At 39.8% G+C, this 280,718-nt stretch overlaps 4 protein-coding genes across 10 annotated transcripts in view; 2 read left to right on the forward strand and 2 right to left on the reverse strand.

Annotated features, from left to right (window-relative positions):
• Positions 1-36,997: 36,997 nt before the first annotated feature.
• Positions 36,998-97,859, reverse strand: TAF2 (TATA-box binding protein associated factor 2). Of its 2 annotated transcripts, XM_030965194.1 has the most exons (26): positions 97,052-97,859; positions 95,570-95,624; positions 94,650-94,810; positions 85,528-85,646; positions 84,063-84,204; positions 83,441-83,672; positions 82,924-83,108; positions 82,233-82,346; positions 80,850-80,949; positions 79,143-79,228; positions 75,487-75,622; positions 74,351-74,505; positions 71,834-71,948; positions 71,624-71,733; positions 70,910-70,975; positions 68,767-69,019; positions 65,214-65,354; positions 63,776-63,886; positions 62,277-62,470; positions 61,586-61,725; positions 55,909-55,978; positions 54,341-54,450; positions 51,806-52,035; positions 49,085-49,237; positions 48,567-48,672; positions 36,998-38,606 (listed from the first exon to the last, which is right to left on the reverse strand). In XM_030965194.1, exons 1-26 carry the CDS (start codon positions 97,102-97,104, stop codon positions 38,341-38,343), a joined length of 3,603 nt encoding a protein of 1,200 aa, XP_030821054.1. In that variant the 5' UTR covers positions 97,105-97,859; the 3' UTR covers positions 36,998-38,340. The 2 variants fall into 2 exon arrangements, with proteins under 2 accessions (XP_030821054.1, XP_030821062.1); XM_030965202.1 differs by lacking the exon at positions 49,085-49,237 and having other exon boundaries at positions 37,040-38,606.
• A 247-nt stretch (positions 97,860-98,106) lies between these two features.
• Positions 98,107-112,968, reverse strand: DSCC1 (DNA replication and sister chromatid cohesion 1). The gene is made up of 9 exons (XM_030971526.1): positions 112,733-112,968; positions 110,910-111,078; positions 107,853-107,987; positions 105,072-105,162; positions 103,985-104,123; positions 102,534-102,586; positions 101,262-101,416; positions 100,560-100,708; positions 98,107-99,782 (listed from the first exon to the last, which is right to left on the reverse strand). The coding sequence occupies exons 1-9, from the start codon at positions 112,966-112,968 to the stop codon at positions 99,674-99,676; spliced, it is 1,236 nt and encodes a 411-aa protein (XP_030827386.1). The 3' UTR covers positions 98,107-99,673.
• A 14,313-nt stretch (positions 112,969-127,281) lies between these two features.
• On the forward strand, positions 127,282-205,218 carry DEPTOR (DEP domain containing MTOR interacting protein). Its single transcript, XM_030943477.1, has 10 exons — positions 127,282-127,574; positions 127,730-127,825; positions 152,652-152,830; positions 154,816-154,939; positions 160,503-160,681; positions 176,511-176,696; positions 177,326-177,460; positions 180,577-180,647; positions 181,278-181,382; positions 201,977-205,218. Exons 2-10 carry the CDS (start codon positions 127,740-127,742, stop codon positions 202,103-202,105), a joined length of 1,194 nt encoding a protein of 397 aa, XP_030799337.1. The 5' UTR covers positions 127,282-127,574; positions 127,730-127,739; the 3' UTR covers positions 202,106-205,218.
• Positions 205,219-224,053: 18,835 nt separating this feature from the next.
• Positions 224,054-280,718, forward strand: part of COL14A1 (collagen type XIV alpha 1 chain) — a 114,985-nt gene continuing 58,320 nt past the window's right edge. For 3 of the 6 annotated variants that reach the window (XR_004060529.1, XM_030943852.1, XM_030943853.1), the window contains exons 1-18: positions 224,055-224,282; positions 227,485-227,606; positions 233,178-233,294; positions 234,386-234,529; positions 237,566-237,652; positions 258,613-258,768; positions 259,457-259,576; positions 260,918-261,082; positions 261,479-261,640; positions 262,979-263,127; positions 264,056-264,185; positions 268,466-268,611; positions 269,933-270,062; positions 273,282-273,421; positions 275,045-275,171; positions 276,127-276,266; positions 279,229-279,361; positions 280,489-280,560. Coding sequence is in view for 5 of the 6 variants with exons in the window: in XM_030943852.1 (XP_030799712.1) it covers positions 227,519-227,606; positions 233,178-233,294; positions 234,386-234,529; positions 237,566-237,652; positions 258,613-258,768; positions 259,457-259,576; positions 260,918-261,082; positions 261,479-261,640; positions 262,979-263,127; positions 264,056-264,185; positions 268,466-268,611; positions 269,933-270,062; positions 273,282-273,421; positions 275,045-275,171; positions 276,127-276,266; positions 279,229-279,361; positions 280,489-280,560 (2,206 nt within the window). In the remaining variant the exon portion in view is untranslated. Of the gene's footprint in view, positions 224,283-224,361; positions 225,147-227,484; positions 227,607-233,177; positions 233,295-234,385; positions 234,530-237,565; positions 237,653-258,612; positions 258,769-259,456; positions 259,577-260,917; positions 261,083-261,478; positions 261,641-262,978; positions 263,128-264,055; positions 264,186-268,465; positions 268,612-269,932; positions 270,063-273,281; positions 273,422-275,044; positions 275,172-276,126; positions 276,267-279,228; positions 279,362-280,488; positions 280,561-280,718 lie in introns of those variants that run through there. The other 3 variants (XM_030943849.1, XM_030943850.1, XM_030943854.1) reach the window with 3 other exon arrangements.

Genomic DNA, 280,718 nt, shown 5'->3' on the forward strand with positions numbered 1-280,718 from the left:
TTTTAACAAGATCAACAGAATATGAAATGCCTCTTCCTCAGTTTTTGTGCATAGAAATTGTCCTTTGGCTTTTCAGGCTTGTATGATTACAGCGATTGTTTAACACGGGTTGCAAAGCTTACAAGGAGGCACCAGATGGCGCCTCACATGAGAGGTTCGTGCTGTGCCATTTCCAGTTACATTCATAGTCGCAGAAACATTTAGGTTGGAAAAAAGCATTAAGATCACAGAGTCCAAACCCATGTCCACCACTAAACCACGTCCTTAAGTGCCACACCTAAACGTCTTTTAAATATCTCCAGGGATAGTGACTCCACCAGCTTCCCTGGGCAGTTTGACAACACTTTCTGTGAAGAAAATTTTCCTAATATCCAGTCTAAACCTCCCTTGCTACAACCTGAGGCCATTTTGTGTCATCCTGTTACGTGATACTTGGAAGAAGAGAACAAACTCCACCTGGCTGCAGCCTCCTCTCAAGCAGTTGTAAATAGTGATAAGGTTTTCCCTGAGCCTCCTTTTCTTCAGGCTAAACAGCTCCAACTCCCTCAGTTTCTCCTCATCATGTGCTCCAGACCCTCCTCCAGCTCTGTTTCCCTCCTCTGGATGTGCTCCAGCTCCTCAATGTCTTTTTTGAAGTGAGGGGCTCCAAAGTGAACCCAGGATTCAAGGTGCAGCCTCCCCAGTGCCAGGTCACTGCCCTGCTGGCTGCACTTTTTCTGATCCAGGCCAGGGTGCTGCTGGCTGCCTTGGCCACCTGGGCACACACTGGCTCCTTTTCTGCTGGACAACAAACTGACTGAGGGTGCCCTCAACTCCCTTGTCCAGGTCATCATTAAAGATATTAAATATAACTGACCCCACTACTGAGCCTTGGAGACTGGACACCAACTGCATTTAACTCTATCACCACTCTCTGGGCCCAGCCATCCAGGCAGTTTTTTAATCCAGTGAAGAGGGCATCCATCCAGCTCGTGAATAACCAATTTCTCCAGAAGAATGCTATGGGAGGTGGTATCAAAGGCTATTCCATAGAGTTAATATAAGCAAAGCAGTACTTACAGTCTTACATAAACTCATTTTTCTTGAGCAGTTTTTCTAATGAGAAAAGGAATGCAGAGAAATCAAGTATCCTGGCTGAGTCAGAGGTTGGGGATGCCTCTCTGGGCAGCTTGTTCCAGCTTGCTCCAGTCACTCTCACAGTAAATAAGTTCTTCCTCACATTCAGATGGAACTTCAGAAGGCACAGGACAGACTGCCGAGGAGCTATGCCCTCTGCTACCCCATGAGCCTGGGGAGACCCACAAACCAGGCTGTGCTCACATGAAAGTACACCCTCCTTGCCGCAGTTTCTCAAAACACCACCAGTCTTCAATTATCTGTCTGCTCATCACTGCCCCGAGGGGAATGGTATGCAAATCATAGTGCCTGGTGCCCTGGAGGGCTATGCTGAGGATGACTTTCTTGGCCAAAAAGACCCATAAAGCAGTGCCAGACTCTCTGGACAAATTAAAGTCTTCAAAATTGCAGTTTGCTGCAGCCCAGCCCCTGAAGCACCAAGTGCCTTAGGCACATATAGGCCCATCAGCATTTCTGAGCATTCTATATAATGCCTGCAGGGTTCATAGTGCTGGGGGGAGAGCACCCAGATACAGCCCAAACTCACTGAGTACCACCAGCACAGCACGTTGCACCCCTCCTCACCTCACCTCACCTCACCCTCATGTACGTGTCCTGCTCAAAACACAGGGACAGTGGGTTCGTGCCCGGCTGAATCTGGGTTCTGCCTACCCAGAGACAGAAGAGGAACCACTGGCCAGGGGAGGACCGAGTCCCTGTCTCTTCTTTACTTATGTAAAACGTTTGTATACTCACTGGGATGACTGAAACGCTGGTGAGCAACCTGGTGAGAAAAAGGAGGACATAATGCAGTAGAGAAATAAATTTTCTCACACCCCACATCAGATACAACAGCTTCAGCAGTTCAGTGAGGGCTGTGGATTTGGTGACAGCACTGCAGCTCCAGAAGCTGCCTAGGATGCCTATGGAGGGGTCTTAGCCCAAGTGCACCCTCCACACACAATCACCATTTGTGGTGGCGCAAGCAGAACAAGGTTTATAAGCAAGGTTATGTCTTTTAGCAGGAGAGCCAAGTCAGATGGAAAGAGGAGAGGAGTTTTAAGTGACCTGGAGAAAGCTTTGGGTGCTTGAATGCTTGTGTCTCTCCCAGCAGTACCACAGCTAATACACCACCCACTCCAAGGCAGGGTGCTTCACCTCTCACTGCGAGCCACACACGACAGCAGCAGCGTTAACAGCAGCTCCATATCTATGGCTTCCTCATCTTCAAAGAAACTAACATATACCCAATTCAGTTTCTGGACAATATTACTATTATGAAGCAGCTCAAGCACTTCACTAAAATGCACTGAGATTTGTATTTCTTAAGATAGTCATATATAAAAATTCTAGTAACTGCAGAATAAAAAGTGTTCTGTGATGAAAAATCTTCAGGGAGAATATGAAGGAGTGAAACATGGAGCCACAGGGCCCATGTGTGTTTTTAGCATAGCCCATAAAAGCTGTGTATTCAAGTCCTCACTCTTGTTTTCCAGTGCTTGATATGGATGCCACAGGTGCCCATTAACAGCTTTACATCGTTCTTTTTCAAAGAGCTGCAGATTTCAGTGGTGTGAAATCCACCCGCCTACCCCCCAGACAGCAGTCTGGAGCTTTCAAGGGCCCTGCATGGTACCTTGCATATGCCACACACAATCACTGTTAATTTATTTGAATTTTACAAGTGATACAACATATTACATCCCACAAAAACCATAGACTCTCTAAAATAATGAATTAAAGCTAAATGGGAAAAAAATCCAATCAAAACAAAAACTAACAAACAGCAGTGAAAAAAGCTAAACAAAGACCAAAAAAAAAAAAACCCACAAGGATGGAAAAGCTACTTAAAGATGTAAAAAGCAGATTTTCTAGACTTCAAATAATCTTTCCAGTTTCTTTTTCTAATTTCTATGTACATCCTTTACCATTTTCAAACCTTTCTCAGTAGAATATTAGCTTTGAATCTCCTGGGTATATAAAACTTCTTGAGAGCATTTCTACAATAACTCTGAAACATATCTCTCTGACTTGATTACATTTACCCTCAGCTCAAACTCCATTTTGGCACATTTTCAAGGTCAAGGTTTGGATATGATTAAAAATTGCCAAGTGCTAGTCTCCCCCCTACAAGTAAAATGTGGATATAATTAATATTGTTTACTTTGTTTTCTTTGCAAACAAGAGTTTCGGTTTGTTTGAAATACTTTTTTTCATGTTTTCAGCACTTGGATCAAAAAAGAAATATTTTAATTAATATCTTTCTGCCAGTTAATCTAAAAAAAAAACTGATATTTTCAAAACAGCAGAATCCTATTTGATTTCAGTTTAAAGAGATGTGTCACTAGGAATATTGTTCTTAACTTGCTTGCAGCTGAGGCTTTTTTTGCAGCATCAGTACTTTAGAAAGATCAAGGTGGGGTCAGGCTGGAAATAGAGGATTCCCACACAAATGGAGACAAGCCTTCAGATGGGCACATTTTCCTCCTGGTTCTATGCAGAAGAGGCATCTAAGGCTGAAGAATTGGCTGCTGTTATGGTGATGTGTGTTTCCACCTAAAGCTTTTTTTTGGCATGATAAATACATGCATGAACGTAGAACAGACCTTGGCAGTGTTGCAGTTAAGACAATAATAATTAAAAAAAACAAAAACCAAAAAACCAAAAAACTGTGGGCCTTCTGGGGCTTGAACCTACTCCACATGAGCACCAGCCTGACTCAAGCAGATCTATTTTATTTGCATAAGGACTGCAGGTCTACACCACTAAATGCAATCAGTCCAACACAAAGAGAAGGAAATCCTGAAGAAATTAGGACAGCTGATGAAGAAGAGATGTCCTTTTAAAGAGAAAAACAATTATTAAATGCTGCCTAAATTGCCTGATCTGATTCACTGGCCACATGTGGCAGAAGATACAACAGGAATTGTCCAGGCTTTTGTTCATGGAAAATTGCATAAAATTGGGATACAGTTAACATGTTAATAAACTTAATCCCATCTGCAGCCCTTTTTTGGATGTATTGATTTATCTCATAGTTGAAAGACACATCTTTTAAAGCTATCCCTAGCTGTTGAGAGGGGTGAGATACTTCCACACCTTGGAAATAACTGGCTTTTCTGGCCTTTTCCTTCAGAACAGAAATAAACACAGCAAATAGAATCCAGATACCTAATGTCTACCACCAGTCCTAGCAGACTGGCAAATCCTTGCTATCTCTTCTATCCTTTCGGCCCAACCATTTCTAGAGATACACTGCAAATCAACACAGGTTAAAAACTTCCCTTCCTTTGACAGGTTTTACAGTTGGATGAGTTTCCTGCCCTGGTCCTCAGCCCTGGCAGCAGTGAGACACAGTGAGCTGCAAACTGCCGCTGCTGCTGCTGCCGGTAACTGAGGAGCATCCGTGGGCAGGGGAGTGGGGAGGGGGCAGGGACAAGCTCTGCTGTCCCCCCACTTCCTCTTCTCCCAGGGGAGCGCTGTCACCTCAGCATTCACTAAACACCCTGCATTTCTTAATAGGCATCTGCTGCTGCCCGTTGTAATGGCAAAGCACAAAAGGGTAAAACAATCGCATCTTGCTTTTGGGTCATTTCGGACAGATGGGCCACTTTCCAAGCATCACAAATTTTCCTAAGTTGAAACATGTCACCACAAGTTCAGTTGAAGGTCACATGTTTTTTTTCTGATTTCAGCTGAGTGCAAAGATGACAAATGTAAGTACAAAGGGAAAAACATCCTGTTGGAACAGTACTCCCTGTTTTCTACGGGTGAGAAAAGTATAGGCAACATTTCAACAACTAAACAATGTGATCCATTGCTGAATGATTGTTTTAAAAACCCATATCATAATGTGTAACTGAAAAAATTTCAAAGTCTGCAGGAATGCAATATAAAAATAATGAAGAAAAATGCTAGTAATCAAAAATATGCAACTCTGCGTTGGTTTGCATAAGGATTATCAGGAGGTTTTAGGCAAATACTTTTTTCACTTTCTCAGCATAAAACTTTGGAAAGGAATAAAGTATTTTTTCTCATGGATTAAACAAATAAACTGCAGGGAAACTCAGGTCACTTAAATATTAATAGATTTCTTCATTATTTTAAAGCAAATAATCTTACTGAGTTAAGCTTTGTTTAACTCATATTTTGGTTTTTTATTTAGCAAAACAAAACTTTCAGAAAGGCACAATTCCTTGGTTTAGTGATTGCTGACTGCTGGAGACCAACAGCAGCTCTGCTCTGCTCAGCCTTCAGAGAAGGCTCCCCACCCTGGTAAATGTCCTTTTCACAGCAGACAAGACTGAAACCAGCTTAAAATTATAGTTGTTGAAGATTTCTGCGGTAGAGACAGATGTTCCTGGGCATCCACAGAGAGCCTGCAAAACTATTTAATTTATTATCTTTTCACTGTCCATGGCTAACCCTTCTCCAAGACACTGAAATCAAACAACTTTGATGGCAACACATAATCTAACCCATGTAAAAAAGACTTGAGTAAACTACTGCTGTGGTGAAGAGAGCAGGGACATCTCCTTTGCCAGCTGCAGGGAGGGCCTCCAGTGCCTGCTGTCCCTGCTCAGATGTGCAAGATCAACATTTCAGTCTTTTGGGAGAGGAGGAATACTGTGATTAAATCACCTTAAAAAAAAAAAAAAAAGCCAAAAACCCAACACACTTTGGGCAAAGAAGCCAGGATGGATGATGGAAAGAGGCAAGGAGCAGCAATATGTTCAGGTGACAGCTGAAGTCATCAGAGGAGGAGCACCCCTATCCCTGTGTGAACTGAGCTCCCTTTGCACCGAGACAGAGAAGGAGCATAAACTGCCTTTGTGGTAGCTTAAGCTGTGAAAGCTGGTTTGAAAATGGGTGTGGGACTATAACCCCATGTTCATACCCTTTCTTGCTGGGAGCCTAAGCCTGCTGAAGCATCTGCTTGATTCTGCAGATAATTCCAGCATGGTTTTGGAAGGTACTGAATTAAAAAAAAAATCAACACTAGGAAAATTCTATTGCTTCCTACTCTGATGAATTGTGAATAAAACAAATAAGGTAAACTCCAAATCTCATTGTATAAGTGCAGGTGGAAGTACAGTCAGACTGCAGGACAGAAGGCACAGGAAACTTTCGGAGAAGTGGCAGATTCAACCCACAAACCTACTGCCAACAGCAACTGCCAGGACAGCCCAGTAAATGAAGGGTACCCAATACCCCACGACTGTCACAGCCATCTCCTGCCATCTGTGGGGAATGCTGGGCTGGCTTGGCAGAGCAATGGGAGGGCAGAAAAAGACATCTTAGTGTTGAGGGTAAAAGGAGATTAAATATATTAGGAGAACACAGTTTTGGAGACTCCAAAAGGGAAACTCCTTCTTGTTCCTGCTCTTGTGAGGACTGGAAGGAGGAAAACATCCTTGTGATCTCTGCCCTGTTGCTAATGCTCTTTCAGTTGTACTCTACTGCACAAGTCCATTATATGTTAGAGAATGTCAAAGCAGTGGAGTGTCTTTAGGTGCACTGAATTTATGTAGTCAAGCACAAATGACCTGGGTCAGTGCTTTTGGACTTGCAGCCAGCTGAGACTGGGACCCTTCAGGTTGTTTCCTGTAAGCAGAGACTTAGATTCTCTGGTACAATCCTGTCATTTACAAGGAATATACAAAGAAATGCTGTTCCCCTGAGCAGGGAAAGGAATCCTGTTATTCTGGAGATCCCAAAGGCACTTAAGGGCTTCTTACATTTCTTCCAGATGAAGAGTCATCAGCTCCAAGGGAATTTCACCCCATCTTACAGCATGCCCTCTCTCCAAGCTGGAGGGGTGACCTTTTCTGGGGTTTGCCTACTGTCTTCACTGCCATTTTAGCTGCTCAGCCTCAGCATGGAAAGAAATAAAAACAGAAATTTATGGGTGATAGCAACTTAATTATTTACAAAATATTGTTTCATCAGTACATTTTCTCTTACCCCATAATTACCATATTTTCATCCCCTGGATATCAAGTTTATAGACATGTTTATGTTCATGTTCATGCTTATGGATGTTTATGATTGTCCCAGCCAAAATTCATTGTGGGTGTGCAAAGAGCCTTTGAAGAATGCCTGAAAAGACTGAGGAAGCCGTACCTCAATTCTAGTGTCACCTGGTGCAGGTACCAGATTGCAGCCACAAACTCATACTCTTCTTTCTCCAAAGATGGCTGAACCAAGCCATATTTTCTCTTTATACAGCCTGTGAAGTCTTTGAGTATTGCACTGACTGTCCTTCAGTGGTCCTGATACAGATGAGTGCCAGTTCCCACCATCCCGCTCACGCCTGAGCCCGATGCTGACGCACCAAACCATGGGCTGGTGCAGCTGGAGGGGCACTCATCTGTTACAGTCCTTGCAGTTGCAATCAGTTTCCCTGTCCCCTTTGGTAGCTCCAACATTGAATTTGGTGCAGGGCTGGTCCCCCTTTGCTGCTGCCACAACACAGGTTCCTCACCACCATCCTGTTGCAGCTCCAAAAACCCTTGTTCCATTCCCCCTTTCTCCTGTCACTGGCCAGAAAAGGTTTTCAAGCTGTCACATTCATCAACAGCACCAGGGACATAAAGCTAATGCTACTTAAAATATTTTTCAGCAGGGTAAGATACACAGCAATAAGTTCAAATCCACAAATGTCCTGTGGATAGTAACTCCTATCTTGGAATTCACTTTAGTGTCTTTGCCCTTTTTACTGCTATTTGTCATGAGTGCTGGTGCATCCTGCTACACCAAAATCTCCTGCCTCAAGGACTAAATTAGGCAGTCTGGGGCAATTCTGCAGAGCCCAGTTGCTGTAGTCAACTAACTGAAAATTCAGGGTGTGGGATGAGGTGTCCCTGGGCTGTATTCCTACCCTCTGCTTTGTTATGCTGTTTGCAAAACAGGTGTGGGAAGTGTTCCAATCCTGTCCCAGGTTTGCACAGGGCTCTCTGTAAAACCTGGAGTGATCCCTAGATGGATGTGTCTGGGAAACAGTGGGCTGGTGCTGGCTGAGTGCATGTGTAGCCTGGCAGCCTCAGCAGCTCATCCTGCCATATCCCAGCAGTCACCTCCACTGCCACATGTGCCAATATAGAGCTTGAAACTTGGCATAGATCAAGAAGCCTGCATGAACAAAGCATTATTACCCAGGACAATCCATATATCCCGAGGTCTTTAAGCACCACAGGTATGAGATGCAGGACCTCAGCTGAACATGCCATTTACAGCAAGCAGCAGGGAACAGAAATCTGTGAAGGGAATAAAATGTGACATTTCAGTGAGGGGGATGGGAGGCGGGTGCTGTGGGAGCGAGGACTTCAGGAACAACCCTGGCCATTCCTAACAGTGGTGCTCCTGCAGATTTCTACATCAGATGACATGGGAAGAAAAAATTAGGTTATGGACAAGGATGGGTTTCCAAGAACTCTTCAAAATTAAAAAAAAGAAGATAAAACTGGTGAAGAGCCAAGTGACAGCAAAGCCAGAGAGGTCTTCAAAACTAGAAGGCTTTCAGATTAAAATCTTTAACTAACCAAAAAAAAATACATGGAAACAGAAGAGCCGAGGGTGAGAATGCAGAAACATGTGCAGTAGTGCATTATGTGGAGGGGCTGGGGCTGCCATGGAGCAGACACAGCCTGTCCCACCGCAGGCCGGGCTCAGGCCCTCACCAGCCCCTCACGAGACCAAGATGGTGGCGCCTTGGTTAGAACAAAAGAGAAGGGGTTAAAAAGCGCTGTGCAGGTAGTGCTGAGTGAGGGGGAAAGTAAGAGAAACAGCTCTGCAGGCACTATTCTTCCTAATCGCCATACTCATTCTAATCATCGCCAACAACCTATTTATCCTATTCATCGGCTGAGAAGGAGTCGGAATCATATCCTTCCTACTAATCAGCTGATGACACGGCCGAGCAGAAGCTAACACTGCCGCCCTCCAAGCCGTACTCTACAACCGAATCGGAGACATCGGACTTATCCTCTGCATAGCATGACTTGCCTCCACCATAAACACCTGAGAAATCCAACAACTCCCCACCCCCTCCCAAACCCCCACACTACCCTTACTAGGCCTCATCCTAGCCGCAACCGGAAAATCTGCCCAATTTGGTCTTCACCCATGACTCCCAGCCGCAATAGAAGGACCAACCCCTGTATCCGCCCTACTCCACTCCAGCACAATAGTAGTAGCCGGAATCTTCCTACTTATTCGAACCCACCCCCTATTTAACAACAACCAAACCGCCCTATCCCTATGCCTATGCCTAGGAGCTCTAACCACACTATTCGCAGCCACATGCGCCCTCACCCAAAACGACATTAAAAAAATCATTGCCTTCTCCACTTCAAGCCAACTAGGACTAATAATAGTCACAATTGGACTAAACCTCCCCGAACTAGCTTTCCTCCACATCTCCACCCACGCATTCTTCAAAGCCATACTCTTCCTATGCTCCGGCTCCATCATCCACAGCCTAAACGGAGAACAAGACATTCGAAAAATAGGAGGACTACAAAAAATACTACCAACAACAACTGCATGCCTCACTATCGGCAACCTTGCCCTAATGGGAACACCATTCCTGGCCGGATTCTACTCAAAAGACCAAATCATCGAAAGCCTAAACACCTCCTACCTAAATACCTGAGCACTACTCCTAACCCTCCTAGCCACATCATTCACCGCAGTATACACAATTCGCATAACCGTACTAGTACAAGCCGGCTTCGTCCGAATCCCGCCCCTAACCCCAATAAACGAAAACAACCCCGCAGTGACATCCCCCATTACTCGACTCGCACTAGGAAGCATCCTAGCAGGATTCCTCATCACCTCATTCATTACCCCCACAAAAACACCCCCCATAACCATACCTCTCTCCATCAAAATAACTGCCCTGATCGTAACCGCCCTAGGAATCGCCCTAGCACTAGAAATCTCAAAAATAGCCCAAACACTTATCCTCACAAAACAAACCCGCTTCTCAAACTTCTCTACATCCCTAGGATACTTTAACCCCCTAACCCACCGTCTAAGCACAACCAACTTCCTCAACGGAGGACAAAATATTGCCTCCCACCTAATCGACCTCTCCTGATACAAAATAATAGGACCAGAAGGACTAGCACACCTACAGCTAACAGCAACCAAAACTGCCACCCTCCTTCACTCCGGACAAATTAAAGCCTACTTAAGCTCATTCGCCCTATCCATTCTCATCATCCTCATATCCACATATAGAAACAACCAATGGCCCTCAATCTTCGTAAAAACCACCAAATCCTAAAAATCATCAACAACGCCCTAATTGACCTTCCCACACCCTCAAACATCTCAACATGATGAAACTTCGGATCCCTGTTAGGAGTTTGCTTAATCACCCTCTTTAAGCCGGCCCTGGGGCACGTACACACCGCCCGTCACCCTCCTCGCAGGCCCCCCCATACATTAATAAGCTATTCAGCCAAAGATGAGGTAAGTCGTAACAAGGTAAGTGTACCGGAAGGTGCACTTAGACTACCAAGACGTAGCTTAAACTAAAGCATTCAGCTTACACCTGAAAAATGTCTGCCAACCCCAGATCGTCTTGATGCCAAACTCTAGCCCAAACGACATGACCTGGAATAACAAAGCTACTCCCCACAACCCAACTAAAGCATTTATTAGTCCCAGTATAGGCGATAGAAAAGACACCATTGGCTGAGTGCATGTGTAGCCTGGCAGCCTCAGCAGCTCATCCTGCCATATCCCAGCAGTCACCTCCACGGCCACATGGCAAATATAGAGCTTGAAACTTGGCATAGATCAAGAAGCCTGTATGAACAAAAGCATTATTACCCAGGACAATCCATATATCCCAAGGTCTTAAGCACCACAGGTATGAGAGGCAGGACTCAGCTGAACATGCATTTACAGCAACAGCAGGAAAAGAATTTGAAGGGAATAAAATTTGACATTTCAGTGAGGGGGGGAGCCGGGTGCTGTGGGAGCTAGGACTTCAGGAACAACCCTGGCCATTCCTAACAGTGGTGCCCGAGCAGAACCAGATGACATGGGAAGCAAAAAAAGGTTATGGACAAGGATGGGTTTCCAAGAACTCTTCAAAATTAAAAAAAGAAGATAAAACTGGTGAAGAGCCAAGTGACAGCAAAGCCAGAGAGGTCTTCAAATCTAGAAGGCTTTCAGATTAAAATCTTTAACTAACCAAAAAAAAATACATGGAAACAGAAGAGCCGAGGGTGAGAATGCAGAAACATGTGCAGTAGTGCATTATGAGTGGAGGGGGGGCTGCCATGGAGCAACACAGCCTGTCCTCCTCCAGGCCGGGCTCAGACCCTCCACCAGCCCCTCAACAACCAAGATGGTGGCGCCTTGGTTGAACAAAAGAGAAGGGGTTAAAAAGCGCTGTGCAGGTAGTGCTGAGTGAGGGGGAAAGTAAGAGAAACAGCTCTGCAGGCACCAAGGTCACCAAGGAAGGAGGGGAGGAGGTGCTCCAGGCACCAGAGTGGGCATTCCCCTGCAGCCACCAGAAAATACCTTAGAGAAGCAGGTTTGTCCTGAATGACCCTCGCCCATGGAAAGGCCCCAGAGTGGGGCAGGGAGATGTATGAGCAGGAGGGAGCAGCAGAGAGGGGCTCTTATTTAATTCATTCTTACCAAGTTGAGTCTGTTTTGCCCATGACATTAATTGGTAAGTGACCTCCCTATCTCTATCTCAATCCATGAGCTTTTCCATCCTATTTTCTCCCCTGCCCTGTTGAGGAGGGGGAATGAGAGAGGGCATCTGGCAGCCAGACAAGGCCAACCCAATACAGCTTCCTAGTAAAAAACTCTACAAGAAACAACAAAGTTAGATAAACAAAGGGGAAAGCTTTTGGACAATACTTCTGAGTTACTGCACAAGAAAAACAGTATTTAAGGAGGGCATGAAGCCCCACAAAGAAATGACAAGAAAATGGCTGGCTAAGAACTGGATTAGAAGAGCAGGTATGTGAGAACACAATCTCCCAGCCATGGATGTAATCCAGCTGCAATAGGAGAAAAGTTCTGTCTGGCCTGGGGCAAGAGGACAGGAGCTGAGCATACCTGCTATTATCTTGTATTTTCAATCTCTTTTTATCCAATTTTTTACATACAGCACTATCAACTAGAACTTCTAAACAATTCATTACTTCAGTGTTTTGAAACATGAACCCTTCTAAGACAAAAGACCATTTACCATGAATCTCATGGAATTTAAACAACTGTACACAATAGGAAAATATTTCCCCAAAAGTGATAGAGCCAATATGTATTTATTTCTATATTTATGGGTTTTTTTGTGTACCAAGGCAACAGTTCTCTTTTATTCTAACTATTTGGAGCACACAGAGTTTCCTGGGTTTTGAGACAAAGAAAGCCTGTGAGATCATTTGGTCTGGCTCCCTACAAACACAGTTGTCATCTCTCCCGGTGGTGAGCACAGGGGAGGGTGCATCCCAGCTGGGCTGCTGTGGGTGGCATAGGGAGACCTGTGCTGGGAGGCTCAAAACCCCTCATCCAGCAAGGTGTAGCATAGGTCAAGGATGCTGTCAGATTTGTAAGCACCTGAAAAACTGTTTGTGTGTCAGCAATATGAGGTTTGATGTGTTTCCATAAGTGGTCCATTAATCTGGGGAAGTGCCATAAATGAGCACAAATAACACACGGGCATTTGGACAAGCTGCTGCTAGCCCCAGCACTGCCAGGAGCAGTCTCATGCACCACTTCATTAATCTCTCACAAATATTCATTACCTCCACTTCCAGTTCAGCTAATGTCAAAGGATTCATTTGGCATCCTTTGGTAAAGGCACTGCTATGAACAGCTCCAGCTTTCAAGAATGAAGCTAACATATCTTCAGCTGTCTGGCATTCAAACTCAGCTGGCATCTTTGATGAATAATTGGAAACCTCCTTGCTGCAGTGGCATTAAACTTATAGTTTAACCTTCATATTACAACCTCTGAAATAAGCTAAGATTTTGTAGAATAAATATTACTACACAAATGGAGCACTATTTTGTTTTCTTAACATCTTATACAGGCCAGTCTCCTAGGAGGAAACATTTCCCCTCCTTGCACTTCATGAGAAGCTCTTAATCTACAAATGTTTCTATCTGTCCCTGAACAGGTACAACAGGTCTTCTGTGGGCAGCCAATCTTAGGGGCACAGTCACCTTTGCTTTCTTTTAGGTACAGGCAACACCCCAGTACCTCTCCCTCTCTACCAGGCACAGCCACTGCTCTCTGCCAGCCCCCACCCACCTCCTCACAGGTCCAGTGGGGAGCTGGAGCACTCATGTAAACTTCAGGCAGAACAGACACCCTTGAAATGCCCTAATTCCCTGTTTTGTTTTTCATGGACAAGTCAGTGTCCCAATTCCACTTGCAGAGCTCAGAGTTTCCATCACAGATGTGGTGGCAATAAGGAACAGCGTGCACAGCACTGACATATGCTGACAGGAAGCTTGCATAGATCAACGGAAAATAGAAACAAATCACAATCAAAATGTAAGCAAATCAGAAGCAAAAGTAACTTGAAAGAAGGACCCAAGACTAATACTTCAAAATCAGAATAATCAAAACCATCATGAGTCCATTATGAGTAGAGGAACCACGAGGCATGCAGTGTTTCATTGCTCCTTTCCAATTTGTCTCTCTAATCAGCACTTTACAGTTGTGGCATAGGGAGTTATGGGAAAAAAATACAGATACCTGAAGTGTTACTACCCTGATTAAAGAAATCCATATAGTTCCCCTGGAGAAAAAGGCTTAGGGAGAGATACCTGTAACAGGAACTTTATTGAGACAGATTGCCTTCAAGCCTAGAACTTTACCAGTGAAGCTCCAGACACTGGAAATTTTAATATAAATCAAAAGCCAAGTGATGTAGGAGTTGTAAACTCATATTTATGTACTTGCATAATATTAATTCTGTGGGAGGTAAATATAAACAAAACACAAGATACTTAGCTCCTGTCTGCGTTGGGCGCCAATTTTGATATTGCTATAAGGTAAGAATATATATGAAAAGCAGTTTATATTAAATAGGTTAAGAGAGATCTCTTCAGGAGGCAAAACAAGCTATACAAGAACTACTATGATTTCCAAAATACATTTTCTTCTCTGCGCATTAAATAATATTTTCTCTTTCATTATGAACCAGGGGACTTTCAACATCACCCCTGAATGCATTTTGGAAGGACTTCCTACTTGCCAAATCCCAATCCGACTTGCATTCTGCAAAACCACATTCATGCTACTTCATTAGCTGACTTTTCTTGTAATGATATTTATTTAAGGCTACTTTGGCAAGCCAGAAAAACACGCAGGGCAGAAGGGGAGTGCAGATGCTCCTACCGTACCAGCGGGTCTTTTCTCTCCATGCCTGAAGCTCGGCGTGGAAGCTGCGCTCGGCGCGGGCTCCGGAGCGGCTCCGGCAGATGCGCAGGGCCGGCAATGTCCCGGGGAGGTCGCGGGCTGCCCCGGGCCGGGCCGGCTCCGGGGGCTGCCCCGCGCCCCGGCCCCGCTGCGGCGCGGCTGAAGTCAGGGTGCCAGCTGCCCCGGCAGGACAATGGCTCCATTGGGAGATAGCTGGGGGACAAAGGCGCTGCTTTCAGGAATGATTTTATATGCGAACATGTGACCTTTGCCTGAAATGGTTCTTTGGAAAGTGTCCCTGTTCTGAAGCTCTGCTTTCAAATGCAGAACTCTCGGGCTCTTGCTTAATCTGTCCTTCTTTTTTCCTATTTTATTATGTGTCACAGATGCCTCAGAAGAGGTCATGTGCAGATAACAAGGTGGTGCTGAGCTTTTTCTCATCATTTAATAGAGCTATTCAGTAATGGATAAGATTACTTTCTTCACTTTGCAAAGTCCTTCACCAGGATCTGCTATCTGGCGCACCTTTTCTGCTTTTAGAAATTTAACTACAGAGTACTGCAAAAGCAGAGCACCCCAGTTTCCAATCCCATGCCTTGAGCCAGCCTCCACTGACTAGCACTCCTAAACACATCCAAGCTCAGGCCACCTTTGCTAGAGTACATATAATTTGAAATTTGTGCATCCAGATAACAACAGCAGGGCCTTTGGGTTTTTAATGTATTGAAGTGGCTTTTGTTAAATTAAATTTATTAAATTTTATGAAATAAATTTATTATGAATAAATGTATTTAAAATTTGTTTAATTTAACTGCGATTTTTAAGTATTTTGAAGGCTTCTTACTTGAATGTCTGTCAATACACAGCATGCATAAAGTCCAAATATCGTGCTAGCTGGGCTGGAGGTGTAGGGGTGAAGACAGAATTTATCACCTTTACCTCGGGACATGGCAGTGAATGCTGCAGGTGGAGTGATAGGCCCACAGAGTGATTATTTATTAGGTTGCAGGGAAAGTTAATAGCAGTGTGACTCTCAGGTTAGCCAAATTTTCCTTTATAAGATCTTGATTTTTGCTGTTTATTGCTCTGACAAACTTATATTTGCACTGATATTTTGTGCTGAAAAGAGTTGGGAGATTTTAATCTATTTTTAGTTTGCAGCAAAATACACTGTTTTGAGATTAAAACAAAGAATGTGTTATTTTCTATACAAATGTTAACCAAAATTATCTGTCCTGTCCATAAACAGATCTTAGGCTTACATACCCTGGAGCAACAGACCAGATTTTGGGGACCAGGGATGAATGACCTTTGTTAAATGAATACATTCATTCATTGCTACCAAATTCCATACAAATTTTGTCAAGTTATAGATCTTTAAGAGATCTATGTGTATGCTGAGCACTGTGTGCAACTTGCTCACACTTAATGGCTGAGCTCTCTGGAGAGCATCTTCTCTGGGTAACTTTGAGGCCCTCACTGACCATGAGTCACAATAGAAATTTGTGAAATTAAAACAGCAGGTTTATTTCAAATGAAAGGAGTTTTAAATGGTGCTCACAGTCTCAGCCAGGTCCAGCAGTGTGGTCATGGCTGTCTGTCATACACCACTCCCTCAGCACAGCTCACACACAGCCTGCATCTCTCCTATAAAAAGTGTGGTGTTGAGCATGCTGGGAAAGCAAATTTCTTGTGCTGAAATAAATCTCAGCCCACCCCCCAAAAAACCTCAAACCCCACTGTGAAATCTCCCCAACCATCCTCCCTGTTCCCTACAGCCCCTTCCTTCAACATCAGTCTTTCAAGAGAGGGAACATTGAGAAGGAGGATAAAATCAAAGCTTTGAGGAGCTATTGCATAGGTCCTGTCATAAATGAAACAGGGTGTCTGTTGGACAGCATAGAGCACCTGATAATGCACAGAGAACACAGAAGCAGACAGATTTCAAGTGTTTGAGGAATATTAAAATTTCAAAGAATTTTAGATACAAATCCAGTTAGAGTACTGCAAGTAATGAATGCAAGGAAATTAAAATATACATATATTCTGCAATATCTAAACACAAAATATCTGAGCAAAGGGAGCAAAAAAGTACCAGAGAAGAAGAAACAAGCTAGCAAACCTATAGATCTCCACCTCATAGCAGGCTGTTCCCAACATCATGCTCTCTAATACTTGCTTGAATTCCATGTGCAAAAAGATGCATCTCACTTGCCTTAAGAGCTAATGTGCAGCCTGCCATGCAATTGACAGCCTTTTAACCCCATCTCACTTAAATATAATTTTCCTTTTTTTTTCTTTGATTTTAGCTTATCACTTTTAATTATTTGTTACACCATGAAAAAGAATCTATTCTACAGCAGAGGGGCTTAATCTTACTGTTACAAGTGCTCTGCTGAATAAAGATATGTCTACATTATAAATTAAATAATTTCTCCACATTTACAGAGTTAATATATACTTGTATTTGGAGACAAGCACAACCTTCCCTACTTAGTCTCACTTCAGCATGGTTTGCAGGAACTGGCAAGATTTAGCATTTCCCAATATATTCATTGCACTCAAAAATATTTTGGTCAATCTTCACCTCAGTTTAACACCACAACATTCTCGGTCATGCAGCTACTCACTTTTGAGTCATACTCAATTAAAATAAATCTTAGGCAACTCTCACTCTGTACAAACACATTCAGGCTATTTAGCAAAACAGATGCTGCTGTCCCTCGGTGTCATGGGAAGCAGTGGGTATCGCTTCCTCAGAATTAACTACCTCAGTTCAAGCAGGAGCAGTGACCTGGGGCAGAGAGACACAGTGATGGAAGTGGAAGCCAGTGCCTGTCCCGAAGAGCTATGGGAATGGATTTCTACCCAAACCCACATCATAATTTTGGAATGTGTATGTATAAGGAGTTATTTAGCATCCCTAAAAGGTGATCTGTGCAGGGCCACCACCACTCTTTTACAGGCTGTGGCCATCACTGCATTTTCACAGAATCATAGAATGATTTAGGTCAGAAGGGACTTTAAAACTCATCTAATGAGAAATTCTTTCCTAATATTCAATCTGCACCTGCCCTCTTTCAGTTTGAAGCCATTTCTCCTTGCCCTATCACTACATGCCCTTGTGAAAATATCAAAGAGCCTCTCCCTGCAGCATAACCTCAGTGAGCTGTGATCACAGACGTTGGATCTGCTTTCTGGACTTGGCTTTAGGCAGCAGCAAGGCACAAGTTGCTCAGATCAGGGCAGGGCTGCACTTGCACAGGTATACCTGCAAGTAAGACATTTCAGACACCAAGGTCCTATTTTGATCATGCAAAACATCCAAAGGAATGAAAACAAAAGTGGCAACTTCCCTGGTACACTGGGTTCCAATACCAGTATTCAGGAATTGGATTTTACAACAAAAGCATTGAGGACTGTAAGGGGCATAGGCTCATACTTTCATATGTAGCTAAGCTTTAATGAAAAGGATAAAAAATATTATTTGTCTTTCAATATTCAGAACACATAGGAGAAAAGATTGTACCAGCTCAGCTTTAAAGCAGCTGGTCTCCTCATCAGAATCAGAAATCTGAACATTTCTTGATCTCGTGCAATCAGAGGGAGTAGCTATATAATTAAATCAAGCCACACATTGAGCAACTATATATGGATTTCTGGAGCTAACATTAAGATCCTATTCTTAAAAGCTGTGTTTACAGATAAGCCAGACAGTTAGAAATAAAGACCTTTTAAACATAACTTCTTTTAATCCCTGCACTTACTGCACTCATCTTAAACAGTATTGATGCAAATAAATTCATCAGAAAATTATATTGGCAGCTTGATTTGCCATGAGTAGTACAGCACTAAAATCAACCATAAAAACCAGTGCTTATTCTGCAAAAAAATTGCGCTGCAGATAGTCATGAATAAAAGAAGATTGTGACTTACAAGAAATATACAACCCCTCCTCCTGTTAATCTGTTCCATATTTGATCACTGAGCTTGCATTGCAGTTGAAAACTATCCCGGGGGACTACTTAGTGTGCTGCCTAATCCAGCCATCCACCCCCTGCAAAGCACAACCTCATGCGATTTTATTTCATTATGAGTTTCTCGCAGCTCCAATGACCCGGCTCAGTTTCACCTCCAGCAAGCAGGTCTGAGCATGAAGAAATAGCTTCTGTGGCCAGAACTGTGCAGAAATATGTAATCCTGTACCAGCATAATAGTGTGAGCTGAGCTAATGGAAAAAACATACTTTGTCCAGTTACCTTCTAGGCATGGTTGGAGTTACTCCATCTGCAATCTGAATGGATTATGTGCTCTTGTATCTCTGACTTTGCTTTGGCATATTTTCTTGTTCTTAACCCTTCATTGGCAGTATTACAGCTACATAAAAGCTTTGCTCAACCTCCAAAGGTTTACCAGTTCTGTTAAACAATGTTTTTCCTGCCATTAAATGTTTTTTATTTTCACTAGACTTTGCCCAGCAGTGGGGATATTACAGTATCCTTTTTCCTCAGTTAAAACAAAAACATGTCTTCCCTCTGAAAAGTCATCAGACCCAGAGCTTCTAAAAATCATCTGTCAAAATCTTAATCCTCTTGTCCTGGACTCTGTTAACCACAGTATACCAGGCCACAAGCAGTTATAAAATATCATAGCTTTACAAACCTACACCAGCAGAATCCACCTCTGTGAGGGTGTCTGCCATGGGGGCTTTAGGATGGAAAAGAAATGGCCATAAACTGTAGCCAGGGGTAAATGTGTTTGAGAAGAAAAAGTTTGGATGTGTGAAGAATCATAAAGATTGTAAACTAAGGCTTAGCTCTCCCTGACCAGCATGAGAAGACTCTGCATGGGCTGCAGTTTTCCTCTGAGAGAGCAAGCTAGAACTAGCTGAGATAGCTCGCAGATTTATCACTTTGAGCATCATGCAGGACACTCCAAGCCCTGGATAAGGCCAGCAAAGAGCCACAGGGAAGAACAGAGCATTAGCAGGATCAGCCAAGATCCCATTCCCTAGCTTGAGGGCTGACATCATGGCTCCTTATCTACCTGCCTTATCACTAAGACATTGCTCTCCACACATTCAATCCTTCTCTTCTACTGGTTTTCTTGTCCCAAAGACAATCCCTTATGCCCTATCCCAAACAACATCTCTTTAATCTAACACAATTACCGCTCCACCTAATTTTGAAGTTCCTAGTCTTGCACAATATATACAAGTGAAGTCAAAGTCTACATCCTGAACAAGATGTACAAATTTCTTAAATCAAACAGTAACTCACAAATTGTAACTAGGGACCAAGTTAGTAAAATCCCTAAAGAAGGGAACACAATAAATTTCAAGGCTGCTCTTACCTGCTACAGAAAATCCAGTGTCGAAACCTGACTAAAAAGGCCTGACAAGAGATGCTGCATTAGGAATGAGGATTGTGAAGGTTAAATAAAAAATAATACGATGATTACACACTCCCAAATGCTAACACCAATCCATAGGTAACAGTAGCCAACAAACATAAACAACAAATAAAGTCAACATACCCTAGAGAACAGAGAAGAAAAGAAGTTCCGGACAAGGCTTACAGAGGAAGGACTGATGATTCCAAGGGTCCCACTGCAGGGCAGGGGGTGAAAATACACATGGATTTGCAGGTGATACACCAAGACCAGCCTCTGAAGTACAGTCAGGAATTTTGACCACCCACCATCTACTGTGCCAGCAAGAAGCTGTTGGTCCAAGCTGTGACATGACCTGGGTTGTAGATGCAGCATTTGTAATTCAAGATCAGTGGGTTGGCCACTATTACTACAGTGCTTGGATTTTCATCTTCCTGAAAAGAAAGTTAAATCTCCAGAGAAAATAAACATCTGTCTTTTTAGGGCAGGGGAAATTGGATAAATTTTTAAGAAGTTAAAAAAAAAAAAAAAACTATAATAAAATTTTCTTATTTCTTATCCTCTCCAGTTGGGGTGTAAAAGCTGTTTCACATGATTGAACGACTTGTCCTTGTTGTGTGAAAATCCATTGTGAGAGGAAGCTACAAGCCCAACTGCAACATGGATTAGGGCCTTACAAGTGCTAGACTGAGCAGGTATCCATCACAGTGCCAGCTGCTCCTGCACTGAAATGTACTCAATTCTGGGAAAAAAACCCCAGGAGTGAACTGGCTTATTTACCTTTGGATGCTGCAGAGAGGAATGACTGCAGTGAAGGTTTTTGGGCTGCACAAATCAATTTTACATACAACTACTTGAGAATTCTAAAAGAACTTGTTTGTTCACAAAGCCTTAGTTTATATTTCTGCTTATAATTTATACTTCTGTTTTTGATTTCTCACAACGTTTGTGTCCTTTTTCCAGACCCCCCTGCAAGTCTTTATTCACTAAAGCGTTCAGAGTTTTGTTTTTGTTCTAATGTTTTTGCCTTCTAAGTTGTTTTTATTATGATGTACCACACTGAGTGCTATAACAGCCTGTGAGGGATAGTTTCTAAGAAGAATAAATTATGGGCATTAATACAACAAAGCACAGAGCTTTTGAACATTTGGTTTCAACGTGGAAAGATTCTCTTTCATATGAGAATCATGTTGAGGATTTATTTCTCGGGAGACTTTTTTCTGTTTTTAAGATCTAACGAAGGAGTATTCTACTGAAGGCTTGATTTTTTCCTTGCACATTCAGTCATGGTTATTGCAGAGTTCTTCTGCTGTTTCTCATTTCACTGCAAGGTACCTATGTGCATATGAAAGGTACACTGTGCAGGGCTTGCTTTCAAGTTTTCCATTAAGTGTGGGGAAGGAGGGTGTGGGGGTTTTGTTTGAGCTTCTTTTGTGAAGAGAGATTAAGGGAAGTATATGGAAACCAGGGGCAAAGTAGTTCTTTAAATAAATCCAGATCTCCCCTCTGTAAACACATGCCAACCAAATATACAAATTACAGCAAATTGGTTGTCTGTGTTCACAACTGGGCTCATGCTAAAACTAAGAACACTGTAAGCGTGAGTTAGAGCATTTATTTGGACCTCCTTGAAAAGTCTTCCTTTCAGTAGGTTCAATCCTGCAACATAAGTAATTTAGCTCTCATGAGTAGTCCCATTGACTAAAAGCTGGGCCTGGATTTACAGGGTCACCTAAACCAACAGAGGAGTTTTGAATGCAACATTTTCCCATAAGTCACTTCCCATTATACACTTTTGCCACCTGGACTCCATCTCCTTAAATCTGCTTTATTGGTCCCATATGCCTTTATTCCATGAAGTGCTCGAGCTTTGATGGAATGGAAGGGACACAAGGAAGCACGAAGCAGCTTTCCTGAGCCGGTGCTGCAGCCGCACTCCCAATTAATGCCTCCATTCATAGAGCTGTGTCCCCACTCTGCACACAGGGAACAGCCTCCCACTTCTAGTGGCCAAACATGCTGCCTTCCAAATCTGCTCACAAAATCCACTGCGTCATGGCTGCCTCCAGCTTGCAGCTCTGTGCTCGTGGCCTTTACATGATGGAATTGCCTTTTGCTGAGTACTGCTGAGTGCTGGACACCAAGTGCTTCAATTCCCATAGGGTTTGTTCCCTCCTGGTGCCCAAGAGTAGGATCTCACCCACAGCCCTGCAGGACTGGAAGCTGGCAGCCCCCAGCTGGCACTACTGCCCCCTTCTTGTACCATCTATGGCTCCCACTTGGCTCCCAGGGGATTTAATTTAGTTCATCAAAAGGCACAAAATACTTTTTTGCCCCCTGATTTTGGTTGGATCTGGTTTCTGGCTGTTTAGCAAACTGACTCACCAGATCCAGCTGAGCCTCTGGGCTGATTCTCAGGAATCCCCAGAAGTAGAGTGGGAGGAGGACAGGACCACCACATTCAGAAGTCCTGTATTAACTAATTGTAGAATCATACACAAATTAGGGAAGAGAAAGATACAGCTCCATCCATCCTTATGGTTGCATATCTCCTTACACCGTCTCCTTTTTGTCAGCATTTTACAATACAAAAAGTGTAAGAAAATATTTTAGTGCAGATTTCCTGAAAACAATGGCAGTTTTTGGACCTGGACAGATTTTTAGCAGCACCTAAATGCATTTCAAAGCTGGCATGTTAGCTATACACCTACTTTTAAGATAAGGATGTAAACAGTTTGATTATATCATACTCCAGGTCAAAAAGTGGGGGGTGGGAACCACAAACTTTGCAATGTTTGACTTCAACTAAAGTGAAAACATCTGAAGGCTTTCGTGGGTGTTTGAGCTTTTCAGTGACAGGAGTCAAGGTAAAAGCAACTTGATTGTTTCTTTTTATCACTTTCCAGCCTTGGTAAAAAGCCAGGAATTCGTTAATTACTTCGGACACCAGTGGGGCTGGATTGGCAGCAGAAAGGAGCTCCGAGCTTTTTCCTTGTAACTGCTCTGCTGAAAAACTCCTGTGTGTTTCCTTCCTCACAACATGTCTCACAAGGAGATTTATGGCTATGTTTTAACCATGTGTCAGCGAGCCAATGCATCAAGATTTACAGCAGAAAACTTGGAGACCCATCTTCTGCTGAATTTTCCCAGTGACAGCTATTATAATTTATAATAAGTATTTGCATATTTAATGAGCTGTATGATGAGATTAAATACTACAGAAAAGTGGCCTAGATGAAGGAAGCTAGTCAATGGCACTGTGTCCCTTCCCATCCCTGCAAAGGGTAAGCAGGACCTGAGTAATGAGATCAGATTTTTTAGCTGCACCATGCTGCTCACAAGCAGCAGCAAGTTAGTGTCTAGGAATACCAAGAAATGGATATTTATTTGTATGTGCTTAGGTTTTTCTTTAGTTCTTGCAGGATCTCTTACCATCAATGCTACTTCTGTCAATTTGTTTTCAACCGGACTCCCAAACATCCCAGCAGAGACAAGGACCCATACAGTAAATTTAAGGTGGTGATCACTTGCATAGCCACCTTTCACTAAACAAAGAATTTAAAAGCCATTTCTCCAGGGTTGATTGGTTTTGTTTTGATTCCTTTTTTGATTTTGGCAGTCCACATGCACAGGGCAGGGGTCTGTGAGACTGGAACAGAGAGAAGCAATGCACTTGTGAGGGGATGCCAAGGAAAAGGCCTGAGGCAGGTAAGAGCTGAACATCTCTATTTTCTTTACATTTCCTAGCACTGTACTTCTTGACAGCTCTCAGCTGCTTTCATGACATGGATGCCAGGGAATGAACAGCACAGCAATGAGTTCCTGTAGGTGGCCTAAGCAACACAATTTGCTGTTACAGAGATGTACTTTTTTCTCAGACCTTTTTTTCAGCCAACAAAAGCTCAAATCTAGCTAAGGTGATGTCAGCTACTCCCTCTCATTTTCTGGCTCATGCCCAGGGCATAATCTTGCTCCACATTTCAAATATGAAACCTTTCATTAGGGCTTTGAGCATTTCCAGTTTAAATTGTTGCAATCTCTTCCATGCAGCCAGAAGAGCATATAAAACTCAGACACCCCAGCAACCTGCCAAGTTGTGTTCAGCTGAGGTTCTCGCTTCCATTTGGAGTTAGCTGTTATGGATCACAGTATTGAAATAAACATATGTCAGACTGCATTAATGAAGAGCTGTTGAGCTTAGAAAACTCCAAAAAGCTCTTCATCACAGCCTAATTTCAGGTTTCAGATTTTTTTTGCTTTATCTCAAAGTTCCAGATCCATTATTCTCAGTACCACTGCTGATGCTTACTATCACTTTTGGCTCAAAAGGTGAAAACACCTCCAGATTCAGCCTGCTATTCCTCTTGCTATCATCCCACCCCTACATCCATTACCTCAGAGAAAAACATTTAATAGAACAAGCCTAGAGAAGACTGGCAAAAATTAACAGGTGACATCACCCGTCCTTCTTCCACTTTCTCTTCTTGCCTCACTGACAGTAATTTCCACATAATTTTTAGTGTATAAACATCTTTCTGCAAAAAACATATTTTACTTTTAACAAGACAGCACCTTCAGAAAATACATAATTACTACTGAAGTAGAATTTTGCTGTTTGAACTGTCAGTCTTCACACATCTTCCAGGGGACCAATAAGAATTTCAAAAATAAAATTAAGCCGAAATATACTTTAAGAGATGACTTTTTGAGGCGTCTTCCTCCATTTAAAAGGATAAGCAGAGCACAATCCGATCATGTTTCCTTCCCAAGTTACCTGTAAGACATGCAGGAATACTTGATGCACAACAAAAAGCCAATTTAGGTATAAATGCAATACATGCATAGTAGAAATAAAACAAGTAATAATTTTTAAAATTTAGTTATTGGAGCGTGTACTTTCCAGAAGAGTTTCACCCATCTATTAATTCAGCTCATACTTTACCAGTAGGTAAAACCAGCAGGATTAATGCGGAACTATGCAAATAAATAACAGCAATAATACAACATCAAGAGGGTTCCAAGAGTGCTGCCTCTCTCTTGCAAAGCACCAGTCTACTCTCTCTGATTCCTTACGCTTTTGCCATTCATCTCAGGTTGGACGTACGATGAAATTGTTAAATCAGAGGCTGGGGAGGATGCCAGACTTCCAAACCCAGGCTGTGAAAGGCCCCCTCTGTCCATTGCAGTTTCACAGGGACTGCAGACAGCAGATCTGAGACAGCCTTTCAGGCCTGTCTTTATCAGTCAAATCTCCTCTTGTGCTCTGGAGGAACCCCTGGAGAGACTTCAGCCCCCTGGCTGTGCTGGCACGAGGGGGCTTGGCTGTGTGCACCCCCAGCCAGCCAGACCCCAGGCTGCCAAACCTACTCTTTACACAGGCCAGCTCTCAAGCAGCACCAGCCTAGCTCTGCTTGCAGGACTTGTGATTCTTGAAAAAGTTTTTTATATAGAGAAAAACAAGATACTTCTCAGGAGGAGAAATTAAGCCTCTTCCAGTTTTGATACATTCTTTCTCTTTTATAGGTAGGCTTTTTCTTTTTTGTTTGCTTTGCAAAAAACATTATAATATAATAATCAGCCAGTAGAAGGAGTTTGCTTCTGATTTGCTCTGGATTTGAACTGCCTTAGATAGACTGTGTCTGAAGTAGAAAAGATTAGTCCTGTATTTACTAACATGCCACAGGCTCAGGGAGAAAAGGGAGGAGTAATTCCTCAAAAAAGGCTGTTTGTTATAAAACCCACCACAAGTAATCAATATACCCCAAAAGAGCAAAGGCAGGGATGGAGCAAACCCTTAATGTGAACCAGACTGAGTAACACACAACAATCAGCTTGATGGGTGAAGTAGTGATTTGGCAAATGTTCTGACATTTCTTGCCATGGGATTTCCGGACAGTCATGGTGAAAGTAAGTAAACATGCCTCATCAGAAAAAACATTAGCAACAGGCCCAACAGTAACACACAGCTGGGCTGTTCACTGAGAGCAGGGATTCCTTCCTTTACCTGATACTAAATCTTACCCTCCACATGGAGCTGCAGAGCAGCTTGATTATGAATTTTATATCAAAAATTCACTTCCATCAAAATACATCTGAGCTGGATGTGCAACAGCATGATTGCCAAGTTCACCCGTCATGACAAAACCAAGAAGTTCCCTGAATTAATCCATATCCACTACAAGTGTTTGAGAAAACAATCCAGAAGCTGGCACTTTCTGTCTCCCCAGCTCATGCACTTTCCATTACACAAAGAAATTGTATATTTCAGTAACAGGATTACCCAGGCCTTTCTGAGGAAAGCTAAAACAATTTGCTCTCGTAGAAAACAAGAATGAGAGGGTTAAAACATATTAAAGGTTTAAAACATTGAAAATACTAATTGCTATTCCCATGTAGCAACTGAATCTTGACTTTTTGGTTTGTATTTCATTGAAGGAACTCCTCCCATCTCCGGGGAGCATGAACTGTGCAGAATGGAGAGAAGCAGAAAAGGGATGTCTCATTTTGTCAAGAGATGCATTCAGTCACTCGAAAAGGAATAGAATATATAAAATCACTTAATAAATCTTCTGCTCAAGAGCCACTAATCAAGGGTTCTTCCAGTGTCTACAAACTCAGATGATCTCCTAAGACCCAGCCCTTCTTTCTGAATACCTGCAAAGAGATCTGAGCTTTTTTGGTGACACCAAACTTGGGAGGGAGTTTGAGACAGTCCCCTAGACTGGAAATCAACAGCAGCAATTGTATACAAAGTTTGGGACTCTTGGATAAAACATCAGGGCCCATGGGGAACATTCCTGCATTAAAGTCAGTGTTTGATTCCAAAACTTGATATCTCCAAGATGGTAAGAGAGATTTAAAGAAAACAAGACCATCACTCAAAGTGTGACAGAGGCTATTACAACATCATCTCCAACAGCCATTAACACTGAGTTTTAAACACTGAGTGCTGGGATTTGATGCAGCTCCAGGAAAGTGCTATGCTAAGCTTTGGAGAAGATGTGCTAAATTTGGAATGTTGTCCAAAGAGAAAACCAGTTATATTCACCAAAAGTCCATCTAAAGTTTTACAATGACCCTAAACCAGGCAGAGTTAACAAGGGATGGCAAGTAGGCACTGACTTGTCTCGAAGGTCACCTGTCAAATACAAACAGTGATCAAGTACTGAGAAACCACACAGTGTTCCACAAGCAGCACAAGGCTGAAGGGAGCTTGAAGTGCGGCTGAGGGAAAACCTCCTGCCTAATGCAGAAGGAGCTCCCAGCTGGTTTTGTGCTTCTCTGCTACCGAGGACCTGATCAAGATGGCAACCAATTCTGTGTTGCAGAAGACATCCAATGTAGGCCCACAATTCTCCTGCACTTTTTAGCATATTCATATCTCTGCAACAGCCAGCTTTAACATGCTCTTAGGGTATCAGCATTATCACCTAAATTTCAAATACATCTCCCAAAGTGTACTCTAGTTCACTCAGACTAGGACAGATTTCCACTGCCACTCAGTCTGTCCTGTGGTCAGACACAGATTCATGACTGTTGCTCTGGCTCATATATGTCCTGTTCAGGTGCTTTCTGTACAGGTCTTGGTGCTGTAGATCCTTGCTTAAGGCAACATCAGTCACAGCAACAAACAGATGTTCTTACACCCTTGCTTCATCTGCTTTCCACATGAACACCACTCAGCAAACACAGGCAGAGAGCTGTTCCAGATCAGAAATGTTGAATCAGCTTGCTCTCAGTGCTAAATGCTGCTGAGAAGAAAGGGGCACAGAACACACCCTTGCTGATGTGCTACAGAGCTGCACATCAGGGCTGTAGGACCAGCTGGATCTGCCAGGTGCTGCCAGTGATACTGACAGCAGCGTAGCAGCTCAGCCCAGTCACTGCATACAAATTCCTGACTTCTTTATTGTGGAGCACCGTTCAAAGCTTCTCTATGGACAAGATGATCAAAAAATGTCCTTGCAGTGGTGTCCAAGCAGCTACTAAAATATCTTGACAGCACTCCTTTCAGATAAAGGCAGCACCACTTGCAAATAAGAGACAGGGACATTAACAAACCATTTCTATTACATTTAAGAGCCTATCTTAAGACTTCAAGAATGCCAATTTCAAGAATGCACAGCTTTATAAAGCATTACTACTACAGTCTGTAATAGGCAGTACTGGAGACTGGCTGTACTGGATGTGTGCAGCACAGACTTGTTACCTTCACATGAACCATCAAGACTCAGCAGTTCTCCTAATCAGAGCTGGGCTCTGCTGAGTGCTGAACAGAGAAGTTAAAAACCAACATTTTCTAAAAGTTATAGCTGACAAGACCTGGCAGCATCTCATAATAATTCTGTCTATGGAGACACAGAAACAGGATCCAGCTCTCCAGAAAAAGACTGAGCTGATCTGAGCATGACCAGATTTCTCCTGCAGCCCCATTCCCCACTCAGACACTGTGTTGAGATTGTCTCATTGTACTTGAATGCCAAGGTACTGTGTAAAGTTGACCAGATGGTCTTATGCCCATTCAAATGGACCTTATTCATATTCTCCAAAGAGACTTCTCTGTGGCTTGTTTTTTTAAAAATTATTTTAAAAGACTGAATTCAAAGAAGAGCAATTCCTAGTGTGCTGGTGATGTGCTGCCTCCTTCATGGTTCAAGAGGAACAGGTCTGGCTTGCATGAGGTAAGAGATTGGCAGCCACAGCTGTTGTAGGCTGTTGTCCCTTTGGTAACTCACACCTACAGAGGAATAAAACACATGCTTTAAGCAAATGGATATGAAACCTGTTGGCCAGGAGCAGTGAGACTCCTGAATCTCTGGCTACAACCCAGTGGGTCGTGGCTCTAAATTATTCTGTCTAGTCATCTTTGCCAGTTGTTCCTTGATGCCCTGCTTTTCTTCCTTGTTGCTATTGCCTCTCAGATTTTCCTTTGATTTTATGGTCTGTCACTGACTCCCTTTCACAGTTCTTGATCCATTTGCTTAGCTCCCTCACTTCTGCTGCCTCTGCCCTGGTGGCAGTGATTATGTGAACTGCTTGAGCCTTGTATCAAGGTGCAAACTCACAGAAATTCACAGGGCTTTGGTTTTGCCATGCTGGAGTCTCCTCTGGAAATCAGGCAAGGACTTCTAAATCGGGTGAATGGTTTGGCCAGTTTTGCCTCTCACGTCCACTGAAAAATGTGAGTCTTTCAGTATTTCAGGCAGATGTTAGTGCATGATGCAGGGAGCAGATACACATGGTTGCCAGCCATTGAGTTGAAGAAGCCCCAGAGAGAGTCAAGAGATAATAAAGTTGAGCAAAACTGAGAGTTAATCCAGAGCTTGTAACTTGTTCTCAGCTCCCCTGGGAACACACAACACACACTGAGCAATGGATTCCAAAATATTAAGAAACAAGCTAGCGTGTAAGAAAAATAAGGATCTCCTGTTGAATTAAAGAGTTAGGTCATTAATGCTTGTTCATATTACATTACTCACACTTGAGAGACAAATAACTATCTGTTGCCTCACTAACCCACATATTTATTTGAACAAATATTTCCCAAGAAGTAGGGAGAGAGAACCATTTCAACAGAAAAGTTCTATATTATGGTCTTATCATAACAAGCCACTTCACAGTACGCTGATGTGTATCGTATACAAGCATCCATTGTGAAAAGCTATTAAGTGCATCTCATTTTACAGTGCTGACATGTTGGTTCATTCACAGAGGTCATTAGCTCACAATGGGGCCTCTCATTTCCCTATGCCTTTCTAAGGTTTTGCTATATTTCAGAATCAAACCTTAGTATGAGCATTATTAATCCAGAGGGGCATGATCAGTGCCATATAAAGTCAATTTATATAGAAATCCTGCAATTATTCAGAATAAATGTTATCTATTTACATATATAGAAGGAAATCTACAGTCTCTGAATGGAAAGGACACAGTACATGATCAGGTCAATTTCGTATGCTTAAGATGTTTAACAGAGTAGCCTTCCAAAAAGGAAAAAATACCCAATCCTAAATAAAATTACCTATTTTCCTCTAGGCTGAAAATGCTGCTCAGTCACCTGTTCCCTGGCCAGCCAGTAAACAGTGCTGGACATGAGCAGTATGTGGAGGTGAATTGCTGCCTGTATTTTGATCAAACAGATCTCTGATTGCTGCTGGAGCACCAGCATGACCCCCAGTCCAGAAAGCAGAGACATGCCAGGCACTGGTGCTGCTCCCTGTCCCCAGTCACTCCAGCACCCCAGAGCTGTGCCGAGGGCAGAACACTGCATCCATCTGGGCTGTAGAAAACACTAGAGACAGTGAAAACTTCTGTAAAAGCAAAACAAGAAGTCTGGGGAGTAGACAGTGGCAAATGAGCAGAGTGCCTCCACCTGCACACTGCATGTGCAGATATTACCACCTCTGTAAGGGTCTCAAGGCCATGAGAGACTGTTTGGTGGCATGTACTGATGGCCTATGCATAAACATACTCCCATCTTTTGGTTCAGCTCTCCATCACAATGAGGTTTGAAGTCATGTCTGAGCTGAGGAATTGTGAAACAATAGCAGAGGAAAAGAAAATGGAGAGAAAGAAGAGGGGAGACAAAAGAGCAGGGGGATGGGGCTGGGGAGAAGAGGAGCTTGAGAGTTGATGGGGTGCGAGGTGGCCTTATCCGTGCAGTGTACTCAGCTTGTGAGAGGTACACAGTGGCTCACCTTCCAGCCCATCCCCTCCTTGCCTGGCAAGGTGCTGGTACAGCACCTGCTGCCACATGAAATGTCCAAAACAGCTCATTTGTGTGGTTGATGAACATTTCAGTCACAATGCAGAAGGTGTGCTGGAGAAAAAGTCCTGGAACTTGTGACTGCAGCTCAGGTGCCTGAAAGTGCTTTTTTGCCCCCCTGAAAGGGCAGAGAAGTTATTAGTACGTAAATAGAAGACCTGAGCAGTAATTTGAAGGAAGACGGGATGCTACCTTCACAGAGATGAACTCTGCAGATACAAAAAGAAACTAAAAAATTCTGAATTATACTGGGATCCAAAAAGCTGGGATGGTCATGTCCCTCCAATGAATGTCAAAGGCCCAAGAACATTAAGTATTACACATGCAACAACTCACCACCTTCTTTTAACAGTAATAGCATTGTGGATGCTTTATACTAATTCATCTTTACATTAAATATTAGTTACCAAAAAACACTCTAGGATTTACAGCTTCCCTCTTTTCTGTAGCAGAGAAGTAACTGCCAGGAGTTTCTTCAGGAGCCCAGCACATGGAGCAGGATCACCTCAGCCTGAAAATCTGCCCAGACTGAATCCTCCCATCATCCTTGGGTGAATCCTCCATCATATTTAAGTACAAGAAAGGTGGATGAATGAGAAAAACTGGCACTCAAACTGAGGAAGGTGCAAGGGGCTCTCAATGGCATTACAATATCTGCTTCAAATGGTGGCACCGATTACCCAAAATAATCTCAGACTCTAGGGAAAGGTACAAGTCATTGCCTCAACTCACAGCCACAATCAGAAACACATACTGACAAACATACAGCTCAAAGACTGATTTCCAACTGTGTTTCTGTGCAGCCCAAGTACACATTACATACATTATTACAGAACAGGTAAATCAGGTTCAAAGTATATTTGATTTTTGTAAAACAGCTGTAAATCATGTATTTAGAAGCTTTCTCTATTCCTGATAGCACAAATCACTAAAGGAAAATGAAAAGTGAACCTCCAAGCTGTTAGATTGTGTTGGATGACAGATACAAAGTCATGATGTTCTGCCTGACTCTGTAAAACAAATGGGGCTCTTGCTAGGTTCTCAGTTAAGAAATACAGCACTCAAGGACAATGGTCAAAAATTAAGCAGCTGTTGTACGCTATAGACATTACCACTTTCTTGTTTTCATTTCACAAATTATTTTATCTCAAATTAAAATTTTTAACTTTTTGCAGAAAGAGTACTGTTATCAGCTGCCCTCTCCACACTATTTTACTCTGAGGCTTTCATAGCTCTTCATCATAGCCATAGTCAACAGCCAATTCCTTGAAGCCCTTTATCAGTTCTCCTACAGTGTAATTGTATTTCTCTTCCATGAAGAGATGTACAAAAAGCTTTTGTTCTCTCTCCTCCTTTCTGTCTTAATCCTACTTATTAAGTGCTGAGTGTTTCATAGAGCATCTGGAAGATTTTCAGTGCTATAAAAAATATGTCTCTATAAAAATCTAACTCTCAAAATAAAAGCAACAGAAAGTGTTCAGTATTTTGAAATTAGTCAACTACTCAGTAACAAACATAAGACTTCCAACATTATAAATGACATTTGAGATGGAAAAGCATTTTTTTATACATTCTGCTCCAAACACAAGCAAGATGCTTGCACAGACTCCGGAATTGTAAAATGTCCACAAGGGACAAGGAATGTCTGTGTTTGGTTCTCAGAGAGGAGAAATAAGCTGTAGCAGCCTGCTGGCCACAGAGCTGGGAACAGACCATGAAAAGCCATGACAAGACTCAAACCCTCAAGTGTAGGATAGCTGCTCCTAAGCAGCTTAAACTCTGGAAGCTTGGACATCCCTCTGACATCGATTACATCTATAAACTGGAAGAAGACTTGAAGGCAAAGAAACAGTATAGAGGAAAACAAGTGATGACAGCAGCAGCTCCAGTAGAGGAAAACAAGTGATCACAGCAGCAGTGATACCAAAAAGCAGCAGAAGCTGCCTCAGGAGCTTCTGCTCAGTGACAGAGCTGATGGGAGACCTTTAATCTCACCAAGCCTCTCTTCCCTGAGGTAACAGACCACCCCAGACCCTTCTCTTCCTCCCCATCTCAAGTTTTTCACTGTACAGAAAAACTAGGAATTAAGTGACTAAAACTAGCATTGTGAAAACTTCCTTGAGCTCTGTATCAGCTTGAAAAGTTGTAGTCAAATAGTTTCAAAACTTCTAAGAAACCTTCTTCCCTCATATGCTTTGATTCAGCTCCTGGGTGGGGAATGAGCTACAAAACATGTAAGTTTCAAAAGAGACTTTTTTTCCCCAGAAATATGGTTTTGAAAAGAGGAAGAATCAATCAGGTCTTGCAATATGCTTTCATTTGTACTCCATTTTCAAACTCTGCATTTTTTCAGGGAATTTTTAAATTTAGAGATTTAACCAGCTACTTACACTTCACAGTGTGCTTTATTTACAAAACATAGGAATAATTTGAAAATGAAAATGCATTTTCAGAATGAATTGCTTCGGATTAACTCTGGTGAAATTCAATTCTGTGGATAAAAGAAAAATACATTATTATTATGATTATTTTTATGACTACTACTAATAATAACAACAAAAGTAATTAAAAAACCTCTATTTGACCTGAAATGACTTTTGGAGTAATTTCTGAAGTGAATTTCTTTTCCACTCTATTATTGAGACCAATTTTTTTAAACACAGAAAATAAAAAAAGTAACTGCCAGTCATAAGCTCATCTCACTCCAGCCTTCCAAAATGTCCAAAATGAATCTGAATCAAAACAATCACTCAACCAATTCATGACAAAATTAAGACTCCCAAAGAGGCACAGATGTGAAAACTTGAATTCTCCCCATTGTATGATTTTCTTGGAGCAAAGTCCCAAGAAGCAGTAGAGCCAAATGAACTGGCTGCTGCTGCCAAAGAGGGTTTTGTTCCTGCTCACGCCTCCCTCCCTCCCTCTTCCCACTCCACCCTTGACTTCACAAGCCAGCCATAAGCCTTGCTGCCTACTCAGCCTCTGCCCAAAAGTTTCAGCTCACCAACAGTGCAAGAATAACCCCAATTTTATTCATGGGTTAGAGAGCTGTTATCAGGCCACAGAAGAGCCCAGTTAGCAAAAAAATCCTACATGTGGCTGTGGGGTCAGGAGCTGTGGGGGAAAAAGAACTTCTTGCTACAGGAGGGACAAGCTGTTAAACCAGCCCAAAGCATACCCACATAGATTCACTTTCATTCAGAGATTAAGGAAATCCAGCTAAATATGCTTTCATTTGCTCTGTCACTTTATGGTGGTTACCACAACCTAAGCACCATACTAACTGAAGAATTTTTCAGTAAAATGCAAAGTGGTTCAAATGAAATCCTGACTCTTCTACATCTACAAAGACTGCTAACATTGTAGATTTATCAGGGCAAAAATAATAGTAAAAGAAAGCCTTAGAAATGTGTCTAGAATATGTATATTTATGGTATCAGATGACTATGGAATGATGCAACTTTACATATTAGCTGTTGTGACTTAATTCATATGCAAACACTCATATATTATTGTCATTCAAAATTATAAAATTAGAAAGTAAACATATATTTTAGAATATATATTTTAATGAATATATAAAAATTGAAATATACAAAAGTATTTCAATCTCATCTAAAACATTTTTACTTACCTTGTGTATTTTAAGGGCTGCTGTTGAATACTGATGCTCCATTAAAATCTGGGTTCTTAAGTTCTGAGAATAAACTATCATAAAGAACTGAAAATAATGACATGACTCAATATTTCAGTATTAGAATTTGAAAAATTCTATTTCTATGAATATGATATCAACTAAAACTAAGAAGCTCTTATATTCCCAAAGGCTGAAATAATTTTCCTTGATAGGAGCCCTCATGTCAGCTTGAGTGCTTTATGGACAGCAGAGTTTATTGATACAGAGATGTTTTGAGCTCACCCAAGGACTCCCTGCAGGTTTCAGCATCCTGTTGTCCCTCCCTCCACAACAGGGGGACACTCCTGAAAATCCTGCTTACTCGGACATCTAAGAAGAGGAGCTACATCCTCATCAGATGCTTCAGCATGCCTACAAATTTAAGAGATGCAGTACTAACTTTGTGGACATTTTATTCTATAATTATACTGAGAAATAAAGAAAAAACCCAATGAGAAGTCTGCATTAGGAACACAAACAGGTATTTTAGCATTACACTTATGTGTGTTCTAATGTTCCTATTGAACAAAATAAAGGAATTCATGTTAAAAGCTGAAATATACTGAAATAAATTCTCCAGACTTTGACTGCTTTGCTTATTTTCAACAACACATTAATTTCTACTCATATGTGTAATGTGCATTCTTGCAGTATTTTGTTAACATCCCACTTAGAATATTTTTTCTTTTAAGAAGAGTGCACTATAAAGCAGGAGTTTAACCAAAAATGAGAACCCAGATCAGATCAAAAGCAACTGCATAGGTTACAGGCAACCTATGAAGTTTGAAGGTGGAGAGAACAGAAAGATTAATCCACCATCCAAATATCAAATTTTAACTTGAATCAGTACCAGGTTTTAACTTTGAAATAGTCATCAATTTTTCAGCAGAAGAAAAACAAGCTAAACCACAATTGGTAAGAGCAAAGACCTCAGTTTCCTAAGCCTTCTGCAAGTGCTGGTCACATCCAGGGAGGCACCACAAGAACTTCACTGACAAAAATGGAAGATTAAAGAAACCACGAAAACAACCATAGCAGTGAGGTCCCTGCACTGCAGCAGGGTGAAGCATCCCATAAACATCCCCTCCAAACTTTTGCCAATCTGCTGCTTTAAAGCCTACAAGAAATGAGTTTTCACATTATCATTGGGTGCCTGTCGGAATGCTTTTTATCTTAATATTCAACAAAAATATTTTTTCTTGTGAATAAAGGTAATACCTCCCTTCCCAAGGGAAATATAACAACTGATAAATACTTTTTGTTGTAGCAATATTTTAGGTATGTGAAGGGCGAGTTCCTCCCTCAGACTTAATTTGTTCTCGATCAGGAATACTCAGTTCTGTTTATGTATTTCCTTATATGCAATGTTACCTCTTGTTTTCATCTGCCCCCTTATTTCTTGAAATATTTTGCCCCAAATCACTGGCACTCAATAGAACAATTACTTTCATACCTTATATTGAAAAATTCCTGTTAATCCTTAAGTGACTTTTACTTTTGCAATAGTATCAAACTGCTCACCTCTGTGCAAGCAGATGCTTTTTTTCACTGCAGCACACTAGATGGGCAGAATGGCTTGCTTTCATGCACTTCCTTTTCCCTGGAGTTCAGTATTTCACATTAATTCCTTCTGAATTCCAGTTTGCTTTTTTTGAATCACCTGTGCAATCTGCCAAATTATTCTGATTTCTGAGCACACTTACCAGTTTGTGAACATAGCCTGTCCACGTTGCACCACCTGCAGACCTCAAACTTGGTATTCCATCAAATACACTAATGGATATTCTGAACCAGGCACACGATGTAACCTCAGAAACTGCATTAGAAAAAGTTTTTTTAGATTCTCCCCCTCCCTCTTCTACCTTCCAATTTTCTGTTGGCAGTATCTTCACCATATTGTCTCAGCATGTATTTAATAGTTCAATTAGTCATACAGCAAAACCTCTGATGGCAGAATTCCTGTGCTACAGCTCTGCCTCAGTTCTGTGTATCACTGAACAATACTTTTTCTCTCAGCCTAAGAGTGTAAATCCACATCTCTGAAAGTAGAAACTACACCACTATAAATTATCTATGACCTCATTTTTAAAACATAAATGCATCTGCCTTCAATCTCCCAAACAATGCCAGCTTTCATTGCTTATTAGCCCAGGTCTCCCACAAACACCCCTGGCACTGTTACATCACTGCTTAGCCAAGGGAAAAACACCTCAGAATATTTCCATTGAGCTATGACTTGCTGTCTCACAAGGAGTGAGCTGAGCTGCACACATGGTGAGTACCCAAAACATGCTCAGCACCTCATCCAACCCATGCTTAGGGGCTCCTCTTGCACATTCAGCTCACCTAAGCTCCAGGAGCTCCCAGTTACTGCTAAAAGGAAACCCAGGAGGGCTTCCCTTGACTTGGCAAAGCAGCAGATCAGGAGAGGCTGCAGGGCTGCCCAGGCCTGTTGTGTCAGAATCCAGCCCAAATGGGTTCCAAGGGCAACAATTAGCACAACTATCTGTGCACTATTAAAAGGATGTGGTGTTTGAATAACAAAGTAAGAATGTGCATATTACAAAGTACCTGAGCCTATCATCTTTCTAGCCTACAGATAACTTTTTATTCCAAGAACTACAGGATTCACCAGCAGGTATAGAATATAAAAGTATTTATTAACTTTCATGAAACAGAATATGGCTTAAAAAAAGTCTTATTGGGTCCCTCTTGAACTTTCTCTCTTTGCTCTAAGAAGAATCAGTCTCTCATGAAAATTTGTGAAAATTGATAAAAAAATATTTAACCCAAATACAACCATGTTATAGAACACTATGTGAACTCTGGGCAACAGAAGCTAACCAGTATATGGAAATAAAACACTGCCTCTACACATATAAAGAGAAGAGATAAAAAGTAGCAGAGATTATTTATCTCTATTATTAAAACTTTTTTAAAATTAAGTTTTTAAATAAAACACTTCCTAGGTGTAAACAGTACACTGCATAAAACACAGCTAAAGAAATTTAAATGCATCCATCATTTCAATTCCCAGACCTAGTTTAATCTGATATATTTCTCCTGTGGATTCATGAGCTGATCTTGTTTTCAAACAAACCACCCGTCAGGAGGAAGAAATATGTATTTCTCAATATTTTAATTTTTAAACTTTTCAGAATTTTTAAAATTTTAGCAAGCATCTTTCAAAAACATATTCCAATGTAAGCTTAAAGAAAAAAATCCTGCCTCTGTCAAAATAATTCGCAAACTTTATTGAATTTTTAAAAGCCTGATTACAGGACAAAACATGCATTATGCATTTTGCTAAAATTCCAAAAACAATTGCAGAGTTTAATCATATTAAAAGGCTCATATCCATAATAAATACCACCAGCTTAAAAGCAGCCTGGAATTTTTCAAGAGTTTTAGTATCTGAAAAATGCAAATGTTCTACATACTGTTGTTCTTTTAGAAGTCTGACATTACGCTGCAATGGTTAAAGCAAGAAACAGGTCAGCTGAAGACTAAAGAAAATCCCTATCTTTTGAGATCTACACTTAGTTATACAATACTGCTCTGGAAACAGTCTGTCACCAAAGGCTTGGCAATTGGCTTCTGCTTAAAACTCTGCCTCTAACATTCTTCAAAGGATTAAACCATAATTGATTCTGGCAATACACATGGTAAGCGTGATGTGCAGGGGGTTGCCAGTGGACATGGGGCCCTTACATAAAGGGCTGTTTTCTTTGTTTAAAATGGAAAAAAGAGTGGGAGGTGTGGAGAACAGTGAAATACAAAATGAGTCAGAATCATAAACCATATTTTTTGAATCAGATTTCAACAACCACACATGCAAAAAGAAGGCTTCAAAGGTGGCAGAGCTTCTGAATTGCCAAGACAATTCATATATTCTTAGTTCCATAAAAAAAGATAGAAGCTATAGTTATGTACATCCTTCTAACCACTCCAAGAGTATTTCAAGTTGAACTCCAGAAGCCATCAGTATCAGTCTGAAAGTGATGGGGAACGGATTGATCGTGCACTGGCTGGACTGTTTGAGAAAACAAAAGGATCCTTTTCCTTTTCTTTAGTATCATGTTTATGTTTATGTTTATGCTTATGCTTGTGTTTCTTCTTCTTTTTCTTGTGCTCATGGTGGTGATGGTGATGGTGGTCGCTATGTTTTGAGGAGTTGGATTCTTTACTGAACACAGAGAGTGGAGCTGCTGAGACAGGGTGCATGTTTATCTCCCCCGAAGATTGTTCCTTACCTGAAAGAATGGATACAGTGGGATTAGCAAATGTTAAACTTGCATTGTTTCCAAACATAAAGAATTCTGAAATATTACATAAAACCTACATTATCATTTAAACATAAAACCATGGAATCTGTTACAATGCTTGCACCATTTAGCTTCAGAGAAGGTTCTGAACATGCCATTCAAGTTCTCACACTACTAACAATTTTTAGAGATGGTCCTTCCTTCCTCAATAGCATAAAAGTATCCCAGACAATCAGGAACTGTAAAGAGCTCTAAGAAACTTTAAGTCATACTAGCTTCCTGAAATTCATTTTTAAATAGAGTAGGAACGCCATTGAATAATGCAAATATAACTGCTTGTGGAAATTCTCATATAAAGTGCCAAGACAGGCATAATAAAATGCATTTTTGGGATGTGAACTTTTTAGTTGGGAGGTAAAGCTCCCTGCAAGAACATACAAACCTTTTGATAGTGGAAAACTAAACTGATTTTTCTAAAAATTGCCTCTTGCAACCAATTTAGCCTATTTCAAAGATTATACAAGGGTTTTTTTCTTAAACACAACCAAATCCCAATAAAGATAATTATACCATCTTTATCACTATATATTTCACAAGTACACTAGAACTAGTTATATACTGAGCAGGCCTGGTATCTGAACCTGAGAAGGAGATATGATCCATGACATCTCAATTCAGGAATGACTTTTTCATTCTCTCTTTGACTAATTTAATATTTCATTATTTCAGACAGACTGCAATAGCTCCAGTAGTAGAGATTAAAGGGCATTACTCTAAGGATACCTTTGTTGAAGAGTGGAAACACTTGGAAGGTAGGAACACTCAGATTCCTTTAGTCAGAAATTTAATCAAATCACTCACATTGCAAGGGTGATTTAAAAACTAGATAAATGTAGAAAAGCACCAGCAGATTTTTGAAGGCAACTAATCCTCTACGTATTACTTACAAGAGATTTTCTTCATTGCTACTTTAAATATGGGGCTTTTTCCCATCCAGTTATTGGTGAAAATATCCCAATTAAATAAGAAGAAATGATGTTATTTGATGTTCCTGTGCAATTATCTTTTTCTGTATATTTGAAAACACATTTATTTCCCAGTACATCTTTTTGTTGGTTGGTTGTGTAACTCTAAAGGCAAGAATGATTTGTCTGTGGTAATGATTCCTGGAAGTCTAAAGAGACAGCTCCCTGTACTATGAAAAGCAAGTATTGAGAACAATTTCCATGCAATCTTTCTAGCCTCACCTGAAAGACTGAGGACTGATTCAATCCTGCATATATATAGGAAAAATTCTAGATTTTCCTATATATATGCATACATATATGTACAGCTGTTCTGGGTTTTGTTTGTTTAAAAATATGTTTGGAAAAACAAAATCTACATCTATATAAAGCGTTTAGAAGTCAGAATAGAAACAATTTTTCTTTTTTGTAGTGAGGATAGTCAATAACTTACTATGGGACATAGTGGAATTTCCACTGCTTGAAGTCATAAGGAGCAAAATGATGTCTTTCTAGAAATATGTTTGGTCTTAACCACAAGAGAGGAATATGGTGCAATATAAAATTCTGTTGAGGTTATGAAGGAGGCTAGTTTGAAGTACAATAGTTTCCTGTAAACTTGAAATTTACATCTCTAATATAAAAGTATGTTAAAAGGCTTTAAATTTTATTTAATCAGAACTAAGCAGCAGTAAGCTCACGTTACCAATGCAAAAATTTATTGTTAGAACTCACAACTTTACTTTTTTATGTATCTTATGGCAGGTAGAGGAGATGCACACCAATTTCAATTTCCACTTGCTGACTTTAATGCATACCTACTACAATTTTTTACATTGTCTGGTGTTATTCTCAACAATGAAGACAAGTGTGCAAGTGTACTGCATTTGATGCAAAAAGGTACAAGACTGCCTTACTATGTAACTATTTCCAACTGTATTTTTAAAAGGAATTCCTCCAATACCTAAACCTATCCCCATAACCTGAGCTCCTTCCTCCAAAGCATTCACTGTTTAGACAACTTTATTTAGCAGCTGCAAGAATACAAAACCAGCTATTAAACAGATGACACAATGGTGAAAAAAGGAGTATATCTGGCTCAGGGCATTAGAAAAGGAAAGGGTGGAGGCTGTATCTCAGAAAACCAAAGCAGGCAGTATTTGATGCTGTTAAAATAAGCTGCAGTAGTTACAGGTGAACTGCGGCAGTGACACAAACAGAGCTGCCAGAAACACAGAAATAAAGGTCTTGGCAAAAAGCCTGAAGACCACTGGCTGGCTGTATGGAAAATGTACAAAAGATGACCTAAAGTACTGAAGACATTCTCATATGTTCTCAAGCTACATGCACATGATACATTAATATACACATGGCAAAATCAAACTAACTTCAAATAGAAGAAAAAACCCACACAACATGACACAAACTCTTGAAACTTCTCAGCTCCATTGATTCCAAATTGTGGACTTATTTTTGTATGGAAACTAAACCTGTAAGTCTAGACACTACATTTGTAACAACCTCAAACTGAAGCTAAGCCTCTGAGCTTAAAAAATTTTAACCAGAACTGGTATAAAAACACTGGTTAAAGTCTGCAGAGATGATGTAGCAGTAGTGTCAAGTGAAGATGGAGGATGCAACCAAACAGACTCTCCTGACTCTGTTACATGACCTGCCACTTGTGCTAATTTCCTGCACTTTACTGAACTACCAGCTCTGCTAAGGCAACACTCTGTATTTTCACCTCATTACTTATTTCAGGTGTGTTATTCAAGAAATCTGTTTGTTAAAGCATTTAAACACCAGTGTCTGGGGTAAGTTAGGGAGCAAATACAAAAGTAGTTGAAACTAACAAGACCAAAGGGGTGGTGGTGACCACCTAGAGAGGCAAGAAGATCTTCAGGAAAGAGAGAAATGGGATCCAACTGCAATTCAAGGGCTACTGACACTTAAGAAGGCAGTAAACATTGGTGATATGGAAAAGACATCAGTAAGAAATGAAATAATGACATTACAAAAATCTGCTTCTACCGAGCCAGCAATAGGAGTACACACACCATTTCTTCATAGAGTCACAATAGTGACTCAAGTCTCTTGGGTTTTTAAATGCAAAAATAAAAGCTATCCAGAAAATTTCCTCCTACTGTTAAAGAGTGCTTTGAAATCAAGAATCAAATATATTGATCCTGGATGATGGCTCCAAAAGATTGATCACAATCTACTAAACTCAATTGTGTGCCAAAATGGACAAACCTATAAAAGCTCCATCAAAAATGTTACAGATCTCCATGCATAAAATTCAGTGTTGAACCTACAGAACCTTTTTTTCTTCCTACTTAAAGCCTATGCCAGGAACACGACAAGTGTAGTTAAGGAGAATAAGGCTAAATAGAAATTGTCTCACGGGGCAGTATAATCATCCTTTTATAAACAGGGGAAGAAGGACTGATGCAAAGAGGCACAGCGCACTCCCTCTTCCTGCAGGGAACCCACTTCTTCCTGGCACAGAGAGCAGGACTGAAACCTGGGTTTCACAAAATACACAAACACAAAATAAGCGGAGGGTCAGCCTAGGAGCTCCTTCTGAAGTGGTTAGTAGCATTCTTTGGAAGAAAATGCACATACATGTGTCTGTCCACATGGATCTCCTCCTGTTTAGGATGTGGAGATTCCAATGTAATTGTTGGGTTTGTGGTGTTCCAATTAGCTGTGTAGGTGCTTAAAATTAAGACAGGGTTATGATCCCATGGCAGAAAGATCAGAATATTTGTGTACCATTTGCCCCAGGGACAAATACAAATGCTGTAGATGTCATGAGAATAAAATATGAAAACACAGATCTTGTAAATTAAAGGGCTGTGGATCCTGATAAGCTTCAAAGTAACATCCGGTGTCATAATACAAATTGCTGTCAGATAATTTTAACACCCTGTTCACTTAAGTTTTAGTGCTCCTTGGTGCATTAACATTGAACTATATTGTTGGGTAGAGCGTTTCACCTATTTTTCTCATATTTTGTTTTTGAACTTTCACAGTATGAAAACCTGTAACTTGAGACTTTAACATGCCAACAGGCTTTTGTGAGACCTTTCATATGGTCCCTCCTATGCTTCTGATTTTGTGTGAAGAGAGTGGGATGCCACAAACTTACAGCCTATGTTTCTTTGCATGGCCAACAAATGTAAAACAGCTGCTGGCTGATACAGGATTTTTACAAATTGACACTTGTTTGAAATCGCCCCATTTGCACCCTAATTTACTGAAACATCAGAGAAAGAGAAGACAAGTTCACAAATCATAGCAAAGTCTGAGGCCCATGGTCCTGAGGACAGGCTGGTGCTGCAGCACCTGACAGGGACAGGCTCTGGGAAGAGGGGGACATTGATACAAGTGCAGAAGCACTTCACGTGTCTCCCCCAGAAGCCAAAGAAAGCTCACCAATGAGAAAGGTAATGCACTCTCTTTGCAGAGCAGCTGACCTGCAGCTCTGGTTAGCATTTTCTCTAAAGAGAAAACATTCAGAAAATGGAAAACACCATAAAAACAGTTTCAAAATTACCCTGGTTTTCCTTATTTCTTCTTTTCTTTTTAGTGTTACTCTGGAAACGTCCAAGACACTATTTTTTAATTTAATGCTGTGTTTATGCATCTGTTGAACCACCAACAAAGTACACAGAAAAAGTTACCAAGCATAAATGATTTCAGGTTTCCAGAATGCCACGTCCTGTAATTAGTCTAAAGAACCAGAATTTTCAAATTATACATCTCTGAAAAAGGTTATCAATTTTCTCTCTAGAAGAGTGCTCTTTTAAGGTCCATGGGACAAAAACTGAAGTTTGAGGGTGAAAAACAAAGGTCTAGTTAAAAAAACATAAAACCAGCCAAAGGTTTTCTGAAGATATGGTAAACAAATCAGTTAATTTGGAACCAACATAAACATTTTAACTAGTTCAAATTTACAGATTCATTTGACTTCAATTTTTAGTGGGATTTAAAACCAGACAGACAATTTCTTATACCTATACCAAAGGTAAAACTAAAGTATTGTATAGACAAGTTGGTGTTTTAACTAAAATGCAGTTTTTACTGGTAAAAAGTTTGCTTTTCTCATCTGACTTTCATTTAACAACTATATTGCCTTAGACTAAAATAATATCTTAACTGTGGTGTTATTTTTGCTACATTTATTTTAGTATTCTGGAACATTCTAGTGAAATCCCTGTTTTTGAAAGAAAGAAGATCTAAATCAGGAAGCCAATTCAGAATACTTTGTGTGCCTCCATCAGTTTCAGGTAGTTCACTTGAAAACTTGCCAGCCTTACTCATCCTCTCTCTAGATTTGAGAGTGATTAGTTGTTTTCTCAGAGACAGTCCCAGCTACAGTATTATGTTTTTTTTATTAAATCATGGAGTTGACACACTGCAGCCACATACTGAAGCAATTCTCATTTCTGTTGTCACTATCTGCAGGGTTTGTGTTTCTATTAAAGCTGCTTTCTTTACTTTAAAGTAAAGCACTGGAAAACACCATTCCTTGTGAAGAGTACTATTAACCACATACTATTTTAATGAGGCAAATTTATCTACAAACCTCAAAGCCTATGAGCTACCACTTTGGAAACAGTTATATCTTGAGTAATAAAGTGTAACAGATACTGTATTAATACTGTATGTTATTAAAAGGTATTCTATCAGAACAGTTGTAACAACTTTTACCTCCTTAGAATGTAAAGCAAAAAGCCATCATTGTCAGCGCTGCCCCTGAATCCAAGAAATGTTCATTTATATATTTGTCTGTGCGCTGACGTTTTCATAGCACTTTTTGGCAGAGAGCCACTAAAAGGCAGACTTTGATCTACTGGTGCATTCTCAGCTAACTGCAGAGGACTGGGCTTCTCACACAGTTTGGACTGAATTCCTATTTACTCCTGCATCCAATCTCCAGGTGCAGTGATTTGCACCCCAGGCTTGGATCTGCTGCTGTAAATGTACTGTTTAAACATAATAACTGCAGTAGTTTACACTTTACTGCAGCACATGCAGTATGTCGAGTTTCAAAATGTTTCAGAAAAAAGTCAATCGAGATAAACCATAATTTCCTGAAAGTGTAGTAACTCTGATAAACGACCACAATCTGATCAACATTATGACTGTGGTCTAGACCTCCAAAGTTTCATCTACACAGTAAACAGAGCAACCACAAAGTCAGCAGCACCAATTTCCAATTTGACTATCCCAGAAAACTGCAAAACAATTAACAGAATGGCCAAGGAATCTGTTTGATCTGAGTCTGAATCCCCAGGATGTCCTCAAAGCTCACTGCCCCTGAATGTCATCAGAAAAAGAATGCCAGTGCACTAAGACAACATCACTGTATTTTATTTTTCTTTCCTTTGCAGAAATAAAGAAAGAATTGGATGCTGTTTTTTATCAACTTTCAAACCATCAAAACTAGTTGGAAAAAGTTCAATTAAGTGTTCATCAGTGATGAGCTATAATGACATGTCACTTCACTGGCAGATCATCCAGCCTACAGCCAGGCATTTATTTTGGAAGCAGAAAAGACCAAGCCAATCAATACTCACTGACAGATACAGCAGAACCTTTTAAAGGTTACTTCTGACATACTGTACTTTCAGATGAGTGAAATATTAAAGAAGTGTACCTTTATCTGATTTCACTCAAGTCAGCAAAGCAAGACAAGTCACCTTGCAGCCTGAGAGATCAAATCTGCTGCTTACAGAAAATCTCATCTTGAAAGTCTTTTATCTTAAGATTTAAGTGAAGGGAATGTTCCTAATATTCTTGATGATTAATAGCAAATAAAATCTGTTCTCACATTAGAAATGTAACCTTGCACAGCCTTGGAGGTTCAAAGGAGGCTACCAAGTTTCCAGCCTTAAGGGCAGATGAGTAATCATCACAACAGCATTCTTTAGACAATTCACAACTAATGTTTGTTTTGTTTTAATAAGTTTCTTGATAAAATTATTATACTCCCCTACAACTGCCAGAGTCCACAGTTTTATTATCATAGGATGCTTTAGTAGGATTTGTATGAACAGGGACAGGTGCTGTAATTGTAACACTAAAACCTGTAATCCAGCACATGTTGTATTAGAAAACTTTTTGTTATTGTCTCAGCTTTAACTTTTCACATCCATGGGCAGAACCATGCAAAAACATTCTCATCCTCACTCCCCCACCCCCAACTTTTAAAGGAAAATAATATTTTCCTGGTGTTAGGGGTTACATCAACTTGACCAAATCCAAATGATCATTTGGGGTGGTCTGGGAAATGGAAAAAAACCAACAACCTAACAATCCAACAAAAAACCACAGATACTACAGGACCCAACGTGAACTTCCTCCTGGCAGCTGCTTTTCACATGCTGTGCTCAGCTGATGACCTAACACCTCATGTGACACGTGGGGACAGAGCCCACAGCTGGGGGAGGAACACTGCGGGTGGACTAAGAGCTCACTCCTTCCAAGGAGTCAGAACTGAGGCAGATTTACTAACAAGACACTGAGACCATTTCAGAGCCTCCTGTCAATCTATTTCACAATAATCACTCCCTGAAATGCACCCATCCTCCATCACTGCTGTAAAACCTCCCAGGCCCTGGGATTCCTTTATAAAACGGAACACTCCTATGTGTGAACAATTTCATTTATGTATGCTTTTATTCTTCCCCATCTGTTTCTTCTCAGCAGCATACCATTTCCTAAAGATTGAACTATCTTTATTTAGTCTATAATTCATACATCTCTGCTTCTAAGAAAAATGCCATGAATAAGAAACAGGTGAAATTTTAGAAGCAAAAAATATGTGAAGTGGAACTGTTTCTAACCACATAAACAAAAAAAAAAAGAATAAAATAATCTGAAGTGTTTCAAAATAATGCTTTTCAAAGGCTAACTATTTAAAATAAATTCTGCTGCAAAGCCTGGCATTTGTCTCATTTATTACCTAGGAAAGAAAAATGCATCACAGTGTGCTGAATGTCTAAACAACAGAGGTGAGAAGGTCATTCAGGACAGGAGTGAGACTTGAAGTAGCTTGTGTCTGCTGGGGGTCTATAAAAGCACCAGCTAAATGGCCACTGCTCCACTCTTGGTCAGACTTTACCCTTCCTGACCCCCAGCACAAACTTAATCCACAACAGTCCCAGAGCACAGAGCTGGCGCACAGAGGGTCCCATAAGTCCCATTTATGACGGATTTGGCAGACTTTTGTTTATGACTTTATATTCCATAGAGTGTGTAAATCTAGTGAAAAAATTGTTCCAAAATATCATGTAAGAGTTATAAATACTAATCCTCAGCAGATCAGCTTTGCACTTACATGCCCTGGATGTGTTATTCTGTGCCACAACAGAAAATGTGATGGTTGACCATAACATTGAGAACAAAACTCAAAGCAGCTCTAAGAAGTTTAAACTAAAGCTTTGTAGATATAGGCTCCCAAGTTCATGAGAGTAACCTATATGCAGCCTGCTCCTTTATCCTGCTGAAGTAAGTAAAAAAGCTGTGGGTTTTGCTACTCTAGATACCTAACAGCAAAGCTGTCCTGGTGGAGCTGGCTGTAGGCACATGTCATTAACTGAAGGCCATCTGGAATCCAGAAACTAGACCTCCCTGTGTTTTAATGTCCCCATATGACCTTAATTTCCTAGCTGAGAAGTGACAGCAGTAACCTTTTATTAAAAAAAAATAAAAATCAAAAGAAAGAAATAAACTCCCTTAGTGGCTAGAGCATCTGCCAAGGAAGGAAAAACGTTATGTTCAAGGCTCATAACGGGGTATGAGCCTCCAGCTTCTGCAGCACTGGCACCAAGGCACCAACCTCAGCAGGATCCTCAGGGCAGCAGCTTCCACCAGCCCTTCCCTTAAATGGGGCCATTTAACTGCCTGATCACAGGGAAAGCAGGTAAGGTCACCTGGCAGCATAGCTCAGGACCTAGGGCAACTCAAGATGGAACCAACATTCCAGATCCTGCCGCTAAGGTCTGTTTCTGTTTTACACTAGGCAGTCGCTGGATAAAAACAGAAAAACAGGCAAGAGGGTAATTACTCTGAAATCTAAACCCAAAGACTTCACTTTTACACAATACAGTACTGCAGCCTTAAAATCTTGTTCTGAATCTGTATGGAAGATCCCTCAAAATTCTTGGTACATTGTCACATGACCTCAGCTTTGCTCCATTGGCACATTCTGGAATTGAACTTCAGAAATGTTGTTAAAACATTTTGAGAAAATGAGACAAACCACCAAATTTCTTGGCTAGAGACAGAGAAACAAAGAAGGTGGAAGTTCAACCTGTTTTAAAGTTTCTAAGAAATACTATGCCTTGAGAATAATTTTGTCAAGTATTGTATAAAAAAAGATACTAAGAGAAGTAGTAAAAGAAAGGAAGGGCTTGAAATGAAACAATTTCACTCACAGATGCAATCCTTTCAACTTTGAAAAGCCCTTCTAAATATCTTTGAGGCTTTAACATTTCCTAATGTTAAGTTATAAATCATTAATATTTGTGAGGTTTTTTTATCTGAGGAGTCTTTCTATTTTTTTAATCTTCAAAATTGTAATTTTTAAATGACACCAATTTCAACAATTTCAAAACAAGATTTACCTAATTGCTTATGGGATTCTAATTAAACTTGGTGCTCTTCTACTCATTCCTTAGCTTTTCACTTCCATAATCATGATTTATACTTATCTTACTTAGATATATGTAAAAATACACATGTATACTCTTCTCTGTGCATCTACTGAAACCTAAAGAAATATTCTTATGCACCCTTTCGGCAGTTCCTGGAATTCCAGTAACATTTAACACTTACCAACACTGTAAGTATGGAAATAAGCAGTAGCAAAAACCACCTCACAACTGAAGTAGTTAAAAAAATACAACCACCTTGCCTATAAAGTTACTCATACCTGGTGTGGATGGTCTCTCCAGCATATTCAAATGATGGTAAATGAAGGCTTGGCTGTCATGAACTGTGTCCATATCAATTTCCTCTTCCTCTTGAGAGTTTGAGAACTAAGATATCAGGAAAAAAATAAGCAGATGCTAATAATTCATAAAAACATTACTAAACAGAATTTAATATATTTTATTTTTGAGGTAAACTGGGGGTGAGAGGGAAAGGAAGTGATATCTACCACTGCAAAAGAACAAAAATTCAGTAAAATTAAAAACGGTCAGTGTCTTTCCTTCTTTCTAATTTACTGTGAAGCTGTGTGAACAAGAGCATTATCTGTCAACTTTAGCTCTTGCCAGCCAATAAAGAATCTGATAGGAAATGATTTTGCCAAAGTAAGCAAAACAACTGCTGTACACATATACACAGCGTGCCTTTTGTTTCAACACAGCTTCAAGGGAAGCCAGCAGACGCCACTGCTGTTCTTCTGAACACCCTACACATTGTGCAAGTTGAATTTCCATTTCTTACTCTGATTTTGAGTTTGACTTTACTGTCTTCATTCTTCTCTAGTATTTGCCCTGGCTCCAATGGAGACCCGAGCGGTATATCAGCCTTCCTCTTCACCCCCTGCTGATGACCAGAAATGCTGGATGCTGTTTCCTTAATAAGATGATCATCCTCCTGAAGCAGCATTAAAAGACCAAAATTAGAAGATAGCAAGATCCACGTTTCAGAGAAAGCGACCTGATACCTGAAAAATCTTCTGAGTAAAGTGGGTGATTTGAACAAAGTTTTCTCTGTAGTTCTGGCAAGAAGTATTTTCTAAAACCCTGTATGGATTTGTGCCAACCACTCCTACAAACATAGTTTCTCTTTACTTCTATCCCTGCTCCCTCTGCATATCTAGCATTGGCATCTTTTCTGTTGCTTCTCACAATCATGGTACTGTTGGTGTGCAACAACATTTGCTGCCTCTGAATAGCCTGTCTATAAATCTGTGCCTTGCAGACTTTCCTCAGGACAAATCTCAGTTGAAAAACTGTGATAGCCTCTGATCTACACATGGGATTTAGCTAAATCTTCTTTTAGTTTTTTTTAAAAGCTAAAGCTTACTTTACTCAGTACAAGTCATTATGATTACTTATAATTCGTTTCTTTATTTTACAATATTTATTTAAAAAGAATAAAACTGTTTTGTAAATTACTGCTTAGATTATAAAAAGAGCAAGGTCAAAGAAGTAGAAAAATAGGAGAGTCTCCTAAGTTACACATATAGTAATGAAAATAGGAGATAAGTGTTTCAACAAGTCCAACAGACAAAATTTAGAAGGTAAAATAAAGCATCCACAGAAGTAAACATAATTAAAAGCTCACTAAAAGCTATAAGAGGCATATACCATATACTCTCAAGGGCATATACTGCTCCCCTGAACTGCTCTTCTTCTATCCTACAAAGGGCACTGTAGCCCCAAAACTCTTGCCCTGAACAATTCAAGCTCCATTTTATGAAGTGGGTGACTTCAGTCATCCTCAGCACTTCACTCCATCAGTACTGATTTTAACATGTTTATGCTCTCAGTGTATGTCTACTTTGAAGAATCTAGTTAATCTGATAAATTCTATCACCTGTTTACTCTTTTTTCCCCTCAAATATGCATTTCCCTTTTTCATCCCGATTACTTTGTCCAAGGCACTGCTATTGTGAAACGCTTCTGGATTAACTTTGTCTGACATAAGAGGCAGTCATTGTTTTACACTACTGGAAAATCAGTTCCCTGAATTTTGGGGAAGTTACAGTGAAAATGGTAACCTCAAGGTAAGGGGTAGGAGAATGATGATGAGGAATAGGAGAAGATACAAGGGATGAAGTACAAACTGAGGCTTATACCAGTGCTGTATTTCCACACCAGTGCAAGCCAGTACACTGCTAAATGAAGCAGCCTCATCCACACACGGTTCTGTCCTGGGGTGCCACAAGAATTTTTACAACTATGTGACAAAATGGCTCAGGAAACTGAAATATCTGTTCATAAAAAGGTACTGTTCAACCAGATCCTCCCTGATCCAGCTCACTGTTGCAGCAACCACTACTATGCTAGCACAAGGGACAGGAAAGTTTAGGAAAAGAAGAGTTAAGAGGAAATCTTTTGGTAGTCTGGCTGCAAAAAAAGTTTGGGTGTTCACTGAACTGCAGCCTAAAAATCTGCCAACAAAATACCTCCTGCTATTTAATTCTAATGATTAGGTGCAGCAAATTAGGACTTACTACATGCTCTGTAAATATGCAGGACAGGTCTAATAATATCTGACTCTACCAGCATTTTCTCCCCCTGCTGGAAAGGGCCTGCAGGGTACTGTTATTAGTACTCTCAGCATACTTTTCAATAAAAACTATTTAGACATTAACTATGATAAAGTAAGAGTAAACCATCCTATTCAAAAGGGTGGAAAGAGTTTCAAACATGCTAATCACATGCTGGTTTTGAAACTGTTAAGAAAAAATCACTTATTATTTCCATGTCTGTGGATTTTTTCCCCCTCACAATTAAATTTGTCCAAAAAAAATTTCGTCTTGCAGCAGTGGGAGTTATTCTTGAGGAAAGTATGACCTTAAAAGTTTATAAAAATTTATTTTCTAACTATGCAATGGAATATGTGTTAGGACTGAAGCCTCCAAATCCAGAAAGACACCAAACTGAATGTACGTCATTTTTCAGAAGTTGTTACAAATCCTTCAGAGCACAATACCAAAATGTCAGATTCAAATGTTCAATGCAGATGTGTTAAAATTTCAACTTTCACATCTCTTTAAGTTGTTTAAAATGAGGAGTATCTATGTATTTTAAGATGTAATAGATTTACTGATAAAAGGTTTTGTTTTGGAAAATTGGATAACTTGCCTATTAGAAAGAGTCTCATGAAAAAAGCCTTCATCACAGCATCAAACATTTCTGTGAATCATTTCATATCTCATAAGCAATATATAAAGTTTCATAAAGAACAGAAATTTTGAGACTAGAAAAAAAAAACGAGTAAAAAGCTTGCATATGCAATGAAAAACAGTTAAAAAATGTCCAGAAAGTCATGGTATACGCCAGCTTTTCAAGTGGACAGAATAAAGAGCAATGAGGTCAGAAGGTAGCTTAGGTAAAGCATGAGAGGCTTGAACACAATACAAAATTAAATCAGCAACCCATGCAAGAACTCATAGCCAGCTGAATAGGATGGATGCAGATGGTTTGTGCTTACGGTGTTCTGAAATCCTACTGACTGCCCATGATTGTTAGAACTGATCACAGGCTCCTGATTATTTGCAACTGATTCAGGGATAATTGTTGGATTGAGTACAGCCTTCTTTTCTTTCAGGTTAAGAACAAGTCCAAGCTCTGGTAATGGTAAACAGGAAGGTCTGCTGAGGCCAAAGAGTGTGAAATAGAGGTCCACAGCACCACATCGTAATCTCCAGTCATGTGAAGTTCCTAAAATACAAAAGAGATTGTTAATACAGAGATAAAATCTCCTCCTCTCCCACAAATGTAACGGCTTAAGTAATCCAGGCCCACCAGAGTATGACATTTTCTGTGCTTAAGATACACTTCCTTCATTATTCCTGTCTCTTATTAGCTCTTACTCATTGCTCTCTTTTTAAACTTTCCTGCTTAAAAGGAAGGCTTTAAGTTTCCTGGGTTGTAAGTTAGACATGTTTAGTAGAATTGGACTGGAAAAGTAAATGCTTTAATAACATAATGAAAAATAAAAGAAAAATAACCACACCCATAAGCCTTAATTTTTCAAGTTGTACTCTTAAGTTTTTCTATTGGACAAGTAAACAGAAGACTTTGTTACCAAATAGGCTTCCTGCATCAATGGATTTGTGGATATTCCACAAATTTGTGGATATTATTATATTGTACTGTATTATTTCCAATATTTCTGAATATTCCACAAAATACATTAAGAGCTTTAAGCATGACTAAGATCTTCACTCTCTGGAAACTGCACTGATAAGATCAATGAACAAGCATGCTTTTTAACATCATTACTACATCATGAACTTCACTGAATACTCAATACTTTAATACTTTACATACTCAAAGTATGTATTCTTACTGCATAAAGCAATGCTTTATTTTTTATTATTTTTAACTACAAACTGTGTACTGCTTTAATATCTTCATACAAATGGTCTAAGCACGTTTGGCACCAATCACAACAGAAAGACATGTAACATCTGGTGCAATGACTGCAAATACAGCAGTTCTGGTGTTAACTCAGCCCAGCTCTTGACTGATTGCAAGTTTATTGAACATATTGTTCCCCAGCAGGAACTGAACTATATCTGGTAAACAAGACACAGATGTGCCAACTGCCATATTAATGTGGCTGTGTAAGACTTAGCACAAAATAAAATTATAAGATCTATCTCTGTAAATAGTAGTTTTATGGGGCCAAAATAGCGTTTGGAGTAAGCTTAGCTTGCCCTTACCAGGGTAAATTACCTTACAAATTACCAGCTACACATACTCAGTTACAAATGAAAGCAACATGAATATTAATCTGGACATTTCTAACATTAAAATACTCCCCAGAGAATGACACATTCAAAAATATTAATTTTAGAACTATCATGATATTATCAATTTAATTCAGATTTACACAGAAAAAAACCCATTACATATACCAGTCAGAGTCTGTTCTCCATTACATGTGCTTATGTTAAATGAAAGCAATTCATTATTCTAGAATCATGCACCTTTAAACCTGGCTACTAACTTGTCACACATCAACAATTTTTTTCAAGGCACCCTGGAATGCCACAGTTATCCCTTACAGAAAATTAACTGAAACATTATGTCATCTTGAGGCATAGAAATTTAGGTGCTTAAAGCCCCATGAACCTTAATAAGCACATATACCCTATTTGTTACTTGCAAAAAGAGGTAATGCTTGTAACACTGCACACACTCTTCTCTCATGAAAAAGCAAAAACAAATTCTCTGATGGGAACATCAAAATTGTTTATTTTCTGTGTCTGACACTTGGCAATTCCAATGAAACTGAACTACTAGTAGTCTCCTCACTTCAACCCCTGGAGTGTAGCTGTAAACTTTTAAACACTGACTATAATGACACACAGAGAACAGAAAGCCTGCAATGACCTAAAAAAGCTATATAAATGTTTATATGTAATCTCTGTGGTAATGTGCCAGATGTTAAAGGGCAGTTTGTCAGGACTGGATAAAACTGCTTCAGTAATGAAGAACAGTCAATGGTAAAGATGCAAGCCCTTCTCTCACTAAGATCTTTCATAATCTCACAAGGCAAATTGAGTTTTAGGTCTATAATGCACTTCTAAAAATCTCATTTAAATTATCTATATCGATGCTGTCCTCTCATATTCTCTGAGAGTTTAGAAAAAGAGGACAAAAAGAGACATCTAACATAAAGCAAACTCTAAGTGTAACACAGACACTGTTATTTGAGGAAACACTTGCTTTGTACAATTTTGAACATTCCAAGTATGATTCTGTGCAGAAGGACATCAAAGCACACTATATCAGTAACCAGAAGAATAAAAAACAAGGTTTGGTAGCTTATGTCACTAAGAGTGTTCTGGAGGTACATAGATGATATTCAGCTTCTGAGACTGGATTTTCAATTTCTAACTAATGAAACTAAGAGAGCTCTAGGCATATTCTGAAGCAAGTTTTTAATACTTCTTTCAAAAAACCTCAAAATAAAACTCCAACACAACAAAACCACTAACAAATCAAAAACCCTAACCAGAATTCATCAGTTTCCAAAGCTGATCTACCAAAGCTTCATTACATAAGGGGGACTCCATATTCTTGGTGAAAGGTGGATTCTTAGTCAGCATATCCAAAATCTTATGCCTGAAAGAAACACAAAAATAATCTTTATTAAATCCAAAAGAAAAAAACCTAAGGATACGAAGTCTGTTCAGTTTGCAATATTCTTACAAACTTATTACGCCTACAGAATTACTTCCAAATTTTTAACCAATGTTTTATGCCTTCTTTTTTCTTCCTTCTGTCCACAATATGCATTAGACACACATTTACCATCAGCAGTATAACTTAGAGATAAAAAGGTGCAAAGCAGTTGGAGGCTACATTAAGCTCTTCTGTTCAGTCATGAAGTTTACCAAGAAGATGTAACACTAGCAAATAAACTCCTTACATACTGATACCAAAGAGTTTTTAAATAACAGAAAATGTTTATGACTGATACAAAATGGCAGGCCCAAAACCAGTGACTTGCACACATTTTCCTGGAAACAAACACTGCCACCTCTTAATGTTACTTTGGTTCCAGAAGATCCTGAACTTACCATGCTGCTTACAGTATTTACAGACTGAGCTGAAAGGAGATACATTTTTGTTTCTTTAAACTTGGCCTTGAAACCATTTAATGAATTCTTTGTTTCACTACTTATTATTTTAACAATGTCTCTCTGTATAGCCAGCTTTCACCTTGCTGTCTGACACATTTGGAACAAGAAGGCTCTTGCAGATACTTTTTTTTGCATTTTCTTTTAGAAGAGGCTAACATATTGCACTCAATTCAAAATTTAAACTCCTCTTTAAAAGGATACAAATAAAATTAAATCTTCTTAAACTGAAGCTAAACCTGTATTTATTTCCATTAACAAGAATTACAAAAATTAAACAGAACAACCTTGCAGCTATGGTATTTGTAAGAAAACACCTATACAGAGAGAGTAAAAGTAGTATTATTTAACCTTGAAACTCAGTATTTCAATGGTGGTCAAAACAATAAAGTGTTGGGAAAAAACAATTATTACCTTATTGTTCACAGGTTTGTAGTGAACATGGTAAAATACCCAACCACTCGTGTGAAAATGAAGTTGAAACAAGAAATACTAGAAATTTCACCATGTTTTCACATGATCCTTTCACCCCATCTACAGTCTGACAATTGTTTTACACCCCTTGGTGTCCAAATTGTGTGCACTATGTCTCAGCCTCTGTCTTTTCTAAATATCATGAAGACTTTTTTGCCATATGCAACATCATATTTATACACTTTGTTTATGATCAGGAAATAACCTCTAACTTCAGACTTCTGCCACAAGGTAGAACAAAAAAGACAAAAATATAATGCAGAATAAGAACAGAATATACTAATTTTTGAGATGTGAACTGTTGAAACATCTAAATATGTTTCAATTAATGTAAAGTAACAAGAAGGAAAAACAGTTTTGTGAAGAAACAATGAAGGATCTGATCTATTCTAGTGATTCCAGGTGAAGAATTTACTTAATAGCCTCAGCATTAGTAAAAAACCTGTCTCTTTATTAACTCACTTACCTTATGTAGGGTACAGGATCATTTTGAACCATAGAGAGTAGCCACTGTAATTCTTCATAGCTCCTATCAACTGCAAAGCAAAATAAACAAAATGCCTAGTAATATATATAAACTGGAAGGATTTTGATGAAGACAATCATGAGTTCCTGAATTAGCACATAAAGAGCATGAATCATTGCAACTCAAAAGGAATACCACTAATTATACAGCAAATTCAAAGTAAAAAGTCTCTTATTTTACATGGAAATAGAAACATTTACAAAACTCTTACATGCCTCAGTTGTTCAATAACAACCAATTTGACTATTTGCATGAGGATTGATTGGGAAAATCAGAGTAAAGGCTCATCTTGACATTGTGTGCTTCCTAAAATGAACACATTCTAATATCCTTTCAAGAATCAGAAGCATAACATCTTCTGTAGAGAATATACAATTCTCATACACAGGAATCTGTGAAAGATTACTATCTTTACATAGGACAGAAAGAGGACTACTACAGGGCTTATATAAAACTGCAATCATGCTCCCCTCATTAGCCTTCCTTAGTTTTACAAATCATTATACTTTGCAGCTAAAATGGATTTTGAAACCTATCAGCACATGCTTGTAGAAAATTGGAAACAAAGTCAGCCTGTTAGTTTGAAATGTAACTTACATTACAAAATTTCTTTGATTATCAGAGTAATATTGCAAATTAGGAAACTACATGGGAAATCATCATCACTCATTACACAAAACAGGAAAGAATTTTTATTGTGATTTTTTTGTCAGGTGCATAACTGTAAAGATTTTTACAGCAGCATCCTCTTCTCATTTCTTCAGAACAATGAAGACAGTGTATTAATCACTACTGAAGCCATTTCTATTGCTTTCCATCTTGTGGTCCTAGCAATGTATTTCTTTCTTCCCCAGGCCAATTGTATATTTAGCTCTAAATACCTCAGTTCAACTTTTCTTCCTTATTTTGGTTTGTTTTCAGTCAACAATTTTACAATATTACTTCTTTAGTCCAATTAATTCTAATACCTATTATTTTTTTGTTATTTCACTAGAGTAAGTTGCTTTTAACAGAAGAGGCATTTATTTATAATGTAAGAACCAGCACTTCATTCTATTACAAGTTTTAAAAAGGCTTTGGACAGCTAGAACATAAGACCCCTCTCTGGGCTAGGAGAATCAACTACATTAAAATATTGCTTAGAGGATGGCTGGAGAGTCTTTTGCAGGCCACTTGCAAGTCAGCCCTGCTCTTCCCAGCCAAAACGAAGCTGGTTACACTGGTGAGGATCCACTAAGCCCTGTTTAGAGGCAGAATGTATTAGCTCACACAGTGCACTGCTCAGAGCATGGCTACACAGTTCTGGATGATGCCAGAGCAAATCTGTATCCATACAGATCAGAATTATTATCTCAGATCTGCCTTGAAAACCAGAAACCTTTGAAAAACTATGCAGAGAACATACTTTTAAGGGATTAGTGACTTCCTGTGCTCAGCTCAATGCACAGCTGCTCTTCCTGGCTTGGGACAGAAGGCAGCTAGAACACTGCAAACAAAAGTTGTTTTGCATGAAACAAAAATAGTACTTTATTACCACACAGCAAAGAATTGCAACACTGCAAACATGAAGTCACAATCATTAGCAAAATGTAATTATTTTGACTAACAAAAGGGATTTTAAAATGCTTTTTAATTAGAAAATGAAAAGTCTGGGAGATTAATCCTTTAGGCTGATCGTACTGGATAACAAAACCAGGTAACACCACACTTTTGTGATTAAAAAAAATAAACTGTGTTTTAAACTTATTTCTGCTAGAAATGAAGTAAGTCTTCCCTGGTATTTGCCTGATAGTGTAAAATAAGCCTTCTAGGCTTCCAAAGCTTTGCTACTAATGCATTTAACCTGCTCTTCAAATTTATACAGGAACTATGAAACAATTTGGACAGCAATGATAAATTAAACCTGACCTGAGGCAGAACAAATCTTATTAGCCAGAAGAAGCATATACCAGGCCTGGTTTGGAGACCTCACAAGATCATCTGCTCCAGCCTTCCATGGGAAAGGGAGCCTAGATGAGATTATCTAGAACTCTGTCCAACTGCATCTTGAAAATCTCCAGCAACAGGGACTCCACTACATCCATGGTGAGGCTGTGCCACTGACTGATTGCTCTCACTGCAAAAAATTCTTTTCTTGTATCAAGGTGAAACATCTCTTGGTGCAACTTGTACTTGTTAATCCTTCTCCTTTCCATGCGGAGGAGAGAGACACTCCATCCACTTTGCAGCTGCACTCTAAGTACTGGAATATTGTGATGAAGCCACCCTAAGCCTTCTCTTGCCCAGGGAGAAAAGAGGTAACTCTGTCACTCCTCCCACACAGAGCAGGTTCTGCACCCCTCTGATAATCTCCATGGCTCCTTTTTGGATCCTCTGCAGTCTGCCCACAACTTCCTTGAATTGTGAGGGCTGCAACTATACACACTGCCTGAAGTGCAGACTGAGTACAAGGTAGAGTGGGATGATCACGTCTCGGTCTTGTTACTATTGCCCCTGCAGGGGCAGCCCAGGATCTGATCTGCTGCAGCCACACACTGCTGACTTGTGGGCAGCTTCTCATCTACCCAGACCCCCAGGTCCCTTTCAGTGATGCTGCTCCCCAAGCACAGATCCTGGCCTGTTCTGGGTGCTTTGGTTATGCTGTCCCAAGTGCAGGACCTTGCACTTGTTTAACTTCATTCAGTTCTTGCTCTCCCAGCCTGTCCAGGTCTCTCTGTGAGATATCTCTCCCTTCTGACATGTACACCTTGCCACCAGCATTCTCATCAATAAACCTGGTGAGGCTGCTTTCAATGCTGCTCTCCACATAATTTCTGAAGATGCTCTCTGGGGAACCCATTTGTGACAGACTGACAGCCTGAGTAAAAACTACTGATCACCATCCTCTGAGTGTGGCCCACGACCTGAATTCTTACACACTGCACTGACCACATATCCTGTCTGCAGCTTGCCAGTTTGTCTAGAAGGCTGTGGGAAAAGGAACATGTGTAGATTTTCATACTTCTAGTAGATATAAACATATGTGATTGCTTTTTGAAACAAAAATCCCCTTGCGATTTTTTTTTCAAATTACAAGCAGTGTTGTCTCAGTTCTCAGTTGCAGCAGAGTATCTTTGACACCGAACATTAACATTCATCAAATTTGATAATGGTTATTTATTTAGAATAGTTTGTTATCTCTTCTAAGAATGCAACTGCCTTGTTCTATACAAGTAACTATTAATAGTAATATAGCCTCTCACAAGTTAACTTTAAAAAGTTAATAACCTCTGTCCACTTCAAGCCACTTTAGATAAACTGTCCAAGCCCTTGTATGCTGCCTCAAGCATTTTAAAAAGTTACCATTTGCTATTAATGGCAAAGAAAACAAGTTATTCAGTTCCATGGAGAAATTATTTCTTTTCAAGTAACTCAAAAAAAGGTAGTGTTATTCCTACTCTGAAAGTTCCACCCAGAAAACACAGACTTTCCTTTTTATGGAAATTATAAAATCTGTCAGCTTCCTTTACAAGAACTGTTAAAAGCTAGCTTTGGCACAAGCAACAGGCATTGACAGCTGCTGGTTTGCATCCAGTGTGAACTGGAAACCAGGTAACTGGGAACAATAAGAATCAGATCTCTTGGAAAGACACGATCAATCATTTCTCCTTCAAAAGCCAGGTTTAGGGCTCTGCAAGACAAGCACTGCTAACTTCTCTATGGCTAGAGGAAGAAGTCAGTTAGCACACTGAGTTTCTGGATCATCCCTCCACCAAAAATCCACCAGTCTTACAGAAGGAGCAGGAGCTCCTGTGCTCAGGGCTAGACACATGTATTTGAGAAATGATTGATGGCCAGCTAGATAGCAGGCTGTGTGGCGAACTGTAGTGACTTCATAGACGATAGATATTTGCATCTGCTACCTCTGCATCAGAGAAAAAGCTGTTAGCAAGGGGCAAGGCAGTTAGGTACAGCAGTATTCCAGTCTGTCATTATCAGATCTCACAGTGAGCTCAGTCAAAAGCTGTTCAGCTCAACCACTGATTTCAAGTAATCTACTACTTTTCACCATTCAAGTTTTAGCTTCCTGTAGGTTTCAAGCAACTTACCCTATTATCTTGCTTATACAACACCCTGTTTGATCAGCTGTTTTAAAGATATATTTTATTACTTTGTAGTAAAAACACTTCTTTATTCAAGCCAGTTATTAACTATAAATATCATCCATAAAAGTTCAAGAATTTAATAAGAAAACATTATTTCTATCAGTTTGTCTTTCCACAGGGTGGGATGAATTAGTGAGGAGATTCTTCTAAAGGAAAAGAGCTGATGAATAAGCTTTCTATTCTCCAGCAAATATTTCCACTAACATTCTGTGAAGGGTGGAAAAAAGCAATTAGCCCACCAGACAGATATATGCACAGCACTAGCACAGTTCTGAATTCTAGCAGTGTATCACTCACAGGATCACCAAGTGGCCTGTGTGCAGTGGATTAAGGATACAGAGTGTCTGGTGGATTACAGGAGGGAGCCTGCTGGGTGCACAGCCTCCCTCACAGTTATCAGCTGTTTGGAATGACAGCCTGGTTTCAGTCTGTGACCGGATGCCTGAGTTTCACAGAATGCATTCACTCAAAGATTCCAATTGCCTTAAAACCTCCCACTGCTTATCTAGTTTGAGAAGTCTCTGGATAGAGAGACAGGAGTAATGTCAAAGTAATACAGCCCTTAAAAAGAGGAGAAAACAATTATTTGTGTAACAAGCAAAGGAAACTCTCCTTTACCCTGAAAACAAAAGAAACCCATGAAATCTGAAACAGAATAATTAGAAATCTAGATCCACCAGTCTGCTACAGAGGAAGAAATGAAGGACTTGGCCACTTTGAAAGGTATAAACCTCCAAACAGAAAAGTACTAAAAATCTCCTGAACAAAGAAAGACTAACCCAAATAAATGAACAGGACAATATAATACTAAATTAACTTTATGTAATGCAAATCACTGAAGCTGTAATTTCTAACTACCATTAGAAATCTCTCAGGAGTGAGTATCAACTACAGAGCATTTAAGAAACTGTCCAGGGATTTTTTTTTCATGGACCTGCAATAGTCAACTAGGATTAAGGTAATATTAAAAGAATGTAAACATCTCTCAAACATAAGCTATGCATAAGGAATGGCAAAACAGAATCAGCCAAAATATCTCTAATCTCTAACAATAATCTAAGTTTCTAAAATTTATAACCACAAGATGCATGCAAAAAGCACAACTAAGATATCAAGAAGAAGGTAAAGCAAAATCAGTGACTCTGACTAGCAATTATGGCTGAAATCAAATAAATCAAAGCCACTGCAGTGTTAAAGACAAATTACCAAATCCCCTTACTGCCACTCATCATTTCAAAACATTGGTATCCAATTCAATTTGCAAAGCAATGAGAAACAATACTCAGCACATCTTCATAACAGTTGTACCTGCTAGGACAAAACAGTAATAGAAACCTCAGTTTCTTATTAATACACCTGTCACCATCCAAGCTCTTGTATGGTGGACACTATTTCAACCTAGTATTAATGAGGTAAGCATTACATGTGTATAAGAATTGTTACAAAATGTCAAAGTACTTGGAAAAAAGTACCTTTCGTATAATCAACAACAGCCTCCAGTGCTGCAATCCGGACGTCAACGAAGTGCCCGTACTCTGCGTACGACTTGAAGAGAGCAGGGTCACTTGGGACATGGCCATTCTTCTGAAGCACCCGAATAGCTTTTAAACAGCTGCAAATGGTAGCAGAAGAAAATACACATCAGCTTTTTGGAATACCAGCCAAGAAAAGTAAAATTACTTTCTTCCAAATCAAGTACTGCAAATCTTCTAAATTATGTTATCTACGTTAACATGATAACATGTTACAACTTCTTTCACAGCATTAACATAAAGCTCTTATTATCTCTGAATTAGGCAGAAACACAAACAAAATTTTCCACTCTGTCAAATCCATTGATTGGTTCCAGTACAGCCATGATAACTTAGAGAAAACACAGCTCAGATGATGTTGCATGCCCTACAGTTATTGTTACAAGGCAAAACTTTCACAAATACTCTTCTTAAAGAGGCATGGGATGATCAAATTATGACTGCTACAAAAGGTCTACACTGACAAAAATTAATGCTGAAAAGTAAAGCAATCAAGACAAACTTGAATTATCAGCTTTTGAAACTTGAAAGGAATTTGACATTTAAGATTAAGACATACAAGCTAAAATCTCAAAAGATAACTACAGGAAGGTACATAAAACCCAAGAAAAGCAGAGTCATTAAACCATACCTGACTGTGATAGTATGTCTGTAACTGGGAAGAAGCTTCTCCATATTCAGAAAACGGGTAATTTCCTCAAGAATAAGTCGCACATCAGGATTTAAGTTATCCAATGTTCGAACTTCATTGTTCACACTGACTGCAGGAGTCACAGAGTTAGCCAGGGCATCAATCAGTTCAGCACGGTAGTAGTTGTCTGAAAACTATATAAAACCAATACTTAACACAAGAAAATATAACAATATATATCTTTTCAAACCTAAGAAATGTTTAGCTCTGTTACAGAACAGATCTTAAAATCAAGACCATGGGAGAAACTGCATAAGAAAGGAAAACAGGAAAAAAATGGTTCTCAAAATCATACCATTAATCCAGCCAGCAATTTCATGAGCTTCTGAAGCAAACTAATAAGCTCACTGCTTCTTAGTGAAAAAAAATCTTACTTCTTCATTCACCCTTCTTACCTGGGCTCATAGTTTCATTATGCTGTCTTTTGCATCTGTTGGTTGTGTTAATAAGCAGCAAAACATATAAAAATAAAATTTAAAAAAATCAGAAAGAAGTACTAGCTTTGAGTATTAGTTACTTTAACCTAAACAAACCCAACATCTGTCAGATCCAGCAGAAGATGCTAAACATGTGTAGAAGGGACACATGGAAAGGTGAGGCTGAGATGTCAGCACATGTCACCCTTTTATGTGACTACTGATGCCTGCATTCATGTGTCCAACTCTCTACCTCTCTCCATCCATCATCCTTATTTCAGTAACAAGCAGCACGTGTCTTGTTAGAGTGTGTGTTCTACACACACACAAAAATGAAGTTTAAGACACATTAGACTGGTTCCACCTTATTTCGGAGACTTCTTGGGAAGATTACACTAGGCTCCTAGCTATAGAGATGGAATTCTGTATCATCTCAGGATCTTAAAGGTCATTTAATCATCCTTCAGAAGTGGTCTGTTTGGGAAGGAACTTGGGGTGACAACATTTCCAACTCAGATGGTTCAGTTTAGTGATGGAACAACATAAACCTGTGGCTTGCCTGTTACTTAAGCAGATGAAGGCAATGTAGTTCTGTGAGCTAGAAATGATACTCAGAACACAGAATTCTAGAGTCCTGTATAGTGTTAAAAAAGATTATTTCCTTTCCTTGCTCTTTCAAATACTCCTCTCAAGGTAAATAAACATCAAAAAACCAGTGCAGAACTTCTCATGCTACATTTTCTCCAAACACTTGGGTCTTTTGAACAAAAAAGAGTAAAGCAAGAAAAGTATGTGTGCAAATGAAGACAAGCATTAACAACAAGCACACATAGCTTTGAAACATCCAAGAAGTGCTGCCATAGAAATGTCAGCTACAGAACATTCTCTAACATTTACCACATCACCTTTTCATTAACTCTGAGCTAGGTATTTGCAGTAGTGGCATCAAACATCATGCAGTGTACTAACTAAAACTTTTTTCACCAAAAGAAAATCAGAGATTAAAATAAACACTGTCTTTACCTTATTCTTCCTGTTATCGTTATACTTGATCAAATCCAAAATAAACATTAAAACCTCCTTAGGACAAAGGTTGTGAACATCTCTCAGAAGGGCCATAGCAACAGGCATAGTCTGTGTAATAAAATTAATTAATATCACTCTTTACATTATTGAAATGATAGTTACACCCTGAAAAGAGGTACATCCTGAAAATCAGCAATTAACAAATTTACAATAGCATGTGTATGAAAAGCTGTATTTACATAATTTTTGATAGTCAGACCATGTACTTTACCATTTTCAGATGAAATAAACTACGTAGTTATTGCTCAGTAATTAGTCACAATACAGACATTAAAAAAAGAAGTATATCCAAAAAACAGACTCTCAAGTCAAGACATTATCAGAAAGGTATCAAATGAAAAACAATGAGACACAGAAAATGGTGATGGAATTTGAGATAGACACTGAATTTTAGAGTTTTCATGCGAACATGATGTCTAAGCTTCCACTTTCACTGAGACATACAGACCCAACAAGGTCAGTGAAGCCTGAAGAATTATTAGCCAGACAGCTGTTATTCTGAATAGGCAGTTATTTTAGAGTGAGCTAAGCAGATCTCTAGGCTCTACTCAACAAAGATTTAAGAATCTTACTCTAGATCAACAAACTTGGCACACAAGATTAAAAAGGAAGAAAAATATAAGATTTAGTGGTAAAGACTAAACAATGACAAAAAAGCAGAAAAATACAAAAAGAAGGTCCAAGAATGACATGAAGAATGAAACAGTTTTGGACAGAGTGAAAAAAACAAAATTTGAATCTTCTATAAAATCATTGATATGAAATCTATGAAATAAGAACTCAGTCACCCAGTCAAGTGAATCTTGAGAGAAAAACATTGTCATTAATCTTGTTATCCAATGAACAACCATAGGTTACAGCAAAAAAACCTGTGCTAACACCAAAATAAACAGTGGCAATATGTGATGTTGACAATACAAAGAGGGCAAGAAGGATTACGCAATATGTTGAACTAAAAATGTCCATCAATTTAAGAGTTATAAGATTTTACTTGCAGTATGGTATAACTAGTATTACAGAATAAAGGCAGTTGCTGAATTCACCTAAAAGATAAAAGTACAGTCCTTACAGTCCCATTTAAAAATGAGGTCACAAAATTGCAATTAATTATATAATAATTTATAATTCTCCATTCTTCTGAAGAAACTGCTAATTTAACTTCAGCTAATCAGATAAAAATAGCCAATAATTTGTTAATTGATTTTAATAAGATTGAACAAACTGAAGCCATATGAGAAAGAATCAGGTACTTTGATTTTTATTAAAGAGGAAATAAGGTTTATGCTATCCACATTCCTGTAACTGTCAACTGAAAGAACATTTTTGTATTTCTGACAATCCTTTTAAAACATTCATTGAGAAAAATAAATTTTACCTTTTGAAGAAAGTAGCTCTGAAAGTTCATGAAGTTGTTGGTCTTCACAATGTTTGGACAAGTCTTACAACAAAACATTCGGGTAAAGAGTGACTTCATGGCTGGTGGTCCTGTCCACGTACTTACCATGGAATTTGCAATCTGAATAAGTAGGGGGAAGGGAAATCATATTAACATGACCACTGTAAGCGTAGTTTGGCTGTAGAAAAATACACATTTCCCATAATCAAAAAGAGTAATTGCCAAGAACATTCTCTCCTTTAAATAGATACTTACTTTCACGAGTGTATTATCTTATATTAGCTAAGTTTTTACTGTCATTTCCAATATATCTTATCTACATTAAAGGTAAGTTTTATGGAAATTGTTCCATTTGGAAGACATCTGCAACTAACTATCCTTCCATGATAAACTTCTGTTCTTAATTATTTTCTCTTTTATATATTTTAGATTAATATTCTGTGTTTACTAAGCCAAGTTCTCCGACTCTACGGAAGCCAGTAATGGAAGGGGATTTTGCAATACCAACTTCCCAAATTTACCCTGCCAGTAACCTCAGCCTAGACTTTAAACAGGCCTCAGCCACCCCAAGAATAAAAGACCACCCCTAAAGTTAAAGGCAAGGCAGTCCCCTCTAACTTTAATTGTCATTTATTGAAGACTGTGCACTGAAAACAATTTATTGCTGTAGTCTGCTTTGGTGTAAGACAGTTAAGGTTTCACAAAGACAAAACTGCTTTCTGTGCCTTCCCAGCATCCTGGGTTTCATACATTTGCTGTAAGAAGCACTGAAAGCCTGCAGAACACTTGTGCATGCTTATGGTTAATCTGCCTGATGTGTGTGTGCACACAAACAAATGGGACCAATGCACCCTACAAAGATGCAGGAATTCCCATGGTTGCAGACCCACCACAAACTAAGGAAAAATCTGTTCTTACAAAGAAAAACCTGAATTTGATGATTTCTTTCTAGATTAGGTAGCTTGTTTCAAAGGCTATTACATATGCAGTAAGTGAAGAAAAAGCAAGAGGCTATCTGAAAATGCACAGCAATCTACTTCATCATTGCTTTTGGGGAAGTGTGGTGCTTTATAATCAAAAACCATTTTTCCACTAAGTCAGGCTTCAAGGGAAAGTCAGAGAGGGAAAATACTACAATTGATCTTCCCGTTGCAATAGCTGAAGTGTTTGAACTAAAGATGCAGGTACAGCTTTTTCTGAAAGCTACAGTAACTCTTCCTGCAGAGGAAGATTAATCCCAAAGACTGCTTAGAAACCATGATAAAGAACTTAAAACTATATATACAAAATTTATGTACCAGTGTGCAATAAAACTCAATCCCCAAAAGATCAAAGTGTCCTATGTTTACAAGATATTCACCATTCCATTAATATCAGGCTGCATATTTTAAAATATTAACTTCTTATTGTAAGCATTTAATTTCACAAAGTCTGCAGATAAACAACTATTTTCAATTAAAATCAACAGTAGTTAAACCATCATCTTTTCAGAATTTTTTTGGTCTTATCATGTGTTATGACTCATTTGATTTTCTCTTTACTGACACAGTCTGATTTTTCTTCTTAGTCTGCTGAGACATTACACATTCTGAACTAAATGTAACTGCACATTCCCCGTACAGTAGCACAAATGACCTGTGTTGTATTATTTCTACTTAAAAAGGCAGGAGGCACATTCCATTTCTGCACCATTCAATTCAGTACAGCATAAAAATGTAGACTAAGGTTTAACTCATATGCACATCTATGAATCTCCTCAACATTTGGGAGGGAGAAGTTTGTGATGGTAGTGTTCCTATTGCAAAGTTTATAACACATCACCTACACTGCAATGGATCTGAATTGGGAAATCAGCCTGTGTACCCTCAGGAATTAAGACTGTGACATTATCTTCTCCTTTCTCTGTATTTGTTATTTGTTCTGAAGGACTCAGGAATGAGACTCACAGTGTGTGTGCACACATGTTCACACATATCCTTAATTTATCAATGAGGATTTAATATGTCACCTGGATACTTCACTGCTGAGACTGAAGTCCTTTTTTACAATGAGGTATAGCAAGAAAGTATAGCAAATTCACTTTGACAATTGCATTGTCACATATCATTTCTCTGCATCAATATGAGTACACCGAGAATATTTGACAACAGTAACTGCAACCCAGGTAGAAACTGTAAATCTACAAAAAGGAACCTTCCTCCTGAATAATCACAAGAGACTTCACTTTTTTCACTAAAGAATACAAATCCTGAATATTTACAACCTGAGAAAATTAAACTCAACGACAACAGGAAGTTATTAATGTCCTGATGTTGGAATTAGTAATAGAACATATTACACCTTCCTCCCAGGTAACTTACATAAACATATCTACAACTTTGTTCTGCCATGCTCCTTCACCTTGATTTAATGTCACAGCCATACTTTTTGCTTGCCTTATTATCTTCTTTTCTGCAAGTCAACCACCTTATCCACAGACCCAAGGTTTTCCATACAATTACAACTGAACAAAACCAGCAATGATTATCTGCAGCCCAACTACCAAAGAAGTTACAGTAAAGACAGAAAAAACTATAGCATTTGAATGTTGCAACAACTGCTCTTTTAGTATTTACCTATGGAATATATACAAACAAATATTACAAGTGAATTTGTTCTAAAAACTGCATATTTTAAGTCAGATACTGGCAGCACCAATACTAGAACATACACTGGCAGTTTCATATCAGTGTCTTATATTAAAATAGCTTGTCAAAAACACTGGGATTTTCATTTTCAAAATATGGCTGAAGGTTTTATTTCTGTACAGAAACGAAATTATTCCCAACAGGTACACAGCAGAAAGCAAGCTGTATGTCAATAATCTGAACAAATTGTCAATCAATATGTCTTCATGTGCATAAAAGTCACCAATATGCCATTTTAGAAATTCTTGTTCTTTTGTGTTTCCACCCACTTGTTGTAAAATTAGGGGTTTACTAATTTTCATTCTTAATGCTAATTTTATGTGTAAGGAAAAAAAAGATCTTCCCTTTTCAAGACAATTATTTGTCTTTTGAATATTTAATTGTATCCCAACTTGATGTTTCCTTTGCGATCCTATTCAATCTGAAACGATACAGAGCAGCAATCTGAAGTTCAATTAGGAAAAGATGAATTTCAGCACTTCAGAGTTCTCAACAGATTGGCCAAGGAACTTCCCACTAAAATAATAAAAAATACACTTTGGTTCTGAAAAAATGAAACAAAAGTCTTTTATTTCGGCTACTTAATGAAATCTGGAAAAATCCCTTGTGGTTTTCATGTCTGACATCTCAATTTTGGCAATTATGAAAACCTTCTACAGTCTCCATTTACAGACTAAAATAATACAATTTTCGTTTCAAATCAGTCATGTTAAAAATACTTGGCAAATACATTTAAGAAGCTAAATCTCAAGCCAGTTTAGGAACTGTGATGAGTATTGACCCATTTTGAGCCATTTACAAAGTCTAGTGGATTTCCTCCCTTCCTGCCATGCACACAAGCTCACCTTTGCAAGGCAGAAGCAGGCCAGCATTCTCACCCGGTAGAAGCACTGCTCCTGCTCCAGAATGTCAGTCAGGGCAAGCCGGGATGCCGGAGTAGGGAACTTCTCCAGGGCCAGAATGGCTTCTTCTTGTGCCACCACATCTCTCTCATATCTCAGCTGATACTGCCACATGAAATCAGACTGCTCAAATTCCACCTTCCTCAGTACTGACATATCAGGATCTATTCTTATCCAGAGCAAGGGGGAATCCGCACTAAGACAGACATAAAAAACATTAATAGCTTACAAAATTTCAAGACTACAGAAATTCTAAAGATCTTCTAACTTGTTACGAGTTATTTATAAAGCATTTAAATTCAAAGAACCATAACAAAATACAGGTTAGAGAGAACTTTTGAAAGTCTCCTGCTCCAATCTCCAGCTTCTAGGATGGCAATTCAATAGCCTCCCAGGGCAATCGGTCCAAACCTCCAAAGTGAATACATTGTATTCAAAGTGGTTTAGTATTTTTAACCTACAGATCGTTGTTCCTGGTAAACTACTATATGACCCCAGTCTATTTAATTCTATGTGCTTGGATGCTACAATTTTCCTAACAGATAAGCACTTTATCACCTTCTAAAGGTTAAGACTACAAAAAAAAAATCCAAAAAAGAAAATCTGATGGTAAATACACTTTTTTTTAATCAATAGATGTGAAATTCCTTTACAACCACTCACATGCTATGATGTTGAAAGCTGACAAGGATAACCATGAAAATGATAAAAATCAGGATTAAAGTTATCCCACAGATAAAATGATTCAGCTGTATTCCACCCAAACACACATTTTATACTTTATTATTCACACAGCACTGTGACTGCAGAAGTAATTTATGGAAGCAACAAGCACAAATTATGCAATCCATTCTCTTACTCATTTTTCCATATAAAATCACAAAATCAAAATACAACAAGGCATTAGGAGAGAGTTTGGACCGACAAAAAGAGCATCATTATAAATATGATGTGGATTTCTGTATACGTTTGTAGAAAATCCAGAATTGCCACAAAGTTAGTAGATAGAAAAGAAACAACAGTCAAAGAGTTGTACACACAAGATTTAGAAAATAGAATGTGTATTATCACACACGCTTGGAGCAGAGAAGCCCAAACTGGACAGCAGAATGACCACACCACAGATCAGGTTATGAGATCAAATGCAAGTGTCTTGCATAAAATCCTATCCCAGTTCAAAGGTCATTACTGAAGTCTCAGCTCAGGGTAACACAACAGGGACCTGAGCATAAATGATCAAAAGTAGTCACAAATATTTAGGGTAATTATCCTTCAATGCAATTAAACTATTCCTATGTCAAATACCATATGGAAATTATAGCAATGACTTGTTCAATGTAAATACATCTTACAAATTTTTTTCTCATCATGTATTAGATGAGGTTAAATTTATGAGAATCTGCAACACTTTTAAGGTGACAAGCAAAGAGACATCACTGGCTTTCAACAGCAGATTATTTACTTCCCTCAGCCAGAAAACCAGGTGCCAACACTTCCACTGTCTGAGGGTACTGCTGGTTCCAAGCCAAGGAGGGTAAGGCAGGTATTTACACTGAGCAACAATTTGCTTCCAAAGAGCTTAACAGCTCCAACTGAAATGAACATCAGTGTGGATTTCAGTACGAAGCACTTCATCATTATTTTAATCTATAGGAATTCTTTTGTAATTACAGATTTCAGGAACATGTCTGTATTAGTAGCAGTTAAATGGTCTTCATCAAGATCCAATAAAAATTGCTCTCACTTTGTTTCAAACAAATTCTTGTTTACATTTTACCTATGAAGTCAGCTGAAAGGTATAATTGGAAATGTGTTAGAGTCAAGTAATTTATTATCACCATACCATGTCCAGATTTTTTATAAAATCTGTTTATATTGGTTAACCCATACTTTTTACACTTCGCCAGCATTTCCCAGCTACAGCAGAAAAGTTTCAGTAAAGATAGAGAAATGTGAGATGGTCTTGAAAGTTGCCAGTCATATAATAAAGTACAACTTTATTATCCAATCCTTCAAAATAGCATGCTTTAGACAAGGGGAAAATGGCTCAGACTCACACTGAGAAAACGCCAACAAGCCAACTTACTCCATAGCAGAAAGGTCCATGTCCACCTCTTCTCCATTCATCAGTGGAATCTTTTTCTTCTTATTTCTATTAAAAAAAAGGAAAAAAAAGTATTACTTACCAGACTGGCAAATATATGTTTATAAATGAAGTTTAAGAATGCAAAAGTACTCTGTGCATTTCACACAGAGTACTTTTCATTTCACCACACAAAAGCATAATATTCACAAATTTGAGCTATGTATCTATTTCTATAATTTTTACTCCCACTATTTTTGCAATTACACATAAACATAGAAGCTTGAGAAGTAGAATTCCAAGTAACTATCAAAATGCATTAGAAGATGGAGAGACTCTATGAGGGAAGTATGTTAACTTTTCTTGTTCCCTAGGTTTACCCAACAGTCCTGGCACTCTTCACTTGAGGCACTCCTCTGGCCTACATTTGTCTTCCCCCTAATTTGTGATTCCCATTCAAAGACATTTTGAATAATTTGATTAATTAGAGTCTTCATTCAACTTATTCTACATAAATTAGGTCTTCATAAAACTTCTACAAAATTACCTATAATTAAGAACTGTGTATGGTTTCTCGCTGTCCTTAAACAGTATGAAATTCTCCACTTACATCACAGGTAAATCTTATTTAGTAAGAATAAGAAGAAGCATATATTTCCCTGCACGTTTTCATAAATCCATAGTAAAAATACCTGCATTTAGTATTTTAGCTCTTACCTTCTGCTTTTAGAATGGCAAGGTATATCATGTTTAAGACTGTTTTCTTCAATCTGCAATGTATGGTTGAATGAGCCATCAAGTTCTTGCACTGTCACTTTAAGAGGACCCTTCAAGTTCACAAGATTTTGTTATTAACATTAAATTTATGCTTATTAATGTATACACCATACTTGTACATGTAGGTAAAATATGGAAAATGCACCTTACCACATATTTCTGAGTCCCAGGAGACGTGTAATCTTGTTTTATTTCCAATTCCAATACATTCCGTTTTCTATTAAATGCAAAGCTACCATAAAATTTTACCACTCCACTCTGATCCCTAATAAGTAGTATAGGAATTCCAGTGCACAATGCAATAGTTATAAAAATACATAATTCTCAATTCTTAACACTTGCTTTATGCTTCTTTATTCCTAGAATTTCCCATTTCAAGAATATTTGGAAATGAAATCACTCATGTTCATCCACAAAATTCTGGGGTTTTACATTACTTAAATTTTTTTTCCTTTCATGTTTCTTATGGAGAAAAACTGAAATGAAATGAAAACTACCTAGTATGAGGAAATTAATTATGAAAAACTATTCTGGACTCCGCCACATCCAATGTCCTTGGCATGCTCTCAGAAAAAGTAATTGTGTAAGACTTCAGTAATTTCAATATGGTTTTACTATGTATTTTAGTTAAATAAAACTAAGGGGAAAATGTAGACATTAGTTTCTGTTTTCTACCCACACTACATTTAACTCCATTATTTTATTGCAGTTTCCAAACTGGGTTACATGAGCATGTGTGTGTGTTTGTGTGTGTGTGTGTGTGTGTGTATGAGTTCATATATACATGAAAGTACACAATATGAATGATAAAAAGTAACAAAAAAGTTACTCACTCTAAATTTTTGCATCCCCTAAATGCAACTCAGGTGCTTTAATTAAGCTAGGACCTTCCAATTTACTAGACAGATGAGCTTTGATTCCATGACTCTATAGTTAACAGCTATATGCCCTAACCAACATGCCTCTGCCTAAGGCTCCGGTACACATTCACTCTAAATTTTTGCCCAGGCAATCATTTCTTCAAGACAACTTTTCCTGTGAATAATTTCATCACTCCTTTCTGTATCACAGCCATTACTACACTTGACTTACAGTAAACTAAAACACTAAACTGAAGCATTTTAGTCAAATGCACACTCTCACAAGTCTCTGTCAAAAACAAGGGAGGAAAATCTGCTCTTTCATATGAGACAAAAGCAAGGGAGGAAAATCTGTTCTTTCATGTCCCAACATTCAAGGGAAGAGCTTCCATATTCAAAGACACTTCTTCTCATACAGAGGTTATTAACTTTCATCCAAAAATTTGACCATTTGGCTAAATACCTCAGACTGGTTCTTTTCATGGACGCTGCCTTCAAGAAGCTCTGGGACTTTGTCATCAGGTACAGTTTAAGACATTTTTAGTGATTTTTCAGCACAAGGTTTACACTCAGCATCAACACAACCCTTGCCAATGGCGCAAGACAGCACTACTTAATAGCAGTAAGATCTCCTCCCAAACAACATGAAGACCTTCTGTAAGATCACAGGATCTTACAAGGCAGGAAATCCCCTGTCACAGGAATAGCAGTGTTTGAAGCATGGTAGGGAGGCTGCAATCATAGTATTAAATACAAGTTATAGTTACCAGGATCAACCTTGGGGCCAAACTGTGGAAAGGTGAAAATAATCCCCAAATGTGTGAGGTACAATTCTTTCTTCCTTACAGAACAGATGCAGTTAAGATACATCCAGCTCAGATAGTAATGCAGACATTTAGGTGTCACTGCGGTGGGAATACAAAATTCCTATTTTTCTTAAGCGCTTGGCACAGCAAGGTATGTACATTAGAATAATGTTTATTTATATTTTATGAACGCTTCTGATGCAAATAAAATACTAATCTCTCAAATTACTCCATAAACACTAATTACACAGTGCTTTTTAGTTAAGATATTGAGATGCATGAATGTTGTTAAGTCAGCTCAAATTAAATACCTACTTTTGTTGTCTGTTACAACAGTAAGGTATGTTTTTGCTGCAGTCACGTACAACTCTAGCCTGGAGTCACATTAAATAAAACTAACAATGAAACTTGCTAAATGGAGTCACTTCAAATTGCCCCTCATATCAATTCAAAATAAGAAACCCTGTTCCTTGACTAATATAACTTAAATTTGAAGAATCAACACAGAGGTTTATTTTACCTGAAACTGTGCTATTAACACAAGCTACTAAGCTATTAAAATATATTGTAAACTAATAGTCTGTGCTTTAGGTTACTTATTTCATGGTGATTTACTGGAAATCACATATTAAAATGCACCAGACTATAGCATTTTCCATGTCCCAGTTCAGCATATTTCTATGGGCAGTGTCCTCTGGAATCCTTTTAGTATAATTTGGCCTTAAATTCCAGCAGAGTTCCTGTGCTTCTTTCAAATGAAAACTTAAAATAATGAAATGCCTTCTAGTAAAGAACATGCAAAAAAGCCAGTATAGTTCAAAGGACTATGAAAAGATTGTGAACTTGTGGCTCACATTTATATCTAATCCACAGAATAATGTACTTAACTGTTTTATGCAAAGATATTTCATGCCCCTCTTCACATTCTTTTCATAGTGCCCATTAGGAAAACCAAATTCATTTTCCATATTAACAATCCAGACCAAGAATAAAAAGGATACACCCACTGCTTTATTAAAGGTTGGATGTCTTTGCCTGAGACATTTGAGATAGATTTCAAAAACCCAGATGTGGAAACCAACATCTGACTCCACATGTGTGACTGGAACTTCTGAGATGAAGCAGTACTGGCCAGACTCAACAACTTGTTGAAAACCTAAAATGATAAAAAGTTATTACATTCTCTTTACACTTATATATAAAATAAGCTTTTCTGTTTAATTTCTGTTTAATTGTAACTAAAGGCCAATAAACTCACTTTCTGATAACTGGCTTCAAAAAAAGGTTTTCAAAATAAAGACTTTACAGGAAATTATTTGCTTGACCATATCAGAAATTTTCAGTCCAAATGTATCTTCCTCCAAGTTAGACATATGTATGCACATACAAAACCCATTAAAAGATCATCAACTTTCAAAAATTATCTACAGTAAAAGAAATCACTGACTATATCTTCTTTTCCAGAAATGAAACATTCATCAGATTCTCTGCAGTATTTTTAACCTGACCACCACCTAAAATAGCTCTAGCACAGTAACATTTGTTTTCCTTAAAAATAACCTCAAACCAAGGCAAAAACCCCCAACTCCCCAAAAACTGAAGCTGATGTGAAAATATCACTAATTTTTTTACTGTTTATTTGTAGCACTCTATTCTTTCTAAAGTATGTCACAAAAGATAATTAATGAAGAAGAGAAACTAAAGTTCTACTGAAGTTCAGTATTTCAGAATAAAATTACAATCTTCTATTCAAATGCTTCTCTAATATAAGCATCTCAGTTACATCTAGCACTGAAAGCTTTATATGAGAGAGTTGGAGCTGGATTCTCATTATTTATAATTTCATTAGGTTAGCTCACAGCAACACTAGTCAGGGACAGGAAAATGGGCTCCAAGTGTTAACAACAAATCAAAATAACCCAAACCAATGAAACACCTTAAGATTGAAGAGAATATGCAGCATATAAGAAGTACTGTAAGTTATGCATAAGAATCCTAACACAAATGACCAAATATTTATGCAGTCCTGCTAAAATTGAAACCACAGATGGAATCCTACGATGATCAGTTCTCTTCTTCTCTGAACTCTATTTAATGAACAGAAATGCAATTGAAGACAAGTAATCTAAACACCTACCTGTAACATAAACTCCATGCTAATTCTGTTCTCAATCAGTCTCATAACAAGATGTGCTTTACACTGGAACATCGTGTAATACTCCCAGGACAGTGTATGAGGGTGTTTGATAGAAAAATGTACATGTGAAGCAGGGCTGGAAAAAAAAAACAACAAACAAACCTACCTATTTTGCATTTTATTGAATGAAACTTAAAACGTACCCCAGCAACCAAGCTTAGAGCTGCACCAACAATTACTTAGGATTTCTTGTACTGCTTTAGTACAAGAAGCACAAGTTACAAATCATGGCACACTTAAAATGACCACTCACTTGTCCAGAGAGGTAACAGGGGTGTATGTACCTGGCACACAGCAAGTACTGTACACAGATTAACGGCACATGATAGCTGCTGTGTAGGGCTGTAGAGACAGCAGAAGCAGCAGCACATTGAGCAAGGAACCTGTGACTGAGTCTGGAAATTACTCATGTATCGGCAATCTTCCTGCTCCACTTCCATTTAAGAGTGAATGTATATAGTAAATATTTTGTATTTAAATAAATAATTGTTACAATTCAAGAAAAGTAGGAGTTTTACAATTCACAGAACACTTTAATGTGATGGGCCTAAGGAATTCCTTTCCTTTTATTTTAGTTAGCAACTTTATCTTTCAATATTTTGGCAAACTTGCTATCTTCTAAATCAGGTAACATGGCAAAGAAGACTAGGCAGGTAATATTTAATCCTTAAGAAGATTTTGCCTCCTTTTAAAGAGACTCTTATTTGAGAAGAAGAAATTATTAGTCTGACTTAATTTTCTTGATGAACCAAGTCTGTGGCAAGTGTATGTTGCTTTGCTATGTTTCTTTTAGTATTTTCCACAGGACATCCGAGCTTTCCACGAATGAGTAACACACATCTGAAGAAACCAGGTTTGTTGAGGTTCACTAGCAAGTGCTCTAGAAAGATAGCACCAGCTCCTTGTCTGCAGCCCTTAATATTTCAGATGGCAAGAACCAATGAAGCACCAAGGTAGCTGCAATACCTTAATAACTTTTTCATCCTTCTATTTACTGGGAGAATCCCTTGACTTTGCTCATGAATATCTGCTTAAACATCTTAAGAAGATACAAAAAGAGAAGTGTTTCTAAATTTAAGAAAGTATTACCCTTCTTAGGTACAGTAATTTTGTGAAAAAGAAGTATGTAGGTTAACTCCTTGTTTGTAGTTGATAAGCAGTTGCTGAAGCTCCCCTTATCACAATTCTCTTGTTATTCTGGATACTTCTCTATTCTGAGGTAGAAAAGGATTAGCAACCATGAAAGAATTGAAATTCAAGGAGGAAACTGAGGTTGTGGCCCAGACATTATGTAATAATTTGGTCTCAGAATAAAAATTATTTATCCAGCTTCAAATTATACAGTTGATTGACTTTTGTAAAGTTCTTTTCTTGAAAATTACAACCGAGCCAGTACCCACAATCCCAAGATCCCTTTTTAAATTTACTAAGTGTCGATTGATTTTGGTACTAGGTACATTATTTAACTGCAAAACAAACTGAGTCAAGTTTGCATGCGACAGTTACATCTTGTAGTTCACTCAATACTAATACATTTCTTCAGATTATACTTTTCTTCAATCATTATAATTCCACAGATTTTATTGAACTGGCACCAAAACAGTGTTCAAATTACCAATATGGACCTAGAGCCTTTGTTAAAGTAGACAGTGAAGCAGCTTTTCCACATAATTTTAGAATGCTCATGCTCCTGAAAAGAGTCCAGCCATTCAATACAAACCCTGTTAGTAAGCTTCTTCCATATGAAACAAAAAGTTTTTAATTTTTACAGTAGGGTGGTACCAGCAGAATCAAAGGCTGAAGAGAACTATACTTTGAGAGAGGAGGACACGAAATGAAAAGGTTACACATAAAGCTTTGTTCTGAAGCTTTCATTTACACGGCAGTTAATCTGCAGTTTTCTTTCCTTCATTTCCCAGGCTCTGGAATTTTGTCTTTTAGAAAAAGCACTCTGGAGTGCAGTGTTTGTGCTACACCAGACATAAACAGGAAGAATCTGAGACTTTGTTTTGCACACAAATTAATTTGCGTGTCTGAAGGAAGTTGGGTTTTTGTTTTTTATTTCCCTTGATGATTTATGGTATTTTACTTCTAATTTAGCTGAAAAATTAGATTATTACTTAACACAAGTATTCTTCATATTATTATTAATTGGAACTGCTGTGCTGCAAATATGTTTCCCAGGAAACTGTATCATAACAAGCAGAACAAATAAATGAAATGCATAGAATATACTGGAGAAAAATGTTCTGGGCACCACTATGAAAATACTTTCCTTCAATACAAATTATCTCTCAGAGTCAGGAACACATCCATAATTTACATACCAGGGAACTCCACAATCTACGAAGAACAGCAAGTTGTAATTCATACTGAAGTGATGCTGTGGTTATTCATAACAAGTTTTAACACAATAAAGTAGTAAAATAACTGTAGAAACAGTTTCCAACAATATATCATAGCAAGGGAACCGAGTTTTAAGAGCATTAGGACAAGATTTTGTCAATTATTCATGTCCAATTCTAGAATAAATATAGTGAAACTTGTAAAATTAACAGTTAGAAAGAGATTTTGATTTTAGTGAATTTCCTTCTTTAAAAATGTGCCCCTTATCTCTACTGTCATCTGATCTTATTACTGTGAATTTAGTGATTCTCGTAATTCATTCAGTTCTAAATCCAGAGTTTTAACTTTTAATTAAAAAAATATGGATTTGCACACTATCCAGTGCAAAAGAACCACTGTAATAGTCAATTTTGTTTGTATTTTCATAAGACAAGGGCTTCTACTGCAGTAAAGAACAGAAGTTGACACAGTAGTCTACTTGCACAGGCTCAATTTTGCAGTTGTGCACATGCTGCTTATGTATTGTTCCAAAAAGCAGCTCTTATGGAGCTGTGTTATATGGAGATCAATTTATGCAAGAAAAGAAAAACCCAGCAAAAGCTTGTCACTGAAACCCATATTAACTTACTGATCTGACATGCAGCAGTATTTTTCCACCTCCAGTATTTAGTACTTCTCAGTAGTACTGGAGTATTACAAGAGAGGGAAGGGGAATCATTGTAAGCTAGACACACTGAAGCTACAATTATTGGGAAAATAAAAACCCAGCCAGTTCACACTAGTAACTGATAGTACTTCACAGATGACTGATCTAATAATTTTCTACCCCCAATATACTAAGAAATCCCAGTCTAAGACTACAAGGTGGTATCTGAGAGCAGAAAGAAAAAAGAGCGAAGAAATAGAAAGCTGGTGATACCATTAGAAAGCCTGAAAATCACTAACCACTCCAGAAACAGCTCACATCAAAATTCTGGCTCCATGTTCTCTCTTATCCTCTTACTAAAAAGCAGTTTCGTAACAGCATTAAAAACATTCATTATACTTCATTTCCTTTGAGATTCAAATTGAAAGAAAAAAAAACCCCAACAGAATATACTCAAGAGGTACTTTATGAGACTGGCAATACATGCCTTGGGCAGCTCGAGATCTTCAGCCTTTGGCCTTGTGCTACACAACACACCCAAGGCATATATTAATGGCCCCATAAAAACATACCCTGCAATGACTTGCAGCTTAAATAAACATACTTGTCTTTCTCTTTTCCTCCTCCGAATATTGGATGCAGTAAAACTCCTCCAGTCTTCAGTTCGTATGCCACGATTTGATCTAGCTCCTAAGAACAAAATACATAAGTTAGCATAATTTTGAAGAGCAGAAAAATTATTTAAAGAAGACAGGAAAGCTTTTAATATTGTTCAAGTCATACCTCCTAATAAGTTTGTTTACAAAGGGAGAAGTATTTTAAAATCAGGGATGTTCCTCAAATGACAAATAAAACAGTAGAAATTAGTATTTCATACTTGTTCAGGGGCTGAACAGGGGACTAATGCCCAACAGTGCTGAACTACCTTATAACCAGAGTATTATTATTCAATAAATAAGTTGTCTTTGACCAAAAGAAATAAATGTGATCAGCATTTCATGCAATGGAAAGCAACAACAGACACACACACACAAATAAATATAATATATTAAATATAGATATAAATAAATAAATATTTATGTCTGACCCAAGCTCTGCACTGGGTCTGAACTTGTGTGATGCCAGGTTAACAAGCACACCTCAAGGCAGGATGTTTGTAAGGGTTTGTAAGGATGACGTTTGTCACCCAAAAGTCAACATCAATCAGATTGTGTCAGCTTAAGGACAGGAAATGGAAACTGATGCCTGTCTGGAACGCATTGTTACAGATTTTTCAAATGTTTACATGTATTGATATTTATTGATACATATCAACTCGCACACCTTCATATATTGGTAATACACTAGAAAAAGAGCAGAACTGGAGCCTGTGACAGTAGCACGTCTCAATTCTAGGTGGACACCTTTAGTTTAATGTGGACAGATGTGGAACAAAATGAGCAACTCCTGCTGCAGACAGCAGTGAACTCTTCCAAAAGACTTCCACCCAGTTCTGCTGCTCTCTGCAGCACCCACACCTTCAGCACAGACAACACCAGACTGGTGAACTGAATGAGCATTAGGCAGAGAAGGAAGTGGTACTGGGTTCCCAGGCGAGTAAGGGATGTAAATGGAGCAAGGAGGGTTAGGATTTACTTTTGGAATAGGGAAAGTAAGAGAACATGATGAGAGAAAGAAGATACGTATCTTTTTGTGAATACATGTTACTTGCAAAGAATGAGGAGTAATTGCTGCTATCACTAGAAAGTACTTGTCTCAAAGATTACATTTGGAAACGTAAGCTATAGATAGAAATCTGTTTTCCAAGAAAAGAAATCACTTCAAACAGGGAGTTTTGTACTGTTTCATTATTTCATTTAGTACTTTAATGATACTAAAAGACACCTGAACCACCACTGATCCAAGCTAATACTGGAGCCTTTCTGAGCTATATGGATAGCCATCACAGCATAAGAAATTCACCAAATACAAATTCTTATGAATCCTATATTCTATTCTAAGTATTCCAAAAGTAGTATTTTTTTTTACTCTTTTTTTTTGTTCAGGAGTCCAAACAAAAAGAGGAAAACTGATTGCATAGAGAGACAACAATAGTTATTCATTATTCACATGGCAGTCACAAAAATCTATGTTGGTTTGTATGCTTGGTGTTCTTCCTTGCAGCAAGTGGTAAAAATACTTTAGCTCTGAGGTTTGTCACTACTAAAAAGGTCTTTAGATTGCAATGCAAAGCGATATTATGTTCAGGTTTTATACTGTATTTTCTTTGATGCAAAATGTCTGAGAGGTGTAGAAAATGCTACAATGTTACCTGTTTAATCCAGTGGCGATACTCATTAACACCAAAGGTTTTTTTCATCCAAAGGCCATAAATGTAACCAGAGATTCCCTTTAGCACCCATTCATCTGACCTAGTGTAAGAAAGACACCTGAATTATATCACTTCAGAGGATATTTTGTAAGGGATGGTATTTTTGACCAGCTCAAAAATAGCCACAAATTTCAAGAGGTTGTATAACTTCTCTAAGTCAACAGAAGCCTGATGAGCTGTGAACCAATTTATGGAACTTGGCACCTGGACAGAACCAATGAAACTGAAAAGTCAGTGAAAACTGAACTTTTACCACAGAAATCCAGATTAAAATATAAAACCTATTTTAGCTGAAACAATAATAATAAACAGGTGGAAATGGACACTAAAGTTAAAGTAACTGCTAATTGATATGATCTTAATTTCTTGATACACAACTCAATGCAGTGCAGAAGACTTGGACAGCAAGTAGACAAAATACCTATCTCACAATTTGGTGGACACCCTTTTAAACACACTTTCTGTAAGTTAAGCTCTAAGAGAGAAAAAATAGAAAAAAACTAAAACATGATAATGAACTAAAATTTTAAACAGAAAAACGAAATTGTACACAGGACATGATGAAGTAAACAGAACAAGAACATATGAAAATGGAGTCATGAAGGATGCAAAAATAGCCTTCATCAGAAAATTGCCTATTTCTAACAGAAGTAGGTTAGAAATAAAGAAGAGAGCCACAGAAATTGCAACAGTACAAACATCAATTTAAGAACATGTTGATTTCCCTTGTTTTTAAGACAAATATGCTCTGGGACATAGACTTTTGCCATTAAAAAAAGTAATGGGCTACTTGTCCCCAGAAAATTAAGTGTATGCAAAAAGATTTAAGATCAGAACTGCAAGTGACATTTGGGGAGGTTTTCTGAGACATGGAGTTATAGCCACCTTAGCAGGAATTTTCCTATTTGACACTAATTTCTGCATTCTCCTCCCTGAAAAACTTATTAGTTCTGTGCTCTATAAGTACTTTACATGCAGGCTATACTTCATCATCCAAAATATCTAACAGAAATTGACTGATAATGCAAAAGAATTAGCTTTCTCAAATTTTCAGATGCCAAAGCACACTACAACATTCAGGCAAATATATTCAATCTATACAATCTTTGGAACTTTTATCTCTCACATTCTCCTTTCAAAACAACAAAAAATACTAATGGATTTTCATTTATTGAGCTTATTATTCTTACATTTTTCCCATTTTTGCTTTCTGCTATAATTACTGTTTTACTTATTTTTCTGATAAAATGCAATTTGCAAATTAAACTTTGAGATTCCAAGATCCTCCCCATTTTCTGGAGAATACTGTGGTAAACTACTTACCAGGACATTCTGGATATGAAACATCCAAAGAATTGCTGGGCCAGGGCCTGTGCCAAGCATCTCCTTGTCAGTGGAGTTTCATCTATAATCATTGCGCTGTGCAAGAGATTTGTGCTGGACACCCACAAAAAGAAAACAACACAACATGAGCATTGGCTCCAAAGAAACAAAAGAGACCTTGCCTTAAAAATCAAAACAACTAAAATAATTTCTTCAGTTTTTTTTCAGTGAGATAGTAACATCTTTTTGAATTTTTTAATTTTTTAATAATATTGATGCAGGCAGATCTCCTGCTATTATCACCTACACACAACTCTCTGTATGGAGTCTAAGTAGTTTAACTGCTGACACTGTCTTGGATTTCTGATACCTTATTCCAGCTGGAGAAAAATAAAACACGATCAAATTTCTGCACTTAATTTGAGATTAAATACTTCATGCATGGCAGTTCTAATTCAGAAGAAAAATCACCACCAGTTTTTTCTTAAAGTAAATCCAACATCTTTATAACAGATAAAAATGGAAATGGTGTTAAAAGCCGATAATGTCAATAAAAACAAGCCTTTTCAAAATAGGAAGCCCAACACTCAGGCTACAAAAATAACTAGAGTTTCACACGTTTCTCAACAGTCTTGGATCTAGAGTTTCTAGGTCCACGGATTTAAAAGGTGCAATTTTCTCAAATACTAACCTGAAAATACTCATGGATGCATAGGCAGCTACTTCAACATAAGCTTCATCTATGAAAACAGTCTTGAAACAGGAGTAAGGATAGCGGCAGGTAAGAATCTCCTCATAAAATTCAAACACCTCATGAAGGTATGATGTGGTATGTTTGAGCAGTGGGAGAAGTTGTGGCAAGCAAAAGTGAGTCACCTACAAACAAAGGAAAATTAGTTACAAGACCTACAAACATATTTAAATACATAAATATCAAGTATATTATATATCTAAGGGAAGAAATCAAATTTCAACTAAATTTGCCCCATAAATTAAGACACAAATGGAACTGCTGCTTATTTAAAGGCTTTTTTTTTGGAGACAAATTTAAATGCAGGCATTACGAGACAAGCTTTATCATACAACTGTACTGATGAAGGCTGATCTAGAAATACCCATTCTTGGACTAATATATATTGACTGCAACATGAAACACCAGTAATTCTGTAGAAAAGAAAAAAGGAGGCTTCTTTGATGAAGATTATTACCTCATGCATGTATGGATCAACAAGGATTTCAAAAGGTCCAATTGCCAAGGAGATGTTAGAAGCTGCAGTTGGAATAGTCAACATGTAATGAAAAGTCTTCTTTCTCATATCATGGGTGTATACAGTTTCCACCAAATCTCCATTTGAAACAGCCACCATTGCAGCATCTACAGTATACTCAAGTTTCCAGGTACACAACTCAGAATATGAATCCACACAAGGAAACCAAAATCTAGAAAAGTGAAGATTAGGGGGGAAAATGGTTAACAATTATACTTAATAATTATTCTCTTTTTCACAGGTGATTTTTCTTTCAAGTTCCAAACTATATCCCTAAATACTTTAAGAATATATGAATGCTGACATACTGACTTCCACAATACATTAACTTCATAAAGCTTTACAAGCTTATTTTGTCTTTTACCTCCTGCTGAGCTATAAAGACTAGACATTCTAATTACTAGTCATTAGATGCTGCTTCACATCAGTAAGCTCCTTTCAAGCACTAATTAAATTTTAGAATTTTTAAAACTTGAAATAATTAAAAGAAATTATTTGTATTTCCTACACCTTGAGAATAAAAAGGAAATACAAATCTAACATTCAAAGACAGTTTTCTTACCTTGTAGAATTTTGATAACCACATGAAAAGACATGAGCCCCTCTTTCTGCCATGTTGCCCTCCATGTCAGGTACCACAAAATGAAGGCCTCCTTTTGGCTGGTCCAGAGAAAAGTTTATATGCACCTTCAGGACTTTTAACTCTGCAGCACAAAGACCAAAACTGGAGTAAGTATATACAACTTACATGAAAGTCATTGTAGAATAGTAACTCAGTTTTGGACTCTAGGTCTTTGAGGACTATGTGATAACTTCACTCCACTCTCATGGACTTCCTGGTCCACTTACAAAGTACAGCTCAAAGCTTACAAAACTGAGACCTCCCTAAGCACAACTTACAGGAGATGCATTTACAAGAATCTTTATTAATTAATAAAAACTGCAATTGGAGTCACATTTCATCTTCTAATTCCCCAACAGTAAAGCATATTTATATGGACTGTATGCTAACCGTGATCTTGGCAGCTTGCTGAAAAAATTTTTTCCAAAAACTCTATGAAGCAGGCACATTCTTAGAAGACATGTTATTATCACTTGCAGTTGCTTAAAATCTCTTATTATAGTTAATATTTTTCCTGTAACTTAAGTGTCTTCACTTTGGTTTAGGTTCACAGAAATCTCACCTATGAATAGATTGGCAAGCAAAGAAGTTCAAGCATATGCTGAAATTTATCCCACAAGTGTCACCATATTTTGGCATTCAAACATTGGAAAGTGAAATCATACATGTTTGAATATTCTCCTTTCTAGGCTTGCACGTAAGGCAACAGGAACTTACACAAAAATTAAAATAAACAAAAATGTCTTTCCCATTAAGGTGCATCTGACAATATTGCATGAGTCAGTCTCGTGTTATTATTCTCTCAGAGGTCTCATAAATCCATGGGAAAAACCAATAAAACCATGCAAGAAATAATACAAGAAACTAGTAGATCCTAGTAAGAAAATATACAACACCGGAGAGTAACTTATTAAAACGGTTTCTTATTCCAGGATCTAGTATGCCAGTTTATAAAGGAGTCTACTTTCACACCAAATCAATTTTAAAATGATCATTCCTCGAAGTGAGATGGCATAAAATTAGTAGAGCTTTGTAAAAAGATGTATATAACTATATCCTTGTAAACGATTTTTTGGTTGGATCATATATATTGTAGGCAGCTTCAAAATTACAATTTACACCCCAGTATGCTTCATTATTCCCACTTCCCCAAGTACTCTCTTGGGTCATGACCACCCAAGAGTATGTTTGTATATAGTGTCAAGAAGCCTTGCAACACTTCTCCCTATTACCAAAAAGTGAAAGCATTTTTCAAAATTCAAGTGGAGAGGAAAAAGGAAACAGCAATCAAAAATTCATAAAATAATGTAACACTACTTCTATTCCTTCAAAGCTATCTTCCTAAGCAAACCTGTAGCTGACAACTCTGACATCTTAAATTAATTTTTCAGTATGATCTCTTTACCATCAACATGTTTCCACAGCTCTGAGGGAACCTTAATGCAGAGCTCTCCGTTTCCAGCATCCGGGTCCACAGCACTGACAGCGGCAGCATAGGCATTCGAGAAATAGTTGAGATTCCTCCTGTCAGAAATAGCAGTTAATTCTTAAAGTACAGTTGTGGTGAACCACAAAAAACAACTCTGGAAGTTTAGACAATTTCTATACTGAATTTCAAGGTGCATGGACAACCAAGTGTTTTGTTTTGTTTTGTTTTTAAAGGAGTAAAGATTAGATTTCAACAACCAGAACTTAAAACATGGCTCTTGCAGAAGTGATCTGTGATCAAAGACTTAAACAGTAATAACTCCCAATAAACTGAAAAATGCTCAGTTGTTTTCTTGCCAATAAGAGTAATAACTACATTTACTGGAATAGAAATTAAAAATTCTGGTTTTTATTTTGGATGTTTGTATCTTTATTATAAAGCTATGTCTTGAAGATCTGTGTCCTCATATACTGCAGTCTTGGTCTCATTTTGCTTTTCTAAATGTAAGATTTTAGCTTGGCAATGGTATTTTTCTCCTTTAGCTTGATGGATAGAAATAGGGGTTTTTTAATGCACTTGTAAATAACACATAAAATATGTTAAAGAGTTTTGGTCTTAATACACAAACACAGAAATATGTGCTATACTTTTTAGTTTCTAGCTATATTTGAAACATTCTTCTTTTTTAAAGTGTGCCGTTATTTATTTAAGATGCAAACACAGTGTTTGTAATCAGGTTGGAGCAACTACGCATCAGTGTGGATTCCTTTGAACCCCTCAGGGAAATCCCCAGGGCCTTGCCCTGGAAGAACATACCATAGAGCCTCCACCTAGCCTGAAAGAGAAGACTTCCCCATGGAGCCTCCCAGCATCGATCCACCCCAGTTTTCATTCCACATGTGTTCCTAATTCTTGTGGTTTCTCCTTTCCCTGTTTCCTCATTGGTTGTGGTATCCTTGGTGGCCAGCCCCGTCTTCCCTGTAGGGCAATACCCTTTGCCCTGCCCTCTGTACCACCCCAGAGCCCTCAGACCATTGGCCACTGACCCCACTCAACCTTGTGCACACCAAGGGCCTTGGTCTTTTGTTTTGATTTCCCCTTTGTTGTGCTGGAACAAACCTTGGCTGGAATTTAGCATACAAAAGGCCCTTCTGCCTGTCTTTGCTGAACTAGCTGTGGTGAGCAGTGCATGTGGACTTGACTGCTTTGCCTGAATGCTCAACCAAGCTGCTTTTCCACAGGAGATGCTTATTGGGAAATAGGTAGCAGCATCCACCATCTAAACCCCACACTGCTACAAATCAGCTGCTCATTAACTGCTCACTTCACTACAAAGTCAGATCATTATGATTTCAGTTATGACTTAGATTAATTGTTTTCTACTGAAATGAGCAGAAACAAGCATATGTCTTCTGTAAAGTACTTATGAGCAGGATGTTACCTTATTACTTAATGTGATTATATTTAACTACTGGAGGACAACCAGTCAAGTTCAAAATAACTCTGCTTTTACAGCTTTATGTGATAGTTTTTATACTTTTTCAAAATGGATTTCTAAACTGTTTAAAGCACAGGAGCAAAATCTTTCTTAATTCTAATTGTCCAGTACACGCACTTTTTCAAAAGCTTGCACAACTCTATACCTGAAGAGAAAGTGTTTGACTAACTTATCACCTTTTCCACAGAATTTAGCTACTGCTGATGAATCCAAGCACAAGCAGGACACAATCAAGCAAAAAGCAGTCATGGAATCACAGAGCCACAGAACACTCTGGGTTGGAAGGGACCTCCCAAGGTATCTAGTCCAACTTTCTTGCACTAGATGAGGTGGCTCAGAGTCCTGTCCAACAAGACCTTCAATGTTTCCAGGAATGGGGCATCTACCACCTACCTGGGAAACCAGTTCCAAGGTTCCACTGCCCTCACAGTAAGAGAGTTCTTCCTTGCACCTGGTCCAAACCTACCTTCTTTTAGTTTAAAACAATTACCCTTTGTCCCACTGTAACATGCCCTACTAAAAAGTCTGCCCCATCCTTTTTATAAAGCCCCCTCTAAGTATTGAAAGGTTGCAGTAAGATTTCCCTAGAGCTGTTATCTTCTCCAGGCTGAACAACCCAACTCTCTCAGCCTTTCCCCACAGACAGGTGCTCCATCCCTCTTACCAACCTGGTGGCCTCCTCTGGATGTGCTCCAACAGCTTCATGATCTTCTGTGCTGAGGGCCTCAGAGCTGGACACAGCACTGCAGGTGGGGTCTCACCAGAGTGGAAGAGAGGAGCAGAATCCCCTCCCTCACCCTGCTGCCCACACTGCTGGCGATGCAGCCCAGGACATCATTGGCATTTTGGGGTGCAAATGCTCATGCTGAGCCTCTCATCCATCAGCACTCTGAAGTCCTTCTCTGCAGGGCTGCTTGCAATCCCTTCATCCCCCAGCCTGTACTGATACTGGGGGTTGTCCTGACCCAGGTGCAGGATTACTGCACCACAATGGAATAAATTAACTTTTGGCTGGGGACTCCACCTTCCATGGAATCTGAAGTCTACACAAAGCAGACATGATCTCATTTCAGGATTTTGCTCTCATCTAACCATTCTCCATCCACCATCCACAGAGAAAACAACTCAAATTACAGTACCTAACTTGGTAGACCAAAGTGTAATTAACTATGCCACCAGCAGCATTCTCTAAGTCTAGGTATGTCAAACACCCTGCTTAATATTCCAAGTCTTCCACAACTATAAAAAAATTTTGCTAAAACTCTGAAATATATTGAGAACATACTTTCATGTAGTTCTTCATCTTTGGCAATATTAGTGCAGAAATTCCCTGGCACCACTAGCAAGAATGTCAGGAGCAGCAGACTTTTCTACTTTGCTTGAAAGCTTCTGAATAGTAAATGGGATCATTTCAGTAGAGAAACTCACAAACCTCAAGTTTAAATACATTTTTCTTTTCTTTTTTTCACAGTTCACTCTACCTAAAGATAGGATATAATGCCAAAAAGTTTTAAAAGGAAAAGGTTGAGTTTGTACCTTGGAATGTAGTATAACTTCATGGATGCCTCCAGAACAATTCCAGCCCACTTAAACTCCAGCTGATGTGCTGTCTCCAAGACTCACTCATGCACCACTACTACCTCACCCACTAAGGAGATTACTGGTCATCTGATCCTGTAAAGAGGCAGCTGAAAGTGTCAAATGGGAAAGCAAGTCTTTTTTTTCTAATCAGGCAGCTTTCAGCTGGTTTACTTCCTTAGTCTGTCATACTGAGGGATCAAAGAACCTCCCTAAGCAAAGTTGCTTTAAGCTGTCCTTCAAATGGCACCCTAGAAAGGCAAATACCACTGGGAAAACTCAATTTAAAAAGAGTCTGCATGATTAAGAACTATTAGTAATCAAAAAAAGCCAGCAACAGAAAACCACAATAACATTCTGTTACACTGTTAAATTTTACTCCAAACTGTTTTTGAAAATTGACTATTATTGATAGGGATCACTTTCCTATACAGTGAGAATTTGTTCAAACTTTGAGAATTGTGATCAGCTTGTGGCTACACTTTAAACGTCACTGGGTTCACAGACAGGAAAAGGTTATGATTTTACAGCAAAGAAGGGAGACTCCAGAGCTTAACATTTTATGGAAAACAAGTCTATTCTTATATTTCTATTTTTGTGAAGTGTTCTAGTTCAAATGGGTGATTCATTGTAAAAGGAATCCATTAAAGGCATAGTACCATAGATTAATCTTTTCATAGATTGAACTATTCTCAATAAACAGCATATGGCCATTTTAAGAAAAACAGAGCACGTGCCAAAAGTTACAGTCCAAGGTAAATGTACAGTCCAAATGATAAATTTTCCTAATGCTAAGTGTAGATTGACAATGAAAAAACAAATATGTATTCATGGTCTTTTCCCAGTAGAGATACATTCTCTTATCAGCATTCACCCCAAACACTGTTAATTACAGCTCAAGTGCAGGCAGCTTGAGTGACTGTAAAGAAGCAATACTAAAGAGATTTATTTTTTAATATTACTAATTGATTTCAAACTTTCCATAGCATTTCACATTAGTAGCTGCACCAGTGCTACAAATGTATGTGCCAAACATATAGTCTACAAACCACTGTTTTCCTACAGTACTTAACATCAACTTGGCAAAGTAAGTTATTTGCTCTGTCTCTAATTCATTACTCTTCATAACCAGTAATTCAATTACTATTTTACTTTGCTTCCCATATAGAATAAGCACTTAATATTGGAGTACATACATGATATATCATGTAAAAGATATGATATATGCACATATAGGTGATTTATTAATAGGGTAATGATTTGAACCTTTGCTGAAAAACCTAATTTTCATTCCTGGTCATGTTTAAGGGCCTTGTTATCTCTTTTCAAAAGTGCTCTGCACCTTTGTGTCATGGTCTAGGAATTGTCCCGTTTAGTGTTTCCACTACAACTACTTCAAACCAGGTGCCACTCTATATCTCCACCCTGCCCCTGTGGTGGTGGGCTGCAGAGGAGAACTGGAGCCACAAAAGGTAAAGTTTATGGATTGAGATAAGAACAATTTACCAGAGACAGCAGTGAAATAAGACAACAAACAGTAACAGTAACAATACCAACAACAAGGCATATGAGAAAAGAGGTGAATATTTCACATGGTATTGCTCACCCCGGGTAACTCATGAAAATACCTGACCCCTCTGCCACGCTATGGGATCTGGAAGCGAGCCTTCTTCCCGTCCCTGGAAAACGAGGCAAGGTGCTGGAGAATAATCTCTAGATCTTAGCCTTTCCCTGCTCCTGACTACTGCAAAAATGAACTCTGTCCTGGCCACGACACTTTGTTTATTTCTAACAAAGTCTATAATGGATTTTCAATTAGACAAGCATTGTATCAGTGTAAATAAAGGCTATTTATTGCAGCAAGGCAACACATGCTCAGTCCACCAGAAATTTCTCTATTTTGTACAAAGTCTAAAGGCTTGATCATTGACTTCCCTGAAGAAAAAATACTGCAAGAATGACATGCCCTTAAGGCTACCACATTGCTCTCTCTCATAGCTTATTGCTGCTTGTAACTAAAGCAACAGTGAAGTCAGAGGATATCAGAACATTTTCATATTTGTAATGTTTAAATACTACAGCCTTCAAGCTAAAAAAAAAGACAAATGAAGCAGCACTACACAGGAAAGCATTATGTGCACATTAGCTAGCAATACAAAAACATAGCTTTCTTTACACAATAATAACAGTAAAATGCAACAGCTTCTCAGCCTGGCACCCTAATTATCCCACAAAGGGGAAGCATGTAAGCAGGCATAACAGGATCATCACAAACTTCACTTATTACAGATCAAACCACTGCACCCAAACTTTTGCTGCACCTATTTAACAGTTTACAATCTCAACCATAAGATTAAGAAAAAAATGTATCTCCTTTGCCAGTTTTAAATAAATAGGCCTGAGATACAAGCAGTTGTTTCAGTATTCAGAATATGCATTGGGATTTCTACATAGAATGTAGAAGTATAGCCCAGAAAAAGCAAGCTTATTTCTCTTATACTGACGGAATCAAAACACAACAATTTACAATAAAAAGAAAGATGAGGCGGATAGACAAATGTAACACTCAAAAAGAGCAGCCCCAAAACATGACCCAAATAGACACTCTCCAACACTACATGCAGTCTCCAGAAGATTTGAAACTCTTCTCAAAAGCACATGTAAAATGGGATTCTCTGCCATCTTGTGCACACACAGTAAAGCACTGTGGATTATTTCATACCTTACACCCCTGTTCAGGTGTTTGCTCAGTCAGGAAGGAAGTGACTGCATTATCTAAGTTCATCCATCTATTCTGATATAAAAATGGCATCAAATCTAAAAATATATTTTATGTGCTAATTAATGGCTTCTAACCTTTCCTACAAATTTCACAAATTTTAAATTACTTTTTTAAGTAAGAGTTTCTCTGGTATTCAGGGGAACTGAAAAAATACATTATTGAAAAGAATTGTTTCACCTTCTTCAACACTGAAAATGTGAAATGACAGAGACCACGTGTCAATGATTTTTTTCCTCAAAGATGCTAAAACGCAGTAGTACTATTTCAACTGAAAACAAGTTGAATATTTAAATTCATAATATAAAGAGGTAATCTCACAGATCTCACCAAGGAGTAGCAAAGAACATCATAGTGAAGCCAGAATTGTGTTATACATAAAGCTGAATTTCTCAATCCTCTTTTAATTGTTTTCTTTCATGCCAAAATTTGCACAACATAACAGTGAACCGCTTCTCTTAACCTCCTATCAGCACAACCTTTCAAGTCAGAGACACTATAGCAGGTTTTTTAATCTTTACTCCACACAGGGCTTTCCATTTTAAATAGAATTCTGTTCCTAACTAAGGGAGTAAGAAGTCTTCAGATTATTTTACCTTTGATAAAATTGTAGGGAAGTGTCCATTAAATTAACAAATTTTCTAAATCCTTATGCCCCAGATAAGCTACTTGGAAAAAGTTTCTTCACAGACAAGACTGTAAAGGTTGGAACAGACTGCCCAGGGAAGTGGTGGAGTCACCATTCCTGAAAGTGTTCAAAAAACTTATGGACATGGCACCTGAAGACATTATTTACTGGTCATGGTGGTGCTGGGTTGACAGTTGGACACATGACAATCATCTTATGGGTCTTTTCCAATTTCAATGCTTCTATGATTTTAAGTCTTTTAGAAAACAATATCTAAGAAACTAAAAGCATTTTCAAAACAAAAGAAAATGTTTGTATATACAGTCTTGTAACCTGAACTTATACTTTTTACACACTACAAGGAAAACTAAAGATTGAAAACAAAATATTTAAAATAAACAGGTTGCCAAGAACCATCTTAATTTCCCATTTACTAGTTCAACAGACTACTTAAGAAAACTGTGCAAAAGGTAACGATCCCTGTAAGATCAGAAACAAACCATCATGTCTAATCTGTGCCCTGGTCAAAAGAATTGCTGCAGCTAGTTCAGCTGCAAGGGTACAAAGGACATCATCACCAAACTTGCCATAACAAATGAGAACCTGGAACAGATGACCAGATGATTAGATATAAAGACTACTGTTACAGTAGTATGATTAGATATAAAGACTGAAGACTATTGTCACAAACCACTGTTTCTAGAAGCAGTTCTTTGTAAAGAAGGGCAGAGAAAACACACTGATGATTTTTTTTAGGTACTAATTCTAGAGTTTTTAGATTTCTAGTAATTCTGCTTGTAATCCTGCCTAAAGAGACGCAGTATTTAACTGTGACCAGGCATTTCAATGGAAAAATACAGCTAACTTCATCTATGATTTTGTAACTCACATTGTCTTTAACTTCTGAGATACAGAAAGAGGCACACTAGTTTTTAGTTATGAATATTTAGTGACCTCTGTCTTTCATAACTATGAATAACATAAGACTTATAAAATACAGAGATTTTCCATTAAGCTTGAATAGTTTGAACAAAAAAACCTTCACCTTCTCCACAAAATGACAGAATTCTCTCCCCTAATCCCCTTTTTAACATAATGGGAGTGCTCACTCTTATAATTTGAAATGCTGCTCCTTTTTCACATCTCCCAGTAGTTACACGGGATTCCAGTTATTACAGAATCACAAAATGACTGAGGCTGGAAGCAATTTCTGAAGGTCCTCTAGTCCAACCCCTCAGCTCCAACAGGGTCACCTACAACCACTTGCTCAGGAGCATGTCCAGATGACTTGAATATTTCCAAGGATAGAGACTCCACAGTCTCTCTGAATAAATTATTCCAGTGTTCAGTCACCCTCACAGTAAAAACTGTTTCTTGATGTTCAAAGGGAACCTCCTATGTCTCAGTTCGTGCCCACTGTGTCTGCTCCTGTCAGTGGATGTAAGTTAAAATACATGAAATTCTATCAGAACACGAGGAAATGCTTCTTACTGGGAAGGTCACCAACACTGGAGAAAGTCATCAACACTGGAGAGACTGCAGAGATTCCATCCCCAAAGATACTCAAAACCCAAATGGACACAGCCCTGTGCAACCTACTCTACCTGACCCCATATGAAAGGACCTAGACTAGATTATTTCAGCCAATCTTTTGCAGCCTAAAGGACTGATTTTTTTTATCAGCTGCTGTTAAACAACACTTGCACTAGAAGTTTTTCAACAATTCAGCAAATTGTAAATTCAACCAAGCCGGCCAAAAGAAGGTGTGAGAATATGAATGTTCCAGCAAATCAAAAGAGATTATCTAGGGCAAACATTTGCCCATCATGCTCTCACCAAAAATGAAATGTCTACAAGATCTTTTGCTAAAGCCCCTTCCCATATCAGTTCCCTAGAACATACAGAATGATTTTAAACATACTCTTCAATATGAGACGTTGAAGAAATTTGAAACTTTTCCTTTCAAATTTTGAAGTGAGTTCAGGTTCTAGGACTTATACTGTTATCTACAACAATAAATGATGAAAGTTTGATTCCTTAGGAAAGGCCAAAAGCTTTACTTTCTAGCACTTCACAACAGTCTAGAATCCCTGCAATAAAGGATTCTGAATTTTTGACATGAGCAATAGCGTCAACAACAAAAACATCAAGTCACAAAGCAAACAGAATTACAGAATTAATATACTCAAGTGGTTCAGTATCAAGACTCAAAGAAAATTTCATAACTCTGATAATAAATTCAGTGTCCTATATAAATGAACACCGTATTTGCAAACTGAATTATTGAAGCTCTTGCATAACTGATGAAAAAAGGAATACACAGTGTCTGTCTCGAGCACACAGATCAAATCCAAGGCCTTTTTTCCCCATCAAGTACTTTATAAAAAATTTTTCATACTTTTACAAAATAATACAAAGATGTATGAGCATGAGAAATTCTAAAGAAGATTAGTGTAAGAGTCAAAATTATTGCCAAAATACTTCCCCAAAATTAGACCAGACCAAAAGTTATCATTAGGAAATTACCAGGTAACACTTAACTGTAAAAGAGAATAGGTTATGCTTAAGAGCAACAGAAAACACTACATCTGCAGAGTCTTAAACACACCACTTACTGCTTTGACTCATGGTGACAGACCTCCAGTGTTGGATCATTATAGATGAAAGCTGCTTCTAAATCATTGACTCTCACTCTGTAAATCCGGCACTGTTTACTGTTCAGCTTGATTCTGTTCAGGTTTGCCACTGTGGGAAATATCGTGAGTTCCACATAACCCTATGAAAACACAAACCAAAATCTTCTGTAAAATCTTTAACAACTTAAAAACTAGAGAGAGGTAAAAAATTATTACTGATACAAATTTTAAAAATCATTAGTATAAAGATTATATTTTCATATTTAAAAAGGAAAATGAATTGCCCTTTAGATTTTCTACATTTTCCTTCATGCCATTTAACAGGTGAATTTTCGCAGCTGTAAATGAAACAGACAAAACAAAAAATTCAACGTGACTGACAATCATGCCTGTTTTACTGGAAAAAACCTGCCTCTATTGACTAGATTTCAAGTTATTACCATCATTATGTTTTGGTACTTGAACTTGAGACAAGAATTCTTAAAACCTAAGCAGAATCCTTTTAAACAGATATGTAAATTGACAAAGACCCTTGAGGACTTTAGGCCTGAAATGATGAAAGTCTCTTCAAAGCCCAACTGAACTCACATAAAAGGTAGAAAACTCTGTAAGCCTATCCCAAATATCAGCTAACACAATGTGAGCACGAATTCTGAACTGCAAATTGCTCTGTAATATTTACAATGCAGCAGCTTTCATTTTGAAATCTTTTTCTAGAAGTGCTCACAATTAGAAAGAACTTTATCTCAAGCAATGACAGACTTATGAGAAGCATCAGATTAGAATGTATAACATATAAAGTAGCTGAACAGCATAGTTTGTGAGTGCAGTTTTTTCCTCTAAAAGTATGAAGAAAATCCAGACAATTTCTACTTCACACTTTGTTAAGAAATACTTACTACGACAGACTTTCTCTGAAAATTTATGTTGTTGATACAAACTACTTGATGAGTTGTGCTGGAAAAAAAAAAACAAAAAAAAAGTAAGGTTTTGCACAAATGCCAGCATTTAAAATACTACTTTAACCCAGTTTAACAGAGAGCCACAGAGGATATATGTACATAAATACTGCAAGTAGAATATACTTCTATAAAAATCATTAATGATTGACTCAATTTTTTATGTGGTCTAAACCAAATAATGAATAGAAGTTATCCACAATGTCAGGAAAGTCCCCCAAAAAATCAAACACAGTATCATACCAGGATGAACATTACCAGTAATACAGGAAGATAACATAATTTTTGAACAACACCTATTTGTATGTAAAAATAAAGAATTACAAATGGCAGTGTCCAAGTCTAACACTGTAGTGATGAGCAGTATCAGTAATAGCATGAGCTGTAAGACTTGCAATCAGAGACCTGTGGAAAGTTGACACTCATACATAATTTATATAAGCAGGTATTACACATTAAAAGATACAGTATGCGCTTTAACGATTAGCATGCCATAAGAATTTATAATTTAAAATAATGCTAATACATGAATTAAGATAAGTATTTTATCCTAGTCAAATGCATTTGCTTAAATTTTGAGTGACGTATTAGAACTCCTGGCAAATAAAACTGATTTAAAAGGTAGGAGATAATATAATGCCAACTTTTTAAAAATCCTGTACGTTATTTCTATGCAATTTTCTGTAGTGGGTGTCATTTCTACAGCAGTGCATTTAATGACTCAAGACAAAACCTTGAAATAATTCAACTTCTGTGGCACATCATGCTTTATCTGCATATATCCTGTGCATTAAGAACTGACATTGCTTTAGGTGAGATAAAAAAATTCTTACAAGAGAATTACATCTAAAAATGGACTCAGACATTACTTACGTTAAGTGTGTATGAGAAGACTGATTTTACTTAGAAATACATTTGTGTAACAGATTTATAAAGGAAGCAAAGAGGTTTAACAAGAAATCTATTAAAATGCACTGAAATCCACCACCAACTGCTTTGTAGCTTGGTTACAATCCAAATAGTGAATGTGTGAAAACGACAATTTGCTTAACAAAGCGGCTTGCTGCAAAGGCAAAACATTTTTTTTACACATAAAAAGCCCTTAACTCAAAAGGGCTTTTTGACACTGCATTACATATGGAGCATCGTAGTATGGTCTTTAGTACCGACACTGTCCAAAGAAATGTCCAAAGTTTGAAGGGCATAATGTAAATATCCTCGTGAGACTGCATGGCTGACAGACTTGCTGCCCATGACAGTCCATTTACACACTCAAACATACATCTGCAACACACGTTTTCTGAATGCAAGCTACACCACAAGCAACAGCTCCTTCTTAAATAAATCATTATTAATCAGCCTTTGGCCTGATTCAGTGTACATTGGTTTGAAGTATAGCAATTTAAAAAAATGGATACTTATAATTTATAGGGTCTTGGGCTTTCAAATCCTTTGTCTCCTTTCTTCCTATTCATCCTGAACCGCAGCACTAAACACACTCTGCTGACCGTCAGACTGGCATCAACATCATCCTCACTCAGCGGGTCCTTCGATTTTCCCCCGTGTCACGCCGTATTTGATCTCTCATCTCCTCAGCGATGTGTGACCCCCAGCAGTCAGGAATCCTCAGCTCCAGTGAGCGCCATCGCCACAGCACCACCACCAAGCAGTGTTTGTACAAAACCTCCCGTGGGTGCACACGCAGCCCCTCGGTCTGCTGAGCTTACGGAACCAGTTCAGAGGCGCTTCCTCTCCACGGGAACTACGGAAAACAACCGGCTCAGCTGCCAGTGGCGGCGGGAGCGACGGAATCAGGAGGGCCGCGGCCAGGACGGCCGGGCAGGCACCGAGGCCCGCGGTCCCGGCAGCGCCGGCTGGGGCAGCGCCGTCCGCTGAGAGCCGGGAAAGGCCTGGCAGAGGGTGGAGCGGGCCGGGCGGTGGCCGGGCCCGGGGCAGGGTCGGCCCCGCGGGTCTCCCTCAGCAGCGCGCCCGCCGCGGCCTTTCCGCAGCCGCCGCCATCTTGGCGGTCACCTCCGACCCGCGGGTGGGAGGTCACGGCCCGATTGGCTGAGCTCTGTCACTTCAGCGGGAAAGGCTGGTGGAATTTTCCTTTTTACAGAAAGACAGCTGCTTTTTACAGCGGCGGCGGCGGCCGGAGAGAAGAAGAAAAAAAAAAGGCAAGAATAAAATAACGCTCCCGAATAACCCAAAAGCCGAGGGGCCGCGCCGTGTCCCCGTGCGCAGGCGCCGCAGCTCGCGCAGGCGCGGGCGCGCAGAAGGCGGGAAGGGGGGCGGGAGCGGCGCGCGCCCGCAGCGAGCTCCGCGTGGCGCCTCACGGGGGGCGCCAGTGGTGGGAGCAAGAGGACGCGAGACGCGAGACCAAGTTCCTTCATAACCAAGACTGTTATAAGTTACTTCAGATTCATCTATTTTAGGCTAAAATAAATGCTTGCATCGAAGAAACTTCTCATGGCTGTAATAAAGCTTTATTCATTAAATTCTTAATTTATTATTTGTTTTACAAAGAAACACGTATGTAAATACAAACTTGGAGCACAAATATAAAAGTATCGTGTTGTGTATTTCAACTAAGGGGCCTTCTGTGATGCAATGGAAGGAATTTCCAAGGCTTTTCCATTCATATAACCATGGATCTCTGGAGTGAACCTTCTGCTGCTGTTGGGGGGCCGGAGCTGTTGGAACCAGACAGCAAACAAGGCAGTCCTTCCCAGCAGAGAGCCCTTCTGCATCTCCACCCAGCTGGTCAAACACCACAGCCCTGCACCAGCAATGTGCAGCACAGGGCACTGACCTTGCAGCACTGGGCAACAATAAACAGAGCTCAGGAAGAAGCTTTTATTCAGCTTTTTATCTGTACCAAATTCCAAGTACACACACAGTGTGCCTCTTGAGTTGCATTTGCTTTAGGAGAAGTTTCTCTACTCTCCCCACTCACTCTACAGCTGGTAATGCTGGCAGTTCCAAGGTATTTCCTACCTCACATTTGAGTCTGATAGAAAGAATGCTTTTCGTATCAAATAACCAATGACTGTAAAGTTTAAAATATAAATCTGAAAACTATCTAATATTAAACTCTGGTTTACTGACATGCAAACAATCCTTTTTAATGATTACAAAATTACCATCTCAGGCACACCACTTCATGGCAGTATCATAAAAACAATCTGTTTCATTGCTCTACATAGAACAGTATTGTCATTACAAAACTGTAAGGTTTCAAGGCACAATTTCTGTGTGCTGTCATTTGCCCTAACAAAGTTTTAAACAAATAATTGTACTATGAAGTTTTGTAAGTTCTTTTTAAAAAAGCACAAGTAGTCTTCTGTAAAGCATTAGTTTTACCTCAGCTACATTTTAATGACAGTTTATAGGAAATTTGTAACACCACATCCAACTACTCTGTCTTGTATTCACATTTCACTGCAATTAGGTTTTTCTGTAATATATATATGGCCATTCTGCCAAGTATTAAAGTGTCAGGTGCTTGTGCTGATGGTGTTCATAGACTGGACCTTAAAAAGAACCACTTTTCAAAATCAAGACTGATGTAGTCTCAGTAGGGAATGATTTGTTCATGAGCTTGATGAGCTCTGTGCTATTCAAAATGTGAACACTGCATTGAAACTTTAAGAATGCCACAAATGGGCAGAACACTAATACACTAAATTTTTTTTTCCATTTTGCTATTCAATTGAATTGATTGAATTATTATCAAGGAGGTTTTAAATTTTCATTTCAGACTTACAGATAAACAGATTACATGTATTCAAGAAGTAGAAGTTGGGCAAAGGAAGGTTGGCAAAGAATGCTGGCAAAGGAAGGCGAGCTGAATATCATTCCTTAGAGGCCACAAGTGTCCTCACATTCTCCTTAGCTGAGTAGAGAACATAACATATTCAAGTAGCCTAGCTTAAACTCAAGTACACTGTATAATGATGGTTGGCCACTCTTCTCCCCAGAAGGCAGCAGCAAGTAAGTCACTGTTACTACATTCAGTATCCTCAGTTCTTCAAACAATACTTGTTATGAGATGGGTCTTCTAGAATTATAAACTTTAACACCATTCAGCATTGAGGAGCGAGCATATTTTGTCAGAAGAGCACCAACAGTCTGCTTCTCTGCACACAAGTCTCTACAGAGGAAATAAAGCACAGGACATTGGCATTTAGAGATACTCTCACACAAAATGAATCTGTAAAATATTTGTAACTACAGCAATAAACTGGATTTGGATGTTAGGAGAAAAACCACAACTACTGTAACTATCACATAATGCTTTAAATTGCCTGAAGTTTAGAACTTACCTTGACATTTACACACTAGGCAAAACTACACTACTTACTTCAGAAAAAGAATTTTGGGTTTTAGGCGGAGTTTTATTATTACTGTTCTCTAACAGAGTTTTCAATCTAGCTAGCTCTGAACTATTCAGTTACATTACAGTAAATTTAGAGCCACTCATAAAGGGTTGATACAGTTACTTCTGGGTTAGCATCAACTTCTGCTCACATATATCAAAGCTGGACATTCCAGAAAATGCAGATAATTTAAGTCTTAACTACCAAAGGAACAACGGATGCAGTACAGGAAGCACTATTGCTTTATAGTTCTAGTGTTGTAAATATAGAGTAAATGTCAGCAAGTTTAGCCTTTGAATTGTCTATCTTAATCAACTGAGAGTTATAACCCATTTAAACCCAGTAGGATCAGCTTTTTACACACATTTAAATCCAAAAAAAGAGAGTTACAGATCCTAGAGGTGGGTATTCTATTCATATAGAATCCATTTAATTTAAAATGCAAGGTGTAGTAGTATCACTGAGGCAGTGACAGCTCATCAGAAGCCAGCTATACAAAAATGGAAGAATATAATACTAATTATGTTTTAATAAAATAAATATATCCTTACTGTATATAAGGGGTAATATCCACTTCTGTCCACTTTTCCCGTATGCCAAATAAGCTGTTGAATCTTTCCTGATTTTCTTCAGGTAAGTCTTCCACCTTCAGCAGAAAGATGGTCTCTGGTCTTGAACTTTTATCCACAAGAGCCAAGCCCTGCAGAACAGCATCAGAAAGGAAATGTAAAGTACTGACAAAACAATTAAACTTCCTTCTTTCTGACAACATTCCATGCAAGTTGCTCTTTGTAGATCCAAAGCCTTCCAGAACTGCACTACCAGAGGCAAAGTGAAGTATCATAAAGGCACTGTTATACAGGCAGTATTTATAATTTCTTTTATGATAAGAAGGAAGGGAGAATCCATTGGGTTCCAACATCTCTCTGCCTGCTTTGAGCAAAGGGATTCCAGTAGTGTTTGCTACTCTACTGACTGTCACTACCATCTGTTCAACAACAGCTTCAGCTTCTGTTCCAGTCATATTTACAAGTAGTAAATTACAGCTGCAACCTTTCTTCAAACAGTGAAACGTGCCCGAGTTACAGAAACCTGAATTACCATGATTCCAGACTACTGGTACTCATAGAGGACATCATGATGCATACTTGAACTCAAAAGCTGACAGAAACAACACAATACCCAGTAATGGATAAAATCTATATATGACACAGCCTACTGACAAAATAATCCCTCCTTCTTTACGTGTTTACCTGAAGCTGATCAAGCCTTGTTGTCATTCCCTCAGGGACACTCTGTTGCCAGACTTCTTCAAACTCTGATAGATTGAATTTAACTGCATTTTGCAAAAGCATTTGTGCTATAGCTCTGCATATTTTATCTTCATGCATTTCAAAGAAAACCTCCCCTGCCGAGAAGCAAAAACTAGGTTATCTTGGGTTCTTGCCTTTGGATAAAAGAACAGCCTTGTATTTCCATTCTGTTCTACAGTTTTCAACACAGCAAGCATCCTCTCTTTTCTTTTCCTTGGGAAGCAATTTGACTTGGTATTAATTTGGATAAATTATGGTATCTTATTCTCAGGAACAAATTATGCAGAATACAGCAGCACTGTCCCAACTACAGTATTAATTTGTATCAATAAATGTGCTTGCCCTCCATGTTTTCCCCTTTCAGTGTACTGTTTCTCCTACAGCTCTAATTCCTATTTCTGAATGGCTTGTAAACAAAGCTTTCACTTCTTTAATCACCCGTGTGAGATTACAAAGAGATGAGATTTCATTTTCTCTCACACTGACTTGGCTAAAATTTCTGACCCAAATCAGCTATAAACACTTCCTTCTATTGTTTCAGCCACCTGTCTGTAATTCAGACTTGGTCCTTGTGCAAACTGCCTAAATATATTAAGACAAGAGTCTGTTGTCACTCCAATGACTTTCTTATGTCCTTTAAGGTTGAGTGCAACTCCTACTTCAGCCACAGGTGAGATGAAAGCCTCCGTGGGGAAGAATTCAGACTGAATCAGGGCAGTGCAGTATTGTATCTGTGTGTGAGATGGACAATGGAAATCTAATCCCTACAACCAGCAGATCTTGTGGTGCAGTCCAAGAGATCACAGGCAGATACCTACTCCAGGCAAGCTGAATTCATGCCATTGACTACTCATAATAGCACAATTAATTACTTAAATATCTGAGATCTTCTAGGGTATCTAAAGAGACATGTCATCTAAATTTGACTAGTGAGCTCTCTTTAGTCACAAAATTATGGCTTGTACACAACTAATAAATCACTTCCAGTACCTCTGTTCACTATTGTCTTGTACAGTTTAATAGCCTTATTTTCCTATGAAACTTCCTTTAGCAATTGTACTGATTTTTAACCCAGTTTGCTCCCTCCTCCCTCCGTCCTTTGCGCTGTAGCAAAGTCATTTGTTTGGGCCATTCTTCACAACACCTACATTTCCTCACTATTAACTACTTATTTTATGCAAAGTTAAACTATGTAAGCTTTCCCAAACTTACCATCATCAACATATTTCCTGCCGTAGCTTAAAAGAATGTGTTCTATCATCTCTCTGGAAAAAAAAAGAATCAGAAAACATGTTCTAATACTGTTTACTAGGACACTACTGAAACAGTTACCAAGAAGATTAAGAAACAGGTATGGAGAAAAAACTAAACTGAAGAGAATAGATGATGAGACACATTTTTATGGGTGAAATGAAGAAGCTGGTAAAAAAATAAAAGAGAGAAGGATCTCCCCCAAAGGTCTCTTCCACTTTCTAGTTATAACTAGCAAAGACTAAAATGTGTAAGGGAAATAAGGAATAGACTCTTGCAGTATCTTTTTTTTTCCAATGAGAAAGAATTGTATCAGCAACAGTGTGGCCAGCAGGAGCAGGTGCAGCACTGGTGAGGCTGCACCTCAAATCCTGTGTCCATTTCTGGGCTCCTCACTACAATAAGGACAGGGGGCTGGAGTGTGCCCAGAGAAGGGCAACAGAGCTGGGGAAGGGTCTGGAGCACAACTCAGGTGAGGAGCAGCTGAGGGAGCTGGGGGTGTTTAGCCTGGAGAAAAGGAGGCCCAGGGGAGACCTTGTCAGTCTCTCCAACTCCCTGAAAGGAGGCTGTAGCCAGGTGGGGTTGGTCTCTTCCCCCAGGTAACAGTGATAGGATCAGAGGAAATGGCCTGACATATTTAGATTGGATATTAGAAAAATTTCTTCATGGAAAGCATTGTCAAGCACTGGAACAGGCTGCCCAGGGAAGTGGTGGAGTCACCATCGCTGGAGGTGTTTAAAAGGCATGTATCTAGATGTGACACTTGGTTCAGTACTGGACTTGGCAGTGGTGAGGCAATGGTTGGACTCAATGATCCTAATTTTTTTTACCAGTCTGAATGATCCTATGATGTAAGTCAAAAATTTGGCAATTAATTATCCCTTACTGAATAATAGGCTCTTTTCTGAAGCTCTGTCATAAAATGATAGCCTAACTGCAGGTATCTTTTTGAGCCAAAAGGCAATTAAATGGAAAATGCTACATATTGTAAACTTAAGATTTTCTTTGAATGGTAATTTTGAATTACACCAGAAAACATACCCCCCTCTCAGCTAGTTTGCAACAGATAAACCAAACATTTTTGGCTAGCTGTAGGTTCACAACAGCTATTTCAAGATGCTCAGCAATTTACAACTTAAGCACATGCTACTTCCATCATTTACAACTCATCAGTAATGTTTCTACTGTGGATCAATGAAAATACTAACAATAAACACTAAAATCAGTTTACTAACCTGTCTAAAAATTACCTTGAGTATTTTTAGAAACAAAGAAAATGTAGCATTTACATGACAATAACTAGAATCCAGATTTGCAAGACTATAATTCTAATAGACAGTTAACAAGTACTGTAATTACACATAGTTAATAATGAATGTAGGCAATTTTAAGTACTAAAAATAATTGTTTACCTGGGTTCTAGAGATCCAAGCTCTTCAAGGCAGGCACACAGAGGCACCTTACTCAAAGGCCAGGACTCTGAGTCTATTAGCTGAGTCACATGATTCAAGAGTTTCATCTCATAGTCAAAGTCTAGAATTCTCCAATATCCTGCCAAACAGAGCACCACAAAACACTGTTAGAAGGAAAACATTAACACCTTAATTCTATTGCCATTAAGATACATTACTGGAGTCTGGACATCCAGGTCACACCTTTACAATATGCAGCAGCATTGTGGTTTTTTTCAGGATTAAAAGCTGAGAAAAGGAACTAAATAATAAGAGCATATGTAAAGGAGAATGAAACTTAATTATCTCAACTGTTTGAAATTCTTTAGTAATTCTTTAGTAATTCTTTAATTGCCACAGATACAAAGACACTAAAAATATCACTCCAAGATGTGGAAGAACTAATGCTTAGTTCAGGAACAGAACTGCATGAACAGCATGGGCTCCATTGGCTCTGCAAAGCAACAGCTCAGGTCCAAAGAAGTTCACAAAAATCCAGAAACCCAGATGACTCTAGGACTGCCATCACCTTGTGTCCCAGTGAGGATTTGGGCATGGCCAAGTAAAGGATGAACAGAACCTGTCCCAAGGTGAGGCACTTGCTCCAGCCTTTCCTCACATGGCAGGAAGACACTGAGATAAACCAAGTCCAGGAGGAAGAAAGGACTATGAAAAGGATAGGGCTACCTAAGAATCAGCTATTTTTGCCTCTAGAACTACAGAAAGCAGTACCCACTGCTTCATGAAGAGGGTGACCAGCTAAAAAATATTCATGCTGTGGGTGGGATACTCGGATGCCAGTGTTTGTAGCATCAAAGGAGTTATCCCGGAAAGAGAGAGACTGGCAGCGCCTGCTCAGCTTCATCCTTCTGATCAGATTCATAGCAGCAGAGGACATGGATCTATGGGAACAAGTCTTAGAACTTTGAAGTAACTTGCACCTTGAAAGACAAGGATATAGAATAGGCCTTAAAAAAGGAGACAATATTTTGGGGAAAATAGGAGGGTTATTTCCTCATAGGTAAGAATATTCTTTAGATATAAATACCTTCGATTTTGCAGGCATCTATGACCTGCAATTGGTGGAGTATTTCTTCCTCACTTGCTTGAATCAGATTTAACAAATCTTCTGTTGTATACTGCAACAAGGGAAAAAAAAGAAGGAAATAAAAGAGGTTATTACTCCTTCTTTGCTTCAGGGACCATACTAAATTATAAGCTATAATGAAGGAAAGACTTAAGATAGATGTTTTTTCCCCTAGACTGAATTTTCTAAGGTGTGCCACATTCTCTGAAATTTTTCTGTAACTTAAAACATTTTCTCAAAGAGTTATTCAATATAAAAGGCAGTCTAACAACAGGAAAGTTCTTGTACCAGGCCTGAGTAAAATACCTATATTCCCAGAACGTCAAACTAGCACAAGCAGACCTTGTAAGTGAAGTATCCCAGCAAGAACAAAAAGTGAATGTGTTCTGGCTTTTGTGAAATCACATATTTTAATCTGTGAGATTCAAAGAAAAGGCAAAGCAAAAATCACTTATCACTTTTGGATAAAAGTTAGAACCTGCACTTAGTACCTCCACTGAGGGAAAGGCTCCTCCACCATGACCTCAACAGTTACATGTTGTGTTTTGGAGTCTGCTCATCAGTTGGCACACACACAGCACAGACCCAGCCAGAACACAAACACGTCCCTGCAGAACAGTTCTGTGGTGAGATGGGAAGGTGCTGTGGTGATGGGTTTATGAAGGTGTGGGTGGATCATGAGGAGTGAAGTAAGTGAAAGAAATACCAGACTTCAATGCACTGGAAATAGGACACCAATTCCTTTATTCACAGTAGAGCCTTTTAAATCAACTCTAATATTAATGTTCTGTTGATTATAGCTCAAGAATATCTCCTATCAGAAAGAAAAACATTGGATTAAGTATTTGATTGAGATCTATCAGACTATGAGAACACAAATGGAACAAACCAACACTAAGTTTGGAACATCCACATGTTAAAAAACCATTTAATAAATACAGAAAGGCCTCCACTTCCTGCTCTGCTATTTCTATCAGATGATAGGAATATGCTGTTCCTATCATCAGGCCAAGCTCCCACCAGTATGTCAATGAGGGATGACCCTATCATACAATACTTAAAAAACCACACTGCTAGCAATTGAGAGCAAAAATATCCCCAAATCAGTATGTGTGTTTGAAGTTTATTGCTGCCATTCAGATGCCTTGCACAGAAGCCCTTGGGACATGTTTCTGCTTTGAGGACAGCCCAGCAATCCCAACAGCTATTTTGAATACATCACTGCTCTCAGCTCTGATGCTTTTATCATCTGCATTGCCCTTGCAAACATAAAATGGAATGGGTTGACTTGCAAGATGTCCACACCAGCAACTTCCAGATAATGTATTTAATACGTTTCTTACTCTTTTTCTTATCAGATGTCTGTGATCATCTGAGTATGCCCTGTCATTTCACAGTAAAATTCAGTACTAGCCTACATATTTATAAGCTTTCCTCTAGTGTGCTAAATCAAAACACTATGCAACAGGTTCCCTACAGTGCCACAGATCTTTATGGCTCTTTTGCTAGGGTTCTCTGTGTATGATATAGTCCTGAAAATCATGAGACTCAGAAAACAAAAGTCATTTGTTTTCAAACAGATTTAAGGTGGCCAATTAATTCCCAGCACAAGATAAATGTTAAGTGTAAGCAAATAAAACAGTGGAAATCATTACTACACATACATTGTTTGGGATTTAGTGAAAATTAGTCCCATAGGAAAGAGCTTTCCCCTGGAGAGCCTTCAGATTCATTTAGGAGTTGCACCAGAAGCAAGGTTAAGACTTGTCTACATTTATCAGATATATCTAGTTGTTATCTAGTAAGCTCATAGAGGAAATGCATTCTCCTTCAAAATTAAATGGTGATCAATCCTCAAACCAGTCATTAATGTCCCTTATTTTGCTGTATGTCCTTCTATGCCTAGATCAGCACAGGTAGGCAATTCTGGGGGCAAGATTCTGTAACTAATCAGAAATCAGCGTGTAACTAATCAGTTAATCATCCAAGAAGAGAGAGGCATCATGTCTCTCCAGAGAAAAGTAACATCTGTGTTTGCACATCCAAGCACATGCAGATGGTTTGGTGGTGTCAGCTTCAATCAAGCCTCAGCATAAAATACTTGGGAGCAACTACTTTTTGGTCTTAAAGTCAAAAGGAAAACCAACCAAGCTAACAAAACCCCAGAATTTTTATCAGCCTTTCAGCTGAGATAATAATGCTGCACAGTCCAGGTCTCCCTGTTACTACTCTTTAGGTCCCAAATGGAATTTCCTGGAAACACCATAAGACAGAAAGACAGGATTTAATTTGTGTTTTCCCTTCTTTCAGTTTGTCTTATTCCATGCCTTATATAATCCTGTTACTCTCTTCAACTCCCTTCTTCTCCTTGTCATCACCAATTACTGACTGGCAAGCAATCTGTACCTGGGTGTGCTCTGACCTTAGCAGTCATGTAACTCTCAAGGAATTTAGAAAAGATTCTGAAGGTTGTGCTCCAAGCAACTTCCCATAGGAAAAGGGAAATGCCCAGTCTCCTTCCATGTCCTTCATTTTCTTCTTTTAACTAATAAAAAGGTTGCTTACCTGTACTCACTGGAAGTGCTATCAACAATCAACTTGTTTAGAACAGAAGGGTTAAAAAATTAACTCAAAGAAGCACTGTGAATCATGTGAGGAAAGGGATTTTCTACTTCAGGACATTTCTTCACTTTAATTTGCTCATTACCAATTACAAGAAAGCAATTTACACAGCTGATTTACCTTTGAAAATGTTGAAGCCTGATCTTTCCGACTATCAGGCCCTTCATATGGATCTTCCATTAAAAGCTTCCTCAGTTTCTTCAGTTTTGGTCGACATCTCCTTAATTCCCAGTAGTTCTTGGAGAAACCAGCAATCTACAAGAGAAAACAGAAACTCTTTAAACATTCTAATGTAGCATCTGGATTCAAAGCTGGTTACCAAAAATTATCAGCAAGCAGTGTTAACCCAGTCATTGAAAACAAGTAACTATTAATAGGGTAATTACTTTAAAGATAAAACAATCATTGCAATGTTTTCAATAAAAAAAATTACTATAGACAATGAAGAATAAAAATCCACAGTTGATTGATAAAATATATCTTTGTAGTGCATAAGACAAAGGTAACAACTCAACTCTGCCCGCAAATGATAGGAAATCACCACAGGATATATTTCTGCACAATTCCCCTCAAAACTGCTTTTTGCCTTAACAGTAAATTGTGTTACTGCCATAAAAGCCCTCCTGTATTAACCTGTATCTATCTTCCCCACTTCTTCCCAAGCTTGGGATCTACTTCATGGTCTTTTTAATGAATCATCATAGTCGTAAGCTCAAGCAAAGCAGACATTAACAAGGACAGAAAGCTACGCTTGCACACAACTGACAAGACACCTCTGTTCCTCTCCCTGAGTCAACACACAAATTAAGAGTGTGCAACAGGAAGTTTGGCTGTTCTTGATTCAACAACACTGACTTACCAAAATTTTACTTTCAGAGTAATCCTGAGATGTTTCACAGGGCACAGCTTTGACTTACTGCAAGATTCTTGGAAGAGGCCAGACTATTGGAGGCCTTTCAGCATAATTTCTACTATTTACCAAACTGACAGAAACGGGAACAGAATCACAGAGGCAGAACAGGCTCCAGCTTAGTAACTCCTGACCCAATCACTAGTCCCATGTTAAAACAGCTTCCACGAAAAGCCTCTAGACAATGCTTTAAAATACCTGAAGCGCTTTACTGAGTACTTGGGGTAATTTAGAAGTCCTCCATTTAAAGAAAACAAAAACAACAACTAAAACTTAAAAATAATTTTCCATTTAAATCAGCTATAAGCAAAACCACCTATATATAGAAGTAATTGTATACAAATTCTAATACACAGAAATCTGTCAATTTTAATCTATTACATAACTGGCTTGGCAAAAAAATTCAGCTAAATACCAACTTCCTGACAAACTTCCAAGCTTCATGTCAATTAGCATTTACTTAAGTGCTAGGCTTTTTTTCCTGCCAAGTTATTTTCTGATCATTTTGGTAATAAGAAGATATTCTGCATAGAAAAGGAAATAAATAATTCTAATTAATATTCCAAAGCTCACAACCTGAGATAAGCTCTGTGAGGTGAATAAAATGGCAGATGCTTTGGCTGTATCAGCTGTGAAAGTGATACAAAGATCAGCATCAAGACAGCAAGTGAAGGGCAGTGAAGCCCCAAAGTACTGAGTACACATAGTATCTTTTGCTACGTTTCACAATTTGCAGTGTTAATGAACCATCTTACATTTTTGATAGCATTTTGAGAGCTCTTAGAAATAAAACTTTTTAAATAGTTCCTAAGCAAATCACATTTCTATGATGTGTAACTTCACAGGAATAGTGAAATTATTAAATGTAGCAAAAAAAGTATGGAATAATATTACTTTCTCATTAATCTACTTCAGCTTGAATTAACTTTTTACATTAGCTCATTAGACCTCATGGAAGAACTGATGTTGAAGTAGGATTATTCCTCAATGATGCCATTATGTCCATTACAGAAAATAATTAACTAATAATATTTGCCTAAATTTAATAGATTTTTATTAACTATGCTTCAGGAGGGCAGAGAACAATGAATTCTTAAACTGAGAACTCTAAAATCATTCACTTTGACAAATGTTTTGATACACTAATTGAAAGAGCCACCTTTGAATACATTTCTGTATTTAAAAAATAGTATTCAGATACAACATGGTAAAAATCTCCCTTTTGGGAAAAGCACTCCTAAAAATCAACCTGTAAATAGCTTACTTGAAAAATAGTTGCTAATACTGAGAAATTATATTTTCTTTTAATAAGCTTTTAATACCTACCACAAGTAATTACTATGCGATGAAAATAAACCACAGTTTTAACTTCCGCGAAACAATAATAATCATACATTACAGAGAAAGTTCAGTTGCCTAAAGAAAGGCTCTAAAGCCATTTTGGACATCCTAAGGCATAGCATGGCCCTGTATAAAAAGCACATTTATAAAGACAGCTGTTGTAGGACTCCATAAAATCAGAAAGCTTTTAAAAAACTGCAAAAAACAAGCCTCAGATACAGCAGAATTGTGAGTAGTGCTAAAGCAGCAAAAAAAAAAATTATTTAAGCTGTAGAGAAGACATGAGAATAAGAACAATAGAGCTGTTAGCTTTCTAAGTTGCAAAAAGTTTAGCTAGCAGATATTAAGAAAGTTAAGCTTATGAATAGTGCTCTATGCGTTGTCTCTTATAAACAAGTATTGTATTCAAAAATAAGCAAGCATTGTTTTAACCAAAGGTGCGTGTGCTTATAGTGATTAGATAGAGTTACTGTCAATATGCTTTTGCTTTGTGTAATTAGCTAAGAAAGCTATATAGTATGCTGTAACATTAAGTTTTCTAGCCTGCTGCCTAGACAGCGAGCTGTTCGCATCGCTACATTATCATAATCATGTAATGAAACTGATGCTAAAAAATAAATAACTCAATATGCTTTCCCAACAGCCCCATCCTAATCACATCTATAAATAAACTACCAGCATCAACAGCGTCCTGGAACTGGTCAATACACAAAGAAGCTACAAGAGACTCATCCTTTCTCCAGTGGCGGCCTGCAATAGTGGCTAAGCAATACCACAGGGCATCTAAAATGGCATTAAAAGTCTATGTTTAGGCAACTGAATCCCAGCTGGGTTTCACATATACATCTTGGACAAAATACAAGAAATTACAGAGAATAAAAAAGCAGAGAATTAAAGCAAACAAATAAAAGCCCTGAAAGACATACCTGTGAATGAATAATATTACAAGATGCCTGATCTGCTTTCAGTTCCTCTGGAGTTTTGCAACCAGGAACAAACAGCAGCATATTTGAGGTATCTGCTATTTTCATGTCATAAGTTTTATCTTTGCTGCACAACACTGCACGTTCATCCTTTTCACCACGGATTATTAGGCTGGAAAAAAAACCAACGTGGAAATAATGATGTATTTTTACCTCTGTTTCAGGATGAACTCTTATTAAACTTGTTTGATATTTTCTCACATTCATACATTTGTAAAGAAATTACAAACTGCAGTTCTGTTTGGTAGCAGCAGTCACAGTTCACCAAAATATAAAGATGCAAATGTAAATTAATCTAATTGACTGTGTTTTTCCCTCTCCTTTTAGTGTGGGAACTCAAAAGACAAGCATTCCAAGTTTTCATGCAGAACACAGTTTAACGCCTATAGTCACAGACCAATTTGCTCAACCCCCCTAAAACATTGATGAAGTGATGCTTAATGTGTGAACTACTTCACTAATCTTAAAAATTAGATAACAAACTAGAGTTGTCCTTTAATGAGGACTGAAGCTGGCCCACAGTGAAACAAGAAAGCAAACAGAAACTGTTTATTGTGCAGAGCCCTTCAGATAATTAATACCTATTTTCTTGCAAGTAATTCCAAGCAGGAAAGAAAATAATCTTCTACAACAATTCTGGACAAAGAGACAATGTAAAGCACCCTCTTCACCTCACATACTTGATGAAGTAAAGATTCTGCACGAGGACGTGATAATACCAAAGCAGGAGCACGACAGGGCAACATTCAGTTCCTCCCAGGTCACTACACTAACCTAAGTGCTCAGATTCAATTCAATTAAATGCTCCTCTTGTTTCCCAAAGCCTGCATGCATGAACAAAGCTCAGCTGTGCCCCAAGGGATCAACATGAGTCAGACCTCCAACAGATAATACTTTATCAGTATTGCACGAAATAGGAATGGGCTTACTAACATACATCTCAAAGAGCTACCTTCTCTAGAAGGACTTCTCATTTTGTATCACTTCAAAGATTTTCCTTATGTCACTGGCATTGCAGTAAAGGAAGAAATTTAAAACAGTACCAAAACCTTATGTAGAACCTGCTCTTGGTTCAGAGTTTGGTGTCACATAACCATCCTACCCCATGCCCATGCATAGCACGGCACATCCTTCCCTGCCAATTTACACGTCCATACTGCACATCCTTCCCTGCCAATCTGTGTAACTTATGGCACCCTGCCATCCACCAGGCCTCGAGAGTTCTAGCAGGAAAATCTCAAAGTCAGCAGGATTCTTTTAGAGACATGATATCTTTTCTAAACCTGTATTTCTGATCATAGAATATCCCAAGTTGGACGGGACCCATAAGGATCATAGAGTCCAGCTCCTGGGCTGGCACAGGACTGCCCAAAGGATCACACCAGGTGCCCGAGAGCGCTGTGCAATTGCTTCTTGAGCTGTGGCAGCCTTGGTGCTGTGACCACTTTTTGAGGAGCCTATTCCAGCATCTTCCGAGTTTTGTTCAGAAGTCTCCACAGCAGGAAGCTTTCCACAAAAAAACAAACAAACAAAAAAAAACCCAACCAAATCAACAAAAAACTAAAACACCACACACACAGAGGAAAACAACAACAACAACAAAACCAAAAAAACAAAACACGCTTCTTATAAGTAAATAGCTTTTCGTTTCCAGTGTAACTGAGACAGGTTTAAGGGATTTAAGCGGCAGTTACGTGCACCGCATCAGAAGAACACAGAAGTGCGGACACAGCCCCGTGTCCGGGACAGCCCCGCGCCCGCCGTACCTGCGCCCCGCCTCCAACTCGGCGCAGAGCCCCGGCTCCAGCTGCAGCAGGCAGCACTCGGCGCCGCCGGCCTGCGGACCGAAGCTGAGGCAGTGCACGGCCGGCAGCAGCTCCGCCGGGTTCAGCTTGGCCGTCTGCAGCGTGGCGTCCACCTCGGCGCGGCTCCGCATGGCGGCCCCGGCCCGCTCCGAACTCCGCGCCACGGCCTCCATGCCCCGCCCCGCCACGGCCTCCATGCCCCGCCCCGCTCCTCCCGCCCAGGCCGGGCCGGGCCAACGGGGAGCGGGCGGCGGCGGCGCGCGCAGCCTGCGTTGGTTCCGTGGTTGACGGACGGACGGACGGATGGATGGAGGGACGGCGGGGCGGGCGGGAACGGCTCGGGAATGGCCTCCCTCTGCTCCTCCGCAGGGTCTAATCTGGGACAGACGTCCCGATTTCTGTCTGGCTGCACAAGAGCCGGGCTGTGCTGCAGTTATGCCAAAAATGCAATAAAAATATACAAAATGCGCAAAACTAAGTAAAATGACAAAACGTTGCACAAACAGGCCCAATATGGAAGTCACTGCCCAGCTCTGAGGCAACATAAAATCATAGACGTGTTTAGGATGGAAAAGGCTTCCAAGATCATAAAGTCCAACCCTTTATCCAGCGCTGGCAAGTCCAGCGCTAAACCATCTCCCTGACGGCTTTTAAACACCTCCGGGGATGGTAACTCCACCACTTCCCTGGGCAAGCCTGTTCCAGTGCCTGACCACCTTTTCTGTAAAGACATTTTTCCCACTATCCAATCTAAACCTGTGCTGGTGCAACCTGAGCCCACTTCCTCTCATCCTGTTACTTAGCTGGGAGAATTCCTGCCTGGCTAGGCTACAGCATCCTTTCAAGGAATGGTGGTGAGCAATAAGGTATCAACCAAACCTCTTTTTTTCAGGCTAAACACCCTCAGCTACTTCAGCTGCTCCTCATCTGAGTTGTGCTCCAGACCCTTCCCCAGCTCTGTTGCCCTTCTCTGGACACACTCCAGCTTCTCAGTGTTCTTCTTGTGGTGAGGGGCCCAGAACTGGACACAGCTCTCAAGGTGTGGCCTCACCAGTGTTGAGTACAGGGGGACAATCCCTGCCCTGGTCCTGTTGGCCACACTGTTTCTGATCCAGGTCAGGATTCCATTGGCCTTCTTGGCCACCTGGGCACACCCTGGCTCATGTTCAGCCACTGTTGACCAGCATCCCTTTTCCACCTGACAGCTTTCCAGCCCCGTGTCCCAAGCCTGGAGCTGTGCTGCTCTCGAAGTTTTTCCTTGACACCAGAGCATGACAGCAAATGTGGAGAGAGGGAGATTGAGGGTCCAAGCCACCACAGTGGGGCCTGACAGTGGGTGGGAAAGCACTGCTGAGGCAGCTGCCTGCACTGGTTTCACTCACCCCAGGTTCTTCTGTCCCTCTGGGGACAGTCTGACCGAGGGCAGCTGCCTGCAGGCTCTCATCCACATATGACCCCTTAGGAAAGGGCTTGCAAAGCCTCCACACAGAGGTTTGTCACCACATGACTCAGGGCTAAGCTTAGGCTTTTGCTGTGGCCTGATGTGGCTACATCTGCCAGAGGAAGCTGTGAGGAAGTGCTCAAGCTAAAGCCACGACACAAATGAGAGGAAGCCACAGGCATGTGTGATTATTGCCATGGAAATAGCCTGCAGCTCAGAGATTCAAGGGGAAGTCTACTGACGTCCTTAAACCATAAGAAAAGAACAGAAGCAGAGGCTCAGAACACAGCAGCTAAGCAGCAGGGAGAGTCAGACTTCTGCAAGGAACAGCACAGGATGCCTCTTCCCTGCCTTGCCCAGGACAACAGGCTCCTCAGACACTCACTGATTTTTGCTGCAGGGCATATTAGCACTCAGCCTGGTAGTGTGTTAGCCCTAGCTGCCTGCTGTGTTCATCAGCTAACAAATAGTTACTCAGTGCTCCTCAGTTATGTCTATCTACTTGCAGAGTACCTCTGTGCTTGGTAAAAGTCTGTACCAAATGACCCAGATGAGGAGATTGTAACCCCTATTATGCGGGAACCAGAAGCAGGAGCTGGTGGGATGGAGCTGGCTTGGTTCAGTCCCAGCCTGGCAGAGACCAGCTGTTGTTGTATGTGACTGAGTCAGGCATCTTCTCTCTTCAGAGGGTGGTGCCTGAGTGGTGCCAGTGGGGCAACTGGCCTTGGAGAAAACTTTGGCTGAAGTTATTAGGCAGTTTCCTCTGTCACAACACTTGTGCAGTGGCTTGTTCAAAGATTTAGACATCAGTCATGTTTTCATGTTTTATTTCAGTTTTTGGAAGGTGGAAATACTGTAATTTTGCACACAGGAAACCAGAAACACTCCAACTTTGGTTAATTTCTACTAATGGGTAGATGCAAACTGATATGTGTATAGCCTTATTTGAGACTTACATTTTGATTTAATGTAAATTTCTTCATGCACACCTCTCAGGTAAACCAGAAAATCACTTTTTACCAAGCAAATTTTGAAATAGTTTCTAAGCTTATTTGTACCTTAATTTGTGCAATTTTCCAGTGACCTTGCACACCTGCTTCTTCTTCTTTCTACTTTTCATTCTGTGAAATAAAAAAAAAAAGTTGTTATTCAGGAGTTGGCATTGTGGTCAGGAACATTTGTAGTAGTTATTAATTTTTCTAATCAGTTTTGTTTATCCTGGTAGTTCTGGTTGAAGATGCTTTGTATATATTTTTTTTTTTTTTTTTTTTTTAACTGAAATGTGTATGCTTGTACTGCCTGCCATCTTTCTCTGCCTGTCCCTCATTTACCCCTCTGGAAGTTGCTGTTCAAGGTCAAGCAAATTTGGCATGTAAATTTCCTAGAATTTTGATAGAAATCAGTGGCTGGATGATGTATTGAAGCCCCTGCTTGGGGGAATGCTTCTCTGATCCCTTCTAAGAAGCCAACTGACCTATCACCAAACACCTGGACATAAATCTATAGAGATGTCTCATTTCTCAGGAAACACCTGGAATTATCCATCTATTTTCACTGAAATTGCTTTAGAGCTGTGACCTGAGAAAAACAGGTTTGTCTAGGAACTCATGAAGTTGGTTTCTTGAGACATGGATGAATCATTTAATGAATTGCACAGAAAATGAGATGATGAACTATCAATGTTGCTGTCAATTTATAAGGAAATGCATGCTATGGCAAGAGAGCTTGGTAGGATCCTGAAATTATTTTATATTGATGCTGTCAGGTTATTTATTTGCTTTGGAGTTGCTATAGCATAAATGAGTTCTGTTTCCAGTTTGAACTGGTCTGGTGGACTGAAGCTGTCAGGGGTCAGGAGCATGTAACATCATGGTACAAGCAGGGGTAAAACTCACCTGTAGGAGAATGGAAGCAAGAGTTGAGGAAGCAGTAAATTCAGCCATGCTGACTTAACTAATCACCAGCTGCTCTTACTCCACCCAGGAGCTCATTGGAGGCCTTAAGCGGCTGCCGTGAGTGTGAGGTATAAGGTGTATGCCTGTCAGCATAAGGGACACCTAGACTGAACTGCCACATAGCCTCTGCATCCTCAGCTGGGCTGGGGACGGGGCAGCAATGGAGTTAAGCCTCAAGCAAGAGAAGCTTTGACGTAGTTTTTCAACTGACAAATATTAATGGAAATTAGTGTTAATAGAATGTGGTTGATGATCATTAAGTGAAGTTAGCAAACAAAAAAAGGATCGTTGAAGATTGTTATAGTCTTGCCTTTGAAGTCCTTGGCCCTGTTGAATCTTTCCCAGAACCCAAACATCAGGGATGTGAACCATTAAATTAATGAAGGGCATCTGTGACAAATCAAATCAAAGAAAGAACTCCAAAGCTCCACAACTGAAACACAGAATGATGAAGCAGGAGATAACAGTGCAGGGTACCACTGTCAGGCTCTAGTCATTGGGTAGCATGTTGGGGGGATGACTTCCCATTGTGATTGCAATTCAAGTGCTCGGGAGCTCTACAGTAAAATGTAGTGAGAAAATAGGGCTGCATGAAATGGGGTATTCAAATGACAAAGATGTACACACTAGAAATTTACAGATGTTCTTCAAAGTACAACAGAAGTAGCTGAGAAAAAAAAAAAGATAAAGCCAGCACGGGAAAAACTGACACAGTGCCAAAGTTGAATATAGCAACACATTATCAACTCAGTGATAATTACACAATTCACAGTTACAGTTCTTGGAAATTATTCCACAAGAGAGGCTCATTTCGATTAAAGTCTCATAACCCTAGTTCAAGGATTTCTTTTTTCAGCTGGAATGCCATCTGCAATATGTAAATTAGTGTGTGTGTTACATTTTCACTCTTTAAATGACAGTTTCTCATTGTCTAGAAATACCTGCCATAGGATGTGCTCATTGTGTTTCAGTACAGAAGGTGACCACCAAAGCTCTAGGTGTGACTAGGGTTCGAGCTCTGAATGCTCTTTCAGCACATCACAGACTCCTGTGAGACACTGGGAGAGTGACTGTCTGCAATGACTGTGTTACATTTCCTTCATAGGAAAACAAGAAAGAGAAAAGACCAAACAGAAAATATCCTTATGCCATTGTATAAATCCATGGTGCACACCTATCCTGGATAATGATTGGCTAGTCTGTCTTAAATGTAAGAACTAGGGGATTACTGATGAAAAGAACAGAAAGTAATGGATAACAGGAGAGAATAAATTTGCACATTGAGAAACTTGGGAGATGTGTGAAAGTCAAAAATTACTGTGATTCACAAGAGTCAAACAAGTTCATAAAGATGTGCTTGTCTCTATTAATCACAATATTCAGGTTTTAGTCATAACTCAGGATCCTAAATAAATTCAGACCCCTTAAATCACCAGAGCACACATGCTTCTGCTCTCCACAGTTGAGACATACTTTAATTTTTTTTTACTTTTTTTTTTGGTGGTGAAACATAAAATAGCAAAACAGTGGCTTGCATATTCACTGTTGCAGACCTTGCTTCATTTGTATTACTGTATTCCAGTAAAACCATCATACCTGATGATGTCAGCCAGAAAAGCACCACAAGGCAGAAACTAATGAGTCCAAGACTCAAGCAGAGAAAATTTCAGCCAATTAGTAGAATAACCAGATAGCTCATTGCTGCCTCAGCTAAGGCTGTCTTGTCAATCTTAACAGGCCACCACGGAGCTACACATATCAGCAAAACACATATATTCAAATTAGGAGAAAATAAACAGCTGTAACCAAGCCTAAATATTCGTGTAAACCATATAATAGCTTGGAGTATCTTGGTGACATATAATTGGTTCTGGCCTTGAAATACTGGAGAAGAAACACTCAGTGACAAAGCTGGAGAGCATACACCAAATAGTCAGAGCTCAAACATGGTCAAGACAATTTGGAAATGACTTTGAGAATGTCGCTGCACACTGTTGTGACAAGCAAGAACCCAGATGCTCATTGCTTATGAGACAACGAGCAATTGGAGACCTGTTTTGTTGTTATGTTATTTCTTTGCAGGGACTGCGTGTGTAATTGCAAACAAAGGCAGAGGATCAGTCATGCAACGCTGATTTGAAGATAAGGTGCGGTAAACCTGAGCAAGCTGGTACCCAGCCTACATTCAGAGCTTCTCCCAGTCTCAGCCAGTCAGCCAGGACATTCATTGCTGCACAGTATGTCCTCATAGTGCAAACACTGGTGCAATGGGTGGGGGAAGGTGCTGTGATCTCTGTGCACATGGCCATGAAAAAGCAAGCTGTTTTTTTCAATAATGTAATAATTACAGGGACCCTTTTAAATTTAGAATATATGTCAGGCAGCCATGTTAGTTCATGCATGAGTACATCATTAAAATATTTTTCTCCCTGTACATCATTTTCTGGGTAGATCTCCAGAGTGCTTCTACAACAGCAAAGCCTGTAATTCAGACTCAGATGATTTTGCTAGTTGGGAAAATTAGCAGCAATACTTTACTGTAGTCCCTAAAATTTAATCATATAAACACCTGCTGCTAGAGATATTTTAAATGGTATTATTATTAATATTGAGGAGTTACATGAGATAAATGCAAATAAATGTAGTTTTAAAAATACTATATAGAGAATTTTGTGGCTAATTTCAGTCTGAAGACCTTATTAATACTGACAACCTAAATACCAGTATGTGTCATCTGGCAAGTTATCCCATCATCTCACTTCTTGACTAGATGCTATCTGCATAGCAGTAACCTCGGAGAGTGGGTAGTTTTTAGTTTATTACTAATTTTTAAGACATTGCTGGGGATACATACTACAAATATATCCCAGCAAACTACATCCTTACACTTTCTGTATGAATCTAAAATAAATAAATAGATTAATGAAATTAATTCAAAAATTATATCCATTTTATGCAAAATATTTTTAAACACCCAAACAGGAAAATGCATCAAGTATTTTATTTGTAGAGAGAATACAATGAAGGAATAGAGTGGCATAGGAAAATGACAGTGAAAAATGGCAAGATGAAAACTTCAATGAGAAGAAGCCAATATGGGAAAAGCTCATGTAACAAAGGGAGCAGAAGTCTTACATGGGAAAGAATAAAATGCAATACAAATGAACACATAAATCATAATGAATAAATGAAATAATAAAAATTATGTCCAAGAAATCTAATGCTGGAATGAGCTGCAGAAGAAATATCTGATTCTGTTACATTCTAGGGTGTTTCTCATGCTTCTGCTTGTAGGGCCTTCTAGTTTCACTCTCAGTCATGATGAATAATGCAATCTCGGGTTGTAACTGTACAAGAATTACCATTTCACTCGATTTTGTCATTCTCCACTTTCTTCCCAATGCTGAAATGTTAGATGAGCGAGCTATACCCTTCACATCTTGCTCCCCAATATACTTAGAAGCCCTTCTAATCCCATGCCCTTTTTAGCCCCAAACCATCAACCTGACATGAAAATGGAAACACCCTGCAGACATCTCTGCAGGAAACATTTTATTCTGAAGATTTCTATCTGCCCCCCTCATCAGGTACTAGGGCCTATGCTTAAAGCATGCCATGTCTATTATATTTTTGGTATTTTTCTGTGAAGATGCTAACCATCTTAATTTTTTTCTTCTGCTGCTTCATACTGGTTATTAAACTCCAGTTTGTTAAGAGGACAACCATTTTTCCATTGTAATCACTGTGTAAATGAGTATCTCAATTTTTTTTACAACTCTGTGAGTATTGAATAGTAGTGAGTTTATCAAAAGGGCTGTCAATGTCTTGAGATGTTGAACAATTTGACATAATGTGGTAGGCTATAACCAGGATAGCACAAGTAATTTTCCATTCACTGGATGTTTTGGCGTCTCAGATCCACAGTCGCTGTTGACTCAGAAAAGTTCACTGCCTGTACACTTAGGAGAGATTCTTGTCCTCTCACCTTCTCTTGCCTAAGTGTTGGAGACTGGGTCATCAGTTTTGACACAGACCTAACCTAACAGGAAATTGCTTGGTAAGTGGATGATGAGGCTGCTCTCATCATGAACTGCTTCAGAAGAGATCCTGTGTGAGGCACGAGGCAAAGTACTTCCCTTTAAGCCCATCTTCAGAGAGCTAAATGAGTTTTCCTCTACAATTTAATTATTGAAGGAGAGAAACATCAAAGGCAATTTAAAAACTTTGAAAGCTTTAATTCAATTTCTAGGCAGGTTCCATTCCTGGGGGAGCGCACACCAGGGTCTGCCAAATTGTGTTATAGAAAAAATACACATTTAGGTGTAGCTGATCCTATTCCATGATGGGGGTGTGCATTAAATGGGCCTTCTGAGATGCTTCTGGGTGAGTTTTCTATATTGACATCTTTAACAGTGACAATTTGGAGGGCTTCTCTCCAGAGAGAGAAGTCAGTGCAGATAGAGAGGGAAGGTCTTGTCTCTCTGACAGTTGCTGTGAAGCCAGTGTAATACAGGAAAAAATTCTGAGGGACTTCACAAAGAAAATTTATTCCTTCTGTCTCCTCCATCATCATGGCTTTATTGCTGCTGTTCCAGCTTCTTTCCCTCTATTTTCTCCAGCTCAAGTCTTACTTACGTTCTTAATGGGATGCTTTTCTCACCAATCGTCCTTTCTTTGCTGGGGCTTCCTGGACCTTTTTATCCACATTTCACCCTTCTTCCCTGTGGGGGGACACCTTGGTGAAATTTTCTTCTTGGACTCAACACTACAGACTGATTTTTACACGTTTTTTTTCCTGCTGAGCTGTTGAGAGCAGAACAGTGTTCCCACTACAGTTCAGCCCTTGGCAATATTGTTTATCAGTTATCTATTTAAAGACACCTGAATTTGGTCTTATGAGAGAACCTTGATATGGTTCTGTTTCATCCCAGTTCTGTATTTGATGCTTCCTTCCAACAGGTTTTTGGCATCCAGTTACCCTGATGCAGAGCTGCAGAAGAACTCTTTCTACACTGAAGAATTCTGCTTCTCAATAGCACTGAAGATACTTTCTCTTTAGTTCAATAGAGGGACTGGTCATAGCTGATCATTTTGCTATATCTCAGCGCAATGTAGATTCTGATTTATTTTAGAATCATGTTCTACTAAGTTAATCTCATTGCTTCAGCACTGTAGGACATCCAGAAATACTTTGAGAACCCAGGAAGTCCTAGACAAATACTTGCAAAGTGCCTTCCTGAAAAAGAATATTGAATTATCCAGTGTTTTACTGACTTTTTAATTTTTACTAGATTGGACAGTTATTTTTGGTGTTCATCGGGGAGGGAAATTTAATGATGGAGTCAAATATGTTTGTGTTTTTAATTATGTGCAGAGATTGTATTGTGTAAAGATCATTCCTTTAAAAAATTACCTTAATTTAACAGTCTTTTTCTTTTGTGGAGCATCGATTCACTACAATTTTCTAATTGGCATTTTCATACTTAAATTCTTGAAAGGGCCACAGGGTGGCAGAGCGATTAAACACTGGCGACAGTTCTTTATGCGGACATGGACACGAGTCAGGCGAGCCAGCGTAGCTGCTGTGCTGATGATCCCAGTGGAGCTGAGCCGTGCCATCGGCTCACCCAGCGTAGCTGCTGTGCTGATTGTCCCGGCGGAGCTGAGCCGTGCCATCGGCTCACCCAGTGTAGCTGCTGTGCTGATTGTCCCGGCGGAGCTGAGCCGCGCCATCGGTGTGTCGCGCTGCCGGTGTCCCTTAGCAGCCGTGGCACTTTGTCAATGTGCCGTGCTGCTGCCTGTGCCCCAGCCAGCTCTGTGAGCCGGAGGAGCGGCTCGGCAGGCGGTGTTCCTCAGGCAGGGATGTCTCTGTGTGCCCCACAGCCTCACCTAAGGAATTACAGGCTGGGACGTGGTGAAGGACAGAGACAATGCTAAAGTCTGAGCAGCCTGTGAGGAGGCCTGTGATTCTGTGTCTCATTCTGTGCAGCTGTTTGGAGTCTGTCAAACTTTTTGCCTCTGTGGCTGCCACCAGAACCACATGTCCCCTGAGATGTGCACGCTGCATGCTTGCACCCACACCCACCCCAAGCCCTGGCTGTGATGCTCACCCTAGGAAACAAAGAGCCAGGTGCCCTCAGGCAGAGTGTGCTCTGTCATGGGCAGCGTGGAAAGAGAAATATTCAACAGGAACTTGTGCTGAGAAGCAGAAATATAGCAAAGGATACTAAAGTGTCTTAGACTGAATCTCTACTCTTAGGTGGTGTCTCAGAGAACAAGAAAACCAACCCATGCCTGAGTGTTCAGGGCTGATCACAAGTCAGTGTCAAACCGCCAGTTCAAGCCACAGTGCTTTAAGCAAACGTTTTAAATCTTGTGGCCAGACATCAGAGTGCTTTAATGCAGAGGCAGCTGGGGGATGGCTTAAGCTGGCTTTTACCACAGAGCTAGAAGGTATTGTCTTCTCATGTGAGAAGTGGTTTAGAAAGCAGTTCCTTTTCAGCTCTTAGTCACACTTCCCAGCTGACTCACAGCTCCCAGTCCATGCATTAGCTGGATATTACTCAAGTCTAGGACTATGATCTGGACTAAACATATGATATAGGTGAAACTCGAGTTGTACAAGTTCATAATTGCCATTGGTTAAAATGCAGAATAAAATAAAGAGAAAACAAACAAAAAGAACTACTGGAAATACATATGAACTTCTTCAAAGATAAACCTGAGGTTTCCTACAGGTTTATAGCTGCTTTTAGGCTTGTAAATATTTTTGTGATGATCAAAATTTGAAATAATTGGAAAATGAATATATGAAATAAGAGGAATTAGAAAATATTCTGTGTATAATGAAATAGGGGGCAGCATGCATTGGGTAGTGCAAAATGCTGGTTTAACAGAGCATACTATCAACTGGAATTATTTGGGTTACAGGACTGATGCGAATTTCTGATATTTCATCTTATTGAAGCTGCTTGTTTCTATAAAATATTTACCTGCTCACTAGAGCAATCACTGAAGCAGGTACCCATCTCTTGGTCATGCCTTAGCTGTCAGTCTGCACAGAAATCTCGCTACCTCTGTCTGGCCTAGTGAGTGTTTGAATATTTAATGCAAAATGGAAAAGCTGTGTAGGGACAGGTTTAGAAAACCCTTTTCAGATTGTCTCTGTATATCTCAGGATCAAAATGCCTTTTTCTCTGCACTTCATCTCACTATTACAACAACTACCAGGTCAGTAACACATGAAATAGGAGAATATAAATAGATATGACTCTCACTCTAGTGCTGAAAAGTTGGACAGATTATGAAAAATTTCTTCTGTTATCTCCATGGAGGCTTTTGCAGGAACTTGGATGCAATAATAGAAAAAGAGAAGTTTAACACATATCCTTATTTTGGGGGGTTTTTGTTTGTTTGTTTCTTTCTTTCTTTGGGGTTTTTTTTGAAAACTTACTACTTGCTAACTTTCCTGTGGTTTATCACAGGACTAAAATTAGCTTGGCCAGATATATTCTTTGAATCACACAAGCACTGATTCTTACTACCAGTTCCTAGCAGATAACTTAAATGGTTCAAACTTAGAGCAGCAATGAATGTAATCTGTGCACTTCCATGTATGGGAAACACTATTGTACATAGCCTGAAAAGAGGAGGGGAGATTGGACAATACCTGGTAGTTCCTATGGTGCCCCTTCCCAGGCCTCTAGTGCTAAGGAAGTCAACCAGTTGAAACACAAAGACAAGGGAGCTCTCTTTGCAAGTAAGCATGGGAATATAGGAAAAAACCTTCACACTCATTTTCCATGAGTGTTGCAAGAGCTACTTAGATAAAAGGTCAACTTAAAAGCCAAAAACCATTTTGTACTTGTCTTTCTCAGCAAAGAGAGTGACCTTTATAAAATTTCTTTATAAAGGAATTTTTAAATTTCATGTTTACATTATGCTGTCTCTTATACAAAAGATGTTAGGGAAAAAAAACCCCACAACCATCCAACAGCTTACCTGCTAATGCCTGAAATGTTGTCCCTGAAATGCTTCACCATCTTTTGCATCTGTGTCATTTTCCTGTTTAAAAAGCTCTAGTCATCCCAGCAAGGGAAAGCCAAACAACTTTATTTGGAACTCAAGAGCAATGCTATAGGAGAAATGAGAAGTATAGACATGAATACTTGTAATTCTTTCATGAGGATGTCTTGTGTTAAAATAAGCTTGCAGAAAATTGACTAGTGAGACTAAAGAATTAATTTATCAAACTATCAGATTAATTTACCAAGTCAAAATGTAGGCCACAGATACAACAGTCTTCAAAGCAGTGAAAGCAATATTCGTATTTCATTATGTAAACATCTAGTGTTTCACCACTTGGGCATTTACTAAATGAGATAAGAAAGTTTATACAACTTACTAACATGTTTTCTAAACCCAGTACTCTAATACAATGTGCCTATTCATGCATGAGCTTCCACCGAGCGTTGTGACCTTGGTGGTTCAAGTGTACTGCCTTATACCTCCCTGCATGCCAGAGAGCCTCTAATGTCATCAAAAGTCACTGGAAGACACTTGAGCTACCCCTCACACCTGTGATACCAACCCTCTAGTAGACCTATGCAGCTTTTGTTACTCTCTTGATGTCATGGAGGATGAGTTTTGAAGTGTCCCAGGGCTCCAGCTCAAAGATCTGTCATGCTTTTGGCTGAGGAATCCTTACTGGTGGCTAGCTACCTCCATCTCACTTAACTTCAGCCATGCTAAAGTAAAACTCAGGTATTCATATCTAAAATGGGCACCAACTTCTAAAATTGATCCTATATCTGAAAAAAAAATCAATCTACTTACCAGAGGTTGTCTCAGAGGGATGCCTCTCTCTCTCTTGCTGTTAGGATTTCAAATTCTGCACATGCTGTCCCACCTCTTAGAGGAGCATTTTAGTCTTCATGACCTCTCCCTTGGGAGGAAGGGTCAACACAGCCTACTTTTTTGTTAGACCTTATGTTCTATAGCAGTCTGTAGATTAAAAACAAGTTGCAAACATCCCACCAGATTATTTTGTGTAGCTTTTTACTGGCTCTTGCCTGCAATGTGACCCTTCAAGGTTATGTTATTACCCCTTTTTGGGGAATGGCAGGCTTGGAGTGACTGATAGCCAATTCCCTCCTCTGGGGATAACTGTAACTGTAAGAAATTTCAGTGTGAACATGTGGAACAAATTACAAATGGGATATCAGTATGCAAAAGCCAACACAAAATTCTATAATCATTAAATAATCCAGTACAGGAATTTGCACTGGCCTGCATTTTGCAAGTTGCAAAACTTCACAGGGAAGGATATGGATTTCAGGCTGCAGTTCCACAAGCACCCTGTCATGACACTGTCACTGAATGAAGACAGCTTCTTCTCCCTCTTCCTCCTCTTTTGTTCCTGTTTCAAGCTGCCAAGGCCCACTCTTACCTTGCTGTCAGCTCTGGCACTCACTGCACCCTGCAGCCAACTGCACAGCTCTGCTTACTAGCTCAGAAGAAAGTTCCCCACTTTCTGTTACTCTTCTGCCTGTTTAGTGAATTGAATTGCAACAAACAGAGGACCTAAAAGTGGGAAAACTACCATGACACATTGCAGATTGTGTTGCCAGAGTCTGGAGGAACAGTGTATCTCCTTTTAACAGCTGTGAATGGATGAAATCAGCCAAACCCAGGTGACAGAGCCAAGGATTTACCCAGAAATGGTCTGCAATGTACCTTCCCTTGAAATTATCTTTCCTTCAGTCATGTGACAAAGTGCTTGATAAAAATTGCTGTGTACATTCTTTGTCTTAAAGATAAGGTCAGATGAGATGGTTGTTTCAATTCTCTTTTTGTTTCCAGCTCTGTGAATCTGTACTTTGTATGTTTGCAGTATGAGTGGAATTAGAGGCTGTTTGCAAGTATTCAGGTTAAATGCATGTCTTCCAAATTTACAGAAAATAATCTCAGGCTGTAGTGCTTACAGTCCTAAGGTGTCCCTCTCTCTGGCCCAAATGAAACGAAGGCAGATTGTGTTTTTCTCCCTTTGCCATTGATGGACCTCTAGTGCTCTTTGAGACCCACAAAAGTGCTCATTTGAAGGACTCTACTGGATTGAACCAAAGGTCCACCTAGTCCTGTGTTCATCTCAGTGGCTATAAACAGATGCATAGGGAGCAGCAGGGAAAGCACATATGAAATGTCACACAAGTGCCTTGTGCCTTGTGAGACCATTATTTTTAGAACAGAGAATTTCCTGAGCTGGATGTGGCTGCTGTCTGCTTAGTAACCCTATGTAGTTTTCTTTTCCAAGTGTTTTTCTCCTTGGTTCTAAGTCCATTCTTTTACATCCAGAGCCACCTTTAGTAATAAATGCCACAATTCTACTATGGGCAATGCAAACAACACCTTCCCATTGTCTGCACTCTCATTACTACTAGGTTCACTTGATTCCTTCTCAGTTTTTCTTGTAGTTCTATCATTTTGGTTCTGAATCGATGACAGTATTGCAAGTGCTCTAGCAGAAACAATTTCCATGCACAAACGGTATGTTCAGACAGATATAAAGGCAATGAGTAGGCAATCAAGGTCTTGTATGTGTTTGCAAATGAAAACCATGCTTGGACCACTGCAGAAGATGCCTCCTCCTGGACTTTTTTAAAGAAAAGGGCGATTTTTTCTCCCCATCAAAAATGTTGACAGTATTCGTGACCTTGCAATTTATTTCTCGTTTCCAAGACAAAATGTTCTTCTGCCCTCAAGAATTCTGCATCCTCTGTCGCCTGGAGACAAAGAGTTGATGTGAGCAGGGGACCAGGGTTTGAAAATAACCCCTGGGTGGCAGATAAGCGGAAATGTGGACAGCAGGAGGGCAGTGACAGTTTTTGAGGTTGAAACCCCAGATCACCAGCTCCCTTTCTACTACCCGTCCCGCGCTGCATCTCCGAGGATCGCTGCCAAGGCACAGCCCGCACTACCTGAGCGGGCAGCGGTCGCATCTCCTCCCGCGCAGTCGGATCGTCTTCTCCCGAGCTCACTGCTCCGCCGAGCAGCCCCGCGTTGAAGGGAGGACGCGGGACTTTGCACCCTCGGGAAGGAGCCACGGGCGGGGAGCGCTGCGCTCCCCTGTGCGCGGCCGCTTTCCGCCTCCCGGGCCGGGGCTGGCGGGGCGGGCAGCGGCATCAGCCGCTTGGCTCGCAGCCCCCGGCGGGGAGCCGGCCCCTTCCCGCGGGGGCAGCGCCGACCCTGCCGTGCGACAGCCGGGGGGGGCCGCTGCTGCCTCGGCGAGCCCGGCTGCGGCGCGGCGGCTGCAGCCATGTGTTTCTCCGCCTGCCAGTGACACAATAACACGGGAAGCGGCGGGAGGGATCCGAGCCCGCCGAGGGGAAAAGCGACCTGAGGCGCTCAGGTGAGCCGGAGCAGCAGGAGGTGGCTGTCGCTGCCCACCACCCCCGGAGAGCTCCGGAGCCGGGCGGGAGGCGCCCCGGAGCTGCCGGCGGGGACAGAGCGGCCAGGGGGTAGCGAGTGCCGGTCCCCCCTCACCCGGCGGTGCTGTGCCCGCAGGCCGGCGGCGATGGAGGAGGGCATGAGCAGCATGCAGCAGAAAGCGGCAGAGCTGGAGCACATGGCCGAGGTCCTGCTCACCGGCGAGCAGCTCCGGTAAGCGGTGCCTTCCTCCCGCTTTACCGGGGACGCGTACCCGGGGTCAGCAGCAGCCCCGCTGACGGCGGGAGGGGGAGGTTTGGGAGGCGGAGGGCGAGGGTCTCTCCCCGCGGACTTTCTTTGCACCGGAGCACCTGCCCTGCTTCCATCGCGGCCCCGGGCTCCGGCCCCGCTTCCAGCGGCCACGAGGACGAGGGGCCGCAGCGGCGCTGCGAGACCGGGGAGGGGAAGCTCCGCACGGGGGGTTCTGCCGCGGCACCTCCGCTCCCCTGCGTGGAGCAGGAGGCGGCTGGGGAGAGGCTGCTGCGTCACTAAAGGCATCAAACGCTGCAGGAGAGCGGCGTCTTTAACGATTAAAACCCCAAAGAAACCATAAGAGGTAAAGTGTCTCAGCGCCCCATGGAGAGCCAGGGCGAGCGCGGGGCAGCGCTCCCGCACAGCCCGGCCGGCGCTGGCAGCGGCGCCGGGCACTGACCCCGCAAAGCTGCGCCTCACTCCAAGGGACTGTTTTTATTTTGCATCAGCTGGTCCCAGCAGATGGATGGGGATCCCTACTGTCAGTGCCAGCAGCAATTAACAGTGCTGTGTGAGGAGTTGTGAGCAGCACAGGAGCCTTGAACAAAAATGCCTGACTCAGTTAATTTTTAATTCTGTGGTGTATGCTGGCTATGTGTGCCAGTTGTACCTATACAGTGCAGAGGAGAAAAAGTAATTTTAATAATGTCGGTTTGGTGATGGACCATCTTGTGATTCAGGAAGAAAAATCTCACTATAATGTGTTATATAAGTAACTAGAAGGGGATAGTAAAAATATTTTCTCAGTAGTTTTTCTTGAATTTTTAAAAACTTTTTTCTCAGATGCCAGACAAACTCTGGAAAGTGTTAGAAATGTTCCCTGCTTTGGCAGATGCCATCATTGCTGCTAGTACAGACACTGTTACTGTTTGCATCCACAAATTAAGGAGAAGTGCCACTTTGTGATGCACACCAGTGATACTCCTGTTTGGCAAGTAAATGTTATTTTGGTGATTTAGCAGCGGTACACACCAGTGCCCCCTCCAAGTTTGAGATTCTGCTTCAAAGTAGTCTTTAGGGTGACAGAGTATACTGGCATGGGTCCTGCATGGCGGATTTGTTGCAGAGTTGAGCATTCAAGTGTCAGATAAGAATTCTGTTGTTCCTAATTTATGTTACTAGAAGTTGAAGATTTCAGGCTAGCACAAAATTTCTATAAGGATCACATTAATCTTTCTGTATACCTCATAGTTAAATGTAAAAGCAAAAGCTTTGCAATCTTTCCCAATGGAGAAACTGAGGAAATGTTATCAAGTCTGGCTCCTAGAATCAGCTCATCTGTGTTGTTATCAAGAATTACATTTGTCATTATGTTTATTAAGGTATTGAAACACAATCATCTTTTTGAGCAAGATGATTTGCAGATACAAAGTAACTATTGCCCATCCTGTGAAGTTACCTGCAGACATTTCTTCATGAATCTATAAGAAGTGGCTTAGATCTGCTTGGACTGGGAGCTCATGAGCAAGTCAGTGTGCATAATGTCTGGCTGCTGCTGAGCAGGGAGATCCGCTCTTCTTCTGGCCCTTTTCCTTCTACCCAGCAGTAGTCCCACCTCTTTGTGCCTGCTCAGGTACTTCTTGGACTTCTTGAAAACAGATCCACTGTGGTGATTTGGTGTGTAGGTTGGTTCTCTGATCTGCTGACTTCGAGAAGCCACAGAAAATAGGTGTTGGGAATGTGTAGCCAGGAGGAAGTGGTTGTGGTGGAGAAGACACGAAATTTCGATTTGGATAGCAGAGAGCTATTGGGTCAGCTGGAACTGTATTGTGAAACTGCACCCAAAATTGTCTGCTTCCCCCCAGTTTTTCTTAACTTCATTCTGTTTCTCTGTGATATTTCTCTGGGATATTCTGTGCAAAGGACTTGTATTCTTCAGTTTTCCAGGCAGTAAAAGCCACAAATAAATGATAGAAGACTGGCTGGCAGACAAATTTTAGCCAACTCTGCGTTTAAAGTTTCCCTTTTCCTGTCCAAGATAAGTATATAATTGTTAATGCAAAATGAAAATGTGGAGTGTTTTCAGGATCAAAGACAGTTCATATCAGCAGCCTTTGGGGCAGGCAAACAGATGATGGAAAACCAGCACACACGTGCACTCAAGGCAGCATACTGTACTCTATTCTTAGTGATGCTTACAACGGCAAGATTCCCCAGCGGGATTGATGCAGCCAGACAGGTGATTATGTGTGTATTTGGGTGAAAGTGCATGCAAGATGAGCACATAACTGAGGAGTAAAAGTGTAAAATGAAACTGTGAGTGCGGTATTACTTACACAAACCCAACCGAATGGAGGTATTTAAAGCACTCTTATACTAGACCAAACAGCACATGTGTCTAAACTCAAATACTTACCAGAGCTGCTTGATTTAAATTCCTTGCAGAGTTCCTAGTGCCTGTCTTTCTCTGGCCTCACGCGTTGCCTCACAGCTCTCATTCCCATGGGCTGTTGCATGTCTGTCCTTCTCTGGCAGGGATCTGATGCAGTGAGGGTCAAAGTTGTCTGAGCAGCACCTTGGCAAGCCTGGCTTTGCACACTGGCAGAGCCTGTGGTGGGAATGGAAGCCCTGTGCCCTCTTCCACTCCCTAGACACGTGCACAATGGCTGGGGGAGGGAAAGGAGTAGGACAAAGAGTTTTTTCCTTCTCCTTGTTCCTGTCTCTTGGTTGCTTGTGATGTGTGTTTTGCCTTTGCAAGGTCAGGAGCCTCTGCCCTGATGTGTGCAATGTCAGCTGGCGCCCAGGAACTTGCTGCTGGCACAGGCTGTGATGTAAATCCTGGCCCATGGGTGAGGTGATTTATGGAAAGAGAAATAAGAGCTGTATGTTGAGCTGTATGTTAGATGACATGGTAGATTTTTACATCCAGTGTGTCCTTTGCCTCTATACCCAGTAGCTGTCTGAGCAAATACCTAACTCTTGCTTAATAGAAACATATCTTTTAAAGTGAGGACTTAAAAGTTTGGCTCTTGGTGAGCCTTTAAATCATGAAGCTGACAGCTGTGAAGGAAAGCTGAAGATTTCAGCAGTGTGGCACACCAGCACAGACCCGTTGGCAGTTTCTGTTGCCATGCAAGAGATTGGCAAGAGCAAGGGGAAAGCTGGGCTGGGCATGACACGGCTGTAAGCTTTGGCACCAGTGGTCCTGCAGGGACAAACTGCAGACTCTGGCTGTCTGACAGCTCCAGCCACCCAAAATCTCAGCTCTTCCCTTTGTTTGGCTGCAGAGACCCTACAGGTGTTCAGTGGTGAGCTCTCTCTTCTCAGGAGGTTGCAACAGCACTGCCCTTAAAATGCTTGAGAGGATCACAGGCCTTCAGATTCCTCAGGACTGGGAGAGCCCTTGGAGGCCTCCACCCTGCTACATCCCTGCCTGCAGATCTGTCCCTGCTACAGCCCTGGGCCAGTGAATGTCCCTGAGCTTCCCTGGCCTTGCTGGGAGTGCCTGAAGGGAGGTGTCACATTGATAATCATTCTTGGAAGCTTAATAAAGGCACTACTGAAGTTGTTAAGAATTTTATCAGAAGCAGAGCAATTCCAAGCTGATTTCTCTCACAGTTGACGGCAACAGGTTGTTCCCATTTCAGCAGTGTTTGGCAGAAGGATTAAAGTATTATGTCTGGGTTTGAGCACTGACTTGGATAGAGCTGATCTTGCCCTCTGGCAACCAAAAGCAGTTTCAATGGGCATGTTTTGATATAGATGCTTGTTGCCTGTCTTCCAAGGTAAGGGTGTCTGAAATCTCCTCATCTGCTAATTATTTCTTGATGCCAGATTGTCACCAAAATCTTGTGTATCTCCCAAGAGTCCCTCATTTCTTGCAGTAAATGTGCCTAGTAATTCAGGAATCCTCAGGCTTCAATCAACTGAACAGCAATATTTAAACACCTCTTATTGCCATTGTATATGGTGTACAGTTCTCTGTAGTAGGTGTAACTTCAATGACATTTAATGTCTCTGCAGACTTTTGGATCCCTCTTTATCATCAGTTTTCACAAGAAACTACATCTTTCCCTATCCATACTTCTGTTAAATAGTTGGGCAAATACATATGTTTTATTTATACACACTTCTCTAGATGAGGCAGTGATTTTGATAGAATAGTTTTTATAATCAGCATCATCTTTCTACTTGGAGAAATATGGAGCACATTTCTTAGAGATTTTTCTTTTGTTTTGGAAGAGACAAAAGTTTCAACAGAAATTTATTTCCCTTTTTGTCAAAGTTGGTGTATGGATTTTGATTCACAGAGTTAAAGGTTTTACATGATAAACAGCTACACATTTTGAAGCTGTAAGACAAAACCAATTTCACTCATCTTCCAAAAGTTTTACTTCAGGAACCTTATCACTTTCAGAAGCCACATTGGAGTGCATAAATTTCAGAGTCATTAATTTGTGAAGGATGGCAGCACCTACAGGTTCATAGCTTTTTTCTTATTCTGAGCAATAAACAGTCAACATTTTTTTCATGGTGGTAGGATTGAAAAGTTCATTAGCACTGTAAGGTGCAGAAAGCCCATGGCACAAAACAGTGATAGTTTCTAGACCAATGATATCAAAAGACTCTTAGTATTAATGTATTGCTGTGATACAGGATTATATAAACTGTACAGTTACAGAATTTATTAAATGCCATCACTGTGTTTGAAAGTGTGTTAAGACTCTGTTGTAAGCTTCGACTCTAAAAGGATTTGAAATATATAATTATCTAGAGGTCACTTATTCTCAAGTGATAAAGATGTTAAACTAACTAAGTGATAAGATGTTAAACTAACATCTATGCCATTTGAAGACCTGACAGAATCTCTTAAAGTGAGATTTTGTAATCTGCCTAAGACAATCCAATTTTGTACTTCCTCCTCAGGGAATGATTGTTTTTCTATCCCCTGAACATTTTTTTGCCACTTCCTTAATTCTTCACCAGTGGAGAATTTCCAAGAGCTGATTGGGTTCAAAACTAACTCTGAAAAAAGTAGTTTTCAGTTGTCTCACTTGAGAAGACCCTTGTATGCTCATTTCTTCAGCGTGGATAGAACACAGAGATTACATCATCAGATCTCTGTGGAACAGACACCTCCAGAACTCTCTGTACAAATAATTTCCCTTCCATCAATTTGTTTTCCAGAATCAAGCAACCAAAAAATTATAATTTTTCTTTGTAAGGTTTCACCATTGATACATTGAAAGATCAATGTATCACCAGTGATACATTGAAAGAAAAGATGTCAAAGTGAAGGTTGGTAAGGCTGCAAAATGAAGTGTTCTGAAATCAGGTTTCCCACTAACTCTATCACAACAATTTCAATTACATATTTTTATTACATGTGTATACTATAGATTATTATGTGTATACTATAAATTATTTAATATTTTTTTAAAAAGTGTTTCTCAGATTTATATGTTCATTTTTCTAGAGTCTTTGATTCTTGATTCACCCTTTCATGTGAATCTTGCCTGTTGGTACTAATTCTAATGACAAACCCCATCTGTATATATATATATGTATGAGATTTCTGGGCCAGGAATTTCAATTTCTCATGTCCATCAGTAAAATCTGGGCTATTCAATGTTTCTAGAAATGAAGATGTAAGGCTTTGTTTCCTTATTTCTTTCCTTGTAGCTGTGCCTTTTAATAATTCAGTTGTTGCCCTCAGCAGCTTTCCTCAAGTGCAGCTCAGAGATCAAGTAGTTAACAACGCATGTGCAAATAGTGATCGTTCTTTCACTGTGTACATAAGAAGGCAAATGTTGTATGAGTGGTTTGTGCTGTATATTTTATGTATTCCATTCCAGATAGAGTCAATAATTAACTTTTGTCTCAGGTTAGCAGAGATCGGCAGGCGGTTTGATGTGTATGGCATGTGCAAGAATATTTTTTATTTATTTTATGTTAGAGGAGTTGCCTATGAAAAAGTGAAAGAAACTTGTTTCAATGTTGATGATCATGCAGGGAAGGCAGAATGAAAGTGCCAAAATTGATCTAGGTTTGCATTTATTACATGAACCCTGCTTCTGTGGGAGCAGTGGCCATAGGCTGGCACCATGACAGAGAACTCTTCCTTATCACTTGTCATTCTAATTTTCTGTTTGTGTAGCACTAGTGCCTAGGAATTTGAGCTGTTTATCAGGTCCTATCAGGGGTAGCTGCTGTATGCTCTGAGGAAAAATAAAGCCCTTGCAACACAAATCTTGCCTGCGGTTGTTTGTAGTGTCTTGCAGCAGTGGTGGGTTCTGGACAGTGAGGGATGGTCTGTAGGGATTCTGTCAGGACTGGGATTTCTGGTTTGGGAGGTCAGACCTTGAGCCCAAGAGTGGCATCCTGAAAGCGTAGAGAAAAACAACTCCCAAGTGTGGAGATATATTTTAAACAATTTTAATGCATAAACCACTGGAATTAAATAGGTGTTCTTGCCTTCCAGTTCCCTCCTCTGTGTTTCCCAGTCCTTTGGACTGGCTTAAGCACCTCTGGACCATCACCATGTGGTGACCTGCACTGGAGGAATGATCAGCAGAGCTTTTGGAAGGCTGGTATTTCAGTTGGGTCAGTTTTACAAACCAACTTACCACATGACCACAAAAAAGCTTTCTCTGAAGAAGTTCAGGGGGAGAAATGGGTGCTGGCTTCCCCCCTGTCACTGGAATACGCACAGTTTGAGGCTGTGGTTTACTGATAGAGCGGATCCAGCTGCAGGCTGCTGCTGCCCCGCTCTTATCACTTCCCTTGCACTTCGCACTGGTGTTTGTCTGGGATTAGAAGTTCAGGGAGCTGAAGCAGCTGAAGCCAAATAAGAAAAATTTAACTTTCTAAACAAGTTCAGTGTGAAGTCACACCAGTGCCAACACTGGGGTGAAGGAGGCAGTGGAAACACATGGTCAAGTACCGAGAGAGGGAATGGTGGCAGCAGCCACTACTGGGTTTGCTTGACCACCCCTCAGGGTTTAATTTGCTGGATTCCCATTAAAAAATTTCAGACTCCGGTAGAAGACATTGTAAAAATGGTGTTGAGTTTAAAATGCCCAATGTACATGCTGTTATTGGACAGGAAGAGACTAAGTTTGACAGTGTTTTTTTCCTTTCAAGGCTTTTACCTTTACTTCTGCACTCTTGTCATCACAGTATTGTATGTGAATGGACGTTCAAATACTGACATTTCATGTGTTTTGAAATTTGTATGCTGCAATTTGCATGACCAGCTTTTCACCAGTGTGACAGCACTACTTCAGGCCAGGCAACCCTGGCCTTAATTATCAGCCTTTTACAGTTTTCATACTTTAATCTTAGCAGTGCCTCAATCTAGTAAATGTGTTCAGACCTCAATGGTGCAGTTGCAAATAATTAAAAAATGTTTCTGATTGCACTTGCTGATTCAGAGCGAATATAGAAGAACATTTCCACATCACAAGGCTGTAATTCTCCATTTCCTTGCAATTGTGTGGTTGGGTCATGGGCTACCACAGCTGTGTCACAGGGATTTGCAGGCAGATGAGAGTTTTCTGGTTTCTCTGAGGAGCCAGGGGAAGGTCATGCTGTGGGTTTTAAAGATTATTGATTCAGTGTGTCTGGCTACTGCTGCAGAAAGGAGCAGCCCAATTCCCTTGGACTGGGGCTTCTGCTGCATGGCTGGTACACTGCATTGGTGCGTGTCTGAGCCCATGGTGAACAGTCTGGGGGGCTCAGCCAGGGTGTCATCCTGTCATCCAAACTAGTGCCGATGACTGTGCAAGGGGTAAGATCAGCTGGCCTGAGATCAGGGGATGGGGACCCCACAGTGAGATTGTCTTCTCAGGGAATCAGTTCTTGAAGTAAAAAGTACAGCTCTGCCAGGCCACGAGCCCCTTCTCACCCCCGTTCTTGCCCTGCTCAACCCTTGTTTATATGTCAGGTTTTTGGCAGAGATCACAGCAATGCCAGACAAGATTTGGTGACTCCATCCAAATGGGTCTGTGGCTGTTTGGGTGAGCGTGCCTTCTCTATTAAGGCAGCAAACACAGAGATGCTCACTTGAAGGTAAAAAATCAAATAACAAACTGTTACTAAATGGCTGATCAGAGTAAAAGGTAACACACCTAAGAGATGGTGGTAGCAAGGATGGGAGCTTGAAAGTCAAGTATGGTAATACTGTGTTTGGTGTGACAGAAGAGGAGAAGGCAGTGGAAGGAATCTGGGAGACAGACACTGTTATTCTTCTCAAGAACTGTGGCAGCTATATTTCCAAGCTGTAAGATAGATAAGATCCAAAGATCATGTTTGTTGAGGACAGTACATAGAAGACTTGAGGTGGAAAATAATAAAGAAGGAGAGCTTTAAACAGAACTTAAACTTTTTGGGGGAGTAGTATAGCTGTCCTGAAAGGGGCATTGTGCAAGGAATCTGCAGAGACCAAGGTTCTGCTGATGCAGCACTATGATTTTTATCCTGTATGAATCTTATATGTTGTACCTGGTTTGGGAAGATTCTCCCACCCCTGGCAGTACAGTGGCCATCCAGCACAGTAGCCTTTGACTTTGTGTTAGGGAGGTTTGTGTGGGTTTGCTCCCTTGCTTCTCACATTAAGGACTGTGGGGTGTTTTTCCGTAGTGCTTCTGTTAGTGTCCAGCTGAACAGCTGTGCAACCCACTGGCTCTGTGTCTGCACCTCTTACCTGTGTATTGGGCCAAATGGGTTTATTGGCAGTTAAAAAGAAGTGTTTGTGTGTTGTGTCTGTTGCTCTTTGCATTGTGACTTGTGTCTTCAAGGCATTGTGGCTGCTTAAAGCGAGCCTGCCTGTCCCTTTGTGTTTGCACAAGCCAGTCTTGGCCCTGATTTAAGAGGCAAAGTGAATGCAAGAGATAATTACAATATGGTTAGTAAAAACAATGATTTTTGATTTAATTCCAATGAGTATTGCAAAATATTCACAGGAAGCTGAATTTTTGAGGCTTTATCTCAGGAATCAGTCCAACATTTATGCTCATCCTCTCTGGAAGGAGAATCTGACAACACACAGCCAACACATCACTCAAGGTTAGGATTGCAAATAATGGAAATTACTTCTGAAAAGATATTAGCTAGGCATTATTTATAGCACTGATTGTCAGCAGTGGAACAATTTCCTTTCATTTTTTTTCTGAAAAGATCCTTGTCTTGATAATCATACATCCTTTTCTGCAGTAGCATATAATTGTATAGCTTAGATATTAGGGCAATATAATAGAAAGCTGTTAATTTTTTCCTGATGCTCAGGATATAATTAACTTACATTTCCCTCTAGTTGAAATTAATTTGTTTTTACTAAGATGTAGAAAAAGTAACTTAGCTTAAACTGCTATTTTGCTGGTTGTTCAGTGCAAGCAGAGGGAAATTGTTATGGGAAGAAGCTCAAAGTAGCATTATCGTGTATAAATCCCAAAAGAAATTGTACAAATACCATTTTGAGAGTGTCTGGAAGCTTAAGACTTGCATTGGACATTCTTTTCAAAACTCTTAGCATGTTAAACAAACTCACACTTTTCAAGTCTTTTGGCAAATGGTAGAAATAGGTGAGATTAAATGAGGTTAATAAGTGACAAGAAAAATGGGTCCATAATAGGAGCCATTGGTATCATGTTACTACATGTCTAATTAGACAAGGGATGAAAATGGGTTCTTAAAAACACACTGAACAGAAGAAATAAAGCAAGGCTTATTAAAAGCTTTATTTTATTTTATTAAGCTTTATTTATTTATCTTTAATTTATGCAAAATGATGCAACTCTAAAATACACTGCAAAAAGTTGTCTTCTTACAAGACTCGAGCCCCAAGGAGGGCTGGCTCTCAGGCTGTGGTTGGGCCAGGGCATGTGATATACAAGGAGGTGCTGAGGGCTGGATCTGCTCAGCCTAGGGAAGAAAAAGCCTGGGGGATTCTTCTGGTTGAAACTACTGAAATGGGACAATGTAGGGAAAGGGGGAGAGAATTTTCCAAAGTGCACAGGGATGGTACAAGAGGCAATAGTAAAAATTTGCAAGGGACTTTCTAATCAGATATTTAGAAAGAACTATTGTCTGTGAGGGTAAGTAAAAAACTGGAATAGGAGTCCACAGAAGCTCTGAAATATTAAAATCTTGCCTGGACATGACCCTAAGCAACTTGTACTAACTGGTTATGCTTTCAGTATAGGTTGGACCAGATGACCTCCAGAGATCCCTTGAAATGAATATTTTATGAAGGCATAGTGTGTTGTCTTCTTTAAGCTGTGGTGGCTGATATTATCAGCTTTTTGTTATTGGCTGGTAACCAGAGAAAATTATCCACTCAGTGACAGTGATGGGAAGGCTTCTAAGAATGCCTCCTAAGCTACTCCAGCGCAAAATCAGCTGCCTTAGTTTGTACCACTGCTCTCATATTGTCCAGCTTTTCAAGCAAATTTAAGGATGAGAAATGTATCAATTTCCAAATGAATCCCAAGAACTTTTGAAATCTCTCTGTTTCAACTAGGATTTTTAGAAAGATGTGAAGGTGACAGCCTGACTCCCTTGACCTCAATGTCTTAAGTTAGGCTAGGATTCTACTTCAGATCAGGTGAGATTCATCAAATGCCAGTATCACAACTCTTCCCACCACCAAGATTTCCAAGTTGTTTGTGATCTGTAGATTCATGCCTCAAGAACTTGGGGTACAAAAACCGAAGTGCATATTTGGGACATGCTACTTTTATAGCAATCCTTGAAGAGTGAGAATAGGGAAAAGATTGGAGACACTAGAGAGTAATATGTGCTGTAAGGCCAGTAGGTCACAGTGCCAGAAATGCTGCTGGTTGTGCCATGTTGGCATTACAGGAGGAACAGTAATCTCAGGGCCAGCCACCTACTCCTCTTTCCCGCTGCCTGCATGACACTCTCAGATCCCCTCACTGTGCAAAAAGGAGGGACCAGTTTGGGAGTTCATTTGTGTGCACAGGTTCCTGTGCATAGCCCTGCAGCTTCAACTTTGCTTGTAGAAAGAGGATTTTCATTCACATATTGAAGGAAGAAGGTATTTGAACTAATAACATTTTCTTCCCTTGGAGGGGCACATCTCATCTGGTAGTCTGTCCTGCAATCAAAGACATGCTTCTATCAAGCATGTGTCCTACTATTCATTATTCTACCTATTTAAAAATAATAATATTTCTTTCAACACACACAAAATAATGAGATTTTTGCTTTGTCTATATGCCATTGTGCTTCATCACGATGTTGCAAGGCCTAGGTCCTTTAAAATTATTTCCTCATGGGGGAAAATCCAATCTCCTTAGTTTTCTATAAAGTGGTGGTTTTTCCTTGTGCTAAGCTTTGGGCCTACTGTAATGAATCAAACACCAGTGGTTGAAGGATAATTGCTTGCATTCACTTTGTTGGGCTACAAGCGGCTAGAGCTGCTCCAAACTAATGTATTACTAACTTCATATGACTTTTTTGGGTTGAATCTGTAAATCAACACCAGCTGAAACAGTGTTTCCTACATAATTTCATACAAAATATATTTGTACCCTGTGTTCCTTGCTCTTCTGATGAATGTGGAACATCTGAGTTTAGATGGGGCCAGTAACAACAGTACTCTTGGGAAAGATATTATAGGGCCAAAGGAAGAAGACAGAAAGGATTGCATAAACTGTTCAGGAGAAGCACAATAAAAATGGAAAGAAAAATTTATTTAAACATATAGCGGCTAAGGAAAAGTTCCAATGGAGTGGAAATTGTGAAATTTTGCTTGCAGGCTGAAAATTACACAGCACATCTTTTTATGAGAAATATCAGTATTCCCGCTCAGAAAATGAAAAACCTGTAGGAAAAGGCACAGAAAGGCATTGGCCACTTGATCAATGGTTTCATGTCTTCAGTGGCTACAAACCTTTCGCAATTTCAGCAGTTCATATCTGCACAGCCTACTTACATATGGACTGAAATGTTGTATATCTTCATCTACAATCTGGATGAGGAGATCTAGGGCACCCTCAGCAGCTTTGCAGATGATACCAAGTTGTGTGGGAGTGTTGATCTGCTGGAGGGCAGGAGGGCTTTACAGAGATGTTTGGACCAGATGGATCAGTGAGCTGAGGCCAATTTAAGAGATACAACAAGGCCAAGTGTCAGGTCCTGCATTCTGTTCACCACCCCATACAATGCTCCAGTTGGAGCTGAGTGGCTGGAAAGCTGCCCTTGGAAAAGGACCTGGGGGTGCTGGTCAGCAGTGACTGAACATGAGCCAGCAGTGTGCCCAGGTGGCCAAGAAGGCCAATGGCATCCTGGCCTGGATCAGAAACAGTGTGGCCAACAGGACCAGGGCAGGGATTGTCCCCTTGTACTCAGCACTGGTGAGGCTGCACCTCGAGAGCTGTGTCCAGTTCTGGGCCTTTCACTTGAAGAAGGACATTGAGGGGCTGGAGTGTGTCCAGAGAAGGGCAACAGAGCTGGGGAAGGGTCTGGAGCACAAATCTGATGAGGAGCAGCTGAAGGAGCTGGGGGTGTTTAGCCTGGAGAAAAGGAGGCTCAGGGGAGACCTTATCAATCCTTACAACTCCAGGAAAGGAGGCTGTAGCTGGGGTGGGTTGGTCTCTTCTACCAGGTAACAAGCAATAGGACAAAAAGTAATGGCCTCAGGTTAAACCAGAGGAGGTTTAGATTTGAACAATATACAAAATTTCTTCATGGAAAGCATTGTCAAGCACTCTAACAGGCTACCCAGTGAAGTTGTGGAGTCATAATCTCTGGAGGAATTTAAAAGATATGGCACTTGGGGACCTGGTTTAGTGGTGGACTTGCCAGGCTTAAGGGTTGGACTCGATGATCTTAAAAGTATTTTCCAACATAAACATTTCTATGATTCTGTGATTCTCTCATTCAACTGGTTTTGGTTACATTCAAATTAAGACCTAATGAACACTGTACTGTGCTTTGATAGCCAGCACTAATAAGGGACTAAACCTTGGCACGTGCTCTATCCATGCTCCATGTGCCTGGGTAGCTGCAACTAGTGGTCTGTTGGCCCAGCTGTGCTTGTTCAAACCACCTGAGAAGCAACCATAAGCAAGCTCCAACAGATCTTCCTTTCTTCGTGCAGGTGATGTCAGGGCTGGTCTTGAGGGGATGAATCATCTTGAGGATGATTAACACACAGTGTAGGGCCGTTTAGACCGATGGTAGGTGAATATCTGAGTTTGTGTAAAGGCACCGTGCAGGCCTGAACCACTCGGCTCCTCTTGTCCTGTTGCCCATCTAAAGTCTATCTCTAACTGTCTGTGCAACATGTGTTTTGGATTCTAGTTGAGGCCCAAGACGAATTTTGGAGTATGCTGTAAACATAATCATGTTTTTATAATCTAAATCCAGCAGCATCCTACTGGGGCTGATGAGTGTGTAAAGCTGATGCTGTTACTTGGTGAATAAGGGTCAGGATGCATGGTCTGAGTTATTAAACCAGTAAGAAGTCACATTTTGAATTTATTGTCAGATCACATAAATACCTGTTCACTGAGCTTTCTGCATGTGTGGAGAGACAATATTGCTTACAAGGAGAAATGGCAAACACATGGCCCAGCAATGGGAGCAAGCTGTTTAGTAGAGCAGCAGAACTTCTCTGGACTCCTTAGGGATTTATTTATTACTTTAAAGGAAAACTTCAATTTAGTCTTAAGAGGACAGGAAGAATGCTTCTGTAATATTAATCTTTTCAAAACTTATATACTTGTGAGCTTTTGACAAGGCCTAATCAAACAAGACAAGATCCTTGATAGCATCCTGACATAAGGAGCTATTCATGAAGAGTGGTTGTGCCACAGCTGTGTATCTGTTCATATCATAATATATGAGATGTAGAAAAATGCTGAGCTAATCAAACAAAACAATCCCCAGGCTAGATTTTTGCAAAAGGAAAATATTTTAAATAGATTCACTATTTAACTATGATTTTTAATAATAGATTTTCCCTAATGATGAAGTTCTTCATTAGCCTACCAGAATTTAGGCAGTGAGCAACTTCATCCCATTAAATAATCCCCTTAAATTCACATACCATAATTCTTGCTGTCATGGGTTTGCATGACCTAGATAGAGATTTAAAGCAGATAGGATGGTTTTTTGCCATTAAAACATTTGTGTCAGAGTGCAATCCTTTCTGTGTTTTAAAAATAAATGCAGTGGTGTTATGTTGCAAAATTGTTGAGTAAAATCATTGTTACCATTGGAGTGCATTCATTTGGAACTCAGTGTAATCTGGGGCAGTCAGTAGATTTCTGAGACATTTTTATTTTTTTCATCTGCACATGGTGGTTTATTTTTTCTTTTTCTTTTGGCAGTGAGACCTTATTAAATGTTACAGAATTTTCTGTAAGAAGAAAATGTATGAATGAGCAGAATGTTAATTAGGATTATGCTGCTTTGTTGCCTCCAGCTGACTGGAAAGGTCATACTGGCTTATATTTTACTCTCAAAGACAAGACCACTTAAAGGAACTCTAAAAGGCTGTAACACCATTTGATTTAGACTTCTAATCTATTTTGATTTATTCACTTTAATAATTACATACTCTATATTATTTTAATAAATAAAATAAATACGTGCCACTATATAAAATTAGACAAATTCCAGGCTAAGAAGACCAAGCTGACTATGACTATATAGACATGTTCTTCGCAGTAACTTCACAAGATCTCAGGTTAGAAGCTGGAGGGCCCTGCAAACCTGGTGATGTGGATCTCAAGAGGATGAGTGAATGTTGCACATGGAGGCAGGAAAGCCACCTGAGTTCAGACATGTAGAGACTTCAGCCAAGGGTAAAATGCAGAGCTGGTCTGTGCAGCTGGCAGAAGGATCCTCAGCCATTGCAGTTGCTCCTGGCTTCTACACTTTGATTTAGCAAGGAAGCAGAGCAGACCTTTGGTCTCTACGCATGCTGCTGCCCAGCTGATGGGGTTTCCTCACAGCAGATCCCCAGCTCTGTCCTGACACGGCTGTATGCCACAAAGGTTGCACATTTTCCTTCAGATGCTGGAGGAGAACATGCCACTAGTTTGGTCTTGGCTGGCCAGTTTAATCCCCATCCTTCCAATCAGCCAGGTAAGGACTACTGGATGCTTGCAGAGTAAAAATGGAAACCAGGGAACACCCTGTGGCAAAAACAAGGAAGCATGTTCACAAAATGGTTCTCTCATACTAACAGCTCCTGAGCTTTGACAAACACACAAAGAATGTCTGTATATCTGCATATACACTTGCAGTAAAAGCTTTGATATAAACAGCAAGTGTCTGAAGATAGGCAGCGTTTGAACTTTCCTTTTTTGCTGCAGACATGAACCAGGCTTTAAAAAGGCTGAATCCTGGTATAGTGCATTCAAAGTTCAGCCTCCGATATTCTTCCACCTTACAGTATTCCCAAGGTTGTTTGGAGATAGCAGTGTAAATCATGAAATTATAAACCACAGGATTGGAAGGTCATCTGAAGAATATTACAATACATAATCCTTTGATATATTTATTATTATTATTCTTGCCTTAAGTAAGAATTAGAAATCTTTTCTCCAAAAATTTGTCTAATTCTTACATTAGGATCCTTCAATGTTACTTAAATAGCTTTTCTTGCTCTCTGCTTTCAACTCACCTGAAATATTATAGACAGCAATTCTGCTCTTCTTACTTTTTGTCTAGGTAAGGCCAGACTCCCAATCCAGTATCTTTTTCTCTCTGCTCATGAGACTGGCTCATCATTTCTCATATCATAGTAGAGCTACATTATTGCATGTCTTTGAGCTGATAATTCTTGAATGAGATGTCATTAATGAGATGTTCTGTAGTAACAGATACAATGATACGTCTAACTGGATTTCCCATAACTTCTGGAAACATCTCTGTTAGTAGAATGTGAGGTTGCCCTTGGTTTTTGTATGGTCTCAGCCTGTACTCAGTGAAAGTTTCACTGCTGCATATTCAGCTATTTCTTACTCTGTTGCTTTTAGCCTCTGAGTTCCCAGTTTTCAGCAGAGCATTTTGTTGTTAGTGCACAGCCTTACATTTTATAGTTTTACCTGTTCCTCCATGTCTAGTTATGAACTGTGAAGGTCATCCTCTAACAATTTAATTGCCTCTAGGCAATCCAGTCAAATGGATCATTACCTTCAGTGTTTAAAAATCTGCAGCAGTTTTCCAGCTTTTTTTTACAGTTTAGTGGTCAACCACTGAATTTCAACAGACTTCTGGAAGACAGTGGAAAGAACTCCCTTGACTCGTGTCTTTGGTCAGTGTAGCATCCTGCATATTGTGGTGTTGTGAGCTGGAGGAGGTAAAAAAGTATGTATCAGTGTCAAAACATGATAGATTTTTTTTTTTAATTTAAAGAAATTCAATGCAAAGTACCTTTTGTAGTGAGTACTTTTAGACTTACTGCTGTCACAGCTTCCTTCAAAATAAAAATAAATCCTAGAAATGCAGTTATAATAAACATGAAAGTTTAGGAAGCTATTCATCTAGAATGTGAACAGATAAACAAAGTTTGATGGTTTTAATGAAACATATTATATATTGAAATAATATTGCATCTCTATTCATTTCAAGATGGACCTACATATTTGTTGGAAGTGAACAAAAAATTTTGAGTCATAGCCCCAGTACAAAATCAAGTTTGTTAACAATTGTACATAACACAAAGCATTTTATTACTCATTATCTTACCTGTTAGTTACTGGATATTTATGTTTAATGACAGTGATGATTCAGCACAGTATTTGGGTAAGAGTTTTGTGTGGAGATAGAAAACAATTGTGAAAAGTAATTGAGATATTACTGCAGTATAATGCTTTATTAATGATGAAGGCAGGTTTTTTATTCTTGCCTTCAGCAGGGTTGCCAAGGACCACTGAAAGAACTCCAAACAGTTGGTGCTCCTCTGAGAAGTACAGAATATCAGGGAGAAAATCTCCTGCAGGTCTGTGGTTCTCAGGCTGAGAGCAGCCATTCCTGGAAGGACTTTGAGCTCAGAGTTACCCATATAATGTCCCAGCACAACTATTTGTCACTTATTGACAGGGTGGGAGAAATACCAAACTGCGCTCAAGATTAGGCACTTGACTGATTTCAGTTCTCCCGTGGATTTCTTGGGTTCTCTCTGGCACATGACAGCCCCTTTTGCTGTTTGCACTCCGGGCTTGTTCAGTACTGTGCTGCATTCTGGGCATTACAGATTTGCTCTTCCCCAGACATGCTGAGAGATGGGTGTTCTTGTTTCTCAGGTGCTCTGAAACTTGCTGCTCACAGCGCAAGTGCCTACCAAGGTTAAAGTCAGCTTTGCCCTTTGGGTAAAAGAGGTGTCAGCCTTGCTGCACAAGGGACCCCACCCTGTAACTTTTTTGGTTCCCCTACCCCCATGGCATGCCAGGTGCATCCAGGAGAGGAGCTGTCACACAGCAGGGCTTTCTGGTACCCACAGCTGTTTGTGCCCTTGGTGCAGCCCCTATTCTTGACTCCAGTGATGCAGGCCTGTAGCTGAACATCCGATTTCCCAGCTGCTGGTCTGTCTCTCCAGGTTCCTGAATGGCAGTGCTAGAAGAAATATCTGTAGCAGTAGGATTTGGGCTCTCTGACCTGTATTTTCCCTGTTTAGCCCATTTAGCATTTCAAAGGAACATTCTCTTTTTCCAGCCACGTTACTGAGATAACAGGCCTGCATTCCCTGACACAAATTTAATTGATTTTCACAGGCCTCCCTTGAGACCTCACTGCATCTTCCTGAATTTGCTATGTATAAAATAATTCCTTTATTGAGAGGTGTTTTTGCATAAGTCAACAAGAGCTGGTGAGCTTATTACCATGTTAATCCAGTCATAGGATGTCTGTAATCACAGTTCTGCTATGGTTTCTGGTCTGTACTTTGGTGGACTTCAGTTTAGATTTGGGAAAATATCCTTGCAAAAATTAATCCTCACAGTACACATTGATTTAATAAGCCTAAGAATATCCATTCAATGGAGACACAGAAAATTAACGTGGATACAAAACCTAGTTGATTGATATTAGCAAAGATGGCTTGGTTTTGAGTGAAAAGTACATCAGTTCTTTTGGGGATCCACGCAGTACTATCCCATAGAGTTTGGCCGGCATATATTTGTCCTGTGGTGCATCCCAGCTCATCCATAACTGAGTGAGAAGCACAGTTATGTCTGACTTCCATTTAGAGAGGGAGGGCGGTGATTTGCTGAGTTCTGACAGCTCCAGCCCTAAAAGTGAGCAGCCTGACTGAGACAGGCAGTCTTCTGCTTTCCTTGTAAGACTAGGGGCAGGTGAAAAAAAACTTGCCTGTATTCTGTGTTTTCCTATTTATAAACCCCAGTTTTATGCTTTCCAGCAAGACTTTCTCTCACGGTTCAAGTGCACAAGCAGTTAGATATAATATTAATGTTTGAACACATTTTACTTTAAAGTGAAATGCAAGTGAAATGGCACTTGGCAGGGAGGGAGATTAGTCACTTCACAGCTTCTGTAGGTTTTACAAGGGATCTCTAGTTTTATGACAGATCAATACAAATACACAGATTTAATTTCTTCTGCAGTCTGGAGTACTCTGGAGGCTGTGGCTCTGAATTTCTGGCCTGAATTTGTGGGCTGAAAGAGTCTCTCAGAGACATCATGTTGATTTCATCCCAGACCCTGAGCAATGCCTGTGTCTGCTCCCCAGAGTTTTCTTTAATCCCTGACAGTGTTAGTAAGGTATTATGAGCATTGGGGATGTCCTTGTGCACCTTTGGTTGCAGGCTTAGTGGCCTTAGTACTTTCTGAATGTATTAAAAAAGAATTCATAAAAGAGGCAGCCACAATATTTTATTTAAAGCCACGGGGACACTGGTGAACTGTCATTTCTTTAGAAGCTTTAGGATTTCCTCTACAGTACACCAAGAGATGGTTTATGGCTCTGTGTTCTGGCATCTTCTCACTTTGACTGCATACATGGCTGTGGGCAAAAAAGGGGAGGTTATCACAGTGATGTGAACTGCTATCAGGAGCTGCTTTGAAAACACTTTCTAAATGTATTTGAAATGGCAGAATTCCTGCTCTGCTACAGCTACCAAAACCAGAAATATCTTCATCCTATTTCCAGTAAGACCCCATGTTTTAAAGGGTAATTTAGCTCCTGTGAATATCAAGTAACAGAATGAAGTGATTGCAGAGCTGAAGCATAAATAGAAAGAGGAACAGGCAGCAGTGAAACGCTGACACTTCAGCTGAGACTTGGCAAGCCCAGCTGGAAATGCTTGTCCCAGCAACACACACTGCATTCACAGAGTACCTTCAGGATTGCTTCTGTGTACAAAGTTCATATCCTCACTGACCTATTTTATTTTTTTGCTGACAGTGCAAAGGCAAAAGTTTAGTATAAAGGACATTTTAGGTAGTTTTTTCCTGGGTGTGTATATATACACAAATGCCACCTTATACTGATTTATTTTGTAAAGAATCAGGTGTGTACCTGACTTGTAAGTTTTGAAGCAGTGAGACTTCTGCTTCTAAGTCACTGAGATGCTTTGGAAAATGTGATTTTTTGGTAAGATGCCTGTCTACCATCCTGTTGACAGGTCATATGCTTATGTTAGAAACACCAAACTTTGTGACCTCTGGGAGGATACAAAACTGTTCTATTTCAAACAGAAAGGGGCAATTCTACCAACCAGTGGAGAATGTAGGATGTCCCTTGAGAAGAGGTGTGAAAAATCTGTGCTCTTTGGCCACCGTGAATTGTCCTGATCTTTGGCAAGATGCTTCTTTTGTCCATGTATGTTTCTCACAAAGGACATCATGACTAGTTTTCCTTGGAAATAAGTAAATCCTTCTCTTATAGAAGTTTCGTATATACATGAAACTTATGAAGGAATTTTAAGATGGCTGAAACCACGTGCAGGGCTTTGCCTCTCTGCATATAGCTGCTAATTTTCAAGGGATCTAGTACAGTTTTGTTCAGTTTACCCAAATTTGATAAAATTGTAGTAGTTCAATGAATGCTGCGTGGCAGTGCTCAGTCTGGGATAGTCACTGCAGCCAAGGGTGTTATGCAAGGTGTAACACACGAGCAGTAACACACGAGCATGCCAGAACTCCTCAGCAGCAGTTGAGCATGCTGAGGCAGGACGTGCATTGTGCTGTGGCTAATTACATCATCAGTGTGTATTGTTCAATAATTAATAAATTTTGATAGGGATTTCTATTTTAAGTGATCTCCTCACTGGTGTTTTGTTCTTCGATTAAAACACATTTTTTCATCCAAAGCATTGTGGACAGCAGTTTGAGGGAATTGGTTCTGGCCCTCTACTCCCCTCTGGTGGGACCCCACCTGGAGTGCTGTGTCCAGCTGTGGGGTCCTCAGCACAGGAAGGACGTGGACCTGTTGGAGCAGGTCTAGAGAAGAACCCTGAAGATGATTAGAGAGATGGAACACCCATTGCAAAAACAGAAACACAGACTGAGAGTGTTGGGGCTGCGCAGCCTGGGGAAGAGACTTTATTGTGGCCTTCCAATATTTAAAAGGGGCTTAGAAGAATGATGGGGACCAACTTTTTAGTAGGGCCTGTTGCAATAGGACAGGGGTAATGGTTTAAATTAGAAGAGGTAAATTCAGACTAGATATAAGGAAGAAATTTTTCTCAATGAGGGTGGTGAAATCCTGGAACAGGTTGCCCAGAGGGGTGGCAGATGCCCCATCCCTGGAAACATTCATGGTCAGCGTAGAGGGGTTCTGAGCAAGTTGATATAACTGAAGATGTCCCTGCTCGTGTTGGACTAGATGACCTTCAAAGATCCTTTTCAGCCCAAACTGTTTGTGTGTCTGCAATTCTATGGTTCTGTTATATGTGCATTTCATGTGTGTGTGTGGGTGGGTGTCTCAGGAAGGCTAAAAGAGGTGAAAGGGTGGAGCACATTATGGAAGTATTCATACCATGTTGTTTATTTAGAGTGTCTGGGACCTGTTCCTTGCACATTTTTTGAGCCCTGCTAGGATAAGCATAGGGACTATATAGGATGTAGAAACTGGCAGATTAATTATTCAGAAAATTACCAGGGAGAGCAGGAGGTTTTTAGGTTTTTTTCACTTGTAGAACTCAAGATTGGATAATGCTTTGTAAGATCTATGTTAGCCAAGCACAAACTACTAGACTTAATAGAGGGAAGTAGCTGGGTGAGATATTTGGACTGTGGTTCAGTTAATGATATGTATTCATCCAGCATGTTGGCCTTTTCTGGGGTTGGAAAGGAAAGCTAATTGTGCCGGCACTGTCTCATAAATCCTTTCCCACTGGTTCAGAAAAGAGGCAAGGAACTTCAGAATGCATAATGCCCCTGGTGGAAATAAAAATGCCCCCATTGGTGAAAGCCAAAATGCAAGTTTCATGTAGCTGCTAGAGCAATTTCATCCCAAGTTAGTGCATCATTCTTCATTTCTGGGCAAAATTTAGATGTTTCCATTATCATGAAACTGCCTAATGGCATCTGAACAAATAACATTGTTCCAGAAAGCTCTGAACACATTTACTGCAAAGCAGGAGCAGTGTGTTCCAAGTTACCTTGTTCCATGCTATGTAGGAGGAAGACACTTCTGTTTGTAGCAAGAGTCCCTACATATTGTCAATTAGGAGCAACTCCTATTTAGACAAGCCCCCAAGAAAACTATGCTGGCATACATGCTTGCAAATACAGCCTTTATTTGTTGTAAGCATGAGTAAGGGACATGGATATAAATTTGTAAATATTAAAGGCTTGCATATGCCTGTTGAGCTTCACAGGCGATTGCTCAAATGCTCTGGATCTCACTCACAACGTTTTCCTCAGGTAGGGCAGACTGTGGCCTCACATGCCAAATCTGGCAGGTGATCTTGAATAATATATGGAATTATATATGGGTGAGGTAATGATACACACAAAATTGGTTTCTGGTGTTAAGCTATTAAGTTGCAGAAAGTGGGTCAGTATTTCAAAGGCTTGTTGAATCAAGGTGTCTCCCTATTACCCCTTGTTGTTTGCTTGTCTTCTCCCCCTTCTCCTCTCAAACTGGTCAGGGTTTGTCAGTCAGTTAATTCTCTTGAGCAGCTCTTGAGAAAAACTTCTTCTAGTGAGAAAAATGTGTTTGATGCTAAGTTAGGTGTTTTCCAGTCATCATGCAGACTGACATAAAGTGATTAACATTACTTAAAGGGAAAACATCAAGGACTTTGGGTGAGAAGCCTGCTTCTCAGTGCCAAGGGATAAAAAATTTACCACTTCACTTGAGTATTGGTTCCAGTGTATAATTGTATGCACTGGTACATTTTATTCCTTTTAATTCCATTTGACTTGGCTTCCGAAAAATACCTCTGAGCACAGACACATTTTTTAAATTCCTGCCTGAACCTTTGATTAGCACACTGCAATATATACCAATAAGTTTATGGGAGGCTTCTATATTTGTAATTTAAACTATGTACAGTGTCAATTTATTGAGCTACTTCTCCTCTAGATAGAGTTTGATTTTTAGCAGATTTGTAGAGGTGAGGGAGCCTTGACAAAGAGAGCAGCGTACACCACCAGAGAGGAAATCTGAATTCCTTTTGTGTTATTCCAAATAAATAAGTCTGGACATAATTCAGTATGGACATAATTGGCATAGACTGCAGAAGCAATTCACACATTCATGTGGAAATTCAGGTTTGTTAAGGGTCATGTGGTCATGTTTTCTTTGACTTAATGATTTTGTATCCTCTTAGCGAATTTAGATCCACTTTAGCAAGAGAGTGGAAATAATTCAGATAATGAAATGCCTATGAGTTTTATAAATATAGACAAAAAGGTCTAGAGAGGGGCCTTTTTTCTGAGTGAGGCAAAAGATTGTAGTGGGAACCTGTGTCTTTTGACATGACAGAGGAATTGAAATACTTATAAGCCCACCAACTGCAGGAGAGCCTGCAGCTGGAATTTAAGACATAAACGCTCATTTCTGGGGCTCTTGACTGCTGGCTTGTTTGTGAAATGTCAGACCAGTCCTATGCTCCTATGCAACATGTGGACAAAGAATTTTGTAGAAGGGGTTTTTCCTCTTGTGCCAGATGAGCTCCATCCATTCAGACTTACACTGCTGACTGACAGCTGGATTGGGCTGTCTGCCTTTGTGTGATACACTCTTTTTCTAGTTTTGTTCTTGCAGGTTATTGTGTAACATAAGACCAGATGAACATTAACAGAACCTGGAATGTATTTTAATTGTAAAGCTCCATCAGACATACTGATAATTGCATGTTTTATAATTAAAACTGTGAATGCTTTTCTTTCTAAGCATAGTGACAGCTGTTAGAGCACATCTGGAAAATATGCTTTAAGCAAAAGCATTTTAGCTCAGAGAATTTCACAATCTGTGGGATATTTATCAGCATTTCTTTCCAGAATACTAATCTGATTTATCAGTTTTTTTACTATAAAAGTCTTGCTTTTTTTAAAATGATGTTTGCAAATCTGGCTTTGAATTCACACCCCAGATTGGTAATTCCAGTGTACTTCAAGGCTAAATGCTGCAGAACAAAGCATTGCTTTACTACTATTTTTAGGTAGAAGCCTACATAAATCTTGTCTGATGCCCTTATAAATTTCCTTCATTGATTTCAGACAAATATTTTGCCTTTTTATGATTTTAAAGAGAAATTATTGTTTCATACTGGAATTTCATTGAGAGGAAAATTTCTCATACTCCTGCTCTGTGCTTCTTGAGGCTCATGTCAACACCTTTCTGTGCTATTACCCTTGTACCACCTACAGTTATTACAGCATTAGTCAGGACTCTTTGCAGTCAGTGAGAGTGTTTACAAGTAGGACCCTGGCCACTTGGAAATGAACAGCAGTGTTTCTGGTTTTGATAGGAGCCCAGGCATTGTTGTTTCTGCACTTTCCTCAGAACTGTCATATAGGCATTACAAAACCAGATTTTCTGATATGATTCATTAAAACGGAACAAGAAAGCAAAACTTCAACTTTAAAATTTCTATCGGCTAATTTATTGCTAATGTTGCTTGTTTTGTTTATTTGGAAAAAAATGACTAAACATAAAGATGTAGAACCCTAAAACTTCACAGTATTACTTTAATCAGGATCTTGCATTCTGACCCAAGCATCTCAACCAACTTGCTTTCAGGATGATGAGGGAGATTTTGCAGAGAGCATTTGTCAACAGATGCCTAAGTGAGAAATCAGTTTCCTTTATTAGGAGTAGGAGGCAACTTTTTAATGATAGATTACACTGTGTTGGCGCAGCTTCACACCTGAATTTTAAATCACAAGTGCTATCCTTGTTGTGCAGTTGGAGGCAAAATGCAGTTATGCAACCAAGCAAGAAGCTACAGCTGCAAAAACTAATGAGATTAAAAAAAATCTACAGCAGCGATACTATAAAATAATATGGAACACATTAGTGGTAATGTGGGAAAATTAATTCCAAATTATTGACAGTTTAATTGACCTACGGGAAGTATTTTAATGGAGTTAATATGCTGTGCTGTTCTTCAGGTTTTTTAAACTTTTCTACAGAGCAGAAAACAAGTTTTTCCAATTATGGGGTTTAAAGTTGTAACAAGTGGTTGCTGTGGGTCCCCTGGCTGTGAGATGCCAGCACTGGATGTGTGACTTTTCTGCCCAGCACCTGCAAAGCCCATCCTGTGGGCAGGGTGTGGGTGCCACTGCTCGGCTCTCATCCCAGTCTTGCTGCCACAGAGGCTCTTTGCAAATGATCCTTACACGGTGATTTGACCCCCAGGCTCCGACTGCACGAGGAAAAGGTCATCAAGGATCGGCGACACCACCTCAAAACGTACCCGAACTGCTTCGTTGCCAAAGAGCTGATTGACTGGCTGATCGACCACAAAGAGGCCTCTGACAGGGAGACAGCCATTAAACTGGTGCAGAAATTACTGGATCACAGCATTATCCACCATGGTAAGTGCAGTATCACCTGCTGAAAAGTTCTAAGCTAAATTTATTGACTGCTGTGAGACAAAGGGGAATCCCACTCCTACTCTTCAGCCATGTGTAGGACAGGTAGGATCCTTTCCCTACCAGATATGGAGCATCTCTTGAACTGTGCTGCTGTGCAAGGTCACCTGTGTCCTGAAGGAGATGAAAGCCTGAAGAGGTGTGATGTTCCCCATGGCAGGGGGGAAACTTACTGGAGACTGTGATGTGTCTCCAGAGCAGCCCCAGTTGGATCATGTCCCCCCTTTCCTGCAGCTCTCATTTCCCTGCTCCTAAGAGCACAGTTCTCCAGCTGAAAAACCCATCTTAAAAATCAGCCAGCCAAGAAAAAAAATAATTTTTCTCACGTGGATTAGTTCCCTGGCCCTGGCCCTCACAGCAGCTGCACAAACATTAGTGCTGGTACAGCTGCAAGAAAGTTAGTGGTCTGGCTGTGCCCTGATTAATTTTCTCCTAAACTTGTTGTCTATTTGAGATCTATTCCTTTCAGCTTCTTGAATAACAATTCATGCTCATGAAAAGACTTAAAATTCACTGGTAGCATTTAGTTGCCTTTTGGGGGCACAAAGAGGCTGAGAAGCACACGAGCAAAGAAGATCCAAGGCCTCAATTTCAATCCTTTAGTATTACCCATTTCAGAATGGCAAATGTACCATTTGTTTCTTTTTAAAGAGAAAACTGAGTGACTATGAACAGATGAATGTTGACTTTATGCAGAGGTCACTGTATGTGCAGCAATGCTGCTGCTGTCTGCAGTACATTAACAACACCTTAATTAAAGTCAGAAATGCACATATTGAATGAGTGGCACTTCTACAGCTTCTGCTTAGCTATTAAATGAAAATTCTGGGTTGTTATGGAAACTGGGACTCACGGTAGATAGTTAAAGAATAAAGTAATTATAGGGTATTCAAATCTTTCTATTTAATCCTCTATTGAGAAAATGTCAGTGAAGAGTTGCATGGATGCCTGAGTGACTTAATTTAATTGAGCAATAGATATTTTATTGCTGAATGCTTGTTGAAAACTCTAACAACCTTCAAGCATTTTCTACCCTACCATCCAACTGAAAACTGTAGAAGAAATTATATATATATATATGTGTGTCTAGATACTAGAAATGGAACAAGTGTTTCTTGAAAATGTTCATGTATTGCACTCTAACAAAATATTGTGTGAAGTGAGCTTGGGCAGGTAAATTCAGAGAGGCTCTGCAAGATGCTTAGAACATTCTTTCAAGTGCCCTGTCAAGTAAAGGGACCCCAGTTCCTGCTTCTGTGGTGCAGAAGGTCCCCCATGTATGTGGGTTGACAGCTGTGCTAGGAGCAGCTTGCTTGGGATAGCTTTCCCATAGGTTTATGCCCTTGATGGGGCTCTGTTCTGCATTTACAAGAGCCCATGATCAGCTGCTGTTCTACAAACCTAATCTGGCATTTCTCAGTGTGCTCACATTGTACCTACCATTGGCTAGCTGGCATGGCAGAGCAATTGAGACAGTTTTAAGAAGGCAGAAGGCTTTGGTTTTAACTGTTTCTTTAGGAAGTCTCAGGTTTCCTACAGCACTGCTAACTGATAGGAATAACTTCAAGAATTTGGCAAACCTTAAATTATTGGGCATTCTACTCTGGTGGCCTTTTAAACAAACAAGACAACAGACTGTTTTCATCAAAAGGTTTTTTGGGTATGTAGTGGATGGATGCTTTTATGCTGTTTGTATTTGCAGTAATACTCAAAAAACTGATGGACACTTCTTCCCCTCACCAAGAAATTTGGTTACCTCTCAATGTTTTCTTCAGCCTTTCATTAGAATGGAGTAAAGCTGTGTGCTGAAGAATACAGGGGGTTAGATGTTTGCTTCAAACCTCAGCAGTGGTACCTGCTAGATGGATCCTCAGCTACTTAACATGTATGTGAAATTTTTTTTTTTGTTTAATTATTTTATGTTTCAGTCTGTGATGAGCATAAAGAATTCAAGGATGTCAAACTGTTCTACCGCTTCAGAAAAGATGATGGGACGTTCCCACTGGACAATGAGGTGAAGGTGTTCATGAGAGGACAAAGACTGTATGAAAAGTATGTTGCATTCAGTATTCCTAATATGTTGATAATAGTGCCATGTGAGGCAAATGATACCTGTTAATTTATTTTTGAAGCATCAGAGGCTTTCAATGCATGCAGGAATGGGTCTGGGAAATTCCATTACTTCAGTTGGGAGTCCTTCCCTCTCTTATTTTTCTTTTGCTTTTCTACCATATTCACTTGAGGCATTTTGTTTAAAATCTGATGCCCCAGATTATAAATACATCCTATATGAGAATTCAATGTGAATTGAAGCCCTTGAAATCTATTCTGTAAAAATAATTACAGAATTATTTGTCAAAATAATTCAAATAATTACAGAAATATTTTATATGTAAAAGCATAATTATAATTCCTAAAACATTATTGAACAAGCAGCTACATGTCTGTGGAGACTCCATATCTTCACAGAGAGGTATGCTTTTAAATCATAGGTGAGATAAATTTTCAGTGTTCCAGTCTACAAAGTTTCAACATCAGAAAAGTTATGTTAAAAGCAATTTCAAAAAAATCATTAACCCAACCAAGAGCATCTGATTACCTAATTTAAACAGATTATTTTACTGAGATACTAAATATCCCACTGGATTACTTCCATCAAGTAACTAGGTATCATAACCATACTTCCTAATATTAAATTAAAGACATTTTTATTCAGTATGTAGAGATTTTGACATGGTACCTTCAAGGAGAGAGAAGAAAATGGATATTGGCATATGCTACAAATTAATGCAAAAGTTGTGATGTGTTATTTAACAAAAAGCTTGAAATATTGCTCTAGACTGAATACCACCCACTCTTCTGCTTGCTTGGAGCAGAAGCGTGCAGCAGCCAGGAGAGATGGATGCTGTGTTTTCTTGATGAAGGAAATTTGTTTCCTTCTAAAAAAGAACTCAGGAAGCTCACAAGTTTAAAAGCTGATAATAAATATTATTTTCAAGGTTAGCTGGCTCTGAAGATCAGTTTGGTGAAGGAACAGTGAACCCAAAATATAAACAAATACTTGTAAATGCCACTCCTTTTGTTACACCCATCATATAAAATTCCCCAAGACACAATGACTGTGACTATTTAAAGGAAAAATGTAATAAATTGTATAAGACAGAAGAAAATGCATCACTGGAGAAAATCCTCCACTCTATGCACAGGGACGGGTGAGATGAATCAGCTACTTTCAAACTCTTCTGTGTTTTACTAAGCACAGCCTTTGCTCTTTAGACTCAGTAAACATGCAGTGTCTACAGGCTTGTCTGAAAAGCAGATTAGAGTGTATACAGTTCTTTTTTTAGTCTGTATTTCTATTTCAATTATCCATAAGAAAAATAATATTTTGTTGGCAAGGCTGGTGTCAGTCTTGTGCATGAAAGGAGCCATAGTAGAAAGAACTCTAATAGTGTCTGCTTCCATCACCATTTCTCTGAATGGAGAAGTATCCCCAAACCAATGTCTGTGATCCAGTTTGTCTAACTCTGTAGTAGAAGAAAAACATTCATAACTGTAGAGAGTGTTCCTATCTTGGCAAAGGAGCACCTGTATGTGAATATAACTGCATCCTTGTGAGGTGCTTGCTCCTAGGCAACGTATTTGAAGGGTTCAGAAACTTAAAACAGCCCTGAGTGCTAAATATAGTATAAATTAAAAATACCTGTAATTTCAAAACCAGTATGTGATAATCAAAGGTAGTCAAAATTCTCCATGGATCATCGGAAGTATTTTGTATTCATGGGAGATAAGAAGGCATACCTGGGCTATCTGGGCTTCACTTTGTTTATTGTAGCAATTCCCCTGTGCAGAGATTTCAGATTTTGTTAGTTCCTTTGCCTATGCACCTTTATTAGCAACACCACAATTTCACTGGATACACTTTGAACTCAAAATCTAATGCTGAAAGTCAGGAAGAGCTCTGCAGTGAAATGTGTGATTGTGTAATATATCTGTTGTATCAGTTTGCTGATAGTCTTGAGAAAGAAAATATTAATTCAGTGCTATTAAAATAATTACTAAATGGCAGCAACCAGAGAAAAGTATTCATGCACAAACATTAAGTCATTTACCAGCACATTCAACTTGTTTATCAAAATGCCTATGGGCCTGATTGCAAGAGAAATGCAGCTATGCCAAAGGAAATCTGTCCAAATCCAACACATTTTGAAAATCTGTGTCTAATTTTGTAGAGTTTGTTGATCTTCACTAGGCTTTGCTAATTTAAGATAGACATTATAATTATTTTCTGCTCTTTTCCACTCTCTGATTGGGGCTGGAGTACCACTAGGTTCAGAAGCCAAAGCAGTTTGTTCTTGCCAAAATTGTGGACATTACCCAACACCAGTCCATGCAAATTTGTACCCTCAGTGGGTAAAATGAACCAAATGCTTTAGGAGGATCAACAGGTTGTTGCATGGATGTCTTAGGCAGGTTCCTTACCTTCAGACAGCTGTTTTGGGTAAATGCCTTGTTCTCTGCTCTGGGACATGGGAACATCAGGACTGTCCCTCTGCTGAGGAGCTCCCTTTCCCATCTCTCTTCTGCATGACCACAAAGCTCCTTGGAACCTGAACTCTCCTTTCTTGTGCATGACCCCCTTCACCCACTGTGGGCATCCTCGGTGGCTGTACCTGTGGGATTGGAAGATTTAAAATCAGTCTCTGGTTGTAGTCTCCCTTTATTTGCACTGTAAATCATGAACCAGTTCAGATTCCCTGCACATCGTTGCAAACTTTGCTAATCCTGTCTGTGAATAAGCTTTGAGGTTCAGGTTTATAACTAGAGATGAAAACTGCTGGATTTCCTACAGTCTTGTCTGAAATTGTTGAGTAGTTTATAAGATCTAAGGTTGGTGTCAGCTTTCAAGCTCTACAGGACTGCCCAGATAGGTTGAATGAGATAAACATGTTTCCTGTTCAACAAAACTCTCCCTGCAAATCTTTTATAAATCCAGCACGGACCTTTTGTAGCTTTAAAAAAAAAATCAAGTTGTTGCAGGCATCTTATTTTTATGATTGCAATTCTCAGTAGGGTTTGGTCAGACACACAAGATTGTTGTTTCTGGTGCAGTCATGTACAGGAGCTACAAGTCATTTCATGATGCTGACATCAACTGAGATTTTTGAACCAGATTTCACAGTGAAAGAAGTGCAGATTTATGGTTTTAATTTCAGGAAATCTTTCAGATAATTTTTGAGACTGCATTCTTGGAATCACTTTCAGTTTAACTCATCAGTGGTTGAGTTGCTTTTATCCTCTGGTGTAGTTATTTTGATAAGAACAAGGTTAAAGATTTCTTTTGAAAAGGAGTTTGAATATTGGTGTTTGGGTAAATACATTCCTTTAATGCAGGACAACACCAGCTTTAGCAAATAATACGTTTTGGCATTAACAGCCTCAAGATTTTTGGAACAAGGAGAAAATGGAAGAGTAAAAGGAAGTTTCCAGTTCTGCCTAATGAAAGGCCAGGCTTTTGATTGATGTAAATTGGTACAGTTTTGTTGACAGCCATGGAGTTACAGTGATTTACTTCAGTGAGTGACGTAAGTCCATGGATTGCTGTGTCTGGGCTTCTCAAACTGGCAATTTGTCGTGTCTGTTTGTTCACAAGTCCAAATCCTTTGCAGTGCTATTCTGGGCTTATGCAGAAGGGTGTGAAATGTCAAACTGAGTGTTTTTCCACTTGATATTTTTCCAGATTTCTTTTGTGTCTCTGTAAAAATCTAACCATTAGCACTGCCTTATTAAGGACCTTTCTATCTATGATTTCAATGAGGCAGTCAACTAATTATAGACTCATCAAAGCACAATTAACGTAATCCTGAGGATTTTTTATTTGGTGCCTGCAGAGCCTGGGTAACCAGTTCTGGGTAGCCAGTTCTGGGTAGCCATGCAGCAGATGGTACAAAAAGACACAAGCCTTGGCATTGCATTTCTTTTCTGTGGGGGGAAAAGCCTGGTGAACAAGACACATTTAAAGGTAGTCCGTTGGAGCGTAGTAGGTCTGTATTAGATGTGGTGAGTGTGGGACAAAATGCTTGTAAATTAAAATATTAAAACATAATGAAGTCTGCAAGAATTCTGAAGTCAATACGTTGTCTTCAGCTAATGTGGCTTTCTCAGCTCTTACTCAGCTCAGAGGTGCTGGCAATGACACACCATCCAAAGGAGCAGCTCCTTGTGCCACCACTGACACACAGCTGTGGCTGAGCAGCCTTGGCCTGGTTTGATGATCTGCTACCTGGGGGTCAGATCCTGTAGGTTCAGGCCTCAAGTTAGTGCTCATTAAAGTAAAGAGAAGAGTCTTTTAGATGAAATAACAGAGGTTGGACCATGTCAAACCTCTTCACTGTAATTTCAAATGAAACTTCTCTCTGTGTTCCTATGGCACAGATTTTTCTGATGCTTTCCAAAGGAGATGAAGTTATATTCTATAATCTCTGGATATGCTGTCAGTTTAAGATGCAGATGGCTCATGTATGGATTTACTTGAATTTCAATTCCTTCATCAGAAGGGCAAAGATTCAGCACTTCCAGAATATGACTGTTGTAGTTCAGATGTGCCCTTATTTCAGAATAGTTGTTGAAGGGAGGGGACCTGTTACTCTTACATGGAAAAAACAGTTCTTGAACTATTACTCTGAAAGTCTTTTACCACTAGTCCTATTATTAGCCTACAATAAATAATATAGTTATGAAAAATATTAGGTTAATAAGGATGCTGTGGTGCTCAGTCTCTCCCCAAAAAGTGGAATTCTGTATTACAAAGAAATGATTCTCATTTCTTCTTTAAAACTGCCTTTTGCATTAACAAAATATTGAGGCTTTTTTTTTTAAGACTGTGTCATTTGCATGGGTATCTTGAATAGAGGAGAGTTTTATTAGTATCCTTCAGCTGCTCACATGCCAGTTGCTAGGAGATTTTGGGACATCTCATGATGTTCCTCTGACTGGTGTTACACAGGGCCAGCCGAGGCACAGAGAGCTGTGAGCCTCAGATGTTAAAATGTGTTCAGGTTCATGTGCAGCTCGCTGACTGCAGCTGCATCATCAAATGTTGGATGCACAATATTTATCCGCACCCAATCCACAGAACTACCTTTTTTCCTTCTCTTGAATTTTTCTGCAGCTGTTTTAGAGCTTATGGAGAGAATTTTCAAAGTCATTTAGATGACTTTGGGGCATAGTCCTGCTAACTGTAAATATTAATTAAGAAGCTTTGAACACATTAGTTACATTTTGGTGCTTTTAGGCTAATTTTTTTTTCAAGGCTGATTATGCAGTAACTTTTAGAGAATGTTAAACACAAAATAGGGAAATGCAAAACCCAAAAATCTAATTTTCTTTTAGGGGAAGAAACAAGAAAGCATGAACTTCATACAGGGATATAAAGCCTAAATTTTTTTATTAAGTGATTGTCATTCACTTCCTAAGTAGATTGATAGCGTGAGGAAAGATTTAGTAAGTCAGTGAAAGCTTCATATGCATTTGCTTGATATAAATGAGATTTGCCAGAATAGATCTGGAACTGCTTTTCTGAAGAACCAATTTTCCCCCCCCACCACCACACCAGGCTGATGAGTTCTGAAAACAGCCTTCTGCAAGCCAGGGAAGAGGAAGGAGTGAAGTACGAGCGGAGCTTTGTAGCGTCGGAGTTCGTGGAGTGGCTGGTGCAGGAGGGCGAGGCGGCGACGCGCAGCGAGGCGGAGCAGCTCGGCCGCAGGCTGCTGGAGCACGGCATCATCCAGCACGGTGAGAAACCCCCGCCAAGCAGGGAAACCGCGCTCACTGGAGCGCTGCCTTCAGCTCAGATCACGCGGAGGGGTGTGGTTACCAATTGTTGTGGTGTTGTGAGGGTCCCCAGGACGAAGTGAGAGATGAGAATTGACTCCAAGTTCTTAGAAGGCTGATTTTTTATTTTATGATATTATATTATATTAAATGAAAATGATATACTAAAACTATACTAAAGAAGGAGAAAGGAGACGTCAGAAGATGTCTAGCAAAGAATGAATAATAAAAATTCGTGACTGACCAGAATGCTGACACAGCTGGACTGGGATTGCTCATTAAGTTAAAATAATTCACATTAAACCAATCAAAGATGCACCTGTTGGTAAGCAACCTCCAAACCACATTCCAAGCAATCAGATAATTATTGTTTACATTTCGTTTCTGAGGCTTCTCAGCTTCTCAGGTGAAAAATCCTGGCGAAGGGATTTTTCATAAAATATCACAGTGACAGAGGGGCCCTTGTCTTTCTGATCAGGATATGTTTAGGTTCTAAATCATTTCAGATAGGAGTCTAAGTAACTTTATTTAGTAGAAGTATAGCTTTTTCAAAAGAGCATTGTATTCTGAAAATGCTTCCTCAAATGCTGAATATGGCAGGAATTTGAAACCGTGTAATGACAACTTAAGGATGTGGATGAAAATCAGTACTCCTGTCTCAGAATCTCTGCTGGTCAGTGACCCTGAGATATGTAGAAGCCTCTTTTTCCCAGCCCGGCAGTCGAATAAGGAGTCAAGATTTTTCTGTTCTTGTCCTCAAGGTTTTTTATTATTTCTTATCTATAACATTCTTTCTCTGACCCACCACAGATCTGTCTGGCCGGTTGGATTGAGGCACACTGCCCACCCTCGGGGCAGTGTTATCTTTTTATACTAAAAACTACGTGTACATTATTTACCATAACTTCCCAATACCTATCACCTATGTTGGACAGTGAGTTTCTACCTTAAACCAATCCAAAAGTGCCAACATCACCCAGAACATGGAGGCTAGGAAGAAGAAAAAAGAAGGACAAGGCACACCCAAATTCCTCCATCTTGGGACCCTGAGCCCCCATTCTAAAACCCAAAAATCTATTTTTCACCCTGTGACAAACTGGCTATTATTCTACTTAAACTCTCTTGACTTGTAATTCTTGTATAAAGGTGGTAATTTGCTCCATGGGTCAAAATCAAAGTCACAGGTGTCCTGGGCTCTGTGCCAAGGTCTCTGAGTCCCCCAGGCAGGGGCTCAAGCCATCCAGGACAGCCAGAGGCATGTCCTGGGTTCCAACACTCCTACACTTGTAGTAATTAACCTGTAGAACTTGCCATCTGCAATGTATATAATTGAGGTAAATAGATTTGTAAGGATCAAATAGGGATTAGAACCATAAATAAGCTAATTCCTGTATGCAGGATAAAAATTTCAGGGTCTGTGTATCCCCCTACTTGTAGGCAGAACAGAGCATAGTCTGATGCTAGAAAAGCAGCTTTCCCCCTTGGGCATGTAGCAGAGTTGTTCTAGTATGTTTGGGCAGGAAGGAGGATGTCACTTTTGGTTGAAGTGTTATTGTATTTTTCCTGGTGGTATAACTTCTTTGAGGCAGGAAACAAATATTTCTTCATGGTCCAGTATTAATGTGTCTGGCAAATACACCTTCACCACGAAGCTCCTTCTGTTAAGGGTGGAGGAGACAGAATTTTCTGTCTCTACTGCCACAAGGGTGAAGAAATAAACACCCCTGGCCCCATTTTACATGTTGTCATTATCTGTTCTCAATGCACGTTGCCCTTCTGTAACCAGGCATTTCCCACCGTAGAAGTGGCAGTACCTCTGGAGCAATGAAGGGGTGCCAGGAGATGACAACAGAATGGCAGAAGTTGTTACCTACATTATGTAGTGCACAGTGGGAAAATAATCATATCCTGGTGGTCCAAGTGTTGTTGCATTAAACCTAATTCTGACAGAGGGCAAACAGATGATACTAGCAGGCTGTTAGTACAAAGGTGCTGGATTGACTATGTTGCTTGTTACTTCACAAGAAAACCCGGTTTTAATGAATAGAGCAAAATGGGCATGTAAGTGGCCTGCACAGTTCTGTCATGGTTCTAATCATGTTCACGTTAACTTGCAATTATTAGAAGCTACTTCTGAATGTTTACAGTGATCAACTTCCAGTTCTATAATTACTCCTGTGCTTCCTATGATTTATGGGGTACCAACTGCTCAGAGCTTGATGGACAGGAAAGGTATGCTACCCCTCCTCTTTACAGCAGCCATGATTTCATTCCTATTTTTACCTGAACATTTTCTGTGTATTACATATGTGGTAAATTTTCCTTACTACCCTGGGCTCCCAAACCAGGACACTTAGGAAAAAAGTTTAAAAAAAATGTAAGTGAGATTTGTGCTGATAAAGATATTTTTTGCAGAGAAAATAAAGTCAGGACTTAACATTTGCTGCAAAGGTGGTTTTCTTAGATACTGAGATCTTTGCAGAACTAAGAAAGGCAGGATGTGGCTTTTCTTGCAGATCAACCATTGTTTCATTAACTAAGGCAAATGCTCAGCCGGGCACATTTGCAGGGAAATAATTTTGCCCCTTTCAAACCAGGTTTCAGGGGTCATTCCTGAGTGACACTGGCCCTGCTGCTCTAGGGATAGCCCTGGCCATTCTGCAGGTTTATCCCCTGCCCATCATTTTCTTGTAGTCAAGAGCATGTGCAAAGCTCCCCCTTAGAAAGAGATTTGAAACTCATGAAGTAAAGACAGGGTTCTGGGAATTAGTTGATTGCTGAGGAAGTGGTCTTCTCACTTGTCACCAGGTCATTGCTGCAAGGTACTGTCATCTTCCTCACCCAGTTTTTGATAAAACAAACATAACTGAGTGGGGATTTCACAAGGACTTGATGGGGATGTTGGGAGTAAAGTAAAACTGAATGGTGTCCTTGAGATTTGTCTTCTTTGAGTGAACATCCTTTGTGCACACTTTCTCCTTTGTGGAAGGAGATTTCATTCATTTCACTGCAGCCATTTGTCTAGATAGTGTTAGGAATATTTATGAAAGTACTGGCAGAATTAACATGGAGCTGGTTTGAGGTTCATCTTAGCAACTGGATATGATCTATGCACATTGAAGGTTCTTGTAAATGCTGGCTTCCTCTTAGAAGGGAGCTCGAAATGAGAACTTCTGGTACAGAATTAGGGATATAAACTGTAAAACAGCAGGAAAGGTATTCTCTCCCCATACCCTATCTTACAGAGTTCTAAATCCAATCTAAAAAAAAAATATCTATTTTTCTGTGGCTTAGTACCATAAATTCATTTCACCATACTTCCTCTGTTTTGTCTCTCATCAGCAATACCAAAATGTTACTGGACACTAATTGGCATCCTTGTTGGTAGAACCAGCAGAAAGACTCTTGACTGAACAGCAGTGGAGAATAAAACATTTCCTGTTCTAAAGGCAATCTTTTTCTAGCAGTATTGTTTGATATCCACAATATGGAATAAAATAAAACTTGCTGCATTATTCTTGTTGAAGTATTTCTTACCCCACCTAAAATAATAGAAATAGTTGCATCAAGTTGCCAATCTCAGTAGTAATTTTCCAGCCACAACTGAATTACGCAATGTCTTTTTTCTAGTACTGACTTTCATTTTAATTACTCAGAGAAGCTGTATTCTGCAGCTGAGGCACTGTATTCAAAATGGCTTCCTGACACATTTTTCTTCACTTTAATTGGTCAGACACCAACCAGGTTTCACACAGGAAACAAACACCGATGGTAATTTTGAAAGGAAAACAGTGGTTTAAGAGGAATTGTATAAATGCTGCAAAAGCATCAAATTCTTGGCTTTAAAATAATCCTCCTGATCTCTTTGGACATATGTAACTATACATATTTCCCCTGCCATGTATGAAGATGATGAAATGTATTTAAGTGCTGAATTGCTTCCTGCCAAAATCTCACTGGCCCACACCAATCTCTGAGATTTGCTCCATTGGTTGAAGCATGGTGCTAATAATGCAAAGTTGTGGGTTTGATCCCCATATGGGCCATTCACTTAAGAGTTGGACTCAATGATTCTTGTGGGTCCCTTCCAACTCAGAATATTCTGTGAATCTGTGAAAGCATAACCCACAAAACACCATTACCACCATTTTCGCAAACAGGACCCAGATTTCCTTTACTGTGTATTGGTATCCCATGTAATATGGAGTAAAGCCCCCATAAGTAGCAGGGAATTGTGCATTTTGCATTTCTTGAAGGCTAATGTTAGGATTGTAGTTGCCAGTAGTTACTTGGCGCTTGTGAGCACTGATGGCCTTCATCCAGAATATAGAAATAAAGACTGTGGGAAGAGTTATAAGTTTGGTGATGCACATAAAGGCTGGGACAAAAGGTGTGTGGAACACATTTCTCAGCTGTAGAAAAGCCCATCTGGTGAGGTGTGTAGAGCTTGGTAATGTTAATAGATAAAATTTTCCTCCAGGAGACTGGATCCTTCTTAGTTCTTCTCCATATGAGCATGGTGGGACAGATTAGCTACTGTGGTCAAAATTCACATGCATCAGGAGAATTTCTCTGCCAGCTGCCAGCTCCCAGGCAGATCAGGCCAAAGCAAGGATGGTCTAGGGGCAGGCAGAGGACAGTGTGAGCACCCACACATAGTCACAGCCCTTTCTCAGTCTGAAAAACAGAGACACCGAGATGTCCAAGAACAAAAGAGGGTATTCACAGAGCTCTTTATGGAGTAATTTTTGGCTCATACTTGCTTATAGCCCTTTCTGAAGAACTTACCCTGCACCTGCAGCCACAACAGCAGAGCACTGCTGACATGACAGGTAGAGTCTTCCTGTCCTCCTCTAAGGACTCATTGGGTATGAAAGCTTGAGGGATGGAGAAACATCTGCCTGCCTTGCAGAAACTTTTAAAGTCTGGAATCTCCAGTGGTAAATAAGTTGAATTTAAATCTGGTTAATACTGCTAAGAGAAACCAGTGCTGTCTTAGGATAGCACCTACAACTTGCAAGATGAATACTTGCATTTCTTCCATGGCAGCAACCAAACCATAGCTCATTTATTAATACTTTTCAATGTATTGTGGGATGTAAACATACAGGGATTGCCTTGTACCACAGATGGTACCGTGTGTGCTGCCGGTTGAGCCTGTGAGAAATGGGGGCCTAAGCAGCCAAACTCATCCTCTCATGCCACATCACATTCTGTTCTCTTTTGTAGTTGTGGTTTCCCAAGCTGCTGCTGACCTTCAAGTCCATGTGCTTGGTGTGATTTCTTCCCTGACATGTCCCCAGCATCTTCCCTGAGCAGTGACCACAGCACAGTTCAGCACGAAGCATTTTGCAGTGGCTGTCCACTCTGCTCCGGGGGGTTGGGATGTGGATTCCCAGACTCAGACCAGCAGCAGAATAGGTCTGGTGAGGCTCTGCTCTCCTGAATGATTGAGGGGTGTAAGAGTCGCTTTTAGAGATAACAGCCTAGCAGCTCTCTTCTTTGGAACCCATGGTCTACCTGGACTGTAAAGCCTTTGATACTGTTTCCTGTGATGTTCTGCAGAAACTGTATTTCCATGGTGTGGATGGGAACACTCTTCGCAGGGCAAAAAATTGGCTGGATGGCCAGGCCTGGAGGCCTCCCAGGGCTCAGTGCTGGGGCCTGGACTCATTATTGGGGCCAGCCTTCTTAATTATCTTTGTTAAGGAGATCTTTATCAACGGGTCAAGGGCAGCAAAAGTGACTTTATGGATGACACCAAGTTGATTGAGAGTATTGATCTTCTGGAAGGTAGGAGGGCTCTACAGAGGGATCTGGACAGTCTGGAGTGATGGCCCAAGGCCAGTGGTGTGAGGTTCAACAAGACCAAGGGCTGGGTCCTGCACTTGGGTCACAACAACCCCACGCAAAGAGCCCCATGCAACACTCCAGCTTAGAAATGAGTGACTGTAAAGGTGCCCATTGGAAAAGAAGCTGAGCCCAGATGGTCAAGAAGGTCAATGGCATCCTGGCCTGGATCAGAAACAGTGTGGCCTGCAGGACCAGGGCAGGGACTGTCCCCCTGTACTCAGCACTGGTGAGGCCACATCTGGAATCCTGTTCCCAGTTCTGGGCTCCTCACTTGAAGAAGGACATTGAGGGGCTGGAGTGTGTCCAGAGAAGGGCAACAGAGCTGGGGAAGGGTCTGGAGCACAGCTCAGGTGAGGAGCAGCTGAGGGAGCTGGGGGTGTTTGGTCTGGAGAAAAGGAGGCCCAGGGGAGACCTTGTCACTCTCTCCAGCTCCCTGAAAGGAGGCTGCAGCCAGGTGGGGGTCGGTCTCTTCTGCCAGAAAACAAGTGACAGGGCAAGAGGAAAAGACCTCAGGTTGCACCAGGGCAAGTTTAGGTTGGGTTTTAGGAAAAATTTATTCTCTGAAAGGGTTGTCTTTAATTGGAACTGCCCAGGGAAGTGATGGAGTCACCATCCCTACAGGAATCTAAAAGATGTGTAGATGTGACACTTATAAGGACATGGGTTAGTGGTGAACTTGACAGTGTCAGGTGAATAGTTGAGCTTCATGATTGTAGAGGTCTTCTCCAACCTAAGTGATTATATGATTTTGCAGTGCTAGGATTTTCTGATGGTAAGAAATATGTGGTAAGATGTCTTAGACATGATATCAGCATCTTCAGCCTCCACCCTCCTTTAAAATACCTTTCAACTTTAAAAAGTTTTATTGAGATAATTGCGCTAGATCACACCTGATGTGCTCAAGGTAAACGTGTTCTGCTGGCTTAGCACAGAAGCAGGTGCTTATCTCTTTTCAAGAGTTAATCTTTTGTCTGCAAACTCCACTGTGCAAATTACTTTCTGAGATGAAAACCAGCACTTTGTAGTGACTTAGTGAGAGCAGTAAATGTTGCGACGTGCTGTGTCCCTATCTCTGCAGGAAAGTCTTATATTTATATTTAATTGTCCCTATTCTTTGCAAGGGCTCTATACCTTGATACAACAGATTCTCTTTCTGAAGATGATCAGTGCATTTTGTTTTAAACATCAAGACACGTGATGCAATTGAAAGTTTCTTATAATTGTGGAAGTGGATTAAGTATCTAACTAAGTATTATTTCCCTTGCTTTTGTTGAAGAGCTTTCCTTCTCTTCTAAAATTGCTGTGAATAATGAAGTATGTGCTGCTATATTTACCTTAGATGTCCAACTGGTTATGATTAGCTGATTATGATTCACTTGCAGTGTGAAAACTTGCCATGTATGTGAAATGTACTCTTCCTTAATTCAAGATTTCTCTTTGGAACCCCTTTCTTGGAAATATCAACTGCAGATAGAAGATTACAAGTATTATTGAAGCATACATATATCCTTGACTTAATTGATCATAGACTTTCTTCTCCAAAATCAACACATATTTTTTTAAAACATTTTTTAGTTAATCTAAAACCTGAATCACATCACTCTTGGATATATGCAAGCTTTCATTATGATAAAAACTATAAAACATCACATTTTTACAGCTGTTGCCTTGATTTATCTCAGTAAAACACAAGCCTTCAGTTAGTCAATGATGTCCTGCAACACAACTTTGTTTTTTTAAGTCCTGTTGCCGCCATGCTGATGCCAGGCAGAAACACTCACAGTTGTGTGGCAGTTCCCATGTGTAGGGACAGTAACCTCACTCACAGTAATTCAGCTGCTCATGCTAAATCTGGAGACCACTTTGCATATTTTTCATGATTTTGCCCCTCTAAGAAGTAAAAGAATAAGAACTTTGTATGTAATTTATGTAATTGTATAAACCCCTAGATCCTTAGTATGTCAGCTTCTCATTGTTCTCTTGCAGTTGTCTTTATCTACAGCAGGAATGGATTTGGTTTTTGAAAGAGCCACATGCTTTATGTAAATAACATATGAAAAATTCTTTTCATATTAACTATTGAATTTTATTTTTCTGACAGAGAATGGGTTTCAGATTTTGACAGCTGCAACAAAAAAAAAAAAAAAAAGAGATACCCAGATGGGCCTTTTCATCTTCTGCTTCCCTTGCCACAGACTGTACTTTCCATACTTTATTTGGAAGCAAAGAAAAGCAGTTGGCTATGTTCTGTAAACTTACTAAATTAAAGATGATAAATCCTCATATACAAACCAAAAAGACTGCTAAATGTGTGTGATTCAACACTGGCTTTTCATGCTAGAGTAAGTAATGTGTATTTGAAAATACCCTGCAAATAGACGGCATACTGGCTGGAAAGACAAAATGTATATAGGAACACATATCTGCATACCTAATTTAAGGCAGCAGAAATAACATGTTAATGCACTGATCAGAACATGCCCCCTTAATAAAAACAGGATACTCTGAATTTCACTTCCCAAGGAACTTTTCGACAGTTTACTGTAATCCTGATGCTTTAAAGACAGTATAAAAGTTGTCTAGACTTTCTTTGGACTACATAAATATGCTACAGTTCATTGAAATCCCTCCCTAGTTACTGCTCAGAGAGCTGCAGTTATAGCACAGCTTTTTTTTCTGGACCTGCTTACAGTTCCAGGACCTATTTATTTCTGGACATGCTTACTGACTTCACCCTTAGTAGGATGAGCTGGAACAGCTCTCTGGATTTTGTATTGCAGGGCCAGAATCTGCCTTGCAGTTTTATACAAGAGGATCAGTGGAAACAAGAGCAGTTCAAGCTAAGATCCATTGTCAGTTCAAAGTGAATTCCTTGTAATCCAAATAAGAAAAAAATACAATTTACTACAGCTGCACTGCAAAAGTTTAACGTGATGGTTGAATACATGCACAGGTGGGCTTATCTATGGTCTGTGTAGCATATAAACATTCATAAAAGGTGGAAATGCAAGTGTTGTGTTTATACAGTGCAGGGAATCCAAGACCCAGTCCAGGGCCCTGTGCTCACTGAACATCTGTAGTCTCTCTCCCTGGATTTGTGGGAGATCCAAGCAGGTGGAATTCATCAATGTGTAAAAGGAAACTAATCTGAATAGGTGCCATGATTAAAATGCATTTGCAGTGCCAGATTAGCAGAAAAACAGGAAGGCTTTGAGTGGAGTGGGAAAAGCATTGTCCAGTGCTGAATAAAGTGCCAGTTACTCTCCTCCAGGCACACGTGTGTCAGGGCAGTGGGAGAGGGGCAGCCCAGGGGTGGCTGGGTGCTGTGGCAGTGGTGGGCACTGGGGCTGGGGATGGGCAAAACTGTGAGCTGGGGTGGGCACGGTGGCAGAGGTGGGCACTGGGGCTGGCTGAACTGCGAGCTGGGGTGGGCACTGGGGGCTGGGGGCTGGCTGAACTGTGAGCTGGGGTGGGCACTGGGGCTGGCTGAACTGTGGCTGGGGTGGGCACTGGGGGCTGGCTGAACTGTGGCTGGGGTGGGCACTGGGACTGGCTGAACGCTGCTCAGCCACCCTGCAGCTCTCAGCAGCATCACTCTTTGCCAAGCCCACGGACTCACCACTGCTTTGTAAAAGCCAAAGTGGACGCACACTTCCACTGTTTCTCTGGCAAGGGACCAAAACTGTGCTGGCCAAAGGCCTGAGGCACAGAGGAGGCTGGCTCAGCAAGCTGTGTGCTATCCATAGAGAGAGGCATTTTTTTAAGGAACTTGTATTTTATGTGGTGATTTGTTTCCTTCCTTTTAAACACTGGTTCTGCTTTGGAGAGGGGAGGGAGAAAGCAAAATTACATGGAGGGGGAGCCAGACCCTTCCCTGGGCACACTCTGGGTGCAGGTGGAAGCAGCTCCAGCTGTGCTCTCCTTCAGATAACCCCCGAGCCCCTGCTGGCCCCTGCAGCCTGTCAGTGATTGTCTCATCATCCTGCATTTGTTCTTGGCATGATGTTGCTCTTTTGGGGGAATATCCTGCCACTCTAGAGGTCAAAACTGATATGGTCATCTGTGACTGGCTGTATGAAGGCACAGACTATTGCAGCCAGTAATAGTGAAGGTCTAGAATGATCTCCTGCAACTTCAAACTGCATTTCACATAATTTTAATAGAGGAAACTACCTCATTAAAAAGATAAAGTGCACTTTTGAATAGACTGGGGCTGCTGCCTTGTGCAAAGACTTGGAAATGTGTTGTGCACTGCTGGAAAGAGATCAGCGCTGCTTTTGTGTTTAAGTGGAGAAAGATATGACATATCCACACTGAAAAATCCATATACTCTGCTCATGTTTATAACCTCTTCCTCCTAACCCTAGCACAGGCACACTCTCACACAAACAAGCACACACTTCAATGTGTCCTCTGCTCTCTTGAGAAAAGCTGCTCATCTGCCTCCTCATAACTTTGATCTCCTTCCCACTGCTCCCTCAACATGGAGCAGCCATTCCCTGGCTCCAGCCAGGAGCCTGCTTGGTGGCAGTGCTGTTTGTGGGGACGTGCAGAGCAGCTGGAGTCCCTCACTGGATGTGTCCTGCTGGGGCTGCAGCTTTCAGCTGGGAGAAAGCATTAATCACCACGGTGGAGATGTACACAGATTATCAGCGCTAAAAATCATGGGGAATTGAAGTGGTGGGAGGGATGTGGGGGAAAAGCCAGTTATGAAAATGGCCTGATTTTTCAGGCATGAGTCATACCATTTATTAAAATAGGCTTTTGTACTTTCTGAAGCTCCCTTGGTCCTATGTAATCAGTGTAAAGCTAATATTTCTATCTCTGCTGTGCATCAGCCTCCTTGAAAAAGTGGAAAAGAAAAGGTTGTTTGAGCTCCATGCAGATCCTGGGATTTTATGTCAGAATCAGAAGCTGAAAGAAGATTTGCATGGATGTTACTATTTATATTTTATGTATCTGAACAGAAACTGTGAAGCAGCCAGGAACTAGAAGCACCAAAGCTGCAACATCAAATGCTCCCAAACAGAGGAAATCCAAAATAAATATTCTGATTTTTCTCATCTTAACAGTCACATAAATGGTGAATGACCACCTGAAATCCTTGCCAGTGAAATTTGCAAACTCTAGGGATAGATGAGACAGTAAACATTAATTGAATTCTATTAATTAAATGGTCATTACCTCAAAAGAGATGTTGTTGTTTTGGTTTTTTTTGTATAGCTAATGGTATAACTACAAGGCAATGCATCTAGGAGATGAGAATACAGGCTCCACTCCTTGCTGTGCAGCTGTGCTGTGCAGGGCACAAATTATTCCCATTTTATGCTATTTGTGCAGTACAGTGCAGTAATGATGGTGGGCCCGGGATGTACAAAAAGAACAACACCAGTAAGAAAAGGGGAGTGAGGCTGTAATTGTGGGCATGCAGTTCTAATAAGTGGATTTTTAGGAAAGATAAAGAAGTTCCAAAGAGGACTCCAGAAGGGCTAAAAATGGTCAGAATTTAGGGGGTAGCATTGATTTAGTTGATAAAAGATATGTTTGAGAGTTGGCTTCATCTCTTCATAAATTTCTTTACTAAGATTTTTGACCAGATCGTGCATAACTTTCTAATGAAGGTGTGACAGAATCCAGGGATTAGCAGCTAAGGTTAAGCAAACTCAGCTTTGAGTTGAAACTTTATTTTCTGTCAGGGCAAGTGACTGAAGGCTTGAATAGCTTGTAAAAGGAAGAGTAAAGTGGTCAATAAATGCTTTAAAGTATGAGTAGACTAAATTTTTTGTAAGATTAAAAGATAATTGTTAAATTCTTTTTCTGGGAGAAATTTTGTGGCCTGTGTATGTGGGAGATTAGGCTGGTGGGTTATGACCCTACCTCCAAAGTCTGACATTGGTGAGTATATGTTAGTGTTGGTGCCTTTCCTTCCAGGACAATAAATGCTCTTGTATACTTGGATGGTTTTGGAGGTTTGCATTTGCCATACTTTTACTTTGCTCTCTTCAGTGCATTTCTTTCTGTTGCATAAGGTGCACACTGTAACATGAACATGTTGCCACCTGAACAGCCCTGAATTAAACTGGAGCAAGAAACATGAAGCCACCCCACCTTGCTCTTTGCATCACCCTCCTAATGTAGGGGTCCTGACACTCATCAGCCATGGCTTGGCTGTTAAGGACAAACTGAAATGGGTGCCAGTTTGCTTTTCTGTGCTGCACAATGAAGGGCAGTGAACTAATTCAGTAGTAATGTTAATCCCTTTCTAGAACAGCAACTTTCATGAGACACCTGGAGCAAGAGCCCTGTCAGCTGCCACGAGTTTATCTGCTACTGCCTCTGAGTCAACACCCAGCGGTAACAACCTCTAAATTACCTTTAAAGAAACTGCTCCTGGGCAAGTCTGTGCAACCCTCTCAGCACTGTGCCATTGGTTTGGAAATTGGTCACTCCCACTTGTCTCTGCTGCTTGCAGCACAGTGTGGGCTGCTGAAGCAGTTGGGCTGAGCACCCATGACTGCACCTGTACCTCTCACCCAGCAGCTGCCAGTGTAACAAACCCAGCCTCTGTGTGTGCTCTGCATCCAGCATTCCCAGAACTCTGATTTGGGCATGTTTCGCTTCTCCTGGCCCTTGCTGAAAGCCAGCCACTGCACCTGAGGAGTGCTTCCAGAGGCAGCCAGCACACATATTGCCTCCCCCTCCTCAGCTTCTTCCTTCTGATCCATAGGGTGGAAATTCCTTTCCCCACACCTTTCCATATACACTTATCCTTAGGCAGAGTCACAGCCTGGACATTTAATCACAAATAATGAATAACTCAGATGATTTAACAAAAAAAAAAGCTCCATGAGGCACAGTAATAATTGTGGTGACTTTATTTGATGATGTATGCAAAAGGAGACAGTCTGAGCTATATTGCTCCTATTTATATTTTTAGCTTATTTTTAAATATGTAAAAAAATTCATGATGTTACAAGCACACGATATGTGAACTATCCTTAGAAATGAGGAGGTTAAAATATGAAAGTCAAGGAGCATGCCAAATTCTATACTGATGCTACATGTCCTAAGAATTTTGGCTACAAATCCTTTGTTGTGTAAATCATATACAAATCTTCTCCAACACAGAGTCATTGGACTTAGCTTTTCCATTTGCACTCATCTATTGTATAAAAATTTACCCTTCTATGGACTGAAATAATTACAGCAGAGATTAATGACTTCAGTGGAAAACCTAAACCTTGCTAGTTTAATTATATAAATATTACAATATTTAATTCAAAACAAGTATTGTTATTCTAAAATGTGTTCAGTATCATGGCAGAAAAATGTTTACATTATCTAGTTTCATGGTCAGTAATTCTTGAATTTCAGAGTGCTTACAATGTCTGCAGCATGAGTGTGTGTTTATCTCTGATTATCATAATTTCTGAGTACTGTCAGAGCACTTCAGTTAATGATACAAACAACGGAATAATTTTCGTTCAAAATGATGGTGTCATAATATTTAACCTGACTCAGAAACCCTACTGATATTTCTTACATTGGCCACAGCAGCTCTATTTCCAAGGAAGTATTTGTGGAGTCCTCTTTCATTGAAGATTGTGAATCACAATAGTCCTGAATAAGTAGAGCTTGCCTTTTTAAGACTGAGTTTGAGATGGCCTCAAAATTTTTTTTTGTCTTTAAATTAGGTTATTCTAATAATGTGGTAAGATATTGATAGATATTGCTACTTTTACTTATTATGTCAGTGATCTTCAAATGAAACTGGTAGCTGCAAACACCTACGCACTAACTCTGCCTCTGATAGCAAATCCTTTGGGGGATGTAGGCAGATTGCCAAATCTCTCCTCCTCTACTTCCGTTCTTCAAAAATAGTGATTGTTAGTAAGTGCTGTTTAATAGTACTGCATATGATATGTATCCAAAATGGGGAGCACAGCAGCAGTGTGTGCCTGCAATAATTAATGTGTTAGAACACAGTAATGAGGTACTTGTGATGCTAAATTTGACTTAACAAAGCCATTTTGCATCCCTGAGGACCCAACAGATTCAGCATCAAAAGGAAGCAGACAAAAACCAAGTGGCACTGTCTCTTCCAAAGATCTTTGACAGAGCCAGGCAATCTCAGGGATGCCTTACAGCCTGTGCCATGTGACTGGGGCTGTGTGGCAGCTTGGGCACCAGCATGTGCAGTTCAGAAAGTTCTTGTGTGCTGGTTATTTCTTGTCCCAAAGGTAGAAGTCCACTTGTACAGGCAGTGGTGTCTCTGACAGTGACCCAGGCAGGCTAGGGACGCGCTTCTTTGCAAGACAGTCTGACCTCATAAGGCAGTTTCTGCATCCACATAGAAGACAGTGCACTGAGGATCATATCTAGGACTGGCATCTTCCTTATTGTCTGGGTGACTTGACATCCCTGGAGGTGACTGGACTGGACTTGACTTTTTCCTCTTGGAGGTTATTTCTTCAGCTCACAAACATCAAATGGCTTACTGGCAGTTTATGTGTAAATACAGCCTATTTTGCAAGGTTGTCATGTGTGGTGTAGTTCTATAGTTCCATGAAGAGTAACCTGATACATAGGGAGTGTTTAGAAGGGATGAGAGCAAGGAAGACTGTATTGGGGATGAGGATGAAAGGAAAGCAGCCAGCAGGGCTCCAGGCTCTGGTTCTTGTGGAGCGCCTTGAACTCTGCTGGTTTTTGGACCCCATGTATTGGGCAGAGCACAGAGCAAGGCAAAAGTTCTGTGTCTGCAGTAGGAGGCCAAGTGACTGAGACATGTAATCATAGACTTGACTGACCTCAGTGCACACCTGTGTTGTTCTTTACACTTCATACAAAAATATCTATAGCCCACCAGTTCTTACAATTCTGTATTGCAAGAAATGCAATTTATAAACAAGGAAAATCCAGAATCTGGATTCTTCATTGAAAAGGTCAGTTGTAGGAAATTATTTCTGCAGAATGTGATCACAGAAGCTGGGTAAAAATGGAGAAAAATGCTGCCAAACACCTACTGCAGCTATTTTACATGCAGAGTGCTCCAGAGAGATTTCCTGCAATCAGGACCTGCAGGAGTCAAAGCACTTTTAGGACCTGGCACAGAGCTCCAACTACTGCATTTTTCATCACAGTGTTGGTGGCAGTGAAGACGTAGGTGTTATAGTGATGTTGCACTCTGGGAGTAGGCTTGGTGCTCCTGCTCTGACACCAGCATCCTGGGGTTTTCCGTCTGTGTCAATACAGGTTGCAATTAAGATTTTTCTTCATTATGTAAGAAATGATTTTTGGCCAGGTGCCTGTTCTCAAACCTTGTGTATCCGTGCAAAGCGGGGAAGTGGCCTGCCGGAAATGTCTGGGACACAGTGTCTGTGGTGAACAAGACAGAGGAAATACACAGGTCTTGATTCTTTGCTGCCCTGTAGCTCTGGACAAGGTAGTTGGACAGAGCTCTGGGGGCTGCCCTAGACTGATTAATTTACACAAAACTTGACATAAATAAATTTACTGATGAATTTACACAAAACTTGTTGTAAGGAGCTGAGTCTGGTCAGTGGGGCCAGCAGCAGCAACGCTTACAGAGGAATCATGCACAGAGATGGGCCATTATGCAACCTGTCACAGAGAGGTTTCTATTTCCACTGGGCAATAAAGAGTGCATGTCATTAATCAAAGTAATGTAAAACATTATTCTCAGCATTTGCCACCACAATTCCTAGTTTGCTATTGCTGCTGTAAAGGGTGTATATTGAGGCCACCTGTGTGAAGTTGGCCACCTTCCTTCTCTTTGTGAGGCTTCACAGGGGAAGAGGAGAACTCTGAGCATTGCATCCTTACAGCAAGGTCTGTAGTGCACAAATTGCACATGGGTAGGCTTGGATTTCTTTCTATGCCTACCAGGGATAGACTTTGTATTCATCTCTTTTCCTAGTGTCCAACAAGCACCATTTTATGGACAGCAACTTGCTCTACCAGTGCAGAATGAATTTCCGGCGGCGGCGGCGATTAATGGAGCTCCTCACTGAGAAATCTCGCCTGATGCCAGAGAGCCATGACAGCCCTTTTTGCCTGCGCAAGCAGAACCATGACAACAGGAAACACACCAGTTTTCTCTCAGGTGACTCATTAATTACACTGCTGCCTGTAGAGTGACTCCATGGAGTATTAAAAAGTTGGTTTTGGACAAAGGGTTTCAGTGTTAAAAAAAAATGCAGGGCTGAGTATTATATGTCCCTGTTCACAGGGATTGTTCATTCACTCATTTTACCAAACCTACAGCTCCCTGGGGCGTATCTGTATCAATAGCATTTCAGATGCTGATGAAAATTTGGGGTCCATGTTCAAACTGAACGGTTAAAGTCCCCCAGACTCAAAGTAATTTGTCATACATTCTATGGGGAGTTTTCAAGAAGATTAAAAGTGAGGGGAAGGGGCCCTGCAGCATTTGTGTACAGTAATATTTAGCAAGAACTGAAAGAATGGAAAGGAAAACAGGGAAAATGTAGTTCCCTATATTGGAATGCCTCTTAGAAGACACTGCAATGGGAACAGTTCAGCCATACTGTTAGTTACAGCATTACTCTCATGCAATGACTTCTAACAATGTAGGACACACTAACCCATTCCCAATGTTGTCAGTGTAAGCATGGCTTGTTGCTGTTTTGGTTTTTTTTTTAAAGAAACAGGGAAATGGCCTAATAACTGCTACTATCTCCCTTTTACTCTGGGTTTTCTCTCTGCTTGCAGTGAGTCCCACCAAGGAGATAAAGATCGTGTCGGCAGTGCGGAGGAGCAGCATGAGCAGCTGTGGCAGCAGTGGGTACTTCAGCAGCAGCCCCACGCTCAGCAGCAGTCCCCCTGTGCTCTGCAACCCCAAATCCGGTGAGCACCAGCATGGCTTACCATGCACAGCAGCCAGGGTGCAGACATCTCTGTGGGGAGAAGGCAATGTGAAGAATGCCTATTGTCACGCCTAAGCTTCTGTTTCCAAGAATACATTAAAAATTCACAGTGTCACAGGTTTTGTAGGCCAGAGGGAACTATTATCATCTTCTAGCCTGAAGTCCTGTTGAACACAAGCCAGATGTCTGCCTCCAGTAATCTCTGTGTCAAGTCCATAATTGTGGTTTGAGCTGCATTTTATCTCTTAGGACTACGTGCAGTCAGAGGCCCAGATTTGCCTCTTCACTGCCAAGCTCTGAACCAATTCAAATCTCCTAGAGACATTCCTTTGGTGCAAGTCAGAGGAGAGTTTAACTATCCAGTGACTGCTTGAGCTGCTATGGAATAACACCCCTCAGAACACAGCCTGCTCTAAAAAAAACGGAGGCAGCATTGTTTCAGCCTGTCAGAGACAATTTGAACATTTTAATTTGTTTTAAGTCTTACACTGGTCTGTTTCAGAAGGTAGAAGTAGTATTGAAGCTTATTTTCCTTTTGAAAGGATTTCCTATCCCACGCCGGAAGGTTAAACACACCCATTCTTCCACAGTTCACTTAAAATTGTTTCTTACTGTACATCTGGGAAGGGGAAAACAGACCAAGAATGATATTGTTTCAGCCTCTCTGTTTCCCTCAGAAATAGCTCTGAATATCAAACAGGGTCCCTGCTGCCCTTTTAGCTCCTTATTATTTCAAATTCACCAAGTCCCTGCCAGTGGTGTGGGGAATTCGGTACAGCGGGGTAAGGCTTCAGTGCATATGTGTAATCTTTGCTTTCAGAGGGATGCTGGCATTTGAAGTGGTTACAGGAGAGTGCCTTAAGCACGAGGTGAATGCTGTTCAAAACATTGACCATTTACTCTGGAGAAGAGTGAACTAAAGTGCATTTCACTCCTGCTGTGCAGAGTGGCCATCAGAAAGGGAAGGATATTTTCCTTCTCTCTCCTTTTAGCAGGTCTCCTTCCCTCTGCTTAAGCTCTGCTGGGAATTGAGTATGAAGCTCTGAACTAAAATAATTGGAAGGACTCAGTAGGATTATATGCTCAGAAGCCATAACCCCTCCAGCAGACCTGCTGCCCAGCAGAGGAGATGCTGTCAGTTCTAGTGGCCATTGCATCCTCGGGGTGTGTTACTGTTGGGTGCTCAGCACCACCTTCCAGTATGCTCGCCCCTTCATGCAAGGGGCTTGGCCCTAGATAAAGGGTGCTACAGTATCATGTTTTGGCAGAATATCTCTCAGGTATAATTTGCAGAAATGCTCTGGTAGCTTTTGTGTGGGGAGCTCTTTGTCCCCAGTACATTAATTACATCCTGGAAAATTTTCTGGGACAGATTAAATAGCATTCATGTGCTATCCATAAATGTGTGTGTTATCTAAAGTATGCCAACTATTCTGTTCATTTATGGTTCTGATTTTATATGAAGTGTCAGCCCATGAGTAGTGAGAACAAGTTTATTTTAATGCAGCAGATTACACAATACTGGAAGAAAAAGAATAGGCTGACATTGCTCTTGCATGAATTTTTTAGAAGAAACTTTCCCCTAGGACTAGTTTTCAATCTGTGAATAGCTTTAACAGACATATTTGAAAGAAGACAGCAGTGGGCTTATAAACAGACTGAATTTTAAGAATTAGAGAATTACTGGCAGTGTAGGGTTATTTCTCCCAGAGCACAAGTACAGATCCACACGTCAGCTTGCATAGGTTAACATAAGGCTGTCAGATGTAAATGTTACAAGAAATCTTAATCCTCTGCTCACTATAAGGAGACTTTGTTCACAAATAGCTTCCTGCTGTCCAGACCCAGAGCGCGTTGCTGAACTACGTGCTGATAAACATAAGGCAGAGGTGTATTTGTTGTCAGACGAGCTTGCTTGCAGGCAAGCACTTAAAAAACACCCAGGTCGTGACTTGACCAATCATGTAGAAAAACAATCATCAAACAAAAAAAAAAATTCTGGAGGTATAATGAAGAGAGGCACATAAGAGAGCCCTGCGTGGATGATTTATCAGATTCTGATTTGTCAAATGAGCACAATCATTCAGTTTTTTTACATTGACCAGACATGCTCTGCAAAGTGCAGCACTGGCTAAATGACAGTTCATCAAAATGCACAGGAAGGTTAAAAAAAAAACAAACAAAGATATTGGTTTGTCTGCTAGAATTCTCCCTGCTCCCATGAATGTCATTAAGAAACTCAAGAACATCTTCAAATACCATCTGTGAGAAATTTTGTCTCCCACTTGTGACTGAAAAGACAGACACCATCAAAATTATTTATCACTAAAAGGAAAACAGCCATAATATGAAGGGTGAAGCAGGCAAATGGGGGGAACAGAATATGTCTTTATGTTGTCCTTTGTCTTTGAAGCATTTATGGACAGACAAAAAGTGGTACACAGGTTGATATTGATTTGATCTGGCAGAACTTCAAATTTAATTTGTTTGGAGGAAAATTATGCCATTACATGGAAGGCAATGGGGACCTGCAGAAACTTACTGGTATTTCCTTTCATTTAGAATCTCAGACACCTGTAGGTTACCTTGTCTGTCACTGGATAAGATGGGAGTTGTAGGTCTGTGCCTACAGCTGCAGAAGTCTCTTGAGATAATTCCTCACCCTAGCAGGATTTTCTTGCTATTCAGTTCTGTGATTCAAACCCAACTCAGATGAAATAGCAGAGAGCACCCAACAAGCACACAGTGAGCTGTGAAGGAAAGCTGCTCTGTGCCAGAAGGTTGGTCACTTGTTTCAACACTGGACACAGGAAAAGCCACTTCTGAGTTTTGTGATAGTGTTTGGGGGATTTTGATTGCAGACAACAAAGTCCGTTGGCTAAATGCCACAGTTTTCCAAAGATCTCAGCATTTATACTCAGTGTTATTCTGTGGGCTTTTCCATGGTTCTCTTACTGCTTTCAAGCAAGTCTGCAAGAATAGAAAGCATGTATGGGAAGTGGGGCCAAAAAGATGTATCCCAACAATGTATCTGATTTATTAGGAGAAATTCCAGAGGAATGTTTTTATTGACTATTCATTTCTGTACCTCCACAGTATTAAAGAGACCTGTGACTGCTGATGAGCTCTTGATGCCTGGAGCCCCATATGTTAGAAAAACTTTTACGGTATGTCTCCAGTGTTTTTCTTTATTTTCTGCATGTTATATGCATATGGGCAATCCAAACAGACATTTTCTGGTGGAATAATTAGAGCTTATTTGTATTTGCTGAGGTTTATATCTCAAAATCCCAAACTCCATTATCAGTACTTCCACAAATTTCAGGTCTGATTCAGCACTTGTTTATTCTGTCTTTATGCCAGTGTGATACTTAAAAGGGGTGTAAAAATACATAAAGCCAATAAGATTTGTATTATACAAACTCATCTGGACTTGGTGCTCCTGCTCTGCAGGAGTGGATCATCTATGCAAACCAAACTTTTGTAGCAGGGTCTTTCTACATGATGGGACAGAGAATTTGACTCACATACATTATTAGAGCCCTTCTTTAAAAATGTTCTTGAACCTAGTCATTGGGAGCATTGGTTTTACAGCCTCCTAGTTCAACAAAGAAACTTCATTACAAGCAAGAGATATCACTTGGATAGAGCCTTTCCTATGACTGACCTAGCAGCCTGCACTCTACTGTATGTTGGAAGTACAGAGATGTTGAAATTACATCTTGGACCATTTAGAAGTTGCCCCCTTGAATTTCATGAAGATGTTTGAAAGTGATGATGTCCTTTCTTCTTTCCAGATTGTTGGCGATGCCGTGGGCTGGGGCTTTGTGGTGCGGGGCAGCAAACCCTGCCACATCCAGGCTGTGGACCCCAGTGGGCCAGCGGCCGCGGCTGGGATGAAGGTGGGTTCTCAAAATGGGACGATTTCCTAGGGAAATTTGTGCTGCTCAGTGAAGGTCTTGGGCTGCCTGTGTTAGGGGAGGGAGAGGTGCTTTTTTTTCCAGTGTTGAGTGTCTTTGCCTCAGTTTCAGGCAGCTCTGCACAGTGAGTGCTGCTGTCTTTAAACCCCCTCCTGTTTATTTTCTTCTGTCCTTTAGATTCTTGAAGTCTCTTTTTCACATGAGATTGGATTATGCTTTCCAAGTTGCTCTCTTGACCTTTTTTTCCTTTTTGAAGGGTGGGTTTTTATTCACGTGGTTGGCTGGTTTTGGTGATGGTGTTATTTTCTGATGGATTTTTTTTTTAATTGCAGTGTTTTTTCAACTCAGCACAATTTTAGCTTCCCATTACCATTTATGTGACTGCTGGTATGCACCTCCTGGGCTTTGCCTTTATAGGAACAGGCAAAGTCAGACATACCCTAGTAAAAGTGAAGCTAGCATAGCCCATTGTTCAGTGTAAAGCTCTTAAGATTCAAGAAAATTTGGAAAGAATAACAGATAATACTTTCATAAGGAGCTGAAATAGCTTCATAAGTGATTTAAGAATCAATAAATACACATTCCACTTTTAGCTTTTGCACTGCAATGCAGAGCCCATTGACTTACCTGTGGGCTTGGATCGCATCCTGCATATATCTGTGAATTAATCTCTGCCTTGTACAAAGAGAAAAATAAAGGCAAAGTATTATGTTAAGTACAGATAAAAGCAAGAAAATTAAGTTAGCTACTACACCTGATCCAATGGCCAGAAAGATTAAACTGCCCATTTATGCCATGCTTTATTTTATAGCAGCAGCATAGATGTTCATAGATGTTTCAGGTATAATCCACATGTACTCCAGTTTGCCATGAATTTTGTCCAGCCTTCTAATTCATCTCTCATTCCCATCACACTCACCCCAGTTGCCTCTCACCTGTCTATGCACACCCACCAAGCTGGAGGCCACAGCTCCAGGGATGCACATCCTACCCACTGCACAGTGCCAGACCTGCCATGGGACCCTCCTTAGCAAGTGCAGGACAGGGGTTTCTTTATTTTAATGGAACTTTCAAGAACATACTGTCTTTGAAACTTTTTTTTTTTAGAACAGGTAGGCAAAACCCCTGGGACAGGGAATGGCAGCTGCAGAGCTTGTTGGTACATGCAGCATCCAGACACATCCTGTTGGCAAAGGAGCTTGAGTTCCGAGGGAGCTGGAAGTTTTTTAATATCTTTTATACAACACCTAAATATAAAATACAGTTATATTTTTTATATGAAGAGCGTTATTTTCAAATAATGATCCTGCCTAAAATGTAAAGGGCTTAAATTTAAAAATAATTTATTAATTCATGTGTATATTCTAGATCCTGCACTTGGGAGCTTAGTATTTTACAGCAGCTTTTATTCTCTGAATATAGAAGCTAGCAGTACAATGGAGCAATTCTGAAACCTGAGTTGTAAAAACAACACTGTGGTGTCAAATGTGTAATCCCATGGGGTTGCAGAGGTCTACCTGAACCATTCAAGATTGAAGAAGACAAATAGTTCACTGTCCTGAGAGGAGCAAGTAGTGTTGTAAAACTGGGATATATTGCCTTGATTTTACACAAGGACAGATCTGATTGTTTTCAAAGCTGTTATCTCTACATGAAATGGTGTTTCAGAGCAGAATTGCACATAAAAATTTATAGCTGTATATGAGATGAGCTCCTCTTTAGAAACAAAAATTGTTGCCCCGTTTTTGGAAATGCTGAATACCTTTAGCCAAATGAAGAGATGGTGTTTTTCTTTGAAATAAGGACTTTTGTTAGATGTTCCCATAGCAATAAGTATGCAAATCATAGTGCAGGATCTGAAATTTTAAAAAAATCTATGTCACTTAATCCATCTGTTTACAGAACTCCTCAATCTGTCAAATTTAAAGAAATCAAATGACAGGCTTTAGATGACAGCTCCTTGAAATTTAACATTCCCCTGTGTGGAAGCTGCAGGAGGGGCACTTTGAAAACAGGCTGGGCTTGGTAACTTCTGGTGGGCTGGTGCAAGAGGCTTTTGTCTGCAAGAAGAGTGCTACACCAAAGGAGCACTAACAAGGAAAGTTGGCTATGATGAAAAGGGCAAGAATTTGAAGAAGAGCCAAGCCTTGGCGTTGCAGTTTGTAGAAAAGTTCTTGGCAGTAGCAGCAGGGATTTTCCTCCTAAGGAGATGTATCCACTGTAATTGTTTTTAGAACATCTTTATTTGTAAAGCTTGTGATTTTGCACTTGTCTTCTTTGGAGAACACTATTTTTCTATCTTTGCATTATGCTGGACATACTGTTGAGAGAGGACTGCTGCCCATGATGTCATTGTAGGACCTCAGTTTGTGCATTTAAAATTCTACCATGTATCACAGAAAGAGTAAACCTTGCAGGCTCAACCTGCCTGCTGGACTTAGTGGTGGCTTGCTTTCAGTTTGAGCTTGTCTGGGCTCTTGGCCTGCTCTGAAGTGCTGTGAGTTGGGAGTCTGAGCAGAAAGCTCAATGAGCTGGGGACAGAGCTCTGGCCGCCTGCAGTGGCCGTCCCTGGGCATGGCACTGGCACACGTGGGCTCTGTCACACACATGCACCTCAGCATGGCACCACTTGCCATCTCCTTATGTGTGACATCCTCTTCTGGGGGAATTTTCAGACAATTTATTTCTGACAAAATCCCTACCAGCAAGATCTGCTGAAGATGTGTGAGAGGCTATAAGCTTTAGGTTTTGATACCCGTTCTGGGGCTGGTAAATAGGATTACCACTCACAGTCTGAAGTTTCAGGTGTGAAGCTGAGAAAATAATTCAATAAATATCTAGTCAATTAGCTTTATTAAAGTATTTTTGGTTCGCTGAAGTGTGTTTGCCTGTGACAGTGTTGTGAGGAGAGTGGTTGCTGCAAGTGCATTAACAAGTGGGAGCTGGAGGCGCCACAAGGCTATGAAAGGAGTCAGTGTTGTGGTGCGTTCTTCTAAGTTATTTGCAGCTCTGTTTAGCTGTCTGCTGTCATCAGCAGTGCAGACAGGAACAGCAGGATTTTGAAGTTCCCAGGTTGCTTTAATATTCATTATTGACTGGCTAAAAAATCTGGTTCTCTGCAGATGACACTGCTAAATATTGCCAGCTGTTGTCAGTAAAACTCTTTTTCTCTTTTTTTTTTGTGATTTATTCTGTACGTTCATTTCTGCTTTTAAGGTGCAAGTATTTTTTGAAAAGTTACAACTTGACTTCAAACTAGTGACTTAAATTATGCATCACATTGTTATTTAGTCTGACATAACTACCGCAGAGTGTGATGGAACAAGCAGACCTAGCTAAGTATGAGGCTTGTGAGAGAGACAAATTAATCACTCATTTTGCTGATCATCTCTTCTTCCCACTGGCTGGAGAAGTCAGTACCCTACTCAAACTGTTAATAGAAAGCTGATTCCTTAAACTGATTCTTAGCAAATTAGTATTTATAGCTGTGACACCCAAGGTCCTCAAATCATACAAATTGCCAGTGGCTGTTTAAGCTTTTCAAGCCTAGTTCTTCTTCATTTCAGCAGCAGAGAGTCAGCAGCAGGGAGTTTGAAGGGCCACATGTTGTCACTGGTACCAACACCTTCTGTTTGGAGCTCAGCTTGGGAACTGTAATGTGTAGCCAGGACCCTTTCAGCATGGTTCTGCTCTCCTGATCTCTAAAAGCTGGCACAGGGAGGAGATCAGCTTTATAAATTTTCTGCCTGTGCATTTGTCATCTTAATTCACAAATGATTATTTCAGGTCCAGTTTCTCAAATGATTTCACTAGCAGAATAAGAACCAACTCTGAAGTGTAATTGAGTTGCCATTGTGTCAAGAAGCCAATGGATGTCACTTCATCAGGGTCATCAAGCCCAATTCATGCAGTCAAAGGACGTCTGTACTATCTGATTACTCCAAATGATTCAAGTATTGCCACAATAACAGCATATTACAGACTTGTAACATGGAAGACTAGAAGGCACACATTATAAGTGTCCAGCAGGGTGAAAACCAACCCAAAACCATGTGATGTCAGAGGACTTGCTGATGCCTTATATTCCTGCAATTGGAAGAAATTTGAACAGTGAGATTCTCATGAAGTTGAATGTACCTCAAGCTACAGAGAAACACAAAACTCGTTACATGGTCCTTGCCAACCTGACCTCAAAAATGAGAATTGCATAACTGTTTGGCAAGCAAGATAAATCAGTCTAAAAATCCTAAAAAAAACCCCCTTCCCCCAGGAAAAGTATCCCAAGTCCAATTTCCAGCTTTTACAGGATAATGGGAAAGAGAGAAGCATGGATATTGTAGGTGAGAAACTTCTTCGTAACTTCTAAAGGCACCCTAGAGGGAGCTTGAAAACTGGGATTTATATTGTATCAATAAGGCACAAGGTACATGCCTCCATTTAACCCTCTTTGTGAAGTTCTGGAAAGAGAAGATACCTCAGTGTGTGAGGCTGGGCCTCTAGCCCTTCAAAGCACTCCAGGGATGCTTGAAGTGCTAATTGAAGCTATCTGAAGGGTACTTTCATTTTTTCATGGAATTGAGCTTTGAATGAGAAGATGGAGTTGGCTTGGATAAATATTTATGCTGTGCACTAGCATATGGTGTTGAAGCAGATGCAATTCAGTCTTAGAATTCTTATCTTATACCAACATGTTACTGATTGTAGAAAGGCATAAATTACATGAGTTGCCATCTGTTTTCAATTACAGCATGAAAACACTGAGGCAGGTTGGGATTTTCCTTTAGCTGTCTTATCAGCTTGCTGCCGAATTCGATAATTACATTAGAGTGAGTTGAGAATGGATGTATTTGGTAATGTGAACACTCAGAAAAAGTTGCTGACAAACTGCTTTCATAGCTTGTCCATAAATAGAGAAGCAGCAGAGCTAAACATGCACTAGCACTACCCACAATGAATGCCACTGCTGTAGGGCTTGAATATAAATGTATATATAAGTTTCAAACACATCTCTGTAAGTGCTTCATTTTCTGATAGTATTTATTTATAAACTGTAATATAAAGGTCCATTCTCCTCCACAGAATTGTGGAAGCTGTGTTTAAGTATCTTTGACTTTAGAAAAATCTAATTTTAAGAAAACTTGATTTTTTACCACAAAATCAGTCTGGTTTTGCAAAACCAAAGAAAATTCAAAGATGTTTTGACTCTGTCTTTCCCTTTATGCAGCAGTAACCAGGACCTCAGATTTCATCTGCTATTATCCATCACAGAGATTGGAGAGTGAACTGAGTAGGGTAGCATTAGCCTCAAACATCATTGAGATCATGCTTGAGAAGAGTGGTTGTTACATTACAGTATCAGAGAATGGGTCATGTTGGAAGGAACCACAAGAGGTCACCTGGTGGACCCTCCCAGATCAAGCGGGGTCATCCTAGGGCACACTGCACAGGACTGGGCCCATCTAGTAAGGGGGATTCCACAGCCTCCCTGTTCAATCTGTTCCAGTGCATGATCCCTATACAGTAAAGAAGTCCTTCCTTGTGTTCAAGTAGACCTTCTTGTGCTTCAGTTTTCCTTCCTTGTGTTGTGCTTCAGTTTTCCTTCCTTGTGTTCAAGTGGACCTTCCTGTGCTTCAGTTTTTGCCTCTTCTGCTATTGCTTGGAACCACTGGTGAGAGCCTGGCCCATCCTCTTGGTACCCTCCATTTAGCTAGACATTAATGAGCATCATCAGTCATCTCTTCTCCAGGCTTAGCTCAGCTCCCTCAATCTTTCATTGTAAGAGACATTCTTCAGACCCTTGACTGACTTTGTAGCCCTCCACTGGACCCACTCCATTTTTTCCATGTCTGTCTTGTGCTGAGGAACCCAGAACTGGACACAGCACTCCAGATGTGCCTCACTAGGGCAGAGTAGAGGCAGGATCACCTCCCTTGACCTGCTGGCAATGCTTTTCCTAATGCACCCCAGAATACCACCGGCCTTCTTGGCCACAAGGACACGCTGCTGGCTCATGAACAGTTTGTTGTCCACCAGGACCCCCGGGTCCTTCCCTGCAGAGCTGCTTTCCAGCAGGTTGGCCCCCACCCTGTACTGCATGGGCTGTTCCTCCCCAGGTGCAGGACCAGGACATTAGGACATGTTAAGAGCATAGCAATGGTGAATATGGTGTAGAACAGTTTGATGAACAGTTTGGATGGCTTTTTCATTATTACTTATTTAATCCTTAGTGGAAATCTTTCTAAAAGACTCTAAAGAAAAAATCAGTAAGGCTGTGCTAGTCAGTAGCATAATGATTCAACAGAAATTGGAAGAGGTCAAATATTTGTGAATGTGAAAATAATAAGCTCTGCCATCAAAAATGGGTTCTTAACTGGTTGTGCTTGACAACTTTTTAACATGTATAGCACTCACTGTGCTTTCCTGGTCAGTGAATGAATCTGTGCCTGGGTGTTCCTGCTCTAAGTCTGCCTTCTCTTCTTTGTCTGTGGTCATCCTTTGCTCATGTAGTTTGCTGATGAGCTGTGGTGATGACTCCCTAACTGTCCCAACGTTTCCACTTTGCTTGTGTGAATTTAATTAAATTCAATTAGTAGTTCCCAAATTTTTAGAGTGAATCTTTTTAGAAGTTCTACATAGGTTGGGCCTACCCTAGAACCATGTTTCTCTTACTGTACTGGGATTAATGCCATGAAAATTATCACAGTAACATGGTTCTGTGAGGACTTGGCAGAAAACTGCATTGCACTCATCTCCTCTTGTCTGGGAGTTCTGTGAATTCAGTCCTCTCACCAAAGTAGAGGCTTCTCTAACTGAAGAAGAAGGTGGTTTTGAAAGCTGCATTGTGTGCCACTTCCAGAACTTTGTTTAGTTGCCAGAAGGAGACAAGGCTTGGCAAATTTCTCCTTTGCTTTCATTGCAGGCTACTACAAGTGCAACAGCAGTCTTTATGTCCTTGACCATCCTTTGCATTAGCACAGTGTCTTTAGGTTGATTGAAATAATGGAAGTTTTTTCCTCAGTATTGGGAGTCCCAGTGCAAAATTGGATATCTCTCTCCTGCCCCTTCACTGGACCAGCTACTCTGTCCATTTTATTCCTTGTCTGTGTTGGAAGCCCTGTCATTGTTGAACCTGTGTGTCGGGAGGCTCTTGGAGACACTGTTCCACTGGTGAACCTGTCCCATGGTGGCCACAAGGAAGTCACAGTTTGGATTTGGATTCTCCTCTTTTCCTGTCACAAACCCTCTGTGCAATACTGACCGTTTCCCACCAGAATTCTTGTAAAGTGGTTTGGGTTTAAATAGAGATGGAAAATTTCATAAAATCTGCCATATTCTCAAACATAACCAAAACATTTCATGAGTACATCTGTTTTGGCATCTGTACAAATAAGTTTGCTAAAGTTTCTTTGTTTTCTTGTGGGAGGTGTGGTTCACAGCATAAGATCCAGGTTTTCCAGTCTCAGAGCAGAGATTTTGCAGCCTGGGCCCAGTGACTCCCATGCAGCAAAGTTACAGCTCCCCAGGTTTCAAACATCAGTTTGTACAGCTCTCATCTTTCTAAGCCATCCTTCTCCCCCTCCTGAAATTTGTGTTTGTGTTGACTCCAGATACTTTCTTTGTGACATGCCACCGTGCCACCCCTGCCCAGGTTGTAAGTACTCTGCAGGGAGACACTTTCTATTTCCAATGTTACCACATTCCAGTCTGTGCTGATCTTTACAAAAATTCTCCTATTTTGCTCCATTTTTCAGTAATAAATCAGTAGTAAATCATTGTGAAATTTTAGTTCTTTTAAAGCCATAATAAAGCTCCTGTTATTTTCTGACATGTCACAATTTCATCCTACATTCCTACTTTTTTTGGTGGATCTCCGTTTTTTTCTCCTTGTTTCCTTGGCTTGTCTTGCTTTTTTGTCCACAGAGTTGTATAAGTTTGTTTTGAAGAAATCTCTTCTGAGGCTGCAGAACTTGTGAAGCAGTTTTGGAAGGTTAAGTGAACCCCACCCTTGTGCACAAGCCTCAGAGTGCACAGCCACTACCAGTTGGGTCTGGGACTGTGCTTGCTTCAGTGGATCATGAGCCTCTGTTCTTCTGAGCCAGTGGACACAAAATTGACTAAAAAATCAGCCACCTTTATCTTGTACTAGAAACCAGGTGCTTGCTGTGACTATCTGGAACTGTTCTATGACGAAGAAATCAAAACTTGGTGTGTGAAAAGTCACACACTGAGGTATGAGGGGAAAGACCCCCCGCCATGTAGTTGGGAACATTGACGCAAACACCACGCCAGCAGGATGTGAGCTGCAAACTGCACACAAAAGAAAACAGAGAAAAATTCTTTTCATGATTGTCAGACCTGGTTTTGAACAACAGGATCCATGCTGCTCACTATAGAGAAAGGAATTAAGACAGTGGGAATTCCCAGGTGGAATATAAAAATAGTGAGTTCAACTTTTTGAGTCTAAATTTCTCCTTTAAGATCTTCCCCCCTGCCAAACTTACAGGACACAGGTTTAACAAGGTTTTACTTGCTTATCCCAGACCCAAATTTTGGCTTGCAGAGAAGTATTAGGTTTCCAATGCCTCTGTGTGATTTTTCCTAAAGACTCTTTTAACAGAGAGAGTTTTACTGGGCAACAAAACAACTTTTTTTTTCTCTTTACAACAACTGAAACCTTATGTGAGTACAGCAAGTTTCATAATATCTCAGAGCTCCTTTTTCCGCATTCACAGTGGTGTGGTTAACTTTAGAATTGAACTTGTTTGTAGGCCTGTCACCTAAAATGGTCTTGGGCAACAAGTGACCCACTGTACTTGTGTCTGTATGTTGGCTCCTTCTCATCAATAGGAAATACAAATACTAAAAAAACCCAAATCTGCAGCTTCATTATTGGAGAGCAGTGAATTTTCTAAATTTAGTCACATTATTATAATAAATTATAGTTTTAAAAATTCTTTTCAAGTAAGTGGTGTTTTATGACAGGATAACCCAGATATCTGAAAACCCTGCCTTTATCAAAGTGTTTTCTGTTTTTTTTTTTCTGGAGTCTGACAGCTGTAACCATTCAGAAGGAGAGACAGCAGCACTGTAGAACAGGGCTGTGCTTGTGTTTTGATACAACTTCCAAGCTCCTGTGTGGTCTATAGGCCATTGAATGGCAAGATCTAGTGCCTGATGGAGCAGCTGGGATCATCCCATGCTTGAGCTGTTATGGGCTATTGCAGCTCACTCCCAGGTAGTCCAGCCTCTCTAAAGAGACTGCTGTCATCTGAAAAACTGATCAGCAGAATGCCTGAAATCTTGAAAAGGTTATCTTAAGTGTCTGTAAAAAACACATAGAATTAGAGGCCAGTTCAGCAAAAAGCTATAATTTTGAACTACTTCTGCTCTCAGGTGAGGATGAAAAACATTTTGTAGTACTTGGTTTAGTTGCAATACTAATTTCAATTGATTACTTGGAGAGTTCCTCAGATGCTGTTGTTTTTACAAGTCCAGGCTATCTCAGCTCTCCGCCCTGAGCACTTCAAGGATGCTGCTGCTCCCCAGCTGCTGCTCAAAAGATTCTTGCCTGCACTTCTCTCTCCGTCTCTTTTCTTGTTGCTGCTCAAGACACAAAGTGGCTTCCTTTCATGGTATAAGGGAATGATTTGGGAAGCATGTTGCATTAAAGCCAAGGCTCTGTTTAGCTAGCCAAACACATGGAAAAACAATTGCACTTTTGTCTGTGCAAACAGACAGCAGCTGTTTGTCTCAAACAGCACAGACTGTTCCTGCTCATGACATGCTGGATACCAGAGGGCGCTGAGGGTGCCTTGCATGCATCTGCCTGCCCCTGTAATTCCCTTGCTTGCACTTCATGACTGTTTTTAACCAATATGGGACTTAAATGGACTACAGTTCAGCATAATTATATTTGACCATGTAAGTAAACTGATACATAGTTTTAAAGTTCTTTATTCCTTATGTGCGATTTTGTTTTAGAAAATATGGTTTAGCTACGATATACCAAGAAAAAAAAGACACTGAAAGGTCAACCCAAGCATTAAAAGACATTCTTTCTAAGCTTAGACTCTGTTCTTCTGAGACTGAGGCAGTATTTTACCCAGAGCCATCTTTAACCGTTTGAGTTATTTAACATTTCAGAACTGTTCTGTGGTAGGTATCAAATTGCACTATACAATAAAAATGCTTATAAAGTTAGACATGCAGTCACTGGTTTGCTTTCCTGATGTGGCCCAGCCTGGTCCAGTTTTACCTGTGGGTATTTCTCATAGGACTCACATTAAGTCAGTGATTTTACACACCAATTCCCAATTAGGGCCGTGGAAAGCAGTGACCTATATTCCCCTACTCCATATTTATGGATGGTTTGTGTTTCAGGGTATTATGTTCTTACGTTATTACTCTTCAGATATGTACAGATAGCATTAATTTAGCTTTGTGAATAATTCCTACTTAGCTGATCTGTCAGCAAAACTCCACCACTTGCAGATCTGGGACTTGTGCAGCCCAAGAGACTTGTGCTCCAAAGCAAGAGTTGTTCTCATGGGCTCTTAGGTCAGCTCTTTTCCTTCTCTAATTTGTCCACTCTGTTTGTGGAGTTTTCTCAGCAGTGGTTTAATTCTCTTTCTGGTGAAGAAAAAAGGACTTGAATTCCTAGAGATTCCCATCATTTGGAAGGGAGGAAGGGAGGGAGACTCTGTCTGAACCAACGATGAAACCCTTGATAATCTATGACTTTTTATATTATGTGACTTACTGTATTATGTTATAAAATAGATATTACTTTATTACATGCTTTTTGTTTTGTATTATGCAGTTTAAAAATTATGTTGTTTAATTCACTTTGGGGTTTTTTTTTCAGTTGGAGACCAATTTGTTTGGAATACTATAAAAATTCAGCCTCTTTTTTAAAATGGAAAGAAATATGTAATATATATATAATGAAAATGTGTAATGAAGCCTTGCTCAGGCAAACCATCCACACCACTCTGCAGTCACAGGCCAAGATGGAGCACAAGAATGATGAAGTTATATTTTAAATCTGTAAATGGAGTTAATTTTCTCTGCTATGAGTTGTAGTGTGCTCTGCAGATACCCAGTTTCCTGCTCCCTGATGGAACAGTGGGTCAGCTTCTCACTGCTGTACAGAATGAACAAGAAACACATCTCTAGAGAGACAAAATCTTTTTTATGCAAAGCCTGGATACTTGCCTACTCCCACACCACCCACTGCACAGCCAATTGCACTTTCGCTGGAGATATTTACAGAACTGAACACACATCTGCAATTTACTCTGTTCCATCCAGTAACCTCAGTTGTGGAGGAAAGACCATGGTATGATTTTTTAACCTTCCAGCAACATGGAGTTGGTTGTGAATTGTGAGGTTCCAGCTTTACTTCACTAATCCTATCAAGATTGCATGAACTCTTCAAAAAGATACCAAAGATGAAAATCTAAGTGGAAACATAACTTTTAGGACCTCTGATTTTCATCTCTTTTCCTCATTCCATTGTGACAGTGTAAAGCTTAGCAAAGTGAGAGCAAAAAATTCAGTGCTGCCTGTGTTTACTTTTAAGTAGAAGTTAATCTTAGATCTTAGGCTCTTCTGTGGTACCACATCCAGCATCTCTGTAGCCTGGCCTCTGCTGAGCATGGGGATTCGTTTGCTTTATGGCTATGGGTGATCTATTAAAACAGAAGGAATCCTGTATCAGCATAAATGCAGGCTGTGTAAGTGTGTAAAAGAACCTGAGCTCTGCTCCCTCTCTCCTCCACTGTTGTTCTCCTGCCTCAGATTTCTCTGCACTTGTTCTTGATACCATAACATCCATCTTGCCATTAATTTCACTGGACTTTAAGTTATCTGAAAACTTTAGTTTTCTGGTCTGTGTAAGCTCTGCCAAGAAGGCTGATCCTATCTTCACCTCCTTTTCATCTCCCTCTTTGCCTTCAACCAGATATGTGTCTATTGCCTCCTTCCTCCATCCGTGTCAGGCACATCAAGGAACTTACTTTGCCTGGAGACAAGTCCTTTCATTTATTTATTTTTGCTGGCGCAGGATGAAAAGGATGAAAAGGGAGTGGTGCCTGGCTTTGGTGTGCTGCTCCCAGAGCCAGCACAAAGGGACAGAAGCATCTCTTGGGACTGCAGGCACCAAGTCCTGCTATGAACCTTCCTCCCCTTTGAAAGGGATTTGACATCTGAATCCACAGATTCCTTGGCAACTCAGGTTGAGAGTATCCCTCCCTGTGAGCAGAGGTCCCAAATCAAATTACTGATCCAGCTTTTAATAAGCAAACACTTTTTTTCCACATTTCTTTTAAAAGTAAAATTATCTTTTTGCACTCTAAAGAGAGGAAAACCTCATTGTCACTAAGGGTGTTGTCACTAAGGGTTTTGTATACAAACCCATGATGTGGTATGTGAGGTAGAAGGTGATGATGTGGTATTGGCTGAGAAGATTTATTCAAGAGATTTAACAACTGGCAAGGCAAACCTGTGTGGTTTTCCACTTGTAAATAGCTCCTTTCTAGTTGGTAACAGCAATAAAAAGTACAAATGGTGTAGTTTTTTGTTCCTTTGTGACAAAATAACAGCCTTAAATGGAAGTTTTTACTTTCACTCATTTCTCAATTCCATCACATTTCATATTTAAATTAGATTTTAAAAAATTACACCTTGATTTCCATCTGTTTGCTTGGGAGGCAGGAGTGGGAGGAATGTTTCCCAGCATCTGCAGAGGAGCAAGGGGCGTGCAAGGGGGAAGGATCCCATTGGAAAGATACCTCTTCTTTTACAATGTACAGCTGGAAAGCTGTGTTTCAGATGTTATGTTCTTGTAGCACCTAAGCCTTGCCCAAATTTTGCTGAAATCTGTCAGCAAGACAGGAAAAGCCAAAGCAGCTGTACTGACTCTTGAAACAAGCAATGGTAAAAGCTGCATTTTTTTAAATTTTTGCTTTGTGTTTTCCTTCTCAGTTTCAGGAATTTAGTAACCTTCCCAGGTGAGAGCTGTGGCCTTATCACAGGAATCAACCAGTGTGTTTTCAATTTTAGAACTGGCCCAGAGCTTTCAAAAGTATTTGAAGTGTGAAAAGTTTGATTTGTTGGGTATCGTGCTGATGACATCTCCAGGTCACTGACAACTGCAAAATGTTAATCCTTCAGCCCTGATTTCATGGGTGCTCATAAGGAAGGGTTCTTATTGAGAGCATGGCCTCATATTTAGTAGAAATCAGGATCTTGTGGGTCTCTCATGCACACAGAAAACAGATGGGTTTGCTAAGCACATATGGAGGACTTTCCTCTGGAAGATCACAGTGAATTTCAGAATTGTTTCAATAATGAAACAATTATGAGTTTGAGCTATTCAAGCCTCCCAGCTGATCCTTGTCCCTGCCAGATTAGTAGGACATGAAAAAAACATTTATTTATAATTATTGAGGGTATCTGTATAACAGAAATGTAAGCAGGCTGTCTCTGTAATGGATTTAATTTTAATTTTCATTAGCAAGAAGAAAAGCAAAAATATTACCATTGGGATATACTTTTCTTTTTGAAATAGTTATATTGTCAATTCTGGTATGAATTCTGCTCTATAAAATAGTCAAAATACACTTTTGTTTGAACAGCTCTGAAAGAACTGTTTTATTAGAACCTTTTGTTAGAACCTTTTGGTTTCTTTTCTTAGGAAAATTACTGAACAACTTTCCAAGGTTGAAAATAACTCCTACATTTGCCTAATTCATAATTTTTTCTTGATGCTAATAAGGTTTTTGGTTTGATTTTTTTTTAAGAAACTGTAAAGAAAGCAATACATTTTTTCATGCATTTTGGGAATGGTTTGTTTGACTGGGAATTATCTGTGTGACTTTGGCTTCACATCAGATGATAAGAAGAAATAGTACTCAAGGAAGCAAAGGAAACATGTCCCAAACTATCCAAGTGTATGTAAATCACTGTGGATACAAATGATGAACAGAGGAAGGGGTTAAATCCAGTCTGTCTCCTGCTAGATGACTGAGCCTGCCTCGTTTCAGACACAGCTTTCCCAACAAGGACAACTTGTTTCTGTGCAATGTGCTAAGAACTTCTGAACTACCTTGGTCTCAAAGGGATGTGCTTTGCTGTAGAACATGGGCCTGCTTTGTGCTGTCAGCTGCTAGAAATCTGTTTTGGATCCACACAGAGTCCAGGAGTGAAATCTTGGCTACTCCAGAGTGAAAAGATTGCAAGATTGGATTTCACACTCTCTCCAGCATTTTTAAATATTTTCCTTCATACAGTTGCCATGTGTACAGTAATATTCACACTTGCAGTGGAAATTAATTAGTGGCAGTGTTTTCAACATCTCTTTATGCTGTTAATTGCTGATGTCAGAGCTGCTATCAGTACCAAACAGCTCACCAAACCTTTTTGTTTGGTTCACCTTGTTGCTGTTGAAGGAGAAAACTCGAGTGCACTGGCATAGACTTTGTGCTTTGCAGTTTTAGACCCTGAATATTCCCATTGCTGCCTAGAGAATGAGGTGAAGTATCAGTACTGCTGAAAAACAGCATTTTTGCCACTATCTTTACTGTGTCATTGCATAATCTAGCTTTGAATTTGAGAACTTCAAGCCTGCATTATTTGGTAACATTGATTGCTTTGGTACCTATTTGATCTGCAATTTTAGTAGTGTTTGTATTTTCCTAAAGAGTAGTTAACAAACTAAACACAAAAAAACCCACTAAAATCCCACAGTCAATCAAACAAACAAACAAACAAAACCAGAGTGGATTCCAGACACTGATACTGGCACTGAATTGTAAATGATAAATCCTTTGAGAATGAGCACCTCACCCCCCAGCAGCTGCTGGAGTAAAGGACAGTCCCTGGCCATCCCAGCCATGCTGCCTAGTGGCAGTTGTATTCCTCTTAATCTAGGTGGTTTTTAAAAATTTTCAGGTTTTTAAAATTTATCTCAAATTAAGGTGGCCATGTAATCATGGTCTTACGCTACTGTTTTGAGATATATTATCTGTTGTCTGTGCATGGCTGTTACTTGCTTTATACCAGAGATGAACAGTTGGACTCACTGCATCTATAAATTAAAATGTCATTTTAGGGCTGTCCCAAACAGCAATGATCACTTAAGTCAAAGTCTGCAGTAGGAATTCCCAGCTCCTTATAAACTTTCACAACACCCTTCTAAAAAGTGTGCCTAGAAAAGAACATTTTTAAAGGATTTTTTTACACTCAAAAAAGTCCAGCAAGCAAGGCTTGGCTCCGCAGGGAAAGCTAACTAAAGCTCACAGTGCAAACAGCATCTGAATATCCAGGGATCTAGGCTAGCTGCCTATCCTCTAAGAACATTCCTGTAGCATTTATAAATATGAAGGTCATCCCGAGGCAGAACTAACAAAGAATTACTGACAGGTATGCAATGTTTTTGTTTCATGATTGGCTTTAAGGCAGTTGCACAGTTTCACACCCATGCCTGCAGCCAGCCTCTGACATCCTTAGAAGGATCCCACAGTCATCTTCAGCTCAGCTCCTGATCAACACCAGCTCAGCTGTCCAGCCCTGGTGCAGGCAGCCCCCTTTGAGGGCAGGGCCTTGGTTTGGCAGCAGGCAGCTGTCCCAGCAGGAAAATCAAGGGGTGTGGATGTACATCTGCTGAGCAGCTTGGCAGGACCGAGGAGGGGCAGGCAGCCAAAGATTGTCGTGGAGGAAAGAGCAATTACCAGTGAGGGGGAGGAAGAGTTGGACAGTTCCAAGTACAGCACAATCCCGATTTTGGCCAGTAAATGTTACAGGAACAAATTATTTTCGCCTCTTCTTGCCATCTTCAGTCCAATGATAAGTGGCATGACGAATCTTTACTAACTTCTTTAAACTACAGGCTTCCAGATCCTTTTTGTTCAAATGTAAGCCCAAACTTGAAGTTTATCTTTTTAGGGCGACACCTGGATTTGGTTAAACCTTCTGTATGCATGATGGAAAACCCACAGAAAGACAGAGGTGCTTTTTCTGCTATCCCTGCTTCCATGAGCTGCTGTTTCCAATGGCGAGAAATTGAAATACTCAACAATAAATGCTTACTGCTGTAATACCTAAATATTTGAAATCAGTTAAGGGAAGTTGTTTTTTTTATTTGAGTGTTGCTTTATTTAACTATTATTAGTTCTGTGGTTTTTAGATCACCACATCCTGACCAACAAAATGGTCAGAATTTATTCCGGGCTGTGTCATTTCTTGAAGTCTGAGGGATGAAAAGGGATGGTTATCTCTTGTCAAGCTCCTTGGAGAGCAATGAGGAAATGAACAATGAAAGGTTCTTTGAGGCTCTTTTAACTGTAGTTTATCATATATTATAGTTACTGATGTGTGGAAACCAGCAGAAATACTTTACATGTTTGTAAGCCCTTAACAGCTGCAGCTATGAGCTGAGCACTTACAGCTTTTTGAAATGTGTTTTTATAAATGTAACGTTAAATCATTGTGTTTTTGTAAACCAGTCTACTGAAGAAAATTCCTGAGATAATAAAATATGGATGGACTCACCAGTCTGGGCTGGTGAGTGGGTGCTCACTTGCCCTTCCTTGTTTTCTAACTTCAGTAGAGCAATACAGAATATGAGCATTTATTACCATCTCCTGTTCCTCATGGGTCTTTTCCTGCAGTTTTAGGATGGGACTGTGCTCTTCTGTGTATTGCTGCCCCCCCCCCCCAGCATTTCTCTTCTCATCTGGCCTGGGTGGACTTCTTGCATCTAATCCTCTCCACTGGGAATGATGAAATTAATAAGCCATGTGGATGCACTGCAAAGGAGGGCACGAAGGGGGCTGTTCTTAGCTGTACACATTGCTGGTTCATTGTGCCTCCAAAGGCATGTGATAAAACAAACACACTGAGAATGCAGACATGTCAGCTCTTGTCTTCCACAAAAAATTCACTCCTTGGCATCCAGACTGCTGTTCACGTTGTGCCTATACCATCTGCATTTACACCATTGCAGCCCTGGTGTGGGTCACTGGCTGGTCTGAAACTCTGTTCCTCTGGCAGGGGCGTTCCCCAAAGGCACCTGAATGCCCCTGCCATGATCCAGCATGCAGATTTATCCATTGAACCTGGCCAAACATGAGTCCCATGCATTGGGATTCCAGTAAGTCAAGAAGACTGAGAATATGCAACAATAAAACAAAGATCAGCCATTCAACTTCCAAAAATTGCTTTAAGCCAGAAGCGACAATGTTGTTTCTGCTGGTCTGTTTTAAATCAACCCAAATATAATTTTAGAGCCAGAGCTATAATTCAGTAAAACTTGATACAATCTTGGAAAGCCATAGACAGTATTAGGAAATACCACTGGAAGTTGAAACCTACAGATACTGCAATGATCTGCATTTTAAATTAAATAGACATGCCAGTTAAATACTAATTGGACGCATTGCAGAGGATGACGGGTTACCTTTTCAACAAAAATCTTTAAAATTTAGAAGGCTTTGTCTGCATGCAAAAACGAAACCATTTTCCCAATGCTACTTGCAGCTGAACTATTCATATATAGGAAAGATTATTGCCATGGGAGTTGTATCACTGATTGCCATACTTTGGTGATCATTTAGGCTACCAGTAAGGCTACTTCCAGGATCTTCAGCTCTGCAGAGGAGTTCTGAGGGTAACGAGTAAGGTGCAAGAGTTTACCATCCCTTCAGGAGCTGCTGCTGCCACCACTCTTCCTCTGCAGAGGCTCTAAGGAGCAGAGATTAAAGTAATTGGTGACATTTTAAATGAAATGTTACATTTTTGGATTGGGTTCACTTCCTCTATAATTTTTCTTAAATTGATAGCTACATTCTGTCCATTTTGCAGAAATACAAATTGAGTTTCACCACACATTTTGAGAGGGAAGTTGCTGGCACACAAAAGTTAAGTGACTTGGCATGTGGGAAAATCTGCTTTAGAGTTAGCATTGGAGGACACCAGAGCTGCTTCCCACCTCTCCCACACCCATTTCTGTCTTGTGCTTCTGCCTAAATAGGAAAAGTGAAAAATCATAGACTGATAGAATTGTTACTGCTGGAAAAGACCGGTTGGTCTAATAGCATCAAGTCCAGCCATTAACCTGACACTGCTGTGTTCACCACTAAACCAAGTTCCCAGGTGCCACATCCACACAGGGCTTTTAGCACATGCAAGGATGGTGGTTCTATCCCTTCCCTGGGCAGCCTGTTCAAATGTCTGACCACTTGTTCTGTGAAGAAATTTGTTCTCCTATCACAGAATCAAATAGTTTGGAAGAGAGTACTGAGATCATCATGTCCGAACACCATTGTGTCAAGTAGCCCTGGCACTAACCCTCCCCCGGTGCAACCTGAGGTCTTTTCCTCTTGTCCTGTCACTGTTACTTGGGGGAAGAGACCGACCCCCACCTAGCTACATCCTTCTTTCAGGGAGTTGGAGAGAGTGACAAGGTCTCCCCTGGGCCTCCTTTTCTCCAGGCCAAACATCCCCAGCTTGCTCAGCTGCTCCTCACCTGAGCTGTGCTCCAGACCCTTCCCCAGCTCTGTTGCCCTTCTCTGGACACACTCCAGCCCCTCAATGTCCTTCTTCAAGTGAGGAGCCCAGAACTGGGAACAGGATTCCAGATGTGGCCTCACCAGTGCTGAGTACAGGGGGACAGTCCCTGCCCTGGTCCTGCAGGCCACACTGTTTCTGATCCAGGGTTACATTTCTGATCCAGGCTAGGATGCCATTGGCCTTCTTGGCCACCTGGGCACACCCTGGCTCATGTTCAGTCACTGCTGACCAGTACCCCCCGGTCCATTCCCAAGGGCAGCTTTCCAGCGACTTTTCCCCAGCCTGCAGTGCTGCATGGGGTTGCTGTGACCCAAGTGCAGGACCTAGGACATGGTCTTGATCAACCTCATAAAATTGACCCCACAATTGATCCAGAGTCTCCATATATAATAAAGCATGAAAATTTCTGGTGATACTTTTTTCATAGCTTCTTTCTTACAGATTCAAGGTGACTTATGGGTAAGATAGCCTTCTAGTGAATGTATTGTTTCCATTGAAACATCAGGACAATATTATTATTCACTTAGGCTCCATATTTTTATCATTAAAAATACAGATCTAGACACTACACACGTTTTTTGACCTTTTTACCAAACACTGTAATGTTATGATTAGATACAGAGAAGTCTTAACGTCCTTGAGGAATCAGTATTATCTTTATTTTCCCGCATTTTTTACAATGTTGATGTGACTTTTTCTCTGTTGAAGTGTTTTAAGATATACAGTGATGTTGGTCGGTATATTTCTATCAAGAATATTTTGCTTGAAAATGTCCTATGATCATACAAAATCTCCAATATTTGTTATAGCTTTTACAAACAAAATACTAGCATAGTTGAAATTTATTAATAAGCCATACTTGATGAAAGAAATTAAAATCAATCACATGGAAGTGACATTTTAATCTGTCCTAGTACTGACTTCATCTTCCATTATATTATTTCTCAAAATTTGGATCCATTTGGTTCATGTTACACTGTTGGAGTTTTTGGCACTGAATCTAGTGAAGTCATCATCCAGACCATGCCCTGAGCCTGGAAACATGGTGCATATTTTTACTGTGATTACCAAGAGCTGACTAAAATTATTTCTAAGGAAGCATTTAAGACAAACTAAAGATAAAAGACTACAATTGCCAGAGCTGTCTTCATAGAATCATAGAATGGTTTGGGTTGGAAGGGAACTTAAAGACCATCTCGTTCCTGCTGCTGTCAACAGGGACACCTTTCACAAGGCCAGATTGCTCAAAGCTCCATCCAACCTGGCCTTAAATAGTTCCAGGGATGGGGCATCCACAGCTTCTCTGATCAGCCTGTGCCAGTGCCTCACCACGCTCATAGTAAAGCATTTCATCTCTAATCCAAACCAACTCTGTTCCATCTTAAAGCCTTTCCCCCTTGACCTGTTACTCCAGGCCCTTGTGAACATAGCCCCTCTCCATCTTCCTTGCAGGCTCCTTTTAGGTACTGGAAGGCCACAATAAGGCCACCCAGAAATCTCATCTTTTCCAGCCTGAACAAACCTAATTCCCTTAGCCTTAGTTTCTTATAGAAGAAGTGCTGCATCCTTCTAACCATCTTTGTGGCCTCCTTTGGACTTGTTCCAACAGTTGTCCTTCCTCTGCTGGGCACCCCTTAGCTGGATGCCATATTGTTTGCAAAGAACCATTGATACTGTAAAATATCACTGATACAAGAAAAAATAACATTGCTGTAGGAAAAAAATTATTGATATTAATAAATGATCGATGAATCTCAAAAGTTCAAAGACTGGAAAGTTGAATTCCTCTGATTTGTAAGTTGAAGTAATGTTTCAAAAAAAATTATAGAAAATTAACTTGCCAGAATAATTCTAAGAAATGTGGGGGCTTTTAAGAGCACCAAATGAGATGATGTAAAGAGTTCTGGAGGTTTTGTCTGCCCAGGAGTTGATAGTACATCTGTGTAATTGACCTAACAAAATAAAGTCTAATGCATAACTCATTTTGCTGCTTGCTTTCTCCTCAGGTTTGCCAATTTGTCGTGTCTGTCAACGGCCTCAATGTTCTCCATGTGGATTACAGGACAGTAAGCAACCTCATCCTGACTGGCCCCCGAACAATTGTGATGGAAGTGATGGAAGAAGTGGAGGCCTGAGAAGGCACAAAACCCCTATTACTGGACATTTTTGTGAGACAAATAGCAACAGCCATGGAGTGTCATGACACAAGGCTGCAGAATGTTGCTGTGTCTAAAGAGATGATTTTGCTTTTGGGGGAGGGAGCTCTCTTTCCTTTAACAATAATAGCACTGGCGATTATGCTAAGATGTGAACAATAGATACCAGCTTATTTTCACTATGGACTTCTCTGTGCCCAACAGAGACAAGATCAGGGCCTTCAGGTGGTCTGTCCAGCCATGGCTGCATCAGTCAGAATGGGTTCCAGCCTAAGAGGCCATGCATATTTCCTCACAGTCCACTGCTGGATCAAAGCACTTCAGGAGGTGAAAGAGCCAAGCACTGTGTGTCAGGGTGTCACAGATGGTTTCCATGAGATACTGACATTGATAAACATTGTCCTGGTGTCCGGCTTTGTCCCTGGGGCACGGGCAGTCACAGTTGCTCTCTCCTTGGGCTGAGGGAAAGCTGATGAAATCTTGGCTTGATTACAGTCAAACACAAATGAACTGCAAGTGCATGAGAAAAGGTATCTGTGCTCTGTAGAGGATAGTCTGGTATGAATGCTTGGGCCTTACTGATTACATGGGTTAGTCTAGAAAGAAAATGGAAAAACACGTGGTCTTTTACAAATACCGCCTTTAAAAATTGGTCTTTTGGTTTCAATGCTTGTGTGCTGGATTAGGTGCTTGAGTACAAAATATTGATTTTGAGGTTTTTTCCATACCTGTAAAGGAAAGGTGCCTCAGTCTTACTATTCATCACTTTGGAGAAATTTTGGACACCTTAATTCCCAGAAGAGGTATATTTGACAGGTTGTAGTGGGAAATTCAGTGTTAGCATAAGGAATGATATATTCAGGTTCTCCAGTAGCAAAAGCACACTTCAAATTGAAGCAATGTACTTGAATGTACATGAAGTTTATCAGCACTTTCCAATCATCTGATGTTTTGCAAAGAACCAACTTCCCTCATGAGCTGCATTTGACTCTGTTACAAATAAAACATTGTATTTAACTGACACTTATTGTTTCTCAAACAGTAGGATTTTTTCATTGATGAATTCATGAAAGAAATATTTTTAAAAACATATATAAAAATTCCATATTCTGCAGTTAGGTGACTCTTCAATTCAATGTTAAGGGGTCTACATGAGTTTTATTTGATCTTTGAACTGAATGAATACATCCTGTTCCACAAAATTATATATACGTTTTGCAGGCTTTCTCTGCTGTCTAAATTTTACAATTAAAGCTTGACTTTCTATATGCACATACCACAAATCATCCAATTCTGGTGTGGGGAAAGTATTTTTCCTCAAATAATTTTGCAACATGTTTTGTATTAAAAATTGTTCTCACTAAATAAATTGCTCTTTCAGTATGTTTTTCATTCACTCAAACACTTTTATTTCAGAGATACAGCAAGTCTTCAAACTCATGTACTCCTGCAGCTTTGTAGGAAGAAGTCCATGTGTTCTTTGTTTCTCCTTTTGTATATCTGTGGTTGTATTTTCACCAAGAAAACTTTTCATATTGCACTAATATGCAGCAGTGCAGGGAGGTATAAAACTGCAGCTACTTACTTGATACTAACCAGGCACCAGAGTGTTTGGAGGGTTTGTTCAAACTGTCATCTATGACGGTTCTGAATCCTAACTGTACCCCCCAAAATTTTAGTACACATGTGTATGCCATAGCGGGTTATATTTTACAGGTCATCCAAAATAAATAGCTGGGCACACATTGTTATATTAGATTGTAATAACTGTCCATAGTATCCACTCGGAACAGTGGATACAATCTTGTTCCAGAAATGTTTCAGTATGCTATAAGTATTTTGAGTTTGTGAATCCAGGAATGCTTCTCCAAATATTTCTATTTAATTTTATTTTTTAATTTTCCTTTTTTTCTTCTTTTCTTTTTTCCCCCTGGGTTGCTTTAGTGGCTTAACCCTTTTAAAATATAAATTCTGCATGTTAGGTTAAGTTAAATATTACAAATGAAGGATTTTCTTAACAAAATGCTAATGATGCTCTCTAATGCTATCATGGGTTTATCTGTATTACATCTCTTGTGTTAGTTAATATTCTGCTAGAAGTTCTCTGTAGCTTACAGATAATTAAGAAACTGGGTCAGAATTTGGCTTAATAATGCATTACAGAGTGCACTTCAGACTGGAGCAAAAAGAGTGGGAATGGGGGCAGGGAAAAATCTGTGCATTTCATTATGTTACAGATTGGAGATGGCATCTTGATTCACAAGATACATTAGTCTCTATCACAATTTGAGCACAGCTACTTGCCTTCTGTTTAACAGGGATTTCCATATTGTGTTCTCAACTTGACTGACAACCCGGGATTTAATTAATTCTTTCCCTCTTCAGTGTGACAAAGGTATTCAAATTGTATCTGCAATGAAATTTTGTATTTTGGAAGAAAGGATGAAAAGTAGACAATTAAGCTATGAAATGTATAATTTCCAATTAAATTGCAGTTTGTCTGCACATGGTCCTGCATATGCTCCGAGACATCCCACAGCAGTCAGTGTCAAACTCTCATGCACTTCAGAGGGCACAGAATTTTAAAAATAACAGAGCACCTTGCTTCCTGCAAAGCGCCAGGGGAAATGTAAGATTATTCATGGAAGTGAGGCGTTTCAAGAGATGCATGAATAACACAGTGTAGAATGAAGCAAGAAACCAGAAATTAAAAGATGAACCCTGGCATCAGCAGTAATAGCTTCATTAAAAAGACAGGTGTTTTTGTAAGACTTACTCTCTTCTGTGATCTCATTTTGGTTACTGTATATCTTGCAAGAGCCTCTAATAAATCTTTAAGCCTTAATCACTCAAATTAGTGCCATTCCTCTGTACATGTACATTTGCAAATCATCCATGGACATCTTCAAGCAATGTAATATTTAATTAAATTCAAGTAGCAGTGAAGCTAATTGGAGCATTAAATAAGTGCAATATTTATCATATTTTTCCTGTTATACTTCCCTAATGATAAATTATTTTCATTATCTTTTTCAAGATCAAATACCCTGGGTATGGTATGGAACACAACTGGTTCCTCAACTAGTCCCATGGATGGCATTTCATTCACAATGATGCAATAATCCACTTCAGGTGTATCAGAACTTAATTGTCTGCATAGAAGCTGGAAAATAAAACTTTCAGAATTAAAAAGACATTGTGTCATAGCAGCATCTGAAATATGAATGGGTGTAGGCTGCCATACTTCTATGAGATTACGTTCTGGAAGAGGTTTAGAATGAAAAGGCCATGCAGTAGGACTGTTTTTCAAAGTGTTTTTCTTAATTTTATCTCCATTTTCTGATCATACCCTCACTAATGATTAGAGTGCTAGGGATGTGTCAAATGCTGTCCCAGAATTACTGGTTTAATGGTCAGCTTGTTCCCTTAGCATGGTCTGGATCTCTGAGAAAATTGCCCCAATGTAGTTCAGAGAATAACATGAGATCTGAATTTGGTTCCTCTTAGCCTTCAGACCAGAGACAGTCTCTGCACTGACTTGATGTATTAACATACACATAAACAAATGAGAATAGTCTGAGGTTTAGGAAGAAGAGGCAATTGACTCCTTTCTTCTGTGCTGATAGCTATAATGCATGGAGGTTTCCTTTTTCTTATCAAATTACAGAGTAATGCTCCAATAATTTCAGATAATTCTGGGAATCAAATACTAATTTTAATGTTAATTAAGATAAGTATTATTTTAATTTTAGAGACAGGAGAAACAGAAACAATATGTTTTGCAAAAGTGTTTATCTAATGCAAGACAGACTGAGAAATCAAGCATTGCAATTATTTTCTTCCCAGTGTGTAACTGGAGCTAGACCGCTTGTGTAAGTGAAAAATCATGTGTATGTCACATACATAAATACAGTTAGACCACACCACTCTTCAAATAAAGTGAACTATTGACCTTTTACAATAAAATTGTCATTAGAGGTTTTCATAGATCACCCTTTTTAAATGTCTTTAACTGGCGAGTGATGTGGCTTTTATTTTTCACTTATAGGTGTTACAAAATCAGAATTAGTATCTGCCAATTCAGTAATTCCCTTTGTATACTCACAGTGCAGATAAAAATATCATTAATATTCCAGAGAGGCTGAATGATTTTTAAACCATTGGATTTCTCTACAAACGTGTACATAAATAAATATTTATAGCTTAATTTTTAAAAGGAGCCACTAATGCAAGAGACAATTTAAGAATGTCAAAGGACGTCACAGGAACATTGATACAATTAATTTATACGATACAGACAATGTTTCATGTATAGCTACATAATCTTTGTACTTGCAAATCCTCTGGAAAATTCTGAAATATTCAGAAGGGAGTAGCTATAACTGTCAAACTGAATGTCCTCTAGGAAAATGGCTGTTGTTTCACACTTAGGTATCCTCTCTCATATTGGCCATGGAGCTCTGAATTTCCAGTACTGTTGAAACTCAAGTTTTATAAGCACACAGTTAAAATGCAATGGTTGCTTTAAGAGCAGGAGTTGAAGCAGACACTGTACTTTAGGTAGCACAAATTATTGTAATGCCTCTTCTACAAAGATGCTGCCATATACCCAAAGGTTTCCCGTCCTGTGTCACTATAACTCTACTTGAACTTTGAGTACAAGTCTCCTACTGCCTTTTGTATGGACTTATCAAATAGTAATCATAATTTCTTTCCAGAATTTGCAGGTGATTTGCAGAGGAAAAATCTCTTTTTATGTGCAACCTCTTGCTTCTATTCCTAAGGTGCTTCTACCTAGAGACATCTACAAACTGATCCCTAGATGACAGTGCATAGTCAGCTATTCTGACCACTTCAAACAGTCATTTCCATCATGCCTAAGCAGCTGAACTCCTCTTCTCCAGGGAAATGCTCCCATCCAGCAGCTGCTGCTGCTATGTGCACCCAAGCCAGCCAAGCTGGGGAGCACTGGTCAAAAGGACAGCCCACACCCACCAGACTGTTTGCCTTTACCAGTGATTTATGGATATATTTAATTTTCTTTCCTATTCTACCTATTTAGCTGCATAGTTGACATTGGTCCTACTTTATTCTTCAGGCTCAAAAATCAGCTATGGAAGACCTTGATGGTCCTGCTTCTTTGTATTTTTATTGGTCTGTTTCTGAGAGCCCCTTTACCATGATCACCATCACTAGCTTTTCATGAATTAGCAGTGCTTATTTAGCAAGCCTAATATTTCAGAGAAACTGGTGAATTGGATGCTGCTTTACAATTAAATGTTAGTTCACAAATAAACAAAGTCTCAAGGCAAGAGCACAAAGTAAGAAAAAGTTACCATTAATGAAGGAATAAAATTCATTTTAATATAAAATGACACCACATCTCCTCTTAAAAAAGCTGTGTACAATTCTTAATACAGATGGGCCACATCTTTCATGGTCTTTCACAGGTTATGGAGACAAAAGAGGAGATCTCCAAGGAGTGGTGTTTCCTTTGGGCCTCTGGGTGAGCTCTCCATGACTTTCCTTCCTCCCATACCAGCACAGACTCCCAACTATAGCTGGGCTTGGAACCACACAAACTCTTATCTTCACTGCTAGCTGTAAATGACTGCAGATTTTTGTTTTCCATATTTTGTTTTCCACTTCAGGTTTTAGAGTTTCTCTTATTAAACAGAAAAACAATTAATTTCTCCATCTATCTGGTAAAGATGTGCTGCATTTTCCCCCCTTATGTTGCAGTGGGATGTGTGATGAACAGAAATACTTTTCAGTTTGTACTCAAGCCTGACTCAGAGAATACTTGTTCTTACCTGCCCTTCTCAAGGCAAAACTCTTCTGGGAAAATTTCAAGAAAATTTAATGAAAACCCAAACAAAACCCGCAATATGATGCCTATTAGTAGATCATACCTGGAAAATACATAGTATGTTCAAATTATTAAAAAAAAGAAGAAAAATGAAGATAAGTTAACTTGTTCTAAAATTCTTGTTCGATTTTTGATGATTTTTAAGTACAAGCAAAATGAATGTAGACCACAGAAAAGAATCTATTAGACAGGTGCAGTGAAGGGATGCAGTATGGAAAGGTTCTGTCATAGAATGATTGAATGGTTTGGGTTTGAAGGGACCTTAAAGATCATCTAGCTCCATTTCCCTGCCATGGGCAGGGACACCTTCCACTAGACCAGGTTGCTCAGAGCCCCATTGAACCCAGCCTTGAGCACTGCCAGGGATGAGACAGTCCTATAATGTCCTATTAAGTTTCTTAATAACATCACAGAGAAAAAAAAATGTTGTTCTTCTATGGCTAAATTTAGAATTTAGGTTCTTAACCCTGCTTTTTCAATAAGAACAAAGTTATAATTAATGATTTGAATTTATGAACATTTAATCCTAAAATGCAGTACATAAGAATATAGTAAAGACATGTTTTTTTGGGAGATATCTCCCTTTCAAATATAACAAACTACCCAAACAAAACATACCCTTTAACAAAATAAGTTACATTTACATTATGAAGTAATTTAAACTCTTTTTCATATCTTCTATTTATAAAGTAGAATGCAAACACTGCATGCATCAACTAAAAATAAATACACATGCAGGCTTGACTGAACAACTGTTTTGTCAAGGGAGCTATGGGGCTAAACTGAGTACTTCAGGTTTATTAGCAAAAGTCTAATTAAGAAGGATGTTGAGCAAAGCCTGGGAAATATTAAGTGATTACACTCAGAAGTGCTCAGTAGTTTGCAGGATCAGGAACCCATTTAATTTCTCAAAGTGCCCTAACAGCCTTGCTTTGCCTGCAAAACATTTCTAGAATCACAATAAGATTTTCTTAAAACTCATTTAAAAATTGTAGATGGGATGTACTAGCTTTTATGGCTTAACTTGGAAAGGAAGAAACATGAAAGTATTTAAGATCTTAATGCTACATTTTCTCAATGTCTGTTTTGTTTAATAAGCATTTTCACCTCAAGTACATTCTGAAGATAATGTTACGCACCCTTTGTTTGTTACTGCAGCTGGGAAGTGTGTGTGTTTTGTTTGTTTTGACAGAATAAACAAGATCCTGTTGAATATTAAAATATTCAATATTTCATTTTCTATTACACTCCATCAGGCAAATAGTCTATTAAATGCTTAAAATATGCATTTACAAAAGACTGCTGAGTTACCCTCTTGATGTTTGATTTTCATGATAAAATGTGTGTTATTGTGTGTTACATTTCTGTTTCATTTCCCACTGTTCATGATTGTATCATTGTTCATTCTCCTAAGAAATTATTTTCTGGGGGTTATTGATTCACATTCCTTATAATATTCAGCATTTAATTTAAATATAAATCCCCTGGACCATATCTACTATATTTAGAGAAAAAAAAAATCTCTTCTGGTTCAGAAATTTTAAGCTGGAAGATGAAGGCACAAAAAACATTTACCTTAACTCTTGTTGATTACTGCTTCTTTCTCAGAAAACAGACAATGCTGTCTTAATGTGCAGAGCTCCAGGAAGTCATGTAATACGGGAATAAAAACTTCATGATTAGGATCATATTGTCCATGTTTTAAAGGCTCTTTGATGATACCCTTTTCCAGTAGTTATCATGCTTAACTCCTAACAATGGGCTTGTGATTGCAAAGATGACCTTTGGCACAGCGGTTAATGCAGTGCTCTTTTCCCAGCAGATAGTCTGAAAAAACATCACAGCAGGATGATGGCATCTACTTCTACTTACCTAATTGGAATCGGAGCTCAGAAATGAGGGGCTTGGTTCTGTTGCATACACATAAATGTCAAGTGCCATTGAAGATGCTTATGGGATATTTGAGATATTCTTCTGTAGCAGAGAGCAGCTTCAGGGAAGTCTGTGACCCCTCGAAATTACATCTAGAAATTAAGTCCCAGAGGACATCTTAGATATTGTAGGATACTTCAAAATGAGTCAGACACCTATGTGTGAACAACTGAATGACATCCCTAATAATCACCACTTAACATCTGCTGATTCAATTGTCTCACTGCTGGTAATTTTTTTGGAGTCACCCAGCTGTATATTCAATTAGCACTGTTGATGAAAAAGAACATCCTGATGATCCAGGCAATTCTCAGAGAAGCTGCTGCACATTTGTATCATACAGAACTGACTATGATGATGTGGTGTTATTAAATGTCTCAAAAAATATGTCTTTCTTTTTTCCCCTCATGCTTTTAGTAAAGATACAAAGTGGCCTCTCACCCAAAGATCCCTTTGCTTCTGAATTGTCTATTGACAGTCAAGAGGACCAGAGCCATTTGTCAGCTGAGCTGTAATCTTTGTATATAAATGATCATGTATAATTACTTCCTGCATGTTTCAACATGTACTTCTGCTTTTTGGGTGTTACTGTTTTAAAGTTGCCATTAAAAGTACTAATTTCACCCAAGGAGTCACTGCCATTAAAGAAATGGGATCATAAGAAGGAGTAGCAGCAACTGCAGACCCAGCAGATAAGAACAGATGCAGCAGCAGCTGAGTGTTTCCACATAAACCTGAGTTTTATTGCACTCTTTTCAATATGGCAGGTATTGTAGCTCCTGGGAGCCTTGAGGTATTTATACACTACCCTACACTTCAGTGATGGCTCTCTCTCTGCTATGTCCCTTGCACCACAGTCAGTCACATCTCAGTGTTTGACATCTCAGCATTTGCTACAAGAGGAGTTTCTGCTGAACCCTGTAGCAGAAGGGGGCACAGGCAGCATCCAAACACATGTGAGAAAATCAAAGTGAAATTTATATAGAACTTAAGTGCTGACATAAAAAAAAAATCAATTAAAAACTCCTATTAATTAACTTGGAGGGGAAGATATCAGGGATATGGAATGGACATTGAAAAAAAAAAAACCAAAAAACCAGAATTTGTCAAAGTCCAAAGCCATGAAAATGCCTGTATGCCAACAAGTGCAGGGGCATGCACCAAAGCTTGCAAAAATTCTCCTTCAATTTTATCTCCCCGCCGAATGCCGAAACAGAAAAGAAGGACTTATGAACACTCTGGAACTGAGACGCCAACACAGGAAATGAAATTGAAGGAAGAAAAAAAACTTTTGTGACTACAAGAAAATGGACTGGAATTACATCTGGTGCAATGCAGAGGACTAAAACAGTCCAAAACCAACTCACAGATGTTGCAAAAGCAGGGGAAAAAATCAAGGAGGAAGACACAACTTGGAGGGGAAGATATGAGGGGCATGGCATGGATACTTAAAAAAAAAAGAAAAAATAAAATTTGCCAAAGACAAAAGCCATGAAAAGGCCTGTATGCTATAAGGTGCAGGGACATGAACCAAAGTTTGCCAAAATTGATACCTACTGAAGGCTGAAACAGAACACAAGGACTTACGAACACTCTGGAATGGAGACACAAAGGAATTGCAATTGGAGGAGAAAAAAAAGAAAATTGGGAAATTTAGTGACTACAAGAAAACGGACAGGGATTATATCAGGTGCAGTGCAAAGGACCAAAAGAGCCCAAAACTAAGCTCACAGATTTTGCAAAAGCAGGGGGAAAAAAATCAAGGAGGAAGACACAACTTGGAGGGGAAGATATGAGGGACATGGCATGGATATTTAAAAAAAAAAAAAAAAATTGCTAAAGTCAAAAGCCATGAAAAGGCCTGTATGCCAACAAGTGCAGGGACATGGACCAAAGCTTGTTAAAATTGATCCCTGCTCAAGGCCAAAACAGAAAAGAAGGAGTTACGAACACTCTGGAACAGAGATACCATCAAAGGAAATGAAATTGAAGGGAAAAAAAAATTGGGAAACGCAGTGACTACAGAAAAACAGACCAGAAACGAAATCTTGCAAAACTGAAAAGACTTACAAACATTCAGGAAAGGAGATATGATCAAACGAAATGCAATTGAAAAAACCCCAAAAATCTCAAAAATCAGGAGATTTCGTGACTACAAGAAAATGGACTGGGATTATATCTGGTGCTGTGCAAATGACCGAAACAAGCCAAAACTAACCTCACAGATGTTGCAAAAACAGGCGGAAAAAATCAAGGAGGAAGACACAACTTGTGTGTTTAGAAGGCTACTGGGACTGAAGATTTCACTACTAGTTATATAGCATGTGACTGTTGCCTTACGAGCTGGCTTTTACCTCTTCACCTTGTTCATGTTCTTCATGGTTTTACAGGACATCCTCAGAGTCCCCCACTCCCTCATCCACCACTCTCCAAGTGTTACCACGTGAACCCCTAGATCCAATGTACACAATATAAAATTCACATCCTGGATACCTAAGCCCATCAAAGAAACTGAGGAGCAGATGTGAAATTCATTAAAACCTTGGCCAGTGCGCAGCCTGCAGGACAGTGTTCAGTGAGCAAGCAAGGCACACGCTGCTGCAAAGACAGAGTATCCCATACTGACTGCACCCCTTAGGCTCCATGGCTGTGGGAAAATATTTCCCTTTATGTATTTTGAATCTTCTGTAGCCATAAATGTGTTGTTTGTAACTTCGTATTTCAGTTTTGGCAGACTCTTGTCACCAGCCTGCCAGGTACCTGCTGTAGCAGGCACAGGGCCTGCAAGGCCTTCCTGGCAGTCAGCAGTCTAAGATAGAAAATGCCTAGTCATGATGACTGGACCTTAGAAGCTCCTCTCCTGCCTTCAGACCCTTGCTTATCTCTCTGTAAGACTATAGGTCACTTTCCTTTTGACCCTTGCTATTGGACAATTCCTAAAACTCCTGTACCCTATATAAAGAGCTACTTTTGCCCAGTTGGGCAGAAGACCTGTCCCTGAGACCTTCATTTCAATAAAGACATCCCTGTGGAACCTTATACAGCCTTCTCCTCTCTTCCTGCGTCTGCCCAAGGCACTTGGTGAGATCAGCTCTTTAGATTTCAGCCCTTTCCTTGCTAAGAGCTGAGCTTGATAAGGTAGCTTGCAGCTCTGGAACCTGCCTGAGGGGCCTGGACAGGTCATGCTTAATTGGCCTTTTCTGTCTCAGATACTCACGGCAGCCAGGGTCGGGGAGATCCCGAAATGCCAGAGCTGCCTCAACCCACCATGTGCGGTCAACCTACGACATGCTCAGCTCCACAATCGCCTTCCAGCTGCTCTCCAAGCTCCTACTCCTGGCAGGCTGTCCTGGGAGAGGCTCTGTCTCCAGCCAGCCCCAGTGCCAGCCCTGAGCTGGCTGAGCTGCTGAGGGCTGGCCCAGGCCCTCGTGCAGCGCGTGGGAGGATGCGGCTATAGCAATGCTGTGATGGCCCTGACAAGGGGAGAGAATGATGAGGAGGACTCCATGGATATCAGAAGGCTAATTAATTACTTGATTGTTCTATATTATTCTATACATCTAAAACTGAACCTGCCAAGCACTCAACCCTGCACACTCTGCACTGAATCTCATGACTGTCAGCCAACAATTGCAACACACACTCATGATAGGCCGTGGAAACAAAACACCATGACTTTGGGTAAACAATCTCCGTGTTGTATTCTACTTTTGCACAAACACAGGCACAGCAAATGATAAGAATTGTGTTTTCTTTCTCTGAGGTTCAGAGAATGTGAATCCCAGAAATATTCTTGGGAAGAATTGTGCCTTGCTTTTCTCTGTGAAGAGAAACGTGGGCGACATGTGGAGGCCAAGCGTCCCTTGCGCGACCACAGCCGTGTTTACCCAGGAAGGCCACAGGAACAGGCTGAGCTCTGCAGGAGCTGGGCCGAGGACAAAAAAGCACTCAGCAGCATGTGCGGCTCAGGATTTGTCCAGCACATTCCTGCCTGTTGCTAAAGGCAAGCCCACAGGATCTCCAAAGGAATAACTTCATAGCCAAAAAATGAGCACTGCTATGCTTTGCACAGTTAATAGCATAAGCAGGAATTTGTAAGTAAATATGACAGCTTAGCATCTTTTGAACTATGACAGCTGTAAAATGTCAGTTTCATTCTTGTAAAAAGAGGGAGAATTGTGAAGAGTTCAGATGTTTAATTTTACCTCCATTAATAATTCTGATTTTGTTACTGACAATAATCACACATACTGAAAACCCTATAAATCTTACACACTCACTAAGCAAGTGAAGAAAATTAATGCTAGTTTAACAAATAGTGTTGAAAATTCTTCAAGAATGCAGTTAGGCAAATGACAATAGTGATCATCAATATTTATGGTGCACTTCTGTTTTATTTATCTATTGGAAAAACAGAAATAATTCCATTAAGTGTACAAAAAGGCCACCTGACTATAAGATTAGAAGAAAAATCACAGTCTGTCCTCTTACTGGAAGGCTGATTTTAACAGCAGAAACATAAGACAGCTCATATTTAGGAAGTTATTTTTTAAATTTGCACTGGACTTGACCACCAAATGCAGCCTTGGTTTAAAAATAAGTACTACTCAACATGAGAAGTACAGATTTGACTATGATGATTCTCTAAACTAACATCTTAAAAAAAAAAAAAGCCAACAAAAAGGAAACTGGATGCTCCTTGTGCCAGTAAAGAATTGACCTGCTCCACTGATATTCAGGGTACTGATTCAGCCTCACTAAAGCACTGGGTGTCATTCAGGGTCTTGTTTTAATGGGCCACTTCCAGTGTGGCACACTAAGCTCTCACCTAATCCTGTGAACACACAAACAAGCCACAGCACTGCATTCTTACTGTGTTCCTCTGCTGAGGAGACTGAACATGCCCTAAGTTTTATGATGAAAAGTTTGGAATATTAACAGAATATACATAGCAATCTGAACTTGTCTTCTAATTATACTTTCTGGACATGGAAAATGGCCATGTGGAAGTTTTTACAAAAATATAACATCCTAAGAATGCACTATATTGGAGAAACAAAGCTGTTCTTCATTCCAGTTATTTCTTTTTTCATTAGTGTGCAGGCAATAAATACCCAAGCTTTTAAAAATATCAGCAGATATAATGCAATGAAAATGCAGTTCAGACTGCATTTGCAGAGAAGGGCAGAAACAGGATTTTAGGAAATCTTTATGCACTCACAGTACATGTCAGTAACAAAATGCCTCATTACTGCCTGTTCCTTTCTCTGATACCATATAGAAGCAGCTAAAGGACAGACATTGGGATGGTTCTGCATCATCTGCAAGAGAACTGCTGAAGGAGAGCTTCTGAGTGTGAGCCGAGCCTGAAGATTACAGAATTTCAAAGGTGCTTTTAGCTTGCTTTGAAATAAGCTGATCCCATCCTCCCTCTTCCCTTTCCAGTGAGTTTTGCTCTTCATTTTAATGGAACACAATCAAACCCCAACCAAACTTATTTTATCAGTGCACAAATTCAAATCCCTATTGTAGACTCCTACAGTTTGCATATTTTAGGTCCAGTGCATAATCATTTTACTGAGGGGGTCTCATTGTCCAAACCCACATTCTCCTGTTCAGCTTTCCAGACTTTCCAGGCTGGCAGCCTAAAGAGTGGCAGACCACAGGGAAGACAAGAAGGGGAGTCCTCCAAAGGTTAATATCAGTCAAGTAACAGTCTGATTCCTCCCTGGAGAGTGACCTCTGCTACATGGGAGACAGGAAGGCAAGTTATTCCTTTGGCTGGGTTTGGATCAAAATAATTGATCAGGATGAAATAGGATTGTGGTGCATCTTGATGTAGTTGAACTGCTGTCCAATTGCCTGTGTACTCAGACTCTTACACAGGCTAATATTAGCTCCAGCATGCCAGCATATGCAAACGCAACGTGAACATAGAGTTTGTTACTACAAGGACTCACACACCCACTTCCCAGTGCAAAAGCATCCAGTGTTTTCAGATTTTAAGGACTAATTTGTCAGGTTAAACCTTGCTATCTGAAGGGACAAATTGGCTGATGGGTCAAACAGCAGTAACTCCTTTCCATGTGCTGAATAATAATAATAAATGTATGATTAACTGCTATTTTTATTACTACAAAAAACAACATTGTGAAATACCCAGTGGCCTAAAGTAGGTGTTTTGACTGTTCTTCCAAGACTGCAAACCTCAGGACAAAGATTTTGATTGTGCAAGACAGTGAAGAATACCTACTATCCCACCATTTATCTCTGAAGATTACGGTGTAAGAAACATTATTTTTATTAGTATTTTGTGACCTGTCTGACCTCAAACACTGTGTTAAACAGGCGACAAATAAACTTTTTTCAGTGCACTGAAAAACAAAGAACATTACTGTGGCCAATGCCAACATTACAAGAACATTTAAAGTATTCTTTATGAAAGATGCTACCAATAAATTAAAGATTACAAAAGGGTCCAAATAGTGATAATGAAAATGAAACAGCAAAAAAGTGATGATATGGGGATTATGGTACTTGAACAAGAAGCCTGAGATGAGAAATCTGTCACTATAGTTTAACAAACAAATACTAGAAAATGATGTAGAGTCATGGATGGAGTGTTGTCAAATATCCTATTTTTATCTATTTTTGTGGAGAACATGGATTGAGGTTATGTTCAGGGCAAGAACCATATACTCAAAAAAGTTTTTACAACAGCATAAAATACAGTCTCTAAGTGTTAAGAGTTAAAGAAAGGAAAAAAAAAAGACTAACCCAAAGGCTTTTGAGATGCTATCTGCTTTTTGTGGTTGCAGACTCTTGCCTCTCCTTTTTTCCACTTTCTCATTCTTTGTCACAATACCCTATAATTCTTTAAATTGTCAGATCACTTTGAAGCACAGTTTCTGCTGGCTCTTTAAGGCTTTCCTCCTGTGTAATTCCCTGTTATTTTTGACTTTATATTTTAGGTGCTTAATCATGTTCAGTGGGAAGTGTATGCACTTCCCAGGTGCACACACAACACACAGCTGATTGTGCAAAAGATGCAGAGCAGAAACAAAACAGCTCCCTCTTTATCACAGCAGGTCTTGGTAAACCAAATGATCATCTCAGTCTCAGAGAGTGCTCAAATGCTATTATCTTACTGCAAAGTTCCACACCTTCTCAGTGATTTCTCATAGGCAGCTCCTCACAGCACTGAACCCTTCTTCTTCACAGTACAGCCAGCAAACTCCAACTCCCCCCTCGGCCATCTAACCCACTCTTTTGTAGCACTCGTCTTCTTATTGAACACAGCTGTGACCTGTTAAGGGCAGGCCTGTTCCTAATCTTTGGTGATTAGTGCAGCTGCAACTCCTCAGGTATGAGATTACCTTCTGCACTATTTTCTTACATTCTATCCCTCCACACTCAAAGACCACGGGCCCAGGAACTCTTGCAGTGCAGGTACCACTGACCTCAGCCATCACCCTGAGCAGCACTGCAGTCCATCCCAAGGCAGCAGCTTTTCCTGCACGAGGAGCTTCAATGGGTTGGCTTTGCCTCAGTGGAACCTTTCTGCACAGGAGGAAAGTAATCCAGGTCTGTAAAACTGATAATTTCTGGACTCTTATAATGTAGATCAAAGAGTTGTGTTCTAACAGACTTGAATTTGGATCTGCAGAAGCACAAAAGACAGAGGTTTTGAACACACAGAAGAGATGTTTATCCAAGACTGCCCCCCTCTGTTATTGCTTCACAGCTAAAAAAAGAAAAATATTTCAAACTACTGTAAATTCTTCTCACACCTGATAAAATGAGATTTCCAGTATACTGATTTTTAGTATCAGTATTTAATGGAAAAATAAAATGCAAATAAAATAAAACACAAATAAAAAGTTAAATACTCCTGGACTATAAATATGGAAAGCATACTGAGTTTCTTCAGTGAGTGTTTGAGTAGGGGTGATTTTATTGAGCTGTTTGCAGCAAATAAAAAAAAAAAATCATTATTTCTCTTGGTTTTTCTCTGTTCACATTTTTGTATAAAATTACTCTAAAATACAAGATAGGATTTTTTACAAAAAAAATTTTACAAATTTTTCTTTTGCTTTTTCTTTGGCAAATACAAATCTCAGGACCATTTCTCTTTCATAGTTTCTGCTAAGGTAAATCCAGTATTTTATTCATGGAAATTTAACTTTATATGTCTAACATATGCTTAAATAAATATTGGAAAACTAAGTCTATTCCTGAAAATTCCAACTGCAATGCTTAAAAATGAGTAGAGGAACAAAGTACCCACATCTGATTCTCATCATCCACTTCAAACCCCTAAAAACAAAAGCAGCAAAGAGAACCAGGTTGTTGAAAACTGTACAAATAAAACAGTTTAATAAATAAAATTTTTGAGAAAAATAAAATACTATCTTAAAGGGGAGTTTGTTTTGTGTGTTTATTCAGTGGCATAAAAAATGCTATGTGACATTATTCTAGGAGACAGCTACAATTATTTTTAGAGCCTAATGAACAGATGATTTTCTTAAAATTGCAAATTGGAAAAACTGAAAATTCAGTTTTTCAGTAATTACAAAATGCAAAACCAGACCATCATGTATACAACATTTAATAAATCTTGTTCCTCATGTAAAACTTGTCTCCAAGAAAAGTGCTTAGAGTAGAGTGAGGCAGACCAGAGGTGCATAATTACAGTGTTCAAGGGTGTTCAGTATAGGAACTCAGTGCAGAAGCTCAGTAGGAGAAAGACAAGAAGCTCTGTTTCTTTTAGGTAATAGCTTAAGATATGTGCTATTTGGAAAGGAATTCTTTCTTGTTCCATACATCCCTTGCATTCATTACTTATGGTATTTATTACAGAGACCACCACAGTCTTGCTTCCAGCTCTGGTTTAAATATACATTTCAGCCAGTTTCATTCCAAAGAAAATTATTTCTTGCACAGACAGCCAAAATCTGAAACTCTTATGCTTATTCAGTAAAATATGGGGGAATCCTTCTCTCACTGTGTTGAGCTGTGCCATTGATGGGCTGCAAATCAATCCACACTGCAGCTTAATCCAGTGAAACCTTTTGCCAGGCTAATGTATTTGTACCTACCCATTTCCAGCTGCTGGTAGGTCCAGCTTCACAAAGTCTGGTTGTTCCTCTTTACTCAGGGCAGCCTTCCTCCATGCTGGCAGTGTCCCTACCCACCAGATGCAGAGCTCTCTTGGGAGGGTTGATGCAGTCGCAGCATGTAGTCTGGGAGCAAATGACTGCAGTGTATTTATCTTAACTTTAGTAATGCTTTCTCCCATAACTTCCTCACAGACACACTGCTGAGGCAAGGACCAGATGAGTGGACAGTGAGATGAACTGAAAATTGGCTGCATTTCTGGGCTCAAGGGGTTCTGATTAGGAGCATGAAGTCCAGCTGGAGCTCAGTCACCAGAGATGAACCTCAGGGGTTGATACCAGAGCCAATACTGCTTTGACCCTTCATAACTGGACTGGCCAATGGTGGAAAGTGCACCTTGAACAAGTTCACAGATAGCAAAAAAGCTGGGAGGAGTGACTAACCATAAGACGATTCTGCTACCATCTATAGCAACCTCACCAGGCTGGAGAAATGCAAAATAGGAACATTATGAAGTACAGCAGAAGGATGTGCAAGCTCCTGCCCTTCAGGAGGAATAACCTCAGACATCAGTACACTGGTGGCTGACTGACTTTGCAGAAAAGGCCCTAGAGTGGCAGGCACCAAGCTGATTCCATCTGAAGATAAGAAAATATTTGTGTTGCAGCAAGTTTTTTTCCCTTCATTGTGAAGGTGGTCAAACATTGGAGTAGGTCACCCAGAGTTGATGTGGAGTCTCCATTCTTGGAGATATTCATAACTCAACTTGACATGACCTTGGGAATCCACTCTAGGTGACCCTCATTTAACAGGGTGGAGCTGGACGTGATGTTCTCCACAGATGCCTTCCAAAGACTCTGTGATCCTGCATAATGCTGCTGAGTCCAGAACACTGCCCGCAAGAGACAAGGAAACCCCTCCTTCTTGTTGCAGCCTGAGGGAGAAAGAGAACACAAGAGCCCTCCCTGTCCAGTGAGGTAAGATGGGCTCCTGTCCTGTGAGCATGTCAGACAGGATAACATCACTTCTCTGATGCTCTGCCCTTTCACTGCAGCTATGAGGAGGCTGTGGGTGCAGGAATTTGCACCTTCAGGATCTCAGCAAGCTGAACTCAGCCTCCCTGCTCCTCATGGAATTTAATAAGTGGCTGAGCTCCCTGCCTAATGGATCTGACAAGCTGCACTTGTCAGAGGCTCAGAAGGATGAAAGTAGCTCCTGACCATGTTGGCAGGCTCATACAGCTACATTTGTTCCTCAGACCTGGCCAGAGAAAGGCTCAGAAACTGGCTGAGATGTGGAAGTGTAAACACACAGCAGATAACCTCACCTCTGAAATATAAAGAGATCTAATTTGACTTCAGAATAAAAAGCCAACTTTACAAAACACTAACTTTGTCATTCTTGTCATTATCTTCATACTGAGAAGAGAACAGAAAAATACATGATTGAATAATATTTGGGGCTTTTTTCCATTTCTCTATGGTCCTTTTGCCCAGTTTTGCTCCCTTTCCTGTGTGTTTGAAGAGCAGGACCAATTCTAAACATAAATTTTTACACTTTGATGGCCATGGCATCAATCTGGTTTCTTCTGCATCCCTTTCACTTACCTCATTATGTGTAATAAGCTTCAGATGAATAGACCTAGCAGCTCAATAAAGTGCTGACAGCTCTGAAAGTATCAAGGAAAAATCTATCAAGGAAATGAAAATTACTCATCAGACATGTCAACAAATAAAGAAGCAAAGCTGGACTACTTTGACTGTTCCTGCCTAAAACCAGAGATGTAGAAAGCCCCACTTGTGGTGTTGATATCAGAGAAATAGTTGTAGCACAAAGAAAGCCGCAAAAAAAAAAAAAACTTCACAAAAGATAGCTGCCCTTCTCAAAAGTTATTTCACTGTATATTCATATCTCAAAACAATTGCCTTAACTATTTTTCTTAACTAATGAAGAGAAAAATTAAAAAGTAAGCATGCATGGCTAATATGCTTAAGAAGGTGCATCATAATTAAAATATTTTTCTCTATTTTAATTTGGGCAGAATACAGTCCTAAGTCCTTCTTCACTCTCTCAGTGTATGGCTTACTTCATAGTAATCACCTAATGACTGCAAGTGTTGACAGACTGATCTTGGCAAACCACTTTTCAGAGAGTATTACATGTTCCATTATATTTAACAAAATGTAAAGCAAAAGTCAGTCATACTTCACCTCAAGTATTATCTCTGTCTCTGTGTTATGGAGTTCTTTTAATAGCAAAAAAGGAGAAAAAGCTATGAATTGTTTTTAGGCCTAGGAACTAGTTTGAGTCATTCAAATAGATGTGTCATAGTCAAGATCTTTAGACGTGATGGGAACTTTTGGATGCTGGAGGAGAAAGGGCATTTAAAATTATAAATTTCTTTGTAAGGAAAGGAAAGGAAACCATATTTTAATTTAGGAGTTAAAAAGGCTAGTTAGCTTTAAAAACATAATTTTAATAAAGTAATTTAATAATCATTTTAATAAAAACATACAAGACCTGATTAGTTTTTGATTATTTGCCATTTGAAAATATCCCCCAAACTTGACATTCTCATTTCTAAAATCTTGTGAAAAATTATATACATTGCATTCATTAGTATATGAAAAAAGAGAAATATTCTAAGTGTATCTTAAAAAAACAGGAGATATGGGAAAAGAAAAGAATTGATAATTACAGTGCAATTCTGCCCCACAATGACCAAAGCCATCCATTATTTTGGTTTCTGTTCAGTTTGCACAAGTACTGCTGCTGGTGATCCATTGCTTGGTTTAATCAGACCATGAGATATTCAACCAGCTCCCTCTGAAGTCGTAAGCCTGCACTAATTCTTTCCTTGTGATGGATTAATTGTTTCCAGCTGTATTTCCAACATCATTGCCATGTAATCCTATTTATAGTAATTTTGTGTAATCTACACTAGCCAAGCAAAAGATGGTCCACAACATAGCTGATGTGAATACTTTTAAAATGTGGTGGTTTTAAATACTTGTTCTTTTGAAATCACTGAGGCTTGGCCAATTCAATATAGTGGAAAGTAAATTTATGGGGCAAATTCACAATCATTAAATTAATTCTTAAAATTCAAAGGTTTTTTTTTGTTTGTTTGCTTGCTTTTAATGGAAGACAAGAAGGAAACATTGGTAAATAATTTGTACATTAATATTAAGCATAGTGTGTCCTTACTCTATTTCCAGATGTGCGCATTATACAAACTCTTTCAAGGAACCTTACCTTTTAATTTTTGCCTCGAACTTGTGAACAATAGTTCTTCCTTGGAATAATGCAAAGAGATCTATTGTGCCTTCCAGAGAAAGCTGAGTAAACTTAATGGTAATAAACATCATTAGCTCTAAAAGTGGTCAAATTATGTTAAAATATAGTTATAAATGAGGAAAATAATATGATAATAATAAAATCAACCAAGTTACGCCTGAAAGCACACACTTTGCATAATCTTAAAATATTAATTTCAATTCTGATGCAAGCAGACAAAAATTGAAGTATAAAGACATTTGAAGGCTCCAAGGAGTTACAGAATCTATTTAGCCATCAGTGGGATCCTCAAGACCTGTCTTGTTTGAATCACAATACTCCAGCTAGCTGCAGCCACAGGATGGTGCTCATGGGCTTTGGATACTATATTACAAATCTGGGAGGAGGAAAAAAAAAAAGAAAGACTAGGAGAGGGAGTCAGACTCTCCTCTTGGCAGGCTCTTCCTTGTCCTACCCTAAAATACCTGAGCCAGCAAGCAATCGTGGATTGGGTTGATTTACCTCTCTACATTTACTGAATCTTCAGGGGCACTGCAAATAGACTGATCCATCAAGGGAAGTCACTTGATGGGCCCCTTCCAACTATATATTCTATAATTCTATGATTCTATGAACAGTTTCTTGTTCGTCTGGGTATTACTGTTTAGCTAAATACATAAATTAGGGATGGAAAGAGGTACAAACTGTACCATATTTAACATCAATGACCTGAATACCTTTTTCTTTCAGAGGAATTTTTATCTTGCAAGCTGTTCATCTTGACTGGTATGTGTGTTGGCTGTTGCACACAGGTGGCAGTGCAGTAGAATAACTGCAGGTGACAAGATCTAGGAATCTGGTAGATGCATTTTAGATCTAGGAATACTTTTGAACCTTTGTATAGAAAATAATTAAACTTAAAGAGTTCTTTTAAAGCTCAAACACTTCTGCAGTTTAACTGGAAAGACATCGATACACTATGAATTTGGACAAGAATCTGCAGGACTGGGAATCCTACTCAGCAACAGAAGGTCCTGCTTTACACTTAGCCACAGTCATCTCCCTGTGACTCAATGCCTTCTCCTCCCCTAGAAGGGGCCCCTACTTACATTAAGAAAGTATGCACATCTCTGTATCACCTGTGACTGATTCTTAACTTCTTCAGTGATTTCATTTGTAATTTTATACAGATGACCAGGCATGTTGTAATGAATATTTTCATTCACCTCTTAAATTCTCTGGACTTACAGACTTTGTGAATAGTAGCCTTAATTGTAAATTCAGTAGGCTATACCGCAGGGCAACTCATATTTCTATGGAAATATAGAATATAGATTCTGCAAATCCATGTACTATTGCAGTGTCTATCCATATGGCAAAAAATGTAGGTATGTACTACAGCATTTTTAATCAAGGTTTATACTAAGCCAGAAAAGTGTTGGAACACTTTTATATAAATATTTCCCCAATGAGTCACTAATCCACACATCTCAATAGCTGGCGTTGGGAACACTTGCATTCCAAGCCGTACTGCGAAGGAGGCAGCTTCAAAATAATTTATAAACTAAGTGAATAAGGAACTTTGGAGAGAGGAAAATGAGTTAACAGATAGCAAACCCAGAATACCGAGGACACTGGCAAGCCCAGCACTTGCCCGTAGAACGCTGCCCGCGCTCCCCGGCCCTGCCTCCCGCGCACCTGGCCGCGCCCCCGCCGCGGGGATCGGGCTGGGGGTGGAGGGTGGGATCTCAGGCATCGCCTATGCCTCTTCCCTCCCCCCGCTTCTTTCCACCTTCTGCCCTATAATTGCCCGCCTCCTTTCTCTCCACTTTCGCCTTATCGGATGCGGAGCGGCCAGCGGGGAGGGAAGCGGCTCTCCCGCAGCCGGCTCAGCACCCGCAGCCACGCGTGAAAAGGAGCGGCCGCTCCCCGCCGGCCGCTCCCCGGCTGATGCCCGCACAGGTCGGTGTGCGTGCGCTTCGACCCCTCGAGGGCAGGGGCCGGGCGGGCGGGGGGTCGAGGCCGGACCGCAGAGCTTCCCATCAACCTGCCCGGCCACCTCCGCGGCGGCAGGACCGGAGCGCCAGAGGGAGGATGGGGCGAGGGAGGAGATGGAGAAATGGAAGGCGGCGAGCTCAAGCTCTGACGGGGAAATCCCTTTAGGAAACCCCCTGCAAAGGCCTTACTTTGATAGCTGATAGTAATCAAAACCCCATCAGTCTCACTGTTGCTGTGGCAGAGACCCTGGTTGCTGCCCGGCTCCCGGCGCGGCGGCCTCCTCCCTCTCTCCCTCCCTCGCTCCGCTGTCGCGGCAGTCGCTCCGCCCCGGCTCCGCATGGCGCTTTCTGCGCGGAGCAGTGCGGGCTGGCGAGCGCGTCCCCGCCTGGTCCCCGCTCGCTGCCGGCAGCCCCTGGCTCTCACGGGCTCCGTTCCCCGCCTCAGCTCGGCGGAGGCAGCGAGCTCCCCCCCTTAACCCGGGGCGGGGGCGCTCGGTTTCACACGGGTGGGTGCTGGTGGTGGGGAGCTCCTGGAGAGGAGTTGGGGGTCAGAAGCGGAGCCTGTGAGCCGCGGCCCCCTGGCCCCACGGTGCGGGGCTGTGGAGAGGGGAGCGGGAGAGCGCGGTCCCGGTGCCCTCCGCCGCCTCCCTCTGCGGGGCCGGGGCAGGTCGCGCTCCGGCTTGGCCCAGCGGGACGTCGGACGTGAGCGCCGCCCCGCAACGACACCGAGACAGGGGAAATCCCCGAGTGACCTGCCCGTCCCGGGGACACTGCTCAGCCTCCTCCCCTGGGCTGGGTGCGCGGCGCCGGGGCAGGGCGGAGCACGAAGGTGTGTACCGCGTTTGTGCCGCTGCGAGCTCTCGAGGGTGCGTTCTTTCCTCAGGAGAAGGTGCCCTGTGGCCAGGTCCGTGCCGGGAGTCCTGGAGCCCAGCTGGGAAAGAGATGCTCGGGGAGCGGGGCTCACCTTATGGCAGGGTTCTTGGCTCGCTTGGTGTCTGCTCCTAGAGCTAGTGTGGCAGATAACTCATTTACCACATACTTACTAAGAGGTGAAATTAATATAGAGAGCAGAAGGAATACGATATTTGTTTTTAGTCCCACACTTTGTCAGCCACAAGGTGGCTGCAGGCGGGTCTTTCCTTTCCTGGTTAAGCGAACCCTGACGTGCGGGTCATTGCAGAGATGAACTTGTGTGTAGTTGATCCAGCACCAGTTATGCCTATTCCAATAAATCTCATTTCTCTGGCTTTTCTATTAAAGCAGCAGTAGAGAACGTTTATAACACAGGATTATCGGTCAGTTAGTATTTATAGCTCTTGCTTTGGAGGAAGGTTTATATTAAATGTAGCAGATGGGGAATTCAGCCACCACTGTGAGTGAATATTTTAATGTCTGGGTTATTATGGGAGGCAATCCACACATCATCAGTGGTAACTGCCTGGAAGAATAAGTTGCTTGGAGAGTCTGTGTTTACTTGATCCAGATTGTATTCCTGAGTGAGAAGCATCAGTACCCAACATGAGATACACAAGAGATGGATTTCAGCCTGTTTTGAGATACTCTCGGTTCTTCCTATTGCCTGTCACTGGGCAGCTGTCTGCTGACTCTGGTCCTTGGGTGTTTGACACTTTGGTTCATGTAGTAGCAAACCTGGGAACTTTGCACAGGTTTCTGAATTCTATCTGGAGGATGGGTCTAAGAACTCTGCATAGCAATATATAAGTTCTAGGTGCACATCTTTGATGTGGGTTCTAGGTATTTTCCTCTGTCTTGAGAAATTTATACTATGAGAGATGGATTCAAAATATATGCTTAAGTAATGTGAAATTTGTTGATAGTATGGTTAAAACTGCGATAACCTCCTTTGGAGATGGAATTTACAATGTATATATATCTAGGAGTTGTATCAAGCATTCATGACTGCTGTTGGTGACAGCAGACCTACCAACTATAGGACTATGGTTGTCCTACTGGGACAGCTATAGCAGGTTGCAAATGTTTAGAGAGAAGAGGATGTAGGTCTTATCCTCTTCTATTTAATAGTGATTGAGGTATTTCAGTCTGCTTTTTATATTAGATAGTGATGAACCACTTGCCACATGCCTTCAAGACAAGGAAGACATGGAACGCAAGTACAGTGATGGTATGTCAGGACTACTTGAGAAAATGACAGAGGAGGTAAATGTGAGAAACCTACAAAACAGAAATACATAAACCAAAATTTACCCAAGTAAACCTTCAAATCCTCTTTGCTGCCTGCAAGAAATCTACTATTAATTATCTTAATTTGTTTCTCCTGTAGAATTTTAACAGGCGAGGACAGCAAAAAATTGTCTTCTTAGCCCAGAAAGTTGACTAAAACTAGTGCAGTAAAGTTGAGTGAAAGAGAAATCTTTATAAGTATGGTGCTAGGCTGTATCTTGAGATTGGTACTGTTTTTAAGGTAACTTCTGTGGTCAGGTAAATTGCTCATTCTGAAACTTGCTCTTTGGAACAAGATTTGTTTCCTGTAACCCAGCTAGTTCACCTAGGACTACTTTTAGTGTTCATATACTGCTGCATTCTAAAGTGTTGATTTCTTCTAACTGATTAAGTTAGTGTAAATGGTTTTGATCATGATACTACCTACTGTAGGTGCAGACACTACAACAGAGAGCACAGGATAAGCTGAATAATGTAGAAACAGGAAAATGGTCAATGGGAAGAGGATGTGAGTTCCTTCAGAAAAAAGTTCTGCTTTTTAAAAAAAGCTTCAGAGCTCTTTGCCACAGATACCTTGATAAGGTTCTTACAAAACTGGATTGTGTAGAAATACATGTTGTACTTTGTTATTTTCTATAGCTTACTCTATTTCCAATGTTTGTGTATGATCAGCAAAGAATTTACAGTTCCTTTTTATGTGGGCCAAGTTTTCAAAACTGTTGAGTAGCCCAAGTGGGGTTCTTTGTCCCTTTCAGGTAAAATGTGCTTTGGTCATAAAACTGCTGCCAGGAAAATTTGTCTCCACTGAGGTCTGTGGTAAATTCCTTGTTGTTTGTTTGTTTTGTTTGCTTTTTTTTTTTTTTTTTTTTGTTTTAATAAAATCCAGATTTCCCCCACAATTTTCATTAAAGTGGATGGCTTCTCTTTGCCTGTTTAGTAAGTCTTTTTGTTCCATGTGTTTTCAGACCTGCTGATACTGTGTGTATTGAGGGGAGGAAGATGCTGTGTCGATACGAGATACAGAGCTGTTTTCTCTTGGCTTTCTTAGCTGTCACAACTTTTTTCATCAGTGATGTCCAGGGTCAAGGTGAGTCACAAACAAGAAGATGGAGTTTTTCACTCTGATGGCAGAAATAGACTTTTTATTCCAAATGCCAGTGTTACTTCCTCCTTAGTAGGATGTGAATCCAATAACACTGAAATGAAGCAGGAATTTTGCTGCTGAGCTCGAGGAGCAGGTGGGAGTAGCATTACGTCTTCATGTGTGCTCTTTGAACCTAGTATCTCAAATAGCATAAATATTTGTGCAAATTCATGTGTCTCAAAATGAATTATACACAACATGTTTTTACTCCTATTTACATGAAGGTACTTATCAGAAATTGCTCTTATTGTCCTCTATGTAATCAAGCAAGTTTGAAGGATCAGCTGTGATGTAAAGCTTGTATGGAATATGTATGTTTTTTATCTTGTATGGACTATGTATGTTTTGGAACAGTAGCTGTTGTAGTGCTTATATCATTCCATATTGCACAGATCTGTTAAATGTCAGACTACTTCTGCAGCTTTTAAAATGAAAATCTCCTTTGTGAATATTAAAGGATACTGCTGGGATTGTTAGGCTTACATACTTGTTGGATTGTATTGACAATGGCTTGACTGCTAGAGAAAATGTATCCTATTGCTTGGGGAAGGAGGGAGGAAGAATACCAATGAGTTTTTATGATTTCTAAAGAAAGGCATTTCTCTCAACTTTAGTTTTATGTAATCCCTTTGATATGAGATTGCATGGGCATAACCAGGAGCAGAATTGGATCCTGGGGTCTTTTAAAGCGATTTGTGTAATGTATTATTCATGAGGACATTTGGAAACTATTGGCAACGTGAGGCTTTCAAAATCCTGACAATGCAACTAGCAGTGTTGTCCAATCTGCATGGCACTTGAGTGCTGGGGAAGCATGCACTCTTGGATGTTTGGAAATCTGTGAGCATTTTACAAGCCTCTCCCAGAACTGAAGGACACGTGTAAGCTGTAATGTATGATGTTGGCAATGTGAGGTGAATCAAGAAATGTATGTTCCCAATGTTCAGTGCATCATTCTGGTCAGAAATTAGGTCCAGAATGTTTGTGACTTAATGAGCCAATATAGCAAAGCATATGGTTAGTCTTTTCTCTGTATTTCAGTCCTAATACATATGGTTAAGATTTGCAAAACAGGTCTGGGGGTTGAGGCCCATCTCCAGAAAGTTTTGCAAAATTCCTTGATCTTGGAAAACTATATTCTTCTCCACTTTTTAAAAACTTTGATTCCATCAGTTATACTTGGAGAGTGTTCTCCCTTTAATACCAATACAATGAAATGAAGGTCAGAGGTTTTTTTCCACAGTAATCACCCTAACAGAAGCTAGAGTTGGTGTACTTGAATAAAGAACAATACTTCCCTTGTTCTTAGACTCTTTCAGCAAGCATCAACCATGGAATGCTGTCAGCAGTGTGATATTAAGCTAAGTGGACCATTGCCTTAGCCCAACACGACTGTTATTCTATTGAATTAGGTGATATGAAGTCTCTATTCCATGTTCACAGAAAAAAAAATCTCTTGGTATGCTAAAAGTAATAAGGTGTTTCTCAAATTCTTTTTGTCAAGGTTGCCACCTCTTGAAGTAAGCTCTTCATGCAAACTATTTACAATTTTATACCATTTGTTTGTCTGTTTTAATCAACTGTACACTCTGCCAACATGTAGGAAGAGCTGGCATTAGTTCCAGCTTGTGTTTCCTTCCTTTGGCAAAGATGCTCAGGTAAAGGTGTGTAATATGACTTCTTGGAAAGGAGAATATGTTTGTGAGACTGAAGCCAATGTGCCTGAAGCTACAAATTATCCCTTCAGAGGAGCTATGTGGTTGTATCTCACTGTGCCACAAAGCGCTGTTTGGTTTTGACTCAACAACAATTATTTTTTCAGCACTGCTGTTTCTTCCCCATTCAATATAGTGTATAAATAACATATTTTGTCTACTTATGTTCTTATATAGTACATGATTAGTGCTGGGCAAGAAAACCAGTTGAGAATTTTTCATTTATCCATAAAGTAACTTGCTTTGAGAGTTTTTCTGTATTTAAAGATGGATTTTCTTTAGCAATAATTTTCATGTGTTACTTCTGTAATTGCTAAGTAACTGCAGTGCCTATTAACTTATTCAATTCTTATGACAACAGTAAATTGAAAGCCACAATATTTAGTTAGTATCCAAACTTAGACTATTGGATGTCTTGGAGAATTGTCCATAAGCAATTTATTGTATTTTTCCTTTCCAGTAAGAGTTGAAAACATTCCTTCCCTAGTTGTCTGTAAGAGTTATGTGTTTGGAGTGCTAATTTACCTGATGGCATAAACCGAAGCCTTGAATTGTCAGTTTTCTTTTGGGTGACTGCTCTAATGTTGCTGACAGCCATTCTCTTTTGCATTCCTGTAAAACCACTTAACGAGATCTAGCTACTGATTTTTATCAGTTAACTGACTCGGCTTGGATTGATTTTTTCCCCTTTCCGCAAGAAGTGAGATTTTGTTCCACAGACAATAAAGGCCCAAAGAAATAAAGATATCCTCTTCAGGTTGGTGAATGCGTAGTAATTCCCATCAATATTTTGTTGTCTGTTTGAGTGCTAGATTTTTAACTTCCTTAGCTATATGTACTTTTCTATGCCAGAACGTTAGTCTTTGCACAACTAAGACACAGTTGATTATCTGCCTAGTGAATAATTATTTTCTTTCTTATGGTTTATTGCTTTGTGGGAATGTTCCTTCCACTGCACTGCTGCCTTTGATACAAAAAGAACCCAGTGAAAATTGACCAGTTATGTAAAGACTATTCTGGCACCCCTTTTCTAGTCTTTCACACTGTAACTCTGTAGTATACAGAAAAACTGGTGATTGTGTCCTTCTTTGCTTGTAAGGTCTGTGATTGTTTTTTATGGGCTCATACATTTACCTGTTTTGGTGATGGCTAATAGCAGTTAGGCCAGAACTATACTTCTTTGTTAGAAGGTGCTTTCATAAACTGTCAAGTTGAAAGTGGGATGGAAAGAAATGATGGGAATGGAAGATGGCAGACAAAGTGAGCTCTGAAATTCTAAGACACGATTGGGGGTTTTTTTGGTCAATCTTTGATGTTACTTTTTTGCTCTCTGCTCTGCTTCTTAATCCCCATACGAATTTACCACTTAATCCCAGTAAAATCTGCAGCATTTTCACACTTGCATGCAGCCATTATTTAAAAATTTATTTTATATTCCTGAGGCAAAATAATAAAAGGAATTGTATTTTTGCAAACTCCTAGGTATGATTTGTCACTCTTGTTCATTCAGCCTCAATTTATTGTGATTTATGTATAGCTCTAAGATACAATGAATCTTGAGAATGAATTAAAAGCTGTAATCCATAATTACAGTCTGCTTGGCTTTGAAACCTTTTTTGCCATAGTCTCTGTCATGTTTTTACAATTATAGCATGCTGAATGTTCTTGCAGAAACCTGCCTAGCAAAACATTTTGCAGTATGAGGGCCAAATTTTCAAAGAACCGATGTTGTATTTGCAGCGATTCCTGCACACAATCTTGCTCGCAGCCTCTTTCTTTCTAAACTTCAGGGAGGTGACAGGCAGACTGAAGATGAGGTCTGACAAGAGGTCTGACAAGATTGAGCCCAGCAACTAAGGAAATGCTTGGGTTGGGTGTGAGCCCAGCGCTGCCAATCAGAGCAGCTTTGAGTGTGTGGAGCTCATGTGCTGCTTGCTGTTTCTGTCCCCTTGCCTCTCTTCTTGAGCTTGTTGTCTGAGGTCTTTGAGAATGCACAGGTGTTGATAAGCTCTTCTTGGTTCTTATGTACTTTCTTTTCTGCGTTCTGGTGTCAATTCCCTCAAGGAGGAGAACTGCAGAACCTGCCCTTGGTCTGACAAAACTGCCACTTAGGGAATGAGAGACTGGATGCAAGGGAATGTAGCCCTTGCATTGAACCTCCAAATTCTTACTTCTAGGATCCAAAATGTATTTAATAGTAGATGACATGAAAAAACATGCACCCCCAAATCTCAAAAAACTACAGCATGCCTTTTTCCTTCTTTCTTCCCCCAAGTTCCTGGAAAAAGTAGCATGTAGGAAAAAGTTATTGGTTCAGGACAGGTCTTTGGCTGCTACTGGTGCCACAGCTTCATTGGCTGTAGCAGGTCAAATGGAGAGGCCAGAAATTGTTGGCCAGCACATTCTGCCTGTTGACTCAGACACTCCATGTGCTCTAATCCCTAAATCTCAGAAATATCATGATACTGTTGGTTTATTTTATCTAAAGGACCAACAAATTTTGGGCGTGAGCCTAGTCAGTTAAGAGCCCTGGGGAAAAGAAATTGCCACTTGCCTGCTTCAGATTAATTTCCCTGATTTCTTAGACTTACTAACAGAAACCTTAAGATGTAGTGGCAAAGGCACCAAGGGTTTGGAAAATGATGGAGACTGTTCAGGGCACCGTAGAGACAATGGGAAGAGGAGGAATAAGGTTGGAGGTGTTAAAGGTTTTCTAGCCCTTCTGTCATTCAGCCTGTAAATAGCTTCCCTGGCTGCCTTTCCCTGTAGATCAGTTTGTTCTCTGTGAGCCAAATTCTATTCAACTGCATGAAGATTTCCCATTGTTGACAGCCAGGCTGCCCTGCTAGGTGCTCTGCTGCAGTTCTTCAGTGAAGAGGGGATGTGCCTCCCCAAAGCAGAGTGGAAAGGTTTTGTAGAGTGTGGTCCAGCATCAGTGGAGTTTGACTGAGTAGTGGGATATAAAGCTGTGAAAAACTCATTTATGTGCAGAGACACAAAGTTGTTAATAGTGTGGCAACAACATGGGGCAGTTTCTCCATTTGTTCTTGTGTGCATTGCTTCATTGATATTTGCCTCTTTTTCAATCATTTCATGCTTGTCTTCATTTCATCTGCTGCTTCAGTTTGAATCCTGGGTGACATCACAATATAAATAGAAGCCAAATTTTACTTACCATCCAGATTGCCCCTAAGTCTTGACTGGCCTGTGCATGCCTGCTAGTCTTGATGAGACTGAAGCAGTGTTTGCAGCTGCAAAGCTTTGTGCTGCTTTAGCCAGGTTTGCAAATCGGGCAGCTGATGTTCCCTTTGCCTTGTGCACACCTCTCTTTTCTCTTGGTTATTCTCTCCTCACAAGGATTTGAAAATTTGGCCCTGGGTGACGTTAAATGTGGGGAAATGCCCACAGTAATGAGAGGTAAAGGAGTGTAGGTTATGCATATTGTCAGTGTAAGCAAGAGAGCAATTTTAATTCCCATATATTAACAAAGAGCATTTTTATTACCAGCTTTGCCTGCTAAACTAGTGTCTTAACATCTAACACTGTTTGTCTTTCTGTCCACTGCTGTTAGGTTGTTTAGTTTGTTTTGTAAAGAGATAAATAAAAGGTCTGTCTGAGGGAAGTAGTGCACTTGGGATGTCATTTTACAAACTAATAAACTGATGTATGTGACATTTTAAATAACTTGCATCCTTTACCATTAAAATTTTGTGTTGTCTTCCTATATGTGTTTATTTTTGTTTAAAATTGATTAGTCTTTATTTGAATTTAAAATGTTGTTTTCTTCCCAAACTTGCAGTGTCCCCACCAACAAGACTAAGATATAATGTAGTGGGTCCTGACAGTGTACAGATCTCTTGGAAAGCCCCCAAAGGGCAATTCACTGGATATAAACTTCTTGTCACTCCAAGTTCAGGTAAAAGTCTGTATGTTTTCTTTTGAGGTGAAAGAACTGTCTTCCTAAAGCATAAAAAGTTTTCAGAGTTTAGTGTCATCCTCCACAGTGAAGAAATTGTGAGCAAGCTTTGGGTAATGAAGTACTGGCTGGTCAACAGAAGAGAGATTGATTTCACTAGAGGGTGGTCAGGCACAGAAAATGGGAATCAAATGCTTGAGGTAGTAGAGGTGGGTCAATGCTAGTTATGCTTCATGTGTAGTCTTTGGGAATTTTCAGTGGTCATCTGACTCTACCTTTCTTCCAGTGGTGTGTAAGGAATTCTAGGAATTGCTCAGGGGAAGGTATTGGAATCCTAATTTAGTCAGCCTTCAAGGTGGATCTCCTTGTCCCTTATCCCTTAGTGAGCTGTCAGGAAGAGAATTAAGAAAACAAGTAATCTTTAAAAGTTTTTTGAATGAAAACTTGAAAAGGTAGATACCAAAGTGGCTGTATAGAGCTATAAAGGTTCTACTTCTGTACATTTAAAATTAAATTTAGAACAGAAACTGTTATAACATATGGTTAAAATGCATCTTTGTATATATATTGGCACGCAATCTCTATATGTAAATGGACATATAAATATTTGTATTTATTTGTTCAATAACAAGTATTTATTTGTTCAATATTTGTATTTATACATGAGAATTTCCTAGCCGAAAGAAAGTTGGCGAAGCAAGTATTCAGAGGCGATGCGGGTATGACAGGGTCTGAACTGGCGGCCAATCACAGAGGGAAAGCCTGTTGGTAGGATGTTACCAAACTTGGCAGATTTTGTAAATTATTTCTCTTAATAATTTTGCTGGACACCATGGCTGTTTCATGAGGCCCAGATATAAATGCTGATCTTAAGAGTGTTTCTGTTTAAGAAAACTGGTTAGACTGCCTATCTTGTTGCTTTTCTGGGATGTTCTCTGGCCTGGCTGTATGGATAGTCCCAATAGTGGGTAAAGTGGGAATGCTTAGGTCATGGTAGAACTTGAGGTATTTTTAAGTCATTACATTTACTGTACTATAAGAAAAGCAAACAAAGTTATGTATTTGTTGTTTTTTTGTCTTTTCTCCTATAGGTGGAAAAACAAATCAATTAATTCTTCAAAATACTGCAACCAAAGCAATTATTCAAGGTCTCATTCCAGATCAAAATTATGCCCTTCAGATCATAGCATTCAGTGAAGATAAGGAGAGTAAGCCAGCACAAGGCCAGTTCAGAAGTAAGTGTCTCTTTATGGCTGACATAAATAATGTATCAGATATTTAATGCAACTTATGAAATGGTAACAAGTCTTACACAAAGGGGAATGATGGAAAAACAGTTTTTTTCTGTGGTGGAAGGAAAATCAAAGCTATGTATTTTAACTAGTGTAAGTACAGGTGGAGGCCTGAATTAATTGCATAGCATGTTCTTGCATTGGGCTCTTTGTTTCCGTTGCATTGGCATCCCTTTCTTCCTTGTTTCATTAGGAAATTAGCTGGTATTTCATGGAAAGAATCTTCAATGAGTAGAAATAAAGTGCTATATTCTGATACTTTAAAAATTTCCTTTTCATTAAAACAATGTTATAGCTGTTCCAACTGGCTACTAGATGCTAGTTCAGTAGTATGAAAGGCTGATTTCTTAATGGTCTTCACCTTTCAAATATGTTTACAAACTTAATTTTTTATATGATCAAGACATACTTTTAATATCTATATCATAGTGGTATATATACATCCTATCTGATTTATCTTGATCTTCATGTTAAATGTTTTAAATATGATTAGTGGAGATTTGGTTAATAATGTGGCAGTGCGGGAGTATAGTTGAAAGCCTAATGAATTCTCTGATGCTAAATTTCCCTCGCTGTCTTTGCCAAGCTATCTTTCTCTTAAAACCAGCACAAGACAAAATATGCTGAGTACTTGATGTGGTGTGTATCCAAGCCCTTTTAGCTTTTCACCACTACAATTGTGTATTTACTACCTTAAGTTCTGTCCTGGTTAGGAAACCCACCAAACCACAGATTACTTTAGCATTAAAGAGAAGCCCACAGAAGGCAACAGCAAATTCTATAGTATTAGGTGTAGCTGTTTTTGAAATGGCATTTAGGAAAAGTAGAGCTGGCAACACGATTTAAGGATATGGGGATTATGTTCTATTTAGTGTACTCTCTTTGCTGCACTTAAGGCTGGAGTTTCATTTAAAAGCATGATGCCTTTCATGAGTAAAGAATGCAGATACAGCATATATACAAATCCTTTTTTTGCTCTCCTGTATTATAGGGGTTTTTTTCCCTTTTACTCTGACATGTGGCCACTAATTTTTGAGATGACAAAAGGTCAAATGTATAAAGAGTTTTGAGAATATTGTCTGGCTTAGTGCATTAGAAGTATGGTTTTAATGCTCTGGAGATGTAACTGAAGTACTAAGAATTCTCAAACTTACAATAAAATTTTATTGTCAAAAGAGTATTTCTCTTTATATAGCGAGGGATGCATTCTTATTCTAATACATATTGTTTAATGAACTAAGATCATGTACTAGATAAAATCTTTGTCTGTGTAAATATTGGAGTAAAACTGCTGTCTTGCCTCTTCCTATGTGGTTAGAATTATGACAGTTCCCAAATCCAGAAATCTGTCAGGATGTGACTGACTTGTCTCCTTTGAACATTCTCAGACTTCTGTACCATTTTCTCTGGAGACTTGCCCCTCAATAGGTCTAGCATTAGAGGAGGCCAGCTAGTTGGCTTTGCTCTTGGGCTTTTTTCAAAGGAATGCTCCCAGAAGGATAAGCAGCAGCATCCTTTCTGGCTAATATTGTTCTGGTGTTTCACCTCTCGTTTTAATCAGAGTCTTGTTCAGTTAAGGATTAAACACAGACTTCTGACTAAGACCTGGTGTTGTTGTGGCATTCTGTAACTCAGCTAATAACCAAGATCTGCCTGGGTAAAAGCTGTCTCCTCAGCAAACTTGTGAACTTGAATTTGCTCCCAAATCAGTTACACAATTGTTTGCTAAAGGCAGAGGTGATATACAGTCACACATGTTACCTTAGTAAGAAGAGGAGTCAAAGTTTCAGGTTTTTTGTTCTCACCTCTGTAGCTGGAGTGTGAGCACGGTAGGTTCTGCAAAGGGTTGTCATGATGAGAAAATCACATTCAGATGTTTGTCAGCTCGTTGTCTTCCTTAGTCTTGTGATTATATTTTGGATTGGAACTTGGAACACTCCTGGTTGATTCAGATATTCCACATACTATTGGTAGATTAGTGAAGTCCATCTGACTTTGGTTCTACTAATGTACAACAGAATATTTGCAATGTCTCTCTTACATAGTCAAGAGACTATGTAAGAGATAACCTCCTTTCATGCCCTCACAATGTTTTTTTGAATGATGTAGCACAGAGAGACTTTGGTCCTGGCTGAAGATCAGTGCCTGTTTGGATAAATGTCAGTCATAATCCAATTTTACATAAACTAAGAAGTGTAATTGGAATAGAATTTTATTTTTCTGTGGAAGATATTCTTAGCTTCATTGTTTTAAGCTTTTCCTGGCTGTTGCAGACAGCTGGAGTGTGGCTACCAATGAGCATTCCAAGAAAATTCTGGAAGGGCTTTTTCTTCCCAATACGTGACTTTAGCAATGACTTTGTCAGAACCTTTCAGACTATGAGTAGAGCACTACTGGCTACTAATGTAATGTTAGGAATTGCTAATCAAATTGGGTTCTGCTTGGCTGTTGTGAGAGATTGGAGATATAGTAAGGGAGGTTCCCACCCACTTGTGGAATGGGAAACTGTCAAAGTCACAGCTCTGGAGCAACCTTGCACTCCTGGAAGTATTTATGCCCTGACTACAGATTTGGGCATGGGATCTAAGCTGATTCTGTAAAGAGGACAGTGTAACAGCTGGCTTATGTGCTTTTGTGTTGACTGACTTGGAGGGGAACTTTGCAATGCTGGACTTTCCCCAGCTAGCTTTGCCAATTTTCTGGACTATATTTCCAGTGTGGGATCTTGTCTGCTGATGTCACTATTTGGACTCTCATGTGTGAAGAGAGTCAGTTTTGAGAGCTTTAATGATGATAGAATGGGGAAAGAGCCATGAAAATAATAAATGCAAAGGGAGGGAGGGAAAACACAGAAACAGTAACTCATTACCTAAACATATCTTCAGATGCTCTGTGCACCTACTTTACCAGGAAGAAGAAAATTACATGCTTCTAACTGCCTTGTTTCTAGACTAACTGGTTTTCCCCCTTACTTTACAGTTAAAGATATAGAGAGAAGAAAAGACACAAGTAAATCCAAGGTGAAGGATCCAGAAAAAACAAATGCGAGTAAACCAGCTCCGGAAGGTCAGATCATAACACATATGATTTATGTGATATTCTGAATATAATCAGTTTCTTTATTTAACTTGGCCACTGTAGAGATTTTCTGTAAGTCAGTACTTTAAATCTGGTTCCCAGGGTTAAATTAAATAGAGGGGAAAAACCAGTATTTTCAGAAATACTGGAGTTGCTACAGAGGTATTGCTTTTATTTCTGTGCTTCGCTTCACTTTTTTATAAAGTCCTAAATGCCATCATGAATAGATAAAAATTATTAAAAATAATTTTAGATAATATTCAAATTATTAAAAGCTGCTTGTATTTCCCCACTGGGTGCACTTTGAGTAGTGGAAGAATCATGCATGTGTGTGTGCATGTAATAACTTCTTTGTGTCTTGGCTGTAAGACAGACTGGCAGTATTAATTCCCACCTAAAGTAAAATTAATACTATTGTGTATTTAGCCACATAATAACTTGATAAGTCTGTCCTAGTGTAGGTTGTATATATGAAGACATTTGAAACATTTTAAGGGAGGGGGAAAAAAAAGGAGTTGATTTTGTCCTGTTGCAAGGAGCCAATCTTCTGGTGAAATGTGATACTGCTTGCTATGAGAAGTTTGTCTAGTATGGATGAAAATCTATTTCAAGCTTAATATGCATCTCCATTTCCTGTTATTTTAAAATTCAAATAGCATCTTCTTTATAAAGTAACCCCAACAGTAATTATTCCCTTCAGTGGTTATTTATGGTATACAGAACAAGAAGAGCTTGGTATGACCTTAAATAGTCTCTCTGTGAATAAACTGGACCGTTTCAAGGACCCCATTTTCCCCTTCCATATAAATCTGTCTCCAGTAATAAAAGTGTCAAAGACCTCACCCAAAGCTCCTTGAAGCCCACGCAAATTTTTCTTTTGTGGGTTTTTATTCTTACCACATTTTTATGTCATGTTGTATTTATTAACACTATGCAAGTTTGTTTCCATACAGCATTTCTCAAACCAAAGTACCCTTGAATTCCATTGGGTGCATTGGAAGAACGTTAGCTAGTGTGTGCAACACTGAAGAGACAAGTTGTACCTGCTAGTGCATGACAGGGTAGTGGATAGGTGATTTTCCTACATCATGTCTGGAGGAAGACTGAGCTGGAAGAAATTACAGAACTGAGAAGGAAAATGTGATTTGCTTTCTTAATGAAGGACAATTGATAAAAGTTGAAGGAGAGAAAACTGGGCCTGTACTTGGAAAATGTTGATTAAATACAGACAGAGGAAAGTGTCTGCCAGACTGCAGGAGAGCATTTATGCTTTTTTCATGGAGTAAGGGCAAAACTACAATTGGCAAGAGGAGCTTGGATCTGCAGTATCTCCCTTTTTAGGATTCATATTTACTTTTGAAGTCTTTAATTTAGTCACCTTCCTCATCCCTACACCACTTTTTACTCGTCTGAATTTCTTCAGTTGTATCAGGGCAGTTTGTAACAGGACAAAATACATCTCCATCCAGCACTTCTGGAAAGATATTGCCTGAATTTTACTGTAACAGGTTTTACTAGAAACCTGGGGTGCACATTTAAAACTAAAGCAAAACTTAGAAACTTCTTGATCAGCAAACCTGATCAAAGAGAAAAAATATTATGCAAATTTTTATGAATTCTGGAATTTGTTTAGCCCTATTTCCAACTCAGTTATATATTATTGTACAGTAACAGAACTTTTTCCTCTAGTCTAACTATTGCATATTTCTCTGCTTTGCACAGTATAATGATTATTCAAAGTGATGAAGATTACAACTGAATGACTTCAGTAGGAGTAGGGTGAGATTCCAAGTGAAAACATTGGTCAAAAATAACAGCATCAGCAAAAAATGTATAGCTGGGGTAGAAGTGAATTCAGAACGGATACACAGAAAGTAATGGTATCAAAACTTTCCTAGTTGAATATATAAAGACTGTTCCACCTCAAATTGAAATAGAATCAAAGAAATAAGGAAAAGTCTGAAAGAAATGGATTTAAGAAATAAGTGCAAAATTTTACAGCAAACCCATGAATAATAACTTGATCCTCTGCAGATGTTTGACAGGAAATTATTTGAGTACAGCCAAATGAATTCAGGCCAGCAGTTAATTGGTTTCATAACCATTTAGTGTATGGCTAAATTTGATGGATTTAATAGCAACCCTGATACATTCTGTGTCTGTATTAATATCTTTGGTCAGGCCGGCTAGACCTTGGGAGTTAACACTACAGAAGAAATTATTAGAATCATAAAATCATTAAGGTTGGAAAAAATGTGCATCACTGATTTGACCTAATACCACCATGTCCACAAAAACATCTCATGAAGTGCCATCCATTCAGTTGTTGAACGCTTCCATGGATGGTGATGGCACCAATTCCCTGGCCAGCCTATTCCAGTGTTTATCCTCTCTCAATGTGATGAAATTTTTCATAATATCCAATCTGAATCTCCCCTGGTTCAACCTGAGTCCATTTCTCCTTGTCCTGCCCTTTGGCACCTGGCAGAAGAGACTGACTCCCCCCGGCTGCAGCCTCCTTTCAGGGAGTTGGAGAGAGTGACAAGGTCTCCCCTGGGCCTCCTTTTCTCCAGGCTAAACACCCCCAGCTCTCTCAGCTGTTCCTCATCAGATTTGTGCCCCAGACCCTTCCCCAGCTCTGTTGTCTCCACCCCCTCAATGTCCTTCTTGTAGTGAGGGGCCCAGAACTGGACACAGCACTGGAGGGATGGCCCCACCATTCCCAAGTACAGGGGAACAATCCCAGCCCTGGTCCTGCTGGCCACGCCATTGCTGATCCAGGCCAGGATGCCATTGGCCTTCTTGGCCACCTGGGCACACACTGGCTCATGTTCAGTCACTGCTGACCAGCACCCTCAGGTCCTTTCCCAACGGCAGCTTTCCAGCCACTGTTCCCAGCCTGTAGGACTTCACGGGGTTGTTGTGACCCAAGTGCAGGACCCAGCACTTGGCCTTGTTGAACCTCACATCACTGGCCTTGGGCCACAGGCTGGATCTAGATCCTACCGTCTCCTACCCTCCAGCAGATCAAGACTCATGCCCAGCTTGGTGTTGTCTGTGACCTTATTGAAAGTGTTATTAATCTGTTTGTATAATCTTTTAAAAATCTTTTATGATGACAGCTAGGTTGAGTTAGATATAATAATATTTTACCTGAGAACAAGAGCAATCTTTGCTCATAACACAATTTGAAAACAACCATTGTCCAGGCTGCTATTGTCAGTGGTTGTGGCTTCTGCTCTTCTTTTGAGTGAAGGAGGAACACAATTCCCCAGTTAATAGTGTCAGGTTTTGATATAAAGAGGTGCCTTCTGTGAACATCTGCACCTCTTGTTACAGAATGATGCTTACTGGAATTAGTAAACCAGAAAATCATTGTTTTGAGGCAAAACTAATAAAGCACATCCATGTACTTGTCAGTGAGTATGAAAAAAAGATTAAGAACTCTTTCAATGTTACAAGCTCTGGTTTGTGAATTATGATAAGTCATGTGTCCTGCTGATTTTCCTGAAAGGCACTACATAATTCTATGAACTTGTTGTTTATAGATACTTAGCTAATATACCTTCTTCAGGGTCAAACAATAAACCCCAGAAATTTCTCTTTCCATTTCAAGGGGACAAAGATTTCACTATAACCCTTCTGCCCCTAGAAACCAGCTCTTGGCTAAGAAATGCAACATGTAAATACCTGTACTTATGATTCTAGGTAGTTCCAGAGCATTTCACTCTTATTTTCGTCTATGGTTTGGAGGACTGTTTATGTAGTGCTGTCCACTATTTAATTACCAACTGTCTAAGGCTCTGAGCAGTGCTGGGAGTTCTAAATGCCTTCTCCTGAACTCCAAAATCTACTTTCTTCTTCTGTCCTTAAATTCAATTGATATGAGGATTTTCCTCTGTCTTTATGGAAGTCTGTCAACAGCTTGTATGACTTGCTAGTAAAGCAGCTTCAGCAACCTAGATTAAAATTTTCCATCTATTCTGTCCTATTCATTCAAGTAGTTGAAAAAGATTTTCTCCTTTTCTGCTCTAAGTACTGTGCTCTTATCACAAGCAAACCTCCAGTATATATCCAGTAATGTCATGGTGCCAAATTAATTCAGGCTTAAGTCTAGCACTCCTCCATCAAATGTTCACTTTATATTTGATTCCCAGAAACTTTCCGTAATTCTTCTGCATGACTGCTTTCAAGTTTTGAATCTCCTTTCTATATTTTTGAGAACCTGTCATTTTTCAGCTTAGTGATTTATCACTGCTGTGCACACTCATATCAGTAATGTCAGAAGCCTTTTCTCTTTCTGTCTGTTGAGAAAAAGCTCACAGATGCAGCTTCTTTCAGCATGCACTGATATTTGAGTGCTTGTACCCTGGCTCCTCTCCAGCTGCCTCATGTACAAAGCTCTTTTCTGTATAGTGACAGGGGTTAATACATTCTGTGCCTTCTCAGATGTTTTACAGTTTCTCAGAGAGCTTCTATGACTGATTCTCTAATCAAATCCCTTTGGAGAGGGGAGAATCAGTGCTTTGACTATATCCTCTGGCAAATATATGACTATATATTTTTCTGCAGAATATTTCTCCATGTATCTGAGCTGGGCTTAACTACCCATTTCAATATAAACAACAAAACACTGAGGCCAATTTTATCTGCATTCGTGTTGATTTGATTGGGGATTTTTAGTTGAGAGGTGTGGTGCCTTAGTGTAGGCTAGCAGCCAAACTCCCACCTAGCTGCTTGCTCGTTCCTCTCCCCCGCAGGATGGGAGAGAAAAAAGGAAGAACAGGAATGAAAGAGTTCATAGCCTGAGATAAAGACAGGGAGACTGCTTACCAGTAACCATGGTAGGCAAACAGAGTCAAGTGGGGGAAGATTTACTTAATTTATTGCCAGTTAAAAAATTTGCTAATGTGGGTAGTGGGAAACAAAAGAGACAAACATTAAAACAACAGCTTTCCTTTCCATTTTCCCAGGCTCAGCTTGACCTCCTCCCAGACTCCTCTCCTCCTCCCTTGTTATCACTGCAAGTTACACTCAATCCAAGTCCCTTCAGAGAGGAAGCAAGTGATGTAAAAGGAGTGTTGAGAGATTGTTATCAGGGTGTAGTGGTCTCCCTCTTCCATTCCTTTCTTCTCATACCTTTCTTCTCCTGGTACATCATCCGCAGGCTGCAGAGAATATCTGCTCTGCCATGGAGCACACTTTCCTCTTGGGCTTCTCTCTGCTGTTTCTCACTCTTTCTAACTTTCCTTCACTCTTTGCTGGGCATTTTTTTTTCCTTTCTTAAATATGTTTTCCCAGAAGTGCCACCATCTGTCCCTGGACATTTGGCCTCTTTTCAGAGGCCTCCTGCAGCCTCCCTCCTGCCAAACCTGGCCACAAACACCCAGTACCAAAGGTTCTCCATTAGTGCTTTACTAGAGTAAAGAATTTACACAGTCTTTAACCTGTCCTGTTTGGAAATTCCCTTATGCAGATCTCACATCAAGATGATTTAGATGCATAGAGCATGTATGGGTCAGATTTCTCTTCTGAATCAGGTGTTGCAGGATAAGCCTTACACAGTCTGTAGACACTCAAAAAATGAGAAATAAGCTCCCATAAAAGACTGTGACTTGTGTATCACAATGTTAACTACTTTCTCATTGTAAAGTGCATGTAATAGAGTCATACAGTAAGTGTGACTGGTTAAGGAGGTCAGGGATCTTCAGTGCACAGCACAGAACACAGAGGTTTGTTCAGCCTTCCAGAATCAAAATTGTGTTTCACCCCAGAGCAAGTCCACTGGGGGCAGGAGTGGTTTTTTCACCAATTTCTGTGAAAATCCAGTGATGTGGTGCTGAGTTAAAATACCTGGGGGAACTGCAGCTTTTTCAATCCCTGAAGTGCCTCTTTCTGACAGGAGTCACCTTTACCATATGCTAAGAGCAAAACTGGAACTGGAACATTAGCTGAGCTCTCTGGGCTGATGGGGAGCCAACTGAAAGGTCTGAGAAAATGGGTGATGCCACCCAGTTCCCTGCCCAAATGAAAAATAGAGGAAACTCTAGGAGAAATTGGTTGACAATAAAAGCTAGATCTGAGTTTCGCATTGTGGAAGACTGGGAAAAGCAGGTAGAAATTTAGGACAGAGAATTTATAACTAATCTATTGTCAATGAATAAACATGGACAACTTGGCAATGGAAAATTTAGGTAGTGGGTGAGTGAAAAACAGCATAGAAATCATAGTGGGCTTTAGAGATAGAAAAGCAGAAGCTCTATATAATGAGCTGTGTAATGCCATGCCTTGGCATTAGGTGAAGATGTCAGGTTACATTATTTGTATGTAAGTAATATAACCTGAACTAATGTTAAAACCAGCAAATAGTGACTTCGTGTACCTTGATCAATAGACCTGCACTGTATATTAATTTAAATTAAAAAGTTTTTGAGGAAGAGGTAAAAATTTCCTGTAAGGAGAAACAAAGGTTTCCTTTGAAAGAATTTAATATTATTAGTGATTTTTAATGAATTTAACTGTTACTGATTTTATTATGATGATTGTGATTATTTGCACAGACATATACATATACAAGTTATAAATACAATGAAGAATAGCTGCTCATTTAGTCATAGCTATCTCTGACACATGCTGTTTCCACTCCCCTTTTTTTTTCTTTTTTTCTTCCCTACTCAGTGATGCACAGAGGAGATATTTTAGTTACATTGTACTACATTTTGAGGTTTTAGTATTTTCAGGGTTTAGTATCATAAGTGTTCTGGAAAGAGGCCTGAAGCCATCTGTCACGTGATACCTACCTGCTAAGTAGTAATAAGTATGCCTGCAGTTTCTTTTGGGTGACTATGGTCTGCCAGGGCTCAGTTGCCTGTAAAAACTGTGTAGACATATCCAAAGTTATTATGTTTTGTGGTGGGTTAGTTTTTGATAATTTTTTTGAACTTCCTAATGTGTTGTACATTATTTGTGATATTATTGTTTACATTACTTCTACATTCTTTCAATGTAAATGTTTCTGAATTATTTTTTTTTTTCATAATGTGTTTTTTATTCTGTCAGACAATGCAAAAGGCATGACCTTCCTCAAAATGCTATGGTATACTTGTCTGAGGTTTCTATTTTAATAGCTCTTGGAGTGAGGTGGAATCAGTCTTCGGACAGTGATAGAAATGAGAGGTGTGGTAAGCTTAGAAAATTTACTGATTTGCATTCTTCTTTCAACATTCCTATACATTTGATGCAAATGAGCTTTGACATTTTTAGTTTTATAGCTGTTGAATGGCACTATTTAAGTAGGGTAGGAAAAATCCACAGAGAGGTATATTAAGGTACTATTCAGAAGACACTAATTATCTAATTTATTAACTTGTCTGTTTAGTTAATGTCAGATGCTTCAGTAAGTATTACTAGACAGTGTGAAATTAGTGCTGTGAGGTATTTGACTAAGCCACAGGAATGAATACCTTCTGAACTTCTGCTTCATTGGCAGCATTTCATAGTTTTACTCACTTCATCCTGGCTAATGTAACTGCAAATGTTGGTTTTAGTCATGACTTTTTTTATTACTTACTGAACTCCTGGGCTATGGAACTCATTAACTATGTCTTTACACAAATGATTATTTGATTTACTAGCAGGGTTTCCTTGAGCTTTCTGGAGGACACTTTAGGTCTTGATTATGAGCAGCAGAAGAAAGAAATAATAACTATGCTGTGTGGGCATTTTCCCCCAGTGCATTATGTTTTTCCTAAGCAATCTTTGTCTTTTCTCAGCTCTTGCAGGTTTTTCTGCTTCTGCAGTCTGAGGGTAAAAGCAAAGTTTGTTGGAAAGTACTTAGCTTTTCCACTTTAAATACTATTTTTTGCCTTGCTTTTGGAATGGCTGAACCCTTTAGCCCAGTGCCCCAGCTCCAGCCAGTATGAGGACTGGGCCCATAGTCCCAATAGGTCTGGGGTGATCAAGCACAGAGCTTGGCCAAGCAAGTACTAATCAGCCATTTGTGCAGATGGAACTGGTCCCCCTTGATGCCTTCATTGTTCTATTTTCTCATATGTGTTCTTCCCCAAACTACCTTTCAATGTTTTTAGTTCCTCTCCTAAACACATTCTATTAGATCTTGCACAGTCCCCAGGTACTCGTTCCTGTATCCTCTGTCTCGTTGCCCTCTAAGCTGTGACCTGCAGGTCTGAGCCATGTTATGAAGAACAAGTTATCCAAATGTGTTGCTGATCTCAGAAGATACAAGCAGGATGAAACCTCTGTACTTATTGTTCAGTTTCTGGGTTTATGCTGGAATTACACAAGAGGTAAAAATGAAGTTTCTGCACACCTTTTGTTTTCTTCTGTTCCAGTGCAGTGCAATATAATATTGAAGGGTTGCTTGAACTAGATGCAACCAATTTCACTCCAAAACTAATAGCAGTGCAGCAATCCTGTTCAGTACAGCACACTCCCTGGTGAATGCAAAATTCCCTGCTCAGAAATAACTAGCTCAACATCTTCTACCTTATTCTCCATTCCAAAGTGTAGACATTCGGGGTGTTAGGGGATTCATATGTTCGGCGGTCATGTGATGGACATGTCAAGAGGAAGATATCACCTGCTCTGCACTTGAGGGGCTTATTGAAGAGACGCTAAGAAAAAACAAGTGTAGAAGGTCAGTATGCCGAGGTAATGAGATTAGGGAGGAGTATTCAACCGACCACTTGTATCTGTGAAGAGCAAGGAGGAGGGAATTTGACAGGGTATGTTCCTGAAGTTACAACCAATAGCGCAAAAGAGCAAGTATAGGAGATTTATGTGCTTGAGGGCAATAGTCTTAAGCATCAGTTTCTTGATGCTGCAAAATGGGAACATTGCCTACTTCGTAGATAGGTTATTTAAACATTGTGGAGTACTTCTATATGATAGGTTTCATTTTTGGGCATTTGTAAACAAAAGTCTGCATCAGAAAATACAGTGAAGTTCAGAACTATTGATGGCATTTGTCTAAATTCTAGGCTACTGCTTACATTTCCCTAAAAGGTGTCTATGCATAATACTGAGGCTAATATTTTACCTTTGCAGTGTCTGTAGGGAGTGTGGGGATGCATTACTTTAGCATGGATGAAATGGGATGCACATCTTCTGTCATTAGCTGCCTCACCCCTGAGAACTTGTGCTCTGTGTAGGCTGCTACTTCAGGATTTTTTAAAATTTATCTTTCAGTTCTGTGTTTACCATCTTGACAAATATGTTTGTAGCCTTTAGTAAAAGCTGCCTTTTGGCACTGAGTGACATTTGCAGTGACATTTGCAGTGACATTTGCAGTGACATGCAATCCTTTGACCTGATTGTCAATAGCTCCTGTGTGTGTGGTGTATACCTGCTTGTTCTAGCACTTACTAATCAACTAATATAATATGAACATTGAAATGAATCTATTTTCTATGCTTCTTCAAGGGAATAGCCCCAGATCCCTACACCTCCCTTGAGAAGTCTGGGTAATGCTTGGACCATGCTTCAACATTGTTAGAACATTTTGTACCACCACAAAGCTTTGGCAAGCATTTATTATTATGCTCCCCTCACCATGCTACTCTGATCACTCTGAGGTTGCTTAGCCCAGACATTATTTTGTAGAGCTGATTTTGGTTTCTGACTCAGTCACCTTGGCTTTGGACTCAGTTGGCTTTGTTCTGCCCAACCTTAGCCCAAACAGAGAATGCATGATGTCTCCTCTCAGCTTTCTCTAGTGAAAGCAGCACCTGACCATCTGAACTTTGCCAATAGGGCTCTCATTAGAATGCCTACAGCCAGTGGTCTCAGTGGTTTCAGTGGTGGTTAGATCACCATACTGGTATGTGCTAAAAGATGTCTGCACTGGACTCCATGTAGAACCTGCCCAGCAATCCTGTCTCTACCCATGTTAGGTCATCAGAGCATGGGGTTTTTTGACAGTGATTGTTTTTTAATTTGTGCCAAATGTCATGGCTTTCCATTCTTCTCTCAAACTCCTTATTTTCCTCCTCAACTTTAGGTGATGAAAATATTTGTTATAATAAGGAGATGAAGTAGACTTGTCAGAGTTACCATTGCTCTCTTTGATATGTGAACTTTGAATGCTGCACCCAGGCCATCTTGGTTTCTGTGCTTTTCAGAAGGTAGAATTTGATGAGAGGCATCCATTAGGTTTCCAAGCTAGACTATAAATCTGTGAGCTGCCATGCAGAGCTTTGTATATTAGAAATTCCTTGTTAAACACTGGAGGACTTACAGGAGGACTCTGACGCAAGAAAACTCTTGGGTAAACTCCTCTTTACTGTCCAGAAAGTTTAGCTCATTGTGCTGTGGATGATCAATGCTTATTCCAGGAATTCATCCTGAGGATTTCTCTGGAGGAAATAGCTACTGCATTCTTTGAGTACTACTTGCAACTTGGATTTCATTCTGCAATGGCAGTACTTCTATGGACCTGGCTAGGGTAATTTGGAAGACTCCTTCCTGGCTCTCATGACTGAAAAGCATGATGGGAAGTATCAGCACTGACATGGACAGAATTCTTAATGCTTTTCCTTTGCCATAATTTGGTAGTTGCTTTGGAGAAAACAAAGCAAGCTACATTTAGAAATTGCAGCATTTACATCTGCCATCTGGCCAAATTAAATAACACACAAATGTGTTCACATAATCTGAATAAGTAAGAAATATACTTGTGAGAGACAGCTAGTGTGAAACTGCACACCTGGAGATTACTGTCAAGCCTGGAACTGGGAAAGAGTTCGTGTTGAGTGGTACACTTTGATCCTGACAGAAGAAATCCGAGGAAAGAGAGAGGAAGAGAGAGGAAGAGAGATTGGGAGCAAGAGGTTGATTTTAACCTAAAGAAGTCTCTCTTATGTGTTTGTAACTGCCTTGTCTGTTCTGGATGGTGTAAAATTTTATTTATTTGCATTAGCCTAGGTTGAGAGTGAGTATTAATTTGGAGGTTGCTGGATGTCTTCTTCAATTTGTGTATTCCAGATGATATTCTGACTTTGTTTCAGAATAAACCCTTGCTTTATTGTGAAAATAGAAATCTTGGCATTAGGAATGATAACCAGTCTTCATTCTTACCCAGGAATTCCACTTGCTTAACTCCTTGCTCTGCTTTTCTGTAGGAGGGAATGCATTTCTTCCTGTCAGTGTATTAATATCTGATTAAGGTTAGGTACTACCTCTCATAAATATTCCTGCTCAAGTAGAAGCTGGAGATTGGAGAGATTGCCTTTCTGTCATCCAAAATGTCCCTCCCTAGGAACTCACCCTGAATGCATCCTTTATTGAAGTGTAGACACTGTGTTGACATCTATATCTAGAGAATCTGCAGTTTGGAAAAAGAACAACTTTCTAGCTCTCTTTCTACTCTCTGAGTAGAAAAAGTGACTTAGCCTATCTTGAACCTCAGTGGAAGTTTCATTTTATTAATAAAGTGATCCAGCTCCTGATATTAGAACCACTCAGACTGGCAACCTGGGTTAAAAGATGCTTATCCTCATATCCATAACCCTTGAGTTATGTTTCTCCTCATATCTCTGCACAGTAAATATGTATAATGCTTCATAAATCTGAACTATTACCAACTGAATACTTGTCTGGCCTCTTTTTTTCCTTTGGTAGCTTTCCCCTCAGGCATTGACCTTTTTTTGTGCAATTTATTCTTCGTTGAAGTGGGAGGCTGCTATTCACATTCTTGAATGATGGATTAATAGAAGCTCAGCTGAATGAATGATCTTTCATTATCTTCAGACTGATTTTCATCTCTTCAAGTCATTAGCTCTTGAGTATTCATCCAATCAACAGTGCACTGGCATGGCTGGATTCTGCTGGCAGCAAGAGCTGTTCCCATAAGTCAGATTCAGGGTCCGTGTTGACATGTTTCATAATTGAAACACTTTCATTACTACCCTGCTGAGGCATTCCTTAACAGTTCTTCATCCTCTGGCAGCATGAATTCACACAGTCTGTTGGCTTGCTCAGGACCGTGTATATTCTAGGTAAACATCTTGGTATGTCATGAGTGATGCTTGTCTTTGATATAACAGCGAAGCCACATAGTAACAAGTTGAAACTCTGGGCCACTTTTTAAAACTTGTGTGGCAATCTTGAAAGAAGAACCAAAAAAAGCTTTGTGGAGGTGGTAGCCGACAGATATATTATTAAAGACTGAAGTGCAAGACCAAGAACCTCTTGTAAGAATGTGTAATCATAAAGGATTGATGCATTCATCAGCAAACTCATCATGGATTTGCATACCCTGAAGAATTTTCTTTGCTTTATGCTATGGTCAACAAAATGGGAGAGAAAGGTTAAAGTTTTGGTATCTGTTTTCAGGCTTGTGAAATGGCCTTGTCTTAAATACAACTATAAGACACACAATTTTTGGGTTTTAAGTTGTCTGCCATACAAGTTCTCTTTCAAGGCTGCTCTTTACTGTTCCCTATTTGATGAGAGTCTTGTTTCACAGCCTGTCTCATTCATCTGTTGTTAAACAGCAAGCATGAGCTTGTACTGAGGAGAGATGATTTCGGGGGTCATTTCCACCCTCAGACCAGCTACATGGTCTGAGGTCTTCATGTCCCTTCTGGGTCTGTTGGTGCAGGACTCTGGTTCTGGGCTGTCTCATGGTCAGCACACTTTTCCTGGTGCCCTGTGCTGGGTAAGCCTTGGTGTTCCAGCTGAGTTATGTCCCTTGGTTAAAAGGTGCCAGGTTGTAGCTAAAATGGAACTTACCTGGCTGTGGGGACCACATTTTCTACCTCAGAGGTGTTCTCACCTGTCTGGTTGGCTGTACTGATAATACCACTCTGCATGGAATGAGGGACTCCTGTTTCCTTCTCTGACTGCTGAGTTTGGTGTGTGTGTCTTTGGCTCATTACTCTCCAGAGCTGTGGTATTCTTGTACCCTGCCCTTCTGAAATACTCAAAGGAGATTCTGTGGAACACCAGCACCAGCTTGGTGCCTGAGTATATTTAGTTTCCATTTATGCAGCAAAGTTGCAGAATTAGGGCTGCATAGTGGCACAGACAGCTATTTCAGAAATGAAATTCATGTCAGCAGGGCCTTTGCTTGGATTTGATTTTCTTATGTGGTTAGAAATGTGGGCTAAAATTTCTGGTCTCTTGCATTGATCTTTCTAGTATGATAAAGGAAGGGAAAACTGTAAATTTTGAGTGCAGGGATTGTGCTCCTGTGGCCTGTGAAATACCTCTCATATCTCATCTCTTCTCTCTGTACCCTCAAGACCTTTCAAACTCAACATCCAAATTTTACTCAGTGCATAGGCAGGGCAGTGGTGTCAAACAGTGCCAGATCAGCAAGGGGAAGCAGAGAGTCCTGCCCCAGGCAGGAATAACCCCAGGCACCACCAGTGCTGGTGGCCAACTGGCTGGCATGGGGCTTGGCATGAAAAGCCCTGGGAGCTGGGAGATCCTGAGCCAGCATGGACACATGGCACAAGGGAGGCAACCACAGACACAGGTCACAGAGGAGCCTCCTGGACTACCCTGGGAAGGAAGCTGTTAGCAATTGATGGAGGTGATTTTCCCCCTCAGCCCAGCCTTGGTGAAGGCACATGTGGAATTCTGTGTCTGTTGCTGGGCTGGCTCCCCAGTAGAAGAAAGACATGGACTTACTGAAAAGAGTCCACTGAAAGGTCATGGAGATGGTTGAAGGTTTGGAGCATCTTTCATAAATTGGGAGGTTGAGACAGTTGGAGTGTTCAGCTTGTAGGACAGCAAGTTTGAGAGATATCTTTCCACTGTGTAAAAATACACTCTGGAATACGTAAAGAAGGCAGGGATTCTTCTCAGTGGTGTCCAGACAAAGGACAAGAGGCAGCAGACACAAATTAAAGTAACTCTAAATTATATTTAATCAAAGAAAACAATTATTTTGCTGTGAGGATGGTAAAACACTGGAGGGGGTTACTCAGGTTGTGGTGTCTTGGAGACTCTTTAACCTGACTGGACATGGCCCAGAGCAATCTGCTGCTGTTGCCCCTTCTTTGATTAGGGCTGTCAAGAGGTCCCTTCCCACCTCCAGTAGTACCCTGTGATTCTGGGAGTTGAGATTTCCCAGAGTTAGGTATTTACTCAGGCATCTCTGCTAGTTAGAGAATGGAAGAATTGCTATGTTCAAGAGGGCACAAATTTCATCCTGAGGTTTTCTAGATTGACATGTGACATCCTAAATTAGTGAGGCTTCTAAAGATCACTGTATAATTGTATTTATACAGACATACACACTGGTTACATCATGAAAATATTATTTCAAGAACTGCATGAAGTTAATATAGGGCCTTGAATTTTGGCCTTTTGCACTCCAGTTGTGTTGCACCATCCTTTTTGTTTCTAGATACACTGTCCATAATATCATATGTACTTAGATCTGTAATGCTGAGCTGTAGTTTAACTGTGCTGTAGCAGTTTGTTTCAACTAGTTTTTTATTATTTCTGTGTTAACTACTTTCATAAGTATGCAGACTGTTCTCTCAGCAGCCTCTTCTCTGTTACTTTACCTGTTGTGTTACGAGCTCAGGCACAGATCAGTTCTCTATCATAGTTTAGAGGGATTTAGACATACACCTTAATTAATGTTGAGGATTTCTGAGTACCACTTTTGTCTGAAGTGCCCTGATTAACTGTCTTCTAGACAGCCAAAGAAAACTGTCAGGGATTTCATACCTTACTAAAGAAATAGGAGAAATAAGCCTTTTAAATCCTGGCATATTTGTTACATAGGAATGGTAGATAAGTATGACCATATCAATAAAATATACAGTTTTCTGTCTTGAAAAGTAATTTAGACCTTGAGACAGCTGTTTCATTTAAAACATTCATGCACTCAGATGCAGAACTGAGAGGAAAGAGAAGCAGAGAGTTATCACTATAATCTGCAGACGAGTTTCTTAGGTTTCATGTACTTTACAGGAGGATTACTGATCATCTACAGTGTAAATTGTTGCTAAATGGACACAGTGTATTGCCAGGCTGGGCTTCAGGTTCAGGAGAGACTTCAGCAGCATGCTTTATTCTGTGTTGACATGCTGTCGTTTGGAAGAGAAATGATAACAAATGTTTTAAACTCTCAATTTAAATTTAGGGGGATTTAAAACCATATTTTTCTGTCTAGGTACACAGACCAGGAGTGTTTAGTATTGGTGTTTGGTAAGCTGCTGCAGACATTGTGTTCTTCAGTGCTATCAATCAACAATGGCCTGTAAGGAGACATCAGCACTTTCTTTCACAGTTACTTTTTTTTATCCCTCAAAGTAAAATGTTCAGATTTAGAAAGAAAGTTCTAGAAGTTTTTATAAACTAGTGACTACTTGCTGCAGAAGTACAACTGTCATTGAGTGTGTATGAAAAAGTGCATAGAAAATGGCTCTATGCTTCCTTTTCTCACACTTGAGAATTATCGCCAGCATATATAGGCAATTAATGTGTTATCAACTAGTGCTTTGATTAGTTTTGTGGCCTTAAATTCAGATGGTATGCTATAAATAGTATTTAGTAACTGCTGTGTTTTGGAAGCAGAAAATTTTTAAACTACAGTATTCACAGTCAAATTTGATGTGATTAGACACAACACGTTCTGTAAATCTTAATATTCCAGCTCCACCAAGTAACTAATTTGTAGGCTTGCCAGTTGGGCTATATTAGTTTCCTAGAGAGGAATAAGGCACATGGAAAAGGACTGGCTGCTTTTCCTTTTTTTCCTAGGGACAAGGGACAAACTTCTAACCTTGTTGGGCTGCTCGTTAAACCTAATGTTCCAACATTTGGGTTCTTCAAATTCAAGCTGTGGTTGGATCTAGTTTAAAGAGCAGCAGTTGTGTTATATGCATTTGTCTGGTCCATAGGCCTGACATATGGGATGTGTTAAACTGAGGTCCAAGTGTAAGGATGATATCACCAGCACAGAACAATAATATCAGTGTCAGAAGTGTGGACTAGTGAGTTGCTGAATTTTGGAGCTGGACACTGCCTCACGTCCCTTAATTTTTTTAACCCTTTTTAATAAAAGATGTGACATTTTGCTAATGTAGATTTACGCTGCTCTTGTCCTCAGTGGTGCTTCTGCTCAGCGTGGTGCTGTCAGTTGCTGTGGAGGACTGGCTGTTCTCTGTCATTCATGCTTTATTCACAAGGTATTTTTCACTCACTGCTGGCATCAAGCTTCCTGCCTTTTGTGCTTTGTTATCCCATGAACGAGTCTTCTATTCATACTGTATTATTATTATTCACCTCTACTTGAACTTTCTTCCTCTCCTTCCACATATATTATTTGACTTTCCACTGTGACAGGGAGTAAGAAAGGAAACAACATATTGCAGACTCAGAAAGAATTATAGTATTAACTTCTAGCAGGAGAAGTGTGTGTTTTGGCTCTTGAAAATGAGAACAGAGTTTCATACCAAGGGGAGGCAAAATATCAAATGTGTTTCTGTAAAACATATCATAACTGCACGCAAATTGAACTGGTTTGTCTAAAGCCTTGAGTCCTCCCATGTGACAGTGCCTGTATTTGCAGCTTCTCCCTTTGCCTTTCAAGGAACTTTCAAAGAGCAGTAGTATTAACTCCAGGAGTCTAAATATGCTTCTCTAGATTAAAAATTTTAGTTTTGTATTTCTGTGTGAGTAAGGCTTGCAGGTTTTTTTGGTTGAGCTTCTGTTTTTACCAGTGCTCACTTTCTCACAGCACATGTGTGGAAGAATAGCCGCAGGTAGGGAATGCAGCCCTGGAGAGGTGGTCAGTGTTTCCAGGAGCTTGTCAAGCCTGCTGTGCTCTGTGCAGCCCCCACACTGTCAGAGCTTCTCTCAGGTCTCTCTCTACACTCCATTCCCTTCAGTGGGGTGACTCAAGGGTCCTGTTTTGCAGGCTTCAATCTATCCCAGAAAACTCTGTCTGGATCTTTCTTTCAGCATTGCCATCACTGGCTTCACTCTCAGACAGTTTTGGCATGGTTTTGAGAGTGGTGTAATACTTGCATATTGGAAGTGCCAGCAAATCACCTTCGGTGTCTAGGGGCTTAAGGAATCAAATTCAGGAAACTTCATCTGGCAGATGCAAAGCTCTTTCAATGCTGGCTCTTTGAAAAATTTCCCTGAAACCAAGGAAATAAAATTCTTCATGGTGATTTGATTTTTGGTGGTACTGAAGCAGGTTTTGGGCAAATACCTCACCCTACAACATTGCTGGTAGCCCTTTGCTCTATGTTGGTGCCTTTGAAGGTGAAATTTTGAGTCTGTGCCTTCTTCTGTGAAAAGCAGAAATGAGCAGGCAGAGTCTTTCCTCAGCTTTCTGGCAGAGTGGCAAGTTCCTTCTGCCAAGTAGTGCTAGGAAGATTGTGCATTAATATTTTACTTTCTCCCCCATAAAAGTTCTCCTCCAATTGTAAGCGAAGAAACTGAGGACAGTTGCTGGTGCAAAATATACAGGTTGTTATTCTGACTTCAAAATTTGTGCAATTTTGTTATTTTTGCTTACCTAAAGATCACAGGCTCTGTTATTGTTTGTTGTGGGATGCAGCACTCGAATCAGAATTATGGTTTCTATATGATGTTAGGAAATGTGATATAAAATTTGGTAACTGGTCTCTTCCCTACTGTCCTACTTTTGAAAGTGGTGAGTATTGTATACTTCAGAGGAAAGTGGGGCCTTCTCTCTCACTGCTCTTTTCTTGATGACTGAATAAAAGGAAAATAAGCACACTATTGAACCTAATCACACTATTGAACCTTGTAGTAGACTAAAACACTGAGTGTTGAGAGCTTTATTCTATGGAGTGATATGCTGTCATCCTCCTTTAAGAAAGGTTGTTGGGAAAATTGCCAATTAAAATTGTGTATATACTTGAAATGCTCAAAATTACCCTCAAACCCTACAGGAATTCATGACCATATATGACTGTATGGAAAGATTATTGAAAAAGACATTTGCAAGAACTGGCAATAGAAACTGGCTAAGCACAGTGGGGTGCAGAAATTATTTGCTACACACTGTGTCTTTTAGACTAAATTTATTAACTAGGATGTCATGGTGTTTGTGTTCCTGTCAGGTTTTAAAGATTCTATCACCGCATTATTCTGTTTAATATCTCACTGTTGTTTATTCCGTTTTAGGGAACTTTCTACAATTCTATTAAGTACAACAAGGAGAAAGCATAAGCAAAATAGTGGGTGTACAGAAGTAACAAAACCTAAATGTTTTATGCAGAAAAGATTCAACAAGTATCTCCTACCTACGAAGAATGAAACAAATTTTCCCACTGTGACCTTGCAGTACAATCTTGGATCAAACCTCACAAGTGTCTTTAACAAAAAAATAATTGGATTATACTATTTACATTGATCTGATGATGTGGAAATAAAACATTGAAAGGAATGTCGTTATTGTTTTCTTTATTCTTTGAATTTTTCTTCACTGCATGGATTTACTAAAACTGATAAAATCCTTCACTACAAAGCCATCACTACAAGATTAAAGAAGCCTTATAGGCAAAACTTGTTGATATGAAATTATATGAAATATTACCAAAGGTAGTAACTGGGTTTCATACTCAGCACAAGATTTTAGAAGTAGAGAAGGAAAATACAACCACACAAATCCTGTTATCCTCATTGGGCTGTATGATTAAACTTCTGGGATAGCACTGAAAGGTACATCTGTGCTATTGTACAGCTGTTTGGATGTGAATCAGGAGTCCTGTGCTTTCATTCTTACTGGTGTTGAGTAGCATTTTACTTTGCCAGTAGCTCTATTGAAGCTTGCAATGCTAGTCATGGCTATTGTGAGAATGGCACAATTGTTAATGGAAGACAAATACTGCAAGCAATGCAGACTGATGAACAGGAAGTTTATTTGCCAAAGATATTTAAAACATTAATTTTGCCATGAGTAGTAGATTCCTATTAAATCACAAAACAGATTCCAGTCCCACTGAAATCAAGGGAAGTTTTTCTATTGACTTCAGTGACATAAAGATTTTGGAATTATGTTCCAATGTAAGATCATTTTTCTGATGCTTACTAAATGTCCCCCAGTGTCAATACATTAAAATGTGTTGCCAATTCAAATATTGTTGTCTTGTACTGTAAAAGCTAAAATAAAATATTTGCTTTGGCATCGTTGTAAGTGGAATTTTTGTCATGTGTTTAGAACTTATTTTGCACTGCTAGCTGCACGTAGGAAATGTTCCCTGTTCTTCTAAAAATATTTGTAGTACACGTTTAAGACATTAACTGTAACTTTATGGATTGAGTTTAATGCTCAGTGGATTTACACTACAGTATGAATATAACCCTTAATTATTACCAAGGGAACTCCTTCTGCACATCAGATTGGTTTTGCCTGTGAGACTATAGTTTTGTATTTAATGAAAAGATTGCCATTAATAATATGTTGTGAAAGTTTAAAGTTGCTAACCATGTGTTTTATTTTCTCTGTGTATTGGGAGAATTTCTTGGGAGCTAATGCAAACACCTTTTAGATAATTTCTCACTGACTTACTTCTTTTATTTGCTGAACATCTCTGCTCAAATCAGTTTATTTCTGGCAGTGTACTTGGTAATTCCTGTTAGCACCATGTTGAACTGTTAGTATTCTTTGTGAACTAACTTATACAGTGGATCCTGACAAAAATGATAAAAGCTGGGCTGGAGCTTAATTCACTAATCTATGTTTGTTTTTTACTGTATTGAGGGTCATGATTTTCATCCCTAAATGGTTTGTGATGCATCATATCTATTCTACTAAACCTGCTTTAGTTTGTCTTTCCTACTTCCCTTCTTATTCTATTTCTTCAGCCAATCTGGTGTAGAGTTTGTATTTTTGTACTTCAAACATTAGCTCTCATTTCTTATACCTGTGTAGCACCATTCCTTTGTTTCCCTCCCTACAATATGAGTCCACTGTTTCAGCCACCTTAATTTTACAGACACACATCCACTTCTCTGGAATATGGCAATTCTGTCTGAGTTTCTGAAAATCTTTTCCATTCCCTTTCTTCTCTTCTTGGCATTTTTTGAAACTGAATGTGGCACTTCTGTTTAGGCTTCTTAGTTGGCACATAGTGCAATTTGTGTCTAATCTCTACTGCTCTTTCTTTGATTTTCCCACTGGTTAGTTAAGCCTTAGACACCATTAATGTGTACTTCTGCTAATTCTGATAAGATCTTTTCTGTTGTTTAGCTTGTTTTTTTTTTTTATGCTCTTGCATTTTTCTGTATATCTGTAAGACTAAAGCTTCATTCTCATGCCTGTTCTCATAGAGACTGTGAATTTGAATCTGAGGTCTTTGCATTTTACCTCTGCTGTATTAAGTGCCTCCTACTTAGGTTTAATACAGCATATTCAATTGGCCTTCAGTTTTGCTCAACTCCCAGGAGCAGGAGTGAGATTCACTTCTGGATTTACAAGTCTACAGTGGTGCCTAGTGGTTTTCTATAGGGCTTTTGAGATGTATAGAAACACCTGGTTTTCTCTACTGCCTGTGAAAAGGGCCTTGATAATTGTTTCATATGCCTGCATCTCTAGGTAGCTCTCTCTGCACTGTCTGTGCCTAAGGCTATGTGTCATGCACTGTGTATGGGGACTGAAATTGTGTACGTGCTTTGGCCATGAAAACCAACTCTTTGTTTGGTTGTGCTATATGGCAGTTAGTTCTTTCTCAAGTATTTCTAGACGGAGAGTTTCTTTTCATAGGCCTCCCAAAAGTAATTTTTAACATTTTAGTGAAAGAACTGAAGTAGATAATGGCCAGACTATCCTATAACTGAAGTTAGAACAGACACGTTTAGTCATTTTGCTTTTTTCTATGGAAGAAAGCTTTAATTATCAAGCTTAGTGGGAGAAGGAAGCATATATTTATTGGATTACAAATTTATTGTTGAAATAATAATATTGATTTAATTTTAATGATTTACAGGAAGCCTGTTTACCTGTAAAACTCCAGCAATAGCAGATATTGTGATACTAGTAGATGGTTCTTGGAGTATTGGCAGATTCAATTTCAGGCTTGTTCGACTGTTCCTGGAAAACCTGGTTTCTGCTTTCAATGTGGGATCTGAGAAAACAAGAGTAGGTAAGGTGCCATACTTTTTTCATAATATTTCTCCAGCAGTGTAAAAATGTTATCATTTCAGAATAGTTAACAGTGTAATGCTACTCTTTTTTACAAGATTCATCCTCATCTAGCTCTAGCACTTCTATCATCAGAGTAATGCTGCTGGAATATTTGTAGTCTTAATTCTTCACAGTTTACTGTGATCCTCAACTTAGTTAACTCTAATGCAATGTTAGTGAAAAATGAAAACAGTGGAAACAGTTTTATTGACTTCCATCAGCTTTAGCCTCAAACACTTGCAGTTTAATTTTTGCAGGCAGAATGTGCCAATGGATGACTTTTCCTGTGCTTTAAACTGGCTGAAAGGTATATTTCTGATCTGCTACCATTCAAAAGTACATTAAGTAAAATTGTTCTTCTAAAGAATTTTTGCAATGTTAGTAACTCTGAAAAAGTTTTGTATTTCTTTGCTTTTCATTTAATTAGCGCTTGAGTAAAAGGCCTTGAAAGTTAATTGTGGAGTTGTCACCTAGAACAACTTCATGCTACTTTTTGCTGTCAACCAATGCAGTTTTTCTAGTATGGTAGCAAAGCTCATTGCACTAAGCTAATTGGTAAGGTACTGGAAACCAGGTACATAAAGTCTATGCACTTGAAAAAACCTGTTTTATCTTCCGATGGATTACCTTCCTTTCTGGTTCTTTAGGTCTCGCACAGTACAGTGGGGATCCCCGAATTGAGTGGCACTTGAACGCCTATGGCACAAAGGAGGCTGTTCTGGATGCAGTCCGTAACCTGCCCTATAAGGGAGGGAATACATTGACAGGTACTGTGGATGCTTTGGCTTTTGCCTTTTATCAAAAAACACATTCTGCTGTACAGCCTAAGAAGGGTCAGTGATTATTATGAAGGGTAAAAAGGATGAAGGGGTTTTGCAGCTTGCCAAGGGCTTTATCCAGTGTCATTTAAGCCTTTTCTGAAGCACTTGTCCATTGGCTTCACTGGGAGTCAGGACAGGGTCTCATAACACAAAGTTACCTAAGTCTCTGTGCTGGAAGTAAAATCTTTTACCTGCTGAGAAGAAAATGCAAAATCCATTTATAATGTTCATGCACAGGGCTTTATTTTGGAGAAGGAAAGAATGTTGTTTCAATATTTGACAACTGGTAATACTAACTTTACAAATGGCCACCCAGGGCTTTTAGGTTTCCATTGACATTTTAGCAGTTAAAGCACTGTAGCCTCAGAGACACTTAGTGATGGATAAAGGGGAGCTGCCTGACAATCTGGGAAAAGTACAGTCTCTGAATACAATTCCAGTGTCATCAAGGCAGCAGTTAGTAATGTTGGAATGTTATACCCAAAGACCCAGACATGGCTTCAAGTAAATTGTTGATTTTTTTTCCCCCTGGCGGGTAAGGAGCAGAAGAAACAATAAGCAACAGTCTTTATTTTGGTAGAAGGAGTGATTACAGTGGGACAAAGGACAGAAAACTCTAGTATGATTCTAGGAGTGAGATTCCTGGGTGGTAGGAAGTAGTAAATGATCATGATTATTTTATATGGATGTTAGATGAAAATTAGTTAGAAACTTTAGCTGTGCAAGATTTAGAAGAGTTTTCAGATAAGATCTCATGGTGATGTGTAGGTTTGTCCTGGAGCTGTTGTTCTTCTTTCCTTTTAAATAATTAACATTTATTAAAATCAGATTTTCCCTAAGAGAAAACAAAGCTTTTTTTCCAGCTTGTAACTTGGAAAAAAATAAAAAAACAAACAAAAGTAAGATTATATGTAGCATGAGGATTTACTAAGCTATCCAGAGCATGTGCTTTCATATAAGCAATATAGGGAGAGGGAACTTCCTGTTCTAAGTTGGTAGAACTTGGTAGAGTAAGAAAAAAATATGATGTATTTACAGAAATATCAATTCAAGTTTTCATAGCTAGTTTAAAATATATTGATTGATCAAAAGGCTGCTAAAAATAAATTTCAGCTTCTCTGTGGTTTAGGCTGCTGTTGGAATTTAATTTTTCAGTAAATAAATTCTTCTTTTATGCTTATTCTTCATCAGAATTTTTACATTGAGTAGAAAAACAAACACTGTGATATTGGCAAAGCTAATGGATGTTTCATCTGTAAAAGACTTTAAAAATGTTTTCTTTTTTAGGTCTCGCCTTAACTTACATTTTGGAAAACAGCTTTAAGCCTGAAGCAGGTGCAAGACCTGGGGTATCTAAAATTGGGATACTGATTACGGATGGGAAGTCCCAAGATGATGTTATCCCTCCTGCTAAAAACCTACGAGATGCTGGCATTGAGCTGTTTGCTATTGGTGTGTATTCTGCCATATCCATGTACATGTCCCATTGCACTCTGGTGTGTTTGTATCTGTTGCTGGCTGTACTAAGGAAGTGTTCTTTTCTGCCTTATTCATCATTAATCATATCATCATTAATTTGTATATTTTATAAGAATTGCTTATAACATTGCTGTTATAACTGGAATTTAGCAGTATACATGGGTGCTACATTTTCATGAGACAGCTGAAAAGATGCCACTTACACTGGCAGAAATTAACATCTTGCATTGACATCTTAAAAACAGAGTAACTTGTAGTTGGTCATTAAAACAGAATTTTATATTATTAGTTTTTTTATCAATCTTTGTGTATACAAGATTTTTTCTTTTTCCTTGCAAATATTTTATTTATTTTCCTTTCCAATAAAAGGTGTAAAGAATGCAGATATCAATGAACTCAAAGAGATTGCCTCTGAGCCTGACAGCACACATGTCTACAATGTGGCTGACTTTAACTTCATGCACACCATTGTGGAAGGTCTTACCAGAACAGTGTGCTCACGAGTAGAGGAGCAGGAAAAGGAAATCAAAGGTAAACAGAAACAAAATTTAATGTAACTTATGATGAACTTAGAGCTGCAAATCAAATACCTGCAGTTCTAAGCTGGCTTTTGGCACTAGACTCACGCTATATATTCTTTTGCTTCCACTGTCAGGGAAGTTATCTTCCTAGCTATGTTTTATTCTTGCTTAGATATCTTTGATCTTTTGCTCTCTGTTTTTAGTAGAGGTAAATATTATGGTATTTGGTAGTACAAAAAAAAGTACATTCATTCTACTGTAAGTATTTCCAAGTGGAGAGTAAGGAAATCTTTTTGTAATACAGAGTTTTGGGGATGAATTAATTTAACAGCTGCACATGGAATTGTTATGTTCGTGCTGTGCTTTCCATCTCCTAACTCAATGTTTTTACTATCTCATAAGTACTCAGGAGTTTCAACTATTTAGATTACTTTGTCCCTCCTCTTGATGTTTTTTTTTTCTCTTTCTAATTTAATACACAAAAAATATATTTTGGTTCACAAGAAAAGATAGCAGCAAAGAAAATTGTTCTTATCTGAAAAAGCCTCCTCTGACTAAAATTTTGTCTTTTCTGAAGAAAATAAATGGCTATGAAAAATTGTTGCAATTTGCCAGAAATACAGTTCTACCTGAGGCCTTTCTTTCTGAAAGATTTCAGTGGATTTTGTTTCTATTTATTGGTTTGTGATTCCTTAATAGCACAAAAATGCTGAGTTATTCTCTCTCTCTCTCCTAATATATGTGGATATATGGAATATAATATATATATATACATTGAATATAATATATATATTCAATATAATATATAGATATATGTAATATATATCAATAAGAAAGGCTCTCTTGAGCAGAAGAAAATGGAAAAACCATGGATAGATGAGACATCTTTGTGGAAAAGAATGATTGCCAGAGAAGATCGCTGTTCACTGTGTCTCTTCAGCAGGCTGACAGGCAGTATCAGTTTCCAACCTGCTGAGGAGCACAGGAGATCACAGCTGTATATGTACTTGTATGTTTTTCATGACTGAGAGGAAAGCAACCTGAAAAAAACCCCAGCAGAATGGTCTGGAAATAGTGATGGGAAGAAGGTCAGGAAGGCTTAGTGTTGTATTTTTGTCTTTTTCATATAAAAGTTTATGAAAGACCAGGGAGGTTTAGTCCCAGAGAAACTCCTTGTACAGTACTCATTATTACTTCTTTGTTTCCATTGAAAATAACCTAAATAAGTGTGCAGTAGCCAATTATTTGACTTTCTGAGGAGGAACAATATTTGGAGCTTCAGCAAATACAACAAACCAAGCAATTATTATGCAGAAGGGAATAAAAATTTGTGTTGTCTCCAACTTAGGAGCAATTGCTTCTCTTGGGACTCCCTCGGATTTGGTCACATCGGAGGTAACAGCGAGAGGCTTCCGGGTCAGCTGGGCCCATGCACCAGGCAAAGTGGAAAAGTACAGGGTGGTGTACTACCCCACTCGAGGAGGACAGCCAGAAGAGGTAATAGGAGCAAGAGATGCCCAGGAATTTTTAATGCAGGAGGAGCAACTAACCTGACAGGAAATCTGTGGCTCTCTTTTAAATGCACCCTGAAATTCCCCCTAAGGGCTCCAGAAAGGAGGTTGGTCACAGTAGATGGTGACAAAGGTTAGATACTAGCCTGGCTACATGTCTGTCATACAGTTTAAAGTAAATTAAATGCTATATTAATAATTACTTTCAGGGGGTGAGGTGAAGTGACTGCATTTTTCCTTACTACATATGGTTACTTGAAACAATTCTAGTGACACTCCCTGCCCCACTCTTTTTACAAGAACAGAACAGATAGGAGGTGATGGTAAGTTCTAAGAAAAAGATATTCATAAAAGGAAGATTGTGTATTTTGGGACATCTACAATTGGTCATTGAAAATTTGGAGGGAATTGTTTGGATGGGACTTCAACATTTTGGAGATGGAAAAATTGCAGTGGAACAAGCTTTTGTCTCAGGCTGACAACTTATCAAATTGAATGGAAATGTAGAAGAGCAAAAGAATTTAACTAAGGTCATATTTTGTTTCCTCTTGCACTAGAAACTAGCTTAGGAGGGATATGTCTTGATGGAATTTTGAAGTACTCTTTGTGTGTGTACTAAGGGAATATTTATGATGATATTATATCAAAAAGTGCCATGTATGCATCCTTGAACTGTATCCTATACATTTTATTCAGCTAAGCTCTTTCTTTGTTCTGAATGGCTGTTTATATCAGGTAAACATTTTGGCTATGTATATGGTTGCTGTTCTTTTCAGACACTTTACTGTATTTAAAAGCAACATGAACTGAACTTTAATACAGTGTAAAAATTGCCTGAAAGAGGAATTGATTAATTTTATGATAATATAGTTTGTTTACTTTATGCATATATAGTTAAATTTTCTTTTAAACAGGTTGTGGTAGATGGAAGTGAATCAACAGCAGTTCTGAAAAACCTGATGTCTTTAACTGAGTACCAGATAGCTGTATTTGCTATCTACTCCAATGCTGCCAGTGAGGGCCTCCGTGGAACGGAAACCACACGTGCGTATCCTTAGAGTGCTTGGTGCAGATTTGACTAGTCAGATTTGATTAGTCAGACTGTGCAGGCGTTAGTCTTTGTGAGTAATAAACACAGAAGGCAGTCTTTTTCAATTTACCTTATTTTAGTGCATTTGCCTTAAATTAAATTTTGTTTTAATGATTCTGGGCTAAGCTCCTAAGTCTGAATGCTCTGTGGATATTTAAACACTAAGAAAGGTTTTATCTCTGGGCTGAACTTTGAAGTCGGTTGTATTGAACCCTAAATTAGAACATTCCTGTGTTTTGGGTGTGGAGCCAAGTTTTACAAACTAGATTTGTAGCTGGAGATGATCTGATGAGTGAAGATTTAGGTGGCACCTGGAATACCTGCATGTGATTCCCACCAGTGCCAAAGATTGCAAGGTAACTCTGTAAGTTTCTTTCTCAGTGGTTTAATTATTTTCTGTCCATAAAATGATGCCTTGGGATATTGTAAGACTTAATACATTTACAGTTTAAAGCATTTGTCTACAAAGTGCAGGTGTTTTTTAGTAAATATGAAAATATTAGGAATGGAAGTAAATAGTAACTTTATAGTTCAGACTAGGAGACAAGTCCATATGTGGTGTATCAATAGCTGATATCTCCTGAAAGAACAGAGCAGCAGGGCTCCAGAAAACTATAGGATTTCTATAGTGCTTTACCACCTTCGTGACCCAAGTGATCAAGGAGCCAGTGCTCTGCTGCAGCTCATACATAGAAACGAGGAAGAGCTGATGGTGGAGGAGGAGATCACATCCTACAAGCTCAGGAAAGGTCCCTACTGGCCAGTTGGTAACCAGCTGGCTGAAGGCTTGCATGGATAATCAAAAAGCTTCTAACAGAAGTCAGACATCAAAAAGAAATGTATAAGAAGAGGCAAATGACCCAGGAGAAGTATAAAGCTGCTGTCTAATCTTGCAGGGATAAGTTTAGAAAAGCCAAGACCAATCTGGAGCTGAATCTGCCAAGCAATGTGAAGAAGAAAACAAGTTTAACCTTATGCATTTCAAAAAAGGGAAGTGCAAAGTCCTGACCCTTGTGAGTGCCAGCCCCATGTGTCACTACACACTGAGGGGTGCCCAGCTGGAAGGGAGCTCTGCAGAAAAGGACCTGGGGATCCTGGTAAACAACAAACTGACTGTGAACCAGCAGAGCACCCTTGTCACAAAGAAGGCCAAGAGCCTCCTGGATTGCATTAGAAAATGATTGCCAGCAGATTTAGGGAGCTGATGATTCTTGCCTTCTGCTCAACACTGATGAGGCCACACCTGGGTGCCTGGTCTTATGCTGGGCTCTCCCAACACAAGAGAGATGTGAACTGACTGTAGTGACTTCAGTGAAGGGCTGTAAAGATGATTAAGGGCTTGGCACATCTTTCCTAAGAGTCTGAGACAGCTGGACTGCTCAGCCTGGAGAAGAGAAGGCTCAGGTGATCTTGTCAATGTGTCAAATCCCTGATGTGAGGAAGTGCAGAAGAGGAGTGAGCTAGACTTTTCTCAGTGGTGCTTTTTAGCAGGACAAAAGCCAACAGACACAAATTAAAAGCCCATGAAATTAAATTTGAACAGAAGAGGAGACAGTTTTATTGTAATGGTGGTCAAACACTGGATAAGTTGTCCAGAGAGGTTGTGAAGTCTGTATCTCTGGACATATTTCAAGCCCAACTGGACAAGGTTCTAAGCAACCTGCTTTATCTGAACTGGACTGAACAGGGAAGTTAATTAGACCAGATGACCTCAAGAGATGCCTTTCATCCTCGGTGGTTCTTTGATTCTGTGTCACTGCTAATCTTCTCAATCTGAAAACAAAATAGAATCATATAAGATTATTTTAGAATTTTCTTTTAGTCTCAGTCCCCCAGAATGTCATCTCCTGCCATGTCATACCCCACGAGGCAGTGTTAGGACCTGTTTAATTTATTGAAGCTTACAGAGCAGTCACATACTGAGCCAACAGGATTGTTCTGTATTGCACCTGGTATTCCTTTGAAGTCATCCAGTCAAGTTCTGACAGAGCCCAGCCCTGCTGGCTTTCAGAGATTTGATCAGATCACACCCCAGGGTCCTGCAGCATCAAGTATTTTATACAGCTGTCTTTGATAGTGTGTTGGAAGTAATAGTCTGACATGTGCAAGTGTTAATCACTCCACATGCTAAAAATACCTGCAATTTTAAAGTGATTTTTTTTTACTATTCTAATGGAAAATTATGGAAGATTGTAGTTTACATTCCTGCCTGTGTGAGAGATACTGACTGATTAAGAGAGGCACCATTGCATTTGTTTATCTAGAACATTGAAAATAGTTTACAGGTATGTGAAATCTAAACAGAAGATGGGGGATAAGGTAGGGATAAGTAGAAAGTTTTGTGATTTCATAATCACTTTTAAAATGAAATAAATATGAAATTCATTCACATATTAATTTGCTAAAAATATGTTTTTACCTGGTTTTAGTCTATTCCAGCTGGTTTAGTTTATTCCAGCAGATTTTAGTTGGTTTAATTTATTCCTATGTTACCTGAATATTAGGATAGTCTGGTAACTGTCCAAGATGCAAACCAGCATTATCTACTCAATATTTATATTTGAGATTCTGAGCACTTTGGCTGAAAATTCCACCAGAAAACACCACATTTTATTTCCAGTCACCTCTTTGTCAGGTTTTATATGTATTGTTGGAGTATCTACCGCTTCCTGTTGAGAGTGAAAACGCAAGTCATAAGTTACAGTTGGAGAACACTCTTCCTATAGCTTTTTTAGAATCAAAATAAGGGGAAGAACAGGTGATGAATACTCTATGGCCCTGGGGCAGTTTAAATGGGAATGAGACAATGTGGTGCAAGGTGGCTTCAGGATATCTCAACATGTAATTTGTTGCTGTGGGTAACAGAAGTGTGAGTGGAGCTCTGAGAAGAAGAATGAAGTACATTTGAAAATGTTCATGGGTAGCTTCTCCCTGTGATTAGAGAAATTGTGAGAATTCATGGGAATAGCAATCAATACAAGAACAAGTGTTTAAGTAGGATGGAGGTAGGTTGAAAAAGGTTTGGAGGGGTAGGTGGGGTAACCTGGAAGTGGAAACCTCAAGAGAAGCTTGGGTTGAAGTTTTGCCACTACAGATATGAATGACAACCTGAGTGAACAGCCTCAATGAACAAGAAAGGATGAGGCTGCCATGGTTCTGTTAGAGCTTATTGAACATAATGTAAGAGATGTACTTGGAGATACCAACTTGCCAGGGTGCAGCTTTTGCTTTGACGAGGAGTCCAGAGAAGCTCTGTGACTGAAATTAGAATTTGTTCCTGAATATTTGTGTGCATGTCAGATTCTTCAGAATTTCTAATAGGAAAGGTTTTCTATCAGTTAGCAATTGCCTTCTGTTCTTTCAGACTATTCCAGTGATTTTGGGGCCTATTCTCAATGTATAAATTCCAAAGGAGAAGTCAAAGTTACTTCATATCTCTCTGCATTCATGCCTGAATATTTCTCCATATTCATGCCTGAATATTTTGGTGGGATTCTTCAGTGGTGTACCAGCAGTGGAGAGGCCATGGGATGTTAGTCTGTGAGAGGAATAAAGTGAGGACAACCACGAAAGTGCAAAATGCTACTCTAAAGAGTTACAGAAATGCAAAGAAACATTTGGAAACCCAGCTTGGTGCTATGTTCTGGTATCAGTGTCTTAAATCCCCAAGTAAATCTTCTAATATTGTTTGAATTTCACTCAATTTATTCTCCCTCACCAGGGTAGCATTTGCCGTGATTTGCCATGGGTGACCTTACCCACATTTGCATAATCCCACTGATACAGGCCTTGGTGCCAGTTTGGAGAGTCCAGGCCTTAAACAGGCAGAAGTTTACAGCCAAAATATGTTGATCTGTGCAGTGTGCTCATCCAGGGTTTTTCTAGGCTATTGTACCTCATGCCTGTCAAAGCCACACTCTGGTTTGGGAATTACTCCCTGAAAGAGCCACCCCTTAAAACTGCTACTGGTTCCTAATAGCAATTGTGCTGAAATGCTTTGTGAGACATAAATCTGCCCTGGCACTGGAATTGGTTTGAGTTAGCATTTCGTTGTTTCTCTGGTTCTGAGTTCTTTCATGCACCAATTAGATCTTATTTGTAGGATACAGACAGCACTTTCATGCCTGGAGACAGCTATATTCCTGTGTGTTTCCTGGGGTAAAACAAACTGTTTGAAGAATAGCTGGTTGTTCAGGTGAGAGAACTGAAGTGCCTGTCTCTTGTTCCACTGCAGTTGCCTTGCCCATGGCCTCAGATCTGCAGCTGTACGATGTGTCCCAGAGCAGCATGAGGGTGAGATGGAATGGGGTCCTGGGTGCCACAGGGTACATGATCCTCTATGCGCCCCTCACAGAAGGATTGGCAGCAGATGAGAAGGAGGTGATGTATCGTGCTTTCATTTGAATAGCAGTTAAATAAAAAAAATGAAAGAATCGGTTTTTAAAGAACAAACTAGTATATGTTTTTTAACCTCCAATATGATCAGCAAATACTTGGGTTTTTTTTCCATTATTTGATTAAGTATTGTATGTGTCACAGGCTCTGAATAAAGTGCAAGTGCCAGTTGGTTATTTCTATGTCATTGTCATTAAAATGCAACAAATTTAACTGAGTTTTAGTGACTCTTTTGTAATTTTATATAGAGTGATATTGTATCATCATATAGAACTAACACTCAAAGAAAAAAGTCAAGTAAAACTAAGATATCTCCTAGGTGTGTCAGCAGAAAAAATACGAGTTTATTAAAGTCCTCATCAGGACCTTTAAGTAAAATTTGTAGGTCTGAAACAAAACCATCATGGTTTTCTTTTCATTCTGTTCAATCTTTATCTTTAAATGTAAAGATAACATCTTTCATCAAAAGTGATTTTAGAAGACATTCTTTCAAAGGAAAAGAAGGGGGGATAAGGTAAAATCTAGTGTTCTGTCACTAACATACAAAACCAATGGAACTTTGGTCTGGGATTTTAAAATTTCTACACTCAAGTTTATATATGTATAATAAAGGTTATGTACAATATCAGTGTTCAAGCAAGAACACTATAAAGCATGCAGGGGCATGTGAGATTGTGAAGGGGGCATGAAGTTGCTGAAAGCCAGCACAGGCTTGTGCTCACTGCCAAGGCAGTGCCTTTGAACACATAATTCTGTTAAAAGTGGGGCCTCCCTGGGAACTGGTTGCTTCAAGAGGACTGAGCTTTACTCCAAAGAAATAAGTACAGTTCATGTTAATGTGAGTATATTATTCCACAAATAGGTGGAAAAGGAAAATGATACAAATAGTAACAAATCTGAGCCTCAGTGTGCATAGAAATCAACTCCTCCAGTGAGTGATGTGATTGTCAGATTTGTGACTGAAGATTAACCAAAGTGTAGATGGGAGTGGGAATAAGAAAAGGTAGATGGGAAAAGGCCTTAGTAGCTGCTCATTCTGGAGAGGCATATTTTATCATTGCTAATGTGATTAGTCACTTTTAAAGTCATTTTACCTGTGTGCTGGTTTATGGCTTTTTGAAAGTTTTAATCTTTTAATTATTGTGCAAAATCCCAAAACCTTGGGCAAAGCACTGCAGGCAGTGTCAGACAAATGCTCAGTAGAATATTTGTTCATATATCTAATTTCAAGTGTTTACCTGGTATTATTCCTCATTGTAAACTAATTCAGAAATAATGTATCTTTTTTGATTCATGGTGTTTTTAGATAAAAATTGGGGATACCTCAACAGATCTTGAACTGGATGGACTATTGCCAAATACAGAATATACAGTCACAGTTTATGCCATGTTTGGAGAAGAAGCTAGTGATCCCCTCACAGGACAAGAAACTACATGTAAGTAGCTCAAATCTATATTCATTTCAGTGTTAACAAAATTTCAGAATGGTCTTTGCACATATTAGAGCAAACATCTGATTATCTGATTTGAACAGCTGGGTAGGGTCTTTATGTAAGTTTCTCACTATCGATACTCAGTTTACAGAGAATGAGGATTTCTACAAACCATCTTGTTTTTGCAACAGGATAGTGAACTTGTCTCTCTCATTGGTAGTGGTGCTATGGATGCCCCCATTGATCTTGGTTAAATTCCTGACAGTTTCTGAACTTGCTGAAGGTGAATGAACGTCACCACATAGACCATTGTGGTGAAAACAGAAACATGCTCTGTGTAGCCTCCTCTAGCTGGAAAACCAGGTGTGTGTGTGTGTGAGCCTGCTCATATGGAGAAAGTCATTCCTCTGGCTCAGTGGTAGTACAGACAGAAAAGAAGCAAAGAGAAGATTTCTGTCCAACCCCTGCTGCCTAACATCTGGTAGATGGAGGGTTGGAAAGTGCCTGTGCACTCATGATAGATGGTGTGTTTTTAATAAGCTGCAAGAATTTTGCCAGCTAAATTCTGTCCTCTGCAAACTACACAGACTGCATGTCAGCTCTCTAAATAGCTCCAGCCTTTGGAAGACAAAGGAATTGAAAATAATTAATTTTGCTTCTGGGACATTTCTGGGACTGCATTCAGTGACATCTCTATTGCTCCCAGCAGGGGAGTGAGTGAATCCTCTTGTTTTGTGCTCCTGGCATGAGCAACCCAGTCAGGGTGAAAGTGACTTACATTTAATAAGTGAGAGAGGTTCAGGCATGCGAATGCTAGGGAAAATAAACCCCAGAGCAATTCCTTGTAAGGTCAGCAAGCAATAGTGGAAGGAGCTCTAGGAATGGTGTTTGCTGGGTCTCCTCTAGGAGGACAGTTGTGGACAGACAAGTTCCAACAGCAAACTACTGCGACTTGGGCATGTTTGTCAACTTGAAATGAATGTGGAAGATTCCCATCAAAGAGAATCTAATCTTTGGCTCCTTATCCCTCCCTACCTTTCTCTGTCTCTTTATGCCTCATTCCTCATCTTGCACAGCTCCCCCCTGCCTGTGGGAGCTCCCCCCCTCTCTCACCCTGGCCTTTGGCCAATATCTACCCAGCATCAGATTTTCATTTCTCCTAAACAGTAGTTTATGTAGTTTTTGACTGTGCCAACTTCTATTCACTTCATACCATATGGAGAATCTTGGAGAATGTAGAGCTCTAAAGCTGGCTAACACATTGGATGGAAGATCACATACAAATTCCAGATACACTGGCACAAGCTGAGCTTTCATGACCACTGTCTGATCACAGAAGCTTGTAACATGTGTTAGTCAGCCCATCATCACTACTGCTGCTACTAGACCAGATTAAAAAAGAAACCCTCACTGCTCTGCAACCTTCATTTCTTTTTAGGATGACACGATGCAGCTATCTCTGGTTTATAGGACTGAAAGAAGGATCCTGTCATGCAACTATTCAAATAAGCCCTCTGCTAGCAGGCTTAGATGAATCAAGCAGTGAGGCAATCTAGGAGGCAGAAAGCTCCTGGTAATCATGCCTGTCCCACATTGTTCGTTGTTGGTGTTTAGCAGTAACGCCTTACCCATCCAGAATCTGATTTAAGCCTCTTTTTCTCCCCTTTTTTTTTCTTTTTTTTCCTTTTTTTTCCCTTTTTTTTTTCTTTCAGTGTGATTATTTCTGGCTTGTAATTAATGACTAGGCTACCTGGTATTTTCTTCCTGCAGCATATATCTGCCTGAAGAGCGACCTGCCAAATTTGCTGTAGTATTAGGTGTATTATCTAATAATCTGTGTTTAGTAAATAATATTCTACTCATTGTATCATCTTGGTTACTGTAGCAAAACCTTCCCTATGCCAAACAGAGACATGCTCAGCGAGTTTATTCTAGGGTGTAGTTTCATTCTGGGGCCGGGATTCATCCAAAACTCGCTGTAAATATCACGTAGGTCTGGCTCCAGGACTGCCTGGTTGAGAGCAATGCTGTCAGGAGATTGGCTCCAAGAGGAAGGAGCTGAGACTGACAGGTTGTATGACCTGGATGGTGGAATGAAGTGCATTTCATGACTGACAGAAAGTGGAAAGGAAAGCCAGCACGTGAACCTCCCTTGACCAGACTCAGAGGAATACGCTGAATGCCAGAATGTGTGGCAAACCCATCTACTACAGTTTCAGTGCGTTCTCATCGTCTCTCTTCTCAGAGCCAAGCTGACTTCACTGTTCCTAAGCTGGTTGCAGATTCTGCATTGATAAATGGCCTGGCTAGAGATCTCACAGAATATATGAGGCCTTTAAAATCTTTGCTTTTTCCCAGGTGCTATTGTGTGGGGGAAGCAGCTTCTGAAGTGCTGATATTTATCTGTCCACGTGGACTGGTGAGGAGTGTGTGTGTGAAGGCAGGATGGATAGAAAAAAGGTTTTATAATTCAGAGGAAAGTAGCAGATGTTGGACTAATACAGAACCTGCTGCTGAGAGCAACAGACAGCACAAATTTCTTTCTGTGGTGTGACGGAGAAGTGGGTGTAATCTGAGACTGTCTCTTGCATGACCTCATTTTCCTTCAGCTCGTGACAGTCAAGGAGTATATAGACTAAAAGTAAGACTTTAACTGGGATTGTTGATGGGAAACAGCTAAGGTTTCCTAACGGAAAGGGTAGGCAGACATAAAAGTAGCATCTTTGGAGATCTTCTCAGCTGGTTATGCTTTTTGGAAAAACTTTCCCTTATATCAAGGTGTTTCAGGGTTCAGAAGGTTTTTTGCCCAAATTCTACTGTCATGAAGTACTTTTGCTGGGATACACATGAAAACCAAATGTGTATAGGGTGAAGTACTAGCTGGCTTAAATTAATTCACAAATACAGCCTCAAATCTATTGCAAGTGTTCTGTAGGCTAGATCTTGCTGTGATATCTGCAGTGAACAACATCATAACTTATTTATTTTTCAATATCAGTTAAGATACATTTAGGAAATCTGGAAGTTCTGTTTCATTAAAAAGCAAAGCCCTTTTACCTGCCTTTAAGTACTTTTGTAGCTCCATTGATGTAGGCCTTTGAATAGGAATACCAGTGATATAAAATTTTGAATGGAAAACATCCTATTTATTATTAAGACATGAAAAATTTCACAGCTGAAACCTGGGATCACTTTCATGGTTTTACCTCTTTTCTTTTCAAGTGCCTCTAAGTCCACCAGCAAACTTGAAATTTTCTGATGTTGGACACAATAGTGCTAAGCTATCATGGGATCCTGCTTCCAAAAACGTAAATGGCTATCGCATCATGTACGTTAAAACAGACGGGACAGAAACCAACGAGGTAAATTTTAGCAACACTTTTCCCTTAACCAGTCTCAAACCTTCCCAAACTTCTGTAATTATTAGGGATAATGTTTACAAACAAAAGCTACCATGCAAGCTCTAAAAAAAGGTTTGCAAGAGAATTCTGAAACTTGGTGTAAAGAGTTTGCTTAATGTTAGATGTACATATGTCTGGAGGAGAGTACTCTGGGCAGTCAGGGGCACGTAAACTGAGGGAGACAAGGAAACAGTGATTTGCTAGGAGCAGGATCTTGATTGAATGTATATGGAAATTTTTATTCTTGATTCAGTTCAGATAATAAGACTTTTGATGGAGGACATATCATGGACTCAAGCTCATTCAAAAAGGCCATCTGAAGGCTTTGCCACATTTTGTCAAAATTTATTGCTTTAATTATATATTGAGACTCTCTAGAAACAGGGTTTGGCTTGAACAGAGTGCTAAGGCAATACCACGATGTTCTAACTTAGACTCTTATATTTAATAATTTGCAATATTTATTTCTGCCTTGTTACCAAGGGTGCTTTATAATACCTTTTAGCAGCATGAATTCTGTGATAGAATGCAAAATGGGCTGGAATGATTCATACTGAAATATTAATAATTTTTTAAAAATACACATTTAAAAATGGGTATGATTGGGTTTGATTATTAAAGTGGGTTTGATTATTAAAACAGTCCAGTCCCTTAGGAAATAAGTTGTCATGGAGAACTTAGCCCTCAAGAAAAAGAAGTCTTTAATGGTAGTTATCTGTAATTATGTTACTTCTGGGACATATCTGGCTTTTCATCTGTGTAAAGTGGAATATTTGTTTTGAACCTGAAGAAACTGCTCTCAGCTTTAGAGGAGAGTATACCTATGCAATGTTTTGTTTCTTTTCTCTCTGCTAGGCTCCTTAAAATTTAAATTAGAAATCATTTGACTTCTTCCCATTGATTACCCTTAATACAGATAATATGTCTGACTGTACTGGTCACAGTGTTATTTGAACATCTCAGGCTCATTGTAGTGTACTTTGTAATGTGAGTGAATGTTCAGTTCACTTTTCCTTTGTTCAAAGAACAGGTGGCATGTTCTTGTTTGCTCTGCACTGGTAGCATTTTCCCTGTGGTGCTGAGCTAATGTGGCACTCAATAGTTGGACTGATAAACTGTTTATACAGCTTTGAGTTTTATGTCCCTGGCAGAGTCACTTAACTGCAGCCTGGAGAGAGACCAGACAAAACTCTCATCTGTCTCTTGACAAGTGTTAAACATAAGGGTTTTATGCAGTGATTGTCCATGATAAGAGGTTAGGTTTAGCAGCACAAAAAGCTCCTTCCCTTTCTGGGTTCCTGAACATACAGAGCTGATCTTAGCTGAGCAGCTGGGCTTACCAAGGCTGAATTCTCCTTTTTCATGGTTTGCCATGAATGCAAAATTCTAATTTTTTGTAATTTTTCTATTATAACTGGTTTTGTCGGCTTTGATGGACCTGAGTTTATACTTGTTCATAGTTTCACTGAATTTCTCTGCTAATTGCATGACATTCTCCTTCTGTATCATTATTACCCAGAAGAATGTCACACACTAATAATGTATTCTATGGTCAATGTCTACTGAAAATTATGCTTTCTCTAGGTGGAAGTTGGTCGTGTTTCAACCCATACTCTGAAAAGTCTGGCACCCCTTACAGAGTATACTGTTGCTCTTTTCTCCCAGTATGATGAGGGACAATCTGAACCACTTACTGGCAGCTTTACCACAAGTAAGTATTGCTGAACTTCTGAAGGCTTTCCAAGAAGAAATTTTATATTTTCTTATGTTACTGGAAAGTAAGATTAGTTACAGCAAAGGTCTCTGGCTGTGAACTCAAATATATGGGATGCTTTCTGTTATTTTCATTGCTACTCTTGGCTTCTTTGCTCCCTTGCTATGGGGCCAGTTGCCTCTTTACTCACATGAGTAATCTCTTGACATCATGAAAACATCTCCACAGCTTTCTGAAGCATTATTCAGTGTGATGGCATTTGTGCCTCCAGATGAAGTGTGATGAGTTTTGAATCATACATTTAACCACTCAACTATCCAGGCACTAGACAGTGGAGCTTTATATACATACAGAGGAACTACATCAAAAGGAGAATATACAAGACATTCAAAGTTCCTGCTCTTTGTTTACACAGTTATAGTTTCTGTAGCTGTAGTTCTTCATTAAACAAATGGCTGATGACACATATCAATGCTTTCCAACAACAATGGGAAAAAAGGATGAAGGAGAGGAAAGAGAAAGATGAGGTGGAAGAGGAAGGGAGAACATACATGTATGGAGCAAGATGCTGACACATGCAAAGTGCAAATAGAAATGTACACAGAGTCTGGAAAGGGCAGAGACTGGGACTTGAGTACAAGAAAAGAGCCTTGTGCACAGAGCTTTGAGCAGAAGAGATGGACTTGGGGTTTCATGCAGCTCCTTCAGTGGAGAGAGGACAAGGAGACCTGTCCAGTTAGAATGAAGAGTCTATTCCCTTCCTTGAACTACAGAACTACTTCTCTAAGAACAAATAAGTGGGCAAAGAATTCTGTAGTGCCTTTGGTAACTACCTCCAATGTTATACTCCTTTAAGAAACTGCAAACAGAATGGTGTGTGCCTGATGTTGCCATCTATGGAAGTGTCAGAGCATAATTCACTCTCACTTTTCTTGTGTGTAATATTTTCCAGAAAGAGTTCCAGCTCCCCAACATTTGGAAATTGATGAAGTATCCACAGATAGTTTCAGGGTCAGCTGGAAGCCCACCTCATCAGATATTGCTTTTTACAGATTGGCATGGATTCCTTTGGATGGGGGGGAGTCTGAGGAGGTAAGTTGCCTTGACATCCTGGGGGGTGAAAAGGAGTGAGAATTCCATTCTGAGGACAACTATGCAGCAATGTTTGCTAATTAAATATGGCAAATTGACTAACAGAAAAATCTGCCCCACTGCAAAGCTCTCTAAACAAAAATCAAACCAATATTCCAGTTTTGCTTTGAAGAGAAAGTAGGGAAAGAAGAGGTATTTTGTGACTAGTCAATCTAATCTGTAATGTGCCAACAGCCTTAGGACTAGCATTGTTGCTTGGGGCCACTTCAGTTTTTAGAGGTTCATGTTCTTCACTTTGATGTGAAGATGATGATGGTAGCTGAGCCAGAGTAGTGATGTCCTCAGATAAGCTCCAAGTTTGTCTAATGTGCTGGCCACAGTAAAATTGCCTCTGAAGCCTTATTAGGTAAAATTACCAAGGGAAAAGTGTACACATAGTTAATTTATTAGATTGCTCATCTATTCCTCTTTGTTTCCTCTTTTTTCCCTCTCATGCTCTATTTTTTGCATTAAGTTCTTGTACACCTTTTCCATAGTACATCAGACTAAATTTTTAAGTTATTTTCATCCCTTTAGCTTTTCCTTTTTAATTTTGTTTTTCAAAGTAGAAAGACAGACATTTTCTCTCCTTTCTCAAATTTTCATTGTCTGTCTCATTTCCTCTTTTTCTTTATTTACTAACTCATTATTTTGGTTTCTTTTGTACTTCTCAGTCTGTAGTGACTCTCAAACATCTTTCGCTCTTGGCATCAGCAGTGTGTGGGGAGGCCACATCTGCAAACTGTTTATCTGGGTACAGAACTCAGGGGGAAAAATGACATTTCCCACCTGGCCCAAGGTTTCATGCATTATTTTGTCATCCATTAGGGCAGAAAGCAGTCATTATAGCTTAGGTTATGTGTCATTTTTTCTGTAAATTTAGCTTAACCTGATCATTTTCCTCTCTTTCACCTAGTAAGAGGTAGTCATGCAAGAAAGAGAGAAATTAGAGGCGTGAGCAGGGAAAAGAAGGAGTTGGCAGATGACTGAGTGTACACAGGTCATTCACCAGCAGTTTCTTCTGCAGCAGATGAACTCATTTGTTTCTATTTCAGTTCCAGTGAGTAGCCGCCAGCGAAAGCCCTCAAGTCACATTTTAAAGTGAGATTTGAGGTATCTGTATTCTTCCAGTGTGAGAATAAATTATCAAGAACTATTTGAACTGCTAAGGTTCTACTTGTTCACTGTATTCAAAAAGAAGTGCTGGAGGCTCTAATACTTTAGAATGCTGAAATATTAAAGATGCCCAAGCTGCTTTCTGTTCTCCTTGCATGACCTCTCTAATGGGGTCAGGCCTAGGATAGCACAATACCTCCAGGCTGTTGCCTCTTTAAGCTTCTTTCCCAGCTAAGTGATCAGTCATGCAGACAAAGGACATGCACTCCCTCCTTCTTTCTCCCAAGACCCAACTTGCCAATTAGCTGAGAGGGGTCAGGGGACAGTGGTTAATCACACACCTCTCATCCCACTCCACTGAAGGGTGAGGAGCATGCAGTTGGGTGCTAGCACCAAAAACCAGAATAAATTTAAGGGGGATCTTTTATTTCTGGCTTACAGTAGAGAATGCATGTTGTTATACTTGTATGCTTGTTACTGCTATTTGTCCTGCCCACTTGAAAGTTCAGCACTTTACGTTGTTTTTTGTAGCTAGGAGGAGAGGGTGAAGGGAGTGATGCTTCAGAAAGTATGCCAAAGTTACTTGTGAGAGAGTAATTATGTATAAATATTTTATAAGGATTTGATACTCAACTAGAGGCAGTGGGGAGTTGAAAAGAAAGGCATTACATGCACCTACTCAGTATACAGCTCGATTGACTCAAAGCTTATTCCTGAAATTTTCCCAAGAAAATCTGTGCCAGAAAGTGTGCAGCATGGGATGCCTGATTCATTACTTGATAGTAGTAGAAGGCATGGCCCCAATTTATTTCTTTCTGGTTTTCTTTTTGTATTTGAGTTCAGAAGGTCTGCGACTGTGTTATGGGTCCTTTTTCCCCAGGACCAACTCAGGAAATCTCCTGTGGTAGTTAAAAGGAGGAAGAGTGATTCACTGTTTCTGCAAAGCTCGGTGGCAGATTTTACACAGGACATGTCTATTGTTTGATTTCCATTATAAGTCCTACTTTGATGTTGAGTGTACAGGGACCACCTTTAAAAACTTGTCACTGTTAACCCAGAGAAAGGTTGTTTTATCGTAGTTTGTGTAACCTGAAAACAATTCCCAAAACTGGCCAGCCCATTTCACCAGAATTACTGCTCAGGCTCCTGTACCTTCTGTTTTATTGTCCCTTTGCTCCTCCCCATCTGGTGATCCCTTCCAATAAAATAAATGAAACACACAAAAATCTGAAGTGAAACCTGCTTACAGTTTACATTGCACGTCAATCATCTGCTGCTGTCACAGCTAGAAGTGAGGAAAATTACTATTTAAAACTCCACACCATACAGCAAGCTGATCATCAGCACATCTCTCCTAAACCTCAAGTCTGAAGCACATGTTCTTTCAATTTCCATTCAGAAGTGTGGAACCATAACTGAGATAACAGTTCTGCTATTGAAACAGACTTTTTTAAGGCAGGGAAGATACTGAATCCATTTGTCATAACAATGTTTGAATAGTAGAAATATGAATGGAAGTTAATCTATCCTGCTATGATGTTTTTATTGATAAATGTTTTGAATTGTAGTGATTAAAAAAAAAGCATTTGGTCAGCTTTAGCTGCTGGTAGAAGCATAATACAATATGTTTTAAATATTCTTAAGTGTTTTGTTCCAGGTGTACTCTGTGGTATTAATAAATTTTGGGGCATATCTGAGTGTAGATTTCATTGATTTTAAAGGAAAATCTATTTTCATTCTTTCATTTCAGCCAATTACTGTAAAATGATCAGATGCTGAACTGATATTCTTCAATCTTGCTGTGTAGGTTGTCATAAATGGAGATGCAGACAGTCATGTTATAGAGGGTCTGTTGCCTGACACAGAATATGAAGTTTCTCTGCTGGCAGTTTTTGATGACAAAAGTGAAAGCGAAGTTGTTGCTATTCTTGGAGCTACATGTAAGACAAACTCTTGATCATAATTAAAAAAATGTTTAAGTGATTTAAATTTGAGGCATCTACCTTATATATAAAACACGGTTCATATTGGGTAGCTATAATATTGAAGAATGTGGTGGTTTAGCGCCAGGGCTTTCCCGACTAGTTTTTGCTTTTCCTATTTAATATTATGTGATAGATGGCATTGAATGAAAATGATGGTTTGGCTCCTTTTCTGAGCTGGTATTAATAACCTTTGGATCTGGGTAGATATTCTTCCATCCTACATTTTAATATTTAGGCTTTGAAACAGGTTCCTTATGAGAACCTGTACATCAGATTTTGGAAAGGGTGTGTGTTAATTGTTTTAAAGTAAATAATTTACAGGAATTTCATTTAAAATGTTTGACATTTTCAATATACTCTTTTCTTATTGATGTAATTTATAGTCATTAGAGGTGAATTCACTCTTGGTCCAAAAAGCTTACACAGGCCTCCTGTGGCATTGACATGAAAGTAACAAAGATAAAACTTGATAATCATGTCCAGCTTATTTTATAGTTTATTATCAAAACAGTGGCCTGTATTTCAGGAAGATTGCTCTCTTTTTATCAATATTTACTTGAATAAGTAAACAACTTTATTTCTTAGGTGTAAATTCTAAAATTTATTTGTTTTTAGTAATTTAACTGCAGGATTAATTCTAAATCTTCTGTTAAAACAAGAAGCCTACACCCATCCAAATGATACTGATACATCCCAGTGTTGCTGAGTGTACTTTCTGTTTTTTACTTGGACAGAAGTAAAACACCCTTAAAAACTTTCAGTTTAATTAATTTGACATCCTTAACAAATGGTCAAAGTGGAAGTCAATTGTGCATAGTTCAGCCAGAAATTTGTGAAAATATATGCATTCTTATTTGATTATACAGTTTATGGTTGTGTCTTATCTGCAGATCTAAATGCTAATCCTGCAAATTTATGTGCCTATAAATGAATAATTCCCTTGTAGTCTCTGAAATGTCTGAAGAGTGTGGGATCCTTGTAGGTGTGAGCACACAGTTTCATTGTCACAGTTAGACATACAAGAAGAATACTGTGACTTCCATGTTTTGTTGAGCTGTTAGTGACTGAGTCCTGTCTTTCAGCTGCAAGTGCTACCACAGTGCCCAGCCCTGTGACCACCACCAGTGCCACAAGCCCTGAGCCCAGCACAGCAGGTAAGCAGAGCAAATGCCAGCAGTTCAATTGAGGAGTGCAGAGCACTGAGGCCCCCCTAGGGCTGGGGGCAGAGCTGGGATCCTGCTGAGGATGCTCCTGAAGGGAAGGCAGGTCACTGCTGAGAGGTGCACACTGTGCTGCTCTGCACCCCCTTCTG

The sequence above is a fragment of the Camarhynchus parvulus genome, chromosome 2 (genome assembly GCF_901933205.1).
Source record: "Camarhynchus parvulus chromosome 2, STF_HiC, whole genome shotgun sequence".
Classification (NCBI taxonomy): Eukaryota; Metazoa; Chordata; class Aves; order Passeriformes; family Thraupidae; genus Camarhynchus; species Camarhynchus parvulus.

Coding starts and splice junctions, on each gene's coding strand:
- TAF2 (XM_030965194.1), bottom strand. CDS start 97,104: ATGAATAGGAAGAAAGGAGACAAAGGATTTGAAAGCCCAAGACCCTAT. Junction 83,109..83,440: donor TTGATCCATACATGCATGAG/GTAATAATCTTC, acceptor CTTTGTTTGTAG/GTGACTCACTTTTGCTTGCC. Junction 74,506..75,486: donor GCATGGAGTTTATGTTACAG/GTAGGTGTTTAG, acceptor TTATCATTTTAG/GTTTTCAACAAGTTGTTGAG.
- DSCC1 (XM_030971526.1), bottom strand. CDS start 112,968: ATGGAGGCCGTGGCGGGGCGGGGCATGGAGGCCGTGGCGCGGAGTTCG. Junction 111,079..112,732: donor GAGTTGGAGGCGGGGCGCAG/GTACGGCGGGCG, acceptor TTTTTTTTCCAG/CCTAATAATCCGTGGTGAAA. Junction 107,988..110,909: donor GTAATATTATTCATTCACAG/GTATGTCTTTCA, acceptor TTTCTCTTGTAG/ATTGCTGGTTTCTCCAAGAA.
- DEPTOR (XM_030943477.1), top strand. CDS start 127,740: ATGGAGGAGGGCATGAGCAGCATGCAGCAGAAAGCGGCAGAGCTGGAG. Junction 160,682..176,510: donor GCACGGCATCATCCAGCACG/GTGAGAAACCCC, acceptor CTCTTTTCCTAG/TGTCCAACAAGCACCATTTT. Junction 176,697..177,325: donor ACACACCAGTTTTCTCTCAG/GTGACTCATTAA, acceptor CTCTGCTTGCAG/TGAGTCCCACCAAGGAGATA.